General features: G+C 51.7%; 12 protein-coding genes and 1 long non-coding RNA gene across 33 annotated transcripts; 8 read left to right on the top strand and 5 right to left on the bottom strand.

The window, feature by feature from the left end:
- The first annotated feature begins 29790 nt into the window (after positions 1 to 29790).
- On the top strand, positions 29791 to 38947 carry ANGPTL4 (angiopoietin like 4). 2 transcript variants are annotated; one of them, XM_063358425.1, is made up of 7 exons: positions 29791 to 30360; positions 30861 to 30971; positions 31443 to 31575; positions 36017 to 36130; positions 36220 to 36312; positions 36608 to 36883; positions 37449 to 38947. In XM_063358425.1, the coding sequence occupies exons 1-7, from the start codon at positions 29830 to 29832 to the stop codon at positions 37628 to 37630; spliced, it is 1440 nt and encodes a 479-aa protein (XP_063214495.1). In that variant the 5' UTR covers positions 29791 to 29829; the 3' UTR covers positions 37631 to 38947. The 2 variants fall into 2 exon arrangements, with proteins under 2 accessions (XP_063214495.1, XP_063214494.1); XM_063358424.1 differs by having other exon boundaries at positions 36217 to 36312.
- Positions 38948 to 45637: 6690 nt separating this feature from the next.
- RAB11B (RAB11B, member RAS oncogene family) lies at positions 45638 to 68195 on the top strand. Its single transcript, XM_063358426.1, has 5 exons — positions 45638 to 45800; positions 52200 to 52395; positions 54387 to 54580; positions 58940 to 59020; positions 63259 to 68195. The coding sequence occupies exons 1-5, from the start codon at positions 45761 to 45763 to the stop codon at positions 63402 to 63404; spliced, it is 657 nt and encodes a 218-aa protein (XP_063214496.1). The 5' UTR covers positions 45638 to 45760; the 3' UTR covers positions 63405 to 68195.
- A 400-nt stretch (positions 68196 to 68595) lies between these two features.
- MARCHF2 (membrane associated ring-CH-type finger 2) lies at positions 68596 to 109268 on the top strand. The gene is made up of 5 exons (XM_063358438.1): positions 68596 to 68687; positions 85053 to 85278; positions 89653 to 89848; positions 106028 to 106237; positions 108763 to 109268. The coding sequence occupies exons 2-5, from the start codon at positions 85103 to 85105 to the stop codon at positions 108919 to 108921; spliced, it is 741 nt and encodes a 246-aa protein (XP_063214508.1). The 5' UTR covers positions 68596 to 68687; positions 85053 to 85102; the 3' UTR covers positions 108922 to 109268.
- A 1988-nt stretch (positions 109269 to 111256) lies between these two features.
- Positions 111257 to 112625, bottom strand: LOC134526502 (uncharacterized). Its single transcript, XM_063358444.1, has 2 exons — positions 112168 to 112625; positions 111257 to 111714 (listed from the first exon to the last, which is right to left on the bottom strand). Exons 1-2 carry the CDS (start codon positions 112502 to 112504, stop codon positions 111257 to 111259), a joined length of 795 nt encoding a protein of 264 aa, XP_063214514.1. The 5' UTR covers positions 112505 to 112625.
- Positions 112626 to 116354: 3729 nt separating this feature from the next.
- On the bottom strand, positions 116355 to 121830 carry LOC134526501 (thaicobrin-like). Of its 4 annotated transcripts, none has more exons than XM_063358441.1 (4): positions 121695 to 121830; positions 119464 to 119622; positions 119241 to 119350; positions 116355 to 118632 (listed from the first exon to the last, which is right to left on the bottom strand). In XM_063358441.1, exons 3-4 carry the CDS (start codon positions 119296 to 119298, stop codon positions 118112 to 118114), a joined length of 579 nt encoding a protein of 192 aa, XP_063214511.1. In that variant the 5' UTR covers positions 119299 to 119350; positions 119464 to 119622; positions 121695 to 121830; the 3' UTR covers positions 116355 to 118111. The 4 variants fall into 4 exon arrangements, with proteins under 4 accessions (XP_063214511.1, XP_063214513.1, XP_063214512.1 ...); XM_063358443.1 differs by lacking the exon at positions 121695 to 121830 and adding an exon at positions 121571 to 121674; XM_063358442.1 differs by lacking the exon at positions 121695 to 121830 and adding an exon at positions 121135 to 121564.
- BTN1A1 (butyrophilin subfamily 1 member A1) lies at positions 117314 to 131355 on the top strand. 5 transcript variants are annotated; one of them, XM_063358435.1, is made up of 11 exons: positions 117373 to 117441; positions 122571 to 122675; positions 123718 to 124065; positions 124768 to 125049; positions 126092 to 126196; positions 127433 to 127453; positions 128080 to 128100; positions 128750 to 128770; positions 129304 to 129324; positions 130318 to 130350; positions 130835 to 131355. In XM_063358435.1, exons 2-11 carry the CDS (start codon positions 122591 to 122593, stop codon positions 131350 to 131352), a joined length of 1455 nt encoding a protein of 484 aa, XP_063214505.1. In that variant the 5' UTR covers positions 117373 to 117441; positions 122571 to 122590; the 3' UTR covers positions 131353 to 131355. The 5 variants fall into 5 exon arrangements, with proteins under 5 accessions (XP_063214507.1, XP_063214505.1, XP_063214503.1 ...); XM_063358433.1 differs by lacking the exon at positions 117373 to 117441 and adding an exon at positions 121859 to 121996; XM_063358434.1 differs by lacking the exon at positions 117373 to 117441 and adding an exon at positions 122006 to 122272.
- Positions 131356 to 132225: 870 nt separating this feature from the next.
- Positions 132226 to 137919, top strand: GP1BA (glycoprotein Ib platelet subunit alpha). 3 transcript variants are annotated; one of them, XM_063358428.1, is made up of 3 exons: positions 132347 to 132360; positions 133549 to 133662; positions 134683 to 137919. In XM_063358428.1, exons 2-3 carry the CDS (start codon positions 133561 to 133563, stop codon positions 136846 to 136848), a joined length of 2268 nt encoding a protein of 755 aa, XP_063214498.1. In that variant the 5' UTR covers positions 132347 to 132360; positions 133549 to 133560; the 3' UTR covers positions 136849 to 137919. The 3 variants fall into 3 exon arrangements, with proteins under 3 accessions (XP_063214501.1, XP_063214498.1, XP_063214499.1); XM_063358431.1 differs by lacking the exon at positions 133549 to 133662 and having other exon boundaries at positions 132226 to 132360; XM_063358429.1 differs by lacking the exons at positions 132347 to 132360; positions 133549 to 133662 and adding an exon at positions 133970 to 134097.
- Positions 137920 to 138098: 179 nt separating this feature from the next.
- LOC134526490 (kelch-like protein 10) lies at positions 138099 to 140230 on the top strand. Its single transcript, XM_063358410.1, has 2 exons — positions 138099 to 139207; positions 139699 to 140230. Exons 1-2 carry the CDS (start codon positions 138891 to 138893, stop codon positions 140228 to 140230), a joined length of 849 nt encoding a protein of 282 aa, XP_063214480.1. The 5' UTR covers positions 138099 to 138890.
- Positions 140231 to 140921: 691 nt separating this feature from the next.
- KLHL33 (kelch like family member 33) lies at positions 140922 to 145537 on the bottom strand. Its single transcript, XM_063358432.1, has 5 exons — positions 145516 to 145537; positions 144132 to 144659; positions 142946 to 143879; positions 142346 to 142516; positions 140922 to 141790 (listed from the first exon to the last, which is right to left on the bottom strand). The coding sequence occupies exons 2-5, from the start codon at positions 144652 to 144654 to the stop codon at positions 141214 to 141216; spliced, it is 2205 nt and encodes a 734-aa protein (XP_063214502.1). The 5' UTR covers positions 144655 to 144659; positions 145516 to 145537; the 3' UTR covers positions 140922 to 141213.
- Positions 145538 to 147136: 1599 nt separating this feature from the next.
- NDUFA11 (NADH:ubiquinone oxidoreductase subunit A11) lies at positions 147137 to 151741 on the bottom strand. The gene is made up of 4 exons (XM_063358002.1): positions 151510 to 151741; positions 151247 to 151339; positions 148112 to 148234; positions 147137 to 147329 (listed from the first exon to the last, which is right to left on the bottom strand). Exons 1-4 carry the CDS (start codon positions 151589 to 151591, stop codon positions 147217 to 147219), a joined length of 411 nt encoding a protein of 136 aa, XP_063214072.1. The 5' UTR covers positions 151592 to 151741; the 3' UTR covers positions 147137 to 147216.
- A 72-nt stretch (positions 151742 to 151813) lies between these two features.
- LOC134526274 (uncharacterized) lies at positions 151814 to 154413 on the top strand. Its single transcript, XR_010073928.1, has 3 exons — positions 151814 to 151948; positions 153141 to 153290; positions 153601 to 154413. It is a non-coding gene; the product is annotated as an uncharacterized LOC134526274 (long non-coding RNA).
- Positions 154414 to 156756: 2343 nt separating this feature from the next.
- On the bottom strand, positions 156757 to 208829 carry RANBP3 (RAN binding protein 3). 2 transcript variants are annotated; one of them, XM_063357996.1, is made up of 18 exons: positions 208709 to 208829; positions 198350 to 198405; positions 188592 to 188795; positions 181360 to 181396; positions 181186 to 181272; positions 178426 to 178497; positions 177172 to 177237; positions 175524 to 175616; positions 173848 to 173951; positions 168675 to 168794; positions 167916 to 168019; positions 165634 to 165712; positions 164150 to 164252; positions 163130 to 163254; positions 161959 to 162079; positions 161161 to 161303; positions 159091 to 159271; positions 156757 to 158154 (listed from the first exon to the last, which is right to left on the bottom strand). In XM_063357996.1, the coding sequence occupies exons 1-18, from the start codon at positions 208728 to 208730 to the stop codon at positions 158111 to 158113; spliced, it is 1761 nt and encodes a 586-aa protein (XP_063214066.1). In that variant the 5' UTR covers positions 208731 to 208829; the 3' UTR covers positions 156757 to 158110. The 2 variants fall into 2 exon arrangements, with proteins under 2 accessions (XP_063214066.1, XP_063214067.1); XM_063357997.1 differs by lacking the exon at positions 188592 to 188795.
- A 12492-nt stretch (positions 208830 to 221321) lies between these two features.
- LOC134526270 (excitatory amino acid transporter 4-like) lies at positions 221322 to 262281 on the top strand. 10 transcript variants are annotated; one of them, XR_010073924.1, is made up of 13 exons: positions 221322 to 221567; positions 235358 to 235522; positions 247003 to 247260; positions 248119 to 248256; positions 249026 to 249230; positions 249704 to 249746; positions 250357 to 250697; positions 252962 to 253195; positions 254256 to 254450; positions 254904 to 255038; positions 257488 to 259793; positions 259887 to 259914; positions 260585 to 262281. XR_010073924.1 is itself a non-coding variant. In XM_063358001.1 (12 exons), exons 2-11 carry the CDS (start codon positions 247047 to 247049, stop codon positions 259889 to 259891), a joined length of 1614 nt encoding a protein of 537 aa, XP_063214071.1. In that variant the 5' UTR covers positions 234646 to 235522; positions 247003 to 247046; the 3' UTR covers positions 259892 to 259914; positions 260585 to 262281. The 10 variants fall into 10 exon arrangements, 3 of the variants coding, with proteins under 3 accessions (XP_063214068.1, XP_063214071.1, XP_063214069.1); XR_010073922.1 differs by having other exon boundaries at positions 221322 to 221589; XR_010073923.1 differs by lacking the exon at positions 221322 to 221567 and adding an exon at positions 222689 to 222785.
- Positions 262282 to 262557: the final 276 nt, after the last annotated feature.

Raw genomic sequence — 262557 nt, 5'->3', positions numbered from 1 at the left:
GCGGCCGGGAGGGGGCGGTGCCGCCTCGGGAACCGCCGCACCGCCGGGGGCCGGGGGGGCGCGGGGCTGCGGGGGGTCGGGGGAGAGAATAGGTGGGTGCTGGGTGCGCGGGGTGGGAGCTGGAAGAGAAGGCGTAGGGTGGGTGGAGGGGGGGGTGCTGGGTGCATGGAGTAGGTGCATGGGGTGGGTGCTGAGCGCATGGGCTGCGTTATGGGTGCATGGGGTGGGTGCTGGGTGCATGGGGTGCATGCTGGGTGCATGGGCTGCGTTATGGGTGCATGGGGTGGGTGCTGGGTGCATGGGGTGGGTGCTGGGTGCATGGGGCGGGTGCTGGAAGTGAAGGCGTAGGGGGGGTGGAGGGGTGGGTGCTGGAGGGGGTGCCGGGTGCATGGAGTAGGTGCATGGGGTGGGCGCTGAGCGCATGGGGTGGGCACATGGGGTTAATGCTGGGGTTGGGTGCTTGGGGTGGGTGCATAGATGGGTGCTGGAGTGGTGGTGGAGGGCACATGTAGGATGGGAGCCTGAGGTGGGTGCTGGAGGGGGGTGAGAGGGTTGGGTGCTGGAAGTGAGTGGGTGGGGAGGGTTCTGGGTGCATGGGGTGGGTGCTGGAAGTGAAGGCGTAGGTGCGTGAAGGGGTGGGTGCTGGAGGGGGATGCTGGGTGCATGGAGTAGGTGCATGGGGTGGGTGCTGAGCGCATGGGCTGCATTATGGGTACCTGGGGTGGGTGCTGGGTGCACGGGGTGGGAGCTGGAAGAGAAGGCGTAGGGTGGGTGGAGGGGGGGGTGCTGGGTGCATGGAGTAGGTGCATGGGGTGGGTGCTGAGCGCATGGGCTGCGTTATGGGTGCATGGGGTGCGTGCTGGGTGCATGGGGTGGGTGCTGGAAGTGAAGGCGTAGGGGGGGTGGAGGGGTGGGTGCTGGAGGGGGTGCCGGGTGCACGGAGTAGGTGCATGGGGTGGGCGCTGAGCGCATGGGGTGAGCGCATGGGGCTGATGCTGGGGTTGGGTGCTTGGGGTGGGTGCATAGATGGGTGCTGGAGTGGTGGTGGGGGGGCATGTGTAGGATGGGAGCCTGAGGTGGGTGCTGGAGGGGGGTGAGAGGGTTGGGTGCTGGAAGTGAGTGGGTGGGGAGGGTGCTGGGTGCATGGGGTGGGTGCTGGAAGTGAAGGTGTAGGTGCGTGGAGGGGTGGGTGCTGGAGGGGGATTCTGGGTGCATGGAGTAGGTGCATGGGGTGGGTGCTGAGCGCATGGGCTGCATTATGGGTACCTGGGGTGGGTGCTGGGTGCATGGGGTGGGTGCTGGAAGTGAAGGCATAGGGTGGGTGGAGGGGTGGGTGCTGGAGGGGATGCTGGGTGCATGGAGTAGGTGCATGGGGTGGGTGCTGAGCGCATGGGCTGCATTATGGGTGCATGGGGTGGGCGCATGGGATTGATGCTGGGGTTGGGTGCTTGGGGTGGGTGCATAGATGGGTGCTGGAGTGGTGGTGGGGGGCATGTGTAGGATGGGAGCCTGAGGTGGGTGCTGGAGGGGGGTGAGAGGGTTGGGTGCTGGAAGTGAAGGCGTAGGGGGGGTGGAGGGGTGGGTGCTGGAGGGGATGCTGGGTGCATGGAGTAGGTGCATGGGGTGGGTGCTGAGCACATGGGCTGCATTATGGGTGCATGGGGTGGGCGCATGGGATTGATGCTGGGGTTGGGTGCTTGGGGTGGGTGCATAGATGGGTGCTGGAGTGGTGGTGGGGGGCATGTGTAGGACGGGAGCCTGAGGTGGGTGCTGGAGGGGGGTGAGAGGGTTGGGTGCTGGAAGTGAAGGCGTAGGGGGGGGTGGAGGGGTGGGTGCTGGAGGGGGTGCTGGGTGCATGGAGTAGATGCATGGGGTGGATGCTGAGCGCATGGGCTGCATTATGGGTGCACGGGGTGGGCGCATGGGGCTGATGCTGGGGTTGGGTGCTTGGGGTGGGTGCATAGATGGGTGGTGAGGGGGGGCATGTGTAGGATGGGAGCCTGAGATGGATGCTGGAGAGGGGTGGGAGGGCTGAGTGCTAGAACTGAGTGCGTGGGGTGGGTGCTGGAAGTGAAGGCATAGGGTGAGTGCATGGGGAGGGGTGCTGAGTGCACGGAGTAGGTGCATGGGGTGGGTGCTGAGCACATGGGCTGTGTTATGGGTGCATGGGCTGGGTGCTGGGTGCACGGGATAGGTGCACGGGGTGGGTGCGTGGGATTGATGCTGGGGTTGGGTGCTTATGGTGGGTGCTGGAGCTGGTGAGGGGGCTGGGTGCTGGCAGTGAGTGCACGGGGTGGGTGCTGCAGGCGGGTGCGTGGGGGCAGGAGGCAGCCAGGCCCGGCCAGGAGAAGAGGGCAAGAGCTCTTCACAGCTGGTGGGACAGTGACAGGAGGGACAAGAGGCCACACAGTTTAGGTGAGAGCAAAGCAGCTTTTTGTCCCCCCCGCCAGCCCCTCGGTGTCTGCTCCCAAATGCCTGGCCACAGCACGGGGTGACACGGAGAGATGGAGAGAGGGGGGAGAGGGAAGCGGAAGGCCCTAAATTGCATCTCCCACTCCAGAGCCGGCAACGCTGTTCTGCACTGTGCGTTTTGCCGTGCACACACGGGGCTGGCGAACAGACCCTGATGTCCCTGCCGGGGCCGAGCATCCCTTCCCCGGGGTTGACAGCCACGATGGGCTCATCCCGGGGCCTTGAGGATGCTCCATCACCTAAAACATCTCCAGCAGATGAACAGCAGCTCTATACAGCTAACGGTCACTTCTGGGGGAGGTTTCTGCCATGCTGGTTTTCTCCCCCAGATGATGCCCAAAGCCGTGGAGCAGATGCCCAGGGACAAGGATCTGTGGCAGCCCTCGGGGAAGGCAAAAGCTGGAGCTGTCTGAGCACTGCCGCAGAGCACAGGGTGCGGAGGTGCCTGGCCATCAATCATTTAGCGCTGTTAATTTTTAATGCGTAAAAATCTTTAAGTAAGGAGCCTGGCGCAGAGCGAGGCTGATGATTAATTCAGGGAGTGACGCACGGAGGCGAGCGCCCGGCCCAGCCGCAGCGTGCGGGGGGTCCTGCTGCTGGGGACCGGCCACGAAGCAAGCGAGGAGGCTTGGAAGGGACGGACCTCCCACGGGGCCGGTGTCGCAGGTCAGCGATGCTGCAGGGGCACTCACCGGTGTCCACCCCAGGACCAGTGGATTCTCCTGCAGCAGCCCTGGAGGTGTCGCATGTGCCCCTGATGGAGTGTTTTGGGGGGGTTTGAGGGTGGGAGCTGCTCAGAGGAGGGTCTCCCTGCTCTGGTGACGCCGCTGTTGGTGTCAGAGGCTGAAGGCTCCGGCAGACCCTCCATGCTGACCTCCCCTCACAGCCCCCACCCCATTTCCAGCCTGCAGCTGGGTGCCAGGAACCGCACAAAAGAATAATAGTCTCGGGAATAACACGCTGCTGATGGAGGTGGCCGGTCTCCCTGCACACACTGCACCTCCTCGCCCTCCTCGTCCCCCCCGGGGGGGGGTGAGAAGACCCCAACCCTCCCATGGTGGCCTCAGAGAAGATGAGCCAAATCGAGAGGTCCTTAGCAAGGTACGAGGTAACTAGGAAATGACCCGTAAATAGCAGGAGGAGGGGGAGAAAAAGCATTGACTGAGGTTGTTTTGCTCCAGCGAATGGCCCGGCCACACTGCTTACCCCTGGCCACGGCACAGCGCGAGGGCAGGGCGTCGCAGCCGTCAGAAACTGGCTGCACACCCCGGCTGTCGAGCACCCGGCAGGTCCAGGCACGATGGCAGAAGACCAAAGTGCGTCAAAGCTGTCTGAGTCACCCCCTCCCTCGGCTCCCCGCGTCCTGCCTGCGTCCCCCAGAGCTCCACCAAAACCCTCCCTTTTCGGCCGCGGCCGCATCCCGGCAGCACAGGGGTGTCCCCCCGGGGAGCTGCGCCGGTGGAAGGGCACGCGTGGCAACGCTCAAATGCCGCTGAAACCTTTCAGAACTTGATGGAGAAGGTATTTTTACGTATCTATGTTATGGAAAACTGTTTCTCCAACAGCTTTTCGGGCCTCCAGGCTTCAGCTTCAAGTATTTGGCGAGCTGGGCTCGGCATTCCTACTTTCTCGTTAAAATGCAATTAACTGGGGATGCCTCGGTTGAGGGGCAGGGATGGGGTCTACCCTGCAGGAAGCCCTCGCAGGTATTTTTAGCTTTTATGAGTGCTGGCAACGGAACAGCGAGGGATTTTCCCGTGTCTTACCCACCCTTTGTGAACCGCGTTGGTACAACCACGGCACAGCCCCACGCCTGGCTTTGGGGGGGGGGGGAGTGGGACCGGCGGCAAGAAGAGCGATGGCAATAATCGAAGTCACATTGGGAAACACTGCGGCAAACGTCTCAGTAAAAAGCACCGATGCTCTGCTTTGGCTCCGAGGTTTTTGCGGCCCAGGCCCCTGCAAACGTGGCCCTGGGGTCAGGCTGTGGTGGGGGGGGGAGCGGGGAGGGGAGCCCACGGAAACCTGCCACTCCGCACGAACGCAAAGAAATCAAGTGGACGTGCAAGTCCCCAAATTCCACGTGCGCCGCAGAGGAAGGAGTGATAATGGAAGGGCTCCGCTTTCGGGAAGGCGAGTTTAAATAATTAAGAGGAATAGTGAGGTGGAAACGAATGTGCAGAAGGTTTGGGGCTCCCTGGAAGGAAGCGGAGATGAAAGGAACGGCCTTGCTACAATATTCATAAAGCTCTGAAGGCAACTGCACGAACGCCTGGAAGAAGGGTTATTGCGTGAGCTCATCTCCTCCGGAGACCCCGGCCGGGTGGCCAGCGTAGGGTGGGAGGAGGTGGCCACCCCCAGGGTGCTCGGGGTGTTTAGGGGGCAGCGGTTCTCCTGACCCTTTGCTGACAGTGCCGCATGCGGGAGGACGCCTCCATCCAGGCCAGCCCCTGGCCAGCGGGGGGCTTGCGCCCTCCCCCAGCCCCTTTCCCCGCTTCACGGAGTTTATTTATTCCTTTTCCTTCACCAGGGATGAAGAGCTGGGAAAGTCTGTGCGGGAACGGGTCAAACCCTGAACTTTTTTGGTGGGCCCGCAGCTGGGTCAGTTCCTCATGCGCTGGCGCTGGTATGGGGTATTTGTGCCGGGGATGGTGTTGGGCATCAGTGCATCGATGCTGGGGGTCAGCGTTGGGCATCGGTACCGGGGCTGAGGAGTGGGACTGGGACTGGGTATCGATCCTAAGTCTTGGTCCTGGTACTGGAGATGAGCATTCGGTGTTGTCCTTGTACTGGGAATGTGGCGCTGGTACTGGGGGGCGGGTTGATCATGGTACTTACCTTTGGTTTCCCAGGTCTGTACATCCAACGCTGCTCCGGTGCCTCGTGCTTGCAGACCCTCGGCACCGTCCCGCTCTCCCCTGGGCCAGGCACGGCTGTGCTGGGCGGGGGGCACCGTCCCCCTCTGCAGCCCCCGAGCCCCGGGTCCCGCACAGGCAGGTGCAGCTTCTGGGGAGCTTCTGCTCCTCTGCTCTGCTCTCATGAGAGCCCACCTGGAGCACTGCGTCCAGCTCTGGAGTCCTCAGCACAAGAAGGACACGGAGCTGTTGGAGCGGGGCCAGAGGAGGCCCCGGAGATGCTGGGAGGGCTGGAGCCCCTCTGCTGGGAGGACAGGCTGAGAGAGCTGGGGGGGTTCAGCCTGGAGAAGAGAAGGCTCCGCGGAGACCTTCCAGCCCCTTCCAGTCCCTAAAGGGGCTCCAGGAAAGCTGGGGAGGGACTCTGGAGCAGGAAGAGGAGCCACGGGACGAGTTTTACACTGAAAGAGAGGAGATTGAGATGAGATGTGAAGAAGAAATTGTTTGCTGTGAGGGGGGTGAGCCCCTGGCCCAGGTTGCCCAGAGAAGCTGTGGCTGCCCCATCCCTGGAGGGGTTCAAGGCCAGGTTGGCCAGGGCTTGGAGCAACCTGGGCTGGTGGGAGGTGTCCCTGCCCAGGGCAGGGGGTGCCACTGGGTGGGCTTTAAGGTCCCTTCCAACCCAAAGCGTTCTGTGATTCTGTGGGAGCCGGAACTGTTTCTCGGGAGATCCCACTTCCTTTTAACTGGGTCCACCTTGGACTTTCCATTACCATATTGCCAAGAACTGGGTGCATTGTCCACCTCCGGTACATCACTGGTGTCCCGGTGTGAGCTGCTCATCCCACCCCAGGTGGGAAGAGGGGACCTGCCCCACTGTGACCTCCCCCCTTCCTGACACCCCGAGGGAAGGGTCTCTCCCAAGACCGAAGGAACTGGCCCCACCCTGAGTTTTCTGATGTGAGGCCTCCGTAGCAGTGGGGAAATGCTGCAGAAGTGCCAGTCCTCAGCCCAGGACTTCTGGAAGCGTCACCTAAGGAACCAGGAGCGATTCACCAGCAGACAGCAGTGGGGAGGAGGGGTGAATGATGCTGACTCCTGCCATGGGTGGGAGGCGCGGATGCTCCCTGGAGGATATCGGGAAGCTCAAGGCTGCCTCTTTGAGCACAGCCTGTCGCAAACTCTCCAGCTGCGTACAGTTTTGCTGCTGCTTTTCACTGCCTCCAACCAAGCTGAGAACTTTTCCGGGCAGTGTTGACAAAACTCCCCTGAATTTGCTGCTTTCCTCGCTCAGAAACAGGGGTAGGAGCTTGTGCAAACCACGCAGAGCTGATCTCGCTTGTATTTCTTCTTTCCGTGTATTCCCCGTGCTGGGGAGGCCTTGCATGGCACGGCACAGCACGAAGTAGAGCGTGAACATCTGGAACTTTTTTTACATTAAAAAAACCCCTAATGCGCCTGGCCTTTTTTGGCTGCTAACTCATTGGTGAGCCCAGGCTTCAGTTCCTGAGGGATTTCCATTCCCAGCATCGCCGTGGGATGCTGTGCCAGCGAACGGCCGTCTGCGGTTGCCTCTGGTCTCTCTGCTGATCGTCTCCAGCACGCGTCGCCGGGGCTCAGCGCACGCTGCTCCAAGCGCGCCGCGGCCGGTCCCAGTCTCGCAGTGCGTTTACGCGCGTGCTCGATGTGAAGCGAGTGAGTAATAGCTGTTCTCCAAAGCTCCGGTGCCTTGTGCGTGGCTTTAACTGTACTGTCTTGGGCCCTAAATGCTCCACGCATGCCTTTGGGTAACGCACGCTTTTGAAACGCGTGCTTGTCTGGAGCTGCTTTTTTTCGGAGGAAAGCCAAGTACGCCGCTGCCTTTTTTTCCCGGTGGGCAGAGGAGGGTTTTTGCCCGGTTGAGGTGCCTGCAGACATTTATTGGGGTGTTAATGTGAAGTCTTGGCATCCCTCACCACAGCCACTGGCACAGAAAATCCCCCCCACCCCGGTGGGTGCATGCTCGCTCGCCGCTCGCTGGGCTCTGCTCTGCACCAGCCCATCATCATCTTGCTCGGTCACTGGCCGCCCCCCATCATGCGAAAGACCTGTCAAATCATTTAGTTGCTGCTACGGTTACAAAATCCCATGGAGTTTCCACAGGAGAGGCAGGGCAGAGCCTGCAGACGGGCTGTTGGCGGCCGTGGGGGACGCAGACACAGCAAAAAAGCAGCCGGACGGCGCCGTGTGATGCCCGTTTTCCTCTCCCTGCCCAAGCCCGGCTCTGCTTCCTGGGTGGCTGTGGGGGGGCTCAAGGCAGCGGGAACTTCACGCTGCGGGGAGCGGTGAGATGCCGTAAGGTGTGGGGGCGGCTGGGAGGACTGGGATCGCCTGGCCCAGGAGATGCAAGGACACGTGAGCGGTACTGAGCTGCCGGGGGTCTTTCAGGGACCAGCGGCAAACTCTGGGCTAAAGAGAGATCTCTGCTGGGACCGGGAGCGCGAGGAGGAGGAGGGGAGTGGGCAGCGGGATTAGTGATGGGCTGCGGCATGAAGACATCCTGGTTTTCCCCGAGCCCCGTGGCTGCCCGCAACGTGACGGGGAGCTCTGCTGGGCCCGGGGGGAGCCCCCGCACTGCACCCCAAGGAGCGCAGCCTTCGGCCTCGTGGCCCCAGCGTGCCCGAGCCTGGCTGCGGGGGCTGCTCAGCACAGGAGCCCCTCTGTATGACGGCTTTCCGAGCTCCATCACCATGGAGATGGTTAGTGATGGGGTGGCCGGCTAACGAGGTTCCTGGGCTCTTGCTCACCCTCCTGCCACCGTAACTGGGTGGTGAGGTCATGGCGCAGCTGGCAGCGGGCTGGGGGCTGCCCCTGCCTCTCCCCATGTCCCAGAGCCCTCGGGGACAGGAGCCCCTGGGTTTGCACAAGCTGAGGCCATCCTCCTCCTCTCTGCCCTCGCTGCGGGGGCTGAGGGGCTGATGCTGATGGCGCAAGGAGTGTTGTCACACCAGGGGAGGGGCACCACATACCCCCCCACACGCCCAACAGGCTCAACGTGCCACATTACCAGGGCGCAGTCTCAGATTCACACCTTTCTCCTCCGAATCTCGTGGCTGGGGAGAGAGAGACCTGGCGGGCAGGACCCTGGAGGGGGTCCACATGCATCCATGGCGCAGAGGAAGAAGGGATGACAGAATCACAGAAAGGTTTGGGTTGGAAGGGACCTTAAAGCCCACCCAGTGCCACCCCCTGCCCTGGGCAGGGACACCTCCCACCAGCCCAGGTTGCTCCAAGCCCCGGCCAACCTGGCCTTGAACCCCTCCAGGGATGGGGCAGCCACAGCTTCTCTGGGCAACCTGGGCCAGGGGCTCACCCCCCTCACAGCAAACAATTTCTTCTTCACATCTCATCTCAATCTCCTCTCTTTCAGTGTAAAACTCGTCCCGTGGCTCCTCTTCCTGCTCCAGAGTCCCTCCCCAGCTTTCCTGGAGCCCCTTTAGGGACTGGAAGGGGCTGGAAGGTCTCCGCGGAGCCTTCTCTTCTCCAGGCTGAACCCCCCCAGCTCTCTCAGCCTGTCCTCCCAGCAGAGGGGCTCCAGCCCTCCCAGCATCTCCGGGGCCTCCTCTGGCCCCGCTCCAACAGCTCCGTGTCTTTCCTGTGCTGGGGACTCCAGAGCTGGACACAGCACTCCAGGTGGGGATGCCCCAGGACCCAGCTCCCCTCGCCTGGGAGCCACGCTCGCCCCCAGCCCCCTGCCGAGACAAGCCCCAGGGCTGAGCGTCCTGACAGATAAGAAGCCACACCAGCTGCCCCCTGCCAGATTTCCGCTGCCTGCCGTGGCATCCCAGGTAGCTGCAAAGCATCCCGTGGAAACAGCACACCCAAAGTCTTCGCCTCCTCTCAAACTGGGAAGCCAGCCTTTCTTCTTGGCTTTATTGCTCTCGAGGTTGGGCTCTTGAAGCTGCCCCTTGCCTTCCAGCAAGCTCCGCTGCCATTAAACCCTGAGACTGAGATGTGCGCCCAGGATGAAGTCGGAAGTAAAGCAACATGCAGAACCCAAAACATAGTGGAAAATAGCCGACAAGTGCCTGGAAATTAAGCAAGGAAATGGTGTCAGCCTATTTATAGGAGCTTCTTGCAGCAGAGGCATTGTACTTGCTCCTCCGCCCCGGCAGGATTGTCTGGTGCTGGGTGAAACAGCCTTAAACATCCATTTCTGAAGGGCCTCTTACACTGGAGAGGGGCAGAGGCAGTTTAGGGATGGGTGACTCCAGCGGTATGTCTGAACCCAAGGTGTTTCAGGGGGTGTCAGGGCTTTTACCAAAGCCCGTGTTGATCTTGGATGGTCTTGTAAAAGCCCTTCATCCTGCTCTGGCCACAGCCCCAGCAAATGCTCTGCGCTTGGAGCAGGATGGACCCTCTGGCCAGGCTGCTTTTGGCCTCTCACCCCGGGGGTGGGCAGAGCCGTGTCTCCATCACCCCCAGGACAAGCAGGTTCTGGGAGATGCGGTGACGATGTCTCCATCGCCCCCAGGACAAGCAGGTCCTGGGAGATGCGATGACGATCTCTCCATCACCCCCAGGACAAGCGGGTCCTGGGAGATGCGATGACGATCTCTCCATCACCCCAAGGACAAGCGGGTCCTGGGAGATGCGATGACAATCTCTCCATCACCCCTAGGACAAGCGGGTCCTGGGAGATGTGGTGACGATGCCACCGTGCCCACAGCCCCGACAATGTCCCCGCTGGAGGGGGGCCGGCTGGGGGTCTCCGCAGTGAGGGGACTGAAGGATGGGGATGCGAAAGCTGCTTAAGGGATTTGAATTCTTAATCCCCATTAGAAATTAATGTCCAAATCCCTGGAGTGGTGGCAAATCCCACCCCAGAAGTTCATTTTTCTTCAAAACAAAAAGAAACACAAGCTGCAGCATGCTGGACCGGCAGCCCAGGAGTGGGGCTGGCCGGGGTGACCCACGGCCCCAGGCCATCGCCACGGGGCACCCACGGGCGACCTCTGGGGACGGCCACCCTCGTTTCACCCAAACATTGGGGCATTTCCTCCCAAGCTGGCCAAGTGTTTAAAAGCTCGGGGACGCTGCTTGGGAGCTCACCCCGGTGACCGCTCTCTCACCCTCCCTCACCCGGTCCTTAGCAAGTCCCTGGCACCTCCTCCCGTATTTTGGGAAAATATTTTCCTGTCCTGCAAAGCAGTAGCTGGTGCGGAAAATGGCCGAGCTCTGGGGAATCCAAGCGGGTTGCGTTGCTTTGGAAGCAATTCCCATCTGACTTAGCAAAGGGCTAAGCTCATTTTACACATGACTGACTTTCACACCTTTAACAAGAAGCAGTTTCTTTCTCCGTGAGCAGTGCATGTGGCAGTTAAATTGATTATTCGTTGATCGAGTGAGAACACGCAGCACAGAAACTCTATCGTACACCCAAGGCATTGGAAAAGGGCTACGGAAATGTCTTGAAAAGTGGGATTTCCCCCTATGCAACTATAACTGGATATATCCAGCCACACTGAGGGTCGTTGACAAGCATCACAGGTTGTGCTAAAGCCAGTGAAAAAGTCGAGGTATAAATTAGTTTTAAAATCTGGCTCTGGCTGGGCTTTCCCTGGCGTTTTCCCCTTGAAAGCTTCAGCAGCAGCGTTTCGTCCGTGTGGTGGTGTGTCCCGGACACGGGACAGGGAGCACCCGGCTGCAGGCTGAGCAACGGCTGGGACAAACCCTGGGCAGATGGGGCCGGGTTCAGGCTGTGCTTTGCGTTTTACTCCTTCCACCTCTCATGGAAAGCCCTGATACGGGGCACGGGGACTCACACTGACACCCCTCTAAGGCTGGCCCCGGGCTGGGGGGGGGTTGCAGGGCCGGAGGAGGACGGAGCTGCGTGACCTTTGCACGACGCAGTGCCCTGCACCGTTTGGTCACTAATAGGGGCAAAGAGCTCAAAGCCATCGTCCTTGATCCTGCCATGCTCATCGTCTCCCTTCGTGTCATCAGGATTTCTGTGCATTTCCACTCCCCTCTAGGAAAAGCCGTGTCTTGGGCAGGGGATGGCAGGCGGGGAGAGAGGGAAGGGCTTGTCACAACCCCGCAAGCCCGATGGCCACGGGATGGCCCTGCTCATCAGGTCAGGATGGCTACAGCCTTGTGCAACCAGGTTTGGAAGATCCAGGCAAGGACGGAGATAGCCCATGACTCTGGCCACCCATCCCAGGGCTCTGTCTCCTCCGGGGGAGGAGCTTTTTAGTGAGTCCCACACGAATCCCACGAATCCTCAACGGGAGTTTGTCCCCATCGCTAGGCTCTATGGGGACTCAACCCCAGTGGCACGGCCCCATGATCCCAGAGGCTCAAGGGGTTTCTGCATCTGCCCCCGTTTCCAGCCAGCTGCAAGGGAACGGGCTCTTTGCTGCCATCCCAGCCCCGTCCCGGCGCCGCGGCTCCAGCTGGCAGAGCGTCCCTGGACCTTGGCAGCGCAGAAGTCGTGCTGTAATTTCCTTGCACAGGCAGTAATCCTAACGAACATCCTCGCCGCGAGGGAGCGCGGAGGGAGCCAGCCACTGTCAGTTTGAATGTTGTTTTAATTCAGGTTAATTAAAGGGTTCGGGCAAGAATAAACAAGCAGACAGCCTCCCCAAAGCAGCCGACAGGAGATCTGAACCCGAGCTGACAACTGCCCGCGGGAGGCGGCCGATCCCGGGGTGCCGAAGGGGGGATGCTCTGCTCGCAGCTGCGTGGGGCACAAACCCAACTTGTCCTACGCGGGTACCCAGAGCATCACCCTGAGACCCCAAACCACCTCGCAGTGGGGAGGAAAAGGTCCCAGGCCAGCCCAGGACCTGGCAGGTGCCCAAACCACTGAGCCAGGAAGGAGGTGTTTCTTCAGGATGGGTCTTTGCGGGGATGTCCCTCCACCACGGGGTGTTGTGTGGGTGCCTCCCGCCCCCGCTGCACCGTGTCAGGGGTGGGTGCCTGGGCTGAGCCCCAAATTTTTAACAAGGCGTGATGTGGATTTGTTCTGACAGGCCAGTGGCAGGAGCTCAGGACCAGACGAGCTTTCCAGGCTGAGCCAGCCTCCACGGGGGACAGCCTTCTGCGTGCCAGGCTTCCAGCATCTGCCTCGACAGAGCTGGCTGGTGCCAACCCACCTGTTGGCGCACCCACCTCCAAAGTTTAGGACAAGCCCTAAAGGATTGTTGTAAACTTTAGGAGAAGGCAGGATCCAGCATCTGGGCAGGGTTTTCTTGTGCAGCAGCGCGGGGTTCTGGCTGGGACGCAGAAGGACGCTCGGGGCCACGTGCCATCCGCGTGGGCTCTGTGCGCGGAGCGTGAGTTATTTCTTCTTTTTGCTTAAAGCTGTGCTTCTGAGGGACGCGTTCATGAAATATAAATGAGAAACCTGCTTTAAGCGGGCAGAGCCCGGAGATGAACGGCGAGTCTGCGCAGGCAGCAGCACGCAGCCTTTCATTTCCCAGCTGCAGTTAATAATTTATGATTTTCATAACACGAGCTCTGATCTGGGAGCCCAAAATGCCCCGAGGGCTGGCAGGGCTCCCCCACTGCACGCTTCAACCAGTGCTTCACCCTCGACAACAGGCACTGTCCCCATGGCCACCCACACAGCACTCCACAGGATCCGTCCACAGCTTGCCATCACTGCCAGGAGCTGGGTCTGGTCCCCAGGGAGCGTGGGTGGCATTGGTCGGCAATGGGTGGTCATGGGTTAGTGATGGGCTGGTGGGTGGTGATGAGTTAGTGATGGGAGGTGATGGTTGGTGATGGTGGTGATGGGTGGTGATGGTGGTGATGGTTGGTGATGGTGGTGATGGGTGGCGATGGGTGGTGATGGTGGTGATGGGTGGTGATGGGTGGCGATGTTTGGTGATGGTTGGTGTTGGGTGGTGATGGTGGTGATGGTTGGTGATGGGTGGTAGATGGTGGTGATGGGTGGTGATGGTGGTGATGGGTGGTGATGGGTGGTGATGGTTGGTGATGGTGGTGATGGGTGGTGATGGGTGGTGATGGGTGGCGATGGGTGGTGATGGTTGGTGATGGGTGGCGATGGTTGGTGATGGGTGGTGATGGGTGGTGATGGGTGGTGATGGTTGGTGATGGGTGGCGATGGTTGGTGATGGGTGGTGATGGGTGGTGATGGGTGGCGATGGGTGGTGATGGTTGGTGATGGGTGGCGATGGTTGGTGATGGGTGGTGATGGGTGGCGATGGGTGGTGATGTTTGGTGATGGGTGACGATGGTGGTGATGAGTTAGTGATGGGTGGTGATGGTGGTGATGAGTTAGTGATGGGTGGTGATGGGTTGGCAGATGGGTTGGGGATGGCTGGCAACTGATGGCAAGGGGTTGGTGATGGGTAGCAATAGGTTGGTGATGGGTGGTGATGGTATCATAAAACTTCCCAGGTTTGGGGCAGAAGGGGTGAGAAGAGGGGTGATAGCTTGCTGGGGGGTTGGGTAAATCTGGATGAAAATTACTTTTCATAATCATCCCTGGGTGAGAACCTCAGGTTCTGCAATACCAGCCTCTTCTGCAAGGAAAAAGACCCAGAATAGTTAATTTTGGGTGAGCTGATGCTAAGTCTGCGCCCAGGAGATGCCAGGGGCTGGGCAGAGGTTCAGAGGGTTGGGGACCTGCTTGTGCCTGTGCGAGGGACAGCACTGAGCCAGATCAGTGACTTACAGCCGGGATTGGGACTCCTGAAGGACCGGGATGGTGAGGGGCTGCGAGGGGTCCAGGAGAGGAGACACAGCTCCAGGCGGATTGCCCAAAAAGGCAGGGTAGGGGTTCAGGCGAGGGGTTGGCATCCAGACAACCCCATCATTTCCGCGCTGGAGCCCTCCAGCCCGGTTAAGCATCCTTTGCCGCCCTTGGGAGGAGGGTGATGCCAGACCCGCCGTCACCCGCTGTGACCAGGGACACTTCCCTGGCTGCGCGTCCCCAGGCGTAGGCTGGCTCTAGGGCAGGGAGAAGGTCCCCAGCGGGTGGGAGGTGGCACTAGGGCCAGGCAAGGTGCCTTGTCTCCCACCTGCCCCTGTCTGGGCTGAACTTCCCCCTCCCGGCTTCTGCTCTGTTTTCAGCTCAGCTAGAAAACAAACACTTTCGGGTTGGTTTTTTTTTTCTTCTTCCTTTCCTAATTTAGATGGTCCCAAGGCCCCACAGGCAGATACAGGCGAGTTTATTCCTTCCCCGTGTTTACGGAGCTGCTGGAACATACTGCTCCTGCAAATATTACATCAAGAGAGCATGGGGAAGGCTCAGCTTCCCCAGCACGGCTTAACTCTCACCTACATCTGCCCGTGGCTGCTCGCTACCTCCTCCCGTGCCCTGGCATCGCCCCCCAGCCGCGCTGCTGCCGTCTCCAGCTTGGCTCAGCGGTGGTGGCCAGGAGAGTCCCAGCGCCTGGTGCCACACGGGCCCCCTTCACTTCAGCCTCAGCCACTTCTCCCTTGCCTGCTGTGTCCCCGGGGAGCGCGGGGGCAGCACCGAAATGCCCCTGGGAGATCAGCTAATGCCCCACCGTGTCCCCGACAGCCCTGCTCTGCCGTGGGGGTCAGACGAGAGGACAGGGCAAAGCAGGCACGGAGCCGGGCAAGGATGCAGAGACACCACAGGACCCTGGCTGGGCTTGACACGGGGCTCCTGCCACATCAGTGGGGACGGGGACAGTTTGGGACGCGGGTCCCTTGCATCCCGGGCTGAGGGGGGCTAACTGGGAAAGCTCATCCCTCCCTCAGCCATCTGGGCGGTCGGTCCCAGCCCTGCCAGAAAGCGTCCCCCAGGAGATGCCGGGATGGCTCTTGCACCAGAGGAACTGCCGCTCCCGGAGCCCTGGCCGGTGCCGGACACGGGCACGGGCTGTCGGTGGCTGTGAGTGCCAGGGCCATGCAGGCTGTCGCAACGCAACACGAGGCCCCGAGCTCTGTTTGCTTGGCTGGGACAACGTGTCACCGCCGAGGGAGCCCGGGTTGCGTCACGCCGGTGGAGAGGGGAGAGCGGTGCCCGGCCTCCCTCCGCTCCCCCGGCCAGAGGGAGCCGCCGGCTTGGCAGGACGCAAGGGCAAGGAGGGGGAGAGGACGGCAGCGGGAGGGCTGCGGGGAGACAGCGATGAAGATGGAGGGTTCGTTGCCTGCAGGAAAGAAACTGGGGGTGAGGAACACCCTGAGACACTGGAGGGAAGGGCTCGGGGCTGGGGGCTGGAGGTTTTATCAGCTGTTCATGAATACAGCTTGACTCAGCCACACAGTACTGGGGGGACAGGGATGCTGGTGAGACCCCTCCCAGCCACAAGAGCCCAGAGGAAATGGCATCAGGGGTGTCAGCGTCTTCCAGCATCGTCCGATGAGCCCCATCCCTCCTGGGCTGCCCCAGGATGCTGCCAGTGCCCTGCTTTTTCCCAGGGTCTGGCAGAAAAATGAAGTTAAAAATTCCCTTCATGGGATGGCCGGACAGACGGAGGTCTCCAAGGGGATGAGGTTAACAGGGACCGTTCCCTCTCTCCCGGATCCCGAGAGGTGGAGTCTGTGGCGTGAAGCCAGTGGGGCCGGTTCCCCCCTGCTGGCCAGCACCCAGCACCCAGCCCGCTGCCCACCACCAAGATTTCACCGAAATGCAAACGCCGGTTTGCCTGACCCGGCGTGTCCAAGACGTCCAAAACCTCAGGCCAGTCTCGCCACCTCTTTCCGGGCAAGGACGAGTCACTGGCCCGGTGCTGCCTTCCCCAGGCCGGCAGTGACGCTGGGCACCGCACGGACTCTGGCACCGCATGTGGCCATGGGGGCGTCCACAGGCAGCGTCTGGGGTGAAGTTGGGGTTGTCCATCACCACCGGCGGGGAGAAGGAGCTCTGTCCCCCCTCAGTGCTCCATGGGAAGGGACATCACCATCCTCCGAAATCAGCCTGGAGGTTGGGGAACGAGCCGGTCCCCGGGCAGCAGTGGGGTCAGGGATACCTGGAGAGGAGCTGGACCTTGGGGAGGGGTAGTGTGAGGACAGCAAAGGAAATCAGAGATACGGTCAGGAAATAACAAATGTGAGTCAGCTGAGAAGCATGCGGGCAAGGACAACTTCGGAGAGCTAATCTGCAGGAGATAACACTGACGGGATGGAGGAGCCTCGGAGACGAGCTCATGGAACGGGAGAATCAAGGCATGGAGGTGTCTGAATCTCCAGCAGCCAACGCAGCCCTTTGCATCACGCTCGGCTACGTCACCCCCGGGTGCCGGGGGGAGCACAGGGCTCAGCACCCAGCCTTGAGTGCTCTGGGCGGCACGTACGCTTTGGGATGCGTTTTGTAGCCTCCAAAGGTTTCCCCGAAATCCTGCACTGGGTGTTTATCCCCCGGCAGACAGGACTAGCTGTGGCGCAGCCTGTCTGCTTTTAGTCTGGTGGAGATTAAGCTCTCCGGGGCCTAATGGCAATTCTTTTGGCAAGCGTTCAGCAGGCTTTAATCCATCTTATCTCCACTCTGAAAGGATGAATTAGGCGCCTCTCCAAGCGCTCAATGGGGAGCAGAAGCGGCGGGAGCTCTGGCGCTGCACAAGCTGCCGCGGGCGCCCCGGGGATGCCCTACATACGGCAAAGCTCCGGAGGAGCCGGAGCAGGAGCCGGAGCAACCTGGGGGCTGGGGAAGGGGCAGCGCTGCAGGATGGCCGGCAACGCTTTCCTCCACGCAGCAGGACCCTCTCGCCCTTCTCCCCCTGAACATCCAGATGTTGGGATCACCAGGAGTCTTAGCCCGAATAACAAAGGCCCCAGTTCCCTTGGGATTTGCCTGGGTGGCTTCTTGGCTCACGGGTGAAGAATGGGGGCAACGTGGCGCCGCGCATCCCCGTGCAACGGCTCCCATGCCAACACCGGTGCCTGTCTGGCCCGTCCAACCCATCTGGTACCCAGGGATGTCCCTGCTCCCACGGTCCAGATGCAGGAGTCTGGATGTGGTCACACATCCACACACCCTGAGTGACCCTTGTGTGGGGTGGTCCCACTGTCCCACTCACCACCCTGCCGTCGGTCACAGGGACTCCGAACTCGCCTTTTGCAAACCTGTCCTGACGTGGCTAATAATAACTGTGTTAATTAGGGAGCTCTCCCAGCCCCTGCATGATTCGTTTGGTCAGTTGTGGGGGATGTTGTCAGGGTAATGTAAATGAGGGGTGGCATTCGCCTCCCCAGCAGCCGTCTGGAGTGCTGGAGCCTCGCGTGTCTGAGACCCGAGGCACTCGCTGCAAGTCAGGGCGACCTGGTTGGTGCAGGCACCGCAGGCAAGGACGCCACTCGGCTCAGCCCCACGTAGACATTTGGCCCCAGGAATGTCAGCTCAGACACCCGCTGAGCACGACGGCTGCTTGCACCCGTCTCCACCGCCGGCAGCCGAAGGCGAAGGGCTGTGTCCCAGCCAGGCTGTCTGCCCCGAGCCCGATGGCTTTTAGATGGCTGCCCATCACGGTGGCATCTTGCCTTCTCCAAGCCCCTTCCACGTGAGATCAGAGAGGACAGTGAAACCTTCGTGGCCTTTGCAAAGCCTGAAATTTCCCACTTTTCTGCTGCCATGGGCGGCTGGGGGCTTCATTTCTTTTCAGCTGTGATATCCCTTGGGTGACAGATGGCCTGGTGGCTCGCTGGCTCGCACACCCGCCCTGCCGGGGCCGTGGCCGTGGCCTGGTTCCAGGACAGGGTCTCCCCGCGTCTGCCAGAGGGGACCGGGTTGCCCTGAGATCAGTCGGGGCCAGTTCGCAGGATGGTGGCAGAGCCTCTGTGGCATCGCCTGGTCCCATCCTGGGACGCAAACACCCCTCAGCCGGGAAATGAGTTTCGGGGGGAGATTTCTTTGGGGCTGCGGCCGGCCGGCACCCGTGGGTGCTGCCGAGGGGCCCGTTGCCACTGGCTTGCCCTCCTGGGGGAGGCGAGGGGTGGGCGGTGCGATGGCTCAGCATCGCTGCCCGCTGCCGTCCTTGCTCCCGACCGCAGGGCTGTTTGCTCTGCGCCGAGCCGTGCCGCCCGTCGGTCAGCGTCTGCCGTGGCCAAAGAGGCGGCGGAAGCTCTCTGGGTGCCGCCGGTGACACCCAGGCCAGCGAACCCGTCCCTCACACCAGCCCCCAGCCCCTGCCTTGCGTCCTGGGGGCTCTGCGGGGGCTCCAGACGTCCCTCCTTAGTCGGTGGGTCTTGGGGGGGTCTTTGCTGGAAGGTTTAAGCTGTGTCTCGTTTCTCTCCTTGGCGCCCAAAGCTCCTTTTTTTTTTTTTTTTTTCTCTTCTCAGGAAGACGAAAAGAATTAATTGAGCAAAGAACTAATTGAGAAGTGGAAAACAAAGCCGGCAATTTTCAAACGGGGTGCTAAGCGCTTCAGGACCTGCCCATTGCTTTCTGCTCTAAGCGTGTTCTTTCGTTCCAACCCGCGCTCGTCCCGCTCCGGCCACCGGCCACCCCCGTGTCTATTCCTGTCCCGCAGAGCCCTGCGCCGGCAGAAACCCCCTCTCCGTGTTGCGTCACCAGTTGAACTCCGGCGCCTGCCATCTCCAAAGCAACCAGCAGCTAAAATTAGTAGAAAGTTTGATCTGAGCCTGAGCCAAGCTTAATTTTTAATTGCTTCTACTTTCATTCCCGGGGCTGGGTTTGCCAAGGCGGTGGCAGGCGGGGGCTCGGTTACCCGCGGGCAGCGCTCCGGCCCGTCCCGGCACTGTGCCTGTCGGGATCGGTGTCCCCGCCACAGCCTGGGGTGTCCCGCCGCAGCCGGCCATGTCGTCCCCTGCTCCCTGGGCCCCCGGCCGGGCTCTCGGCGTCCCCAGGAGCCCCGTTTGTCCCTCCTGTGGCAGAAGGGATTGAGCACCTTGCTCCAGCCCCTGAAGGCAGGGGGCCCATTTTCCAGCTTTTGCTTTTTCAAAAGGCCAGTGTGATGTGAGGATTTGCAGCTAAATCCCAAGCAGCTCGTGGCATTCCTGAGTCCTTTCCCACCCCTGCAGCCTTCTCTTTCCCATCCCGTGCCTGCAGCCTCCCTCTTCCCATCCCATCCCTTTCCACCCTGCAGCCTCCCCTATCTCATCTCATCTCATCTCATCTCATCTCATCTCATCTCATCTCATCTCATCTCATCCCATCCCATCCCATCCCATCCCATCCCATTCCTTCCCATCCCATTCCTTCCCACCCCATCCCTGCAGCCTCCCCTTTCCCATCCCTGCAGCATATCCCTTCCCACCCCATCCCATCTCATCCCATCCTTGCAGCCTCCCCTTTCCCATCCCTGCAGCATACTGCTTCCCTTCCCACCCCATCCCATCCCATCCCATCCCATCCCATCCCATCCCATCCCATCCCATCCCATCCCTGCAGCCTCCCCTTTCCCAACCCTGCAGCATAGCCCTTCCCTTCCCATCCCATCCCATCCCATCCCATCCCATCCCATCCCATCCCATCCCATCCCATCCCATCCATCGCATCCCATCCTTCCAGCCTCCCCTTTTCCATCCCTACAACATACTGCTTCCCTTCCCACCCCATCCCAATCCCATCCCATCCTATCCCATCCCTTCAGCCTCCCCTTTCCCAACCCTGCAGCATAGCCCTTCCCTTCCCATCCCATCCCATCCCATCCATCGCATCCCATCCCATCCTTCCAGCCTCCCCTTTTCCATCCCTACAACATACTGCTTCCCTTCCCACCCCATCCCAATCCCATCCCATCCTATCCCATCCCTTCAGCCTCCCCTTTCCCAACCCTGCAGCATAGCCTTTCCCTTCCCACCCTATCCCTTCCCTTCCCATCTCATCCCATTGCATCCCATCCTCCCAGCCTCCCCTTTTCCATCCCTGCAGCATACTCCTTCCCTTCCCACCCCACCCCATCCCACCCCATCCCATCCCATCCCATCCCACCCCATCCCACCCCATCCCATCCCATCCCATCCCATCCCATCCCATCCCATCCCATCCCATCCCATCCTTGCAGCCTCCCCTGCAGTTGCTCAGGCAACTGAGCAGCGGAACGTTTCTGGCGTGGAGACACACAGGGAAGGCGAGAGTCTCCACTCACGCTCTCCTCTCCCAAATGCCTCCCTGAGCAGGGATTAGGAGGCTGCATTCCCGGTGTGGTTCACGGCTGCCACTGGAGAGAGTAGAAATAGTTTGGTCCTGGCTCAGAGCCCCTGGAACCTTCCACAAAATCCCCAAACACGCCGCGCTTGCGCTGACAAAGCAAACAGTTATTCAAATGACAAAGGTCACCTCTCCCCTTTTTGACAGCTATTTTTGCACCACGTTCTGAAGTCCAAGGGTAAAGGACGGCTCTGTCCCTGCACCAGCTCAGGCTCTTAGAGGGATTTGGGAAAGGGGAAGAAACCACCCGGGGGCAGGAGCCGGGAGAACAGGGTCCCTACGGCCAGGTTTTCCCACTGACGTCCCCCAAAATCATCCAACGTGCCCCAAGCGGGGGCTGCAAACATGTACAGGATGCGGTCGCTTAGGGGTTGTGCAGACGAGCAGCGCCTGCGAGGCAGCAGCACGGCCAGGTTTTGCCAAAGCCCTGAGGCTGCGGTGATGGTCTTCCCCATAAAGCGCAGGGAGCAGCCATCGGCTCCTCAGTGAGACTCGGCATCGTCTGCAAAGCAGCAAGTCAGTGCCAGCAGGTCCCGGCCCTGCGGGGCTGCCCGTGTGTCACCGGGGGCTGCGAACAGCCTCAGGATGCACCCAGATGCGGCCGGGGACTTCCCGGGATGGTCACGGAGGTGGAGGAAACCTCCGGGAGGGCCGAGCCTGGTGGTGGTGGTGGAGCAGCAGCTGCCTGGCACAACCCGTGAGCTGCCCTGACACGAGGGCAAACCCTCTCCCTTAGCACAGCGGTGCTTGAGGCATCCCCGAGTCCCACGCAAGCCTCCGGCCCTGCTGCAAGACTGCCTTCCTGATGATATTCCCATTTTCTGCAGAGTCCCAGGTGAGGCTGGTGACGGGGTGTCCCCTGGGAGCCGCGCACCGGGAGCAGGAACGTGCACCAGAAACTGCCGGTGGGTTTTCACTTGTCGGTCCAAAGGCAATCCCGATGAGAGCAGAGCTCCCCAGCAAAGGGTCCCTGCCCTGACCGTCTGTGCCACCTGCCATTCCTTCTTGCAGCATTAAACAAAAACCCTCCCAAATATGTAACGCAGGGAAGGTCACCTGGAGGCTGGGGACTCGCTCAGGGCCATCGCCAGCTCTGTCCTTGCCCAAGGGTGCTCTGCAAGGCTGGGACCCCCCCACCGCCCTGTCCTTGCCCTCCCCGGACGGTCTCTCCCAATATCGCCTGGCAGAGGGTATCGATTTGGGTGGTTTTAGAAATGGCCGCTTGGGAGAAGCAAAGCCCAAAGCTGCCCTTTTAAAGCGACACTTCCCAACGCAAACCCTAGTTTTGGCTGAAATGGAGGAGCTCCGTGGTCTCGGGGGGGTCACCACTAGCCACATGAACATGGCACCCCCAGCCTCTTTGTTTGACGGGAAACGGCCCATTTTGGATTCATTTCTTTGGGTTGGGGGGGGATTTTCTTGGACCGTGCTCAGGATTTACTTTTTCTCTGCACTTGGCGATGGGGAAGGAATTTCCAGGCACCCCTGAGCCACGTAGGTGGGTTCTTGGCATCGGGATTGTTTTCCTCGAGGTGCCTGGTTTTCCTTGCGGTGGGAGGATCCCCCAGGTGCCCAACCCAGGGCAGCTCCACGTCCTGTACGCAGCGCCGGGGGGGTGAGGTGGTCCCAAGCGAGCACCCCGGCAGCCTTGGACCCACCCCAGCTTTGTTACCGTCTGGGGAGCAAAGTCCCACGGATCGAAACCCCCGTCTACGCCAGGTAAAAGCCCCACAGCGTTTGTTTTTCTAAGAAATTCTGACGAAACAGAGCTTGGCCCACCCCAGCCCTGCCCGTGCAGAACCCCTTCGTGCCCACGTGCTCCTTCTCCGGGCTTTGCAAGAGAACGGGAGACGAAGCTGGGTGCGGGGGCGCCCCAGGCCAGGTACCGGTGGGTGCTGTGTGCCGGGCAGCTCGCCCCCGGGGACGCCGAGCCCCCGCAGCAGGGACGGGGCCGCTGTGAGCGCGGGAGAGCTCACATCCACCCTGCGGGCAGCGAAACGCTCCCGTCACAGCTCAGGAAGCAGCCGAGGTCGCTGTCACAGCAGGGAAAAGTGGCTGGAAACGGGGCCAGCTCCCACCTCCGAGCCCCCTTGGCTCCCCTGGGGATCTGGAGCGCCCCCCCGCCCCCGCGCCCCCCAGCCCACCGAGCTCCCATTTCACCAGTGAAGCAACTGGGAAAAGGGCTACCGGAGCTTTCGGTGCTTTGGTGCGTTTTCATCCGTTTCTTTTCTTCATCGCCTAGTGCCTGCACGTCCCGTGGGGTGGGACGTGAAAATCTGGGAAAATTCAGAGTCTGAGCATGGAAATCCGGAAGAATCTCAGCTAAGACACATTTATATACCTTATTGGAAAATGTTCACGACAGAGAAAGCCTTATTTTCGTCACTTCTTTTTGGCCCCCACCCCGCAGAGCCTTTGCCGTCCCTTCCCCTCAACGGGACCTTCTGGAGCAGCAGGAAATATCCCGACTTCCCAGACGCATCCCGAGGCCGTTCTTCCCGGACACTCTGTTACGCACCTGGGTACGTGGTTTGGATGCAGCTGGCCGGGCGGGCTGAGAAACGTCACCGCCTGGGCTACTGAGGCTGTGCTTTGGCCACCGGAGCCGGACGGGGAGCCCGAGCGTCACGTCGCCCGAGTTGTGAACCAAGGAGGAAGGCGCTGGGGAGAGGTTTGATTCCCAGCTGGCTTTTGAGGACTGCGCCCAAAAGCCCGTGGGCTTCTCCGGGATTTGTGAGGCGGAGATTCTGCTAGATCTTAAGCAGAAAAAAATTCAGGTTTGACATTTTAGCAGAAGTTAACAATTCAATGTGAGGTTTTGTTCCTTCCACCATTCTGCGAACATATTCAGATGGAACCGAGTTTTTGTTCCCTCCATCATTCTATGAATATTTTCAGATGGAACCGTATGTTAGAATTGCAAACCAAGATAATAACCAATAACATCGGTGAAGTACTACAAGTTGTTGGAACCAAAGTTATCATTGCAATTTCAGTGCCGTCAAGAGTTCGAAGAACTACAAATAGACAGAAGTATTAAACAATGGCATCAAGCAACAAATATACATTCTGGTTAAGGGATTAGATTATTTTCATCTACAGTAAAAAATAAATTACTTCTTTTTCCTTATGGAATTCTACAGTCCGGATGAGGAGCGTCTCCCCCGACATTCCCCCATCTAAAGCTCTGCAGCCCTTTCCCGTGGGTGTCTGGAGCCAGCAGGTCCCTTCCCGGGAGGAAAAGCAGCCGTGGCCCCGTGGGGATGCAGGGACAGAGACCCAGCGGAGCCCTCGACAGACGTGGCGGCCGTGGGTACAGCAGAGACGAACTTGGTGGCAGCATCGCCCCGGCCCTGGCTCCGAGTGCTGCCGGCCCGGCTGCCAGTGGCCGACGCTGCGCCTCGCTGCGGGAGCGTCCTGATGGGATGGGGACCTGCCCCGCGCCAGGGGAGAAGGGGACGGTGGGAAACCAGCTCCTGAGCACAGCGAGAGATGGATGCGGCGTGTGGCAGAGCTCGGGAGGCCGAGCAGCGCTTACCCAGCGGGAACCCTGCAAGGTGTCGGACGGGGGGGCGCACGTCCCGAGGGCACCCATCCCGCACGTCCTGGAGTGGCTAAAGACCTTCCTGGGCAGCAGAAGTGACCGACCCTGAGGTTTATCACATGGCACAGCCAAAAAAAAAAAAAGCCATTTGTGCTGCATCAGGAGATCCAGCGCGCAGGGTTTGTGCCAGCAGGATGCGGGGGTCACGGCCGCCACTGGATGCTGACCGAGAAGTGCTGAGCAGTGCCAGAACCGCCTCCGGTCCCCATGGCAGAGGAGGGGATGGGTGGCCAGGAGTGACAAAGGGACCTCAGAGGCACTCACCCCGGCTCTCTCCTTCCAGAGGCCGTGGGCATCTCCTTCCAGAAACGGTGCGGGAAATGAAAGGAAGGACGTTCAGAAAACATCTGGGGAAAGCCCCTGTCACCCCCGCGTCCTTCCAAAGCCACTGTCTCTGTCACCAGGCAAAGGTGGCTAATAAAAAGGAAGCTACGGTTGTCTCATTGGGAAAGCAGAGCACAGCCCTGGCGTCGGTGCTCGGGAGCAAACGGAGCGAGCCAAGGGGCAGCCTCATCCCCCGGGGAGCTGGAGCTCCCTGTGCCGACGCGCTGCGAGCTCAGCCAGCGAGAGCCCCTAATTCGAAACTCCTGTTGTTTAAATCGAGAGATGACTGTAAAAATAAGGGTCGGATTTCTCCGGCTGCCAAGCCTCCCACGTTAACCCAAGCCCTCCAGTTTCCTGCCTTCTGGCATGTGTGACCTTCCGCACAGTAACCCCCGCGCTCCCCGAGGAGCCCCGGTGTGGCAGGAAGAATAAAGGGTAGCGAAAACTTGCATAACCTTCATCCAGCCCCGCCAGGAAAATAAGGAGGCCGCTCGGACTGAGAGTGTCGCGGGCCTTTTATGTCAGTTTTTCAAGCATGGAAATGGGCTTCCCTGCTCCGGGCCGACGTTTCCTGGGATGCTCCCCAGATCAGAGGAACCCCAGGGTGGCTACGCCCCTCACTCTGTCCTCCAGAGCCCATAGGGGACATTGCAGCCTGGGTACCAACATCTTCTCCCCTGGGTACCAACATCTTCTCCCCTCGCTTGGGCTGCCAGCGGTTTGCCCGGGGCTGCCCCGTGCCAGCAGGGAAAGCTGGAGGAGAGAGGCCGGGAATGGAGCCCGGGCGACATGGCTGAGCTCCCGATGCAGCTGCTGGACGACGGCTGCAACCAATTTTCCATGTTTCTGACTCACCCTTGCATGGAAATTCCTCTCTGTTCAAGAAGAAGCAACATCAAGAGCAGAAGCTTTTGCGAACTCGCTGGCGGGGATGAGGGGGTGGGATGGATGAGGGGGTGGGATGAGGGGGTGTCCCCGACACCCCGGAAGGACGAGGCTGGTGCTCAGGCAGCCCTTGCTGCCCGCTGTCACCAGTGCCCTCGGGGCGGTGAGGGCCAGGGTACAACCAACCTGGCCACCGCAGGGGTCCGGGCAGGCTGGTCCCCCACTGCCAGGCGCCGAGGCCAGGAGCCGCACAGCCCCTCTCCGGAGCCGGGAGCGACGGGGTTTCTGGTCCAGAACAGCCTGTGCTTGGGGAGAGCGGCAGTAAGTGACGCCAGCACGTGGGGTTTTAGCAGGCAGAACTCTTTCACACCCCAGAACTTCAGACACACACAAACTTCAGGCCAGGTCTGAGCAGAGACCAAGGCGCATGGGTTGCCCGCTCCGGCCGGGAATGCTGCCAGTGCCTGTCTGGGTGAGACGTGCTGCCGCGCTCAGCCAGGGGCCAGTAGGAAATCCCTGCTGGATATCTCCCGACCTCTGCTGAATCAGAATAACCGTTCCTCTGGAAAACCTAAATTTATTCCCGAAGCGGTGACGGCATAATTCACATATGCCCTATTCCCCTCTCGTTGGAGTCTCCCTTACGTTTGCCATTTCCAACAATAAAGCAAAGCTGTGAGCAACCTTCCTGTAAATCGGCATCTCTCCCACCCCTCCCGGTGACGTGAGCCCGGGGCTGAGCAGCTGCAGGAATTTATGTGAGTTCAGACCGGGCTGAACTTTCGCACAGTGACCCGCCGGGTCAGCGTGGGAAGGAGTGGGATGGAGAAAGGCAGAGAACAAAGACACCCATTGCAGTGTCCCCGCTTGCAGCCTGCCCTGTGCGGGACGGCGGGATGGGGACGGGGACGGGGAAGGGGATGGGGATGGAGATGGGGACGAAGATGTGCCCACCAAGCACGTGGGAAAGGAGCTGCTTGCGGTGCGTGCCAGGCATACTGCCTTTCCCGACCGGCTGGGCTGGAGGAATTGCATGGAAGAGGGGATGGGGATGGGGTTGGCGATGGGAATGGGTGTGGGGATGGGGATAAGGATAGAGATGAGGATGGGAGCGAACGCCGTTCCTGCAGAGAGACCCCCATGAAAAAAGACTTCCTCTGGAGTCTGCTGTTCCCTCACCAGGGCATGACCCCAGACAGGGGATGATCCCAGCTGGGGGGATCCCGAGGCAGACAGAGACCCCTGGGGCAGCCCCGAGGGCCAGCGTGCCCTGCTGCTCCCGGGGCTGCTCCGGGGTCCCAAAGGCGGCAGGGTCCTTGTAGGGTCCCTCCTGGGGGTGCCCTCTGCTGTGTGGGGCAGAAGGTCCTTCGTCCCCCTGGGAACAAACCTCGGCCCTTCCCCAGCCCCAACTGAGCCAGGCGGTCGGGACCCCACAGGGATTTTGGCCACAACCCTTTTCCACGACAGACAGACCAGGGCTCCCCCTTGGCACGGAGAAATGCCCGGAGAGATCAATCCCTGCTGGCCAGCCCGTTTTAAGCTCTATTTAAACTCGAGTGCAACCAGCTCTGCCCATTGACCCGTGGTCACCCACAGCCCGGGGTAGCCCAGGGCCTCAGGGGACTTTTCATTTGTGTACGTTAAAAATTCATATTTCTCAGGGCAAATTGGAGATGTCCCAGTAGGAAAACACAGCCAAAGGAAAATGCATAAATCATGTGGCTTCTCAACAGGCCTCGGCTTCTTACATTACACCTCTCCTGCCCCAGCACAAACACTGCAAATGCAGAAAACAACCAGTGGGGACACGTTTGCCTCGGCACCCGGCATAACCCCGTCATTTCCCAGGACAAGCTCCAGCGTTGGGTAACAGCAGGGCAGGGAGCGGAGCCGCACACAGGATTCATTTCGCCTGACGTCGTTAACCCCGAGCGATAGTCAACACATGAAACTGTGCCTCCCTGTTTGTCCCAGTGACTCGGGGGGTTGGTGTTTCCCAGTTTGGACGGCTCGTGATGCTGGGTGCTCCAACCTCGGGCTCCGCGGGCGCCGCTCCTGCCAGCTCTCTCTCTCCTGGGATGCCAAAAACCAGCGGGAACAAGACAAAAAGAAGGATTTTCATGTTTTTGGTGGGGACGACCCCACCTGGGAATTTTTGGCAGAGCTGTGGCCGCCCCTCCAGCGCTCAGGGGTGACGGTGGGTGCGGTGACAGATCTGTCCCCTGGGGGGGCGGGGGGCGCAGGCCAGCCAGGCACGCCCCAAGGTGCCACGCAGGGACCCCCGACCCCCCTGACGCTCTCGCCCTGCCGGGGGGGTGACCCCTCCCCATTGCCACCCCCTCCCCCCCCCAGCAGGGTGAGCGCAGAGGGGCCCCTCAAATCTCAAAGGCTTGGACAAAGCAACGACCACAATTTGCATTTCGTGCTGTTCATTTTTCCCCTGCGGCGTTTCCTATCTGTGGTTGGTTTGTTGGTTTTTTTTTCCTTCTTTTCCTTTTTCCTCATTTGAAAAATTCCTTCTGACAATGAAATAAATGAGAACGCACCCACCGGCGGAGGGGCTGGGGGCTCTCTAGACTCTGTGCCTGATGAAATTTCCCAAATTCCTTCTTCCTCAGCTCCTACTTCGGTGAGTCCTCCCTGTGCCGCCGCTGCTGGCTGCTCGCCCCGAGGCCTCTCCCGCACCCTTTCCACCAGCAGCGGCCTGGGGAGCACTTGGAGACGGCCCTAACGAGGAACCGGTGGCTGGAATTTATTCCTGCAGGAGCTTCCTACACCTTTGTACATAAACACACTCGCGCCAAAGAGGTGCTTTGCTCCCGACAACAGGGAATTTATCCACGCAAAGGAAAAAGATGGGAACCCCTTAATATTAGTTGCCTACTCGGGGACAGTAAAATAAGTTTGGGTGGTGGAAGTACTGGGTGCGCAGCGTCGCTTTGCACGGCTGGGTGCCACGGGAGAGGCTGGGCTTAAAAATCAGCTCTGCAAAACCGCAGTTAAATACCGAGTGGCAGAGTCTTGCAGAAATCCTCAGGGGAGAGCTGGAAAGGTGGCTCCCAATGGCCACTGCCCTTGGGAAGCTCCCGTGCCACCGCTCCCAGGTGACACGGGGACTCCTGGGATGGTAAATCCTGCTGCCAAGCGTTTTCGGACAAGGTGAAAAGGCTTGACCCCTGGGATGGATGGGCTGTGCCCCGAGCTGCAGGGCTGGCAGTGGCAGCGGTGGGGTGGAGGCAGAACTTCAGTGGGTTTATGTGGGGCTGAGTGGGGGTGAGCTCGGCATGAGCCCCCAGTGCAGCCCTGGTCCCCCGGGGGCTCCCCGTGAGCCAGACCTGCGGGCAAGCAGTGGGAAGCAGGGATTTAGCCCCCTGCTCTAGGATGTGCTTTGTAGATGCACATTGCCCCCCTTGAGCCCTGGGGCGGCCGGAGGAAACGTCCAGCGGGGAGGGAGCGGAGGGGCTTCATCTGCTCTTAACCGAAAGAGCCAAGGGTGGCTCCATCGCAGCGTGTGAATTCCTTTAACAGGGAGAAAAAACAGAGACTGAAAATCTCTTCAAGCTCATGGAAAAAGGCAGGACAAGAGGGAAGAGCTTGTAAGCGGAGTCAAAGACACTTGCAAAGGAAATAAGAGGCACATTTTTCACAGGGAGATGATCGAAGCCTTAAAGGAGGAAGGCACTCTCGGAGGCCAGCAGCGTTTAGAGGAGTGAACGGAACATTTGAAGGAGTGAACGTCCTGCAGCCCCCGGCACACAGAGGAGCTGACGCAAAGTGCGCACCCTCCCCAAGGCTGGCAGCATCCTGCGGGGCATCACCCAGGAGCCCTGTGCCTGCAGAGCGCACTGTGCCTGGGCCAGGGCCACCCAGCAGAGCCCTGCGCCCACAGCGGGCACCCACTCCAGGGCCCCGGCACTCATTACACCCAGGCGCCCTGTGCCTGCGGCACACAGCCACCCCAAGGCCAGCAGCTCCAGCGGGGCACGGCCTGGGATGAGGACACGGGTGCAGGCACGTGATGGGGCAGCACCCGTGGGTGGGGGCTCCACGGGGGTGACCAAGTGGCAGGGCTTAGTGGGAATGGGGCTCCCCAGGGCAGGGTGAGGGGCAGTGTGGTCAGCGGGGATGGGACGGGGATGGGAATGGGGATGGGAATGGGGCTGGGGATGGGAATGGGGGTGGGAATGGGGGTGGGAATGGGGACAGGGATGGGGACGGGGGTGGGAATGGGGACGGGGATGGGGACGGGGATGGGAATGGGGACAAGGATGGGAGTGGGGGTGGGAATGGGGATGGGGATGGGGACAGGGATAGGGACGGGGTGCGAGGACGGGCGCGGACTCGGCTCAGCAGCGAGGGACCGAGGCCGCCCCGGGCGGAGGGAGGCCGGGCTGGGCTCGGAGCGGGGGCTGCCGCGGGCGGCGGGTGCGGGGCGGCCGGAGCCCGGGGCCGGCGGGGGAGGGCGAACAAAGCGGCGGGGCCGGGCGGGCGGGCGGGCGGGCGGGGAGGGGCCGGGGCCGGGGCCCTCCCCGCCGCGGTGCGCGGGCGGCGATAAAAGCGGGGGCGCGGCGGCGGGGCGAGCACTGCCGGGCGGCCGGGTAGCCATGCAGCTGGTCGGGGCAACGCTGATGCTGCTGCTGTGCGCCGCCGCCGCGGCCCTGGGACCCGCACCGGGACCCGCACCCGCAGCGGGGCGGCCGGGGGCCGAGCGGCGGGCGGCGGCCGGCAAAGAGCGGCGGGCGCAGTTCGCCTCCTGGGACGAGGTGAACGTGATCGCCCACGGGCTGCTGCAGCTCGGCCACGGCCTGAAGGAGCATGTGGACCGCACCAAGGGGCAGATGCGGGAGCTGGGCAGCCGGCTGAGCGCCCACAACAGCTCCATGGGGCGGCTGCTGCGGCAGGCGCGGGAGGCGCAGGAGCGGGGCGAGCGGCTGCGGGCCAGCGTGCGGGAGCTGGAGGGCCGCGGCCGGCAGCTCCTCAACCTCTCCGAGGCCCTGCGGCAGCGCCTGGAAGAGGTGGCGGCCGACAAAGCCGAGATCCAAGGGCGGCTGGAGCAGCTGGAGGGCCGTGTCCGGCAGGCGCTGCAGGCGCGGCCGGCCGGGAACCAGAGCGCCAAGGACCTGGGAGCGCTGCAGGTGAGCACCACCGGCGGCCGGTACCGGCAGCGACCGCGGGGAGCAGCCCCGGGGGGACCCGAACCACCGGGGGAGTGGGGAGCATAGGGGGCGGACCCGACCTGTGCGGGGGCACCGGGAGCGACCCGGAGAGGAGGGGGAGACCGGGGCACCGGGAGCGACCCGAGGGATGGGTGGGGGAACCGAATCCGCCCGGGGTATGGGGGTGAAGCGGGGAGAGGTCCTTGCCTTCCCGAGCGGGAAGAGCGATGGGGGACCCGACTCTCCTGGGGTGGCGGGAGGGGAGCAGCCGTCGGGACCCGGCCCTCCCGGGGTACGGGGGGGCAGCGGGTGGGGATCGGTCTCAGGGGAGTCGCGGGGAGAGCTGTTGATCCCGGGGGCATCCGTGGGGACCTGCCGAAGGGGGGACTGGCCCGCCTGGCTCTGCGCGGTACGTGCCGCGCAGCCAGATCTCCCCAGAGCTGTGGGGTTCACCTGGCTCTTCCCCCCCCCCCCCCCAGTCACTGATGGACGCACAGAACTCGCGAATCGAGGAGCTCTTGCAGAAGATCAAGCAACAGCAGTACAAGCTGGACAAGCAGAATCTGCAGATTAAAAGCCTGCAGAGCAAGGTGAGCTCCTGCCCTGCCCATCGGCTGGGGGACCGAGTCACGGGCCACCCTGGCAGCCCAGCTGGCGCAGCGCTCTGGTGACAGATCTGTCTGTGCTGCCGCTCCTTGGCTTCGGGGACCCTAGGAAGGTGGTGGCCCTGGTCCTTGCGCCGTGGCGTTGGTGTGAGGTAGCAAACTGTGAGCTTCCCAGGTATTTGCACAGAGGAATCGGAGCGTGGCAACAGAGCCTCTCCGTGCTCTTCCTTTGAGTTTATCTGCAGAATAAACTCGTTAGCATGGGTGTGGAAAGCCCCAGTCATTTCTGGCTTTGCCAGCCTTGGGTACCTCCTGTTTCTTGAGCTTTCTGTGCAAGTTCAGCCCCAGCTCTGGTCATGGCGGAGCAGCTGGTGCCTTGGCTGATCAGCTCCCGTGAGTACCAGTGTTGAAAGTGAGCTGAGATAAAACCCTTTCTGACTTGTGCTGTGTTTTTAGGTCAACCTGCTGATCCCCTTACACCTGAAGGACAACAAAACGCAGTCTCCGAAATGGAAGATAAACCCGAAGAAGAGCCTCAGCCTCACCAACCAGAGCCAGAACGCCAGTGTGGAGCCCGTGCCGACACAGAGTGAGTATCTGCCCGTGCTGCCCCGCTCCTCTGCGCCAGAGCAAACCTGCCGCGCTTGCAACCGTCTGCAAACAAAAGGTTCAGTTCTCCTGAGTCAGGATGTGATATTTGCTCGCAAAAACCAGAGCTTGGGAATTTGGCCAGACCAGGGGGATCTGGAGCGCGGGTAGGATCCTAGCCTTCTGGATCAGCATTAGTCCAGCAGGAATTCAAGGATTTAAGAGGAATTTTTCTGCCTGATATTAAGAATGCAGTGGGGAGGGGAGAAATGCCGCTAGCAGGTATTTGTCAAAGAGGATTGGCAGGTTGGGGGGGTGAATGCAGGCAGGAAAGGAGGATCTCTGCTCCTTGGAGTTAACTCTTGTTCACCTGCTCTCGCTTTACTGGGCAGAGTCTGCTGCTCGTTCCGCCTGCTGGCGGAGCCGGGGGGGTGTTAGGGAGCCCTGGACCGGGAGAGGAGAGTTAGATCCTTGTGCGTCCGTCTCCCTTGGCTCATGTTTAGGGCTCATATGTGAAAGACAAAGTGTCTCAGCTCACACTAGCCTTAGTGGAAGGCGCTGAGCTGCAGCGAAGGCACGGTACGCTCGCAGCCCTGGGAAATGTGCACCAGAGCAGGTGAGGGGATGCTGCGTCTGGAGCTCCTGGCTCTGCCTGGAGCATCCTCTCCGCTGGCACGGGGGCTGGAGGAGCTCCCGCAGAGCGAAGGGCAGCGGCGCGGGTGTCCCCAACTGCGCCGTGTCCTGCAGCCTCCCTCCTGGACAGGAATTGGTGTCCCCGCAGGGTTCGCTGCCTGGGAGCAGCTGCTCTCGTGTTATGTCAGCTAAATCACGGTGCTGGCTGTGTCTGCGCAGCTGTCCGGGGATGTCCAGTGTGAGCCAAACAGAAATCAGGCAGGGCGAGGATGCGTGGGGAAATCCTGCCCAGGGCTTAAGGCAGGGATAGCTATGGGAAAACACATGGTAATTTGTATGTGGAGCCTGGAGCTGTCACCGGTGGGCCTGGACGCTGGGTGGGCAGAACAAAGAGCGGCAGAATTGACGTGGAGAAGGAGGGAGATGGGACGTGTGGCCCCAAACTCCTCTTGGGGCTCGGCTCGGTGGGCTGACCAGCCTGCAGGAGGGCTATGTGATGTCTCCCTCTGTCAGCGCAGTACTAGCGAGCCAGAAAACTGTCTCAAAACCTCATTTCCCCCCTATTTTTTCCCAGCTGTGCTTTGTGACCTGCCCCCAGTAGTGTGTCATAGAACCCTGGAATCATTTGGGTTGGAGGGACCTCTGAAGATCATCTGGTCCATCCCCCTCCTCGTTCTGCTCCCAGGTTGTGCTGAAAGCGGGGTGCAGGGAGGCGGGTTTGGGTCTTTGCCGCTGGCTGGTGGCAGATGTAGGCTGTGCTGTCGGCTCCGCGCTGCCTGTGCAGCAGCCCCTGTGAAGCGCCGGGGGAGGCAGCGAGGGCCCCCAGCCCCCAGGGATGGTGTGAGAGCTCAGCGCCTTCTCGTGCCGCACTCTCCCCACCGGGGAGACCCTGGGCATCCCGACTCCCTCCCACCGGGCTGGGCTGCGAGCTCCCCCTTCCTTCTCTTCCCTAATCCCCGATGTTGGTATCGCTGACAGAAAACAAATTGGCTTCCCCTCATTAGCAAGTCGAGTGAGTCTTCTGGCAAACCTTAAAGCACACAATAGCTGGCGGGCCAGCCCCGTGCCCTCTGCCTGCGGAGGCTTGTGGCCGCTTTCAGAGCAGGCGAGCGCCGGGAAGGCTTGTGCCGGGGCAGGCTTGTGCCGGCGGCTCCCTGCCTATTGTCAGGCAGAGCCGCGGTGCCAGCACGGGCCCCCCGGGAACAGCGATGAACTCCACCAGCAGCCCTTTCAGAAAGACCCTTTTATTTGCATCCAGCGAACACAAGTTTGGTTTTTTTTCCAGGCCGGGGATGGCACAGGGCCAAGCATGTGAAAGTTGAAGGCTTGAAGCAGCCTGGAGAGTGAAAGGTTTAATCGCTTGCAGAAAGAGGATCACGTCTTTAGGCAGAGCCTGTGCTCCCTGGCAACTGGCCCAGTAGGGGAAAGGTAGAGCCCTGCTTGCTCTCCCCGTGGCGCTGGGACTCCAAAATAATTGGGTTGGGGTGGGGAGAGGGAGGGAGGCGATGGAAGCAGCTCCAGGCATGCCCTGCCATCTGCAAGAAAGGGCGTTTATCCCGGGTTGGTGACCTCCCGTCAGGCCTGGAGATCCTGTTGGGTAAATACAGTGCCATGCCTGGGGCAGCTCCAACCAGCCTTGTTGATCCTCCTGTCTTGTTTGGCTAAATAAAGGGGGAGGGAAAGAAAAACATCCAGAGCAGCCAGGAGGTCTTGTTGTTCTGCTGGTGCCATACGGATGTGCAACATGAACTGGAACTAACGAGGGTGTTCCTCAAACAAAAAGATTGAGCTGAGGCTGTTTGAGCAGCTGCATCTCATTCAGCTGCTTGAAAGTCCCTGTTGCACCAGGAAAACAGAAGAGATCCGAGTGCGGCCGGGGCCCAGGAAAAGAACCAGACAGGGACAGTGCTGACTTCTGCAAGCTGGGGCCACCGAGCGTCCACCCGGGCACGGTCCTGCCGATGCTGGGAGACACGGTGGGAGAGGAGGGGAAGAGCTGTGTGAGCCCAGCGGCCTCTGCTGCTGCACCGGTGTTGCTGTGGGGTCAAGTCCTGCATTTTCCTTCCCCCACCCCCCCCCCCCCAAGCCTTGTTTGGGTTCCCTGGCTGTGTTCGCCTGGAGAGCAGGGGTATCGGGGGTGCCCGTGGCCTTCCCCGCCTGCCCGGTGGCTTTCTGTGGTTTCGATCCTTCGTGCAAAACACTCGCCTCGGGTCCACGTGTGCACGGGCTTGGGGGAAGGCTTGTCCCGTGGGTGCGCTGGTGGCACCAGTCCCATGCTGACCCCAGCCCCGGGGGGTGCAGGGGGCGCTGGTGGCTGCGCAGGTCCACCGTGCTGGTGGTGGGAGAGGGGCTGCCTGTGCCAAGGAGGGGAGGGTTCACTGGGGGGCCAGGGGAAAGGGGAGGGGGGATAAGTGAAAGGTGGTGGCAGGCGTCGCATTGCTGTCCCCCTGTGCTGACCTTTCCTCCAGTCGTGGCTCTGCTCTTCACCCCGACACCGCATCGGGGCTCCCCGGCCACCTGACGAGGATGGGACGATGCCCCGTGGGGGCTGCTCTTGCCCTCAGCAGCTCAAAGCCCCCATTATCCCCCCTCCTGCCCCACGTGAAACCCCAGGGCTGTGGGGGAGGCCCCTCTCCTGCTGCTGCCCCAGATCACGATGCCAGTCCTGACCCTGGGGGCAAGGGGGACCCCAGAGGGGGGCTGGGGGGGGGGGGATGGCCATCACCCCGGCACAGCCCGGGGCTTGTCTTTAGGTTTCTTCACCCGTCTGTCTTGGGGTTGTGCCGGCAGCAGCTGTGAGCCACCAAAATCCATCTCACCCTCCCGTGGGGAGAACAGACCCCCTTTGTCTGGGGGTGACGGGGGCACCTGTCCTTGGCTGACAAAGAGCCCCTTGACTGCATCGACAGCCCAGGGCGACGTCCCTGCACATCTTCTGCAGCCTTTTGACTTGGGTTTTGTAACAGGTTTCCTCCCCACCCCCGCCCCCCCAGCCCCGTCTCTCCCCGGGTGCTGCAGGTGGTGGTTCCTGGATGGACTTTTATCAGCGCTGTTGAAACGGTGCTTTGCTGGCAGCGCCGGGCAAAGTCCCCGCAGGGGCGGAAGGAGAGGTGGGAGCCCGGCCGGTGTGGGGATGGCCTCACCCCAAGCAATCCATTCACGCAATGAGCTGAGGCTCCCTGTGATCCACCCACCCCTTCCCTGCCATGGTCAGTGTGTCTCGGGCCAAAGGGTGACCCCAGCCTGGCCACTTGCCTGCTGGTGGCAGGTTGCCCAGCAAGATGTCTGGCCAGGGCCACCACAGTCACTGAGAGTGAGAGGTCGTGCGCTGGATGCTCAGGTGCCTTCCTGACACCAGGACCTGGGGTTTCTTTCTGCCCTTGAGGCCCTTTGAGGCTGCTTGAGCCGTGGGGTGGGATGGGGGTGCTTGTCCCTGGCGTTACCCCACCCCAAATGGGCCGTTCCTGCCTGGTGCGGAGGGAGCTGGGAAGCTCCTCGTGTCTCTCCTCGCCGGGGAGCCGTGCTCTCCAGCCTAGGTCACCCCAGCCTGGCCTGATGCCTGGCTTCTGCCTTGGACGGAAGCCCAAGGAGCTGCATTTGGATAAATGGGAAGATATGGGCTCGCAGTGTTTAAAGACATGAGTCAGGGGTTGTCGCCTCCAGCGCGTGTCCGGGGCTGCAGCCACCGCTGTGCACAGCTGGCCGGGCTCATGGCCAGGGCTGCAAGTGCCGGGGCCATGGTAGGAGCAACCTGCTGAGGAAGTGGGATTCGGAGCCACCTTCTCAATCGCTGTTTCCTTCCCCTGCAGAGCTCCCGGAGGATTGCCACCAGCTCTTCCTGGCCGGGCAGCAAAGCAGCGGCATTTTCCAGGTGCAGCCCGCAGGGTCTCAGCCCTTCAAAGTCTACTGTGACATGACTTCAGGTAAAGTGGTGGACATGTCCTGCAGCACTTTGCATGGTAGTTTTGCAAGCGGTAACCCCGAATGACTGTGGTTTCCCTGCCTGCAGAAGGTGGCTGGACAGTGATCCAGAGGCGCACAGATGGCTCTGTGGACTTTGACCAGCTTTGGGATGCCTACAAGAATGGCTTTGGAGACCTTCATGGTAGGTGTCTATCTTCTTATCATGGGATAAGTGTTATCTTAGCACATTATCTTCCCTTGCTGGCCCCTGGAGGTGTCTCTGTGCCGGAGCACAGTGTTGAGCTGTGGAGGGGGGGGACACACCATTTGCAGATCAAGAGTCCTTGGTCTTCCTGACTTGTCCCGCACATGCCAGATGGCGATTCAAATGCTGCAGCGTCCTGGGTTGTCCCTTTTTGTTTCTGGAGCCTGTCTATGTTTCTGCTTTGCACAGCATGTTCGTGTCCCCGTGGCCAATGCCATGTGTTTCATTTCAGGTGACTTCTGGCTGGGTCTGGAGAAGGTACATCACCTTGTCCAAGAGGGAAGATACGATCTCTTGATTGAGCTGGAAGACTGGGAGGGAAATTCCCAGGTAGTTCAGTTTGTCTTCAGCCTTGGTGGTGAGAGCACAGCCTACACGCTTAACCTGCTGGGACCTCTGTCTGGAGAGCTGGAAAACGCCATCGGGGACTTCAGGCAGCTGCCCTTCTCCACTCGGGATCGTGACCATGACCTCAAAGCTGACACAAACTGTGCCAAGCATCTCTCAGGTCAGTAGGAGCTCTTCCTTCCCAGTGGCATGTGCTTTCCTTTCAGCTGTCTGGTGGCGGCCATGAGTGGGACGGTGACCCTGCGGGACTAGAGCCCTTTAGTGTTGAGCCCAGTTTGTCCCCTCCTTCCCTGGAAAGCCTCATCCTTGGGAGGAGCAATGCAGGGAACTGGGAGGGAAGCTGAAACCGGGAGGGGTTCATGATTCAGGTCTTGGCCCAAGCGTCTGTCTTCGTAACAGCTTTGCTGGCTCCCACCTTGCCTGGAAACCTTTCAAGTGAGGCAGAGGCCAGTCCCCAGGCTTGAGATGGGGCTGCTGAAGGGTTTGAGGGGGTTTTGCATGGAAGAAAGAGCATCATGGATTTGCAGATGCATCCTGAAGTCGTATAGGATTTGTGCAAAGGTTTCCCAGTGCATGGGACTCCTCAAGTCTGTATGAGGTGGTCTTGCAAGGTCTCGAAGCCCTGGAAAAGTGGGGAAAATGGGGGAAGGAGCTGCCTTGAACCTAGGTTTGTTTTCGGTCTGGAAGTGCTGTTGGTTAAACCTGCCTCTGCGTTGCCTTGGTAGGTGGCTGGTGGTTCAGCACCTGTGGCCATGCCAACCTCAACGGGAGGTACTTCCGCTCCATCCCTCGCCAGAGGCACGAGCGCAAGCAGGGCATCTTCTGGAAGACATGGAAAGGCAGGTATTACCCGCTGAAGTCAACCACCATGAAGATCCAACCCGCAGCACTGGAGGCAGAGCCCTAAAGCTGCCACTTGAGACTTGACCTTCTCTGCGGAGCACAGACCTGAGCTCCATCACTTGGTGTTTACAGAAAACAAACCCACCCTCCCCAGGAAGTCCCCACAAGGAGCATTTCTCTTGGTTAGCAGCCCTTTGGTGGCATGATGCAGCTCCTCACTAGAAGTAAAACAGCTCCGTGTTGCTGAAGCCCCTGGGTGGGAGCTCCCAAACCAGAAGAGGAGCCACCAGCAGGGAGACCCACCTCCAGAGCATGCACAAAGCTCTTCCAACCTGCCACGTGCTGCCGTGGCAAGTTCAAGTTGTTTGGTGCTTTCTGTCCTGTCTGAACACTTCTGTGCCGGTTTTGATGGGCTGGGGCTGGGGGGAAGGGGAGCATGTGAGGTGTTTCACTACCCTGGACCCAAATGGGTACGGAGCCTTGCTGTATCCTGTGTCTCACTGTTGGTCCCAACTGATGTCTTATGTACCCTCCTGTGGAAGCTCCCAGACCCTCCTTCCCCCTGGTGCCGTGGAGCGGTGAAGCCTTAGGCAGCTCCATCTGTGCAGACCCCGCTCTTGTGACTTCAGCCCGCTGAGAATAGGAGTTTTGGGGGGAAGGCTGAAGGACACCCTTTGCAGAAGGGGACTTCAGGCTCACTTGGCTTCCCTGGCCCCTGTGGCTTTGAGGCCCTGTCTTTCTGGCTGTGCTGGAATTTGCCGGGAGCTGGGGAAACTGCTTCCAACTCCAGGAGGCGATGGGTGGGATCCTGCAGCCCCTTGCATGAGGGCCAGATTTTGGAAGGCTGAATCTTAAGCTCTGCCCGAAGCCGACCGGTGCTGCTGGGGATGGTCAGGACGAGCACTAGGACAGCCCTGCTGCCAGCTGTAGATCTCCCGGGGGGGCTGCCTTCTCCCAGAAGGCTCCACGTACTTTGCAGAGTGAACAGCACCATCCTGCGCGCGTGCCCCAGACCTCGCTCTACATGGCCAAGGGGCAGCAAGGGTTTCTCGGCAAGAGCCGCCCCACCTCGTTCGGGTGCGTAGGTCGGTGCTGTCGTACAGCGTTGCCTCTGGCCTGGGCGTCTGGGGGAGAGGTGGGCAAAACAGGTCCCCAAAAAAGTGTTTAGGGGCCAAGCTGCCGTCTTGGGGCATCCCGAGCATCCCGCCCTATTGAAGTCATATTGACTACCCGCGCTAGAGCTCCTAGCTGCTAAATACTGTAAATAGCCATTTGTAGGATTGTTAGATCTCGTCGATGAATTTCCTGTTTTAATTTGTTTCCATATTTAAATGCAGTGTTAATAACAATGTGGTGTAATTTATAAATGTTGATGCTGGGAGGGGGGTGGGGGGGTGGGGCAACTGTAGTTTGTGTATTTTAAACTTTTTTTTTTTGTACTAAAATATCTTTTTCTGAAGATGTCTTTTAATAAAAACAAGCCTGTAAGTGTCCTGCCTGGATGATTTGCCCCATGGTTTACCAGTAGAAGCTGTGGGAGCTACGTGAGGACTCTGGGTTTGGAAATGCCACTTGTTCGAGCTGAGCGCTGTGCTTCTGCCTGGCCTTGGCTTTCAGCTGTCGCCTTACGGAGCTCCGAGATAAATCCCTGCTCTAACCCCCAGAAGGAGTTTTTAGTCTATTTGAAGTTTATGAACTTCTACATGTCTTTTCCCCTCTGGGCAGCAAGTTTCCAAGTGATGATGAGCCGGCTTTTCTTATTCCCTGATGGTAGACCTTTGCACCAGGGAGATATTCCTTGGAGCTGGCTGGAAAACCCTGTGCCAGCTCCTTGACCAAGAGCAGAGCCTGAGGTCTGAATTATCCGGACAGATTAAAATCGGAGCTGATCAGGACAAGCCCTAGCAAGCAGCAGCGTAGTCATCTCCCAAAGTGTTTATTGTGACTTCCAGGGAATGATTACGTATATGGGAATGAAATGAGCTGGGGATGGAGCGGGAGCCTTGAAGATGATGGGGGTGAAGTCCAGTGTGAGCCGTGGCCTGATACTGGAGCTGAAGAAAACAGCAAGTGCTTCTTTAGCTGGTTGAGGAAGGGGAACAAAAATTGCTCGCTGCAGAAGGAAGAAACAAGAATAAATGTGGCAGTGGGCTAGAGCAGCTGTATAAATACCTGATGTACCTAAACGTGGCCCCAGCTCCTGCGTCTGTCCTCCTTCCCTGGGGAAAAACCTGGGGTTAATTACAGCCCCAAGCTCAATTGCACAAACAGCCCATTATATGTGCTTTGTGCTATCTCTCTGCTCCCTCTTGCAGTCAGAAATACATTTTTAATGTTTCATTTGCTTAATTCAAAGCTTGTTTAGTCCCTGGGTGCACCGTCGGATACTGAAGTGCCATGTTTTAGTCTGGATGCTGGGGTGGTTTTTACGCATCAAATAGAAACCGGTGAAGGAGCTACGCTGTATTTAATCATTGCCGGGGTTGGTTTGGTTTTTTTTTTTGGCGGATCTGGGGTTTGCTCCCCACTGGTGCATTTGACCTTCACCCTCTACAGGAGGTGCCCGGAGGCCAACGCCAGCCAGCACCGAGCACCAGCCGGGGGAAGGCTCAGTGCCCCAAATCTCGCTGAGCCCAGGAGCTGCCCACGGCTGCTGCTTTCTTCTGGACCTCCGTCTCTCCCTGTTCTGTGGCGCGACTCTCCACGTCCCGTCAATGCCAGTGCCACCCCGCGCTCCCAGACCACAAGTCCCACGCTGGAGCGTGTCGCATCCCCGGGGCCCTTCCGAGTCCCTCTGCAAAAGAAGCCAGTCCTAGGTCTCTGTTCTCATCGGAAATCCCCCTGGAATCCTCCAGCTCCTTCATGTTCGCGGAACCGCAGCTTGCCGGGACACGCGGGGGCCGATGGAGGATGGGGCAGCGCCCCCCAGCGACAGCGAGGGGAACGGCGCCGTGCGCTGCCGGGAGCACCAGCGCGGAACCCCGGCACCGCGGGGTGGTCTGGGGTGGAAGGGCCCTTTCAGACCATCGAGTCCAACCACCAACCCAACACCGCCAAACCACCACTGACCCACGTCCCTCAGCCCCACGTCTGCCCGGCTTTTCAATCCCTCCAGGGATGGCGACTCCACCACTGCCCTGGGCAGCCTGGTCCAGTGCTTCGCAACCCTTTTGGGGAAGAAGTTTTTCCTAATATCCATCCTAAACCTCCCCTGGGGCAACTTGAGGCCGTTTCCTCTTGTCCCATCGCCTGTTCCTTGGGAGAAGAGACCGACCCCCCCGGCTGCCCCCTCCTTTCAGGGAGCTGCAGAGAGCGAGAAGGTCTCCCCTCAGCCTCCTCTTCTCCAGGCTGAACCCCCCCAGCTCCCTCAGCGGCTCCTCACAACACTTGTGCTCCAGACCCCGCACCAGCTCCGGTGCCCGTCTCTGGACACGCTCCAGCACCTCAATGTCCCTCCTGTAGTGAGGGGCCAAAACTGGACACAGCCCTCGAGGTGGGGCCTCACCAGTGCATCCTTCGGGTCACAGCGTGCCACTGCTCCCTGAAACAGGCCATGGCTGCCCTCCAGCCGGCTGTGCTGTGCCAGCCTGGGGCCCTGCAGCAGCTCCTGCCATGATGGTCCATCCAGGGCTTCCAGTCCTCCCAGCAAAGCCTCACCCAGGAGCTGGCAAGAAGGGCTGCTGCTTGTGCCGAGCACTGGAGGAGCTGTGCCGAAGGCGGTGATGGGGTTGGAGCTCAGCACATGCCGGGCGGCTGAAGGTCTGCACGTGGTGGGACAGGGCTTTTCGGGGCCAGAAGCGCTGGGGGACAGGCTGGGGCTGCAGTCCAGAGGGTGACACAGGGCTGGCACGTGCCTCAACGTGGAGCTGGGACTCAGCGGAAGCGGATTGAACCGCAGCTGCTTTGGACCTGGGGGTTCTCCCAGAGCATCGTTAGGTCAAGGTGATGTTGCACATCCCAACCCAGCTGCATTTGGTGGGCCCAGGAAGCGAGGAGAGCCCCAAGCGGCTGCACGGAGCCCCCCCCCCTCCAAATCCAACCTGCTTGTGAATGGCAGGAACAACTGCCGGGAGATCCGACAGTGGGGCCCCAGCCCGTTCTTGTACAGCAGCGGAATCCAAATCGCTCTTTTCTGCGAAGTTTGGCAAAGAGGGAAGGTGTTTGTGCACACACGGAGCTGCACCAGCTCGCGTAGGCGGACTGAGCCCTTGCAGCAGCGGCACTGGGACGCTGGAGGGGGAGAACCGGAGGCATCGCCCCGAGCGCTCCCCCCCCTCAGTGCGGCTGTCACAGCACCGCAAGGAAACACAAAAGGCAAACCCCCGCTTGAATCTGAAACCTGCTGCAGAGCCAAGAACCAGCAAATTAATAACAAGAGATGAGTTCTCCACCCACCAACACTCCCCAGGCACCCCCCGGCCCGGCCCCCCGCCTTGCCAGCGCCAGCAAGAGTCACGCTTTCAAAACCGTCGCTCGCTCCAAACGCCTCGGGGTGCCCCGCGGACACACTGGGGCGTCAGGACTCTCCCGGGCCTCCCAGGAACTTCAGCTCTTCTGCTGGAGCTCGGCAGCATCCAGCACAGATTGAGTTTCCCGTGGGTGTGTCTGGCCCGGCTTTGCGAGCACCCGCCCCCTCACCAGGCCAGGTCCCCAGCAGAGTATCCTGGGGTGGCTCCCCAGAGGGTCCTCACAGACACCCAGGGGACAGATCCCACTCCGAGGGTGGGAATGGGAACTTCTGGCTACGCCCCAGGGTACTGCAGGGGGCTGAGGCACCCAGGACAAGCGGCAGCATCTTGGGTGATCATTTGGAGCAAGTTTTTATCACGTAAAACAAGAAGCAGATGGCATAGGCCTGACTGCTCTTAACGGTGTGTGCCCCAGCACAGTTTAAGAAAATATTTGGGGCTCGTAGGACCTCTGCTGCCTGAGGCTTGATGGCCTGTGACCAATTCGAGGACGCATGTGGGCTCTCCAGAAAGGGTCTGCAAACACATTGCCCCATCAGCAACCAGTGACACGTGTCCGGTTTTGGTGGCACAACACCGATTCTCCAATGCAAAACATACCATGAGCCTGGGGGACTCCTGAGGTGAGGAACGCAGGGGCACCGGGCCGGCTCATGCTTTTCTCCGCTTCGCATCGCCCCGGGGCAGCACCCCCCCCCCTTGCTAACACTAAGTCACCAGCTCCACTCCCTGCAGCCTGTTAAAACTCTGCCCCAGGGGATTTCGGAGCTGGACGGCACTCGGGAGGACACCCCGATCGTATATTGCTCTTTAAAACTTATGGCAAGAATTCCCAGGCACTGGAAAAAGAAAGGAAGAAAGTGATTTCCATCCAAACTGATAAAAAATAGCTTTGGTTCCCCGCCCCTACATCCCTGCCGCACACACCCATTACTCAGTTCAAAACCAATTAAGGTACTTGTGATAATGAAAATAAGATGTTTTACTTCTGTTGTGCCCATTTTAACCAGAATAAAGCGAGGGTAGCGAAGGCCTCATTTGCAAGACCAGCAAGGAGCCACCTTCCTCTCCCTCCTCTCACCCAGCCCACCCCCACCACTGGGTGCGGCATTATCAGGTGTGGGAAACTCAGCATGGGATAATTCCCCTTCCCAGGAGATTCTGCAGCCAACACGTTCCACTTTTGCTCCTCCTGATGCTATTTAACTATTCACCGGATGGATGCTCGACATCCCTGGGCGTGCTCTAGTCGTTACTCAAGAGGGCTGTTTGCTGTGGTCCTGCAGGGTGGGAACAGCAGCAACGGGAGAAAGTGATGACGCCTTCCCACAGATCCTCGCTATTAAAGCTCCCTCTGGCATGGCAAGGTTTGCTGAGCGGCAAAACCGCAAAGAAAAGGTGAAAAGAAAGATTCTTCTCCCCGCTTGCTCAGCAATCATTGTTTGTCAGAGAACAGCACCTGGCCCGATTCATTGCTAGATTGGAATTGGCATCTTCCCTAGGCCGCTGGTTCTATGAATTTTTGGCTTTCCTTCCCAGCTGCTTCCATTGCCTGATACAGGATGGGGATGGATGCCCAGATGGCTTCCCAGCACATCAGTGGGATTGCAATGTGTTTGCAGCACGCTCTGTTTGTCACCCCATTTTCAGAGCCTGGTTCATAAAAAGAATTATTTTCACGGAGCTGGAGCTGGCTGCCCCCGTGGATGGACAGCTGTGAGTCTGGGTGCTGTCCCTTTGCGCGCTTCCATGCATTTATTAGCTCTTACATTTGGGAAATGGGACCCCTTAGAAACCACGATTCCGCCTGCCCAGGGTGTTCAGGTGTCTGGGGGAAGTCGAGGGCAGCTCAGCGCCACACAGCCTGGGGGGTTTGAACTACCACCTCCCCCTGCCCCGACCCTGCTCACGCACTGAGCATCCCCCAAGGCTGTCAAAAGTAAGTCCAAACCCATCTTTTTCCTCCCCACTGTCTCAGCCTTGCTCCCACTAATTGCGTGAAGACCACTCGCAGCCTGGGCTGCATCCCCAGCAGCGTGGGCAGCAGGGCGAGGGGGGGATTCTGCCCCTCTGCTCCGCTCGGGGGAGACCCCCCTGCAGTGCTGCCTCCAGCGCTGGGGCACCGACAGCAGAAGGACACGGAGCTGTTGGAGCGGGGCCAGAGGAGGCCCCGGAGATGCCGGGAGGGCTGGAGCCCCTCTGCTGGGAGGACGGGCTGAGAGAGCTGGGGGGGTTCAGCCTGGAGAAGAGAAGGCTCCGCGGAGACCTTCCAGCCCCTTCCAGTCCCTAAAGGGGCTCCAGGAAAGCTGGGGAGGGACTCTGGAGCAGGGAGGGGAGCCACGGGACGAGGGGGAAGGGTTTGAAACGGGAAGAGGGGGGATTGAGATGAGATGTGAGGCAGAAATTGTTTGCTGTGAGGGGGGTGAGCCCCTGGCCCAGGTTGCCCAGAGAAGCTGTGGCTGCCCCATCCCTGGAGGGGTTCAAGGCCAGGTTGGACGGGGCTTGGAGCAACCTGGGCTGGTGGGAGGTGTCCCTGACCAGGGCAGGGGGTGGCACTGGGTGGGCTTTAAGGTCCCTTCCAACCCAAACCATTCCATGATTTTATGAGTCTAATCCTTTAGCTGGCTAAAGACTCCTCTGGGGAAAGTAGGGCAGCCGAGCCGTGATGAACACAGCTCAGGAAAGCGAGAAATCCTTCTGATGAGCCGCGCGAGTTTCCCTGCGCGTCCCACAGAGAGAATGGAGGGAGCCGTCCCCTTCCCTGCGAGGGTTTGTCACAGCCAGAAATCAAACGCGACCCCAGTGGCCACGGGGCCTGGCACGCAGGGAGGTCACCGAGCCCCAGGGACACGCCGGGCCCCGTGTGCCCCCGCAGCTGGCCCTGCCACGCGGGCTGCGCTCGCAGGACACATCGCAGGATGAATCGCTGCCGCTGAGCCACCGGGAAGGCGAAGGGCGGCCTGCTGGGAGCCCACGCCAGCGCTCCCCGAGGGGCCGAACAGCCTTTTGCTGTTATTCGTTCAGGAAATTGCCTCAAGCCATGCCAGGAAAAAAAAAAAAAAAAAAAAAAAGGGGGAAATGTTTTCCTAGAACAAGTTGTGTCACCGTGCGGGGTTTTTTTTCCGCCAGAACAGCTCTTTCAGCTGGCACTTAGCGCAGGAAGGTGAAGCCTTGCGTGCTGTGCGGAGCAGGATATCCCGACCCGAGAGCGGCCCGAGGAGCAGAGCAAACCCCGGGCGCCGGGGCGCGGCAGCCTCCAACCGCTGGGGTGGTTTTAGGGGACCGTCCCCACGTCCTCTACCCCAGGGTGCCTGCACCGCGCTGGCTCCGCTCCCGCAGCCCCGCCGCCGGCGGCACCAACCCCCCCCACCGCTGCCGGCGGCGCTCGGAGCTGCGCACCCCGCGGAGCCCCGCCCACACCGAGCCCCGCCCCTCCCGCCGCAGGCCCCGCCCAACCCCCGGCCCCGGCCCCGCCTCGTCTCTCAGGGTCCCGGCTCAGGCACCCAAGCACCGCCCCTCCCCAGCTGCCCTCCTTCGATTGGACAGTGCTCTCCGCCACTCAGAGGCGCGCCCGCCGTCGATTGGGCGTTGTTGATAGGCCTGGCGAGGCGCCCGCCTCCTGCGGGCTCTGGCGGCTGCTGATAGGCGGCGGCGGGAGCGCCCCCCCCCCCCCATCTGGGCCGCGGTCGGTGCCTGGCAGCCAGAGGGTCGGCGCCGCCATCGCCATGGGCACCCGCGACGACGAGTACGACTACCTCTTCAAAGGTACGGCCGCCGCGGGGCGCGCCGCGCCGTCCGCCACCCCCAGCGCGGTCCGGCCCGGCCCGCCAGGCCACACTGGCCCGGGCCCGGGGCGGCTGCCGCGGCCTTTGTGCGCGGGGCGGCCTTGCGGGCAGCGCCCGCCGCGGCGGGGCCCGGCTGGGCCTGGCGCCGGGCTGCAGCGGGGGAGCCCCGCCGGTCCGTCCCGTCCCGCCCCGCCCCGCGCGGCCGAGGCCGCCGCCGGGAGCCGGGCGGTTGGGATTGCCGGCGGCCGCGCAGGGGGTGCGGGGCCCGGGGGGCTGGGGCGGGGGCGGCCGGCCTAGGGCTGGGGCCGGGGTCCCGGCCACAGGGGCGGGGGGCTGCGAGCTGCGCCGTACCCGGCGGCGGGGCCCTGGTGTGGTTCTCCCGAGAGATGGTCCCCGGCATCGGGTTGGGTCTGAAAAAACTTTGACTTCAATGGAGAACTCCTTGACAAGCTGCTGCCTGACCAGGCTTAACTTGGTCAGGAGGCTTAATGGTGTGAATTTGGGGTGCTTTTAATACTCTGTCCCCATACTGGTGACGTTTTGGGTCGTCCAGCAGCTGCGAGCAGGGGTTGTGTGAGGAAATAGCGAGCTGCTGGGTGGGTTCGGTGCCGCTCTGCTTGCCCTGGCTGGGGTGGGTTTTGTCGTTGTTGGTGTCCTGCGCGTGTGAGGATGCTCGGGCCGACCTCTTCCCTGGGGCGCCCCACAACTCTGCCTTGGAGGCCTAAGGAGTAGCGTGGATGGGCGTAAAACATTCGCCTTCATGTTTACCGACCTGTTTTATGCTTAGTCTCCTGTGGTTGCGTGGCTGAAACCCTGAGGTTCGTCCAAAGGGTTGGCTCTCCCAAGAGGCAGGGTGGCCGGTCCCTCTGTGGGTGCTCGGGGCTCTGGGACAGGGTGGCTCTGCGCTGGCTGCCATCAGAAGTCCCAGGCTTTCAATGCCGCCGCGCGTACCTGGCCCCTGACATGGGCAGCAGCGATTCCACGCTTGCTTGTTGATGAAAGGAAAGAGCAATTACTCATCTGTTGGAAATGTTTTATGGATGTGTTTGCCCGTTTGGTGTACTTGTTTTCCAGTCTTCGAGACAGTGGAGGGAAACCCCCTTATTTCTCCTCTGCCTATAAAGCAGAAAACTAGCCTCCAAAAATATGCTAAACTGTCTGGGTCTAAACTAGTTTCCTTCTGAAGTCATTCCACTGTCTATTTCCCAAGTGGCTTAAGAGCCGGGAACTTGAAAGCCTAAAAATTTTATTTATTTTTTTCTTTCTGTGACAAGTCAATTAGGTAGGCAAAACTGCATTCATATTTAAAAAAATACGCTGCATCGAGATGTGATTTTAATTTTATCTGGAGTGAAACTTAACCTAAAGCTGTTTGGTCAGGAACCATGCTGTTTTGTTGATACTGCAAAGTAACTTGGCATACTTCGTAGCACTTAAATTAATGAAAAATGGGGGAGAGAATTGTGCTTTTCTTTGCGCCCTTTGGGTAGGGGTCGTTGTGTGGATGGTGTTTTTTAAATAAACAAACCAACCCACAAAAAAAACCCCTTCCCTATCTATTCATCTTTTCCTTCCTTTCTTCTAGGCCTTTTGGGGCTAGGCAAGAAATAATGAATATAAATGGGACCGAGTGGGATGAGATCTCCACTGTAGGATCAACTCCCCTTCCTTTCTCTTCAGCCCCTTCCAAAAATGGAATTAAACATCAAGGGGAATTGACATAATGAAAAACATAATGTATAGGGGTTGGATTGACTTCTGGTTTAGCACCTTCTTAGCTACGTAGGTGGCTTTTGAACTCTCTTTTATCAGGCATGTTTAGTGGTCAGAGGTAGAAAGAATGGTGAAGGAGGTTTGCAGTCTGGGTAGGATTATTATTAAATTTAAGGTTTGACCATTTCCCGTACCACCCATTTCCAAAGGAAGTTTGGTTGGACTCTGATTTTTAGCTTTTACAGTTATGCTTGTTTAAGAAATTTGCATCCTGGCATTGTAATATTATTTAGGATGACTCCAGTTGAATGCAGTGTTGCTTTAAAGTCACACACTTTTTTAGGTAGTGGCGGATCTGGAACTGCTTGTGTAGGAATTTCTGTCATTTAGCATAGATTATTTTAATCAGCTTTATGAAAAGTTTAAAAAGCAAAGAGCCCCATTTATTAGTCTCCTTCATGTGAAATACTGCCTGTAAAACAGTTGTTCAGGGGTGAAAATGGCCAGGGAGTTTGTAGGAACAGTTTCTGTGCGTAGCTGCCTGGCAGTTCCTCAGGTTCCCCCCTTCACGCCATCAGCCAGCTCGTGCTTCGGGACCGGCCGTTTCAACAGGGCAGCAGGACAGACAAACGTCGTTGGCTTATTGGGTCTAGCACACGGTGGGCGAAAACTAATTTAAGGTTTGGTGGCACTCTGGGGATGGGAGTATGGGTATAATCAAAGCGGCTCTGCTAAACTAGCACCTCTTTATCTTTATTCCCAATTTCCCTTTCTTCTGTGTGCATCCTGGCAGTCAGAACTGCTTATTTTATTGATCACAACAAAATGTTGTTTGTTAACAAAATGACTGAGCCAACCTTTGGGAGAACAAGCTGGATTTTGTATGCAGAGCTGTGCAGAATAATGAGGCTGTGAGGATCTTGTTGTAGATGCATTTCGGTGATGTAACCCAAGCAAAGCCAGCGGTTCAGGGCTCTGTTCCCAATTAGTTTTGTAGCTGGGATGGTTAAAAAGCAAGAACTTCTCATCATGAGTTTTGAATGGGTTGGATCTGGAATTGAATTCATGACCTTTTAATATTTGTTAAAATATTGGAAGCCTTGTATGATCTGCACATTAATTTTTCTCTCAAGAAGATCAGCTATTATCAGTGTTTATTTTAAAAATTAAATTTGAGGTTGTGCAGATGTATGCTGGCTCATGAAAAAGGAAGGAAAAAGGGCCCGTAGGGAAAAAAAAAAAAACAACTTTCTTTTACCTTTGTGGGAATTTAGACTGCTCTGATTAGTGCTTAAGCCTAACAAAGGCTGTGCTTATTAAAAACAAATGCGTGTCATATTAGTCATCAATATCTGGCAACCTTAAGTACTTAATATTTATAATGAACTCTGCTTATGTGGTCTCTGCTAGCGTGAGTTTTAACCTTCTTGATTGTTCAAGAGAATGTATTCTTTTTGCTAGATTCTTGGACTAGTGTTTTTGAAGTTCTATCATAAACTTGATCTTTTTTTTTTTTCTTAACAACGGTGTGTTGCCCCGGATTTTTAATTTTGTCTTTCGCTTGCTTTGTCGCAGGATCCGGTGGTGTGAAGCAGGAGTCGGGAAGTGGGATGGGTGGTGGGATGCTGCTCTGCTGGGGCAGCCGTAGGTTGGGGTGTTGGGAGGGCTGACAAAGCTCAGGAAGCGGAGGGACGATGGGGACTGAGACCTGGATGCTCTGCTGTTGAGGGACGTGTGAGATGGTGACCCGCAGCCTGGCATGATGTGGTGGAGGAGAGGGAAAACCAGGAAAGACTGAAGGAGCAGAGCCACGATTCAGGATGTCAACAGGGCAGCAAGCCTTGCTGGTGTGCTTACAGCCACTGGTGGTGACTGGTGCTGGTTACCAGTTCAGGTCACTTCCAAGTTAAAACCAGCGCAACTTTTCATTACAGTGTGGCCCTAAAGGTTGTTTGGGGAGTATATGAGTTGGTGAGATTTGGTTGAGGGAGTATTCAGGCTCTTAGATCTGATTTGGAACTTTCTTTTTTACTTTGTCGAGACATTTGAACAGGCGAAGCTGTCTGGTGGGCTGCTCCCAAATTTAGGAAGCTTTCCCAAGATCTAATCACTTAGTCTAGAATCTTGAAGGTATCTTCTTGCTCAATTCCCGTAGAAAATAATAAGTTTGTGGGTTCTGTCTATGTGTGGGCATCCAGTCTTTGTGTCTTTCTCTGGAAAGTTAAAATGCTCATTTAATGCTCAAGGTTGAGTATTATCAAGAAGTACTTGGAGACTGTAAGGTAGAGAGAAGATTATTTACTGAATTTGGATTTGATTGCCTTCCTTTGTTACTTCTGCATCCAGTAACTTCTCAAAAGTGCTCTCTCATAAGCTCTGCTAGAACGTGGAGCACAGCCTGGTAAGGGGGAGCCTGGTGTTTTGCTGCCAGATTGCGGAGCAGCCAGTTATAGTAGTGCAGGACCCCTTGAATTTTCTTCCCGCGAGAGACGGAGTTGGTGAGCTGAGAGCCATTTGCACAGTTTATGCACAAAGCTGGTAATTTTCAAATGCCAGGGGACAGGAGGTGGCTAGAACCTGGAGAGATGGCTGTGCTTCTCCAGCTGCGGATTCAGAAGGTAACTCTGTTCGGAAACAGTTGCAAGCTTCGGGCTTTTTCCAAGCTGGTCTAGCCTGTGTGGTGGATGTTCTTACCTCCCCCTGCCCCAGGTCAGGGCTTTGCTGTAGGGTACAGCCTTCTCCAAGCCAGCAGATCACTGTGCAAGATGAGTGACCTTCGGCTCGTTCTTGGAACGCCCTGTGGAATTAGTGATGAAAAACTGTTTGTCTGGAAAAGAAAGCTAACAAAATCCTAGAGCTAGAACTCGTAAGAAAATCTTTTTTATATATCTGTCCTCATACCCTAAAAAATGGTTTAGGCTGTTTGCCAGTGAAGGCAGGGCGCTGTGAGGAGCTGATTTAAGCTGTCCCGGGTGGGGAGTTGTGGCACCTTGCCATGATCCGCTGCCTGCCCATTCCCGCCTCTTGTATTTCGACTGTTCAGCTGTGCTAGCACAATTGTCTGTCTGTCTGTGCTGTCAGCCGGACGAAATGCTGGGGGGAGTCTGGCGCATTTCAGCCATCTCCCCGAGCAGCTCAGGAGCTATTGCAGGAGGGTAACGGGGGGCAAAGCAGAAGTTTGGGGATGTGCTGGCAGGGGTGGGCAGGTACACAGGCTGGAGCAGTGTGCCGCCAGAGCCGGATCCCCAAACAATGGCCTGAGCAGAAAAAAGCTGCGATAACTTTAAAAAAAACAAGCATGATCCTTAGCCCTGGGAGAATGCTGGTGAGCTCATTCTGGAAGCGTGCAATGAGGAGAGTCTTCTGTAATTTGTTGTGAAGGGATCAGGAATGTTTTCTGCCCGTGTTTGCTCTCCTATAGGAAAAACAGATCGTGTGAATGAGGAAGATCAATAAATGTGTACTTTGAACTGAAGTAGGAAATATTCCCAGGGTTGAAGAGACCTTGCTGAGCGAGCCTGCCTTCTGCTCAAGCCAGGATTCTGTTAGCTTGAGTACCAGAGTCATACGGGATCGGGTATTTGCTGAGACAAAGGGAGGATGGCTTAATTGCTCTTAGTCTCATTTCCCTTTAGTTATTTCTTGCTCTAGCCAGTAACACAGGGATTTAAGACAATGTGTGTAGTCGCACTGGCTGCGTGGTGAAGAACCTGGTGTGACAAACGTTGCCGTTGGGCTGGTTGCTGAGAAGGTCTCGTGGAGAGCCCGGCCTGGCTGGGTGTGAGGCGGCAGCAGGGGTGGCAGAGGTGTTCCTCGGGGTCGGCGCAGAGTTTCAGCCCCAAAGCGGGGGGGGGAAACTCCTACTACAAGATGGACCTTTTTATTTTCACAATTCCTTTCAGTAAAGATGGGTTTTGTGTGCTAAAGATCTCTCTTCAGGAACATTTTTCCGTTAACATGGCAACACCTTGTGTGGAAGCAGAGATTTTTAACTCATCTTTTACTTCTCATGCAATCTACTAGAACTTGTTTTGCTGGATGAAGTTCTGCTTTGCTTTGTATCTTGTCTGTAGTATCAAATGTCTGCTCTTTTCCCCTTTTTGTGGTGAACATATTTATGAAGAAAATTATTGAAATAAACCACCTGTATGACCCCAACAGGGACTGCAAATAATTGTTTACTTACTGTGCTGATGTTTTTTGTTTTTGTTTTTAAATAAAAATAGAGTAGGCTTATAATGTACTCAGGCTTTTGTCAGGCAGGCAGGTAGCCTGTTGCCATGTTCTTGGGTGTAGAGTTTCCTAAAATGTGGCTTGCAGCCTTCCTCTGCAAAAGGTTGAGTATGCAAGGGACATCTTGTTACCTCTAATTACTGGTGGTGGCTTGGGGGTGTTGACAGTCACTGTTGCAATTTCTCATATCCATCTCTGAGGAACTGAGCAGCTGCTTGGGACAAAAGGCTTGGGACTGTTTTGGGGCCAGGGAAGCAAGCCGTGAGGAGTAAAGTCGGAGGTGTTGTCAGCATAACTTTCTCCTATGTTTATCTGGCTCCGCAACTCCTCCGGGTCCTGCCCGCAAGGACAGCGTAGCAGCCAGGTAGCGCCACTGCACTAGGTAAATGCTGGTATGAAGAATTAATTTCAAAAATAATGTCTTTTCTTTCAGTTGTGTTGATTGGAGACTCTGGAGTTGGGAAGAGTAATCTTCTGTCACGTTTCACACGCAATGAGTTCAACCTGGAGAGTAAGAGCACCATTGGGGTGGAATTTGCCACCAGGAGCATCCAGGTGGATGGGAAGACGATAAAAGCACAGATCTGGGATACTGCAGGACAGGAACGATACCGTGCCATTACCTCAGCGTGAGTACGATTTCTTTGCTCAGGCTAACAGCAGAACCCGAGCAGAGATGGTACAGATAAATTTATGGGTAGAGAATTAATGAAACATATTTGGGACACATGACAAAATCATTACGACAGATGTCAATGTAGATCCAAGTCATAAGATAATGAATACTTTTGTGTTCCTTGATTAATATAATGAAATTAATTTTTAGATTCTAATGATGCTATTATAGGAAAAAAATGCCAGCTTAAGTCAAAAGTGTGGGAAATTCTGTTTGAGTCTTGTGATCCGGGGTTTTTACCTGCCCTGGATGTGCTACCCTCGTCCCATGGAATGAGTGTAATTTCTGATGGAAGCTGGCTACTGTTTGGCATCAAGCTTTGGTGTAGGCATGGTAGCTTACCATAGTGCCAGTGGCTTCTGGTCTTCATTCTTGAGATTGAGGGTATTTTTAGGCCAGTCTGCAGCCACGAACTCCTTTGAAATCTCAATGACTTCGAATTAGTCACAGCCCTGAAAACTAGGTCCGAGAGGGCGTGCTGAATAACCAGTTAGTAGGAAGGCAACTGTGATAATGCTGACTCTGCAGCATTAGGCACATTCCTGTTTAGAACAGTGGTGTTGAGAAGCTTTCACATACGGCACCTTGTTAATCCAGACATTGTTTTAAGATGTAAGCTCTGGTTGTATCTGTTTCTCTTTAGGTAGTAGGCCAAAAAGTGTCTTTAGGAGGGGGGAAAAAAACCCACAACCCTATTGGCAGGCCTGGATATCCAGTTCCTATGCTGATCACCAAGTTGAAGTTTCAGTGTTACAGATGTGTGTCAGTTTTGAAAGGTACAAACTTGTTTGTGAGTCATGCACAGATTGAGCCATTTGTATTAAACTCAAGGTAAAGGGAACTTTTTTCATTGAGGTGAGATAGGGTAACGCAGAATAGATGGGAGAAATATAGAAGAGCGTAGAGCCAAAGGGAATAACGTATAGGGAAGGAGTGCAAAAACAAAGTAATGCAGAAGGAGGTGTAAGTGGTGACTTCAAATTGCATCTTTTCCATAACTGTTTGCATGTTTTTCAGAATTTTTTTTTTTGGTGACCCTTAAATTGTTCCTACTGCTGTAAAAGCTTAGCAGAAAAATTGCTGGCTGAGTCTTTCAGCTACAGACTTGGCCGCTGAGAATCGGTGCATCTGTAGCCCTGTGATCCTGCCTCTCCTTTGTGCTGGCACGAGCTCCATCGCTTCAACGTCGCCAGGCCAGTTCAGCTTGCTAAGCCAGCAGAACACTGACCAGCAGCACAAAGTGAATGTTTTCTGCTGACTTGGTGCCCTGAATCGGTTCAGTGGTGTGTCGGACAGGTGCTGCCGGAGCACAGGAGAAATGGTAGGATTGTGTGGAAGAGAAATACGGACGTTATAGGATTGCTGATATGGATTGGCTTGGGCTGTCCTGAGCCCTTGGCTTGAGTGTAAATGGGCCCAAACCTGCACTCAGGGGGTGAACTCTGTTCTCAGATTATGGGCTTGTGGGGAAGTGTTAATATAACCCAGAGTCTCCCTGGCCCCTTTAATTTTCAAGAGGGACAGGAGGTATTTGAAAGATCAGCAACAAATACGGGCATTTTACTAAGGACTACTTAACTAGTAGAAAGGTAAGTTATACCTTCCCTAAAACCTTCTAGCAGTACCAATTCTGAAATGCGTTGTGAGTGTTCTAGCAGGCTAAAAATGTCATGGCTTCTGCAGTCTCTTCAGCGTTTTGTTACATACATTGGAATTTTTTAGGAATGCCGTTAAAAAAAACCCCAGCATCTGGAACTTGGGTTTAGGCTTAAACACATCCCTCCCCCCCCCAGTAACAGTATTTGCACCAGCACAACTTTTTCCAAAGCAGGGGGGAATGTTTTTAATTTTTTAGTAGTAGCCAGCGCGGAAGAGCCAGAAACCAGGTGTGTTGGAGTAACTCGGGCAGAGCTCTCTGTAAGGGAATGTGCCTTATGGTTTCAGATATTACCGTGGTGCTGTTGGGGCTCTTCTTGTCTATGACATTGCCAAACATCTCACCTATGAGAATGTGGAGCGCTGGCTAAAGGAGCTTAGAGATCATGCAGACAACAATATTGTCATCATGCTGGTGGGTAACAAGAGTGACCTCCGCCATCTGCGAGCTGTGCCCACTGATGAGGCCCGGGCTTTTGCAGGTTTGTAGACAGCGTGTTCTGGGTTGGTGCTTTCTCAACTCGATGATGTTGGTGCAAGCTGTAATCATGTGATTGTTGTCAAGGGCTGAACTTTCACCTCAAGTTTTATTTTTGACCCTTAAAAAAAGCACTTAAGTTGTTTTTTTTTTAAAATGAAAGTATCTTGGCTTATTAAATAGCATGTGTGGTAGTTTTGGGTTTTTTTTAATCTAGTGGTAGTACATGTTTTTGAAGCACTGTCCTTGAGCTGCCTGATAGCTGAAGATTAAACACTTCCTCTAGCAAGGCTAGAAACAGTAAGCAACATCTAGAGGAGAAGATGTCACAACGTAAATACAAAATATCACAACACAAAGTGTCTTTCCTTCCTTCCTAGAGGCCTGGTTCTACTGAGTATATATCAACGTGGACAGCTGCAAGTGAATACTTGAGCCTTATTTTAGATGGTGTAGTTTCTGCTCCAGAGCACTGATGCATATAGCAGTGTCATCTAGTTTAATTTCAATGCAGCAATCATCAGACTTGGAGATTATCAATTGTTGGGAGAAATCAAGTGGGTTTTGTGAGCTGCTGCCACTGTGTTACTTCTGTCTTCCTTGTCTTGCAGAGCACTGGGCAAATGCTCTTTTGCCCTTATAGGCCTAAGGGACCTTCATAGAATCATAGAGTGGTTTGGGTTGAAAGGGACCTTTAAAGGCCATTTGTCCCACCCCTGTGCCGTGGGCAGGGACAGCTTCAACTAGATCAGGTTGCTGAAAGCCCCGTCGAACCTTACCTGGAATGTTTCCAGGGATGGGGCATCCACAGCTTCTCTGGGCACCCTGGGCCAGGGGCTCACCACCCTCACAGCAAACAATTTCTTCCTTATATCTAGTTTAAATCTTCCCTCCTTTAGTTTAAAGCCATTACCCCTTGTCCTATCGCAACAGTCCTTGCTAAAAAGTTTGTCCCCATCTTTCCTGTAGGCCTCCTTTAAGTACTGAAAGGCCACAATAAGGTCTCCCCGGATGCTTCTCATCTCCAGGCTGATCTCTCAGCCCGTTCTCCCAGCAGAGGGGCTCCAGCCCTCCCAGCATCTCCGGGGCCTCCTCTGGCCCTGCTCCAACAGCTCCGTGTCCTTCTGCTGTCGGTGCCCCAGCGCTGGAGGCAGCACTGCAGGGGGGTCTCCCCCGAGCGGAGCAGAGGGGCAGAATCCCCCCCTCGCCCTGCTGCCCACGCTGCTGGGGATGCAGCCCAGGCTGCGGGGGGTTTCTGGGCTGCCAGCGCACGGTGCTGGGGCGTGTGGAGCTTCTCCCCCACCGACACCCCCAAGTCCTTCTCCTCAGGGCTGCTCTCCAGCCATTCCCTGCCCAGCCTGGGTTTGTGCTTGGGATTGCCCTGACCTGGGTGCAGGACCTTGCACTTGGCCTTGTTGAAGCTCATGAGGTTCACACGGGCCCACTTCTCAAGCCTGTCCAGGTCCCCCTGGATGGCATCCCATTCCTCAGGCTTGTCAGCTGCACCAGTCAACTTGGTGTCATCCTCAAACTTGCTGAGGGTGCACTTGATGTCACTGTGTCATTGATGAAAATATTGAACAGTACTGGTCCCAGTACGGACCCCTGAAGGACAACACTCGTCACAGATCTCTGGACATCGAGCCATTGTTCACTACCCTCTGGATGCAACCATCTAACCAATTCCTCATCCACTGAACAGTCCATCCATCAAACCCATATCTCTCCAATTTAGAGAGAAGGATAGACATCCAGATAGACAACAGCCATAGCTCTTCCCTTGTCCACTGATGCAGTCACTCCATCATAGAAGGCCACTAAGTTGGTCAGGCAGGACTTACCCTTGGTAAAGTCATGCGGGCATCTTGAATCACCTCCCTGTCCTTCACGTGCCTTAGCATTGCTTCTAGGAGGATCTGTTCCATGATCTTCCTAGACACAGAGGTGAGACTGACAGGTCGGTAGTTCTCAGGGTCCTCCTTTCTACCCTTTTTAAAAATGGGTGCAACGTTTCCCTTTTTCCAGTCACTGGGGAATTCACCTGATGGCCATGACTCTTCAGATATCATGGAGAGTGGCCTGGCAACTGCATCAGCCAACTCCCTCAGGATTCTGGGGTGCATCTCGTCAGGTCCCATAGACTTGTGTATATTCAGGTTCCTCGGGTGGTCACAAACCTGATCTCTTACAGTGGGAGGGACTTTGCTCCCCCAGTCCCTGTCTTGTGGTCCATTCACTCGAGAGGTGTGGGGAGAGAGGTCGCCAGTGAAAACCGAGGCAAAAAAGTTGTTGAGTACCTCAGCCTTCTCCTTGTCCGTTGTTACCAGTTTGCCGGTCTTGCCTATCAGGGGGTACACTTTCTTTGGCCTTTGTTTTCCGGCCGACGTACCTATAGAAGCCCTTCTTACTATTCTTTGTGTCCCTTGCCAAGTTCAGCTCCAGCTGTGCCTTGGCCTTCCTGACCCCATCCCTACACAACCAGGCAGTGTCCCTGTACTCTTCCCAGGATACCTGTCCCTGCTTCCATGGCCTGTGCAGTTCCTTCTTGCCCTTTAGTTTGACCAGCAGGTCTTGACTCAGACATGCCAGTCTCTTGCCTTCCTTTCCTGATTTCTTACACCTGGGGATCAAGAGCTCTTGTGCTCTATGGAAAGTGTCCTTAAAGATCTGCCAGCTCTGCTCTGCTCCCTTGTCCCTGAGGGCAGTTTCCCAGGGAGTCCTATTGACTAACACCTTGAACAGCTGGAATTTCGCTTTCCTAAAATTCAGGGTCCTGACTTTACTCTTCACCTGACCCGTATCCCTCTGTGCTGTGAACTCCACCAGTGTGCGATCACTGCTGCCAAGGCTGCCTCCAATCTTGATGTCACCAATTAGCTCACTTCCGTTGGTGACCAACAGGCCCAGTATCGCATCCCCTCTGGTAGGGCTGTCTATTAGCGGGCTTAAGAAGTTACCCTTGATGCACTCCAGGAGTCCCCTGGGTTGCCTGCAGCTCGCCGTGCTACTTCTCCAGCAGATGCTGGGGTGGTTGAAGTCCCCCAGCAGGACGAGAGCCTGCGAGCGCGATGCCTCCTGGAGCTGGAGTAAGGTGGCTTCGTTAACAGGCTCCCCTTGATCAGGTGGCCTGTAGTAGACACCAACCACAAGGTTCCCTTTGTGGCCTCAGTCTCTTAATTCTTGCCCGTAAGCTTTCACCCTGCTCGTGGCTGTTCTTCGGAGACAGCTCTTCACACTCTGTCCATCTCTTGACGTAGAGGACGAAGCCTCCAGCCCTCCTTCCTCGCCTGCCCCTTCTGAAGAGCCTGTAGCCATCGACAGCTGCACTCCAGCTGTGCGCCAGTAATGGCAACCAGGTCGTAGCTTTCTCGCAGCATGGTGGCTTCCAGCTCCTCCTGTTTGTTGCCCATGCCGCGTGCGTTGGTGTAGAGGCACTTCAGCTGGGCTGGGGGCTGTGTCACCTTGGCGTTCTGCTTACTTTTGTGTGTCTGTCAAGCTTGGAGGTGGAATTTAAGTGTGTAGCCTTTAAAATCCTTCTAGGAATATCACCAGGGCTTGCTTAAACATGTTTTCTGAAGTTTGTGAGTAAGCAAGTACCCCGTGGTTAGTAAAACCACTTCAAATTTTCAGATGAATGAGAAGTGAAGCCTACAAGAGAAGCAGAACAAGTTAGTAGGCACCCTAGATAGTGCATTACTTTAGTCACTTGGTTCAACACCTTATTTTTTGCCCCTGACTTCCTACTAAGACTGTTTTAAATAGCTAGTGATGGTACCGGTGTTGCTGTTGAAGCTCTATGACTGAAATGTGCCTATTTCTGGGCAGGTGGTACAGTACCAGTCTAGGTGTGATGTTTGGGTATTAATTTTTTTTAATAAAAAAAAAAATATATCTTTTGCATTGTAAGGGGAAATAAGAAAACAGACTGTATTGCTAGGGGGTTTATTGTAGTTTGGAGGTGGGGTCTGATTAGGAAAGCGTAGGTCTCTCTATCTTTTTGGGGTTGCAGTGGAGAACTTTGATTCCTGTGGCAGCCAACATGCTTTTGCCTGTGCTCTTGCTCAGGGTGCTTCCAGGGGTGAGCTGTAGCCGGGTGAGGGTAATACTGTATTGCTTGAGCGAAGGAGGGCGGCAGTGAGGGAAACGTTTCTCGTGCTATGGAAAGGCAAAGGTGATGCTGCTGAAACGCCAGCAGCTAAGTAAATGGTGCACCAAGTTGTTCGCAGGGTGACAGGGGAAAAAAAAAATAAATAAAAGTGACTGTGCCCCAGCTGGTTTGGCCTAAAAATAAAAGTGAAAACCTGAAAAGGTGAAATGAAGTGCTGTTAAAGTTTCTAACTGAACCGCTTGTTATTTATTACAGAAAAAAATAACTTATCTTTTATTGAAACTTCTGCTCTGGATTCAACAAATGTAGAAGAAGCCTTCAAGAACATCCTTACAGGTATGGCTGTCAGGGATTCAGAGGTCCGCTCCTGAGGTAGTGGATCTTCTTCCTGGGCACTTTTTGCAGTTATGTGTAATGTTTTGGAAATGGATGCTGGGAATGATGGTTAGTTTTCAAATCTTCTAATCTTACACTCATGTTCTGCCTCCCACCCCACACATACCTTTTCTGCCCCAGAATCTGGAGGCTTCTAGTCTCCTGATGTCCCATAAATTCAAGATACTGCAATAGCGCTGTTGTAAAGGCGCTGGTAGTTCTGTGCCTGCACAAAATCTAGGCAGTGAAGCCACAGCCCTGCTGGGAAGTTAAATGTTCCAGTGTGTTCTCTTGTGCCAAAGCAGACTGGTAAATAGTATTTGTGTCCAGACTACTGAGCTCTTGTTTCCCCGCTGATGGCAAGGGTTGTAGGTGACTGTACACCAACAGCAGAGCTGCGTGCAGGCTACCCTCTGGGAATGTCCTTGAAGAGTCCCGGGAATTGTCTAAGAACGTGATAGTGGTCACAGGCCAAAGCGAGGCCAGGGCTTACGATTTCCACTGCCCGAGAATGTGTAACTGCTGTAGATGTGGCTACCGAGCGCACAGTGTCCAGTGGCAGCTTCAGACTTGCTCTGTGTGTGGGAATGCTACGTGGCTCGTGCCGTAGGTCTACTGCATGTAGCGCCAGAGGTATTCCAGGTAGTAGTTCTCTACTACTTGCTTTTTTTCCCCTCTTTCAGACCGGGGCTTAGAATTTCCATTCCTTAAGATGGAGCTGTTGCCTGCATGTATTTTCTTGGCCCTGGAGTAAGGGAGCACTCTACTGCCCACGAGGCCTAGGATTCGCCAGTAAAGCTACGTTACTGTAGGTACACAAGCAAGTCCTCCTTACTGTGCTAAGCCATGACCAAAGCACTTTTGTGAGTAGGCGCGCAGGGATTTCCAGCTGGTGTGTTGCAAATTGGAGCTGAGGGCTCGTTTGGCCTCTGGAAGAGGGCAGTTCTCTTCTAGGCTAAATGCAGCACATGAGGAGCTTGCTGGTTTCTTTCAGAGTGAAGTTGGCCAAGCGGCGTGAGTTGTATGATCATCGGGGAGGAGGAGGAAGGGCAGGGTTAAGTGGTGAGGATATGTGCTGGGAGATGCAGAGCCTACAGGCAGCAGAAGTGGGAAGTACACAGAGCACAGAGATGCTTAAAATAAGGGCGGCTCATCTCAGTGTTGTTACTTCAGTTGGGGTGGGTAACTTTTCCTGAACTTGGAGTTTGTATTATTGGAGGGTGTATTATTCTGGCACCAGTCTGAGGTTGACTCTGCAGTTGGCTAGTGCTCTGCCTGAGCTAATCCCTGGAAGCAGAGTCCCGGGAAGCATGGCGCTGTCACACCCCAGGAAACCAGCACGGGCCTGCAGGACTGCTGAACTGGAGCTAACAAACCCTGATAAACTTGAGCATCTCTGCTTTCAGAGACTCTGCCTTCCACTCTGTTCTGCAGTAGTCATATCTCAAAATACTGTTTGAGGTGACAGGGAAGTTGATGTTTCAAAGCACAGTCTTCCACTCCCAAAATGAAGTAATTGGCAGAAAACCCTTAAATCATATCTAAATAGGCAGAAGGCTATCAAACAGATGTTGGATTACTGTTCTGCCTCTGGCTGCTTCATGAGATCTGAATCTTGTCCTAAAGATTGAGTGTGTTTGTTCTGTCTTTTGAAAAGCTCTTTAAGATCCTTACTGTGAACAGGAAGAGTTTGGCAAGATCCTATTCCTGACTATTGATTACCATAGCTGAATTCTACACCAATAAACAAACCGTCTCTGTAGCCTCACGCCGGTACGCTGTTTTGTGAAGTTGTGCCTGATTTACGTGTCCCACAACATCTCAAGATGAGCATTTTCAGAGCTTTGTTGTTACCAGATACTCATTTCAGTTAAATGAGGAATGAGCCTTTGTTCTGGTTCTACTTGATTATCAGGAAGTGTCTGGTGCATGTTGCTTATTGGATGCTGACCAGAGAATTGGCTTTGTATTATTGTGTCTTGATTATGTATGAATGAGAGCTTATGAAGAGGAAAAAACCCAAGTTTTTATATGGTGAATTCTGTAAGGCAGGCTCTTTTAGGTTTCATGTGCAGGGAAGCAGTAAGAAGCGTTGGGATCACTGGGTCTGGTGCCGGCCAACTCTGTTGGTACCAGAAATGTGTTGCAATTAGAGGAAGATGACCAAGAAGAGGCAGGCAGGAGAAGATGGATAGCCAAGCCGCTCTGAGAAGTAAAAAGCCTGACAGATTAGGAATGGGTTATATTTGCTGCCCAGGAAGATTTGTGGTGTTAGAGCCACGGGTGAAGCAACTGGAGAATATAGCTGTTGAGACAAAGCCGTCGAGAAGACCGCCTGGTGCCTGAGCTGGGCCTGTCTCTTGTGCAGGGCAGCTTCTAGCAGATTCACTGCTTATCTGTGCCACCTGGCTGGATCTGAGGTGGCCTGCCTGGCGCTGTGAGATGGTATCCACGGTTTTAGCGCTCTGAGCACAGTTCAGCAGTTGCCATCCATCCTGTCTTCCCTCGCAGTGTTGCCCTGAGACTGTCCCTGGGTAGAGAAGGTGGCCTAAGGTTGCTGTAGGAGAGAGTCCCAGTATGGTGGTCTGCTGTGACAGATAAGATACTTAAGGGAGCGAGAACTCGAGCTGAGGTCAGGCCTGGGCAAACTGAACTCAAAACACTATCTCTTAGCAGCATCCTGGGCTCCCACAAGTGTTGAAATTGTCCAGTTCAGGCACAGTGGGGATGTGGCTAGTAGGACTGAATAGTCCTGAAAAGGCTGTTCCTCAAGTGATTACCTGGGAGAGAATCATCCTTCTAAGAGAGAAGAAGAAAACCTGTAGAGCAGTGAGTTGGGAGCAGCTGCGGGGACTTGGAGGAGGGAAGAGGGCAGGAGCAGCGGAACGGGAGCTTCTTTACTGGCCACCAGTTTGAGGGATCACTAAAGACTGGGAAAAAGAACACAACCAAAAAAAAAAACCCAACAAACCCCCCGAAACAGATGCTACCCCAAAGAAAAAAGGACTTGGCAATGCCTCTGAAGAGCTAGCATTAAAATACGCTCCTGAGCGTGCGAGAAGGTGGATGTGACGATCTCCGTACAGCTCTCCTCATGCCTTTCAGCAACAAGAGCTGAAGGTAGCCAATGGCAACGACATCAGTCTCGGGTTAAAGGCTTCCATGTATTGCATTCCAAACAATGTAAATATGTGCGGCTGCTTTAAAAAACAAACAAACAAACAAAAAAACCCCACAACACATAAAGAAAACCCATGTAGTCCCCCGTGATTTTTAATCCTTACTAAAGACTTCGGGTGTTGCTGTTTTGAGGCTGTGGCCGTGTGAGCGTGGCCATAGTATTTACTGCAGACTTCCAGGGAGGTTCTTGTCCTTTTCCTGTCTCACAATGCAGGGAAGTTGGAACAAGGACTTATAGTCGGTGAAATAAGTAATTTAAAAATGTTTCGACTTAAATTATTTCTGCTAACAATGCAGTTGGAATGGTTTGTTTCTGAAAGCTTTTAACCTGGCAGTCTCTCTTCAGCGGTTACAGCTTTGTGGAGCTGGGTGCTTTCAGGCGTAAATTAATTTGAATCAAATAAATTAATTCTCTCAGGAAAAGCATTTTCGGATCAATATGGGGCTTTATGGAACCATGTGGCTTTTTACTGCCATAGGTGGGAAAACTGATTTGTTGCAGAGAGGAGCAGGCGTTTCTGTCATTTGGTAGTAGCAGCTTGCCAGAAGCTGAAGTGTGAAATAGATACCGTCATTGCCGCTGCGCAATGAGGTTTTGCAAGTTTCCTGTTGATTGGTGTTTCTAGATTATGGTGCCCCCTTTTTTTTCCCCTATTATCAAAAATAAGATGATTCCCTATTTTAGAAATGAACGTTCCTCCTCCTTTCTCATTTAAAAAGCCTTTGAATAATACCCGTGTTCACAGAGTCATTGAAAAAGAAGGTGATGGGAAGTGCTGTTGTGGAAGACAGGAGGAATCTTGTCTTAGTAACTTTTCCAGACATTACCATTAGAGCTGGAAAGCCAGCCAGATGTTACATGCCACAGCTGGTCAGACTAGATTCTGTTTCACAGTTCTCGAGTTAAAGTCTTCTCCTTCTCATCCGAACATCATCTTTGACAGGTTGCTCTGCCACGTGCATGTGCTCCGTTGGAGACAGTGTCCTTCTGGACTCTAACAAGTCTGTTCTCATTTCAGAAATCTACCGCATTGTTTCGCAGAAGCAGATTGCAGATCGGTCTGCACACGATGAGTCTCCTGGCAACAACGTAGTCGACATCAGCGTCCCACCAACCACCGATGGACAGAAATCCAACAAACTCCAGTGCTGTCAGAACCTGTGACCTCCTGTAGATGACTCTTGTGCCCTTCACTTCGTCTGTGCTTCATTTAGAAACTTGTGTGCACTTCTTATCTCCTGTGATTCAGTGACTCCCTCTTCCTTCCTTTACCCCGTCCCCAAGTCCCCCCCTTTCATCTTAGAGCTTTAATCGTAGGGCTAACATTCCCCTGCCTCCGAAATCCCCTTCAATGTGGTGACTTTTGGGCTTGAAATGTAGGCACTGATCTGATAGACGTGTTTGTGTTGGAACATCTGCTGCTGGATATTATCCCATGAAACACTCTCCTCATGGTTTTGGTTGTTGGTTTTTTTTTTCTGGGAGAGAAACCATGGGGACTTGACTATAACCGTTGAAGAAATAGCTACGTTTAGGTGACAAGGGTTTTTTTCCTCCCATAGTCAGATATTTTTTCTTTTTTTTTTTTTTTTGGTAAACACAGGGGAGAAATGAAAAGAAAATCGCTATCCTACCAAATGCTCTTTTTTCTGTCCTGATAAAGTCTCACAGTGAGGTTTTTAGTGGCTGCACATACGTAAGAAAGCTGTTGAAAATAACATTACTTATTATGTAATTACCCCTAATACAGCTAGTCTGCCCGTGTAGTTTACTGTTTCCTGCTTGGGAAATCTTTCTCTATTCTTGTTTTATTGGGGAACAATGAAGTATGTCTGCATTGCTTTCTCTGCCACCATGAACGCCTGCGCTGCTTGTGCAGGCTTTATGAAGTGGCTTAATATTTATTCATGGCTTATGTTAATCGGTTAACATTATTGTACAGTAAGTGCCAGCATATTGATTTCAGAAACCTTTTGCAACCTGTACAAGTAGGCTTATTTTGTACTGTAGATCAGTGTCTGAAAGCAGGATCTTCTCTAGTTCCAGGATTTTTTTGCATGCTGCTTTTTCTCTAGATCTCTCCTATCCCTGTTTGAGTGAGTGAAGCAATATTTTCATGTCATGTATATACCTGCACTTGTAAGAGTTTTGGTTGTTGTAGAGAAACACGATACTTTATACATTTTGTAAAACTTCCGCAAACCATAGCATCTTGAACTTTCTCTTCATGATCTTTCACTATTGACCTTGTGCATAATCTCCTTGACCTCTACTCAAATGCGTAATATTAAGACTTCACATACTAACTACTAACCTGTCGTTTCCCTCTTGTTCTGTTTTACTGAATTGCAGACTGTAATTCTCAAATGATTGTACTTCACCTGATGTAACAGAGTTGTCATCAGCAGGGCTAACTACTATCCGACTTTGTTTTGCTGAATGGGAAGAATGTTATCACCACTTTGTGTAGCCAGTCTCTTGCTAGCTTGTGAAATCCTTCTATGATGATGGCTTCTCATCGTTCACTAGCTCTTACACACTTGCATCCCCTCCGGTATGCGCTGAACGTTGCGATAAGGCAAATACTGGGTGAAACAATCTAAAGGAAGAGTTGGAGACCATCTGCTGCTTTCGGAAGGCTAGTGAAGCAGTTCGCAGTGAATTTTTGCTCTGTATTTTGAGACTGTTCCTCACTTGGTGAATCCTGCCTGCATATTAGCGAGTTGGTTTTTCTTTTCCGATACAAAGCAAATAGGAAACTGCGAATTATTCTTGAAGGGGAAATCTGACATTCCAGTCTCAACTGTTCTGTCTGGTTATGTAATAAAATTAAGGGCGGTTAACTCTGATGGCTTTTCTTTTATAAGATTCCGAGAGCAATGCCTTTAATTTTGTACTGTGTGCACCTAGAGGGCCATAGTTCACGGCAAAGGCTGCAGGAGGCACCTAGGACTTCCACTTTTCAACTCTGTGAAGAGGCTACATTCAAGGTGCAGGGGTGCGTGCTTGCAGCCTAATCCCATTGAGTGAGGATCGGAATTCCTCTGTAGGTATCGTGGTGTTTTGTCCTAAGGGTGTCCCAGTTTGGGAAGCTCTTGCAACACTTGGTGTGTACTTTACCGGCATCCTGTTGAGACAAGGTGCAGCCAGTGGGAACTGGAGACGTCTCCGTTTTGGTGGCCGTAGAGCAGAATGTGATGTGCAGTCACTATTTAGAAGGCTGGCAGATGAGCACATCGTCAGAGAGAGTGGAAAATTCTGCGGTATTTTCAGTATTTTGTTCAAGAACAGGTGGACACTAGTGGAGCTGGGCTCCTTAATTTTTGAACAAAACTTTTTATAAAAAGAAATGAGTTGAATGGCGCGAGGAAGAATCATGCTGTTAAGAAGACAGTAGTTCAGGGCAATGTATTAACATGTTTACTCTGCAAATCCTGCTCTTAACATGAAGCTTCTAGAATCATATCTGGCCTGGTATAAGAAGCTGAGAAGCAGTTTAGTCACTTCCTTGTCACTGAAAAGAGATTTTCTTTGGTCTTTGACTTTGTGGAAGGCTCTAAACTTTGCCTCAGAGTCCCAACAAAAGGTTTGTGTCTAGGGCTTAAGTGCTGTTAAGTTCTATGGGTGTCGAAGAGACCTTGTACAACTTCGTTGTGTGTTGAGCAAAGCCCCCTCAGAGCAGGTGAACCTCAGACCCCTGCTGTTCATCCCAGGGGGGTTGGGTTGGTTTGGAGACGTGTCGTGACGTGAAAGGGCTTTTTGCTGCAGGACTGTTTGGTATATTCGGGATGTGCACGCACATGCGCTCGCACACAGCTTATCTGAGCACGGTAAGCTACGTGGTGGTTCTGTCTGCTGTGGTCGCTCCATTCACGAGATCAGGTGTTGACTCCTTCCCGGTTGCTGCACTGCTCTCCAGCTGTGGGTTTGAGGTGCGCTCCCCTAGACTGAGCACAGGGCCGTTAGTGCCAGCAGAAACGGGACAGTGGATCCGTTCTGCCTGGTAAAATCATCTCCCTGTGCATAGGGAGGGGAAAACGCTTTTGATCTCGAGTACCCCGGTGTCCCCCTGAAGTCATTGTCCGCTCCTCAGAGCTGTAGCTGCCCAACCCACTGTTGGTGGGGGGCTACTGAAATTGCAGAGGGGAAGATTTGGAGGAAGCTTGAGCTGTGCCAGAGCTGCCTGATGTGCAAAGCAGCTCTCCAGACTCCTTAACCACGCTTTTCCTGATGTGAAAATAGCGGTTAAATGTAACCTCACCTGGACTGCGTCATCGCTTCCTACTGCAACTTCGCTGGCTCTGTCTCTCGGTATTACTGTCAGGAAAACAGAAAAGGTTCCAACTCTCTTCCATCTGCCGTAAGAGGTGCGAGGGCAGAATTTGGCATATGTAAAACTCCCGATGACAGGAAAGCTGCCTGTGAAAGAAGGAACATGTGCTATACTTGCTTTACTCGGGTGTTGAGGATGACTTTTTCATTTAACTCTTGAAAAATAACACTAAAAAGCACTGGGTGCTTACCACCCAGGGTCAGTGCTATAAACCCCAGCTGAAGGCTGATGTTCAGAACACGTTCTCCAATGCAGGGTTAGACTGGAGGCTTTTCTGCCAACTCCCCTGTGAGCGACGGGGAGGGTGAAGGCCAAAACTCACACACAGAAAAGCGATTTGGTGGTGAGCACGCAAACAGGTAACTGGTAAAATACATTCGTTGGGTAGGCTGCCTCCCTCTAGCGTCTCTTCTTCCTCTTGAGTCAGGTGCGGACAAGGCTCGGTGGGTGAAGAGCTGGGATCTCCACGGAAAGTTCGTCTGTAGCCAGCACAGGCTGGGAAAGTTTGGTTCATAGGAAAGTTTTAAACCTCTGCACTTGTATAAATGTAAAAATTCAGTCGATGGGTGCCAGCTCGCTCCATGGTTAAAAAGATTTTTTTTTTGCATGTGCTGTGCAGATCCTGGAAACTTGGTAGAAGGAAAAGGCACTGCCATCCCTTCTTCCCCCTGTGGCTGCTTCCCGGCACTTCCAGCAGGTAGAAGCAGCAGAAAGACCTGCTGCATCCCGGAGATCCCCCGTCTGGGGGCTGTTCTCTTGGGTGGGTTGTCATGACCCCGCAGCGTGTGGGCAAGGCCGGAAAGGGGGGATCCTTGTGCGGAAAGGGGCGAGCGCGCTCAGCTGGATGCACTTGGGAGGGCCGGGGTTGGTCTGTGTCTTTCGTTTGAGCAGATCACTTACCAAAAGCTGCTCGGAAAAAAAACCCGTACAGTAGGTATTTTCGCTTCCCGATGCTCTGGTTCCTGCGTGCTGTGCTGTGGCAGGGGTTGGGGACGTGATGGGGTGGTGGGCTGTTAACGGTGGAGTTGTCCCTGTGCTTGGTGATCGTTCCCCTTCCAAGCACGAAGGAAGAACTTGCTGAGAGGTCTGGAGTCTGCAGGAGGAAAAAAAGATCCTAATGAAGTGACTCTGTCTCTTAGGGAGGCCTTTTTCCATCATAAATGAAACTAGTATTAAAGGTAGGAGCCTGAATTTCAATCAAGAAAAGAAAAATCAGGCCCTGAGAGGTGAAGAGTAACTGTCTCTCAAGTGAAATAGCGTCGAGCCTGAGGTTGGATTCTCTTGACTTGCAGGCGCTCAGTAGGGTCTTAATAAATAACACAGTTTGAAGGGTGAGTAATGGGATGTTGCGGGGAAAGGCCTGTCTGCAGGGCTGTGCTCTTTCAGTAAATAACAGTTAATTCTTATTTTAAACTGGTCAGATAATGCACGGAGTGTTGTCTGTCAGGCTTCGCAGGCTACAACTAGCCCCGGACCTTTATGCAGCCCAGAAGAGAGGTTCCTTCCGTTTACTTTTATTCCCGGTTCCTGTGTTAAGTGCAATTCACTCTGTAAATACCCCCCGCACGGGGTTCCTGTGCATGGTTACGCTGTACTGTGGATATAAAGATTGCCAAACCACACCCGTGTGTCACCGTCTGTTCCACACCCTCCTCGGGACTCCGGCCGCCCGGTACCGGCCCCCCGGGGGGCGGCGGGGGCCTCCGGAGGGCTCGTCCCACCGCCCGGGCGCTCGCCATTGCGCGGGCGGGGGCGGGGCCGGGCCGCGCTGCCGGGAAGGGAGCCGCCGGGGGGCGGGGCCGGGCCGCCGGCTGGGGTGGGGCGGGGCGCGCGTGCCCTTGGCCGGGAGGGGGGCGGGGCGCGGCCGCTCTGCCGGGTGACGATTGGCCAGCGGCTGTTGCCAGCGGCGTCGCGTTGCGACGCCGGCCGGGTCCCGCGCAGCCCATTGGGTGAGCCGGTGCTGGCGTCAGCGCAGTGCGGCGCGGGGATTGGCGGGCGGCGGCGGCGCCGCGGTGAGGGCGGGCGGTGGCGGGTGGGCGGTGCCCGGCGCCCGCAGGAGCCGGCGATGGGGCGGCGCGCGCGGCGCTGAGGGGCCGCGGGCGGCGGGACCGCAGGTACCGGGGGGGTGGGCGGCACCAGGGGCAGGGCTGGGCCCGGCCCTGGCCCTGCTCCCGGCCGGGGGCCGAGACCTGCTCGGCGCTGGCGGGGCCGGACCGCCCTCCGGTGCGGGGCTGCGGCAGCGGGAGCGGCGTTTCAGGCGGGCCGAGGCGGCCGGGCCGCGGTCTGGCCGCCCCGGGGGCCTGAGAGCCATGACAGCGCTCCCGGTGCCCCAGCCCCGCCGCGGGGGTTGTCCGGTGTCTGGCAGCGCGCTGGGGGGCCGGAACCGTGCCGCGGGGAGGAGGGCTGACCCGGCCGCGCTCTCCACAGCCGCCTCCCCGCGAGCGGCGTAGCCTCTCCCGCCGGCCCCGGCCACCGTGCGTGCCGGCCGCCCCCGCACCGCCGGGCTCTTCCACCGAGCGCTGGCCTCCAGCGCGCCGTCCCGGGCGGTGCCTCCGCGCCGGCCGGGGGCAGAGGCGGGCCCCTTGCTGCGGGCCTGCGGCGCTCCCCGGGGGCTGGGCACCCCCTCCCCGGCCGGGCGGGCAGCCCTCCCGGCGGGCGGCAGCTGGGCTCTTGTGTCGGAGCTTCACCCCGGCGAAGAACGGTGTAGGCCTGGAGGTTCGGAGCGGCGGTTTTTTGTGTCCGTTCATCGGGCTTTATTTCCACGGGTGGAAGTAGTTATTAGGGAAAGATTTCTTCGCCAGTGGAGTGCCATGCCTGTTTTTTTCTCCTCTCTTGGAGTGCTGCCGGCTCTTGTTCTGACGCGTGTTTTTGACCTGTTGAGCACTGTGTGCCGTGACAGGGCGCGCGCTGCCTTGTAGAGCTTGTTACAGAGATTTTCCAAGAGAACGAGTTCGGTGTCAGGGCAAAACTGAAGAAGTTGCTACAGTTGCGTGTTGGAGCACCAGCTGCCTTCCTCTGTGGCATAAGCTTAGAGTTTGTGATTGACTTTTCTTAAACTGGGCCCTATAAATCTCTCTATCTCACTTAAACCAGTTGCCTTGAGACAACTTAACTGCTAGCGACAGAGGCCAAAGTTGGTGGGATTTGTCTGAGGGATGATCCTGTGGCTCGTGTACAGGAAGAGGATTGTGACATTGGAGGTACTTTTCTCACGGTCTCAAACATTAGCTTTTGTCACATGAGCGTGTTCTCTATCTGATGGAGAGACCAAGATTAAAAACCAAAAAGCCACACGATGGCCTTTGACTGAGACTTCTCGCTTCCCCGGTGAGATTGCCTGCGCTGTGAGTACCCACAAAAACGGTGTGCCTCTAAATGTGGGAAGAAGCATCCGCGCTGCGATGCTGCTGCCCCGGTGAGAGTCCAGGCTGCTGCGTGACTTGTCCTCTCGGAGGAAGCTGTGCAGAGCTCAGATCTCACCAGCAGGGAGGTGGGGTGTCTCTCATGTCGGTGTTGGTGATGACCAGCTGGAAACGCCAGGCTTAGCCAGAGCACCTCTGGCTTTTCATCAGGCTTGTTTGTGTTCAGCGCGCCGTCCCTGCAGTGCCCAGAGACAAGGCTGTCCTGCCCTGGTGTGTGTGTGATCGGTCAGTGGGTTCATGCTCTGCATCCCGCCCTGTGCCCTTTGTTTCCCCATGCTCAAGGGACCATTCACATCCCCCTCTCAACCCTCACTGTGACCAGCCCTCGTTTTCCTTGAGACTCTCATCCTCTTGATCCGCTTTCCTTCCGGGAAGCGTTTATCTCTGTGTCTTTCCCTTCTGATACAGTTTCTAGCACTTTCTCGACCTTTTTCCAGGTCCTCGTCAAGAATGCCTGTGATGCTGCTGAGGTGGGTCAGCCCTGATGGCCATGGCCAGTCCCCTCGATCCACCCTGCTCTTGGGGATGTACAGCCCCGCTCAGTTGCCAAGCTCACACGTGCACGGAATAATCCTTTTAACAGCTGGATGTTAGCCTTGTCTTTCCAGGGCTTAAGAGGTTGAATACTTTTTTGCATCTCCAAAGAATTGTGGAGACAGCTGCAGGGGAGTGTTTGGAGAGCCAGAAGAGCCCTGATTTTCCAGGTGCTTTTGAAACTGTGATGGTATGTCAGCCTTCGGAAACAGAGGCTTGAAGGGAAAGGAGCTGGGACTGGAAAATCCCATTTGTCGCATGCACTGTAAGAGTGAATTTAATAACTCCAGTTGAGGATGCGAGGTCTAATTACACCCAAGCATGCACAGTGGAGCGTTACAGGCATCAGTAAGGAAGTCTTAACTTTGCCAGGAGTGGACCAGGTGGCAGCCAAGAGCGAGCTTAGTGTGTGCGCCATGGGCATTAAATACCACCTGTAAAGCCAGGGTTGTCTGTCTGTGGTTAGCTAATTAACACGGCTGGCACTCTTCAAGTGGAAACGGGAAAAAAAGCATTGGAACGAATGGTTTCTGGCTTCTGATGTGTTTGACTGCCTTTTTTTTTTTTTTTGCGCTATGGAAGTGCTCTGAGGATGCAGAGCGAGGTGACCCCACGCTGGATGCCAAGGAGACCATGCAGATGAGCCATATTACAAATGTACTAATTGCAAACAGCTTCCAGCAGAGTTCTTGCCTTCATTGATGCTAGAAAGAGGGGCTTTCCTGTTCTAGGTTATTGGTGCTGGCCCAGATGAAGCAAGTGCAGGACACAGTGTTCCCCGGGGAGGAAGTTAGCGTAGATTCCTTGAAGCAGCATGACCAAAATCAACCGAAAATGCCTCCAGCACAAGCCAGGGAAGTTGAGGCTGGATACGGGCTCTGAGACTGTTAGTCCTGAGGGACCGCTGCAGGTCCTCAGGATGTGACTTCGTTCTGCAGGCAGAGATACAAAGTACAATGTGCATTTAGGGGCTTTTTTCGCTATTGTTTAAAGTACCTTGTCTTTTTACACTTAAAAACACAGAACCTTTTCTTAAAAGATGAAGGGAAGAATCAGGAATCTTGAACTATAAACTACGGGATGAGTTTATTTTTCCTGCGCTTGACTTTGACTCAGCTTTGGATATTTTGAGATTTCAGAGTTTCTGTTTTCTAAACTGTTGTTTTTTTTTTCTTTTCTTTTTCCCCTCCAGCTTGAAGTTCATAACTGGTGTGTCTTTCTGCCCCCCCCTCCCTGCCTATTTACTCTGGTTAACTTATGCTTCTGCATGCACTCAGCTCACACCCTTCCCGTGAGAGAGAAATGATCTCCGTTTACTTATGTTTGTTCCCTTGAAAACTCACTAACCGCTTCTAAGTTAGTAAGAGACGGGCACGGTCTCTGTGCTGTAAAAGACAAGCCATGCCAAAAAGAAAGCCGGGGGTCGCTTTTATGTGAAGGAAATGAGCACAGCACCAAATCAACGTATACGGTAGGCAAGCGGTTTCCATGAAGTTCGTGTAAAATAGGTTTTTCTCTGTTGCTAAAATGATGGACTAATCTGTGCTGAGGCACAGTTCATATCTTATCGAGACAGTTAATGTCATCATGTATGTGAATAGCAGGTTCTCCACCTCTCCAGGTCTGGTCTGGTTTCGTTCTCTGCTCCGGCTGCATCAGTGCCGTTCCCCAGGGAAAATCATAGAATGTGTTGGGTCGGAAGGGACCTCTAAAGGCCACCTAGTCCAACCCCCTGCACTGAGCAGGGACAGCTTGAACTAGATCAGGTCGCTCAGAGCCTCATCCAGCCTGGCCTTGAACGTCTCCAGGGATGGGGCCTCCACCCCCTCTCTGGGCCACCTGGGCCAGTGTCTCACCACCCTCAGTGGAAAGAACTTCTTCCTAATGGCTGATCTAACCCTGCCCTGCTCTAGTTTAAACCATTGCCCCTCGTCCTGTCGCTACGTGCCCCTGCAAACAGCCCCTCCCCAGCTTTCCTGGAGCCCCCTTCAGGGACCAGAAGGGGCTGGAAGATCTCCCCGGAGCCTTCTCTTCTCCAGGCTGAACAACCCAACTCTCTCAGCCTGTCCCCATAGGAGGGGTACTCCAGCCCTTGGATTATCTTCGTGGCCTCCTCTGGAAGGGAGGATGATGCTGTCATGTTCACTCTGTTGCGTTTGCCATAGCTAGACCAGGTTGTCTCCTCAGCATCGCAGCAACAAATGCAGCTCTGCTGGCAGAGGTGGTCACCCACGTGCAGAGCATTTGGGAGAGCACTCAGCTGTTTATCCCGCCCTCTGAAAGCAGGGAAGTGGCTACTGGGCTTCCTACAGTTTTGGCCACCTTTCCTGGTGGTGGACTATGTCTCTTCATAGCTGTGACATTTACAGGCTGTGAGAGCTCTAAGCACTGGTGGTAAATTGCAGAATAGCAAAATCCTGAAGGTCTGGACTGACAAAGTGTCTTGGGGCAGGGACTGAACCCTTTGTATCCTCTAACAAAGGGACGAGCCTGGCAGGAGCTGTGCTGATCTGCAGCTCTTCCACCTGTCAGCCGTGCACGTGCATTCCTCGCCCCACGCCTCTCGAGGACGAGCAGTCTTACAGCTGGGAATCTGTGATTTGTCCCCATTTTCAATCAAAATAGGCATCTGTAAGTTTTCTCCCAGATTTTATGTATCAATTCTAAGGAAACTTTTCCATTCCTGATCTAATGCAAGACGATGACGTGTGGCTAACCTCAAGGGCAAGCATGCTGTAACTGCTCTTGCAATTTTAATCGGTTGTCATGAAATCAGTGATAGGCTGAAGGAGACATTCTCCTGCTGTTCCCCAAAAGAGGGAACAAGGGGCAAGGGGTGGTACTGGCTTGGCAAATGTAAGTACAAACAGACCAAACCCCGTTTCTAAAGCACTTCTCTGCAAATAGAGGAATGCACCAAGGTCTCACAGTCTTGGCTTTAACACCTATTTCTTTATTTGAAGCTTTGAGAGCTTTAGTCCTGTTTCAGCCGAAAGCTGTTTGGGTTTATATTTGAGAGGGGTGGGAGGGAAAAGGTAAACTACAATTCTGGACTTTTCTCAACTTTTGTTTCCTCCCAGTTTTTCTCATACTTCCCTGTAGACAAATCGGTCAAGACCTATGTCTCCAGAAGAACTATAAGTGCAGCCTAAGCAAGACATTGCAGACTTAATTGCGGGAGAGAGAGAGAGAGACTGGGATTTTGCAGCACTGCCATCAGTTGTGAAGCTTCACCTCGGGATTGAGGAGGGAATTTGTAGCGGCAAGGCGTGGGAAGAAGGGAGAGACTTGAGAAATCAGCCAGTATCAGTGAATCCTCTTCTTCATCTCGCCATGGAGAAGGAGGATGCTCTCAGTCGGTGCCCGCTTTGGAGCTCTTCAGATGCGGATGGGCGGTGGGGTCGAAGGCTGAGGTGGTGCCTTTGCTGGAAAGCTCTTTGAAAACTGAGTGTGCTGAAGCGATTCGTACAGTGAAATAGCTAGGTTGAAAAATATAAATAGGCGAGTTAAATTCCGGGTCAAATATCAGTTGGAAGATCAGCGTGTGGCCTGGTGCCGCGCGGTGGTTGCGTGCCGGCTGCGCGCTGCTCCGAGCCGTCGGGGCGAGCAGGGCTCTGCGGCATGCCGGCAGGTGGGTTGTTCCAGCTCCAGTTTGTCCCCAGGCAGAGTGTTATTATTTGTACAACAGTGTAAATGGTGCTTTATAAACGAAGGAGGAGAATGCTCCTTGCACGTTCTTCCTGGCACAGGATTCCCAATCCTGAAATAATGTTTTGCCCCGTTCTGAGTAATGCCCTTTGAGGGACTGGCCAGTCCAATGTCGTGTGAGCGATTCTGTGCTAATCTGGTGCATGCGTTACTGCCACACTACAACTGGGGGGTTTCTCATGTATTACCCAGAGTTGGAAAACCCATTTGTTCCAGATAAACTGAAACTACCCGGCACGCGAGTGCGCGGGACTGGGGAGCCCTCCAGCTTTGGCATTGCTGCAGGTGCTGCCTTTCTTCAAAGGGGAGCTCTCTGAAGCAGTAGGGCTAGGAAGCGGAAGGATTCTCGCGTCGTTGCTGCTGCTGTTTTGGCAGAGGACACAAGAACGGCGAGGCCACACGGCTCGGGTGCCTTCAGGAGGCAGCACTGCTGGGCAGGAGCGGGGCAGGGGCGTGCTGCCGGCTGGTGGCGCGGTTGCTTTCCCTGCGGATGGGCAGCGCTTCTGCAAGCATCGCTTTGTGGGCATGATAACCGATATTTTTCACCCTGGGTCATGATTTCAATAAAACTTTCAAGTTTTACTAATGCATCTTGTGGCCAAGAAGGCCAGTGGCTCCTGGGGGGCATCAAGAAGAGCGTGGGCAGCAGGTGGAGGGAGGTCATCCTCCCCCTCTGCTCTGCCCTGGGGAGGCCGCACCTGGGTCGCTGGGTCCAGTTCTGGGCTCCCCGGTTCCAGAAGGACAGGGAACTGCTGGAGAGGGGACAGCAGAGGTGACAAAGATGATGAGGGCACTGGAACACCTCTCTGATGAGGAAAGGCTGAGGGATTTGGGTTTCTTCAGTCTGGAAAAAAGGCGACTGAGGGGGGATCTTATCAACGCTTATAAATACTGAAAGGGGGGGTGTCAGGAGGATGGGGCCAGGCTCTTCTCAGTGGTGCCCGGGGACAGGACAAGGGGTAACGGGCACAAACTTGACCATGGGAAGTTCCATCCAAACACGAGGAGGAACTTCTTTGCTGTGAGGGTGGCAGAGCCCTGGCACAGGCTGCCCAGAGAGGTGGTGGAGTCTCCATCTCTGGAGACATTCCAACCCCGCCTGGACGCGTTCCTGTGCCACCTGCTGTGGGTGACCCTGCTGTGGCCGGGGGTTGGAGGAGATGCTCTCCAGAGGTCCCTTCCGACCCCGGCCAGTCTGGGATTCTGTGATCTCTCTTTCCCTTCAGAGTGTGATAAAATGCGGAGGGAGGTGGGCACAGGGTCTATGTAGTTGCATTACGTAGTGATTTGTGCTGCTTTTCACCTCTAAAAGCTGACATCTTTTGAGTACTCAGAGGAGCAGCATGTGTTCCTCATGTCCCAGCTGGTTTTCAGTTGTTTCCTTATGAAACTTGTTAGTTATTAAAATAGCTGAATGGCTGGTTTTTGTTTGGAGATACCCTCTGCAAAGAATTTTCTCCTAATGTTGCAATTCCTTTTTCCAGATGTTGGCAATTAAAATGCAGTAAACTGTCCTTTCATATGGTCATGTGGCAGATAACAACTCTCAGAAGATCTGAGATAACTCTGTTCATTTTGGCACTCCAGCTGTAACGCGCGGCCCGATCTTTCCCAAGTACAGTTCGCAGCAAGAAGGAAACCATCCTTTAGGCTTCTCATTTTTAGTGATCTTTTTCTCAGCATGTAAACTTGAACCTTTTGCTTCGTTTTGAATATTGAGCACCTTCTTGTTATATATTAGGCAACGCTCTTCTAAAATAATGTGTGACTGAAAAACGAGGGGGCGAACAACGTGATGGGTACCCTGAAGCCTGGGGTAGCGGGAGCTGCTCTGTCGCGGCTCAGAGGCTCATCCCTACAGTCTTGTTTGAAAATAGGGGTTTGCTCCCAGTGGGAGCCCACTGGGAACCGCAGGGTACGTTCCACCTGGATTTCATCTTTGCCAGTTGCTAGTTTGCCAGGGCTGCGAGACACGGGGATGAAGGGCAGCTACTGCAGAGGTTCATAGAATGTGTTGGGTCGGAAGGGACCTTTAAAGGCCACCTAGGCCAACCCCCTGCAGTGAGCAGGGACATCTTCTACTAGATCAGGTCACTCAGAGCCTCATCCAGAGGCCCCCATCTCCAGGGATGGGGCCTCCACCCCCTCTCTGGGCAACCTGGGCCAGTGTCTCACCACCCTCAGTGTAAAGAACTTCTTCCTAATGACTAATCTAACCCTGCCCTCCTCTAGTTTAAACCATTGCCCCTCATCCTATAGGTTGATCAAATATGGTGAGAGTATTGGAGAGGAGGGATGCGTGTGGCTGCAGGTTTTGGGAAAACAACACTATATTGACTACGAAGGCTCACTGCAATGCTTTTTTACCAATGGGGAATGGAAGTCAGACCCTGGCAACGTGTCTGCTTGGAAAAAAATGAGTAAATCACATTCTCTGTAAGACTGTCTCTTCCTCTGTATTTGGAAAACAAAGTCATTTGCCGTCAAACCATGGTCTGTATGATATAACCATATAGAGAGCTTCTAGAACGTGCCTAAATAGTGGCTTGGTGTGGGGAAGTTTTGATCACTTTTGATCACTTTGATCACCCACCGGGAGCCCGGTAAGTGAAGGCTTCTGTTCCACGGCTGCTGGGTTGTGTTGGTGGGATTGCTGGGGGGCAGCTGGGCCACGTCCCTGGAAGTGGTAAATGAGGTACAAAAACGACAAAGGCAGGACCCCCAAAAGGCTGCCTCCTAGAAGTGTCTGACCTCCTCCTGGGTGTTACATGGTTAAACTTGGAGAATCTTATGAATGTTTGAAATTCAGCCCTAGGGAAGAGGCAGGTGAGCCTCTGTGGACTGCAGTGATGCTTGAGGTACCTCAGCCCCTGTGTTTTGCTGTTAAAGGTGCAGGAGGAGGTTGTTCCTGGTGGGAAGCTTTAACAGAAGGTTCACAAGCTCCCAGAACACTGTCCCTTGATTTTTATTTTTTTTTTTTTCTTGCTTTTTGGGGTTTGTTTTGTTTTGAGCCCAGGGTGAGGTCTGTCCTGTGACTCTCTGATTCACAGCGTTGCTCCACGGGCACTGTCTGAAGAGCAAGTTAATGCTGAAGTTTTTACAGCACCTCCTTTAACTGCGACTGTCAACCAAATGTTACAGGCAAGCAGGAAACTGAGAAGCTGTCTGGGGAGTGGAATGCTTTCCTGTGTGTTATCTACCAAATTTTAAAATGGTTCAAAGGCTGTCATGTGCCATCAGATCTTATTTTGGGTGTTGGGGTGTATGCCGTAGAATGCTGTGTCACTTTTCTCACTGGGCAGGGCTCATTGCAGCCCCAGCTTGTGGGACCGTTGCATTCAGATGGCTTCGAGCATAGGACTCAGGACAAGGCCTGGGCGACGCGAGAGTTGCGGGGAGGTCTCAGCAGAATTCCCTCCTCGGTGCCCGAGGGAACCGCTCGTGACGCTTTAGAGCTGCCTGCAGCGGATGGATCGAGTGTGGGCAGATCTGGGGTGGCTTTTCGGGTGCTATCAGAGTGTGAGGCGGCAGACCCGCAGGGTGACTTTTGGGAGTCAGAGAGTCGACATACAAAATCGTGTACTTTTTTTTAAAGAACAAAATAATGCTGCAGTCTTCAGCCCTCAGGAGAGAGTATGTTTAAAAAATGGAAAACAAAGCCCTGCAGTAGTTTGGAACCAGTTATTTGGGGTGGTTTTTTTTTTGTTGTTTTGTGTTTTTTTTTTTTCCCTTTCTTTAGATTAAACCACTTACGCAACCTTTTAACAGTAGCAGGGAGCACTTCAGGCCACTCATGGCATCCTGCCTATGCATATCTTTGGCGGCAGTACCTTGGGGTGGATAATCACGGTGGGGCTGAGTGTCTGGAGGCCAGAGCTTGCCCCCTGTGCTGTGTGAGAGGGGGGACCCTGCCAGTCACCCAGAGCGTGGGGGTACAGGTACGCTGGTCGGGGACAGCAGCCACCTGTGGCAGGCAGAGCTGGGCACTGAAGGACGTGTTGCAGCCCTGGGACTGGATTTGGGCTGTGGAAGGAGGCGTGTTAGCTGGGTGAGACAGGGGGGGTGGGAGCGGGCGCTTAAAATGCCGTGAAGGAAGCAATTCTTTGTCCTTGTCACCCTCAAGAAGTTCGTGATCTTAGAGCCCCAGGACTGGGGAAATACGGTTTTCGTGGTGAAAAGGAAAACACTGGTATTTGGAAATGCCCTCTAGCAACGGAAAACCTTCAGTTCACTGATGCCGTTCGCAGGATCATGTGATTAGAAGATACCGTGTCTGCATACCCAAGTTGGCTAAACTGGATTGGGAAAGCAGACTGGGAAAGCAGACTGGATAGCCTTGTTCCTGGGGGTTAAACCTCAGCTTGCGTGAGCGGCAGTTGGAGCTTTGGTGATCTGCACACAGTGAGTGGGTTATTTGCTAAATTTAAAAAAAAAAAAAAAAAAAAAAAAAAAAGTCCTCGTGTACAGATGGGTGGGTTATGTTGGCTGCACAGCTTGGTTATCTCCTGGCGGCACTGTAGTGAGGTGCCGGGTCTTGGTTATGGTGATCAGGGTTGCTCAGTGAGAGAATCAGACTCAGCTGCTGGCAGCCTTGCCAGGAGGTGGGTTTTTTTTTTTTTTTTCTTGGTGGACCTGTTCCAGGGAAACTAATCTGCACAGAAGCTGGTGTGTATGAGCTGCACCCAAAGAAGGTGGAGGTGGTTCTATTTCCAGTTTGCTCTGGATCCCATCAAAGCCTCAGAATTGCTCCAAGCGTTTCCACTGGTTAAGATATTCATCATGTAGGCAGGCCATGAGCAGCCCAGAGGAGCCATGACCTGCACCCAACAATTCCCCTTTACTGTGGTCGTTTGGCCTCAGCCTTTTCTGTTGTCTTTCTTGTCTTGACTGTGGCTTTTCTCTTTGCGGCTTTGATCCAGGTATTCACCTGGCCTGTTACGGTTTCCCTCTCTGGCAGAAATAACTCTCTTAGCGGGCTACAAAGTCTAAATCATATAATCATAGAATTGTCAGGGTTGGAAGGGACCTTAAAGATCATCTAGTTCCAACCCCCCTGCCATGGGCAGGGACACCTCCCACTAGACCAGGTTGCTCAGAGCCTCCTCCAGCCTGGCCTTAAAAACTTCCAGGGATGGGGCCTCCACCACCTCTCCGGGCAACCTGTGCCAGTGTCTCACCACCCTCATGGTGAAGAACTTCTTCCTAACGTCCAGTCTGAATCGACCCATCTCTAGTTTTAATCCATCCCCTCTAGTCCTACCATTACCCGACATCCTAAAAAGTCCCTCCCCAGCTTTCTCGTAGGCCCCCTTAAGATACTGGTGGGCCACTAGAAGGTCTCCTCGGAGCCTTCTTTTCTCCAGACTGAACAACCCCAACTCTCTCACTCTGTCCCCATAGGAGAGGTGCTCCAGCCCTCGGATGATCCTTGTGGCCCTTCTCTGGACACGTTCCAGCATGTCCGTAGCTCTCTTGTAGTAGGGGCTCCAGAACTGGACGCAGTACTCCAGGTGGGGTCTCACGAGAGTGGGGTAGAGGGGGAGAATCACCTCCCTCGCCCTGCTGGCCACACTTCTCCTGATGCAGCCCAGGATACGATTGGCTTTCTGGGCTGCAAGTGCACACTGACGGCTCATGTGGAGCCTCTCATCTACCAGCCCCCCCAAGTCCTTTTCTTCAGGGCTGCTCTCGAGCCAGTCACTGCCCAGCCTGTGTCGGTGCTTGGGATTGCCCCGACCCAGATGGAGGACCTTGCACTTGGTCTTGTTGAACTTCATGAGGTTGGCATGGGCCCACCTCTCCAGCCTGTCAAGGTCCCTCTGGATGGCATCCCTTCCCTCCAGCGTGTCAGCCGCCCCACACAGCTTGGTGTCGTCAGCAAACTTGCTGAGGGTGCACTCTATGCCACTGTCCATGTCGCTGACGAAGGTGTTAAACAAGACTGGTCCCAGTACTGATCCTTGAGGGACTCCATTTGTCACTGGCCTCCACTTGGACATGGACCCATTGACAGCCACTCTTTGGGTGTGGCCGTCAAGCCCGTTCTTTATCCACTGAATTGTCCATCCATCAAACCCATATTTTATCAGCTTGGAGACCAGGATGTCATGCGGGACAGTGTCCCGCATAATAAACAGAAGAGAGCTGAGGGACCCTTTAGCTCCTTGTCTTCTGCTTGTTCCTGCCAGGAATGTCTTCTGGATGGAGAGTAGTGGTCCAGTCTAGAGCTGTACAGTTTTTTGGCAGAGTTTGGAAACCCCTCTTGCCCTGTGGATGATATAAACTACATCACGTATCTTGTTGCAATGCCTGAAGACTGATGCGGGGGGTGTTTTACTGGCACGTGTCACAGAAGCCGTGTAGCAGACAGGATCCTGCCCCAGCACCGAGGGCTCTGCCTTGGAGCAGTGAAGAAGAACAAGCTGCTCTACTCTGCCCTGGTGAGGCCGCACCTGGAGTGCTGGGTCCAGTTCTGGGCTCCCCGGTTCCAGAAGGACAGGGAACTGCTGGAGAGGGGACAGCAAAGGGCTGCCAAGATGCTGAGGGGCTGGAACACCTCTCTGATGAAGAAAGGCTGAGGGATTTGGGTCTCTTCAGTCTGGAAAAAAGACGGCTGAGGGGGGACCTTATCAACACTTATAAATACTGAAAGGGTGGGTGTCAGGAGGATGGGGCCAGGCTCTTCTCAGTGGTGCCCGGGGACAGGACAAGGGGTAACAGGCACAAACTTGACCATGGGAAGTTCCATCTCAACATGAGGAGGAACTTCTTTGCTGTGAGGGTGGCAGAGCCCTGGCACGGGCTGCCCAGAGAGGTGGGGGAGTCTCCATCTCTGGAGACATTCCAACCCCGCCTGGACGCGTTCCTGTGCCACCTGCTGTGGGTGACCCTGCTGTGGCCGGGGGTTGGAGGAGATGATCTCCAGAGGTCACTTCCGACCCCGGCCAGTCTGGGATTCTGTGACCTGGCTCATCTCGCTGCACGTGTTTGAGTTTTGGAGTCCTAGTGCATAACTCGCTCTTCTCAGCCAACTTTCCACAAACAGAGTTTGTTTTTCTTCAATTTGAGTAGTCTCTACAAATGCAGCCCTTTATGTCCTGGATCTGCTTGAAGCTGAGGATACAAAATGGTGCTGAGAAGAGACTTCTGATTTATTTGCTCGTGTCTAAGTGCAGCAGCAGAGGGGATATTGATAATAAACAAAATGTCTCTGAGACCCTTTTTTTTTTTTAAAAAAAAAAAAAGGAAACAAGAAAGGTATCCCCAAGGAACGGTCTCAGAAATCACAGCTGCCCAGAAAAAAGCAGCATGTGGTTCAAACCAGCTGTTTAGGTCTTGATTCCGACTCTGAGGTTTTGGTGTTTCTGCTGTAACGTTGGGTTTGGGTTCAATGAGCTGTTGACAGTTACGAGAGAACGCTGCGCGTTGATGAGCTGAGGCTTTAGGGAGCCAGGGAAGGGCCTGGCTTGGCTGTACACCGTGGTTCACGCTCAGCTGGGTATGAAATGGGAGCTGGAGCGCACTGCAGATGTTATCGTTGGATTTCAGTTACTTCCTCACTAAGATCCATGAAAATCTTGCTGCTTTTCCTTTTTAATTGCTGAATAGCATGAGTCAGATATTAAAGCAGCGGCTTCAGGTTCCGCCCTGGGACGGACCCTGACAAGGAAATGCCAAATAATTTGTAACAGAAGACCCTGCGTTTCCTGGTGGGCTGCAGGGTGGCGATTCCCTTCCAGCCCGGGTAGGGCTGCCAGGGCAAGGACGCGGTGCTGCCCGTCTCTGTCAGATGTGGAGCACAAAGAGCCTCAGTGTAAATGCTCCCAGGACACAGGGAGCGAGGGCAGTTTCATTCCGATACGCAAAATGGACCTTTTTCCTCTGGACTTAAAAATAAACAACGTTTTGGCTGAACAAATGGAACAGACCTTTTTATTAAAAGCATATATCTTCTCATGCCTGGTTCAGTAAGAGGCTTTTAAAATTGAAAGAACTCCTTTACTTGCAGAACAGCTGACTTAAGTCATTCCAATGGCATTTAGCATCTTACTTTTTGCTCCTTAAAGTTGGAGAGCTTGTAGTTTTTTGGGGTTTTTTTGTTTTTTTTTTTAAGAAAAAGGAGAGCAATAAGAAAAGTGGCTGTAACCCTGCGTGCTCTTTGCGCAGGTGGAGAGAGAGGCCGAGTCAAGGCAGCGCTGGGTCTGTTAAGTTCATTTTTAAGTTGATGGAAAGATTCCCGTGTGTTTCAATGGGGATTGACCTGCCCCACAGGCTCAAGCCCGTTCCTGGTCAGAGGTGGAGGAGGGATTACAGAGAGTTATCGAGAGCGGCTTTAATAAAGAGATTGGAAACTTTTCTTCTACTAGAAATTAGAAAACCTGTAACTTGAGGAGACGCTACGAAAGTTGGTGTCGGGCGGTGAGACAGCAGGGAGTGCGCTCCCCGGCTTGAACGCGATCCCCGTGAGGGGAGCCGTCCTGACAGATAAGTCCTCGGTTGTGCAAGAGTTGCTTCATTTCCAAGACACGAAAGAACACTTGTGCTTACCCAGATCAGTGTTTTCAGGGCTTTCAAAGATCATGTTCTTATTCTGGCTTTTTGTTTTCTTCCTCTATAGTCCAGCCAAGCCTCCAACCAGGAAGAAGCCCTTGTTTTCTTTGGCTATTTTAGTTTGATTTAGGCTTAGCTGAACCTGACGAAATTGCAGTTTCATGGGAATGTTTGACTCCTGTTGTGCACAGAGATCTCAAAACAAAAAAGCGTTTCCTTGGATGGGGTGGCGAAGGTTTGTTTGCCTGCTTCTACCTGCAGGAGATGGGGATTAAAGATTGCCTCCCCCCCCACCGAAATTAAACAAACCTCAAACCTAATTCTTTTCATATTTTTTCTTTGGTAAGTTTTGGAGTTGGGTTTTTTTTTGTTTGTTTGTTTGGGATTCCCCCTCGCCCTGGGCGTTTTATCCTTTTCATTACTTTTTTTGAACTTCTTTTTGGGTTCGTTTCCCTCTTGAAATCCAGCCACCAGGATGAGACAGAATTCCGGCGCTGATCCCGGCAGCGCTGGTGCACAGGGATTACTGCGTGTGCCTTACATAAGGCACTCCTGTTTACAGACAGGAGGATTTTGGTCTTTACCAGCAGCAGTACGATGCTCTTGGCTCGTGTTCAGCTTGTGACTGATTGTAACCCCAGCTCTTTGTTTCTGCCCAGCTGCCTCTTAGGGACCAGGCTAAAGGAGACTGGAGAAAATGGGATTTTTCTGAATCTGCAAAGCATGCCTGCCCTTGGGATTGAGACTCCCCCTGCCAGGGAGGAACACGGCTGCTCTAGCATGCTTTAGGCCACACCTGGGTCGCTGTGTCCAGTTCTGGGCTCCCCGGTTCCAGAAGGACAGGGAACTGCTGGAGAGGGGACAGCAAAGGGCTGCCAAGATGCTGAGGGGGCTGGAACACCTCTCTGATGAGGAAAGGCTGAGGGATTGGGGTCTCTTCAGTCTGGAAAAAAGGCGACTGAGGGGGGATCTTATCAACGCTTATAAATACTGAAAGGGGGGTGTCAGGAGGATGGGGCCAGGCTCTTCTCAGTGGTGCCCGGGGACAGGACAAGGGGTAATGGGCACAAACTTGACCATGGGAAGTTCCATCTCAACACGAGGAGGAACTTCTTTGCTGTGAGGGTGGCAGAGCCCTGGCACAGGCTGCCCAGAGAGGTGGGGGAGTCTCCGTCTCTGGAGACATTCCAACCCCGCCTGGACGCGTTCCTGTGCCACCTGCTGTGGGTGACCCTGCTGTGGCCGGGGGTTGGAGGAGATGATCTCCAGAGGGCCCTTTCAACCCCGGCCAGTCTGGGATTCTGTGCTGCGGGCAGCTGGGCGAGCTGCTGCCTGCCCTGAAAGGCAGGAAGCTCTCCCGTCTGCACGGGGCTCATCCAAGCCAGCTCCTGGTTTGTCACCTTGGGCTTTTTCTCTCCATCTTCTCCCCGATTCTTGCATTTGTTGCTTGTTCCTTGTGTTTTCTTTGCTGGGTAAATTGCAGAGGCGCCCCAAAGGTGATGGGCTGCTTTGCTGTTTGCACCTGGCTGTTCTAAAAACCCTGATTGGTCTGAACCATTGGCAGGGAAAGGAGGAAAACCATCCCACTGCCCTTTCCGTGGAGCTCTGGGAGGATTTTCAATGCTTTTGGGTGGTTAATGCCTGCACGTTCACTGTTGGGACATACCACATGGGATGCGGAAACAGGAGCGTGTGCGTTTCTGTGAAGAAATAAAAAAACGGAAAATCAAAGATTGGGCAGAGGAGGGAGCCTTTGGAGTTTGGTGGACAGGCTTTAATGGGCTTAGAAAGCACCTGAACGCAACTGAGAAGGGACTACCTGAATGGAGGCACGCAAAGCGGCTTAAGTGCCGTGTTCAGGTGAAACTTTGCAAGTTTTACAGAGGGTATGAAAGTAAGATTTCAGGACGGCTCCAGCCAGAACAACACGGGCCTGCGGGGCTTCTGGTTGCCTTCCCCATCTCTGCATCGGCACGTTTGGTTTGAAAGGCTTCATCAGGTTAAAGGGTGGGTAACAGGAATTCTCTCTGGGAAAGGCAAATTTGCAATTCTGACGCTAAATTATGTAAGTAGGACAGTTGGAGCCTTAATTTTATGGCAAGGCAGCCTCACAAAGCCTATTAAAAGGGACAGAGGAAGAGCATAACCCGTGGTTGTTGGGGCCCCGGGGTGCTGCCGGCCCGAGCAGGGCTGGAGAAGGGTGGTGAGGGACGCCCGTGCCCTGGCCAGGGGTGTCGGGCTCTCACCGCGGTGCCATTCCCACAGGTCTCCGTGCCGCCAGTGCCGGTCCCGCAGCAGAGGGGCCCAGAGCTGCCATGACGACGGGTGACTGCTGCCACCTCCCCGGCTCCCTCTGCGACTGCCCGGGCAGTGCCGCCCTCTCCAAGTCGGTGGAGGACAATGACATCGGTCGCCCGCAGTACGTCACGCAGGTCACCGCCAAGGACGGGCGGCTCCTCTCCACCGTGATCAAGGCGCTGGGCGCCCAGAGGTAAGGCTGCTTCCGGGAAGGGGCTTGGGATGACTGCATCTGCGCTTTTGCCCCCCACTTTTTTTTTTTTTTGTGCCTCTAGGGGTAGAGGCAGACATCAAAGTCTTGTGAAGGAGTTCGCCAGGGCGCTAATATGGAGTGCAAATCCTCGTTAGCCAGATGGCTGCCAGGCCTGTGCTCTTTTTGCGGGAGCTCGTGCCGGTGGTCTGTGCTGGTGGACTGGGGTTCATCAGAACCCCCCGGGCTGCGGCCGCTCCAGCATGGGCCAGCGCAGGCTGCCGCTTGCCGTGTGCCTCTGCCAAGTCCTTGCTGAGCGGCAGTGAAGGTGGGACACCATGATAGCAAAGGCCGTGTTCATGGAGGTGATTTGAGAGCTGAAAATGGAGCGCAGCCCCTGTTCCAAGACAGCCGTGGAGTAAAGGCGTGGTGTCGATTTGCACCCCCAGGGTGTTCGTGTCGCAGGAACTGCGGTGTCCAGCTAGAGGGGACATGTGGCAGCTTCGTTTGCTCAGACTCTTCCTGACGTGACTTCTCATCGTGTATTTTGAGCAGCTTCCAGAGCAGAGGACACTTGGCAGCGTTGTTCAGTCCAGCTAGTGAGGCCGGCCACGTTTTGTGTTCGGATCCTGTCTGAACAGCTGTTATTTTTTTCAATGAATTTGGCCAAACGTTGATGAGGTGTGAAAGTGGTGACTGCAAACACTGGGGGAGGAAAGCAGGAGAGCCAGATGAGAGAACTAAGGCGAACGTAATTGCAGGATCTAGCAAACCTGGAGCAGGTCAATAAAAACGCGAGGGGAGCAGAGCTTGCTCTCTGACAACAGAGAGGCTTGGCGAGAAGACGCGCACCCCCTTAAAACTTGTGGAGGTGTAAAAAAACTGTGTGGGGAAACCTGAGATTACAGGTTAAAAAAGAAAAAAAAACCTCACAGGATTCCTCATGTGACTGTCTTCACGGGACACCAGTTTGTTTGTTTTGGTGGTGGTGGTGGATTTTCGGTCTCTTTGTCGCCAGCAAAGCGAAGGCAGGAGCAGCGTGACTGTACTGGAAGGTGGAATTAGTGACATGGTCTCTACAGCCTGCTGGGAAACTGTGTTTGAGGGTGTATTGTGTGGGAGGGCGACCAGGCTGGGTGGGGGGGGGGCGGGCAGAGGAAGGAAGGGAAATAAGGTCTGATAAGAACTTTTTTTTTTTTTTTTCTCGCACTGTCAGCAGATTTTTTTCCTTCTGGCCTGTTTGTTGGTAGCCAGTGCTGTATTAATGCACTGGAAATATGAAACTTCTCAAACAGGAAGAGAATGTATGAAGTATCTTACAAATGCTTTTGTTAGGAAATAACGGATGCGTGAGAGCGCCGGAGGCTTGGGGGTTTTTTTGGCCTGTCCCTAAGGCTCGGTGAGCGGGCTGTAATTTTGTCGTTCTGATACAGCACTGAGCTTTAGGGCAGTAAAGGTAACAGAATTGTCGAATAATTCAGATTGGGAGGGAATTCTGGAGGACGTCTGGTCCAGCCTGCTTTCAGAGGAAAGCCAGTTGCAAAGATGGATCAGACCGCTCAGAGACTCCTCCGACACGGTGCTCGGTATCCCTGAGGATGGCGTTCCCACCACCCCTTCAGACTCCTGTTGCAGGGATTGTCCTGGATGAAGAAGTCCCGTAAATAAAAGGTGCATGAAAATGAGGGGAGAACAAGGGTCAGTGGTTCACCTGTCATATGTGGCAGAGAGGAGGGGATGGTGCAGTGGGTGTACGTTGTTTCACAGCCCTAAATATGATAAAGAAGTCCAATTGGGATGAGATGAAACCAACCATTGAGTTGACAGTGGTAGAGGTCTCCTACGGTGCACCCGGAGAGGAGTCTTGCTCTCCTTCAGTGAGCTGATGTGCGCTTTCTTGCTGGCTCTTCTCTTCCCTTCATGTCCCACCAAGGCTTTTCCCCAGCGCGCTCCTTTGCCTTGCGCTGTGTTTCCGCGTCTCGCTCTTGCTTTCTGTTTTGTCTGGTTGCGCAAACTAACGGAAGTGGCGCTACCTCTTTTGAAGGTTGCGGATTGCTTGTCCTGACCGTTGTGTTGCAGTCCCACAAACTTCTGTTGCAGGCAGGTGAGGTTTTTTTTTTTAAAGTCAGAATAGCAGCGGAGTGTGAACTGTGAGACGGGACCAGTGTGGCTTTTGTACTGTCAGCAACCTGTGGAAGAAGGTGACAGCTGATACAGCTCACCTGCATTTCAAGAGGGCATGCAATAGGGTGTTTGAAATAAAGATGTTCCTTTCTCACCTTCCCTCCCGCCCCCAGATCGGTGCAACTAGGGATGTAAGAGAACGGTTCTTGGGTGAAAGAAGTGGCTGGTTGGAAGGTGGGAAAGACGTGAGATACTAGTGAGGGGCTGGTTTCCATAGTCCAGGGAGGGGAGCCCTGCTTCGGGCCTCTGCTGTCCAGCGTTTTATTCCTAAATGATCTTGGTGAATGGCGAACGCTGAAGAGATGTACTGAATTGCTGAGAATAGCGAACTTTGGTGTCTGGAGCCATTTGAGGTTTCCCAGGGAGCCCAAGACATCCTCATGATGGGGCTGGCAGATGTGGCACAGGGCTTCTAGGAAACCTGTGCCTTCAGATGCCAGCTGGGATGCCCTTGGACCTAAAATCCAGGCTAGAATAATGGGGGCACTCCAGTGTGCAGTGATGAAGAACAGTAGTCCAGGATTTACATACCTGTTCGTGGGTTTGGAGGAAGGAGATCTCGGGCCTGTGGTGGTTACGTGCAGCAGTAACCAAAAGGCAAATAAGATGCTAAGATTTAGGAAAGCAGCGAAGAACAGAACACTGCAAAACCCCCTGGTGTGCCTGCATCTTGAAAACTGTCGCTGTGGTCCCTGCAGCTCTAAAAGGGTGTTTTAGCAATGCAAGAGGTAAAGGGAAGGGTAGTGAAGGTGCTCAGAAAGGTGGACGTGTTTCTCTCTAAGGCATGACTGAATAGCCTAGGACTCTTCTGCTCGTGAAAGAGGTGACCGAGCAGTCTGTGATGGAGGTCTGTAAATCTGGGGGGTGTGGAAAACATTGTCTTTTACAGGACAAGAACGAGGGGACAGTACACAAAACAAGCAAACGAGAGGTTTCAAGTGAAAAGGACCTGGTTGGTTGTGCAGCTAGAGAAAATCCTTGCTACAGGAGGACACTGGATGCCCTGAGTTTACACAGGCACAAAAAATTTACTTCAGTCTGTGATGGAAATTTGTCGTATGAGCGTCATCTGATCCACCTGAGCTAAGGGTTGCTGGATGCTGGACCAGTAGCACTAACAGTCCGCAGTCAGTGGTGCCAGTTAGAGGCGTGAGGGAACATCTTGGGAAGGAACAGGTGGTTCGAGTGTGATCAGCGGTGCAGGCCACCTGTGGGGAAGGTTGCAAGTGTCTCTGAAAGCGTTTGATACTTCTCTTGGTCTGATCTCTAGTTCTGTGAGATCCCAAGAGAGCAGATCTTGAGCACGACCAAAGATGCTTGATTCTGTATTTGAAACCTCTAGCTAAGGAGGGGGTGAGAAATGGTGGTGGTTGGAGCACTGCGGTGTTAAAGGAGGAGCTTCTGCCCGAGCAAACAACTGATCTCCCTCGACAAAGGTATTTCTGCGGCGAGTTAAAGCCCCGAGTGCTGCAGAACGGCTTTCTGTGTGGCGGTGTGCTGCAGGTAGGATGCTGGGTGAGTTACTGCACTGTGACGGGCAGAGGGTTTGTATGCTGAGAACTTAGTCCGGGTGACTGCTTGCCATGAAATACGTTGTGTCCTCGGAGAGCTGAGCCTCCAGGGTAAATGTGGTTGTGTCTTTAGATATCGCTCTTCCTTACGCAGTTACTGCTAAACCCAAGGTGCAGAGCGGAGACGGGGTGAGAGTGGGTAGGCGATCTGATAAATGCAACTATGATTGCAGACCTCTTGAGTGGCTCCAGGTGGCCGAGGGCACGCTGTGACTAGTGTGGATCGTCCAGCTTCACTTTGGGCTTCCGGATTTGCATCAGTGCTTCAGGGTTGGTTTCAGGTCCAGTGTCAGCCTGCTGTGAGCGGAGCCGGAGACTGTGGGACACGCGCGCTGCGGTCCCTTCTGTGGCTGAGTGCCAGCTTCTCTTGGATGTTGTGGTGCCCATCAACACGGCTTCCAGATTTTACTGACCTAAAATGTCCTGGGAACCTCCACACTCCCCTGAGACTGGTTTCTTGCTGCTTCGGAGAGTGGCAGCGTGCCAGGGAGGCTCTACCACGCGCTGCCCGCTGTGCGTGCGCCCTTTGGGGCCTTGGTGGGATCGGACCCCGTTCTCCGATGTGGCTGTTTCGTTCTGCCTGCTCTGACCGTGATTTCATTCTGTTTGTCTGCCTCTTTAGTGATGGTCCCATCTGTCGAATCTGTCACGAAGGTGGAAATGGGGAGGGACTGCTTTCCCCGTGTGACTGCACAGGAACACTGGGCACCGTGCACAAGAGCTGCCTGGAAAAATGGTTATCCTCCTCCAACACAAGTTACTGTGAGCTCTGCCACACAGAATTTGTTGTAGAGAGAAGACCGAGACCTTTGACAGAGGTACCGCTTTCTTCCTGCTTCACTTTTATTTCCTTACCATTTGAGAGAAAATGACTGATTTTTCCCTGCTGTCCTTGTGGTTCTTGCTGTCTCCTCCTCCTCGCAGTACCTTAGCACTCACAAGTTGTTTAGAGAGCTGAAGTGTCTTATCAGACCAAGTGATATAGTTGCAGAAATGCAGTAGCGATGTTCGGGGCAATTCTTGCCTGTGAACCCCCCCACGCTACCTACCAATGGCAGGCTGTGGGACTACAGAAAACGTTGCACTTGTAGATATATTTTAATGCCTGAGCATCGAAACGCAAAGGTCAACACGCAACCGACTGAAACACAAAGCGCTCTGAAATTTTCTTTTTTCCTGTTAGTTTTAATCTTATCTCACGGTGTTACATTAGTGCAGCTCTCTTGCATGTGACTTTCGTGTCATCTTCTACTCTGAAAAGTGAGATGTCGCGATTGCTGCTACTGTTCATAAAAGACCCATCCCCCCCTTGGCTAATATTGATCCGTGCTTCAAAGCCTTTGAGTCTTGCTCCTTCCTGCTGAACTGTAGTGCCCTGCTCCTGCCCTGTGTTTCCCCCAGTCAAAGGAGAAAGCACGACAAGACTCAAACAGTCCTTATAGTCGTCTTTGCATTCACCGTTGGGAGACCAGGTTCCTGGTGGGTCCGTCAGCCTCCCAGAGCTGGAATGTACAATCCAGGCTCTCGGTAGTGGGTTGGTTTGGTTTTGTTTATCATAAGGCTCTCTTCATTCCCCTATTGAGGCAGTCTGCTGTGCTCACATCTCAGACTTTCTTTGGCCCCTGAAGTTTATAGCAGCTGCCTGTTATGAAGCCCTTTACATGTTGGGAACAAGGGCAGCTTGGACCAGGCCATCTTCTGACCTCAGAATTCAGTGTACATCCCCAAAGAGAGGAATAAGTAAATCAGTGAGTTACAGTACAAAAGGCTGTAACGGTTTGTTTTAGAAGAGGGTTTAATCTATCTAAATGTGTGAGTTGTGTTGGCAGGTGAGCAGGCGATGTTGATATGGCTACAGTTTCTGATGGCGCTGCAGGAGCACGTAGGAGGAGGTTTCTGCCACACCTGAGGTCCAGCCTGGAAGATCAAAGCAAGGTCCTGCAGCCCTTGCTGCCTGCGCCCCATTCAGATCCCGTTCGCTGCCTGTGAAACATCAGGCAGGCTCTTCCGCGTCTGCTTGCTGCCGGCTAGGGCTGGGCTGTTCATTCAACACTATGTGCAACGGCAGGGAAGCGTCAGTCTGCAGGTGGGGATTTACAGTTAACAACTGTGGGAGCCCCCCCAGTCCTGCAGCCACCAGCAATGAGAGGAGTGAGAAAGCATCATCTGGTGTCGCTACTGCAAATACTCCACGTCTTTGCCCGCACCCTGTCCCTGCAGGGTTTTTCATCACGGGCCTCCTGGGCTGTGTTTGGACTATGGCATATCGTTCTGGGTTTCAGAAGTTACGTTTGCTGTTTGTAGCATTTCAAACCAGTGCAAAGCAGCGCTGCTGCTGCTGCATTGCTGTCAGCGAGGCTGCAGAAGGAGGTCTGTGAGCTGTAACAGGAGGACTCCTGTTACCTGCCAGCTACCAGAGGGTTGTGGGTGCCGGCCACCAGGAGTGTCTGTGTGGGGATGCGGGGGTTAATTCTGGCTTGTAACCGTGCCTGCCCTGGTCTGCTTTCTCCTTCCCCTTGCTCCATCCGTTAGATTAAAACTGAGTCGCAATTGCAATTCTAAGTTTCTTTTCCCATCTCTGTTTCCATTCCCATCAATTCTAGAGGTTATTTCCATTCCCTTCCCGCCTCCCTCTGGAAAGGATACCTGCCCCCTCCTCCTTCCCGCAGTCCCCAGCTCTCCTTCCCACACTCCCATCTCCTCTGGGTGCCCGGCGAGCCTTGGAGGGGGAGAGACGCCCCAACTGGGGAAGCATTCAAGCCTCAGCTTGCAAAATTGATATTCAGTTTTAATGATTGTTTAATTTACAACTGACTGCCACTGACTTGCCAGTCCCAGACAGGAGAAGGCACCATGTATTTAGCAAAGCAATTTGGAGAAGAGCGTTACGTTGGTGTTGTCTGACTCTTATCGCTTTTCTCCCAGCTGCTAAAACATATAAAATGGCTCTTTGACCAAAAACTCTCAAATGGTTGTTTCAGAAGTTGAAAACCGCTGCTTCAGAGCATTTGGGAAGGGCCAGATCTTGGCTTTGAGGACACAGTGCAGGCAAGCCCGGTAACAGGGAGCTCGCTGGGGCTTACGCAGGCCAAAATTTTGAGGTCAGGTTTCAGGTGGTTTAGCTTAAGAGCTAGTAAAGTATTCATGGCCAGAAACAAACATGTGGAAGTGTGTTTAGCTGCGATTCACAGATGGTGTAGCACCTCATAACAAGTACAGGCTTCGAAAACTACGTATTTGAATCAAAGCTCTAAGAGTGTATTTTGGAGGAGTTTCTCCTCTGACGCTGATGTCTGTGCCTCTGGCAGGCAAGAGGAGCTTGCTGGGACAGTGCGACAGGAAAGTCGTGGGTCCTTCTGTGTGCCTTCGTGTCTCGACTCCAAGGTGGATGAGTGAGCAGCCCAGGACAGTAAAATTTTAATTCTTGTTGAAATCTCTGAAGAGCCTCTCTGAGTTAGAGCCTGTGAGGGTATGGTGACCGACAAGCTCACAACCTCTGTGAGCTTTGAGAGGCGGTGGGTGGGCAGCATTTAATGATCCTCAGATGCAAGAGAAATGCCACTGCCTTTGCAGAGAGGAATAGACCCCTCAAGCTGTTACTGATGGCTGCCAAAGGCTTTGGGATGGGAATTCTTTCTTACTTCTCGTGTTTGGGGACTGTCTGTGAGCACAGCGAAGGGGATGATCTGCCCTGTTCTGCTCTCTCCTGTGTCTGCTAGGGGAGCAGCTTGCATACAGTGCCGTTAAAGCCTTGCGAGTTTGGAGGCTGGTAAGCGCTTGATGGAAGGTCGCCAGTCAGCCGCTGAGAGCGATTCCTGCCATGGAGCGGAGTCTAACATGCAGCTCGTCATCATCATACAGCCCGAGAGCAAGTTCCTTGCCTGCAGTGCATTGGCAGCGAGCTTTTTCCCTGGCTTGAGGAGCCGCCTTGTAGCCTGGTTTAATAAATCCCGTGGTAGCAGCCTGCTCTTGCTCTTTCCCAGGGGCCAGCAGTGCTGCCCCACCACGCCATGGAGCACCGCGAGCCCGCAAGAAGCCGCGCCGAGCAGCGCGTGTGCGGAGGCCAAGGCAGGCGGGTGTGCCGGGTCTCCGTGCGACGCGGTTCAGCGTCGGCGTGTGTGCTGCGTGCCTGGCACATGGCCAGGGAAGGGCCCCTGCTGGAGCGAAAGGGCTCACCTGGCTGGAAAGACCGCCCCGTTTTGTTGTACTACTTCCGCCACGCTGTGGAACGCTCTGATCCCTGCCTGGAGTCTGGGGAATCACGGAATCACGGACTTTTTCAGAGTTGGAAGGGACCTCTAGAGATCATCTAGTCCCACTCCCCTGCTAAAGCAGGATTGTCCAGAGCACATCACTCAGGGCTGCATCCAGGTGGGTCTTGAAAGTCTCCAGAGAAGGGGACTCCACACCCTCCCTGGGCAGCCTGGTCCAGGGCTCTGTCACCCTCGCCGTAAAGAAGTTTTTTCTCATATTTGGTTGGAACTTCCTATGTTCCAGCCTGTGCCCGTTACCCCTCGTCCTGTTACTGGGAACCACTGAAAAGAGTCTGGCTCCGTCCTCCTTAAACCCACCCTTTAGGTACTTGTCAACATTCATAAGGCCTCCCCTCGGCCTTCTCTTCTCCAGGCTAAAGAGTCCCAGCTCTCTCAGCCTTTCCTCATAAGGGAGGTCCTCCAGTCCCTCCATCATCTTTGTTGCCCTACGCTGGACTCTCTCCAGCAGTTCCCTGTCCCTCTTGAACTGGGGAGCCCAGAACTGGACACAGTATTCCAGTTGTGGCCTCACCAGGGCAGAGCAGAGGGGGAGAATGACCTCCCTTGACCCGCTGGCCACAGTCTTCCCTATGCTGCCCAGAATTCCGTTGGCCACCTTGGCAACAAGGGCACATTGCTGGCTCATGGATAATTTACTGTCTACCAAGACCCCCAGATCCTTTTCTTCAGAGCTGCCTTCCAGCAGGTCTACCCCTAACCTCTACTGGTGCCTGAAGATGTCCTGGAGTTCGGTTTCTCGTTTTCCTTGGGAGCTGGGACAACCGCTCTGAGCTTCTGCACCACCACAATCTGTGCTCCTCAGAAGCAGTGGCGACGAGCGTGCTCCGCCATGGGATGTTTGCTGGGGCTTATTGTTCTCTTCGAGGCCAACTGAGGGAACACGGCCGCTTGCGGAAGCACGCCTGCTGTTAGCAGAGGCTCTGCGCCGCCTCTGCACTTCTTTTCCTCTGAAAGAGCTGATAACCACCTTGCCAGCTTGCTGGCACTCTCCATTAATACCCTCTGTCTGCACTCTGGTGTAATCTCATCCCCACGCAGACTGGGCCAAAACTCTTCACCAAATACTTCTGGGAAGTGTCATCCCCGAGTTGTTCATCTGTTTCTGAGAAGAGGGCTAGGGGAAGAGGCTGCTTAGTCATTTAAAAATGACATGGTTCCCTCAGCCACCTTCTCTGGGAAATTCTCTGCCCCTTTGCTGCGGGGAGAGGTGGGAGCGTTCTGAAACTTTTGGGGAAGTGATGCTCGTGGGCGAGCGTGTGTTGGAACTCTGATAAAAATCCGCCGTTCACCAAGTTAAACTGGGAAGTCCAAACAGAAATTGGTGAGCAGAGGGGGATAAATGGGATGGAGAGGAGGACTGGGAACGATGCGGGAACGTGCTTTATGGCAGTGGTGCTGATGAAAGGGTCTGTCCCAGGTGGGAAAGGTTCTCCAGGCGTCCTCGCTCTCTTCCGCTGACACGTGGCCACCGTGAAACCCACGAGAGGATTAGGTGACATGCTGCCTGCCGATGTTGGGCCTCGCAGGAGAAAGCAGCCAGCGCTTGCTGTTTGCTCTGCTGTGTCCTGCCTTTCCAGCCTGGGGAGGCTTGGAGCTGCTCGTAGTGGCTGCGGTGGTCACTGGCCAGCACAGCTGATCTCTGTGGGAATGGGCCATCGGCCCTGGGAAAAACGAGCTCTGTCTGTGTGTCTGAAGAGCCTTTGGAAGGAGAGAGGCTGAGAGCTGACTGGAGGCTGGAGGAGGCGTTTTGGTGAGCGCCGTAGGGAAGAAGCTCCATGGTCGAGTTGAAATGCTTCTGCGGAAGCTGCAGAAAGTTCTTGGAAGTCAGGAAATGCCACAACCAAAATTGCCTTAGTTTTTACTCCGGTCCTCTTGTATGTCTGCGTTACAGTGTGGTCTTTTCATGGTCACAGGCTGCGTTTTCCAGGATCAGTGCACGGGTGGAAGATGCCCACTGGATAACTTTGTTTATCGCGCTGTGTTGTGTGGCTCTGCTCTTGTTTCCCTGTTCACAAGACAAAGTTTATTCATTTCCCCGGGGGCTTCTCCGGGTACATGTTGCTGTGATATCTCAGCACCTCACAAACAGCACAAATTTAATTTTGCAGCCTCCTGTAGGGAGGAAAGAGAGCAACCTTGTTCAGCAGGGATTAAAGAGAGTTTTTTAGTGGAATTGGGTTTTTATTTTCTTTAAGCAGCCATTTATTTCTGTTGTGGTCTGTTCAATATAAAAATAGTAACAGCGTTTGCTGCCAGCGTGCCTGATCTCTGAACCGGGAGTGGGGGACTCGTCTGAGCCCGGAGCCAGCTCTGGCAGCCATGAGCTGGCCCGTGGGTGCGGAGAGGATATCTCCTGCAGTTCAGCCTGGTTCAGTTATTTTTTAACTAAGCAGCTGGTTGAATGCTGGAAACAAAAAAAAAAACGCAAAAAAACCACAAAAGGCTTTTGTTAACTGTTAGACTGAGGTTGGTGGGCTGAGCACTTTTCTGGGGCATGTTTTTGATGGGTGATGATTTGATGGGTGGACTCTTCGGTGGATAAGGAACTGACTGGCTGGTCGCATCCAGAGGGTGGTGGTCAATGGCTCGATGTCCAGATGGAGAGGGGTGACAAGTGGTGTCCTTCAGGGATCCGTACTGGGACCGGTGCTGTTCAATGTCTTCATCAACGACATAGACAGTGGGATCAAATGCATCTTCAGCAAGTTTGCTGACGACACCAAGCTGAGTGGTGCGGTTGATGTGCCAGAGGGACATCCAGAGGGACCTGGACAAGCTGGAGAGGTGGGCCCGAGCAAACCTCATGAAGTTCAACAAGGCCAAGTGCAAGGTCCTACACTTGGGTCATGACAGTCCTCGTTATCAATACGGGCTGGGGGCTGATGTGATAGAGAGTAGCCCTGCGGAAAAGGACCTGGGGGTACTGGGGGATGAAAAGCTGGACATGAGCCAACAATGTGTGCTTGCAGCCCAGAGGCCAATGGCATCCTGGGCTGCATCAAAAGAACCGTGGCCAGCAGATCCGGAGAGGTGATTCTCCCCCTCTGCTCTGGTGAGACCCCACCTGGAGTGCTGTGTCCAGCTCTGGAGCCCTCAGCACAAGAAGGACATGGACCTGTTGGAGCAGGGCCAGAGGAAGCCACAAAGATGATCCGAGGGCTGGAGCACCTCTCCTATGAGGACAGGCTGAGAGAGCTGGGGGGGGTTCAACCTGGAGAAGAGAAGGCTCCGGGGGGACCTTGGAGCCCCTTCCAGTCCCTGAAGGGGCTCCAGGAAAGCTGGGGAGGGGCTGTTTGCAAGGGCATGGAGCGACAGGACAACAGGCAATGGTTTAAACTAGAGCAGGGTGGGTTTAGATCAGACATTAGGAAGAAGTTCTTTCCACTGAGGGTGGTGAGACACTGGCCCAGGTTGCCCAGAGAGGGGGTGGAGGCCCCATCCCTGGAGACATTCAAGGCCAGGCTGGATGAGGCTCTGAGCGACCTGATCTAGTTCAAGCTGTCCCTGCTCACTGCAGGGGGTTGGACTAGGTGGCCTTTAGAGGTCCCTTCTGACCCAACACATTCTATGATTCTACATCGAAGATGGCGAGTTGAGCTGGGGAGGGTCTGTAGCCAGAGGTGCAGGATGCTGCCACCACGGTGCGTGTGCTGTGAAAGGACAGAGTGGCTTTGGCTTGGCTCCCTGCAATGGTCTCCAGCACAAGAGGGTTGTGTACTGGCGCTCTCGAGGAGGAGCGTGGCCCCAGCAGAGAACGAGATGGCCAAGCCTTGGAGCGAGATGGTTTTCCAGTACTTGACTTTCCTACATCAATGTTAGTTTAATGCACATCCGTATGTTTACAGGGAAGCGAGCTGAATCCGTGAGACTCTAGCCAGCATGGCAGAGTCAAAAAGTGCAAAATAAGATTCTGTTACCTGGAAGCAGACGTTCAGATGAAATGTTCAAACCGTTAAGTTGCAGTGCATACAGCTTTCTTGGAACAGGTAGTTTCTTTGTTCTGATAATGTTAAACACAGAAAAAATGCAGTCACTGCCTAGGAAAAATCTGTGTATCTGCTGTGCAGAGCAGTGAAGAAGAAGGAGTGGAGGCCTTTGGAAATGGAGCATTGCTTTAGTCTACACAGCTCCTTCTCCCAGGCCACAGATGGTCACACAGTTCTCTAGCCAGGGTTGCGTTTATTTGCCCTAAATTTTTAGACCTTAAATTTGCCTCAGCCAAACCTTGTTCTTTAGAGTCCTGTAGTTTATGGAGAGAAGGAAATGCCTCTTGTGATCTATTAGTTCCTGCCGCCTTAGAAACCTAACTTAGGACAGGTCAACCTGTCTGGAGGTCCCTGCTTTTTTCTGGCTCTGGGAGAACCAAGGCAAGAGCTGTCACAGGCAGCTCGTTGTACGAGTCTAAATAACCCCCTCTCTTAGCATTCGCCCTTTCACATAAACTCCTTTCTTCAGGCGGCGGCTAAATCCGTCACAAACCTGTTTTCTCCTCCAAAGCGCTCTCCCCCCTGAAGATGCTTTGCTTTTTAGAATTTCAGGCAGAACCACAGGGATCGAGACAGTTGGCGCTGTGTCGGATGCGACGTGTGTTTCTGGGAAGCAGTATCAAGGGTGATGCTGTGGCTTTGTTTCTACAGCCACAAGCGAGCGCTGCCCTGCTGCGCGCTCCTGCTCTCCCCGGCTGCCGCTGCCCGCAGGGTGAGGGGGGAGCACGGCTCGGTCAGTGTTTTGGGTGCCTGAGCCCATTCCTGCCCATTTCCCCTCTCTGCTTTCCCAGGTTACTAGCAAAAGTATTTCCTTGCCATGGCTGCCTGGTTTTGTGCATTTTGCTGTGGCGCTGACGCTCTCATTTCTCTTTCCAATTAATGAACTGCTTGTAAAGTGTTTTACCTTTAACCTCTTGTTGATTTTTGTCCCTTCTGAGTGTTTTTAAACGGGCTTCAAAGAAACACCACCTCTGCTCCCCAGAGACTCCTGTTTCAGGGCGCCTGCCCGTGCTGCGACTCCGCTTTGGTTTCCCGTCTCCCTCAGGAGCCGCCTCCTCAGCCTGGCTCGTGGCACGGTCCTGGCGATGGGCAACGGGCGCTGCGGGTCTGTGCCAAGCAGCTGAGGTCTCTGCGGGGAAATCATAGAATCGTAGAATGTGTTGGGTCGGAAGGGACCTCTAAAGGCCACCTAGTCCAACCCCCTGCACTGAGCAGGGACATCTTCAACTGGATCAGGTCACTCAGAGCCTCATCCAGCCTGGCCTTGAATGTCTCCAGGGATGGGGCCTCCACCCCCTCTCTGGGCAACCTGGGCCAGTGTCTCACCACCCTCGGTGTAAAGAACTTCTTCCTAATGGCTGATCTAACCCTGCCCTGCTCTAGTTTAAACCATTGCCCCTCGTCCTGTCGCTACGTGCCCCTGCAAACAGCCCCTCCCCAGCTTTCTTGGAGCCCCTTCAGGTACTGTAAGGTCTCCTTGGAACCTCTTCTCCAGGCTGAACCCCCCCAGCTCTCTCAGCCTGTCCTCGTAGGAGAGGTGCTCCAGCCCTCGGATCATCTTCGCGGCCTCCACTGGCCCCGTTCCACCAGGTCCATGTCCCGGACTGGCAGCTTGGGCGGGCATCAAAGCAGCAGCTGTTCAATCCCAGCAAAATGTCAGTCCACGTTAAAGAGGAAGGATGTATTTCTGTGCACATATCCTCGGGAGAGGAACCTAGGGGTTACAGGACTCAGCTCGGAGAGCGGGCATGAATTTCTGGTGCTGAGGCCAAGGCTCTGGCTTGGCTAAAATTACCAGGATGTCAAAAGCCAACAGATCCTAGTGGTAAAAGCTAGCGAGTGTTACGCATGACTCGTTCGTAATGCTTCTCTAAGCATATAATGCCTTTGCTAAAGCAAAACTCATTTGAGACAGCTCACTAATTCCAAAAAAGATTTCTCTGGTGAATCATTCACCACCGGAGCCGTTTAGCCACACCCGTTGTTTCTGTATTTCTGTCCTTGCGAGCAGCTCTCGTGATGGAGCCCCAAGAAAACTCTGCTGCCGTGTCTGCGGTGCTGGTGCTTTCCTGCTGCATGTGTGTTAACGTGCTTTATTTTAAAATGTCAGCTTTAGTAATACCTGCGTGTCCCTGCGCCTCTGCAAAACAGCTCCTTCCAAAGGGGTTACGCAGTACAGGAGACTGCTATTTTTTCACTCCTACTGTTTTTCTTTGTGTTTTATTATGCAGTTTTGTTTTAATGATGCTTATTTTTCACTTTCACTTTTGGTTCACTTAAGCTGGATATTTTATATAGGTCAGTGGATTTATTTTTTTTTTATTTATTTTTTTGTCTCAGAAGGAAAGTCCGGCTTCCAAACACAACCGTCGCCTGTAACAAAGCGAGTTTGAAATTCTCAGAGACGTTTGCTCGGCTGTTTGGGTCATGCTGCGTCATGGGACACCTCCCGTGGGTCTGCCACGTGCGGTCGTTCGGCCCCGTCTCACTACTCTCCCGTAGCTCCATAGCTGTGGGAGGTGCTGCTGGGGTGTCTCCAGTACAAGAAAAGCGAGCTTTGCAAGGAGCGATAGTGATATTCTTATTACTCCTGCTTATGTTATTCGGAAAAGAAATTTTGCCTCTGGGTGCAGCGCCTTGTGCAGCAATTGCTGCCCCCCCCCCCCCCCACCTTGCAGTTCAGAGAACTGAGATGTGACGTAAACTCTCTCCCACCCTTTCTCCAGCCTTATCTTCCTCACAGACAGACTTTTTGCTTTTCTTGAACTCTTCTGTGAACTCACTGCACCATTCTCTGTCTCGTCTGCGCTCCCGTAGGCCCTTCCCCAGTTTGCCTCTCTCCTTTCTCAGTGCAAGCCTACGTTAGACTCCTGTATCTAGTGAAAAACAAATCACTCTTGGCTCCAGCTGAGTCCCCTTCCTCTCTCGTCTTTTCCTTTCTCTCTTTGCTTGCATTTGCTGTCTGGAGATGCTTTTCTCAGATGCCACCCTAGATCCTCTTGGTGTTTCTCAGTGCAGTCCCTGGCACTGCTCTGCAAACACGGAAATGGCCTCTTTGGGGCCAAAACTAAATACTTCATCCCTGCGCTCTCGGCACTTCCCAGCGCTAGGCTCTTCCTTACACGTCCATCTTCACCACTTCGTCCAGCCCTGTTTGCGCCCTGAGGATCATGGGGACCTGCTACCCGTGGGGTTTGTCTGAGGTGCCGTGATCTCCTATTTGTGCACGTTGTGGCGTGGCATTTCCCGTGGTGACGCCAATGGCAGAAGCACCTGCTGCGGTGTAGGAAAGTGTCCTGGTGACCTGCAGCGCTGCTTGGGTTGGTTTCTCTCCTGTCCACCGTTTCTAGCGCTCCTGCAGCTCTTGCTCTCCTTGGGTCAGCCCAGCGCCCTGTGCTTCACAGTGCCCAGGTGCCCTGTGCACCCACCCAGCACCCTGGGCTGGGTGCTCAAGTGAAGGACGGCGTTCGTGCCCGTACAGGGAGAGATTCGGCTTGTTTGAGGTTTGTGGAGCATCAACAGCCGGTGGTTGCGCCGTGGGGAGAGGAGGATGAGGAGGGGCAGCTTTGCTCTGCAGCATTTAACTGCTCGGCTTGCAGGGCTAGGGGTGTTTCTGGGTCTTGGCTTCCTGAACTCCGGGTACTCTGTCAGAAAATCCCTCCCCACCTTGGTAAAGGAAATGGGACCGTCCTGCTGGGGCTGCCCGTGGAGCTCGGTGGCCTGCAAGGAGGTTTTAATAGATGCCGAGAGAAGGGACGTGATGGTCCCTCTTCTGAAGCTGCGTTTTTGCTTCGACACATTTCTCAGGGCAGGGATGGGGCTAATCGTGCCGCTGTGAATCAAGGTCATGTTTTTCTTTCTGGCTTACATAGCCAGGCAACAGGTCAGCAACGAAAGGAGAGTCAACAGGCGCCTGAGCCTAACAGGCTAACTGTTTGGTGGACGGAAAGGACACGGGATGTTTTGTAACGCAGCTGGCTTTACACAGCCAAATACTGTTGTTGCTGTGGCTTGCGTCGTCCTGTAGCTGTGAAGCACAGGGGGAACTGTGGCAGGGTCCGCTGGTGGGTCTGGCAGGTCGCGCTGGTCCTGAACGGTGCTCACCAGAGACCTGGGAACGTGCTGGCTGGAGGCTGCTGGTCCCACCGGTGCTGGTACCGCACTGCGCTGGTCCCACGTGGCGTGGGGCTGCTGTTGGCTGGCATGTGAGGGCTAATAACAGGGGCTAATGGCTCACAGCCATGTATGTTTTGCAACACAAGGTGAGCAAGCTCTAAAAATCAGTAAAAGCTTGTTTTAAAACACTCATTTATGACCCCCCAGAAAGACTGCAAGGTGCTGAGCATTGCTGGGGCAGCCCCTCATCAGTCCATTCCTCTTGGTCCCAAGTGGCAGAATGCAGCCCAGCTCCGAGACATACGGAGCAGCAGGTGCTGTGGTGGACTATCTGGGAGACTGCTCTGTTACACTTCGAGCTCTGCTTTTGGTTTCCAGAGGAACTGATGAGGTCCTGGTACCTTTTTCGGCATGCCTTCCTCCTGCGTTCCATCACCTGGGGCTCACCCTTGTTTCATCGGCACTGCAACACCCAAAGTTGTGATGTCAATGAATCATAGAATGGTTGGGGTTGGAAAGGACCTTAAAGATCATGTAGTTCCAACCCCCCTGCCCTGGGCAGGGACACCTCCCACCAGCCCAGGTTGCTCCAAGCCCCGGCCAACCTGGCCTTGAACCCCTCCAGGGATGGGGCAGCCACAACTTCCCTCGGGCAACCTGTTCCAGCGCCTCACCACCCTCACAGGAAAGAATTTCTTCCTGATAGCCAATCCAAATCTCCCCTCCTTCAGTTTGAAACCATTACCCCTTGTCCTCTCATTATACTCCCTGATCCAGAGTCCCTCCCCATCCTTCCTGTAGGCCCCCTTTAGGGACTGGCAGGGGCTGGAAGGTCTCCGCGGAGCCTTCTCTTCTGCAGGCTGAACAACGCCAGCTCTCTCAGCCTGTCCTCACAGCAGAGGGGCTCCAGCCCTCTGATCATCTTTGTGGCCCTCCTCTGGAGCAGTTCCAACAGGTCTGTGTCCTTCTTGTGCTGAGGGCTCCAGAGCTGGACACAGCACGCCAGGTGGGGTCTCACCAACGCGGAGCAGAGGGGCAGAATCACCTCCCTCGCCCTGCTGGCCACGCTTCTTTTGACGCGGCGCAGGATGCGGTTGGCTTTCTGGGCTGCCAGCGCACATTGCTGGCTCATGTTGAGCTTCTCGGCCACCAGCACCCCAATGGTGATGATACTTATCATCATGGGTTCAGGTCCTTCCACAGCCCTGCTGATCCCAATAGAAAGAACATCTGGGAAAGCCTCAGGATCGTGCTAGTGAACAAAGGAATATTCCTGGAATAACTTCTTGTCGCACAAGCAGGGAGAGGTGGTTTCCAACAGGGTGCTCTGGGACCCAGCTTATAGCCGAAGTGGGCAGCAAGCAGCCAGCTCGTCCTCTTTCCCTTTAGTCTCGCACATGATCGCAGCATGGAAGCAATTGGTTTTGGATTCAGCCTGGAAGAAGTCCAGGTTTTGCTTTTGTTGCTTTCCCATGTTTACTTGATAGTTTTCCCTACAAAAATTGTTTAATCTGACTGACCACTTTTTGGATTGTTTGCAAGGCTTATTTTAAGTCCCGTATGCGCTAACGTGCTGCTGTGCCAGAAACCCTGCGCCCTTAGGGTGGCTTATTGTATTCTTTTTTTACTGTGTCAGTGCATATTGGCACTACTTCAAAAGGAAATAAATTTGCTTCCTGCCTTTACATGTTTGGCTCCCATCTTAGGGAGGAAGAAGGAGTTTCAAAGGTCACAAGGAATATAAATAGAATAAAGGGCAGTAAAATACCTATCTGCCTGTGGTCCCTGAGATTCTTATTGTACAGGAGACAGGGTGCTCTGGGATTGCTGCTGGAGGGCTGTTGGTCTGGTCGGGGTCATTCAGCATCCCCCCGAGTGCTGTGTAGCTGGGGCAGCCGGGCCCACGGCCCTGGGTTCAAATGGTGGGGCTGCCAGTGCACTCTTTGTCGGAGTGGCTTTGCTGTGTAGATGAGTTGCTGTCCACCCGCGCTTCCTCTTAGGGTGGCTCAGGACTGCCTGTGTGGTCCTTATCTTCCCCGTGCAGCTCATCGCCACTAATCTCCTCGGCAGAGCCGCACAAGGGGTGACTTGCAGGTCTGCCTCCCTTCTCCCAGCTCCTCCTGTCCAAACCACGGTTGTGCCTGCTCTGAAATTTCCTTCTGGCTGCCTGGCCATCAAGTCATGCTCAGGAGGGCTTTAAAAATGCTTCCGACTTGTCCTCTGTTATTGCAGGAGTGTTACTTGGTCCCCGGATCTGTCTGCGCTCTTCAGCTCCCAGCTTGCTCTCCATTTTTACTTGTTCTTCCTCTGTTTGGGTCTCTCAGATGCTTCAGGTCACATCTCTAACAAACCTTGCTTAGGAGTGCTCCCAGCTGAAATTGCTGGCCGGGCTCTGACCTGCTGCTGCAGCGTCCTCTCCTCCGTTCTTGGCCAGCTGGGTGTCCCATCGCAGGTGTCTGCAGAGCGTGCTCTGGCCACCCCAGCCACGCTACTGTTCCTTGCCCAGATTTGCCATCTCCCCCTTCTCTTTCCCATTTCAATGAAAGTTGTCTGCACTTGTCATCCCATCCTCACCCCTCTGCTGTGTCTTCCTGTACATCCCTCGCGTTAGACCGCTCTGTAGTTAAACCTGCAGTAACTTGTGTGCACCCTCCGGGCCAACACTTCCCGCTTGCCTTTCTGGCTAGCAGTGTCCTCCGGTGACCTGTGCTCTGTTTGACCAGTGGGGTCTCATTAATTTCTTGCATGCCTGCCACCACCCCTCTGTATTGCTCTTTGAACTGTGGTTTCCCCTGTATGGAAGGAGCTTTAGTTCTCAGACAGGTCCCTTTTCATGCTGCCGGTTCAAAAGTGGGCACCCTGCTCCAAGTCTGGCAGTAGGACGTGTCTCCCTGGCCCTGGCTGCCGTAGGGATAGTCCCTTCCCTGCTCTGACTGTGCCTTTTTGATCATGTTCTCCAATTTTTTATTTTTTTTTTCGAGAAAAAAATAGTTCTAAATGAGATCAGTCGTCCTCGTGCAGGAAAGAAGGCAGGATCTGGCTGCCCAGCATACGGAACTGCCAGTAAAAATGGGCTGTAACAACTCTGCGTGTTGGTAGGAACCACAGAACAGCTGCTTGCTAGTCTACAAAAAAAAAAGGAAAGGAAAGGCTGAAAATAGCATAATGCCAGGAAAACTAGAACAATTGCTGTTGTCAAAGTCAGGCATCTAAAATGAACCCAAACGAGAAGCGAGCTGGGACTCCTAACGGTAGTGAACGTTTTGAGCTCTCCTGTTGAGGGAAATCTGCCTGCAGCAGAGCTGGCTTCGTTCTGCAACCTGCAAATTTTTGCGAGCTGCAGGAGAGAAGCCTGTTGGTAACACAGAGCAACGTGCAGTAACCTCCACTGCAGTGGGGCAGTTGCTGCCTGGGAGGCAAGAAAGCAAGCCTGAAAATGGGAAGGAATACACCAGAATCGGCTCGGTCCTGGTCCTGGCAGGTCTCTCCTGCCTGTAAGGTGGTGGCCAGCAGATGGCCACCAGCAGGGGAAAGGTCTTAGGGATTTTGCAGTCGTGAAGGTGGAGTTTTCAGCAGCTGTGCCTGTGTGATTGTGCCTCATCCCTTCGTGGTCGCTGTGATCCACTGAGATCTGGGAGAAAGCAGCGGGGGATCTTCGCCCGGCCAGCCGAGCTCCGTGTCCCTCCTCACCTGACACTCCCGCTGCTTTCTCTTTAGAAACAGTCAGAGGCTTTCTCTGTGAGAAAGATGCAGATTTGGGCAGAGGTTGTTCCGTCAAAGAAAATGGGTCTGTGATACCTTCCTCTGCCGGGGCCAGCCCAACACCGCGGCCCCTGGGCTGCTGTCCTGCTTTGTCTGCTCAGGTGCAAAGCTTTCCGCTGGTTATTCCCTTTCAATTTTTTTTTCTCCAGTCTTTTGGTTTCTTAGCCGCTGAAGTGGTATGCTTTTTTTCCTTCTCTGTCACCATCTCGGCGAAAACACTGGGTGCACGGGTGTTTGCATTGCCCACCGGCTGGGCGCCGGGCTCGCTCACGCCCCGAGGACCCTCGCGAGCGCTCCTTCTGCAGGGCTGTCGGGTACAGTCTCTCGGGTGGACCTGGGCATTTCAGATTTGATTTAAAGGGGAAGCGAAACTCTAAAATGCCACGATTCTCCACAAGGAACCAGAGGGCTGGATTTGGGACGGCTGCCCTTAAGGCTTGGCCCGGCCACAGACTCCGCTGCCCCAGTTTCCGATAAGCCCCTACACCAGTTGCAGAGTCCTGGGTATGTTTCTATTGAAGCTCAGTCCAAGACCTGACAGATCTTTACTAAGCCAGGCTTTAGTGAACCGACCTCCATCTCTCTGCTAGCTGCGGCCTGCTCCTCGCTGCTCCACGGGAGAGCCCAGGCAGCTCCTGTGTTTACCGCTGCCTTCCCCTGCACGTATTCTTCAGTTTTCCTTTTCCCTCGTTGGTTGTTAAAAATGTACTCGATGCTCTCTGTTTGCGTGAGTTAAGTGTGTGCTCCGAGGTACGTGCGGACTGCAGAGAGCATGTGAGAGCTCCTCAGCATAGCAGTCCTGTTTCGCTAGCGCTCTGCGTGCCGCTGACTGATGCCCTTTCTCCCTTCCTTCCTGCAGTGGCTGAAGGATCCCGGTCCCCGCAATGAGAAGAGGACCCTTTTCTGCGACATGGTGTGTTTCCTGTTCATTACTCCCCTGGCGGCGATCTCTGGCTGGCTGTGTCTGCGCGGAGCCCAGGATCATTTGCAGTTCAACAGCCGACTGGAGGCCATCGGACTCATAGCACTAACTATAGCACTTTTCACAATTTACGTCCTTTGGACACTGGTAAGTGTCTGCTGCCCAGAGCCTTCTTTCTGTTCAAAAGGGAGAGCGAAACGCTGGGGCGCGCCATGTTGATGCAGCCAGCTGTTTCTGACTCCCCTTGGGAGAAAAACCTTGGGCTCTTTCCCTTGAACGCCCATTTAATTATCTTCAAATGGGAGCTGCTGAAGTTGTTGCTGAGAATGAGAAACCACTTCCTGATCATCTGCTTTCCAGATTGACGTGGGGGCCGTGTTCCCCGGGGTGCCATGGAGCCGGGCGCGGACGTGCCCGAGTGTGGCTGGGGCTGGGTGGGAAGGTCTGGGGCTGGGGACGGGCAGCGGTCCAGCTCTTGTGCCTGTTCCTACGTTCGAGAAGAAACACAAACTTGGTACCTGGGTGGTTGAGGGGAAAAAAAAACATTTGGAAAATGTTTGACCCCCAAATAATCTGCCACCACGTCCCTCCATGCTTTGTGCCACCCAGCACAGGTTGGCCAGGCCCGAAGGAGGTGCAGACTGGCCGCTGGGGGTCTCTCACAATTAAACGAATTCCAACACAGTGGTTTTAAGATGTTGGTAGCACAGAAGGGTGTGTGCAAGGAACACGCTGGCCCTGGGGAGATCTCTGACTTCTCTCTTATAGTGGGCTTTTGGACTCGACCCCCGAGCTAAGGCTGGGTAGCCAGCCTGCCCTGGCCCACTGCTGCGGCTGTGCGGCTGCGCCGTCGGGGTTGGAGGCGCCGGGGATTAGTGGGAACCTGCACTTGACACTGGGCATTGAACCGATCCATGCTGGGAAAGACCTTCCCGCAGATGCCTCGCTTGGCATCTTTTTGGACGTGCTGCCTTGGGCAGCCAGGAGCTTGCAGCTGGAGCGGATCCGGAAGAGCAGGAAGGCGAATGTGAGTTTGCTGTGTAGCGCATCCGTGAGCGCTGCCGGCTGGGAGCCCGCAGGAGCGGCTGGGCTGGGGAGCAGCTCCCGAGCCCTCGGGGCTCCCCCGGCCCCGCTCTCTGCAGGGGCTCCCAGGCCAGGCACTTCCCTCTGGTTTCAGTTCTTCCATGTGCTGTTGCTGGGTGGGTTTCTGGGTTTGCATCTTCATTTCAGCTCTCCTGTTCAAAGCCCTCGCTGTGCTCATGCCCTTTTCCAGGCGGCTTGCTGGGAAGCACTATTTTGGGAAGGGAAAAAGTGCAGTTGCTGGAGGAGAAATAGCAAGACCCCAAAAAGCTGGCGGTGGAAACGCCGCGGCCCGTTGTCCTGCCATCTCATGCTCTGATCCCTCTGAGTCCCAGCTTTCCCTGGGGTTAGGACATTCCTCGCAGCTCTCCCAGACGGACCGCTAGCTTCCCATTCACCCGCTGTCTCTGAAGACTGTGAGGTGCATTTCCTTCTTGTTTATCGGCAAAAAACCTTATTCCCACTGTTGTCCCTCTACAACAGGAAAAAAATGCATAGATCAATGAGCTGAATTACCTCAATGCCATGGCACAGCTCCATTTCTCGTAGCAGATGTCTGAGACCTATCCAAAAGTAATAGGAATACTGACTTTTCCTTGTCGGATGTAATTCCGGGTACTTCCTACCTTTACAGAGTATGAAAGCCTGGTTTTGTTGAGTGGCTGACTGGATTCAGTATTTAGTTTTCTGGCTCACAATTTCTAGGAAAAGAAATTAAAATAAATGGGAGGGAAATACACGCTGGTTTTATTCCTTCCTGAAGAAATTCTAGAAACGTTTAGTTTCAAAGCTAAGGAATCAGCAGGAACCGTGAAGGGGAAAAAAAAAAAAAAAAACAAACCAGCTGCGGTGGTGTTAATGATTGCAAAAGGCCAGGGGAAGGAGTCCGGCCCGCGGGGGAAGCGCAGCTCCAAGCTCGCCCTTACAGGGCTGCTCCGAAAGCGCAGGGCCGGCTCACGCCTCGGGGCCAGGCTGGTTCAGGTCCCCTGCAGCTTGTGCGTTCTCTCCCCTCTCCCTCCGGCCGGACAACTCTCCCAGGCATCGGCGTTGTCCGAAAAACTGAGTCCAACCGATGCCCTGTCGTCGCAGGCCAAGGCGAGACGGCTTTTGCAAAGGGCGGAGAGGGTGCCCCAGGACCTGTGAGATGGTTGGAGGCTGGTTGGGTTCAGCCCTCTGGGGCTGCTCCTGTTGAAAACCCCTTGTTTCTCCCAGAGGAGGTGCTCGCTTCAGCGCAGCGCTGGGGTGGAGGGGCGCGTTGTGGTCCCTCCTTGACACACCTCACCGCCTGGTACCCAAAGCAGCTGAGCAAACTCCATCCCTCTGTCCTGCTGCCCCCCTCTGTCTGTGCCGTGCTCAGCCTGGTGTTACCAGGAATTAATTGATTCCTCAGCAAAGGCTTGGGACATGGAGTGTGCCAGAGTGTTTCAGGGTCGGTGCTATCTCCCTTGGCCGGGGATTGCTGGTGGATTGACAAGGAATATGCAGCGAGCACGCGGAGGGCGGATGGGTGACTGCTTCTCACCGGCCCTCTGCGGGCTCGGGCACTCGTGACGGGGGTTCGGTAACCAGACCAATGCGTTATCGCCCACCAGGTTTCGTTCCGCTACCACTGCCAGCTGTACTCGGAGTGGCGAAGGACCAACCAGAAAGTCCGCTTGATGATCCCAGCCTCGCGGAGCCCTCACCCCCTGCCCCACTCCCTCCTCTCCGCCAAGCTCCTGAAGAAGACCGCGGATGAAACCACCGTCTGAGCCCTCCCTCGGCCGCTGCGCCCCGTGGCTGCTGGGGTGAGGGCAGCCCTTCGGGGCTGGCAGAAGCAAAGAGGGTCAGGCGTCCCCCTGCGTGCGCAGGAAACGCGGCAACCATGGAGGCACTAGAAAGCAATCATCCCACCCGAAGGGACTTTGCGGTCAGCATGTACTTTATACTACAGCAAACAGACAGATAATCAACATCTGTCATGTGAAACGGCTCAAAAGAGCCAGATGGCAGAATATGCCTGTCTGCAGGGACACTTTCCTATAACTAAATACCATACATGGAAAATATCTCCCTCTATATATATATATATATATCTATATATAATATTATTTTTTAATCGCCGTGCATATTGTGTTTCAGTCTTTTTGCGTTGATGTTCTAAGCTTCAGTATAGAAGCTGGCAGCCTGATCTCATTCAGAGGTTAAATCTATGCCTTTTCTGCAAATGAGCGTATAAGGAACACTTTTCATCGACCGTTCTTGAAAGTCCCCTTCTCCTTTGCACTAAATTGGTTTTGATAATACTGCAGCAGCCTTTCCCATTACTCTTTGGTCTCTTTTTTGGTGTTTCTGTCCTTTCTAGAAAGTTGTGTGTTTTTAATAATTATTATAATCCCAGAAGGAGTAAAATGACGTAATACCGAATGGAGACATTTTGTATTGTAAAGTACTGTAATTTTGAGAATTTCAAAATATGTTTCAAAATGGGGAAATCTCTTCCTGTGCAGACGTGATCTCACAACATGCTTTCCTTGGAGATCCTGGCTCATCCCCAGGACTTGGATGCACTCGGCTCAGTATGTCTGGCAAAGGTAGATGGAGGATCTGCGGGTGGGAAGCGATGGCTCGTACTAGCTAAAGGCACCATTGCCTTTTGCTTTTCCAAGATTCAGAAAGGAGCTTTCCTGATCCCAAAGAGAGCGAGTTGGGAGTCCCTGTTCCCTCGTGTCCGTTCACCACCCTGAGGCTGGACCTCTCGCCCTGTGGGTTACACGCGTACCCTGTGGGACAGGCCGTGCTCGCCGGCCGCGCGGTGGGACACAGGTGGTCTCGGCTGTCGCCGTGCGCTTGATTTGCACATTCCTCGGCAGCAGCTGGAGGAGCCGCTGTGGTTTGGTTCATCCCTGGAAGCGCTGCCTGCCTGTTCCGTGTCCTCTAGTGAAACACCCCAAGTTCGCTGGTTCCCAGAGGACAGGCTCTGGGTCCCTTCTCCTGTGGGGCTGGCGTTCCTCCTCCTCCTCCTCCCCCTCCTCCTCCTCCTCCTTCATCCACCTGCATTCCCAGCACATCCAGCTAACAGACCCCTCTCTCTCGGGGTGTCCAATCTGCCAAGGGTCTCCCTGAGTTTGGCTTCAGTCCGTGCCTCTCTGCCGCCTTCCCACCCTGCCAGATGATGCCTGTGCTTGGCGCTGGGCGTTCCTGAGCCCAGCGACTGGAGCAGGCCGTAAGGACGCCCTTGGCACTGCCCTGCTGAGTGCTCCAGAGCTGTGTGCAGCTGCTTGGCCTGAGCCTTGGCTCGCTCCGGTGGTGGTGAGGGTGGATAGCAGGGAGGAGGCAGGCTCCAAGGTGCCCGTGTCCTGGCAGCACGTGGTGGGAGTCACACACTGTGTCCCTCCCCTCCTTTGCTGAACCCAAGTGGATCAGTCTGATGCCCGGATAGATCGAGACCTATAATTTCTTTAATTCAAAGCACCACGTGCCATTCCTCCTTCTCTCTATCTGCAAAGCAGGATGCTTTTCCTTATGTGTTCCTTGACCCTAGGCTGGAAGTCCCTGGTGGCACGAGCAGCAGGGGCCGGTGTCCTGTCTCTCCCAGTAGGATTTCTCCAGCCCTGGGCCCTGCTCTGTGTCTGCTCTCCTCCTCCTCCTCCTGCCCCGGGGTTCTCGTGCAGCTCGGTGATACCCCAGCACGTCTTGCCGCAGCCTGTCTCTGCCCAGCTGTGGACACGTCTGAGCCGATCTCTGTTCTGAGCACGAGGGTCTTGATCGATCGCAGGGTGAACGTCTTCTGCCACAGCCAGGCTGTGCATCTCTGCTCCTGCTCCCCGCCTGTCTCTTCCCTTCTGCCGGGTACCCGCGGGCACCTTCCCTTTTCCCTGTCGCGCAGGGATGACCCAGCCCCAGCGCTCCTGGAGGCTTGTAGCGCAGAGAGGCCTCTTCAGCCCAGCTGAATTGTGGTCCCTGTGCAGCAGGAGCATCGCATCCCGCTTCCATGGGATTGTGCAGCGCAGCTCCCACGCAGGCGCTGCCTCCCTCCGCGCACCCCTCCCCGGGGCAGCGAGCACTGCACGGCTGCGCTGCGCCTTCTCCGGGTTACCCCTTCCTTCAGCCCCTCCCCGGCACGGCCCCTGTCACCAGGGCGTTCCCCGGGAAGAAACATTTGGGGGTTCGGTTTAATGTTCCCAGCCCTGGCTGCCTCTCGGGAGCTGGGTCTTGCGATGCAGCTAGTTCTGGCAGGCAACGAAGGACGCGCGTTCCCATACCGCGTTTCCCTAGTAAAGTCAGTGTTCCAGTTAGGAAACCCACCGTGGATCCAAATATGCAACTGTGAAAGCCAGAAGTCCCTGGCTGGGGGCAGCTGAGGCCTGGCCCCGTGCTGCTGCGTGGCCACGGCTTCGCTCTCAGCTTCGTTGTCTTTATCGTAGTTGCCAATAATCGGAGTTGTTGCATGTGCCCCCGCAAAACACAATGGCGACTCTCTGAGTCTTCAGCTCGTGGATGTGGGAAATCAGTGTCTCTGACCCGCCACGTTCCAGTGTCATGGGGAAACGGGCTGTGCAATTCTGTAAATAAAAGTGAGACAAACTTCGGGCTGTTGCGTTGTTACTGGAGATGGGGGGGCCCGAAGAGCCCAGGCTGCCTCCCTGAGAGTGAGCCCCGCGCGCTGGCTTCCCCCCGCGCTGTGGGCAGCTTTCCTGACCTGCCCCCGGGAGAGCTGGCAGAAGGTTTCGTATTTGAGCCAAAGCTGGACAAAACCCAGGGCTTTTTGTCATTTGTGGGCAGGTTTCTCTTGTCTGCACACAGAAACCTCCCTGGTGTTCAAGGCCAGGTTGGATGGGGCTTGGAGCAACCGGGGCTGGTGGGAGGTGTCCCTGCCCAGGGCAGGGGGTGGCACTGGGTGGGCTGGAAGGTCCCTTCCGACTCCAACCATCCCATGATTCTATGAAAATTCCAGTGAAGAGGAGCCAGGGCACCAATCCGTTGAGAAACCCAGCTTTCCTTCGGTCTCACCCTACCTGCGTCAAGGTGACTGAGCTGGTTTTCAGAAAGCAGTTTCCTTTTCTTGGTTGAGGTGGGCATTCCTGGCCACACCGGACACGTCCTTTGGGGTGTTTCCCGTGAGAAGGAGGGTGCTCTGTGCTTCGGAGGGGCCCCTCGGGTCTCCGTTGGTTTGGGGGCTCTGCAGGTACGTGCCGATGGCTGGGATCTCTCCACAGGACCTGGGGGGCACCAGCCAACTGTCGGCAGAACTGGGACGCCTCCTTGGCTGTTCACCACAGGGATGTGAGGACCAGACCCCATGGCAAAAATGGCAAAAGACAAACCGGGCTTCGCTACGCACGTTTTCGACATCTGCGATTTACTCTCTGATTCCAGAAACAACAGCGATGAGGAACTGCAATTATTTTGCGGGGGGGGGCAAACAAGAAGAATAAGCTTTTCCGTCTTATTCCGAACCAGTATCAAACTAAGAGGTAGTCTTTATATTTCAGAATCACGTGGGCTTCTCAGTTTCTTGTCTTAAACAGAAGACAAGAGGTGACAGGGACAAAATACCCCTTGAAATAGGGCACAATCTCCAGCTGCAATGTTACCTACCACCTCCATATAACCTGAGAGAAGAGCATAGAAATGCCCAAATCTGCTCATTTCTGGGGTGCTTCTGCCCTGGACCCTCTTGGGTAAAAAAAAACCAAACCAAACCAGCCGAGGTGTCCTGGCACCAAACGCACTCTCCGTCCTAAAAGTCGCAAGAAGCTTTACTTTCAGGAGCAGCCCCTGCCGTCCGACACCTGCGTCGATACTCCCGTTTTTAAGAGGTTCCTCTTCTAAAGTGGCAGACACAGACCACAAACCTGCCGCCTCCAGTTCCTGCTGGGCATCTTCGTCTCTGATGCTGCTTCAAACCGAGCAGGCGAAATCCCCCGTCAGAGGGTTGGGCGGCAGAAGAAGGTCTTGAATCCGCGCAGCCCTGGTGGATGCGGCATCTCAGCAGCCCAGTCCCGCCTCGACACCCTGCTGGCTGCTCCCCGTCCCTATGCTCATCCTTCTCCTTCTTCCCCTCCCGGAGTGACGAGCGCGGCATCCGGAGCCAGGCCACCTCCGAGGCCCAGTCCTCGTCCCCGGGGAAGGGCAGCAGGGCAGCCCCCCTCTGCCAGCGGGGACCGGGGGGGTCAGATCCCAGCGCTGCGAACCCAGCTGGGGAAGGGGACTGGAGGGGATGAAGAGGAGAAGAGAGAAATGTTTAATTGGAAGCAAACCCCCAGCACGGCTGGGGGCAGGTGCGTGGAATTTCTTTTCGCGGGGGCAAACCATGAGCTCCGAGGAGGAAGAGGAGATGTCGGAGGGTGCAGGGCTGGGCCCAGACCCTCGCGAGGAGGCACCAGCCGCTATGGATTCAGGAGGAGCTTGCGGTGAAGTCCCTCGCAGCATCTCCGCAGGGTTTTGCTCCCTTGTGGTTGGCCGGGGACACAGCAGGACTCTGACCTCCGCACCGCTGTGGATTAATACGAACAGCTCCGTCTCTTACACGGAAAATATTCGCTTGGGGTGAGAGTGGGAGAGTTTAGCTCATGTGCCTGCCCTGCCTTTAACGGAGAGGTGAGAAAAGCTTCCAGTGGGCTCGGGAATTCACTCACCCGCCTGGTCCGCCGGGAGACCAGCGCGTACAGACAAGCCTGTGCCTCCGACTGGCGGGGGAAGGCGCAGATTAAAGAGGCAAGGAAATCCGTTTACATCCCTTTTAAGTCCCTACAAAATGGCTATCAATGCCGTGCGTGCTGATTCATGCAGATGCTCTCAGCGCTGCTGATAGTTAAATGCATCCAACCGGCGGCCTGAGCCCAAAATAAATGGGGGGGGGGGGGGGAAGGTGGAACGATACACCCAAAAATCACTAATCCTAGGGTTAGTCTGGGCTAAGAGCAGTCCCTCCCCGGCACCGTGACCCACCGCGTTGGGTGGGAGGTGGAGCAGGAGGGGAAACACGGCTGAGAGACGCTGCAAGCACTGGGGTGGAGAGTCCTCCCCGCCTCCGGCTTGAGAGCCTGGGGCATCACGGAGTACATGGTGAAGCAGAAAAATGAAAGAAATGTCATCTTTGCAACTGTATGGTCTACAAAGGAGGAAGGCACGGAGAGGGAAAACCCTGTGGGCAGTGCAGAGGTAGGAGGAACAGGGAAGAGGGGAGCTGGTCTGCGGAAAAAGGGTTTGAAGAGTGTTAGCTGGGTGACCGATGGAGGAAAATCCTGCTAAGGACAGCAGGGCTCCTTCTGGGTGAAAGTCTACCAGTTCTAAACACCAGATCCCCCTTACATTTAAAGAAGGGCGGGATGGAAGGAGAATTGGGGGCTGTATTCCCCTTCCTCTGGCCATGCTGTGCCACCTGGGGTCCTGGAGCCACCCGGGGGACCCACAGCTGCCTGGGGGTCCCGGACTCCTCGGGGCTCCCATGGCCGGTCCCAGCAGCCGCGCTCGTCCCATTCCCGATACCGAAGTGGCCTGAGCGCCTCTGCCAGGCGCCCCCAGTTGTGGCGGCAGCCGAGGAGCTCCGGGAGGAGGCGATTTGCTCCGTTTGCCTGGACTGTTCTGCACGCTGGTGGTGCTGGGCTGCGGGCGCAGCTTCTGACAGGGCGGCATTGGCCTGTGCTGGACGGGGGCTGTCCCCTCCTGGCCCCCGGGCCAGGACACCTTCCCCAGCCCTGCAGCATCGCCAGCCCTGGGGGGGCGAGGTGGGGCAGCGGGACCCCTCCGGGCACCATTCTGGGCCGTTTCTTCATGTCGGGGGGGGGAAGACGCTGCCTCCTCCATGTTGATTACCTCTTGTACCGAGGTGCTTTGTCCTGAGGTTCGGGGCTGGGGGTTACTCTGCGTGCGGCCCCTCCGCTGCATCGCCCTCCACACGTCTGCTCGCAGCTTTCCCAGGCATTCTTTGCGAGAACGCGATGTTTTTATACGCCTGTCGGAAAGCTTTCCCGTCGGTGGTTTGCAAAAGCCTACGCTCTCCGCGAGGAGCTGACGCCGTAACTGCGCCCTCTGTGCTTTTGACTATTTGTTTGGTTGGGTTTTTTAACCAATGTCTTCCTGTTGCTGCATTTTCCCTTTTCCATGCTTTGTGGCTTAACATAACATTTGTCAAGTTTTCCTAAGGGTAGTGGCTGTCTGTCAGTGCTGCGTTGCGCCGTTTGCATAGACAACATTGTAATTTCCTGCCCTGGTGGCCCCTCTGCTGTCCCTCGGCGTGTTGCTGTCTGCCACACCGAGGTGGCAACAGTGATTGCAAACGGTCCTTAATATTATTTTGATTTGTGTCATCTGCCTCCGTAGGGATTCTGTCCACCTACGTGTGTTGTGGTTCCACTCCAGCGGCCGGTCCTGAGCTCCTCACTCACATCGCTCACCCCAGGCTCCCCCAGTAGCTGGTTTTGGGGACGCACCCCCTCCCAGACACAGTGTCTGTCACTCAGGACCCCCACCTGCTCCAGCAGCCGCGCTGAGACCCCCACTGGCTCCAGGAGCTGCGACCACAACCCCGGGGTGCCCACGCCTCCCAGTGCCGCGGTACCTGCCACCAAACCCACTGCCGATGGTGCCCCCAGCAACTGGCGCTTCATCCTCGCAGCGCTCAAACCCGCAGGTGTCCTGGTCGGAGGTAAAAACAGAACCAACTTTCCGTTCAGTAATTTTACTCCTTAGCTAGGCCTCTTCTAACTCTCTGAAATTAACAGCGTGTTGCGCCAACAACGGTTCGTTCTCAGAGCGGTAAGACCAATGTTTACAGTCTGTGCCAAGCAATGGTTTGCACAGAGGCTCTTGCTTATACTTATTACTGTCACAACCAAGGTCGGCTAATTTCGTTATTTGCCCCGTTGGAGGATCGGAAACGGAAAAGCGCAGAGGGGTCCCACCTGCGGGGAGGAGCAGACGGGACAGGTGACCCCAAACTGACCAACAGGGGTATTCCACCCCATCTGCCCCACGCTCGGTATAAAAGCTGAGGGATCAAAGGGTCAACGCTCTTTCTTCAATGGCCGACGTCCGAGGAGGACCCTGTCTGTTCATCTGCCTTTGATCCCGATCCGTGTGTTCCTGACTCCATCTCTGGAATCCAGTTCCCACCCATTGCCGAGTCCAGCCCGGGACTCCCCCAGTGTCTGCCGGTGATGTCATCCTGGGAGCTTGATACGGTTTTGAATATACTGTATCTATTTCATTATTTCCTTTTTATTCGATTATTAATATTTGATTAAAGAAGTTTAGTTTCTTCTAAACTCGCAAATCTCCATCTCTCTCCTCCTCCTCTCCGTGTACGAGAGGCGGGGGGAGAGCATCTGTCGCCGGCCGTTGGCCAATTCGGCCGAAACCACGACAACAGGATACAGAGATCACGCAAAAAGGCAGTTAAGAAAGGATTTGACGGGAAGGTGGGACCGACTGCAGTGATCGGGCACAGGGCTGGGTCAGATGAGAGCAGTGTCCAGCTCCATTTTACCCACGACCGGTCCCTTTTGTACCCCTTTCTGCCTGTTCCTCCTCGGTTTCTCCCCAGTCCCCTTCCCCTACACGCTCCCTCATCGCTTTTCAGTCATGCCGACCCCTGTGAGCCTCTTGGACCCGCAGGTCCCGAGGCTGACTGTGCCGGAGGCCGCTTATGTCCAAGCCAGGGCACGGACTATTATATGGATGCAAAGCGTATGTGCGTGCGGTGGGGAGCTCCTAAAGGATGTCTCTTCTTCCAGGAGCAAATACAGTGGCAGCTGGAGAGCCTCAGGAGAGAGAAAGGAGAACTGGAGAAACGGGAAGGGGAGGCGGATCTGCCAGGACTGTCTGGTAGGTACATGGTGCTACCGGGAAGAAGTTCATTTGGGGAGGGTAAAGAAGGGTGGATTCTTGGGAGCTGGGAGATTGAGTCGTCGTGTCCAGCTGTTGGTGCACGATAAGGTGATGGTTGCACCCTTGGGAATCACAGCCGTGCTCCACACCAGAAAGTAAAAGCCGTGGATGCTTTTAATCGCTTCCCGTCCCTTTGCACGGTCCCAGCCTCCCTCGAGAGGATTGTTCCTGCTCGTGAAGGAAAAGGGGAGGCGGAGAGGCAGAAGACTGTGCCTGAATTTAAGCAGCAGCGACGGTGCCTGGAGGAACAAGAGTGCTTGGTGCTATCTCAGCCGCGAGAGCTGGAGAAGCAGATTAAAACAAGATTGAGAGAAAATGCTGCTAAGTTCTCCAAGCAGACTATTCATCGGGATGGCCTGATGAAGGAGTGTCAGCTGTCAGGACGTGAGTCCCTGCAGGTGAGGTTCTGCTGCACCTTCACGGGGGGACCAGAGAAGGGCAGATCTGCGGGGTTTGCCTTGCCTGCGGACTTCAGACGCTTCTCGATTTCTTACTTACCTCCCTTGGCTGCCCCTGTAGCTTTCACTAGTGCTTTGCTGTAAGAAATGCGCTTAATGCACGCGTCACTGAGAACTGAAAATACAGCGCGGAGAGGCTTTGGGTGTAGGGAGAAGATAAGCGTTATCATGAGCTCCAGCACCCAGCTGTGTTTGGGTTGTTTGTTTTTTTTTAACTTAATCATTAAGATTAATTGAGAAAAGCCAGAGACGCTACTCCAGCACCTTTTAAGGAGTTTGAACCCGCTGTATTTTTCATGGCCTTGTACAGAGCAGCTCTGCAGTGCCCCAGCACTTGACACCACTTCTTTGCCCTGAGGCCACTCGGCACCAAGCTCCTCCAAGCGCCGAATCTCCGTGCTCCCCGTTGTCTTTGCCGTCCCAGCTGTGGGGTGGAGGGGATGAAGGAGGCTCTTTGGTGGCGTCCATCTCTGAGACCTGCCAGTCCTCCCCCTTGGTGGCCAGAGGAACCGTGCGAGGAGAAGGTGCAGGACCCTCCCAGTTCCCAGTGCCGAGACCCAAGGTCCTGGTGTTCGCTTTTTCAGTCTCGCCCCCGCACCCACGCTCCACCTCAGGGGCACAGCTTGAGCCACGAGTCCATCCCCACCCAGAGCCAGGGGCGTAGTCTCTCCCCAGGACGTGAAGCCAGGCAGAAAGCAAAGATTGGGGCTTCGTTTTCGGCATCAGCAAATGCCACCTGCCTGTCCGTAAAGTCCAGGCAGACCTGGATGGCCCTGGGGAGGCAGGCGAGGCGCAGGGGGGTCCAGTCAGGGTCGGTGAAAGCGTGGTATTGCCCAAACCACTGCCCCACAGCCCAGATCCCCTCTTGGGGGGTAAAACTGAGGACCCCCTTCCTCCTGACAGACTCCTGGGCCACCCCCACAGCCCACCAGTCTCCCCCCTCAGCCACCTCCACCTCCCAGCAGTGCCTCCCCGCGGCGAAGCCCTGGCTGCCCAGCACGCACGGCTCCGTGTCAAACCGCTCGGGGTTGTCAGGCAGCGAGGTCCACGCGTCCCCCCGTCCCACACCTCTCTGGTCACCAGCCAGGACGAGGAAGGGGTTGGCAGTGTCTGGGTCCAGGGTCATGTCAGCTGGGGACAGAGGAGGAGAAGCTGCTCAGGACCAGCAGCCCCAGGGTAGTGTCGGGGCTGCATCCACCCCAGCAAGAGAAGGAACAGGGCGATTTCCTTTCCCCTGCCCGGCATCGTCCAGCGTGGGGTGGGAAACCCCCTCGTGCTTGCCCTGATGCTGCCCCTGCTCCTGATCCAGGAGCTCGCGTGTGATCCCTGGTCGCGGAGACCCCAGTTTCCTGGAGGAGGATGCACCTGAGTGGGTGGGTGCACATCTGCTGCGCAGAGCCCTGCGCCTGAGCCCGGGCGTCCCGAGTGCCGCGGAAGCGAAACAGGCACGTCTGGGCACCAACCGGTGCGACAGGCATTACCCCCAGGACCCCAAATTCCTGTCTCTTTCTGTGGACAATGGAGGGAGCTCAGGTGTCTTTGGTGTTGGCGGTGGGTCTACAGCAGGAGGAATTCAGCTGGGGGTGTTGCAGCCACCAAGACTCAACCCCAGGACAAGCCCAGGCTGGGACAAGCCCCAGGTGCTTTGACTCTCCATAGCTCTTCCACGGCAGAAGGAGGATGCGTTTTTCTGCTCAACAGAGCACAGTTTCCCTTGCTCTTCCCTTCTGAAAACTCACCTCTTCCACTCATCTCCTCCACCTCATTGGCCAGGGTCTCCCTCTCTTCACTCTCCATCCTGGATACCAGCAGGTCTGCAGAAAATCAGCGGGAGGAGAGGCAGGATTCCCTGTTGAAAGTGGAAATTGCAAGACTCATAGACCGCCTAAAGATGGTAAAGAAGCAGAAGGACTGATGGAAAAGTCACGGCATTCAGGCACTTTGTAGACAGCCAGCACTCACCTGCGGGCTTACGCTAGGAAAGGTTTTGGATGGGTCTGAAGGTCTTCAGTCTGCTCTCCACGCCCCTGACCTCCGCGTCGGCTCCTGGCCAGACTGGGCTTGCACAGCATTCCCAGCCTGTTTGAGTGAGCAGATCTAAGTCCAGAGGGGTTGGATGGCCTGGAGAACACAGCTGGGAGTTGGGCACCTTTGCCACTCTGTAGGGCACCACACCACCGGAGCTTCCACCTCCCCTCCCCTCGGCAACCGCCTGCCATGCCCTGAACCTGCCGGCGGGCGTGTGACCTCATCTAACACTTGAATTTGGGAGTCCCCCGATGACGTTCCTGCAGTGCCCCTGTCCTGTTCGCATCACAGGATCTGCGGCATCTCCCCTCCCTTCGGCCAGCTGTGTGTGGGTGATAAGGACCCGCTGCCCTGCTGGAAGAGGCTGTATCTGCCTGTGGCAGGATGCTCAGAGCCCTCCTGGGTCAGCGGCACCATGTGCACCTCCAGCCCCGTGGGATGTCACCTGGGGACACCAGCCACAGACCAGTGGCCATGCTCTGGGTGTCCAGGCTGTGTACCGTGATGAGGGAAGGGGTCTGGCTCCTTACAGGCACTGCTTGCCCGGATGTGTCGTGCTGCCAAGGGGTTTCAGGATGGAGATGTTTGCAGGGCATGTGTTGCCTCCATTGCTCAACCGGTAAATGGGGGACAGCAGGTGCCGGGCTTTGCATCCCACCCTCGCTGCTGCCCGTAGGGAACTCGGGAGGGGGCACCCACTCTGCTTTGTCCCATCACTCTGGAAGCCCACGCCAGTTGAGCACAAAATAAAGCGTAGCGCGAGGGGACCCGCTGCCCGCTGCCGCGCTGCCTGGCGCTGGGCGAGGGGGCCCGGGATGGCAGGGCTGGGGACAGACTGGCTGGGCAGGGACTGTTCAATCGGGGACCACCGTCGCGTGGTGGCGTGGGCATGGCGCGGTGGGGGCTGCTGCTGAACCTCCTGCCTGCAGGGCCGGCCAGCGATGAAGTGAAATGTGTCCCCCCCCGGTCACAGCCTGCCCTCAGCAGCACCCGCCGGCAGGACCCAGTCGCCCACCAGCACAGGCAGCCGCGTCCCCCCGGGGGGGCTGGCAGCGGCGGGAGGTCCCCAGCGCAGGCACACCTGCAACACCCTCGGGTTCACACGCACCTTTGCAGATCCTTGAGCAGCGGCGCGGCCCCTCTGTGCGCCCCACGCCCCTGCCCAGACCTCTGACACCCCCCCCACCCCCCCCAGGCTCCCCTGCTCGCCCAGCTGGATGCTCACTGCAAACATGCAGCGCTCACACACTCACCCCCAAGGGCTTCCCACACTCCTGCCCCCCCCCTACCCCCGCCGACACCAGTGTGGACCCTCCGCCTGCCTGAGGCCCCTTCCCGCACCTGGCACTGGCCCACCGCCCGGCCGAGCCCGCTGGCCGGCTCTGCGTCGTCCACGACTGGGCCCTTTCGTGCCCCTTTCTGCCTCTCCCCCCACCTTGTCCTCCCCGATTCCCTTCTGCTGCGCACGCCTTCTGCAGTTTGCGTACGTCCACTGCCACCTCCGCCCCCCCCAGCACACACACACCCCCCCCCCGGTTTCTGGCACCCCCCAGCTTTGCATCCTTACAGCTGCCAGAGCCAGGCTGGCCCTCCCTGGGGTGATACCTGCAGATTGGTGACATCCCAGCAATTAGCATTGATTAGACTTATCTCCACTATCGTTCGTTGGCCACATCTGTGTCTCTGCATGTTCCATTTATCACCTCCCTCTTTTCCTTGTTGTCCCTTTTGGCAAGGTCCCTGCTCAGGTCCCTTTCCCCGGGCAGATGCTGTCGCCCCCAGCGTGTCCCCTCGCTGCTGGCTGGGGACGGGAGGGTGCGGGCCCTGGCTGGGCTGACACAGCCGCAAACCGTCCTCCGGGGCCTCGCCTCTTGGCCAGGGGGGAATTGTTTTTCAGCCATTTTTAAGCTAGTGCTGGGCTTTGCTCCCAAACCTGTGCTGCCTCTGGGAGTGAATCCTGGCTCCGTCACCTCCCTCCTTCCCACTGCTGCCCCCGGGCTCTTCCTGGGGACCTGCAAACCGCTGCCAGAATCCAACCCACCCCCGAGTGCCGGGAGAGCCGCGGGAGGAGGCAGCCGTACGCATACGTGCCTATGGAAGCGGACATGCCTCCAGAAGAGCATTTCCGGAGCAAAAAACATCACCGAAAAAGAATGCCAACTCACTCGGTGACTTTCCTTTTTGAGTGGAGGCAGCGCAGGAGGAAACGGGTGGCAGGCTGGGACAGAAAGTGACGTTTCAGTTTGGTTTTCGGAGGAGGAAATGCTTAGCTCGGCTCAGGGTGACCCCCCCGGATGCACCGGCTGATGGCTGAGCAGCTCCTGCCCCAGCCCAGAGCCCATGAAAGAGCTGGGGGCCTCCAGGGACGCGGCGTCTCTCGGAAAGCTGCGGCTTGAAATCGCTTTCTGCCGTCTGCCCAAATCAGTTGTGGTTTTCACCCCTCCTCACCAAAGCCCGGATTAAGTCAGTGAGTGATAAGAGGGTTCGGTGGCAGCGGGAGGGGGGGTGGGGAGCGGTTCAGGGCAGGGCCAGGTCCCATCTTGGCTGGGGGTTGAATTAGCGTTTCGCTTATTTTGCTCTCCCCGGTCCGAGACCTCCTCCCGCCCTCGGTGCGGGGGCAGGGGACGCCGTACCGAAGGCCAAGTCTGTCCCGGAGGAGGAGCGTGTGTTCCCAGCTCCTCGCACGTTCGGTCTGGGTTTCTCCTTCTCATCCTGCGCCTTTCCATCTCTTTCTTGGGGCTGGGTAAGGAAAGCGAGGGCTCCATATTAAAACACGTGCCACTTTGTCACGGAATTAGAGGAGGTGGTGTAGCTTGTCCTTTGTTTCCCCGCGGTGAATTCCTGCAACATTTTATACTAGTCGGATACTTTATGTATAAAGCAACAAGCAAAACCAGGCTGATGATGGAAAATCGATTTCAACTTTTGGCATCTGAGGCTCTTCCCTCGGCATTATAAAAACGGGCTGCAATAAGCAATAAACTCATTTAAAAGTGAATTCTCCTCCCTTTTGCCCTTCCCCTCTTCTTCCCCGTCTCCAGGTTGTGCCCCAGTGAAGAGGATGCTCTCTGCTTTCCACCTCTGCAGCTCTCTGCCGGCTTTTGTCGTTTATGGTTTATTTTTCCAAGCTCACGAGCTGCAGACAGGTAGGGATTCCCCCGGTTCTTGCTGATCCCTGCGGCGTTGCTCCAGCCTGACTATCTTCCCGGCTACCAGTGCAGCTACTCCCCGTGAACGGCGGAGCACGGGGCAGGGACGGGCTCTTTGCCATAAACCTTGCGGAGGTCTGAGAGCGCCAGCGTCCCGCCGCGTCCCGGTTTATTCCTCCGGCCGTGTCAGCGCGGGCATTCGCACAACCTCGCTGAGCCCGGGTGGAGATCGGGTGATGCCCGTGAGCTGACGGTAGTTTGCTGCCATTTCCCTCCCGGCATGTTCCCAGCATGTCATCGCTTGCCGGGGACGGACCCTTTGCAGAACCAATTCAATAAAGGGAAAAGCAATGAAAAAAAAGTCCTTTAAAAAATATTCTGGGATCTTTCTCCATGAGGTTGCTGACCTGAAGCAGCTTCTTCAAGGCAGCCCTGGCAAAAGGGTGCAGCAGAACAGTTGACTCAAAAGTTACCTTGCCAACCAAAAGCTGATTTGCTTTTGTTTTCCTTCAGCCAGAATCCACTTTCTCTGTGAGCCGAGTGGCCAGATTATTAATAATTAAATATAAAAATAATTACATTTCTAAAGATGCCCGGAGCACCTGAGATGTATTTATTTTCTCTTGTAATAGGCGCGAATAGCTGAGGATATTTGAGTTTTATTTGTACCCCAGTTGTCTGCTTTCTCCAGCCAACCACCCGGAAACCTTCCAGCCCTTTCCCTCCTTCTTTATCCTGCTTTCTCCCTGCCCCGAGCAGCATGGGGAGCACCCGTTCCCTTGAGAACAAACCAACTTTTAGGGATCTGAAGAACTCTCGTGGTAGCGCGGGACGGGGGAGCAGAGGCGCGGGCCTGACCCCGGCCCGCTCGCGGTCCTGCGTGGCAGGGCTCCCTCTCCCAGCCTTCCCCTCAACGCCTCGTCTCCCCCGTCGTGGTTACACCGCCAAAGCCATGGCATGGCACGGCGGCACCCAAACCCTGTGGAGCCGCCACAGCAAACTCACAGCTATTTTTTCTTCCTCTGGCGGTTCCTCCCAGCTCCGCTCAACGTGACGGGACCCCCCGGCCCCATCACCGTGGCCATGGGTGAGGACGTGGTGTTGCCCTGCCGCTTCTCCCCGGAGCAGAGCGTGCAGGAAACGGAGGTGGTCTGGTTTCGGGAGCAGTTCTCGCCCTTTGTGCATCGCTACAAGGGCGGGCAGGACCAGTACGGGGAGCAGATGCCTCAATACCAAGGGCGCACTGAGCTGCTGAAGGACGGCCTCGCCAAGGGCAGCGTGGACTTGAAAATTTTCCACATCCGTCTGTCGGACAGAGGGAATTACACCTGCTTCATTCACCGTGGCTTGGATTATGACGAGGCTGTGGTGGAGCTGGAGGTGACAGGTCTGTAGTGCGCGTCCCTGGTACCTCTCCTTTACTCGCTTGTAGCCAGCGCTCTTCTTCCCTGTCCTTCTTCCCTGTCCTTCTTCCCAGCAGCAATTTCAGGTGGTTGCTTTGGAAAGAGGGTTTTATTAAGTCCCGTGGTTGAAAATACCAAGAAGAGAGGTCTCGTCTCGTCTCGTCTCGTCTCGTCTCGTCTCGTCTCGTCTCGTCTCTTCTCTTCTCTTCTCTTCTCTTCTCTTCTCTTCTCTTCTCTTCTCTTCTCTTCTCTTCTCTTCTCTTCTCTGAGGTAGTCTCAGAGAGGTTAAATTGCCTACTGAGTGGCTCTGGAAGGAGCTCGTGAGATATGCCGCCTCCTTCAGAAGGGTTCTTGATATTGTTTTCTTCATATAAATGGGTGTAAGAAAAAATATGGCATTGCGTAATAAAGTAAGAATGTCTTGGCTCCTGCTTTTATATTTCACTATCCAGGCCTGCAGATTATTTTGCTGCAGTAGAAGCCCCTGGAGCAGATCTTTGAGTTATGTGAAAAAGACTGTAAGAAATTTCCTGACTCCAGGTGACGCTTCTTTTTAAAAAAAAAAACCTGGGATTTGTCTATTTTGAAGTTCATCCCTTCTTGTCAGGGAGAGGGACAGCCAGGCCACCTTATTCCCCGCTATCCGGCATCCCGCCGGATCACCTGGGATCTCTGTTTTCCCGCAGCCAGTGGCTCTGCCCCGCTCGTCGCGCTGGAGCAGTACCAGGCCGGGGGGATCCGGGTGGCCTGTCGCTCGGCCGGCTGGTACCCCCAGCCCCAGGTGCTGTGGCGAGATTCCCGCGGGCGGCATCTCCCATCCCACTCGGAAAGCGTTACCCAGGACGAGAGCGGCCTCTTTGCGGCGGAAAGCAGCATCATCCTCACCAGGGGCCCGTACCAGAACCTCTCCTGCGCCGTCCGACATGCCCTGCAGAGCCAAGAACGGGGATCCCCTTTCTACATATCAGGTGAGCGGAGGACGCGGGCCGTGCCCTCTCAACGCTCCCGATGGAGCTGTGTTCGGCAAGCGCCGCCGGCAGAAAACCTCAGGTGCCTTTTGCTCAGTGCATCGAGTGCATTTGGCAGCGGCGTTTGGGCGGGCGTGCTGCCAAAATTCACTGGTTCTGTCTTGACAAAGTGCGGGTTTGTCGGGGGGCGGGGGGGGGAAGGGGAGGGAAAGGCAACCCCCATTGCAGCAGAATTTCTGCAGACAGCGGGGTTAAATACAAACGCTCCGAACACTGGAACCAAACAAAAAAGGAGAAACCAACCCATGCCCTTCGTCTCACCTGCTGTGAAATCCTGTCCTACTGGTTTGGTATGAGAAATAAACTGCCGTGTCTCATTTTAGCATCTACATATATTGAATATAGTTTATTTTTTCCTTGTCAAACAGCAAAGCTCCTTTTTTTTTACTGGACGATTGATTTGGGGTGGGGAATATGTCAGAACAGAGACGCGATGGTGAACTGGACGAACCATACACAAAACCGCCCTGCGGGATCACGTGCTTTTCAGCTGTATCCTGCTCCTTTTCTGCTTTGGGGATGAGCAATTTTGGGAGAATTTACTTCCCCAAATACCCATACCTATCTCCTGGTGATACTGCTTGGCACTGGAGTGTTGCTGTTGACGTGTATGTTACCCTGTTTCTCATCCTACGTTGCCTAATGAAGTATAATAATTTTTTTTCCAAAGGAGAAGAAAGCATGATTTGACTAGAAATAATTTGGCGAGAAGTCCCTTTTCCCTTTAAGCCCGCCCCCCACAATGTACGCAGACAGAATGTCATCAGCCCGACACAAGTGCCGACTTGACTAAAATGTGGGTCGGGTTTTTTTGGTAATTATTATTTTTTGTCAGTTTGCGGAGTAGAGTTAAGGAGCTGGTTTTCACCCTCGAGGGGATTATTCAGACGTGCTTGGGATAAGCTTGTACGAAACAGAAACCATCGACCTCCCACCGCCGCTTGCAGAGTAACCCAACGCCTTTGGGCATTTTATTTTTCAGATGCCTTTTTCCAAAACGCCCGTCCTTGGATGACCGCCCTGGGCGTGGTCCTGGTTGCCGTGTTCGCGCTCCTTACTATTGCCGTTTATCTGTTTAAGATTAAAGGTATCACCCCGGCGCGGGGCTTGGGGAGGGGGCTGGGCGGCCACTGCGTTCGGCCACCCCTGGTTTTGACGGCTGGGTGGGTTTGGGACGTGGCGGGGTCTTGTCTTGGTGTCTGGGACATGGGGGTGGCGCTGGGGAGCTTCAAGAACCAGAGATTTCATTTCTGGCAAGAAAAGAAAGGATGTTTCTCCGACAAAAAGGCTGGCAAAGGAGGGAGCGTGCGCCAGGCGCTCCTCTGCCAGCAGAAATGGAGCAATCATTCGCCTGGCCCTGCAAAACCACCAGGGCTTGGTCTCCCTCTGAAACCCACCCCCCCAGGGGATAAATGACACAGAGGACTAAAGGAAACAGAAATCCTCTGTTTTTTACCAGGCAGCGGTGATGGTGCAGGCACCGCAGCACTTTGTGCCTTGCAAGCGGCTGCGACTCAAGTGGCTTGAAAGCAGCTCGACAGAAAAGGACCTGGGGGTGTTGGTGGACAGCCGGCTGAATATGAGCCAGCAGTGTGCCCAGGTGGCCAAGAAGGCCAACAGCATCCTGGCCTGTATCAGGAATAGTGTGGTGAGCCGGACTAGGGAAGTGATCATCCCCCTGTACTCGGCACTGGTGAGGCCCCACCTCGAGTACTGCCTTCAGTTTTGGCCCCTCACTACAAGAGGGACATTGAGGTGTTGGAGCGTGTCCAGAGAAGGGCTACAAAGCTGGTGAGGGGTCTGGAGGACAAACCTTATGAGGAACGACTGAGGGAGCTGGGGTTGTTTAGCCTGGAGAAGAGGAGGCTGAGGGGAGACCTCATCACCCTCTACAGCTACCTGAAAGGAGGGTGGAGAGAGATGGGGGCTGACCTCTTCTCCCTGGTGACAAGTGATAGGACGAGGGGAAACGGGTTCAAGTTACGTCAGGGGAGGTTTAGATTAGATATTAGGAGACATTTTTTCACTGAAAGGGTTATTAAACATTGGAATAGGCTGCCCAGGGAGGTGGTGGATTCACCATCCCTGGAGGTGTTTAAAAAAAGGGTAGATGGGGCACTGAGGGACATGGTTTAGAAGTGGCTCTTGTCAGGGTAGGCTAAAGGTTGGACTCGATGATCTTAAAGGTCCCTTCCAACCTCAGCGATTCTATGATTCTATTCTATGATTCTATGACTCCTGCTGAGGTTTAATCCGTCCTCTTTGGAAGGGGTGATTTTTTTAAAATCATTTAGATTTTTTTTTTTTTTCTTTTCTTTCGTAGGAAAGCAGGAGAAAAAAATAGGTAAGCTTTGCTTTCCGTTTTCCAGACGCTGGAGGAATTCCCTCAAATGGCAGAATTCCTGGGGCACGTTTCTGGGGGCCAGGGGGGAGGGGAATGGCTTGGCTGGTAACTATAGAAAATTGTGACATGATGAAATAACGAAACGTTGTAACTTTAAGGAAGGTCATTGCAGAACCAAAGCAAGCGTGAACAGATGTTGTACCAACAGTGAACTTTGCTTTTCAAAGGGCTCTCAAGGTTCCTCCCAAAGCTGGAGGAAGATTTGGGGTGGCACGTTGCGCGTCGCAGGGGGTTCAGCTTTATCTCAGTACTAAAAAACCCCAGGGGCGGGATGGTGGGGTCGCCCTGAAGGTGAAATTTAACCCCGTGCTCCCTCCTTGTCAATGCAAACCTGCCCCTTGGCCGCGGCCGCGGAGCTGGAGCTCAGGTCTCCATCGAGGCAGCGCTGGCCACTGCCCCAGGTGGGTCCAGGGAGGGTGGGCAAGATCCCCAAAAGTCTTGAAGAGCTCCTGGGCTGAAGCTTTTCCATCAGGAGTAATTTTAGCCTCCTCCCCACCCCAACGATTGTACCGCTGAGAAAGGACTTGGCTTTGGTGGTGACGTTCTGTCCTGGTTTTGCTTTCCAGCGATGCAAGAGGCAGCACTGCGTAAGTCCCACTCCCCGTCTTCCCAGCGGAATCCTCCGTGAAAGCGTTCAGGCCTTTTTATTCATCCTCTCGTCCCCTCCAAATGTCCTTTTTAGGCAGATTCTTTACTTCCCCCCCCCCCCAAACAATATGAAAATTCACTCTGAAAAGTCATTACGGTTTTTTCCCTGAGTGGCTGTCAGTGTTTTTTAACATTCTCATTTTAATTTAAGTAGTGAAATTGTTCTGAGAAGTTACGGGTTTGTAGGGGAAGGTTACAGAGACTTCAGCTGTTGAGAACTTTCTTATAAAAATCTAGATTGCCTGATTACCAAGAAATATAAAAAAACCCCAAACAACAAATCAACACCCGAAGAGGGCATTTATTTTTGTTTGGGTTTTTGCTCGCTTGTAGCAAAATGCCACAAAATAGTTATTTGGCTATTAAAAATGAGCTCTTGCTGAACTGGTGCCGAGGCAGATTGATGGGGAAGATAAACACAGGGCAGCTGAGCGGGGAATCGCGAGCACCCTTGCAATCGGAGTAGGGATCAGCCCATCCGCCCCCCCTCCATCGCAGCCTCCCCTCGCCTGGGTGGTCCTTCAGCCGGATCCCAGGGAAGGGAGCGTGTCAGAGAGTAACCCGTGCGTGTTTCTCTCTGTTGTTCAGGGGACCGTGATGCAGAAATCGGTGAGTCCGCTTCTCTTCCTTGGCAGAGGATTTTTTTTTTATTCGTAGAGTCCGTTTAGGGTGGTGGGATTTGGTGGTTGGTTGTTTTTTTGTTTTGTTTTCTTTTCTTTTCTTTTTCACTGTCGAAGTGTGACGTGAATTGAAAAGTGATCGGGGATCGGGGTAAAAAGGGAGAGTGAATCTGGGAACGAAAAAATGAAAGAAGATTGAAGATGCTGTCGGGGGCTGGGGCTGGATGACTGCGCAGGCAGGGTGAGAGTGCCCTGCACGCCCTCGCTACTGGCACCGTGATTTGGTGGAAATGCCGGGTAACAGGTCCCCTTGGAGGCAAGGGACCTCCCAGAGACCTCTTCCCGGCCCAGATTTGAGCAGGGGAACCTGCCCCATCACCTGCAGAGCAGAGCAGCAGGCTTGGAGTGGGCGAGGGCACTGGCTGAAACGCCCCGCTCCTGCACATGGGGGTGGTTATGGGAGACGTTATGTCCAGATCAACGTCCCACGGCCCATTTGTGCTGATTTATCTTGTTTTTCAGAAAAGCAAGCTGAGGAGCTTGGTGAGTATCATCCTCTTCCCTGTGTGGGAGACTTTTCAGTTGGGCCATGGTCTCACCTGGGTTTTGCAGGTGTGCCCCAGTTTTGATTTTCCTGTTGGGAAAGGAAGAGGTAGCAAGTGCTGAACTCATTTCAGAAATGTTCTTCTCCTTTGCTCTCTGTGTGTTTTTGAGCTATTCCCTGTAATGCTTCTGTATCAAGAAGAAAATGCTTTCAGTTTTCAAAGAAAGTACAAACAGACCATGAATATCTGTGTCCAGTTCTGGGCTCCCCGGTTCCAGAAGGACAGGGAACTGCTGGAGAGGGGACAGCAAAGGGCTGCCAAGATGCTGAGGGCACTGGAACACCTCTCTGATGAGGAAAGGCTGAGGGATTTGGGTCTCTTCAGTCTGGAAAAAAGGCGACTGAGGGGGGATCTTATCAACGCTTATAAATACTGAAAGGGGGGGTGTCAGGAGGATGGGGCCAGGCTCTTCTCAGTGGTGCCCGGGGACAGGACAAGGGGTAACGGGCACAAACTTGACCATGGGAAGTTCCATGTCAACATGAGGAGGATTTTCTTTGCTGTGAGGGTGGCAGAGCCCTGGCACAGGCTGCCCAGAAAAGTGGGGGAGTCTCCGTCTCTGGAGACATCCCAACCCCGCCTGGACGCGTTCCTGTGCCACCTGCTGTGGGTGACCCTGCTGTGGCCGGGGCTTGGAGGAGATGATCTCCAGAGGTCCCTTCCAACCCTATGATTCTATGATTCTATGATCTGTCTGAATTGGGCCGGGCAGCGTGGGTATATCTGTGGGAAATGGATGGGGCACTTTCGCATAGCTCCATGTTGCAGTTTTGAAGCTACACGCTGTGAGAAGACTTTCACAAATACAGCAACAATTCAGAAAACGTGCCACTAGACTGGTGTCTCGTTATCCTCAGCTAATCCAGTACAAGTGTGTTCAGATTACATCTCATCTGCGGTTTGTGTTTTGTTTTGTTTTGTTTTTTTAAAGCATGGAGAAGATACGCAGTGCCAATAGAAGAAGGTAATTAAACTTTGGTCTTTCAGGGTGCTGAATCATCTTCCCTGCTTTAAGCTCCCATCCTGGTAGTTCCCCTCCTGCAGTGCTGCTGGTGGGACCGGGGGTGCTTCTGCCAGCCCCCGCTTTACGGGAGGAAGCGTAACCCTCCGGCTCCTTGGTCATTTGGTGCCTCAAAACACCAGTTGCCCCAGTTTCAGGCAAATCTGGAGAGTCCTGCTTCTCAGTGAGCAGTGCTGGTCACATTTTAGAAACACGGGGACTTTTTCAGCCTGGAGGTCTGCTGACAGTCCTCTCCCCTCCCTGCTCGATGTCATCTCTCTGCTTAATTTTCTGTTCCTTGCACTAATATTGTTACCTTGTGCAACTTGCCAAGCTGCAGTCTGCCAGCCGTCGCTTGCAGCCTTTTTCTTCTTCCTTGTGCAGCCCCAGCAAGGATCTCTCCCGGGGTGAGCTCTGCCGTGACGTGTTGACTCCATCTCTCCTGCAGCGAAGGTGGTTCTGGATCCGGACACAGCCCACTGTGACCTTGTCCTGTCTGACGACTGCAAAAGTGTGAAACGACAAGACACGCGGCAGGACATCCCCGACATCCCGGAGAGATTTAACCCATGGCGCTGCGTGCTGGGCCGTGAAGGCTTCACCTCGGGGAGATACTACTGGGAGGTGGAGGCGGTAGATGGAGGAGGCTGGACTGTGGGCGTCTCTAGAGAAGATGTGAAAAGGAAAGGCGAGATCGAGTTTAAACCGGAGGAGGGCATCTGGGCAGTGGGGCAGTGGGCAGGACACTTCCAAGCTCTCACATCCCCTAATCGCACTCTCCTTCCTGAAATCCAGACTCCCAAGCGGATTCGTGTCTCTCTGGATTACGAAGAAGGACGGGTGGCATTTTTCAGTGTCGATGAGGAGATTCCCATCTTCACATTTCCACTGGTTTCGTTCGAGGGAATAAGAGTCCGGCCTTGGGTCTGGCTGGGTCCTGGGACGTGGCTCAAAATGTGGCCCTGATGAAAAGGAGTGAGTAAGAGAAGGCTTTTTTAGGGGACCTCAGTAGTTCAGACTCACGGAAAGAATTAGGTGGGAAGGAAGTTGTGGAGGTTTCTTCTGTAACCACCTGCTCACCACAGGGCTAACCTCAAAGCTGCCTTAGGTGTTTCTGGACCTTGTTCAGCTGAATTGCATAGGAGCTCCAAGGGTGGAGATCTGGTTTCTTCTCCGCACGTCTGCCCCAGGGCTGCACCTCTCTCAAGGGGAAGAATTAAGCCTTTATGTCTGTCAGAGTTTCCCCAGTTGCAGCTTGTCACTGTTGCCTTTCATCCTCACTCTCTGCCCGTTGAACAACACTTCTACTGAAAGGACACTGCCACAACAGGGATCGCTTTTTAAACGTACGGAATAAAGTTACTTCAGTAGGATTCGTCTGTATGCGTGTCAGCACCAAATGTCTGTGTCCGAGGCGTTTCCACCTCCTTTTAGCCTGTGGGGAGTTGCAGGCACTTTTGAGAAAATGCTTCACCACGTCCTGCAGGAGGCAACGAAGGCATGTCCATGGGATGAGTCCATGGCTGTGCTTGTCCCCGGGCCTGCCCGCCGCACGAGCCCAGGTGACGATCTCACCTGGAGACATCTAAGACAGTGAGATGGATTTCCACCTTTGGTCGCTCATTCTAGGGAAGGAAAAGTTGCTTTTGTTTACAGTGCTGAGGACCCGGAGCAGGCTCAGAATGTCCCACATGGGCTGAAATGAAGCTGGAGAAATGAAAAATTCATATGAAGACGGGTGTCTCGTATTGAGGCATGTTTTCAGGCAACTCCGGATTACTTTGCTGTAGTGGAAACTGCCACCTGCAGGGGGAGAACAGAAGTATGTTCTTCCTCTGAGGCCAGACGTCCTTTCGCACCACATTCAGCGGATGTCCAGCAAGCATGGACCGTTCCAAGGGAAGGCATCACTGTTACTGCTGAATTCACAGGCTTCTCAGGAACGAAAGAGGATGCACTTGCGTGTGTGCCAGGGTAGGTCAGTTCATGTTTAACCTTGGGCAGCGCCATCCTCACACCATGAAGGAGCCCAAAGGGAGCAGCTCAAAGATGCTATTAGACCTTTCACCTTTCTCTCTGGGCTTGCCCAGCCCCCAGGAGTAATGCTCCCAGAGGTTGGTGGTCATGTCTCAGCTTTGTTCCTTACCGTGCACAAGGACTCCTTGGGTCTTCTCTTTCTCTTGTCCTGCTCCTTCAGGGGCTGAAGCAGGTGGGGTGAAGGACCTTTTGAAGGTTCAGGGTGTCCTAGTGCATTCATCCACCTGGAAAAGGGAGACAGAGAGGCACGAGAAATGATAAGGGCTGTGGGTTGGGAATGCGTGGCCATGGCATGGAAGAGCAACCGGTGGTGTCGTAGGGGATGCTCTAGGTCCAGGGTGAGGGTAAGAGTAGTGCTGTGGAGGAGGGGAAACCACATGAAGGCTTAATCCCTGGGATCCTATGAGAAGACCCTTTCCCTTCCTATCCCCTGCTTTCTGCTGGAAATCGTTGATGGAGAATCAAAAACCAGCCCCCCAGGTTCTGCCTCAGCTGCTGCCTCCAGCCCTCTTACTGCAAGCTGAATTAAAATCCCCCTGCAGCGAGAGGGCTGGGCATGAGAGAGAGTCTGGGAGAGGACATGGGGGCAGCTGGCCTCAATGGGCCAGAGGAACATTCCATTCCATGCAGCGTCATGCTCAGCAATAAAACTTGGGGCGGGTGGGGGTGGAATCTCTCAAAGTAGTGTTGCTCGAGGACTGGTTGGGCATCGATCTGGTGGGAGGTGGTGAGTGAACACTTTTGCATCACTTTTTTTCCTCTCTCTGTTTCCTTCACTCATTAAACTGTCTTTATCTTGACCCACAAGGGGGTTTTATCACACTTTTGCTTTACCAGGTCTCTCCCCCATCCCGCTATAGAGGCAGTGCTTAGCTGCTGGCCAGGGTTGACCCACCACAATCCACAGAATGGAAAACGAGTAGAAAACTACTATCTCCCCTCCTCTGTAGCATATCCCCTGGCAGCTTTTGGATGACCCTCCAGCCCTGCAGTCCAAGATGCTCTGCAATGACCTATGGGCCAGGGTAGTGGAGACAGCTAGGCTGCAGGAGCAGACGGCAGGAGGAACTGCAAAACCGAGCTCCTTCCTCTTCCTCTAATCTCCTTGCCTGGTCTGTGCTGCAGCTTCTCCCACAAATGTTAAAGCTGCCTCGCAGCTCTCCAGAAGAGCCATCCCCACTTTTTCTGGCAAGCCAGAAAGAAAGGATCCCTCGTCTACACCACGAACAACTAGCTGAGGTAATGTGCAGAAACTGTTTCTCGCTGGTATGCCAACTAGGCACCCTGAGGTGCCTCAAGGATCGAGGGCCAGAGCGTGCTGAGAAAGAGCCGCCTTGAAGCAGAGGAAGGGGCAGACATTTGTGTAAGGGACCCTTTTCCCAGGATGTAAAAAGGTGCAAGGGCTCCTCCGGAGCGCAGCCCTCCCCCCTTCACTGCGCAGAAGCAAGAAATTATGGAGCCGGTCTCCAGTTGAGGCTTTTCCAAGGAGACTGGTGTGGCAGCGCAGTTGAAGCGAGGGCTGTGCTAAGGACAGGAGATGGGTTTGGCTGCTCAGGAAGCCGCAGCTCCCTTCCCACAGCTGTGCCTGCTGATAGAGCGCCCGGGCAGCGCTGCCACCAGCACTGCCACCAGACCAGCACTTGGGCAGGAAAGCAAAGGATGGAGGGTCCACGGGTGAGTCCCAGGGAATCGGTGTCCGTCAGGGGCTGGGTACTCCGGGTAGCCACATCTCTGCATGGGAAGCTTTTTTGATGTGATTCTTACTTTGTGAACCCAAATCAAGCAGAGGGCTCAGCTGGTGTTGGGTAAGAGCATAGTCAGGGAGCTTCTTCCAGCACACGTCTTTTCTGGGCTGGGGTGGGTGCGGGTGTGCAGGGACGTGAACACCGCGGAGCTATTGCTTTTGCAGTGGTGAGGGCAGCAATGCCACCCCGGCAGAGGAGGCACCACTGTGAGGAGGTGTGTGCCTCAGGTTCTGCCTCCCGTGGAGGAGGATGAGGTGAGCGAAAGGGCAGGGATGGTGTCTCCTTGCTGGACCTCCTGCCCTCCAAGGACGAGATGACAGGGTGGGTGCTGGCAGTAGTTGTGGGACTCATCTCTCCTTTCCATCCTCCCAGGGAGGAGATGTGGGGCTCAGAGGGCTCCCAAAGGGTGTGGTGGGGGATGCCAGCTCTCTTACAAATGGTGCTTGCGTGGACAGAAAGGTGACCTGTAGGTGCATGCCTGCCTGTGCCTACGCCTCTTGGCTCTCCCCTCCAGGCCATGAGGGTCCTTGCCGTGCTCCTGCTCATCCTCCTGGCCCTGCTGCCTCCAGCCAGCACTACCAACCCTGGCCAGCCCTGCCTGTCGGAGATGAACAAGGTCAAGGACCTCCTGGAGGTGAACTGCACAGGGCAGGGTCTCAGCGTGGTGCCCCAAGACCTGCCTAGGGACACGGGCATCCTGCTGCTCAGCGGCAATCGCCTGGTGTCCCTCTCCACTGACGCCTTCCTGCCCCTCGCCCAGCTGCAGGACCTCGACCTGTCTGACAACGGGCTGGTGGCTCTGCACACTGGGGACACGTTGCCGTCCCTGAGGGAGCTGATCCTCTCTCGCAATGCGCTGGGGGCTCTTCCCGCCCTGCACGGCCTGCCCTCACTCACCCGCCTGGCCGTGGCCCACAACAGCCTGGTGGCGCTGGCCCCGAAGGCTTTCCTCACTGTGGCGCGGCTGCAGGACCTGGACCTGCGAGGGAACCAGCTGCGGACTCTGCCCCAGGAGGCCTTTGTGGGGCTGAGGGCACTCAAGGACTTGGACCTCTCAGACAACCTCCTGGAGGAGCTCCCCAAGGAGCTGCTGCAGGATCTGCAAAAGCTGGAGACCCTCTGGCTTTCAGGGAACCGCCTGCGGACCCTGCCCACCGGCTTCTTCCCTGAGGGGCACCTCTTCGCCTATGTCTTCCTCACTGAGAACCCCTGGCACTGCGACTGCGACCTGCGCTACCTGCGGTCCTGGATCTTGCAGAATGAGGGCAGTGTCTATCAGCCGGAGCGAGGCCTGGAGAAGACAAAGGTGGAGGTTGCCCCGGAGAGGGTGCTGTGCCACAGCCCCGCTGAGCATCAGCGGAAGCCCGTTATCCGCTTCAAGCCCAACTGCCGCAATGTGGGGGATATGGACGAGGAGGAAGAGGATGAATATGATGAGGAGGAAGAACCAATGGAGACAACTACCATGATCCCCTTCTCCCCCAGCCAGCCAGACATCCCCAGAGAGCAAACTACTCTTCCCCATGTTGTTACCCGGTCTCCCCTCGTTACTGCAAGACCTAACCTCAGCTCTGCCCTCACCCCAAGCACTTCGCATGCAATGCCTGCAAGCACCAGAGCTCCCAGCACCACCACCCCTGCGCCAGCCAGTCCCACCATCACCCCCACACAGACCCCCAGCACTGCTGCCATTCTCACTGCTGCTCCCGCCAGCACCCCACACAGATCCACCACTCTCGTCTTCACCACCTCACTGCCAACCACTGTGAGCACCAGACCTCCCAGCAACAGCAGCCATCCCCAAATGGCCCTCACCGCCAGCACCACCAACACCCATGCCACTCTCATGGTGTCCACGGGCCCATTTTCCACCACCTCCACCGCAGTGCCTTCTACTACCATGCCAGAGGCCTCTTCCGTTGTCAGATCTTCATCTTCTCCTCTCACACCGACCACACCGATCGTCTCCACCACCATGCTTTCCACTCATGCCCCAACGCCGCCAGCTCCCCTGGACACCACGCGCTTCACCCAGTCTGCACCTTCCCCTCCACCTGCACCTCTCCCCCTCTGCCCATGCTCCATCCATGCTCCACCATGGCTGGACGTACCCATGCTGCACTCACGGGCCGGTGGGGAGGGCCCGCAGTGGGGGCAGTGGGTGCTGAGGCATTGCTGCCTATTGCGCTGGGTGCTCTACCTGGCCTCCTTGGCTTTGCTGGTCCTGACCGTGCTGGCTCTAGCAGGCTGGCTGGTGTGGATGTGTCTGATGGGACGGCCCTCCTGGCAGAAGTCCCTGCAGACCCAAGAGGTGCAGTATCCACTGCTGAGGCGGAGGGAGTCAACAGGAAACCCTGTGATGCATCTCAGCAGCTTCAAAAGCCCCCTCCGGCGCCCCATGTTCTGTACCATCAAGGAAATAGAGTTGTGCCCAGAGGTCACTTACTGCACGATTAAAGACCTGGGGATACAGCGCAGTCCTCCTGCAAGTTCCTCCTTCTGCACCACAAAGGAGCTGTGGGTCCACCATAGGCCTCTGAATTCTTCATTCACGTCTTTCTCCAGGAAGCTGAGGGTAACAAACCTCAGCTCCCTGAGGACCCCTTCTGCCTACAGCCTGGACAGGGGTGTCAAGGCCATCGGTGATGTCAGAGTGAAATATGCTGGCAACACCTTGTAACTGCTTCTGTGTGTTTAGAGAAAGAGATGGAGGGTCATGTCTCTGCTTCACGTACCCTCATTTTACAAGGGAAAGATCTGCTTGCCCATATGGAAGCCATCCAGCTCCTTCCCCTAGCATTACCCTCCCACGCTCTGAGGTTTCTTTGTCTGAAATAATTACTTGGGTACTGGTCGGGGAGCGATGTCCTAAACTGGTCGTGGGATGATTGATGGAGGTGACTTAGAAACTAATGTTATATTCACATTTTAAGAAAAGGTACAGCGTTGAAGAAACTTCCAGGGTGGAGTGCAGCTGATATGCAACGAACGTGTTCCCCTGTAGTTCCCTAGGCCCCGCAATCTTAGAGTCAGCAGATTGTAAGGTGGAAAAAACCTGCATAGAGAGCGGGATGGTGTGAAGATATCGTAGCCAAACTCTGTGCATCAGCACAGGGAATGGGAACTTATGGCACTGTGAATACTGATAAGCTGCATCGTTGTTACCCTGAGCCAACAGTTTCTTATTTTTTGTAGAACTCATGCCCTTAAGTTGAACTTTGCTTGTTATAATGTCATTATAATACCAAAACACACCTCCATCCTAAAGGCTACCCACCTCCAAGGTGTGACCACCCCCTCACTGTGTCTGCACTCTGAATTTTTGCTAGTCTATACCTTTAAATGCGAAGGGAGGACATTTTACACCAATCGTGACACAGGTATGTATGACTAGAGTCCCTCAAGCTCCACCCGAAAGGTAAAAAGTAGTATAAAGATGGTTTAAGAATAGAGAGATATTGTGGAAGATACCGTCGCAGACAAGTCAGGAAGACACCATCATGAACCATCGCTGACTTCTGGCACCAGCTGACAGGCTGAGCCTCTTCCCCCCTCATAGGAACACCTACTGGAAGAGATCCGAAGACTCAGCTGTACCCAGTGCTTCCCTGGGAAACTTAGAAATCTCTGTGTAGAGTTGTTCTACGCTACTATCTTACTCAAGTTGTTTTATGCTGGTGTATTACTTGCATGTGCTTTGCAGACAGTGTATTATCAATGACAATCCAAAAGACTCTGCAATTCTGTGGCTTAAATAAACTGCACTATCGATTGCTCTAGCTGTGAGGGTTCTCACTGAACGGGACCAAACTTCTGAAATCTGGCTCTGCCAGTTCATTGAATGCGACTACACCAAAAGGGCATTGTGCTGTTCTGCATCCGTAATCATGGCAGTTCAACACACTGAATGCGACTGGACCTATGGTGCCGAATTGGGCATCACTCAGGACCCACAACCCCTCCCAAACTCTGTAAAGGGCACACAGTGCCTTCCAAAGCCACCAATTAACACTCTAGTCCCCCCAGGATCCTCCTGAATCCCACCCACGGGACACAAAAAACCCTCAATATCCCACACGGGGAACCCCAAAACACCCATGGGAATCCCCCCGCAACTTCGAGTGACCTCGACATGGCTTCATATGTGGTCCTATCTGCTAGAATGGGGTCTTTTCCAGAGACTGACAGTGGCGTTGCCGTTTTCCTTCTTGTATGGGGTTGAAAATACAAACGCTAAATGGGAAGATGAGGATTCTGTTGCAGTTCCCGTATTTCCAAGAAAACTTCCCATCCTGCGGTATTCGTGGCGTTTTTACTGGCATTGGTGGAAAGAGGTGGTTTGCATTTTTAGGTTGCCTTCAGCTTTCTGGCTGGCTTTGCAAATCTGGCTTGTGCTGTGTGCCCTGAGGAAAGGTGGGCCTTGACCCTGGGAGCGTTGCTGCTTCAAAGCGCTAGCTCTTGAGAGAGCTTCTGTTCAGTCCAAGTGTTTGTCAGGTACCAAGCTTCCAAGGCCAGGCTGGCAAGAAGTTCTCTTTTCCAGCTACGGTCCATGTTCCTGGCAAGAATGCCTTACAGTGAGCAATAGACACTGCTGCTGGGTTGGAAAACTTGCTTTCTCCGTCTATTTTCCGGTTGGCCAAAAGTCTCTTGCCCTTCTTTGCTTTCTTTTGCAAGCTCGGGCTCTTTCCTAGTCCCGGTCCCCCCCACGTCTGTGATGTCATTATGGGGCACGTTCCAGAGCCAGCAGACAGGCAGGGCTTCTACTACGACGCCAGAGGGAGGGCAAGGACAAAGTGCCGTAAGCACCCCAGAGTGGCAGAAGCGTCTCCCACTGCCTCAGGCTTGGAGGTGGGCGACAGCTTGCCTGGCGGCGCATACTCCTCCTCCTCCCCCAGGGAGAGGAAGATGAGCGCTGTGGCTTACACCGCCTTCCACGGGCTTTGCCCGGAAGGGACGCCAAGCGACGTGACCATCAGCGTGGACGGCGTTGAATTCAATGTGCACAAGACGGTGCTCTCCAACTGCAGTGCGTACTTCGGGTGAGTGCTTGAAAGAGGAGGGGCTGGGGCCAACCAGCGCTCCCTGCTCCGTGCCACACTGTGCCTGGCTGTGTCTCCAGCGCTTCCCTCGGCACTCCAACTCTCCTCCAGCAGTTCCCCCTGGTCCTGCTCCCTGCCCAGGCACCCAAAGGCCTCCACAAGCTGGAAGTGGTGTCTGAGAAGGCCCAGCTAGGGTGTGGGGCTGGGAGCGTGGCCAGCCTGGCTGCTCCGCTGTCAGGCGGGAGGCTTTCCTTCCCCACACACGGCTACTCTCTGCTGTTCTTGAAGCCAGGTGCCCACTCGCCCTGTGGCTCCTCTTGAAAACAAGCGGCCAGTAAAGCCTTCCTTCCTCAAACTCCACGGCCTCCCAGCGTGGCTACTGCTAGTGCCCAAACGGGTGCGCGGGGAAGGGGGCACAGGGGAGAACGGGCTCAGGGTTTCCCACGGCAAGGCCGCTTTCTTCCCCAGCAGCACTCTCTTGGTTTTTTCAGCGATGTGTTCTCCAGCAACTGCAGCAGTGCCGACAGCAGCGTCTATCAAATCCACGGCGCTTCCCCTGAAACCATGGGGCTCCTCATCCAGTACGCCTACACCGGCACAGTGCCCCTCATGGAGGACAACGTTGAAAGTTTGCTCGTGGCAGCAGATCGGTTCAACATCCTGGGCATCGTCAGCCTCTGCTGCCACTTCTTACAAGCCCAGCTGTGCTCGGAAAACTGCATCGGCATCTGGAGATTCACCCACTATTACTACTGCGCTGACCTGCAAGAAGCGGCCCACGAGTTCACCCTGCGTCACTTGGAGGAGGTGACCAGGGTGTCCGCAGAGTTTCTGGAGCTCTCCTTCAATGACCTGCAACGCCTGCTGGAGAAGGGGGAGCTCCCTGTGAGAGAAGAGGCCATGCTGGAGGCCGTTCTCACCTGGGCTGCTCATGACCTGCCCAACAGGAGGCAGCACATTGTCTTCTTGCTGAGCAAGGAAGGCTGGAGGAGTGGACAGAAGGGATTTTTCTTCTTAAAATAAACTCCATGTTTCTGATAGTCAAGACTTTGCTCATCACTTGTGAAGTCAGACCTTGGCAAGGGTAGGAACTTGTAGTCCACGTTCCCCGGACTGACACGTCCCTCATCCAAATCGGCAAGTCCCATTTCTATCAGTTTCATAGGATGGAGATTTCCATCGGTGTCCCAGAAGGTCCTGTTGACCAGCTCCTGGAAGAGCTGGAAGTTTGCTTGCCTACAACGCGGGGGCCTGACTTTACTCTTCCCCCTGACAGCCACAGCCCTCGCCTCCGTGAACTCCACCAGTGCCTGAGCACCTCACCCCATCCCTCTGCCTTGGGCTGTTGTCCCACCGCTTGTCACGGGCAAGCCTGATATTGTCCCCCTCCCCCTTCCAGCCTACTTTAAGGCTCTGCCAATGAGCTCTGCTCACTCGGGCGCAAAAGCTCTCTTCACACTTTCCGAAACAGGGATGTTTAAAACACACACCCAAGTCACACGCACACCCTCCACCATGCCCAGTGAACGCAGGCACCTCGTGCCCGACACCCATATCTCCCCAGGGGACTGAGGGATCCAGGCAATCCTTGTCCCCACCACCACCCATCCAGGACTCTCAGGCTGTTTGTCTCCTGCTCCCCTGTTCCTTGCGAGAAGCAGCTGGATGCCTGCTTTCCCCAGCAGAAACAAGAAGACCCAGACAAGCTGTCAGGAGCCACTTTTATTTAATCCAAGTGTGGGGGCAGGAAATCGGGGAATCCCAAGCTCCCAGTGATGGGGTCAGGGCCGGGGAGTGTAGGGTGGTAGTGTAGGGAGTCTTTGTGTCCCACAGGGTCCCCACAGCCTAGGGCATGTACCCTGGGTGCAGGGGGTGGGGGTGCGTTGCTGGAAATCACAGGAGGAACCCGTTCTGGGGAAGGGATCTGGGGGCAATTTCGTTCCGTACATGTGCCCATGGATGCTACCTGGGGATCCCAGTATGGGGTGCAGAGGTTTTAAGCCCCTCTAAGTATTATTGGGGATGTCAGGTGATCTCGAGGGGTCCTCAAGGCAGGTGGGGCCACGCAAGGCAGGGGGTACAGTGAGGACACAAGCCTGGAGGTCAGTATAGGCATGGGGCAAGGTGCCCCGAGTGATCCAGCGCCGGGTGCCTGGCTGGTAGGCATGGATCAAGTGGGTGTCCCGGTAGGTCTCATGACTGTACCCTCCCAGTACGAGCAGTTCCCCGCCCAGCACAGCTGCACCCCCAACTACATGGGCATGGGGCAGGGGGCTGAGGAGGACCCAGATGTCCAGCTTGGGGCTGTAGACCTCAAAGGCCAGCTGGTCCCTGTAGCCAGTCTGCCCATCCCGCTGGCACAACCCCCCAGCCACGTAGAGCTGCCCACCCGCCTCCTCCATGATGTGGCCAGCTCGCTGACCATTCATGGGGGCCAGAAGCTTGGCAGGCGCACCTGGGATGTAACGCAGCAAGGACGCCTGGCACTGGCTTGCCTCATCACACCCCCCTGACACGTAGAGGGCACCATCCAGGGCACACGCCGCATGCCCACACAGAGCCATCGGCAGGGGCTGGCACCTCCTGGGCAAGGAGAGAGGGAAGGGTGAAGGGCAGGTTAAGCAGGGCTTGAGTCTCATGGTGACTGCCTGCCCAGGAGCTCCTCAGTGGCAATGGTGGCCAACACCCAGTGAGCCCCAGTGGGCAGCATCAGCTAACACATAATGGATGCCCAAGGGGTGTCACCATTCAACTCTTTGTAGACCCCAAAAGACACCATTGGTCAACCCACAGTGGACTCCCTCAATGGACGATATTGGCCAACACCCAACAGAGCACCTAATGAATATAGCTGGAGATATTTAAATGATTTGTCTCATTGGCAGATGGCCAACAGACCCTCAGTGAATACTATTGGCCAAAAACTCATTCACCACCCAATAGGCAACACTGGTCAACACCCAATATCCCTTAAGGGACATGGTTGCTCAACACCCAGTAGACCTCTCCCAAAGGCCCCGGTAGGTCCATTCTCCACTGGAGGCTCGGTGACCCAAAGGCCACTCAATGGGCACCACTGGACAATGCAAGGGGCTGCTAGAGCAGACAAAAGCAGATGTCCACATGGAGTGGTCTCACCTCCAGGTGTCGCTGACCAGGTCATAGCACTCCACAGTGTCTGTGCAGTAGAGCTCCCCCGAGTTGCCACCCAGGGCGTAGATGAAATCCCCAAGTGCCACAGCAGCAAAGTAGCTCCGACCACAGGACATGCTGGCCAGACGCTCCCAGGAGTTGTCCATGGGCTGATACCTGGGTTTGAGAGGTAAAGGGGCAAGAGACTACCTGTTACCTACAACACCGTGAGGTGATGCTGGCACCACTGAGGGCAACAACCCACCTATAATGAGTCAATCCCATAATGCCTTGGGTCCACAGGGTCCCCTTGCATGGGAATATCCTCTCCTTCTGGGCAATACCAAACCCTTAATGCCCTCAGGCATCTCCAGGTAGGAACACCCCTGTCCTACCCCCCCCCCAAAAAGCCTGTAACATCCCAGAGTGGAAGGGCACCTCTCAGTCCTACACCAAACCAAACTCAGAATGCCTTGGGACCACCTGACCAACTGCAACACCACAATGCCTTGGGTCCACGAGGCAGCTCTAACTCCACCAGCACCTCCTCTGATCCCACAATGTCCTGGTGCCTCAAGGCACCTCCAGGTCCTCTGTAGCCCTCACCTGTAGACACTGGCCAGGGTGTCATGGACCCCGTAGTAGCGCTTTCCACCCAGGACGTAGAGGATGTTGCCCACCACAGCTACAGCATGGCGGAAGCGTGGGCCATCAGGAAAGTGCCCCAGTACCCGCCACTCCACCTGCTTCACCAGCCCCACAGCGCTGAGGTAACGGTGGGCAAACCAGAGGTGTGTGCTGGGCTTCCGGGCAGCTAGGTTGGACGTCAGTTTGTCTCCACCACAAACCACCAGCACTTCTTGCAAGGAACGCACTCGGCATGGCAGCTGGGCCATGGGGGCCAAACTTGCTACAATGAGCTCGTGGATGATCTTTGGGTCAGCTACCCCTGCAGTCACTGATGGGACCTTCTTCAGCTCCCAGGTGGACATGAGAGCAAAGCGAACAGATGACAGGACTTCCTTGGCTAGATCTTCTTGGCCATCTCTGTTGACCGTAAGCCACCGGGATGCTGCTTCCAAGGCTTCCAGTTCATGGAGGACATTGAGACCATCAGAGCGGAGGAGGCGAATGAGAAGGTGTGCAGGAAGATCCAGGAAGGCTGGTGTAGCCACCACACTGGGGAAGGTGGCCAAGATGTAGTCCTCTGCTGTGCGGCTCACCTGGGCCAGCCCATAAGCTGCAGCAAAGGCCAACACGTCCAGGCCAGTTTCTGGGGTCAGGCCACGGGTGAAAACATCCAGGCAGAGGGTGAGGAGTCCCCAGGCCTGGTAGCGCAGAGAGGTCTCAGCTGCCTCCAAGACCACGGGCCACGGCCCTGCCACAGCCCCTGTGTAGGCGAAGGAGAGGAGGAGGCGCAGCTCGGCTGGGGACAGCCCAGTGGCCAGCGGGGCAGCGGGGTCATGGGTGGCCTCCCGCATGGGGCAAGTGAAGAGGGCCCGGAAGAAGTCACAGGAGCAGCTCAGGGCCAGGCGCTGAACTAGGGGGAAGGAGGAAGAACGGTGTGGGCAGCGGGGACCCTTTGCACTGCGCGGCCCTCTGCGAACCCAGCCGTCCTGGAGCCCCCATCAAAGCCCCAGCTCTCCCAAAGGGACCAGCCCCACCAGCACCTCTACCTCCTCATCCCCACCTGGAGCCTCAGCCCCGGCGATCCCTGCCAGGGGACCCGGCCGTCCCAGCATGTCCTGCCCTCTCCCCAGCCCCCCCGGGGGACCCCCCAGCCCCAGCTCACCTGGGATGACCTCGTCCCCTGCCCGGAGCTGGAGGTCGCAGCCCAGGCCATTGGCATGGAGTTGTTCCATGGCTTTTAGTGTCTCCCACTGCTCCTCCAGGGACTTGGGACCCCCCTCCTGTGGGTCACTTTCCAGCCGCAGGGCACAGGCGGCCACCACACGGGGAGCCCCCAGGGCCCGGGCAGCCTCCTCTACCTCCTTCTCCTGGCCATGGGGCACGGTTCCCCCATAGGCAAAGGCCAGCACAGCCCGCCAGCCCCATAGTGTGGCCCCGGGTGGCAGGGGAACACGGGGTGGGGGGCCCTGGCACAGCTCTCTGGTCCTGCCCTCCAGAAAGCGGAGGAAGAAGGAGCTGATGGAGGCCAGGACCACGGCATGGGCTACATCGCCCTCCGGGCCCACGGCCACATCCACCAGCTGTCCTGCGGTGCGGAGGTGGTCGGCCGTGGCCAGGAAGTGTCCGGCGTGGGCCCCGTCCCGCAGGCTCCACTGGGCTGGGGCTGGCCCCTCTGCAACCCACATCTTGCCTGTGGGAAGACACGGAGCAGGGGGTCAGGGTGCCGTCCCCATAACCAGAGCTTTGTCCCATGGCAGGAGTCCTGGCTGGGGACACAGGGTCCTGCTACTGGCACTGTCCCACGGTGAAAGCCACTGGATCCATCGCCAAAGCCTCTACCCCATAGCTGAGGCCACCAGGAACTACTACTGCCCCACAGCTGAATTTAACGCCCCTTGGCAAAACTGCAGCCCCATAGGTGAGACCAATGGGCCACGTCGCTGCCCCATAGCTGAAGCTCATTGAACCCTTGGCATGAAGCTACTGACCCACAGCCAGTGCTGCTGCCCCAACTGAAACCCACAGCCCAATAACTCAGTCCGTTGTCCCCCATCAACCCCTCTGCCCTATAGCAGAATCCCCCAAGCCCTTCCCCAACCATTGCCCCATAGCCCGAACTACTGCTGCTCCAACGGCAGCAAAGCCGCTGGTCCCCAGAGCAGCTCCTCGGCAAAGCTGCCTCTCCCACCCCTTTGGTGCGTGGCAGCAACTGCTGGGCGCTGCCCGTCGCATGTCACGCTGCCCGTCGTGTGTCACAACGCGTGGCACTGTGAGGAGCGTGGGATGTTGCCCGTCGTGCGCCCTCCTGCCCCGTCGGGGTGCGCGGATCCCGGCACAGCGCGCTGCCTCACACCGCGTTGCGCTGCACAGTCGCCCCCCCTGCCCCGACACGAGCGGTGCCTCGTGTGTTCCTCATTGTATTTGCGCGACATTGCGTGTCCTCGCTCGGGCCGCGCCGCTTTGCAGCCCGGCGTGGAACGTGCCATATCCTGTATTGCTGCGTGGCATGCCGCGCTGTGCCGTGCCACGCACTCATCCCCCCTTACCGCCCGCCGCCGCTCCGGGAAGCTCCTGTGACCCCCCAGGAATGTGTCCTGGTAATTATAGCCCAGACGGGACACGTGGCCACGGCCGAGAGCTAGGAGAGGCCCAGGCGGAGGGAGGTCCAAGGCCCCGGAGCCCCGGGATGGGGTGGTGGGGACACCGGGGTTCCCTGAGGACAGACAACAGGGCAGGTGGAAGCTGCCGGGAGTTTTTTTTTCCCCTTTCAGGCCGTGGGAAGGCAGGGCTGGGAACCCCAGGTTGCCCCGGCCAGGTCCTGCTGGGGGTTTCGGGACCATCAGACCCTCCCCAAACCTTGCTCACCTCCAGAGCCCAGGGTGAAGCATGGCGCCCCTCAAATGTCCTTGGGTGGGAGAGAAACACCCTCCCTGCTCCCCCAGCCCCATGGGGGTGACACCCCACCACCAACTGAACTGGAGCCCAGCCCCATTGACCCCAGCCCCAAGTGCCCCCAGGACCATTCTGCGCCCCCCTGGACTCCCACCAGCCACAAAGAGCACGTACCAGGGAGCAGCACAGCCTGCCATGGCTGTAACTGTGTGTTCCCGCCCTGTGACGCTCTGTCCCCTCCTCTGCTGTCCTTGGTTCCCCGATCTCCTTGTCTCCAGTTCCCCCATCTCCTGTCCCCTCCCCTCACACCTCCCTGTGTTCCCCTGCCCCACACCCCTGCTTCCCCCGGTGCCCATATTCCCTGTCTTCTATTAACTCGCATCCCCGTCGCCAAACACCCCTGTCCCCTCATCTTCCCATGTGTCTGGATGAACTCCGCGTCCCCAAAGAGGACAATTTCACAGCCTCTCCAATCCATCTTCCAGCACTCATCTACCCCAACTGTGAGACTTTCTTTTTTCCCTTCTGTCTAGTTAGAATTTCCCTTTCTGCATCTTGTGCTTGTTATTTCCCGTCCTTTACTGTGCACCTGAGCCCGCCTTTCTGTAACCACCGAATTGTGAAAGAATAGCATTAGATCAGCCCTTGACCGTCTTTTTTCCAGGCTGAAGGATGCAGTTCTCTCCTCTTGCCTCCTGTGCCTCAATCCTCCACACTTTCCCGGTGGCTTTGCTGGACACGCTTCAGTTTGCACACACAGAAAATTCAACCGGACACAGCCCTGAGCTCCAACTTTGAGCAGGAAGATCTCCAGGGCTCCCTTCCAACCTCAGCTACTCCCCAGTTCTAACCCTGAGGCTGTGGGCTCTAGACTTCCTTGAACGCTTCTCAGAGAAAGCCCCCAGGCTCCCAAACACCTTGTGGGCAACCCATACCTCCCTCCCCCGCCCCAAATTCCTAATCCTCGACCTAGAGCCTCCTCAGAAGTTTTGACTGATGGTCTCTGTGTGGCACTCTCAATCCTTGCCAAAAAATCCCACAGGACCCAGTCGAAACTACAAGAACAACTCCTAAAAAACCAGGCTGAAAATGGTAACTGCACCCCTCAAGCTTGTGCGCGCAATATCGAGTCACGGCAAAGTGTGACTTGTGCATGCAAATGAAATCTCAGCAGGAGCAGCAGATCGAAGGTTCCTCTGCGACGGCTCCACCTTTTTGCATCTGAGCCCCAACACTGGAACCGGCCGGGGGACGTCAAGATTCCGTGACAGCGGCTGAGTTGACAGTATCTTTATTGCACAACGTCTCATTAGACACAGCGTTCACAAGACAGCTCGCAGGGAGGAAAGGCTCATTCACAGCTTGGGAGGTCCCGTCAGCCTCCAGCCCTCCTTGTTACCTATCTTCATGAGGGCAGCGGTAATGCCAAACCCCAAACAGGCAGTGGTACCCGTCATGTAACTGTGCGCTGGGAAAAAACCAAAGCAAACCATAAGAGACCTGGTAGGGGACAAGTACTACACAGTAGATCTCGACAGATCTTTCCATGAGCTATTCCCTTGGCCACCAGTAACGCTGTTTGCCAAGAGAAATCAGAAAAGTGACCTTTTTCTTTTTTTTTAAATTAAGTTTCCCCACGCTGTTAGCTTGCAGTTTGAAACACCCATCTCTATAGTCCGCTACCCCATCTCCTTACGTGGGCAACCTTAAATTCCTTATTGCAGTGACAAAAATAACAATCCTTGCTTCGAACTCTCATCAGCTCAGCAACCAGGAAAAGTAAAGATAAACTCGATTTCACCACAATTACACCTTAAATAAATCCCTCGCACCTTGAACACTGAGTCTGAACATGCCCGCAGAAAACAGAGCTGCGTAAGTGTCTGCAGGAGCTAATCCAGCCTGAGAAGTGCATGAAGAATTTACAAGGCAGACGCTGGATTATATTTTCCATGTAAAATGAATCACGTTTGTCGCCAAGAAAACATGGATTTCCACAGTTAACATTTTTCATACCCTGCAATTCCAGGCTGTAACCGGCAGTACTGGCTCAGCCTTCTGCAGCAGTATTTATTTTAGCAAACCTGTGCAATGAAGCGTCAACAAAACGGGTATGAAATGGAATTCACATGCTGAGATGAATCTTTACCAAACACGCCTGGCATCAACAATATTTTACAATTCCCCCTGACAGAAAGGTTTCTAAAACCAGAGAGGGCTCATTTCATGACCGGCATTATCCACATTTACCTCTTGCACCTAAGACAGCTCCCGTCGCACAGCCTCCTATGAAATAGTTCAAGGGATCATCTGGTTCCTCTCGGATTTGGGCACTGAGGCAGGTAGTTACGCCAAACACGGCTCCCAGTGTAGCTGCAAACGAGAGGTAAAACAACAAAACAAACCCCCTCAAGTACCTGAGAATTACGTACATACAAAGTACACTTCTGAGATGCACGGCGCTGTACAATGGTTCCTCTGGGAGAAAAGAGGAGAAAGAAGCAAAATCTGCTTTTGGGTACCCGGGGCCCTCATATCCCAGCCACTACGGTGAGACGCAGCATCATACGAGTCCCATCCAGCTCCTTCTGTCTCCTCCTCCGCTCCAGCCGCGCAGCCACCCCTGTGCTGTGCAGGTCCTGCTGCGTGCAGGATGCCCGGGAGCCCCGCTGCGTGCCGGCACGCTGGGCAGCTGCGCTCCAATGGCTGCGGACAAACATCGCCCCATCCAGCTTGGTTATTACCTCAGCCTTAAGAAGACCCCCCCAGACGAGGTACGGGGCAGCCCCCAAACAGCCAGGGGGCAACGGCAGAGAGAAGCGGGTTTCTCTGCAGCGCGTTCCCCAGGGAGCAGCAGGCAGCAGAGCTCTGCTGGGGCTCTGGGCTCAAATCAAGTCGCGAGTCCCCGCGAATGCAGCCTCGCAGGGAGTCGGGCAGAGCAACTCCGACGGCTCCGCTCTCCTTAGGGTCGGTTCGTCCTGGCGCTTTACCCCTCTCCTCGCCTGGGGCTTGCAATGGTTTTTGGAGAGCAGAAAATCGGATTGAGTTTGTAAATTATTCTTTTTGTAAACTGATTTTGAAAATTGATTGCATAAATTGAATTAAGAAACCGAAAAGTAGCATCGTCTTGGGCACTGAATTACATGCCTCGACCCATCAGACCCTACATCCATATAACTGAAAAGTTTGGGAAGCGGCTGTGTCAAGCAAACACACTAAAAGTTTTTCTTAGTTTGTAATACGGGTTCTTGCTCGTGCCATGTGAAACTGGCTACCAGGCACCATCTGCAGATTTCAATTCATCTTTCTTGGGAACAATAAAAATGTCCAGGATAAAAATTTTCAATCTCTATGGTAAACTCGTAAACCACAAGCTCATGTTACAAACCTCTGCAGTTTTTCAGCAGAAAATGCAATTATGCTCATCCTGAAATCAACTGAAAAGAGGACGGAAGAAACAAACCCCACAGACCAAGGGCTGTATTTCAGCTGCCCTGCTTTGGGCCAAGGAGCTTCAGAGCACACGGCTTCAGAGCACAAGCTCTGGCCCCGTAACCGCGGGCAGAAGCCCTTCCTCAGGAGCGAGAACTGGCGAGGGGATTCAACACTCTGGTTTAGGACTATGGGATTTATTGCAATTATAATTGGTCACGTTATCCAGTCCAATCATAATGACTTTTTATGGCCCACCTCATTACAGGAGATTCCAGGTGCTGTTTTAGAGTTGAACAGCTCAAAAACGGAGATGTGGACTGCTTGTGAACCAGCTTCCAGTCCAGAGCACTCGTGCATGGGGAGACAGAGGTGACAGAACCCATTAAACCAGACTGAAAACCAAGACGGGTTTAGGGAGAAGAAAACGGTGCACTGGCCAAGGGGCTGGGGGGCTTCAGCCTCGCAGAACTGCATCTGGAACAGCCCCCTCAGTTCCCCGCTCATCCCGTCAGTGAACGCTTTCTCTTGCGAAACACAGACAAGTCAAGACAACCACGTGGTTTCTCCTTGGCTATACAGCACGATGGGAAAAACCCCACCATTTATTTTCCTTTTGCCATCAAAACATTTTGTTTGCTCTTCACTGAGTGTGATTTAAGTGCAATGCCTAAATATATGAAATAAATGATTAAGCTTGCTTACACTACACTTTCTTCCAGAGACTTGCGGTTTTGCAAATACTGAAAATACGTACCTCTTATTCTAGACTGCAAAAATATGCATTACCTAAACTTTAAATGAAGTACATGGCTTTAAATAAGGACCATGGGAGGCAGATAGTGCCTCAGATGCATCTTCAGCCTGAACTGACAGGGCTGTTCTTCTGTCTCAAGCATTAATCCCGGAGTTTCTATTGCCATCATGCATGATTACTGGTATCCAACAGAAGACATTACCCAAGCGTGAGTAACTATTCTATTGTGTTCTAATTTGACATATAACTAAGTAGCGTGTTTGGGGAAATACAACCAAAGGAAATACTGGCTGTAAAGCTTTGCAAGTCTTTCAATCCCAAGCACAGACCCAGGTGGGGGATGAAGGGATGGAGAGCAGCCCTGAGGAGAAGGACTCGGGGGTGTCGGTGGGGGAGAAGCTCCACACGCCCCGGCACCGTGCGCTGGCAGCCCAGAAACCCCCCGCAGCCTGGGCTGCATCCCCAGCAGCGTGGGCAGCAGGGCGAGGGGGGGATTCTGCCCCTCTGCTCCGCTCGGGGGAGACCCCCCTGCAGTGCTGCCTCCAGCGCTGGGGCACCGACAGCAGAAGGACACGGAGCTGTTGGAGCGGGGCCAGAGGAGGCCCCGGAGATGCTGGGAGGGCTGGAGCCCCTCTGCTGGGAGGACAGGCTGAGAGAGCTGGGGGGGTTCAGCCTGGAGAAGAGAAGGCTCCGCGGAGACCTTCCAGCCCCTTCCAGGCCCTAAAGGGGCTCCAGGAAAGCTGGGGAGGGACTCTGGAGCAGGGAGGGGAGCCACGGGACGAGGGGGAAGGGTTTTACACTGAAAGAGGGGAGATTGAGATGAGATGTGAGGCAGAAATTGTTTGCTGTGAGGGGGGTGAGCCCCTGGCCCAGGTTGCCCAGAGAAGCTGTGGCTGCCCCATCCCTGGAGGGGTTCAAGGCCAGGTTGGCCGGGGCTTGGAGCAACCTGGGCTGGTGGGAGGTGTCCCTGCCCAGGGCAGGGGGTGGCACTGGGTGGGCTTTCCGGTCCCTTCCAGCCCAAAGCATTCCACGATTCCGTGATTTTAGCACTTCGGCTCTCGGCTTCCGTCCTCACCACCACGACCTGCCCTCGGAGGTGCGGGGTCGGGACACACGAAGGGGAAGGTGGCGGCTGACCGCGCAGGCCGCAGCGGGGGTTGCCCGAGAGAGCGCCGCCGGGACGGGCGGTCCCTTACCCATGGTGACGCTGTCCGCGGCGGCCATCTGCAAGGCGGCCAGTGCCGAGTGGGGCTGCTGCAGGATGATGCGGTAGGCCGTCCCGACCAAGCCTGCAACACAGGGCGCCGTCAGTCCGCGCCGCGCCGGCCCCCGGGGCCCGGGCTCCCGCCGCCGCGGCCTGGCCGGGCCGCGCCGCCGGCTCCCGTCGGTACCGCTTGGGCGCCGCCCGGCCCCGCTCCGCCACCCTCCCGCCGCCCTCAGCCGCGGCCCCGGGGCTCACCCGCGGCGGCGCCCACGCGGGTGGTCAGCCAGGCGCGGCGCGGGCAGTCCTCGCCCTCGGGGCCGTCCCAGTAGCCCGCCATGGCGCCGCAAGGGCACGGCGCGAGCACGGGCCAGCGCTCGCGAGAGGACGGCCCCGCCCCGCCCCCGCGGCCCGCCGGGTCTGCGCGAAGGGGGCCGGGCCCCGCCGGCGGTGAGCGGGGCCGTCACAGGCCGGGCGAGCGCCGTCCTGAACGGGCCGGTGCCGCCTCAGCGTCTCCCGCCTCCGCCGCTCCCTCCCCGCGGGCCGGTGCCTCCGGCCGGACCGTCCCTGCAGCGCCCGGCCGGTCCGCGGCGCTCGGGGTGCTGCCGGAGGGCGCAGCTCCGCGGCCAGACCTCGACAGCGCACGGTTCTGGTGGCTCCGATCCTCTGATTTTTCAGCGCTGGCTGCTTTGTCGAGGTTTGAGGGGTGTGTGTGTGTGTGTTTGGGGTTTTTTTTTTTTTGTGCAGGGGCTGTAGTTATCGCTAAAATAGTACTTGTATTACTTTTTATGACTTTTCAAGGACTCTAATGCTCTAGCAGCCTCTGTACGCTATTATACTTGTCTCTTTTTTTCCTTTCTGAAATACTGAAGGTATTTTGACACACTGTAGGCCATGCTGTCTGTATGTATTTTTCCGGTTGTTCTCTGTTCGCTAATAAAACTCCCGTGCTTTTGCAGGGGTGTCCCTTCAAGCCAAGCTCGCCCAGTTCTGGTTTCTCCCGCCCTGAAATAACTCCAGCGGTGGGCTGGAAGGAGTCCATAATGGGTTGGACACTTCGCTCAAGCTTTCTCTCACCCCTCTACTTCTCTTTCCCCTTTGTGTGAAAAGTTTATTAAATACTTTCCCAATTACGCTGGAGTCCCCCCCAGCACCCCTACTCTGGGAGACAAGCTTGGAGCCGGGGGCTGTGCCTGCTGCTGGTCCCCCCAGTGCTCCCAGGCCAGGGCTGGTGGTTCCCAGCAGGACGCTGTGGGGAGGGCAGGGGGACACGTCCCAGGGCCGGAGGCTGCCAGGAGCTGCAGCGGTGGCTCACCAGGGCCTGGCAGGGTCTGGCTTCACTCCAGCGCTGCCTCCAGCACCTGTCTCAGAGGACTTGGGGTATATTAGCGACAGGGGGTCCTTCCTGGACCAGAGGAAATGGTCTGAAGCTGCGGCAGGGGAGGTTTAGATTAGATATCAGGAAGAATGACTTTACTGACAGAGTGGTCAGGCACTGAACAGCCTGCCCAGGGAGGGGGTTGAGTCACCATCCCTCGAGGTGTTTAAGAAACATCCAGATGTGGCACTTCAGGGCATGCTCTAGTGGCACAGATTGGAGGGGGTTTGGTTGGACTCGATGATCTCAAAGGTCCTTTGCAACCATGAAGATTCTATGATTCCTCATGTCCCAGAGGAGCAGCAGGGACACGGTTCTGCTTCCTCTTTGCCCCCAAAAGGTGCCTCTTCTTACAAATGCAAACCCGAATGCAACAGTCAGCTACTTACTGGCAGTTTATTAAAGGTAGTTGTTTATAGGTCATTCCTGAGCGTGTACGATAGAGTGGATTCACAGCACAGAGGAGCCAGGTGGGACTGAGACTCTTCCCCCCTTCTCTCCTTGTTTGCAGCAGGTTTGTTACGTGCGGCCACGAACACAGCACCTGGCTTTGTGCAGCTCTTGGCTTTGCCTGACCTATAGACCACAGTTCCCCTAGGGACCGGCCACCTGCTGCTACGGTTTATTTTTCTAGAAGCCTGTCCTCCGGCTTCTGAATGCGGTAAGACACTGCCTAGGCAATTAGTGCTCATTAGAGAGCTGTACGATGAGTACAATGTAACTTACCTTACTATAAACAGGCAAGTTCCAGGGAAAGCAAGGTATAAATCAATCTAGGTGAGCAACATTACTCTTAAAACAACTTGACTCCATGTATTTTATGATTAACTGTGGACTATGGCTACAGAGCAGTTCTCTGATGCAGAGGGTGTTAGTTCCCTTAACTGTTCAGTGTGGGGAGTGACGTGCCATCATGCTACAAGCTGCAAATAACTTGGTGTCCTTCTACCTCTGAAACTTTTTTATTTTAGAAACGGGGACAGAACCACCCGCAAGCAAGTCACATTCAGAACATTTCCCCATCCTCCCCTCTTCCAGGAGCTTTTTGGATGGCCTTACTCCCTAGACCTCCCATCTGCTCCAAAGCTCGCATTTGGAACCAGGAATTGTATCTTGTCTGCAAACCGGACGATGGGGAGCGAGCCACGTTCCAGCGGTCGCTGTAAAGAGGCATTTCCCGTGTACAGTTAGCACAGGCTGAGGCGCTGCGCGGGCTGCTCAGATAACCGTTACCAGCAGCAGACGGCCTCCAGCTCAGGGCTTGACCGATACCCCCTGCCCTCCTGAACAGGAGAGGACACCAGATACAACATTGCTACTTTGCTTTTCCCAGGTTTCGGGAGAAGCTGAAGTTAAGCTAAAAGAATTGATCCAGGGATGGCTCATTTGAAACGTCCCCCACGTTGAATCCACAGCTATCCTCAGGAAAGGCGTTCACTGCCCACCCCCGGAATTACCAGCGTTCTTGATGAGAAATTCACCTTTCGTATTTTTAAGCCCTTGAAAGGAGGTAGTTGAAAGGGAATTCCAAACACTGTCTTTAACTGAGACTTTTATTTACAGAAATTATCTTTGAGCATTTCTTTGCAAGATACCTGTACCATTGAGTCTAGAGTAGCAGTTCTCGCTCACCTCTGTTGCTCTGTGCTAATCTCCACAGGGGGAGGGGGGGAAAATTACCCTGGAAAATTAAAATACCTTTATAGCACTGTCCAAATTTATCTGCTACCTGCATAACAGACTCTAGGATTCAGGTTAAGCAAGTCAGTGCACAGAAAGACCAAAGAACAAGGGGAGAGAAGCGCACAGTGAAAAGTCAGTTTAATGAAATCTTGCATGACAAATTATGGCAATTATCATAATTGGAATTCCTAAAACTAGAGAGGATTACGGGGAAACATGGTAAATTTTCAAATATGTAACATGTTTCTAGAAAGGAAATAAACCGTTTTCTACACTCACTGGGAGAACAAGAGGCCAGTCAAACTGCAGAAGGGGACGCGTCAGGAACAGTCACGCAACGGCAGCGATACCTGCGCAACGGAATCGATGCCTCAGTGACTGGGAACAGGGGGAAGAGTCATTACAACGTCAGGGGGTTTTATTCCTGCAGGCTTCTAACATTTCGGACACCCGCCCAGCCCGGTTTCAGTGGAGGGCTGCCAAGGACTGGTTCATTTAGATCCTTCCCTGCCCTGTCTTCTCTGGAGTAAGCGCACCGCGCACTGGGAACCAGGCTGCAAAAGATGATGTAACTACACAGTTTCTTACCTTAGCGCTTGTATTTCCTGGGGGTGTAATCTTAATTTTACAGTAAGAGGTTTACTTCTGGTTTTAGTATCACCACCATTCTCGCAACATTTTCCCCATCAGATGTGCTCAACTTTTATACCCTTCAGTATCTTTTTTTTTTTTTTGAAAGGCCGTGCCCACATCAGCAGCAGCAGCCAGAAGACGACATACAGCAATTGCTAACAACATCCATACGTTAACAACTGACCTAAGAGCAAAGACGCAGCAGGAGGGCGCTGCGAGGGGCAGACTGTTGTACGAAGGCAGAATCATCCCCCTCCCTCCGAGCAGCCATTGCCCAGCACCGCGCCGGGCTCAGGGCGCTCTGTGGGCTTGTTTTCTGATAAAAGTTTTAATAGAGTCCCCACCTGTGTTTTGATATGACAGTCTTACATAGATCTTTCAAAATACATAGGCATGGCCTGCTTTTACCTGTCACTAGTTCACTCAGGCTTAAAGCAGAGAGCGAAAGAAGGGTTTCGCTTGTTGGGCAGGACCCGAACCCAGCCCATGGCCCATTCCGTCAGTGGTTCACGCTAATGTTTTTCTCTTCCCTATAAACATCTGTGCAAAACTTCCGGATGAAACAAAATTTGAATCAGTAAATAATTTTTTTTATTTACTGATTTTTTTTTTTTTGAATATTGATTTTTTTTTTTTTTTTTTTTTTAGAATGCTCTAGGGGATTGTGTATCACCACTAAGCCCCGTCAAAGCAAGCATGCTTATTCCATTTTTCTGAAGTTTCACGCACCACCAATTTCATTTTCGGTGAGACCGCACAGACCCCGTGGAGTTTGGGACCAGGAAACTATTCCTGGTATCCTGCTCTTCCTCCACAAGCAGGCCCTGCTGACCAAGACGCCTTATTCATTTCTTTAAGCTGACAACAAGCAGCTTTACACTGCAAGGCTGTTTGAAAAGAGTACTTTAAATCCGAGTATCTCAGCGTAAAAAGATCCAAGATGCAAAATGCAGATCACTTATTTGAAAAACGCAGAAGATCCCCAGACCTTGTGATGCAGAAACAATTGTGCGGTTGGGCATCAGGACACAAGGTGGGCTGCTGTCAGCGAGCTGCAGGAGAAGGGGTGCGGGAATAGGTTTGGGATTGTTTAAAAAAAAAAAAAAAAAAACCCCATAACTCTAAGGAGGGGAAAAAAAAACCAAACCCAAAATGCAAAAAGACATGAGCAGACAATCCAGAGAAATCACAAATGCAGCGGCACAGCTGATCATTAGCCTTTTCCACTCCCCAGAAAAGTAATCCAAGATGTTCCTTCGAGGGCCTATCAAGAAAAGCAACCCCGACAGCTTAAGTCTCCAACAATGGTTAACAACAGACAACAGGTAAAGTTACACATGTTCTTGACACACACCCCCCCCCCGAAGAAAAGTGTGCATTAAGGACATAAGGACTGTTTTGCTAAACATAAGGACTGTTTTGCTATTTGAATAATTTCAAAGTTGCTTTTGTGCTACAACGTGGGTTTTCATTTTCAATTCATGCTACGTTAAATGCTGCTTTAATTTTCTTTTAAATGGTGCGGTTTTAGGTCTCCTTAACCTACAGGAGAAAGAGCAAGCGAGAAATCATCTATCAGTAAACTATAAAGGAAACATCAAAATTTGGGGAATTTATAGGGAAAGTGACCTGGTCACTGTTCTTAGTGACTACCAAATTCCATCTGTCCTGGACAAGAATATACCATATGTTTTAATAACAAAATAAAACTCAACTTTCACACAAAAGTGTCCGGATGATTAGAAAACATCCAAAGCAAAAAAGTAAGTTTTGTTTACAGTAGGAGTACTTCAGAATTACACACAGGAAAACACATTCTTGCTTTTATTTTGGTGGAACAGAATACAATATCCTTCAGCCCAAACTGGTCAAAGCTGGCAATATCACCTTTCTCTTCATGCTGCAAGACTTCAGGAAACGGAACGGGGACAGGAAGGGTTAGAAGTTAATTTTCTATTTAAGGCCGTTAATTCGTCAAGGTATTTTAAAAAAAATGTACTCAACTTTAAGCATGAATGCATTGACTTCAGTAAGATTACTCACATATAGTTAAGTCAGGCAAGTGCTTAAATGGCTTGTTGAATCAAGCCATTAAATTGAGAGCTACTTTATTATACAGATTTATTTTAATGGCTGACCGAGCTCATCACATGAGCCTGTTTTATTCTTCCGAGGGCTAACAGCTGTCTCCTCATCAACTTTTCTGAAGGTGTAACCTGTATGCCTCCTACGCTTTACTGTAGCCACAAAAACATATAATTTTCTAAGAAAAATCGTATGCAACATCTATTATATATAGTGGCTTAGCTCTCCCTTAAATAGTAACAGAAAAGAACAGTACAAAACAATAGTTTCACTTTTTCAACACACAAGAGCATCTTATTGAAAAACTAAAATAAAAAAGTATCACCACAATATAAATCCCCAAATAATAATAATGAAATGGGAAGAATGAAACCAAGTTAGCAAAACATCCTGGGGACTTTAAAGTCTCTTATTATCGCATTTAAAAAAAAAAAAAAAAAAGCTTTTCTGGTGAACCACAATGTTTTGTTTCTCTCTGTTTACAAACCCACTAGACAGGGAACAACGGTGTCCACAACCTACGTTGGGATTAAAAGGTAAAAACATAATCTGCCCCATCTGCAGTCCCAAAAGAGAACGAACCCAAACGGGCAGTCGGTGAGCGCAGGAACTGGTGAGCACACGGTTTCCCTGCAGGTGGCAGAACTCGTAAGGGGGAGCAGGGGTTACCAAAGCAGAATTCGAGTTGGAACCATGTTGGAAAGTTCTATCTTGGAGGCCTGCAAGACATGAACTACTGAAGAAACAGTCAAAAGGTCCCAATGAAAAGCTGTGACAAGCTGTAATGTGCCATTTCAATTACAAGGATGAGGGGAAATGTTTGGTTTTTTTTTTTTTTTTGGCTCATCAATATGATGAGCTTTCACGTCCCAAACCACATTCAGGTAGTTTCCAAGTCTGCTTTTTTTGTGTGGAATCTACTGATCCAGACCAAAAAACCAAACAAACAGAACAGGGATGCACGGTTCTTAAGTCCTGGAGCCTTCAACACTGCCTGAAATAATAGCTGGCCTGGGGTATCCAGAGATGCCTGCAAGATGGTGTTCATAGCAGCCTTGCAAGCACATCGGCTCACATCTGCTATGTGCTGCCAACATTCTGCCCGTCACCTTCATCAGTAGGACCTGAAACAAACAAAGCAGTTCTTTGTCATAAGAAATACCTTTTGTTTCTTGCCTTACAATAAGAGATCCTACCTGAGAAGACGAGAGAATTCTCAGATTTAGGATTTCAACTGTAGAGTTCTCCCTCCCCTTACATCTTACTTCTCCAGATTAAGTTCTGTCCGCTGCAGAATTTTATGTTCTTGACTAATCTGGTTTGGGGACGCCAGCAGCATCCCACAGCCTAAAGTCTCAGTTTGCAGTCTCTTCGATCCACCCACTGCTTTTGTTCATATTCATTCCTTTTCCCGCCCCCCGCAGTGAATGAGGACGGAGGTCTGGTCTCAGTCAAAGGTGGGATGTTCTAAACCATAGGGAAGCAAAGCACAGACGACTCCTCAATCAGGAGTGCAGAAGGAAGCCTTCCTCAAACCAAAGACGAGTGCTTTTTTTTTTTTAAACGATGGTCTCCTCATGTACAATGAAATTAATTACACTCTTTCCAGGCCCCTTTGTAAACCTTCTGCTTTCCAAACACCACTCTACTCCAGGGTCAGCCTGGATCCTGCCTGCTGGAAGGAGCTCAAGACAGCCATCTCCGTTTACATGCAAGCCTGGGCCGTGACGAAGACAAAAAATGAAACTAGCAACCACCCCTTAAATATCCCATAAACAAAGCTAGACCTAACTGAAGCACACATAACCTTCTGCTAAACTGTGACATGTAACTCGGATGCAAGCAGCACAGGGGCCTTTATTCCAGCTTGGAGAAGCAGCAAGGAACAGTTGCATTCAAAAAGGCAATTCGTGCAGTGAGTCTTACTCCCCACACACCTGCGAGAAGCCACAGGCCAGAAGTACACCTACAACACACGGTTACAGAGAGGACAGTCTGCCTAAAAGAACCCAGAGAAAAACGTCCGGAAAACAGGAAACGCCATTGTCTTTCTTGCTTACCACTTCCGACTGATCCTGAAGGTGCAATGACATCATCATCACTGTCTTCCTCATTTGATTGCGTTACCTCTGGCTCAGGTGCTACATTCTTGACTTCTTGCTCTTGTTCCACTCTACTCCGCAAGGCCAAGATCCGATGGTGTAACGCAGCATACAACTGCCCTGTATCTTTAGAGCTTGCCTACGTTGTTTTTTTTTTTAATATTCAGAAACAAGAAAGAGGTGCAAGGAGTTACAACAGAATAAAACACTGCTTAAATAATACACAACAGTCAGGCCAAATTTCGCCATCTGCTTTTCAGTTTTCTCATCTAGGGCTTTTCAAACTAGGTCAGAATGGGCTGCGGCATACGTAGCAAGATGCTAGATACACTACACTCTGATGGTGAGAATATATTCCTCTCCACTCAGCACCAGCTTTCTCTGGCTAACGTAACCAGTACTGGCTGGTTTTATAGCCCCTTCTTCACCCAAGAGCCACACACACAGCTGTCCTGACACCTAAAAGAGATCTTGAATTAAAAAGTTTGTCTTGCACAGATTTTTTCCAGGCTTGTCAATCACTCAACTTCACATATTAGTTAATCGTAATCAAAGTCACTTGTTTCAGGATGCACTGACATAAAATTTTAACAGAAGATATAATGAGAAAACTGAATGGATATGCAGTCAGGCAGGTGATTATTCCAATTTTTTTTTTTTAACTCTCTTTTATACTGTTCAGCTGTTTCAGAGGGAAGCACTTGTGATAACCTGTCCAAGAACGCATCTTTTTTACTCTCAAAAGTTAATGGCGACTTCATGCCTTCAGAAGAATCAGGTTTTAGGCCTATCAAACTAAATATTTAATGGATATTATTTACAAGGGAACTCCCTTCGAGTACAACGAAGCTCTGTCTTCACTGTGGCAGTTAAGTCCTTACATTAACTACTATTACCGCTACCCTAAGTTAACTATAAGGTAACGAACCCACTTCTCGGATCCTTTCATTAAAAAAAATTGTTTCCATCCTGCCCATCTGTCACTTGAATCTGTCGCCTCCGTATCTGCACAATCCCCCTGCAAGGAGCTATAGCGAATAAATTATTCCACACTAGATACTTTTTATTGATACTAAAATCAGTAGTGAATAACCTGATGACAGACTAACTCCAACTTTTCAAATCTGGGGAAATGCTAAGAAGTTACCCACAAATTTCACTGCTTTTTCTTCACCAATGGATATTCTGTATCATTACGTTCCACTCTGGGCCTCCAGATCCCAGCCCCACAAACCAATGTCACAGGGGAAGCTGACCATTTGCTGCTGTTCTCTTCATTTTTGATCCATAAGAACACCTACTTCTTTAGCAGCCCCTTGTGTAGAATCGGTGTAACTCAAAAGAATGTGTTCAGACCTCTCTAAATCTGTAAGTGCTCTTGGCACATCAGAGAATGACCTTTCTTTCTTGATGACCATATCATGATCTCACGAGTGTTTTGGTAATTCTAATTGGGATTGCTGTTTCCCCATTTAGCAAGCACTGAAATCACTTTCACTGTCCTACTACTACTTGGAATACTCTGTATTAGAAGAAAATGGAAGTTAAAGTGTGTTACCCTTAACTACTGACACAATGCTCTTGACAGATATTTAGAGTTTCACTTCCAGTGAGCACCTACACATTCACCCACACAGACAACGACAGCTTTCCCATGCTACAAGTTCTGGTAGATCTAATTTTGGTTAAAAATCAGTAGAAATCTATGAAATGCCTATCTCCCTTGGTAGCAAAAAATGATTTGCATTAATCTTACACTACAGTTACAATCTCAGTAGGTGTGGAACAGATCCCATGACTCCGTGGTCAATGCTTGGGACAATCTGGCTTCCTAGGGTGACCTTTTACGTGGAATTTCTTCACAACTAGTAAGGCTTTTCAGACAAGCAGAGGCTGCCAGGCCCCTTGTCTTTGTGTAGCGAGCGGTGGTAAGGAGGTAGGGTGCAAAGAAGAATGGGAATGTTACCTCAACAAGCAAGCACCAAGTTTAGTAGGAAGGTTAAGACGTAAACAAAACCCAATACTCACTGATATAAGAAAGACTTTAACTCCCTGGTCCTCTGTATCCATGGCAGTGATCCGGATGCTCTTCTCACTGGCTTTATCGATCTGCATCTGAGCCCAGAGCTTGGTATTTAAGATTAACCTGAGACTCCCCTGAGTCCTCATCACTAAAGCCAACATACGACATCAGTTAGGTGGGAAAAGACACAACAGGAAGCTCAAACCAGCCAAGGTGGCTTTTTATTGTGTGAAAGTTTAAGTCTCTTTACAAAGAATAACAAGGGAAGGCCCCTAAAAAAGGAATCTTGTCACAACTGTTAATCACAAGAATGTAGGCTATTGAAGATTATCACTCATGTCTAAAGATACTCAGTCCAAAGTCTTACATGTTAATACAGAGTTCAGTGGTTGGATCAGAGCTGATAAGCTCAGGCTAACGCGTATTCCTGCCGCTCTGAACAACCTCGCACTATTCAAAGAGCCTTCCCCCACCACAAGCACCCCATCCCAAAAAGCAAAGAGCCCAGATCTGAAGAACGATACCATAAATTTCTAGTCAAATATTCTAGCTGTTAAATACAGCTTGCTTTTATGGGGAAAAAAGTAACTGGAACATTTGCTACAATAGGAGGATATGAAAAGATACTCCCTTTGGAGGAAATGGTTGTAAATTGAAGCAAGAAAAAAAAAAAGGTCCAAACTGCTTCTGAGTTGCTATAGCTAAGACACAACCCAAAGTGGATGCTGCTGTGTGTCATGAAGCATCCTGCGAGAACAGTGCTGACTGTCATCCAGTACCTCACTTCCCCCGGTTCCTCTTACCCAGCCGAGACTGTAATGTTCCATCATCCGTTGAGGCCATATCATTGAGTCTCAGAAGTCCTCGACCTCTTTCCACCCAAGACTGAGAGTTTTTGTCAAATACAAACAGCTTGCACTGAATCTGTAACAGAAAACATCTCTATAGCGTAGTGGTTGATTGAAGTAATAATGTATTTCAGATTCAGTCACCTACAGCCGGTTAAAAAACATTGTCAGATTTCATATTGGAATTTTAAAACGTTTATAGCTGTGGAAACCAAAGTAGTTGTCCTCTCTTTTGCAATAAATTCCTCAAAACATGCTGACTGCTTTCGTAAGGTTTTATTAACAGAAGCTATATATTCCTGAAAAATACCTGCGTTCAAGGTCAAACAACAAGAACCATTTTCAGCTAAGATACAAAATTCCAGAGAGGAAACTTATTGTGATAAGAGACTGGGTCATCTATAGTCTTAAATCAGCCGATTCTTTTTAAAGTCTTAGGTGCACTTTGCACCGCTGAACGTGGCATTTGTTACTGGGAAGACCCAGCACAACGAAAGCAAGGCAAAATTCTTCCTGTATTAACGCTGCACGTTTTTCTTAAGGACATACTGTAGTTAATAAGCGTATTTAAGTTAATGAATAACTACAATGTTAAATACATTGCGATTAAAATCGTGAGTCTTCAAGTCATGACCGAATGTCCTTCTAAAACATCACTAATTCAATTAAATACCTCAAGACAAATTCCTGAGTACTGTTTTACGGTTTCTGCTACGCAAGAAACCGGATTGCTGGCATCATAGTCCATTCCGAGTTTAAAAAAAAAAAAATCAGTAATACAATAATTTAAAAGTAGTAGAGTAATTAAAGAAATTAAAAGTGTTTAGTTCATTTAAATTTTCTTCAAATAATTGTTCTGTAGGCCACAGAAGGTTTGATGTGATTGATTCAGGAAAGTATGCTTAAGATTGGTCTGGACGGCCCAAGCACGAAAATTTATTCAGAAAGGAAATTAAGAAACAATAAGTACGGATCTCATAATAAATATGCAAAGTTTGCATTTTAAGACAAGAAAGTACGTTAGAGATCTAGAGGATGGCCGAGCTGCAGGGAATCAGGTGGTGTGCATTCACATCCACGGGAATCCCCAGAAACTCCCAGCTCCTCTGCGTTAGCCAGTTCTTACCTGCAAGACGTTACTTTCCGCTTCTTCCCCAGTGATCACTTCTACCTTCGCTAACAAACACTTCCTGGCTGTCGCTTTAGTATAGGCTGCTGCAGACTCTGCCAGTGATTCTGAAATATTATTAGCTGAACAACATTTCAAAAGTTTGAGAATGATTAGCATATAATTAGGTAAGATTTATAAAGGTCTCAGAAGTATACCAGAATTTAAAGAAAATAAAGTACAAGAGACGGACATCTACAGAACATTAGAAACAGGACTCAAATTTAAAGCAGAAGTTAAGGCTTGTCTTTTAAGTCTTGTTTTAAAAGCACAAGACAACACAAGGGACAGAAGAGGTAAATTATGGCAAAATTTTGTCCTTGCATACAGTATTTCAAACCCTCAGCTCACACACGGACACCTCGGTATGTGTAGGCGCTCCAGCAGCACTGACGCTGCTACCGGCTACTCAGTTGTGCCTACAGCACGAGTCGCCTCCCACTTTTATTTTGACTTGTAAGCAGTTTGCTGGAGAAAACCCATAGCTCCCAAAATTTCCTGAAAATCTTGCCATTCTGAAGAGTCTCAGAAGTCTAGAGCCCAGCAAACAGTTCTCGATTCAAGCAACGCATTTTGTGCGCCCACTGAATACAACATACATTTGACTCAGACACTCAGTGGCTGGAAGTATAACGGAATTGTTAAAAACCAGCTTGCCACAGTTCTTCTACACGCTGCAGGTCGAAGTACCTGCTCTGTTAATTCCCTCCACTTTCATCCTGCTGAAGATAAACCCAATGCCACAGAACGGCCTTGAAAAAGACAGTGTAGCCTATACGTGTTTAATATTAAAGTCAAAAGGACAAGAGAATCTACAGCATCCCGCACGTCACCTCCCAGCCCTAGCCTGTATCTTTGGTTACAGGAGACAGCAGAGGCAACAAATGTGTTGCTTTTATAAAGCAAAAGGACATTGAAAACCGCAGTCATTTAAATGAGGATTAACTACCATTCCTAAAATAAAATTTTGTTTTTCACCTTTCTCTGGTGTGGCTTCCTGAGAAGAGGATTCGGACCCAGACTCTGTAGCAGCGTTCTCCTTATTACTCTCTGTACTACCTTCATTCGATTTTGGTGGACTCTATCACAAAAAGAGGAGGAGGTAAACAGAAGAGAGAAAACATACACTAATTTTACAGAAAAAGACCAGTGACCAATTACTGCTGGAAGCCCCAGTGTTTATAAACCATACGGCAAAGGAAGGAGCCTGCATATGACACGCTTCCCCAGTAAAAGCTATCCTACCACCCTGGCCAAGGAATTGAAAGGAGCACGACCTGAAAAGCAGCTCAAATTATTTTCCCATAAACTAAAACTGAAACTAAACTTTAACCCTTATTTTGAAGTTATGTTCAACAAAGCAAAACAATTTCAACTACAGTTCAACTCAAGGCATAGCTGGCTGAACTCCTTGCTCAGTGGTTAGACAGGTATGAATGCACGGCATTAAATGCTTCCCTTTTGTACCAGTGTAGCAACAACAACAGTAGGAAACAGCAAGGCACTAGAAGTTAAACCTGAGGTTGGTGCACAATAAACAGAGAATTTCCTGATTCTTACCCCAGTATTGAGGCAGCCGCCTTACTGCTGGACTTGAAATCATAGAATGGTTTGGGTGGGAAGGGACCTTAAAGGCCACCCAGTGCCACCCCCTGCCCTGGGCAGGGACACCTCCCACCAGCCCAGGTTGCTCCAAGCCCCGGCCAACCTGGCCTTGAACCCCTCCAGGGATGGGGCAGCCACAGCTTCTCTGGGCAACCTGGGCCAGGGGCCCACCCCCCTCACAGCAAACAATTTCTTCCTCACATCTCACCTCAATCCCCCCTCTTCCCGTTTCAAACCCTTCCCCCTCGTCCCGTGGCTCCCCTCCCTGCTCCAGAGCCCCTCCCCAGCTTTCCTGGGGCCCCTGGAGCTCCTGGAGGTCTCCCCGGAGCCTTCTCTTCTCCAGCTGAACCCCCCCAGCTCTCTCAGCCTGTCCTCCCAGCAGAGGGGCTCCAGCCCTGGGGCCATCTTTGTGGCCCGTTCCAAACAGGTCCATGTCCTTCCTGTGCTGAGGAAGTCCCATCACTGGGGGAGTCACGTAATTGAACTTTCCTCAATTTGGAGGCCAACAAACATAAACCACCCTCAAATACTCATACGGAAGAAGCCATTTAAAGAAGCAAGCTGTGGCAGAAAGTGCTTGGACTTGAGAGCCACATGCGCTCCCAGAGACGGCTCTCAGTGTGCTTACACCGGCCCAGCCGGGCGGGGGAATCCCAGAGAGCGCGGCTGGTGCAGACAGTAGCTCATAATGAAACCCCGACGCTGCACTCCAAATAAGTTACCTACAAGGGAAATCACTGAAAGAAAACCCTGCTCTGGTGACAAGTGTAATTATAGATTCTCACAATTCCTGCGCGAGAATCCATAACACGCACTACTCACAAAACTACAACATTTCATACACGGTGGATACTCACTAGGACTCGCTCACTCATGTTCTGTCCAAAAACAAACTTGTTGCTAGATGCATCTGCACTGTTTGTAGAGTTCTCTACACTGGAAAAACAAACAAAAAAAACCCCAGGTTTTTTAAGTCAGGAAAATATCTGTTTGTCTTCTACGGATAAAATTCCTCAAAAAGCAAGCAATTGTCACTGGCTTTAAAAAGTAAGCACGGGCTGAGACAGAAACATAAGCAGAAATTAATGCAACTTCGTAATATGAGAGCACATACTGGTTTTACAGAATGAGAATTCTCTCAGAATGATGACAAATGATTTTGTCACTGTAAATATCTTCCCTTTAGATATCTAATGGCCCATTAAGCAATGCTGAATGCTAAGTCAGGGCTTATTGTTTAATCATATAACACACTTTTTTTTTTAAACAGTATTCTACACGCACAAACTTGAACCACTACACATTTTAGGTCGCTTTTCTCAGAAAAGAGAAAGAATTGAAATGTAAACGCTTGCAATATCATACCCGAAGCAGAGGTAGCAGAGATAAGTAACGCCTTTTCTTAGAGCAGCTGGGGTGCTACGGCCTCCCCCAAGAGGTTTCACCACCAAATCTCAGCCCCTCCTTACAGAATAAGCATCCTCCTCCCATGTGGCATTTTTATTAACAGATTTTAAACCCCGTTTAGGAAGGACAATATTACGGACTCAAAAACTTAATGAATGATTGTTCATCTGCCTTCCCTCCAGGCATACCTCTAAGACATAACACGATTGCTGAGTGAACACACGGCACGCAGACCGCTTGGAATCAATCCTACGTGCGTGTCATTGCCTTGGTGAAATGGGGGCGCATGTGTCACTACACCACTCAACCGGAACCAAACAAACCTTTAAATCATGCATGGGGAGTTGCTACTTCTGAAATTTAAAGAACAGAGGAAATCCTCGGGGGAATAAAGTTTGGCCTACGAAGGAAATTAAATACCACAGTTCCAAGCTCCAAATGCCAACTGGGAACTCAGTATGAACTACTGGTATCTGCCATGTTGCCTAGTATATTTACAATTTTTAAAGGACTGGCAGCGTGTTACACAAAGGGAGGAATTTTCCTTTTACAAGTCGACTGCCATAATGGCATATCATCTCAGCTAAAAACCAGAGCCAACTCCACTTAGAGATGGTGGGGTGTTTTTTAAAGTCAACCCCAAAACTAGGTTTCTGGCAATTGACCTACAGTGAATAAATTCTCACAAAGTGAAGACTCAGTTGAAATAGGGCACACGTGTCACACAAGGTGAAAGATATAAACGAGTATTCCAGTATTTGAAGCCCACATATTAGAAGTCATTGTCTGCCAAGTCTGATTTAAGAAAATCTGACAGTTTCTCTGGAAAGGCATCGCCCCGGCACCCGCAGTCGCTCCGTGGTGTTCTCTACCACTCCAGCACATCAGCTGAAGAGTCCCATGTCAAAAGGGGTTAAGACTGCAAAACTGCCTACTCCATGGTGAAAAACTGGGTCTTAAAAAATGCAGAATATAAGGATGAGGCAAGCACACACTGGTGTTTTTCCTACAATTATTTCATGGCCTCAAACAACCTGTAGTCCAGGTTCTTCCAGGAGTAGAGATACGGCTCTACTCTTCAGCCTTCAGTGGCATTTTCCCCGCTTGCTTTTCCAGTTGTTACTTGAATTCACAGCTCTGTGTTGTAAGAAATTCTCTTCTCTTTTCTACTCATTCTGTAACACTATTTGATTTTTTTGACCACTCCTGAGCTAATATTTTCAGAGCCATATCGATATCTTAGCCGTAACTGAAGGCTGTCAGTTCAGAGTTCATCCCTGTATACACAGAATTAGCATATTGCTCTGAAAAGCTTATTATTGCAATTAAATAACTTTTTTTTTTAAACTATTCTTCCCTTTATCCATATCATATGAAACATCTTGAACCCCACAAGTGCAGCACAAATCTCTACAGGATTCTACTGGTAGCTCCAATTCATTCCATCACTGTTTCCTTCTAATCGTTCATGAGAAGACTCTTCTCATTTTATGCGTGTTAGTTTTCTGAAGAGGCTTTGGTGAGGACCTGGTCAAGTAAATGGTATCAACTACATCTCCCTGGACCAGATGACCAAGGATTCCCCCAGATCTCAGGTTTGCCACCTCCTTCCTCAGAAGCCTGCGTTCCCACTGACCCAGTGTAAGCCCTGCATCCAGTAAAGTGCCGAATCACAAATCGTTTTGAACACAGAATAAGAAAAACCGTCCCAGAGATTTCCCTGTAGTCTCACCTGGAACTGATGTACTGTAGAAAATAATTTGTTGCAGAAGGTACGTCTGATGTAGGAAGGCCAGCATTCTGCACATCGGCAGTTTCATCGCTTTCATCTCCTAGCTATAAAAAGAAGGAGTACGTAGTGACACTTTTAACTACTGACCACAAAATTTTCAGCTCATTCTTTCCCAAGACGAAGATCCATCCAAAAACACTTTCTACAATAAAACAATATAAGCCTAAGTCCCAGTATTACACTTTCTTTTGTTACGCTAGGAAAACTGTGCAAGCCTGTCTTCAGCAGGAGGTACTAACAATCCGACTCAATTGCTTCACACACAGGTTTGAAAACAGGCTGCCCTGTTTTTCTTTTCTCACCTTTTTTGTGACTCTCAGTTGCATGGGAGCATCTTAGGAACACATTTCAACTTAATTCTGACCCAAAAGGCAAGAGAAAACATTACATTGCACTGAGCTTTAGATTTACCTATGACTGCAGTAGATAGATGCGTTTATTTTTCAAAAAAACGTCTTATGCTACTAAACAGTATTCAGTAATTTTTTAAATGTCTGGAAGACCAGTTTTACTAAACAGCCAACCAAACTGTGGTCACAGCTTCTAATTTTGCATATATACATGGAGGTTTTAACCCTGATAGAGCTTTCAAAGTACTTCATAAACAGCATTTAATGCTCATGCCAAACGATCTATTCCACTGCTTCTTATCCTCCCTTAAATACATCAGCTCTTAGTCAAGATAACAAACGTGTTTACCTTAACTCTATCTCTTAAGTTTTGCCCAAATACGAATGCTTGCTGTGCATTTAGTTCCGCTTTCTCACAGCTGTCATCATCTGAAGTGTTGTTGGACTCTTTTTTCTGACATTCTCCTGCCTAAAGAAAAGAAATTGAAAACTTTAGCCCAGGTAATTGATTTTCCTTTAACAAAAAAACCCACACCTTACGACATGATGATTCACACAGCCATTTACAATGACAAGCCAATAACACCTACAGAGCTACAAGGCAAATTTTGCACTTACAAACAAATCCTCTGTTGTTGTTTAGAGCATTTATCTTAATGAATCACAGAACGGTTAAGGTTCAAGGGGATCTCTAACAATTATTTGGTCCAAACTGTGTTCCAAAGCAGCATCAACTTCAAAATTACGCTAGGCTACCTGAGACCTCATACAGTCAAGTCTCAAAAAAATCCAAGGATGGCAGATTTACAGTTTGGTGCCTAGTTCAATGTTCAACCGCACTAAATATGACAGTTCTGTCCTAATACCCAGCTGGAATCCCCCTTCCCCACACCTGCAGCCTCTCATTTGTTTGGTAGGCACTTCCAACACTCATTCTATCTTGCTACAGCCCACCACTACGTGGCAGAAGAGAAAAATCCAACTCCCTCTCCCCTAGTCATAGAATAGTCCACGCAGAACATACTCAGCTTTTTCACTCTCGCATCAGACATCGTGCTCCAGCCACCAGCCACCTCGGCGGTTCATAAGTGTCTGTCATGTACTGGCGAGCCCCAGACTACACACAGTACTCCCGATGTCACCCAGCAGTGGCAAGTAAAAGGAAATAATCACTTTTCCGAACCCAAAGGCTGCAGTCTTAGTAAAGCAGCCTAGCACATTGCTCAGTCAGTAAAAGGATGCACCACCACCCGCGTCCAACATCACTGCTGCACAGGACCTCAAGCTTCCCGGACCTTTTCCCCTGCTAAGGGCCACCTTCTACTCTGCACCTCTGCTCCCCGCTTTCCATTAGCCACTCTGTAAGCTCTCCCGGCAGCTGTTGTGGCAGTGCTTTCCAGAGCACCTGTGCCGACACTGTCCCCCGTTACCCTCATACTATAGTTCTCATCCCGTTACACTCAGGGCCTTGCTCCAGCAAACCCTTACAGCAGTGTTGGGAAGTGACTGCAACCAGCATGGGAATCGCCCCCTCCCTATTCTCTCCTAATTCCTTACCCTTTCTTTGGATTTACATCAGAAGACCCAACAATCTGCACAAAGCCTAACATCTAATCAGCGCACAGCAGCTGCCCCTCATCAAAGCATGCTCCAAGCAGCAATACCAGCATCATAAGCAGAAAAAAACCCCAAAACAACAGTAGGAAGTTTGAGCATATTCTGATGAAAACTATGTAGTTACTATAGGAAGAATACGGGATACCACCTGCTTCACTGGAGCAACACTGACTCCCTCAACCTTTTCATGTTGTTCATCACTAGGTTCCGTCCAACATTTGGCAGCAGGCCCACATTCTTCCTGCCTCTTGCCTTTGCTGCTAACGCACCAGTAGAAGCCCTTCTTGCAGCCCTTTCATCCCCAGTCATTTCCAACTCCCACTAAGTTTTGGTTTTCCCAGTTCTCTCCCCACACACCCTGGCAATCCTTTTGCATACCTCTCGGGTACCCTGACTTCTTTCCCAACTTACATACACTCTCTCTGGATTTAGGGAGCTCCTAGTTCACCCTGACACACTTGCACAACTCCCAGCACATTGGGACAAATTACTCATTCTCTGAGGTGGTTGTCCATAAAGATAATGAGCTCTCCTGAGCCCTTCTGTTCTTCAGGATCCTACCAACAAGCTCAATGAACAAGCTGAAGGCTTCTCTCCTGAAGTTTAAGTCTCTACTCTGCTACTTATCTTCCCCACTCCCCTCAGGATCTCGAACCCTATCTCATAGCTGCTGCAACCACAGCTACTCTCAGCCTCTGTGTTTGTAACCAGTTCTTTGCTGTGAATACCAGGTCCAGCTGAGTACCTCCCTGGTCAGCTTATCCAGCACCTGCATCAAGACATACTGTCCTCAACTTATTCCTAAAATCTCCAGGAGTATTTCTACCAGGACATGCTGCCATTTTATAAGGTGTCAAAAGTCCTTAAAGTTCCCCTTTAGAACCAAGGTCTGCAATTGTGAAGCTTGTAGTTCTCCAAGGGCTTTAGCTACTTTCTCCTCTTGATTGGTCCATCTTAATCTCCCCCGTGTTGGCTTGTCATCCGATCTCAGCTTGTAAAGCCTTTGCCAACTCAGCACCTTTCCCAAACCAAAGCCTCTGCATTCAAGCAGCTTCTTTGAGCATAGCACAACACATGCTGCTCTTGCCCTTCCTGATTGATTTCCAAAAAGCCCGTATGTATCCAATACAGTACTCCAATTGTCCAAGTGAACCTCCTGTACCAGTGACCCCAACGAGGTTCCAGAACTGCCACTGCACAGAGATCTCCAGTTCCTCCTGTTACTTTCTCATGCAGGGTGTTGTTGCCTACAGGCACTTGCGAGGGACTGCCAGCCATGGCACTTCCCACACACATTGCCCGGGGGAAAGGGCAGCAGTGGGAAAACAGCACTGGATTGCGTCCAAAGGAGTTTTGCAAATCGCATTTTATGTTTGAGGGACATAACCTTTACATAACCTATCTGTATTATTTGCCTTCAGATTCTAATTCTGGCATTTCAAAGACATCCTTTTTTCTGCTGGTAGTCACAAATAGGCCAGTGGTGCCTGCTGGGAGTCCACCACTGAACGGTGCAGACAGGGTAAAGGAGCATTCTGCTGAACAAAAGGAAAAATCATTAGCCTAGCACCTCCTTAACAGCTCCTCCTCCTTGTGGACAAGGATCACTATCCACCTGCTGTCTATCAAGCTTCCCTGCACATCCCATGACTTTCCACCACCAGACTCTCCCAGCAGTCAAGAGAGGTTGAATGGAAGGCTGTAGCTTATACCCAACTAAGGACCATGTTGCTTAGGGCTCCTGCAGTTTCCCAGGATTTTTCAAGACAGAGAGACAAGGCCTAGCCCAAACAGATACCGGTTGCCACAGAGATGCTCTGAGTAGGACAACAACCAGACGGAGAACATTCCCGCTGTGCTGCCTTGTGTAAGCACAAGACAGGCCTCAAAGAAGAATTTTTTCTGCCAGTAAAATAAGACCGTGACTTACATCTGCTCGAACAAGGGCAGACCAGGCTCATGTATAACTGCAAAATGCCACACACTCGTCCTCACAAGCGTACTCTCTGTGGTACACCAAATCTATGCCACGGATCCGCACGTACAATTACTAATATGAAACTTAACTCCAGAAGTAACCATTCACTCTTAACAAGCAATCTAATATTGTGCAGAGACACTCCAGCATTTAACACAACTACCGTATGAACTCCAATTACTTATAGCGTGCTAGAAAGCTTCAGGCAGATGGTCCATCCTGACTACAAATGCCAAGACACTCCTTGGTAAAACTGCAAACATTCAGTTATGAAGCTTTATACCACTTAATAATTAGTTTCTGGCGATCCTTAACATCTAGACTTAAGAGTTTCCTTCTATCAGAGAACTTCCTCCCAGGTCAGCGTTTCTGGACTTCGATTAAAGAGTCCACAAGCGGACTTCTGGATGTTAAAAATGTATAGAGGGTCTCCCTAATGACATAGACAAAGGCAACGAGCATATCCCACGAAGACTTCATACTCATCCATGCAATGAATTTACTTATTGCTACTTAATTATGTCAGTGGCCTTTCACTAAACCTTAAAAAGCCGTTTACATTTTAAGCCTTTCTACTTAGATATTCAGATTTCAAAACCGAGACTTGACTTTCGAGTAAACCATTGCAATACTTTTTACATTGTTAATACCACCACTTCTATGCTCACCATGGCAGCAGAAAGCAACCCACCATCTAATGAAGCTACCAAGAAAACCTCCAAACGTCAAACACCACCCAAAACCCACGCACCCTCCAAATCCCCAAACATCCTCCACGTGCTCTCAGTCAACACATCTTGAGATGCCAACGGTTAACACAATACCTGCAGGAAGGAAAGGACTGGACACGCTTTGCACACAACAGGGAAGGAACCATTTCATTACTTTCCTTTCAAGGTACGAAATAAGCAGCTTTCAGTGCACATGGATGCCTTTTCCTCTAGCGATGCTTTCCAGCCTCTCATTACCTGCACTCTCTCGCCAACATTTCCTGTAGGGAATTTATTTGCTGCCTCTGGGTTTTTACTCACTGTCAGTTCCCGTCCCTAAGCTTCATCATGTTACACGTTTGCTTCAGTCACCTGTACACTTTCCATCCCCACGTTTCCCAACACCATTCCACATCCCATTGTTAGAAATCAAGACAACACCAGTAAAGCCATCAGCCATGGTCGGGGGATGACATTTTGCTAGGCAGTCTGAGAAGGAAGACTGAACACGTGCAATGTAAACTGCTCGGTTCGCCCAGCCCAAAACTAAAGCCTTTTCAGATGGGAACAGGAATTCAGTAAATGCTTCTCAGTCTCTGGCCTGACGTCAGACTGATGTGGCCACAGTCCCTGGAGGAGACGACAGCTTTTTTCCTCCCCCACAGAAGACAATTCCCTACTCTCCTGACCCACCCCCTGCACACAGAGTAAGATGAACCTGCAGGAAGGATGATTTATTTCTTCGTGCAATCTGATCAGACGAAAAAGCAGTGTTCTGACTATCAGCCCACTAACCAAGACACCCAAATTACAGGAATCCAACGGCCATGGTCAGAGCGGCATCATTCAAACAGCAGTAAGATTTTACAGCAAAACTAGAAATAAAGCTAGAGGGGCTAAAAGGAATCAATGAGAGTGGAAGGAGAACTGAGCAATTTTTTTGTATTTTGTGAGGGAAAATAGGTATGGAAAGCCATCCTGAACTGCGGATTCAGTAAAATCTTTACTAGTTTTCAAGTTAGTAAAGATAAATATAACATACTATTAGGATCGTATAAAATCTACTACTACACCTAAAGTGTATGCCATAGCACGGACAGAAACGGGGGCTGTCACTGATGAAACCGCACCCACATCGCTAAACAAGTAGACTGTTCAGAGAATACTATTGTAAAGTCTGGCACTTGGAGCGTCCTTCCAATCCTTCTCCAACTCACCTTGTCTTCAGAGTCAGAACTTTTCAGTGTTGTGTTACTTAGTGATTCTGATGTGGCTGCAGAATCTGGCGGGATATTTACACCATTGGTGCCACTGCTGAGGACTGCAGTAAGGAATGAGAAAAATGACATATTTAGATTGTCCTAAAAGCAGCAAGTTTTCTATAGCAAATTGCAGGCTGTTTTCTTGTTTAAGTCCATGAAACACTGATGTAAACTACAAAGTTCCCATAGCGCTTTGCAAGAAACGTGAGGACCACGATTCAGCAATTCTTAGCAGAATCAAAATTCCAAACACAGAAAACCAAGCCAGCAAAAAGCCCACTTATCTACACAAACGCGGCAGGGACTTCAACGCATACAATTTCAAGCATCCACCTTGCTCCAACCTAATACTGTTCTTACAGCCAGCAAGGCTCCTCTTTGGACTCATCTATCTACTTACACACTGAACTCCCACTCGAAATGTGTACCCCAATATTAAGTCCACTGTAAAGTCCAATCTACGCCAACAGGCATGCCAAGAAATGAAGCTAGAAACGTTTGGTTCTATGCCAGATTCAGCATTAACTGAATTTACTTCTGTTTCAGTTCAACTGAAATTCCAAACAACAAAAGGCTGGCGAAACATCAAAGACTAGGAGAAACATGGACACCTTCAACAATTTGGGTTTTTTTTGCTTTCACAGAATGGCAGGGGTTGGAAGGGACCTCTGGAGATCGTGTCCAAGCCCCTGCCACAGCAGGGTCACCCACAGCAGGTGGCACAGGAACACGTCCAGGCGGGGTTGGAATGTCTCCAGAGACAGAGACTCCCCCACCTCTCTGGGCAGCCTGTGCCAGGGCTCTGCCACCCTCACAGCAAAGAAGTTCCTCCTCATGTTCAGACAGAATTTCCCATGGTCAAGTTTGTGCCAGTTACCCCTTGTCCTGTCGCTGGGCAGCACTGAGAAGAGCCTGGCCCCATCCTCCTGACACCCCCCCTTTAGATATTGCTGAGCATTGATGAGATCCCCTCTCAGTCCTCTCTTCTCCAGGCTAAACAGACCCAGGTGTCTCAGCCTTTCCTCAGCACAGAGGTGTTCCAGTCCCCTCAGCATCTTGGCAGCCCTTTGCTGTCCCCTCTCCAGCAGTTCCCTGTCCTTCTGGAACCGGGGAGCCCAGAACTGGACACAGCACTCCAGATGTGGCGTCCCCAGGGCAGAGCAGTGGGGGAGGATGACCTCCCTCCACCTGCTGCCCACGCTCTTCTTGATGCCCCCCAGGATGCTGTTGGCCTTCTTGGCCACACGGGCCCATCGCTGCCTCATGGTCATCCTGTTGTCCCCCAGGACTCCCAGTTCCCCCTCTGCAGAGCAGCTCTCCAGCAATACCTTATTACACCATGGTCAATGCTGTCACCCTCAAGAGCCTTTTTATTCCAAAACCCAAGCCTGGACTACACCAGTCAGAGACCTGGCAATGTCAGTCAGGCACCCCATACAAAAACTGAAGGTGTGACTGTGTTATCCCATATGTAACACAACTATGCTTAACACTTAAGATGTTTCTTTTCTGAAAGGAGAAACCTAGCAAAACAGAGGTGGATGCTGAGTAAAAACACGCCCCTAAACTGAACCGATTTTGTATTTTTGTCCTCCCTCTGCAGTGTTCTAGAAAGCAAAAGCATTATTTACCCATCTGCGAAAACGCTTTTGGCTGCGGTGCCTGTAATACTGCAGGACGTAGCACACTTCGCTGCTGTTCCTTCGGTTTCTGGCTAGGGAGACCTGCAAGTAAAGAGTTTTTTCAAGAGCTGTAAAGCTTTAAAGTTGAAAAATTCAACTTCATCTAATCGTCTCTGTAACTGCTTCCAGCAGAACATACAATGGAAAACCAGACATTTAAAAAGCTTCCACCCCCTTCTTTCCCACTCAGCCTCAAAACAGGATTAGTCCCAAACAGAGAAGAGAACTTCCTAGCCTTAAAAGACACTTTAAAATATATTCTCTACCTTATCCATAAAGCATAGAAGGGAGAGTTTATGACAACGACTCAGAAATAAAAGTCAAAGCGTAAGAGAAATTAACAGTACACAAGGAATTGTATTTATTCACTAACATATTATTCAACTAGACATTGCAAGCCTGCTTTTCTCCTTCCAAGGAAGTAATTTCCAGATACTGGTAACCAATTTTTTTTCCCCCGTTCTTCATACAGTCAAACGTATTGGTAATGTAATAATCTTATATGTTGTTTCATTTAACAACCTTTGGTCTTTTTGAATTAACCTGGCCTCTGGTTTGCTACGTTAAGGTACACAACGCGACAGCTCTTTAGCTCTGCTCTGATTCAAAAAGGCAACTGACCTTAAACAACCTAATAAAAAAAAAACACAACAAAAAAAGCATCTTAACTCTAGAAGGTTACATCAATCCCAGAAGGTTCAGTTTTCTTCACTGAACAAAACAAAGATGAGCTCTTGATCCAATAAAATGCTGCAACAGAAGTTACTCATAGCAACTCAGCTGAATATTCTGCAAGTAGTTCCATTTCAGGCCACCCACATTCAAAGGACATGACAACACCCGAAATATAACGACTACCCTCAGTTCAAACTTTCCTACATCAGCTCAAAAAAACTTGTTCCTTTTTTTAAATTTACTTCTCTTCCTGCAAACAAAATAAAAAATTTCCATATACATATATATACACACATAACAAATGGCAACTTCCATTACGAAAATAGTTTTGTTTTTTCCTCCAACTCCTAAGGAGCTGTAATATGAATGTCCTTCCCATACTGGCTGGGGCTACAACTGCACACAGGAAACTCGGGAAGAGCCAAACCGTACAGCCAGGTGGGATCAAGGACCCAACATCCCTGCTATTGGCAAATCCAGGGAGAGGAGAAGTGGGGAGCGAACACCATTTCGGATGTGGCTCCAGCCTGGCCCCAGACCCAGTGCCCACGAATGGCTGGAGCTTGGTCAGCGCACTCCTGGAGCATCCCTTTTATTCCGGTTTGCTACCAAAGGAATCGAGTCCGTGTCGCACAGGACTAGAAGAATTCAATCACAGCATACTAACCAGAGACAACTGGGAGACACGTTTCAGAAAAGCATGACTGATCCAAGCCAAAATTTGGATGTGTCTGTACACATGACCCAGCAGATATGGGCATAACCGCTCTGGAGAACATCAGATTTTTTTTTTTTTTTTTTTTTTTGGTATAAATGCAGGTATTGCTACCTTCCAGTTACAACAGCAGTTTGAGGAGATTCCGAAATAAATAAAATGCTTGAACCGGTTTCTTGGTACTGCTGCAGAGAACATTAAACTCACCTGCACTAGGTGCCTGACCATGGATAAGTATTGGTGGCTTCAGCCGGAATCCACTGCTCTTTTCCTCTAGAAGCACAATACAAGATTACTAGGACATAGCTGTAACACACTACGTGCATACATTCAGTCATAACATTCCTCATACTTTCCCCACTGTGACAACCCACGAGTTTCATAAATATCCAAAGTCATCAGGAGATTTCCAAAGAACAACTTCCCTTCTTCCAAAAGAAGACTGAATTTCCAATGGTTATCACACTAAATATACCTCCCAAACACAGAAGCACAAGTCGTTGCAGAAAAAAAAAAAATCTTTTTTTTTTTTAATGAGAAACATGAAAAAGACCATTTTCACATGAGAAACTGAGCAAAGGACATAATAGAGCTTTAATAGAGGGACTTAGAGGTTTTAAGTGAGACTCAAACTAAGGACAGGACAATCTGACAAGTACAACTCGACATGACAGCTGCTAACAAGCACCCAACTGCCAATTATCATAAATTAACTTAAACTTCATTGCTTAATATTAGTTTCTTGTAATTCCATTAGCTTTTATCTTATGCTCATGTAGTATGAAGGTAAGAGAAATTCCTTTGCTCGTACTCACTACAGTTAAGGCTTTTAGATAAAATACCAAAATCTCGAAAAGCTATATTCATAAATCCACAGCTATTACAAAGTGAGTTCCTAAGAACTTACAATTATAAAATGCTTCCTTTTAGGGGCATAATGACTTGCTCAGAATAAGACAACTCAGCACCTCCCCATCTTACTGTAATTCTCATGCCATTTAAGCATAAGATAACAATGTGCCGTACAGCGATACCAACACAACCGCACAGTAACGGTGATTAACAAAATAGGCGATGCTGGCAACACAGGGTTCACAGGTCATGCTCGATCGTCATCACGACCATAGTTTCTGGTTGATGAGATTTTTCGTATCAGAAAAGCAGTATCCAAAGTAGATAAATGAAATTTTCCCTTAAGTCTTATCTTGAGGTTAAGAAGTGGGCACAGAGTCACACTGCAGTCTTCCACCACCACTTTCAAAGCATTTAAGAATTTTCATATGTTATTTTAATTACCTCCAGTGAGCAGGAAATCAAGCAATGAAGTGAGCAAGAGAACAGCTGTAAGATCAGAACCGTCACCGCCTCCGTTCTCCCAGACAGGGTCTGACTTCGGAAGTATCAGAGTACTTTGGACGGTGACAGCCTGACAGGGGTCTGCTGAGAAGCAAGGAAGCTCACCTGGTTCCGAGTCAGAATTGCCTGTAGAGGGTTCACAGAAGCTTGATGGCATAAAGACGTTGTTCTTTGTTACTGCAGTCAAGGAAAAAGAAAAACAATGAGAAATTGCATATGTTGTTTTTCATTATAAACTCCGTTTTCAGACATATCAAGGCTGCAAATTGAGAATTATTTTTCTAGGAATTTCATAGAATGGTTTGGGTTGGAAGGGACCTTAAAGATCATCTAACAATTTGTTTCGTTTATTTTAGGTTTTTCTTTCTTCTAAACTAAAACAGTATTACAGCCATAGAAGCAAACAGGTCATTGTCCATAAAAGCCCCTTAGTTTCTCCTGAAAGAGAGAAAACAAGTTTCATTAATTCTGGAGGGAAGGCAAACACAGGACTCACGGTCTGAATTGTTTCTGAGCTAGGAATTAAAAGCGATGTTAGACTGTATAATATCATTATAATACATATAACATTTCAAAGACCTGTGCAGAGGGGGCAGAAAGGAGCCTAATGGCTGCTAAGCAGCGGAAGCTGACGCCGGGGCTCCTCCAAAGGCCTCAGCGTGAGAGCACGGCTTGCACTACGAGCTGGGCAGCTTGTGGTGATTGAACTATCCTGCAAGGACAAAGATTTTACAGAAACACAGGAGAGTACATCAGAGCATTTGCAGATGTCACACTTCAGAAACATAACAAGAGCAAAAAGTGTTTGAAAGGAACAGGTGGAGGACAGTGTTTCTTTTCCACCCTCTGCTGGGACCTAGAGAAGCGTAATACGGAGCTTGGTCGAGGCCCTGTTCAGCAGTAAATACTGATGGTGTTGTACGAAGAACCGCAGACAACGCGGTTTATTAAATACGACGATCAGAGCGGGAGGTAGATGCATCAAGAGTCACAAGGCAACAATAGCACGTTGGGGATTTTTGTCTCCAACAGATCATCTTGCATGAGGTAAAGTATGACAATATTTATCTGTTCTTTTAGATTTTATGAGCCTGGGAAAGAAGATTAAGTATGTTGAAAAGAGAAAGGAAACTCATCTCCAACACTGTCATAATAAAAGATGCAGCACTTGCCTTTTGTATTTCATTTTAGATATTTATTTTTTTTCATGTTTGCTTCTTCCCTTTAATTCCACCTACTTTCTTTTCATTATGGCCTGCCATAAGCTTCAACACGATGCACATTTCATATAAGCAACATTTCCCGAACCTTGAGAGAAACATAACCTCACAAAAAAATGTAAGAGGTTTGGAAAGTGAAAGATTTTCTGAACACTCAGGCCATCGAATACCGTCAGCAACATTTAAAGAAGCCTTTATGGAAGTTGCAATTCCAATCAAAATTGTCACTGCTTGACACCACCACGCATCAGAAGAGAACGAGGGAGTCAAACAGGGAATAAATGACCACATCCAGCCAAAACGCATCACCACGTAGCTGCTGAGAAAGCACACCCCTGAAACATCCATCGTTTCGCCATAAAGAGACAGTAAGTTGTTTTCCTCCACTTCTTAAACACTAGCGTTACCCAAAATTTGAGACTTTAGGCATTCTAATCTCAAAAAATAAAAGCATTACAGACAAGAAGTCAGTGATTACAGGGAGCCTAAGAACAGAAGGTCCAATAAATAAGGCAGCGCTTAGCAGACTACACACATTCCGTTATCCTAACAGCAAAGCTATGGACAAACAGTGTTCTTTACTAAGAGTGACCGGCAAGCAGGCAGCAGCGACACTTCCCCCGGCCCGGACTCAATTAACAGGACTGCACCGTGAAACCCGCTGAGCTGCACGCCGGGTCTGACGGAGCAGGGATTCCTCCCCCGAGGAGCACTGGCGGTATGAAATGAGAATACCGCGGCCAGAAAAATATCAGCAGCTGCATTTTAAATTCCGCAGTCTCTTATTTCTTTAAAATTAAAAGCAAATAACTAGGTTTTCATCTTTTCGTCACACTTCCCGAATGCGCTGTATGTTAGAAGAATATTTTTTAACGTTCTCTCCTTCACTGTTTTTCTCATCTCCATTATTTCAACTCCAATGATGGAACGAAGTACCGCAGTCTCCAAATCTGCCCCAAGCACTGACATAACTAAAATAATTCTCAACCAAAGCTAAATTTAAACTTCTTATTGTCTGTGAAAACAGAAGGCGTAAGTTTTAGAGACCGATCCTGTGGGTGAACACAAATATCAAACATGACCATTCTGGCCTATGTGAATTGCAAGAATTTACCCCGGCCTTCCCAGCGATTTTGCTGCCTTGACTGTACACGTGAACGGGCAGCGGTCGTTCTCTCTTCCGTTTGCCAGGTGAGAATGTTGCTGAAACGCGCTGAAGCCTCTCCACTTAAAGTGGAAAGGGATGGGAGAAAAGGAAAGGACAAGAACGACTTAAGGATGATCTGAGACGTGGAAGATCTGCCCGGCAGCAGAGTAACTAAGAAAAGGGTTGCATTTATATAAACCTGTCAAGCAACCTGATCACAACACATCAAAAAGACTTCTGGTAAATTTTTCAATTTAACAGCGTAAGATTAAAAGCTGAAACTACATATATAAACTTACAGATACAAACGTATCTATCAACTCCTTTGGGCTTCACTGGATTTGCTAACAGAGACCGTAAGAAAAGTCAGTGCACACAGCTGTGCCCTTAAACCGAAGCACAGCGACAGCAGTAAGACTGCTGACATGGCTGGGAAAAAAAAAAAAAAAGACTATAAGAAGGAAACCCACCTGTCATATATAATACTGTAACATTTACCTGACTGAGAAGGAGGGAACTGAGTTAAGGACGAAGTTCTCTCACGCTTTACAGGTGGACAGTAGCTCCCATCCTCTCGATCAGATTCTGCAGGAAAATGCAATTAGAGAAAATGCACCAAATCCTGGCGACACATCCACTCACGCTTTCTAGTCTTACAATCAGATCTCTTACCATCTCCGTCTTCTGGACTTGATCCATCTGCTGATCTCTGAAATCAGATGACAGCGATAAAACAAAAATCACATATTGAACGTTTCAACCTCTTTGGATACTTCCAAATGGTTTAAATCATCAGTTTGGAGAATGTTTTTCTTTACCATCAACGACATACGCTCAAGGCAAAGCATTATTTTTATGACTTAGATGTAGGCATACTGAGTTTCATCCAGATGCTATTAAATAAGATTAATTCAAAATATTTAATTTACAAATAAGATACCTGAAAATTCATATCCAAGCACTAACATCCTTAGGGACTATGCGACAATTATTACAGTTACGATGTTCTATGTATTGAAAATCTGAAAATGACCATTTTCAAATTTGGTTTGATTTGAAAAATATCATGGAAGTTCCAAACTCATGAACATACACATTTTTTTGGGGAGTACACTCCAAAGCCCTTTTCCTAGTCAATGTAGCTGACATCAGTTCCTTCAACAAAAGGACATCATTGGAGGAATGTCTTTCAAACCACGCTCTATAAACCAGTACTTTGATATTTTGATAGGAATTAGCAATGGATAGCCTCCTAGCATCTTCCGCAGTACCAGGAACAAACCGGGAAGCATCACAGGCCACCAACTATCAAAATATTCAAAAAAAATTTTTTGAACGAGAAGTTTTCCACATCTTTTCTGAGGATTTCTAGGTCTCTCTCCTCCTACTTGCTCTGCCAGTTCCTCAGCTGCTATAATTTCCCTTCTTCCTGCAAAACACGATGGATTCCTTTCACTACGCAAGGTGCCCGGGACAGCATTAGCACCTCCATCTCACTACAGAACCTCTTGACAAACTGGACCTTTCTCCCCAGTCCAGCGCTACCCTTCCATCCCGCCCCAGGACACAGAGACCTCCAGAGCCCAGCTGACTCGGGGGGAAGAGCAGCCCCCGACACAGCCCCCTGCAGCCCCAGAGCTCCTCCTGCCCCACCGCAACTGGTCGGACTTTGGCATGTGGCACGGGCAGCACACAAGGACTGGGCAACACACAACAGGACTGGCTAAGGCTGCAAAGGACAGAAGAACACCAGAAACTCCTTTAGAAGGAGCTGTGTATTTAGAAGAAGTGCATATATTTAGAATGTAGATACTACTGTACTATCAGTTCTTTGCTCAATGCCAATAAAAATCCATTTACACTGCATTTTGCCTATGCAATTACACTTAAGGGGTTTTCTGCTGTGTTTAACATTAATAGAAAAGTACAGCTTCTTCACTAGCATCCTAAGCAAGTACTTTTGAGACCTTTAGCATAGGACGGTTCACAGGACAAGAGGAAATGGCCTCAACTTGCACCAAGGGAGGTTTAGATCAGATATTAGGAAAAATTTTTACACTGAAAGGATTATCAAGCATCGGAACAGGCTGCCCAGGTTAGTGGTGGAATCACCATCCCTGGAGGGATTTAAAAGCCGAGCAGAAAGCGGTGCTGAGGGACACGGGTCAGTGGTGGTTTTCACCAGTGTGAGGTTACTGGTTGGACTTGATGATCTGAATCACAGAACATCGGGGTTGGAAGGGACCTCTGGAGATCATCTCCTCCAACCCCCGGCCACAGCAGGGTCACCCACAGCAGGTGGCACAGGAACGCGTCCAGGCGGGGTTGGAATGTCTCCAGAGACGGAGACTCCACCACCTCTCTGGGCAGCCTGTGCCAGGGCTCTGCCACCCTCACAGCAAAGAAGTTCCTCCTCGTGTTGAGGTGGAACTTCCCATGGTCAAGTTTGTGCCCGTTACCCCTTGTCCTGTTGCTGGGCACCACTGAGAAGGGCCTGGCCCCATCCTCCTGACACCCCCCCTTTCAGTATTTATCAGCGTTGATAAGATCCCCCCTCAGCCGTCTTTTTTCCAGACTGAAGAGACACAAATCCCTCAGCCTTTCCTCATCAGAGAGGTGTTCCAGTCCCCTCAGCATCTTGGCAGCCCTTTGCTGTCCCCTCTCCAGCAGTTCCCTGTCCTTCTGGAACCGGGGAGCCCAGAACTGGACCCAGCGCTCCACGTGTGGCCTCCCCAGGGCAGAGCACAGGGGGAGGATGCAGGTGTGGCCTCCCCAGGGCAGAGCAGAGGGGGAGGATGACCTCCCTCCACCTGCTGCCCACGCTCTTCTTGATGCCCCCCAGGATGCCCTTGGCCTTCTTGGCCACAAGGGCCCATCGCTGCCTCACGGTCATCCTGTTGTCCCCCAGGACTCCCAGGTCTCTTCCCAAGAGCTGCTCTCCAGTGGGTCAGCCCCAGCCTGTCCTGGGGCAGGGGGTTATTCCTCCCCAGGTGCAGCACCCTACACTTGCCCTTGTTGAACTCCATGAGGTTCCTCTCTGCCCCAGCTCTCCAGCCTGTCCAGGTCTCACTGGATGGTGGCACAGCCTTCTGGTTTGTATCATCAGCGAACTTGCTGAGGGTGCACTCTGTCCCTTCATCCAGGTCATTGATGAATGTATTGTACAGGACTGGACCCAGTACTGACCCCTGGGGAACACCACTTGTCACTGACCCCCAACTAGACTCTGGGCCCCTAATCACGACCCTCTGAGCTCTGTCTTTCAACCAGTTTTCAATCCACCCCACTGTCCGTTCATCTAACCCACACTTCCTCGGCTTCCCTATGAGGATGCTGTGGGAGACGGTGTCGAAAGCTTTGCTGAAGTCAAGGTGGACAACATCCACTGCCCTTCCCTCATCTATCCATCCAGTCATGCCATCACAGAAGGCTATCAGATTAGTCAGACATCATTTCCCCTTGGTGAATCCGTGTTGACTACTTCTGATAGCTTTCCTTCCCTCCACATGCTTTGAGATGACAAGCTGAAAGGTCCCTTCCAACCTAGACAATTCTATGATCCTGGAAAACACCCCCCCACACACACATCTATCAGCCCAATCACATTAATTCTGTATTTGATGATCCATGCTCTTCCTACATAATTGGTCAAGTACTCCACAGTACTGGAAGACGACCTTTTTAAGCATCTCCCTTGCCAACATACACTAGTTTCCCAAAGGATAAGGCTGAAGTGGAAAACCATCATGCCATCTATCTGTTTCAGCCATGAACATCTGAAGTCAGAAAAAAAATTCCATTTTGCACAGAAAGCGTTGTCACATATACCAGCAATTTGTTTCATTTTTTCGCAAAAATCCTGAAAGCAAAAAGGAAACGATTTGGCAAAAAATTTGCATGAATGGAACTGCAGCTCTCCATGTGCAAAAATCCTTAAAAATCAACAAGTTATTTCCCTCTGAACCTCAACAACTTCTTAAGCTGTTACTAGTATGGGCTGTATTCTCAATGCTCGATAACACAGACAAAATGAGAGTCAAACCTGTAGAGCACAAGCTTCAAATTATCACATCATTGTCGTTTAATTAATGGCTGCCAAGTACAACCAAATATACCATCGCCACGTTTAGTGGGCAAGGAGCATCAATATCCAAAACCAACTCTGGAACCTACTGAGGGCAAAGCAGAGTTAAGTATCTGTTCCCTCTGACTTCCATGCTTCCTAGTCCAGGAGTTTTAGGAGGTTTAACTCTTGTCACATGGGCTCTTGCCTAGCTTTAGAGCAGTTACTGATATTGCCAACCCTAGTCAAAGACGATGCTGCCCAGAAGTAAGACAGGACTTTCCTTTCTCTCAAATGTATTTTTTCCTACATAGGCATCTCAATATCTAGATCATTTGGTATGCTGCCTCCCATCCTTACTCATTTCACACTGGCAGCTACTGCTTGGGGAAGCTGGGACAGACCTCGCAAATAACTCCTACCAGAGAAACACAACAACAGACTTAAAGCTTTCTTAGACTCAGGAATTTAAAGGGCCAGGGAAGAAACAAGTCATAATCCTTTAGGTTGATCCCCAAGCACACACAGACAGAACAACCTCATTTACATCTGCCTCAGTACTGAAACTCCCACCTGAGCATTTAAGATATTCAGCTGCCATTTTCTGTTTTCAAATGAATGGGCATATGCACGAGTTATTCCAGAGTTACCAACACTACACAGAACTGTTTTTTTTGAATTTTTTTTATACTCTGCACCCAGTAGAAGACACACACCACCCTGTTTCCTTGCTTTTATTAAAAAACTCACTGTCAATATTCGCTCCCCATTACTCTATCAGGTCTTCTCAACCTTGGATAAATCTCAAGTTTTCTCACTATAATGCTGCTTTCCCCAACAACCAATTCACTCTTACATATCTTGAAAAATATTCCCAAATCTTTCATTGTTAGATGAACAGCTGTCAAGAAAATAAAGCTGCATGCACACGATCTAGTGAAGCCTGGTTTCCCCCAGACCCCATCTAGACGACGAGCAATGTGGAATAACCTGCAGTGAGAAGTCAAATGTTTTCTCTCCTCTCTAATCCGCCTCTACCACTGACCACCGAGGAGTCCGGAGCCCAGAGCTCTGCTCAGACCTGGCAGAAGGTCCAAGGCAGGAGGCTCGGGGCCGGGCACACACCGACATACTGTATTACCATCGGCTTCATTTTCTTATGAAGTCATCCTATAAAGGAAGCTAATGCGGCAGCCAAAAGTTGCTCACCAGTGTTGCTTATTCAGGAGAAGCTGGGGAGACTAGACAAAAAAAAAAAGGGAGGGGGGAATATATGCATGACAAACCATTTACTTGACAGACTGGAAAAAAAAAAATCGGATCACAATTAGTGATAATAAACAGCAGTCCAGCCTTCCCGTGACAGGCCTCTCTTTCCAGGCTACTCAGCCTGTGCTTTACAGCAACAGACGTTTCACACGAGTGTTCTACACAACAGGAAGGAGAGCCAGGGCCATCTCACCCTGCAAAGTGACTCAGCTGCTCTCCAGCCAGTTCTTTGAAATAAGAAGCAGAAGAGACTTTAAAAAAATAACATCGGAATCCAACCTACTATTTACTCCTCGTTTAAGAGCAGAGGGCACCTTTCACTCATTCCCTTCTCCCCTCACTTTTTAGAAATCCAGCTACAGAAAAGTTACAATTCTTTCTAAATAGAGGCTCCTACAATTCTGACTTGTTTCTAATTAACCAAATTACGTTTTTTAAAGGCTACCATCTGATTATTTTTTTAAAGTGCAAATGAAAGCAATTAACCATCCCACACTGAAGTACAAACACTGCTGCTTTACACCCATTACTTCTTCATGCAGTTGTTACAACAAACCAACAGAGAAGAACTTAAACAAACCTAACAAATCTGTCAGTTTTTGTTTAATCACGATGAAGAGCAGAAACAGGGAAGGCAAGGGAGAAGTCAGGAAAAGCAAAAAAAGTGAGGAGGTAACTAGGTGAAAACTCTAAGAGAACACTTACAGTGTTTATCTTTGAAAAATACATTTAAGATGCAAAAAAGTCTTACATAAAGGAGTTCAGAGCATGGTACAGCACGTTTGCAATCCAGACACTTGCACATTTACAAGCATTATTGAACTGCCACGGCTGTTGCTTAAAAGCTCTTCCAGAACCTCTTAAACTTAACGGAGTCCTGCTGGCACAGCTACTCACTGCTGGAGGCTGGCTTGGGTCAGGCAGCTGAAGGTCCAGACATGAAAATCAGTCCTGCGAAAGGCCGTCTCTCTGGCCACACCACAATAATGTACAAACAATACCGAGTAAACAAGAAATACACAGTGTATCTTCTTCAGAGCTCAGTCCTAACTCATCTACCTTCCCAACATCCTGGGAAGATTACATGAAGCCTTCTGCTCCGGCAAACCAGTATTAAGCACTCTGAAGATGCATCAACCTGTATATTTCAAGGTAAGAGACAGTTTTACTCTAGGAAACCGGGATAACTTGAAGAATGCTTTCTAGTGCATACGAAGGCCAGTTACATGCCTACACTGACCACCGCACTACTCCATCAATTTAAGCAAACGGAGTAAAGTTCACAGATGCATAGACATGTGTTTTGTACAACCAGGAATTCCTGTGTACATTCCCCAACAGCGTTTTTGGTTCTTAAATTTCTTTCAGACCTGGCTTAACCAGGGCAAGATTTTCTGCCCTTTAAGAACAGGTCTGAGATAATAACCGCTTGCTGCAGTTTTCCTGAAGGTCTGGTTAACACAGTTCTCTCGGCCCGTTCTAGTAACACTGGCAATTTCAAATGCTAGAAAACCAACATAAAAGTCTGTGACTACATTTACCAGCTATATTTTAAAATACTAACCCTTGAAAACTCTAAACTTTAAAAAAAAAAAAAGAAATAGAAAAATTTCTGCAGCAGGTCTGCAACACCTGACAGTCTGGACACCAAAAGGGGCTTAACCTACAGTTATTTGTACCTTATGACAATCCATTCGGCACCGAGTTCACTTGAAATGGCCCATTCTTGAAAAGAAAAGAAAACAAACAAAAAAAACCCCACTAGTGCAAGTCAAGGGTGCAGGTACTGTGTGGATCACCCTTAACAGGCAAAGATCTATCAAAGGGCACCTGCCCAGCGTGTGTCACAATGAGCAGTGACACTCACCTGCACCACGAAAACACGGTCCACCACCCAGAAAGATTACGAACACTTCTAATTGCTCTGAAACACCGTATGGTAGCAATTTAGTCGCTTGATCTTTCCAAAAATATTTTGCTGCACCATCAGTAATAAAAAACTGAAATTAACAGCGCTGACAGCTTTTCCTACCTCAAGTTACTGATTTATTTTTTTTTTTTCAAGTACCTAAATTCAAAATGCTGCTTTAGCATCTCTCTTGCTGCTTTTAAACTGATAAGTACATTACAGTTTAGGCTGACAAGTGCCTGTTTCTATCCAGTGGAAACAGAGCATTAGCTGCTCGCTTTGTCAAGCTGCGGCGTTATGGCTCAGAGGGAATAAACAATCCTCGGCTGAGCTGCGGGAAGCAAATCCCTCCTATATACACCCACTTCCTCACTCGTTTAGAAGAGCTCTCATCCTTAGCAAACACGCAGCTTACACCCTAAATTTTGAAATTAATACTTGATGCGTCTTCTGTAATTACACCCACTAAGGAGTGAGTCCCAAACAAATTTAATTTCTACTAATTGAATAAACAGCTTAGAGGGGACTACCACTTGAGATCATGGAACCAGAGAGATCGTGAGCGGCACTACCTCTAGTTAACAGTAACAGATTCCTCCTAGTAGAAGGGATTTTTTCTTTAATCCCCTCAGCAGCAGAAGTATGTGGTAGGTTGACACTTACCCCTGCCAGTTCGTGTTGAATAGGAGGAAGCTGGGCTTCAGCAGCGGGACTCAGGGCAGCACTGACTGAGGCCGCAGCGGGAGCAGGGTGCTCAGAGTCGCGCTCACCAGCTGGTTCTGTGTGACCCAGACCATGGTGGGGGGGCTCAGCCTCTCCCTGGGGGTCCTCGCCTGAATCCGACAAACCTTTTTGCTCTGCAGGGGACTGGGAGCAAAAAAGACAACGTCCCTTCAGTGCAAGGCTGCAACACGAGAGAGCAGTTGTCCTAGTGAGAGGATCCGCTAAGCCCTTTTTAAATTCCACTGGTTTCACAGCACGGCAGAAGGAATCGCTCGCTGCTGAGACACCAGTTCAAATACGCACAACAGGTAACAGAACCTGCTGGCTGAATTAGCTTCCCCTCCCCACAAAAACCACCCGTTGGAGCAAACGCGCTTTTTTGAAAGTTAGCTAAAAATGCCAGCGTCCCCAGGAAAGAGCACTTTTGCCAGCCATGGGGTTGTTGGGGTTTAACTCCTCCTTTAAGACCTGAAGGACAGCTGATTGCTTTTACCCCCAGATTCAGACATAAGAATTAAATAGACAATTTCTGTAAATAACTGTCCTTCACCGCTTCTCCAGACCACGTCTGAGGCAGGCAGGGTTGACTACAAAATTCTCCAGAGAAATCCACTGTAACAGTCACACAGGACACACAATCCTTTCATATTCACCCTGAATTATTTGAAAAGCAACGCCAGTGTTTTCTTTTGTAAATGACAGAGTTTGTATATCTGTTTCAAGGAGGAGGGTGACAGGATAGCTAGTGCACACTAAAGAGATTTGATACTTGCTAAACTTCTGCCATAGACTCTTTACAGTTCTTCAGATCATTTAATGCTGCAAGTCCCCACTTGTAGAACAAAAATGAAGCATTATCATATTCTGCACACAACCGAAGAATGAGACAAGTTAAAGGCTTTGAGCCTGAACAACCGCATTGTGATAAAGGACTAAATTACAGTCCACGGATAACACGCAGGACAAGGACATTCTCCCAGCTGCAGTCTGTGGGCCAAGCCCCCTGCTGCCTGATGGTGAAGTATCTGGAGAACCAAGCAGTCAGGGGACGATGTCACTAAGCAGCACATAACCTTGGCTTGCTCTCAGAAAGCATTCAGTAGAATGAAGAGAGACTAAAAACTCTTCATGGCCCAGGTCCATGCAAAACAGAGCAAACAGCAACCTCAAAAATAAACAGCAGCTTTTAAATCCTAAGAGTCCAAAGTTCTTCAGCTACAACTTGGCCTGTCCTCAAACAGACAACAATACATGCAATTTTATTAGCGGGTTCGTTTCATTTTGTATTTTCAAAATCTTCTGGTTTTTATCTGAAGCTGTTACTAATGGACTCAAACATTAACTTAAAACTCCACAGAATGAGAGAGTAGAATTAAAGAAATGTTTTGTTTGTCTACAAAAATTAAACCAAGTCTAGCACTCTGCTAGTGTTACCTCATTGGCTCAGAAGAAAAACATGAAAAGGCTGTCTGGAACTGGCCACAGCACTTACAACATATACATGTTCTTCATATCTGAAGACAATGGGTAAACACCTCAGTCCTCCACTTAATGTTTTACACCTGAAAGCTCTTTTCCCAGCCGGACTGAGAACAGCCCTGAGGAGATGAACTTGGGGGTGTCGGTGGGGGAGAAGCTCCATACGCCCCGGCACCGTGCGCTGGCAGCCCAGAAACCCCCCACAGCCTGGGCTGCATCCCCAGCAGCGTGGGCAGCAGGGCGAGGGGGGGATTCTGCCCCTCTGCTCCACTCGGGGGAGACCCCCCTGCAGTGCTGCCTCCAGCGCTGGGGCACCGACAGCAGAAGGACACGGAGCTGTTGGAGCGGGGCCAGAGGAGGCCCCGGAGATGCTGGGAGGGCTGGAGCCCCTCTGCTGGGAGGACAGGCTGAGAGAGCTGGGGGGGTTCAGCCTGGAGAAGAGAAGGCTCCGCGGAGACCTTCCAGCCCCTTCCAGTCCCTAAAGGGGCTCCAGGAAAGCTGGGGAGGGACTCTGGAGCAGGGAGGAGAGCCACGGGACGAGGGGGAAGGGTTTGAAACTGGAAGAGGGGGGATTTAGGTGAGATGTGAGGCAGAAATTGTTTGGTGTGAGGGGGGTGAGCCCCTGGCCCAGGTTGCCCAGAGAAGCTGTGGCTGCCCCATCCCTGGAGGGGTTCAAGGCCAGGTTGGCCGGGGCTTGGAGCAACCTGGGCTGGTGGGAGGTGTCCCTGCCCAGGGCAGGGGGTGGCACCGGGTGGGCTTTAAGGTCCCTTCCAACCCAAACCAGTCTGTGATTCTATGACTCTATAACCAAAACAGCACTGGTAAATGAGGACGGGGCAGACCGTCCTTGTCAAAAGCCAGAATGAACCTCAAGATGAGCTCACCATCACCAGGGATCTGGAGGCAGCAGGAATCAATTCGGAAACTGCAGACAGACTCTGGCGCTGAAGATATTCAGTGTCCGTAAGAAGCAAAATAATGCACAGGAAGAGGGTACAGAAGTGTTTCCACATAAAAATAGCTAAATACCTTATTATTATTCTTCATCGATAATACACAGAGTTTGGAGGGAAAAAGAGCAGGAATATAACTATGAAATCATGAGCGGCATATAGGATGGCAATGCAGTGACTCTCTCAGAGCAAGAGCCTGAAAGCATCAAATTAAACTAAGCTGTAACAGGTTCAAAACCAAAAAGCCAACACAAAACTAAAGCAGACAGAAAGCCCACCCTGTTGAACCCCCTGTTAGAGGATCATGCAGATGGCCATAGCTCGTACGCTTGGGTTCAGAAAGCGATTGGAGAAATGCAAAGAAAAAGGAGCCTTATCAGCAATTTACACTGACTTCTAGCTAGAGATCGTAAAATCACCAATAATGCAAGACGCCAGATCATTCAACACACGCTTGTGCTACGTACTTAAAAGTGGAAATGACAATAAGTTATTTTGCAAGTAATTCATATCAATAGAGTTTAGAACACTCCAAAGTAGGCTAAGAAAACATCCATCAGATTGTAGTAATTCTTGTAATACTTGACAAGTATTTTCAAAAGTTAAATAAGTGAGGTAGCCTTCTGGCATAAATCTCATTTCTGTCCTAAGAAAAACTGGAATATGTGCTCCAGGACTCAGAAAAGAAACAAACCAAAAATAACAATTACCACCAATCACCACTTTTATGCAGAAAAATCTGATGCAAAGATGAGAATTTCTTGGCCAGGTCAATACATAAAATTATATTTAAAAAAAAAATCAATACATTAAATGGATCACGCAGTACGCAAGTTTCAGAACTTTGCGAATAGTACATGGTTTAACTCAGAGAAGACAAAACCAACAAAGGCCTTGAGGATTTGTCAAACCAAAACTGTTCCAGGCAGAATTTTGTATGGCTGTACTCAAAAAAGCACATCCAAGGGAAACTGCAAGCTCCTGAAATTTGTTTTAGTCTTCAGTCACACTCACTATTGAAAGCGTTTGCTAATCTCTTAACTTCATAAATTCTGATCTAAGTTCTTGTTCAAAGTTCTTTGGAGCTGGTGAAGAACAGTTCATCTCACCCTTTTTGCTGTAATGTCTCACGTCTGTGACGATTTATGCCTCCCCGCGAGCTGCCCCTTCTCCAGAGGAAGCATTCCTTTTAAGTGCAGCTCTTGGTGAACTTGGCAGAAATCTCTTCCTGTCTCTTAAATACTAAGGCAAAGATCAACAGAGAGACTACTAACGTTACGAAGGCACCTACACAAACCCACCTCGCTCAGCCAGATCAAACAACATCTATTTTATTAAAACACAAAAAACCCACACTTAGACTAAGCACATAAAAGCGTACTTGGAGATTTGGTTTCCTCTGCGTTGCAGTAAATAAGGGGAGACATGAAGAAATACATAAAAGCAAAGATTAACGTGATGCTAAAAACACCAAATATAGGCAAGGAAATAATATTCCTTTTTTTTTTTTCCTAACGCTGCCACAAACACTCTTAGGTCAGTTTTTCCTCCCAGTTTAAGTTGTGCTATTTATGCCTCCTTTCCTCATTTTCCCCAAAATAGCACCCACATCCAATGGCCAAAAAAAGACGACTCAGTATATCTTCTCACAACCTTTACCTGCATACAGCTGAGGACAACTCTCGTTGGTACTCTCAATCATCTTTGACACTACCAGCCCCTCTGTACTCCTCTAAGCTTTGCCTCGCACCACAACTGTCCGCTCCAAATACATTTATGATTCTTCTAAGTGCAGCAGTGTAGCAATATATTCATGATTATGAACTCTTAGGCATTAACTTTAACTCCTTAATTGATTTACAACACAGTTCAACTAGGTCTCCCTAACAAAACCACCTGGCAGCTGTGCTAAGGATGCTAAGAGAGCCTGGAAAAAAGACATCTTGTCGCCTCTCCCCACACAAGTTACCTCCTCCACAGTTCTCTCTCTTCTACCGTCTCAAATATACAAGTCATGCCCGTAGCACAAACAGTATTTTCTAATCATCCACCTCCTCAAACCACCAAAATCCAGGCATTTCCAAATCACACTACACCAAGCCAGGACTTCAAATAATCTCTACTTTATGTAATGTCTAATACATTTGTCTCTCTTCTAAACTCGTGATCTTGCCCTCCAAACTCCACAGGAATGCCACCTTTCTAATCACTTAAATCATTTTTGCAACTCCGCATCTATTTTTAAAGCTCCACAGTTAAGACCATGACAACAGATATAACCACTTAAGGGGGTAAATCCTTGTTCACTCCAGAACTACTCCTTTACCTTTACAACCCAGGTGCCAGTTACCCCTTGAACTCTTCGCATCATTTTGCGGCACCGCTTACGTCTAGGACGTGACCCAAATATCAAGTAACTTCTTCCTGCGAGCCATCCTTAAAAGCTCGTCACTCCCAATTCACCCACAAAGCAGTACACAGACCACAACTGGTTATATAGCAAGACAGAAATAGTGTTCTCTTCTATATTCTACTATCACCCCAACCCAGGCTGGTGGAGGGAAGAGGGCAAGGTGCAAGCTACACAACAGACAATGGCTCGTTTTATAGTGAAAAAATCTTTTTTAAATCTGAGCTATCTAGCTTTTGTGGTACTGATGATTAGGGAGTCATGACGATCCTGCCGTTGTTGGAATCTACGAGCGGAAGAAGACCACAGCTCACACTTGCAGAACAAAGGACACTACTTTAAAAGCATTTTTGGACAAATTGTTTCTTTACAAGACTACTGGTTAAATTTGTTTGAGCTATTATACCTACTTAAAATGGGTAAATGCAAGAAAGACTTCAGAATAACTCGATCTCAGAAATGCATGTTGAAAGTTAACTTCATAAAATAACTTATAGAATCACAGAATGGTTTGGGTTGGAAGGGACATTAAAGCCCACCCAGTGGCACCCCCTGCCCTGGGCAGGGACACCTCCCACCAGCCCAGGTTGCTCCAAGCCCCGGCCAACCTGGCCTTGAACCCCTCCAGGGATGGGGCAGCCACAGCTTCTCTGGGCAACCTGGGCCAGGGGCTCACCCCCCTCACAGCAAACAATTTCTGCCTCACATCTCATCTCAATCCCCCCTCTTCCAGTTTCAAACCCTTCCCCCTTATCCTGTCACTCCACTCCCTGATAGAGTCCCTTTACTTCAAGTACCCTATGGCCAGAAACTGTCAGGAAATGGCTTTATGGCAGAAGTTAAAATTAGTTTCAGAGCAGAAATACATGTCTAACAAGTGACAAAAATTAATCATAGAAAAAGTTGTACCTATCAATTGAAATCTTTAATTCAAAAAGTGCTGTGAAAAGCACAGTATAGTTCATGTATGAGTTATCAGGCTACATAATGGAGTAACAGTTAATAGTCTGTGCTTATCCTAGCAAGGTTAGGACTTCACGTTGCTTTCAGATATTAACAGCTATGAGTCTTCGTAAGCTGATGCAATTTTCCAACTAGTGTCAGCACTAGAAGCTCTGCTTGTCAGAAAAAAAATGAATAGCAGTGTACAAAAAAGGAAGATATTCAGATGCCATCATGCAGATATTTGCAAGAAGTATCTCTATTTCACACATTGTAAAAATAGTTCTCAAAGACTTCAGGATATATGAAAATAATGAAAATGGAGAGTCATTCAACAAATGCAGAAGCAGCCAACTTTACATCCACCACTAATTGCTATCTATAATGAAATTCAGAACAGATAGACTAATCCTGCCTTTTAAATATAAAAGAAAACCACCATAACGTCCTTATTGAAAAGAAAATTAAGAGGCATCATTTCCGAACATTGTGCACGTCTTGTCCCCTCTAAATGAACACGACAAACTGCATGTTCTGATCTTTTACTAAGCTGTATGCAACCTCAGCTGGAACAACCATTTAAGAAAAAAAATCAGTTTCCAGACTAGTATGCACTTTGTCCTGCAACATGATGAATATTTTCCAACTTCTAATCGCGAAATAGATGTCTGAAGCCTTACAAGCACAACCTTAAGTAGAGATCTCTAGAAAAATAATGTTCTTAGCGTAACAGTAGACAACGTTAGCTCCAGAGCAGTCAGTTAAGCCCACGGAACAGTGTCACCCCAGCCCTAACACTGAGAGGGCCTGCAGACTCTCCAACAAAATAATTCTGTCCAGGACGGCCTGTTTGCCTAGTGCTCTTCTGCCTCAGACATCTGAGCAATCATCAGGGACAGTCAATGGCACGCACAATGCAATGCCTTCTCCTCACCCTCAGCTTACCGTCAGGTTGCTGTGTTGGTGCCGAAAAGCCTCTGAACGCTTTGCTTACAGCTCCAGAAGAAAGGCAACTCGACTCAACAGACATTTTGCAAAATTAAAATTGTAATTTACATAGAGAAATTACATATTTGTGAAGTGTGGTGTTTGTCAACTATTTTGAAGTTACTTTCGCAGTTTCTTCACAACTTTGCTATCGGAAAAACTCCTCTGTTATTAAATTTTCCTTGTTAACTTTAACAAGGATAATTTTTTGTGGCAGGCAATGCACCTATCCAGACACCTCGTATGGAAACGATAATGGAGTTAACCGTTAACTGTAACACTTAGCTGTTAAGTCTTTCCAAAAATACAGTGAAAGGTCTCAACCAGTGTGTAACCTGAGTCACCTTTTCTTGATTAAGTTGATAGAAGGGACATTGGGCTGGCCTGAATGCTAGCTTCTGATAAACGCAGCACATAGGAAGTAGTGTTACTTTTGGCTGACAGCACTGTATTCTGACTCTATCACTATTGTATCCACACTGCAAAAACCAGGTACGGGTACAAGCAACCAGCAGGCTTTGGCCCTTTATTTAATAAAATGGCAAGAAGCACTGCATGGGTGCTTCTCTCCTTCTTCCTCTCCAGTCTCAAATGCACACAGTATAAACTACTAAAGTTATTATTAACCACCTCCTTATTATTAACCCTCCTCCTTTTTAAGAAAATGGTACATCTCCAAACCTTACACAGTTGAACACAAACATTTACATTTATTACTAGATGTTATTACGCTTTGGAGATTGGCAACCAAGTGACACATGCCACTGGCAGACTCTTCATGCTCCAAGGAGCAAGCCCTGTTTCCCAGCCATGCCAGACCTATTGCCCGCCCAGACTGAGTGTGCCCAGCCCGCGCCCCCCCCGCCCCGCAGCAGCACCACCACTCCGTATTTCCATCAGTTCCTGACTCACTTCTAACGCCTCTGCCTCCGGGGTCACTCACAGGCCTCACCACACAGGGTCCCTCCATCCCACCGCCCGGTAGCTTTCCAGCTGGGCCTTGGCAGAGCTACCTGCACACAGCCACCCGCAGCGCCACAGTCCTCAGCAGCCACGGAGGCAGTTGGGAAGACTAAATCCCAGATCCCTCTCCCTTGAACTCTGGATCCTCTCTTCCAGACCAAAGAATCATTAAGCATTTTTATTAATATTTTCTTGATGTGTACCAGAGTGCAACAGATCTGCCCCACAGCCCAACCCAGGAGCCTGCCCAGCCTGACGCTGTGTGCCGGCCGCTGGAGGATGCACCGTCTGCAGAAGCAGAGGTTACAACACGAAGGAATCCGAGAGCACGAGACCTGCCAGCTTAGCACCAAAGGACCAGGCCAGCAGAGAAAGGACACGGGACCACATTGCTTTGCTTGGGTTCCACCTTGCTGTGATCACTGCTTCCAGACTAACTGTGGAAGAACTGCCAGGTTAAAGGACACATGGGGAGAAACCTCACCATGGTGCAACTCAGAAGGGACTTCAGGAACAGTCTAATCAACAGCAGGGATTGAGACCTGCTTCCTAGAAGGAAACAATGCGATCCGAACTGACAGCACAAACACTAACGCTCCCTGTGTTCCAAGAAACATGTAAATTGTCACTGGAAAAAAAATGTAACTGGAAGGAACACCTTGCAAGTATTTACTTTGAGGTATATTTAATTTGATCAGCTAATATTAGAAGAACGGCAGATTTAAATCCTTTCCAAGCTGGCAAAAGATTTCAAGCTCCTGCTGAGGAATATGCCTACTAAACTCGTGAGAAAGCTTGAGTCTGATGCTTGTCCCAAACCAAAGAAAAGCAACCAACTGCAAAATGGTTCAGCTTTTCTATTCAAACATTTGAGAAGATTTTCTGATTGCACAGATAATATAACGATCCAGTGATTCAACAAAGAGTGAATCGTGTACATGAGTACAATTCTCTTGGTTCCCACCAGCTTCAGGTGAAACAAGGGTAACCTTGATTTTATTTTTTCCAAATGTTAACAGCTTTTGCTATTAACCAGGCAGAATTAAATACTGCAAAATATTAAGGTTCTTATCAATTGCTTTTACTAAAAAAAAAAAAATATGTTTACAACATAAGAAGATGGAAGGATTACTTTTTTGGGGAAAAAAAAGTAAGGAAAACTATACCCTAGCATTCATCCGTAACATTTTGTGTGCCACTTTCAAAGTAAAGAGAACATAAACCATACTGCACTCAGTCCACACAGCCATGGTTTTCCATTACATCTATTTCAATTTAATAGCAGTTTCTGCTAAAGGGAAGGTCCTGCTCCTTCCTTTGACTCTCATTTCTTTCTGCAGCCACAGGATGAGTTGTGTCAGCCCCTTGGTTCACCACAAGCTCACCCAGGGAACACCTTGAGCAGATTACAGCCCAGCTCCAAGTCACCTCAACACCATAACTGCCACCGCTGACCCAACGGCAGGGGACAGGAACACGTGGCAGGGGTAGAGGAATGGGCGAGGGAACAGCATTACCATTTTCCACGGTAATCAGACACTTCACAGCTTACTAACCAAAGACATGAGATACATCCATATGGAGGTGAAAAGCAATAATCTAGACCATGGTTTTCATTACTTTGTCTTAACTTTGTTGTAAAAATAAGACATTTTTTGGTTTTCTCATGCAACTGTGACCATTCCTTTGCCATCTGTTCAAGATACAGCTTTGAAGATACTTTTTCTCCCAGATTTTGTCCATCTTCTGTCCAAAGAGCTACCTGTTTCATGCCAGAATCACACATCTTCCCACATTTAGCCCTCCAGTACCTCTTCGCCTTATGCCTATTAATAATGTTGTTATAATTATGCTCTATTATCCATCTTCAACTTCAAAACAACACAGGCAAACAGTGCTCACCACAGGATGAGCCAGTGCTACAGAACAAAACAAAAAAAAGCAACATATCAACATCTCCTTACCTTCTGTGCTTTATCCTTCTGAAATACAAATACAGGTGGAGCAATGGCAGGTTTTTCTGTAAAAAGAGAAATTGTTGGGTTTTTTTCCACATTCACTATTGATTAATATGAAAGTGTTATGTTCTATGATGCTTTTACTGACAATGAATCCCTAAACCACTTAAATCTCAGTTACGCAAATCATTTCCACTGGTTCCTGCTAACATATAAGAACCTGATCCTCAAAAGGAAAAAGCATTTTAAGAAACAATACAACTGATGCCTGAAAGCTATTTATCTTTTCCCTCCAGATCTCTCTATTTCAAACAAGTACTTTCATCGTACTTGGGTACATCAGCAGGAAAAGGCCCTTTGCCGCAGTAGTTTACTTTTTGAACACGTTAAGTCTTGCACCCAAAGGTTTTTCCTTCCCCATAGTAACGCATTAATGCAAAGGACGTCTTGCTGTACGCACCCACATACACCTTCTCAAAGGTCGCCTAACTCTGACACTTGATTATACTTGTACTTCATTATCATTGACACCTTTAGAAATGTCCTAAATCTCCAACACTTGCAGGTCTGCAATTTAAACCAAATATTCTATGCATATTTTTATAGACTCACCAGTCTTTTCTGCATAATTTAAGAGCACGTCTGCTTTCTACTTGAAGTTCCAATTCAAATATTAATGGGACACTATTTTCTAAATAAGCACATCAACATTTAGTCTTCAAGAACAGAATGAATTTCTAGAACGCGTGTGTTTTTTCCATTGTCCTTAAAGACCTCAAAACTACCTCAAATGTCCATAATGACCAAAAAAAAAAAGGGGGGTGAGGGGATAAACCAGAAATTAATTTTTCTGAGAGTTTAACAAACTGATACACCTTGTGTATGAGTTGTATTTGAAATGAAATGATAGGTACGTGATGCAGTCCGCAACCCTCCTATGTGTTTGGGGGGCTAAAAACAAGTACAGCATACAAAGTCTGTTTTCAGAGTGAGAAACCAGAGTATTCAGGGAGAGCTGTATTTTGGCTAATTTCTTCGCAAAAGTTGCATCTTTGTAATTACTCGTTCTTACAAACAAGACTAGACATCTAAGAAAATTTAAGTTTTTAAAACTTTTAGGCTACCATAAAAAAGAAATATGAAGTCATCAAGAAGAATTACCTTATGCCAAAAAAAAAAAAAAGAAAACATCACGAAATCCTCCATAAATCCGCTGCAGCAAAGCACTTGTGTCAGCATATAAGGAAAAGGGGATAAGACTGTTCATTTGGCAACTGCCGGCTATTAGATCAGTTTAGCTGAAAACGTGAAACTTTACCAGACAAATGTAAAAATTATGACTGTTATTCCAAGAACTCTGTGCATTTATTTGTGATTCCTTATGCATTTTGTATTTCCACTCTTCTGTGGGTCTAACTCAGAGGGATAACCCAGCAAAAACACTGCAAGACCTATTTTGCAAGACTGGTGTAACTTGTTCTACAAAAGGTAAAGTTAATTGTGAAATAAAGCTCCTTACTGCAGCATTTTGCCTGCTCTTTTTTCCCCCCCTTCTTTTCCAAGTTCTTCTATCCATCAAATACTGATGAATCTTAAAAATGCTTCTTAACAAGAGCAATGCAGCCAATCTATTTCAAAAATGAAAAACAATCTACTAACTAAGGTCATCAACAAAGACTGAGCTGCTACACCTGTCCCAAAGAAGAGTGTGCTGAGACACGCCAGGGATCCCTTTGGATTCCCTTGGCCTCAGTGAGAGTCCCCTGTGGGACGCTCCATCACGTAAGCTCCAAACTTACAACCCTTTACCTCAAAGCGATGTTCATTACTTCATGCCACATGCGGTATACTTTAGTATTCATTAACGCTGTAATTACAGTGACAAGTAGAATGCATTCTACCAATCTACTTTTATCCAAGACTGCCAAACCAGTCAATAAAACGCTGTATTAGTGTTCTTCCCTTTCGGGGATCTGCCCAAAAGCAGGACTTGATTGTGTAACGCACAACGTACAGGAGACTCCTGTACCAAATTCCACAAATACCAAAGAGCACCAAACAGAACAGAACTACTTGTCTATTTAGTGCCTAATAAAGGACTGAAGTACTGAGAGAGAAGAAAGCAAACAAAAAAAACAGATCCAACGACAACGCACGGTACAGAAGAAACACAGGATGGCTGGCAAAAGTCCAGAATGGAGAACCAAAGAAGTTGATGCAAAGGAACAGGACAGAATAGGAGACGGAGCGTGATGACAGAAAATTGGGTACTCACAAAAAAAGAACAGGGATGCCAGGAACAGCAGAAAGCTCACACAAAAAAAAAAAAAGATAAAAGATTGGATTGAAGAACCAAAGGAGAAAATGGAGTAAAAAAAATAATCAAATATTAGAGATTGCGTCCAGCTACAGCTAATGAGACTGGGAAAAGCAGCTAGTTAAACAAACTATGTCCAGTCCTGTTGGTTAAGGTGGAAAAGGTAACCCTCTTGTGCAACACACAGGAGTTTCTCTCCACTGAAGGAACACTGTGCTCCAGCACTCAGGATCCAGGAGTCTCACTCCTGCTGGCTGTGAGACGAACTATCACCTGGCAGGAACGATGACGAGACAGAGGGACTCACAGCCACCAGCGCTCAGCCAGGCACGTTCTTTACCAGGGAACACTTGCTCACCATGGCTTTTCTAAAGGCTGCAACAACACCACAATGCTGGAAATGTTTCCCTAATTCTAGCCCACGGCAAGAAGGGATCACTGGATTGTCTAATGTGACCACCTTCATTAAACACTGCATATTTTTCTGAGCCTTACTGTTTTAGGGAAACATTTTCATCAAAGGCATCAATTATTGAAGACATTTAAAGCAAAGTATTATTGCTCTCGATCATCCATTACCTCACTTGGTAAAAAATTCCAGTGCCAAACTTCCCGTTCAAATGCCTGGCTTCAGCTTTCAGTTCTGATTCCTAGATATGTTTTTTGAATTCATTTATGTACTAGAACTCTCTAGCATTTAATGATTTTCCTACAAAAGCACTTACACAAACCACGTTTTCCTATTAACTGAAGAACCACAACAACAGGTTTTATTTTTGTAGAACAGAAATGCATATGTTAAGCAGTTGTTGAAGTTTTTTTCCCACATGGTGAGCAGCTTATTAAGTGCTGCTTCAAAATGAGAATTTCAGTGTTTCTACTAGACAACATCAGAGGAGGACAGTCATGTTTGCACCTAGTGAGCATGCCTCCATTCCACCAAGGACAACCTACAGTAAAATGGATCCGTCAGGTCCACAGAACTGCCACCAAGGTAAAGGGAAAATAAAGCTGGATAAAGGATGAGAAAAAAAAAAAAACAACCACCCCAAGTTTCAAACTTCAGGTAAAATACATGTAAAATAACATGAGATCTTCTCCATCTGAAATGCCAAGAGACACAGCACACAGTTCTTAAGTAGTGTGGAACAAACTTGAGTTTTCTCCAGACAAGCAGACAGAAACAACACCGATTTTCTAACCGAGTCACCCTCAGTAAAGGTGTTCTAAGAAAGCCCAAGCATGTAACGAGGAAAGCAGACGTTCAGTAATTACTGCCACAGAGACAGTAAGTCCCCAGTCCGAAGATCTGGAACCTGAACAAACCACTTAGTTTCTTCTGAATGGTGGTAGGCTGTGAAACCAGTCTGAAAAGTGACTGAATCCACAGAACTCCTTCCTGCAGCGTATTTGCAAGTTTCAGACATTTCAACTTGCATGAATGAGGACAAAAACCTCAAAAGTTGGCTGTCACAAGCTAAATTCCTTTAATTTATTTCACTGTCGATTCATTAACTTTCAATATATGCACTATGTGCTATTAAACCTACTCAGCTTGGTTCACATGCCCTGGAAACCAGAACACAGAAGCAGAAAACTCTCAGTGGCCCAGGCAGAGGTGTCTTCTTCGAGTTATATTTACGATTTAATGTGAGATTTTTTTAAACTCGGATACATGACTATTTGTAGCTATACCAAACTCTGCGATGTAAACAATGTTTCCTGGAACTGGACAAAATATTGCCTTGTTCTGCCTCTCCACCCCTTCACACCAATGCAGCCACAGCAGTTGGTGGCACCTCTAGTGGCCACAGAAGTTATTTTTGCAATACAAAGTTTTAAACCTTCACTGCAGCATGAAACGTTCCATTAGTGAAAAATCCAATGGGTATTTTAAGTGTATAGATGTAAAAAATATGCCCCTTTTGAATCTTTCTTTGAAGGCCACGTAAGTGAAAAGAAAAGACAAGGTAAAATGGCAAAAAATGGGGGGGAACCCCTGGTACGGTGCAAAGGTACATTTCTCTGTAGAGTTACCAGGCTCACAGAGTAAATCCCATGGTGAAGCAGTGACAATGGCCAAGAAAGACATTTTTGTCCTTTGCCACCAAGACCATTGTGTCTCTACCATATCCTGTACCATATCTACAGGATAATTCAGGTCAGAAGGGACCACAGGAGGTCTCTGGTCCAACCCCCTGCTCCAAGTAAGGCCGGCTATGAAGTCAGACCAGATCAATCAGGTTATCCAGTCTGGTCTTAACTCACAAGGATGGAGGCTGAGCAGCCTCCCAGGATAATCTCTTCTACTGCTTTTTATGGTTAAAAAAAAAAAAAGACACCACCAACTCTTCTCTATACCCAGTCTGAATATCTCATTCCACCTCTCACCTTTTGTCTTTGGTCCTTCCAACATACACAAGTGTGATGAACCTCTGTCTTTTGAATAGTCTCCTCATAAACCTTGGAAAGTTCCAAATGTGCCTCTGAAGCCTTCACTTCTCCGGGCTAAACAAGCCCAGTTCCTTCAGCCTTTCCTCACAGGTCCCCCACCACCTTGGCAACTACAATTAATCTTTAGATTTTAGAAGGAGCCCAGGACCCACGTCATGAAACAATTCTCAAGTCCTCACCAGACCTACTGTAGCCAGGTTACTACGAGGTGAATTTATTTTTAAAGCTGAGAACTACACTGTTTCAAACCTTTTTTAAAAATTTACTCCAAATTACATTTTTAAAGCGCAATAGTGCCTGACAACATGGAAACCTATATGAGAGGCAGAAAAAAAAAAAAAAAAACACTGAGAAACTTCCAGGCAAGCAAGCCCTTGCTTAGATCTGAAGAAGCAATCTTCAACACTAAAACCATGCAAGCTGGGAATAACTGAACTGCTCTGACTTTAACTCATTATAATAAATAAAATAATTCTCATCACCTGAGAGAAAAGAGCAGATCATAACTGTGAACAATGAAAGAGTGTTAAAAAGTGTGAGCAAAAGACTGTTAAAAAGGAGAACAGCAATTAAATTGTTAATTCACCAAAAACGTCCAGAGTGGTAATTTACTGCCTGTGAAAGGCTTACCTGAGGGTCAAGAAAAAATTAAGTTCAAAGTTAAGTTTAATTATGCTTATTTGAACAGCTCAGGCCACAAAAGTGTTGATTTTTTTTTTCCACCTTGACACTATTTAAGTTATAAAGAGCAGACTAATCATGCTAAAAATAAACGTAGAAAAAATATGGACAATTTGCAGCATTATAAAATTCTACGGGCGTGGATAGCAAAACAAGACTCTCCTCACTTCCAGCAGCTGCGAACAGAACGAAAGCAACGAGCAAGCTACCACACCAACAGCTGATGGCCAAGAGATCCCCCACAAGCAAAGTCCAGTCATACGTCACGTCAGAAAGTACAAGAAACACGACTGGATCACTTCTAGCCAGACTTCACACGTGATGTCACGGTGAATATAACTGACATCGGGGAAAAAAAAAGGTACTTCTGACTCATTTCCAAAACTTTGATAAGTTGCTTTTTACAATGTAAAACATCTGTTCTCGTTCATCTTCAACCCTTTATTTTTTTTTGTCTCCTACAGCATGAGTAAGCAGGCTACTGCCAGGCAGTACCTCCACAGCTGGCATGGGAAGGTAGAATGCTTTTCCTATTTAAGATTACATAAAAATACCATACACTTATTTAAAGCACAAACCTTTTGTGTTTGCAGAGTACATGTTATTTCATTTCCCAAGGCCTCATGGCATTAATAGAAATAGGTTACCCTCTGTGTTAGGTAATTTTACTGTTTCAGCTCAGGTACTTCATATAAAGCAAATGTTTCAAGTCAGAAATGGAAAAAAACTAGCTTATTTTCACACAACGGGAAGAAGAAAACCATGAGGCAACCCAACTACTTTGGAATGTAGATTAAATATCTATAAAGAACTCAAAAAGTGTTAACAAAAATTAATAAAGCATTTAGATAGTTCTGTCTGGTAAATGAAATAGTACTTTATGGTATTTGGGGGTGAATTATTAGGACATCTGAAAAAAAAAAATACCAAACAAAAAAAAAAAGCCCAAACCAAATCCCTCAGCCTAACTTCGCATCCACTAATTTATCTGAGGCAAATCACCAGGGCAAAAAAAAAATAATCTTCTTTATAGGGTCTACAAATGTCAGGGACAGTGGCACATGCCAGCTTTTCCCCTCAAAGTAACAACAGACCTTCCTCTCTCTGAAAGCTACCATAAGGCAAGCAGAATTACACAGGCAGGGCAAAAACAAACCCCAGAAACGGCACAGAAGCAATGTCAGCATCATACAAGTCTGGCAAAGGAAGGATATTTTTACCCTGAAAGGAACTGCTTCAATTCTCTCCTCTTCTGTACATTTAAGGCAGTAAACTTGTTACGATCACGAAGCGTACACTTAGCAGATTCGGAAAGTAAAACTCATCGTGTTTGGTGTCTAAGGAGAGAGTTTGCCAACACAGGTAGTGCAGGCACCTGCTGAAAGGGAAACGTGAAGAAAGCCATCACGTTTTAGCCCTGAGAAAAACCTGTACCTTTTCAGTGACTGAAATATGATAAAGAAATTCATTCTCAACGTAAGGAGATCCCGTCATCCAAAGAGCAGCTTCAGCAGCAAGTTATACACAAACTAATTACTAGTTGTGCATTAACAGCAAGTTAAGGAGAAAAGCATTCAGGTTATCGTGAATATATATGCCTGACAGGAAGTTGTCTAGTGCTCCGTGATACTTCACTGCCACACGTGTGAAGTTTTAAGATGTGATCCAGCTAAAACACCAACAAAGAACACCATACCAAAGACTTCACAGACAATTTCTAACACCATTCGGTAACTACTTAATACAATACTAACAATAACAATTGTGCCTATCTTCCCAAACTCCTGGTTTTCAATGATCAAATGCCAGTCTTCTCACAATGCCAGTCCCCAAAGCCTTTATGACAACGGCACTAAATCTTTGTGACAAAGCCGATCAAACTTCACACAGCCAGGAAGAAGTTACTCTCTCCTCCTCTTTATTAGCTCCACGCTTACCAGCTCATCTCCTCTCACGATGAGGGGCAATGCCAAGACCAGGACCTGTTCCCAGGGAACTTCACAGTACAAACTTCTTTGGAAAGCGGCACTTGGACCACCTCATCCTTCACCCCCCTTCTCTGCAGTGAGGACCCCCTGAATCCAACAGCCGCCTTCTGCCGAGATACTGCTTGCCATCAAACCACTACACAGAGGCAGGGGTACAGTTTTACCAACTCACTAAAGAAAAAAACAAGTGAATGGAAAAATTCAAGGAATGATCAGAATGAAGAAAGTGAAGTAGTTATGAGAATATTAGAGGGAACACTTGTAACTTTGAAGAAACGCATCGCAGAAAGATCATCCGTTAAAATAGTTTGAAGGTTTTAAGGACATTAATAGAATGGCTACTTGGAGGCGATATTGACATCTCAGTGGTGATTTAAGACAGACAGACTGAGACATCAGAATCTAGAAGGTAAAGATAACTAACACACTGTTGGAAAAAAACCTCAATGAATTAATTGAAACAAAGGGGTGTGGTAAAAGCGACAGGTTAAAAGAGCTCTGTATGAGTAAGATGAAAGGACACAGACAGAACAGCACTTTTCAAGGCCAGGAGGTTTGCTGCAGCAATCAAACGAGTAAGAGTCTAAGAGAGTTTCACTTGCATGGAAAGACAAGAAAAGCTATTGTTCAAACACGCTAAGCAAAAACAATCTGCCAGAATGACTAAAACTTCTCTCTAGGTATTTGCGTCTACTATGTGTCAAAGAATAATTAGCTTTACACCTCACAATAAAGTATGATTGAGACAGCACTGTTGTACAGATCAATCAAGACTAAGGAATATTAGGACTTTTGTTTTAACCGTGGTTCATTGGTGAACATGAACATTTAGGTATCACATACTTCACACAAGAGAAGATCAATATGAAGCAGAAGACGAAAGAATTATCACTACCAAAATAGTGACTTCTTATATTTGAATGAAAATAACCAGGCACCTGGAAAGAAAACATTCACCAACAGTACTGGAAAAATCAGACTGATGTGTTTAAGAATGAGGAGAAAAGAAAGTCACCTGAGAACATCATTGCCATGTCAGAGACAGCAAACAAGTAGAAAGACTGCGGAATCCACTGACTTTCAGCAGGATGCCAATCCCAGAAAGTACGTGTATTTGCACTGGTGTACAGACACCTCAAAAATGGAACCAGAGGAAAGAAAACGAACACCAGACAACGCAGCCAATGATATCAGAATGAGCAGAAGAGACAATAGTTCAAAAGCCAGCTCATCTCACTTAATCTTACAAAAGATTATATCGCATTCTTATTGCAAGAAGAAACAGAACAGCACAGGATGAAGATGACAACTCCGGAAGGAGATGCAGGCACAGCTGAAGAGATTAGAAGGTGAGAGAAGTCACTGGAGTCAGGAAAGGGTGTGAAGAGAAAAAGGAAGAACAGACGAAAAAGTAAGGATGGCACCATACCTTCCCCCCGCCCCCCCCCAGACAGCCTACACAGTTCTGCAGAAATACAGGGGTAGGCATAGAAACCCGTGACGAATCAGCATCAAAAGACAGAATAAACATTGGTAACTTGGAATTCTCCATTGAGCTTAATGTTTCCCGCTAGAATGGCTAGGTAAAGTGAGGGGTTTGCACAACTTAAGAAAGCCATTCCTAAACTTTCAGTTGTAAAAGAACACACTAAATCATCAAAATTTATTATAAGGTCGTTATAATGACAGTACGTAAATACTGTCATTAAGTTTCTCACAAACAGTCATTACACATTTGACTATTTACTACCATTCTTGAGACCACTTATCGTGCCTCTTTGGGCACTGACAGCTCATCTTGAGTTTGGAAGGCAGCAGCCCGAGACATGTTGCATCACAGGATTTGTCAAATAACTTAAGTGTAATTATGTGGTTAGTTGCTTGTAGACTTCACCTTCAAAAGCTACACCTACAATAGATATTTGCTTCCTGTTGTTCAACATTAATGTCCAAACTATAATTGCCGCTGGTACAGAGTTCAAATATAAGAAACAATCTGGAAAGAAGGGGCCTCACACACTTCCATTCGCCTCCTTCCAGGCATTTCCCCCCCCCACTTTCATTAGCAGGGAAGAATGATGAGAAACAACAGAGACAGCTGGTACAAACTTGCTTTTGCAGAGACTTTGAGGAAAGTTAATCATTCTCAAAGGCAAACTGTTGATGCCCACTGTCACTTAAGCAACATTCTACACACCTTGGAGCAGAACACTCAAGTCCTACTGTAATGCATCCCATGTTTTCCTAATCCTCTTCAGAAAGAAATGAAGCCACTATTTCTTTACTTCAGAGGTTTTCAGCTTCAAAAACAATATATATATTACCATACCTCACCTAGTTTTATATAACGGCCTGTTATTCTCTTAGCTTGAGGAAGGATTAACACGAGTGGGAATTAAGGGAAGATTCACCAGTCGTGAAGTTGCGGACAATGACCGCAAAAAGCATCAGGAGACGGAAGGACACAAAGGGCTCGGGACTCCCCACGGGGCGGCGCGGCCCGTTCGGCGGGGCGGGCCTTCGGCCGGCTCTGTGCGCGCAGGGAGCGCGGCAGCACCGACCCGCCGCCGGCCGCCGCCCCGGGAGCCGCCGCGCCGCCCGCCCGCTGCCAGCCAGGCGGGAGACACCTGCCGGCGTGGTCCCACCGCCGCCAACCCCGGCCACCACCACGATGCCGGCCCTCTGTGCCCGGCGGGGAGTTCGGCGGCCCGGACGGGCGCTCCCTTTGTCCGGCCGCTCGCCCCAGAGGGGCCGGGACAGGGAGAGGGCCGCGGGGAGGGGGCGCTTCCGAGGGCGGGCCCGCGCCCGGGCACGCCTCTGAGAGCGGATCGCGGGGCCCGGCTCAGGCCGGAGCCGCGGCGGCGCGGGGCCAAGCCGGCGGCGGCCCGTGGCCGGCACCGCTGCGCACCGCCAGCGCCCGCCTACCTTCGTTCGCTAGGTCCGCCATTTTACTTCCTCAATCACGCCCACAATGCATCGCGCCGCCGGACGGACCCCACTTACCGCGCGCCCCGCCGGGCGGCGCATGCGCCAATGGACGGCCGCCCCATGGCGGCTCCGCGCGTGCGCGGCTGGCTCGGCGGGGCCGCGGGCGGGGCGGGGCCCGGCGGGGCCCGGCGGGTGTCCTGAGGCCACCTCGGGCGTGGCGGGCGGGCCCCGTGCGTTCCTCTCCGCCGGGCGGCCCTCGGGCCCCGCCTCCGGCTCAGTGGGGCGGCCCGCCCGAGCTCTGGGCCTCCGCCCGAGCGGGCGTCGCGGCTGCGCTCCCCGGCGGTGACAGGTTATGGGGATCCCCTCCAAACCCCGTCGCTCTCTGCGGCCCCCAGCACCTGCGCCCGTCGGACTGGGCCCCTGCAGACCCGGCTGCCCACCATCCTGCAGGGCCCTGGCATCCCCTCTGCCCCCGTGGCCTCCCGTGGCTGCCGGACCCAGAAGTTCACTCCAGCGTTAAACAGATCCTTGATGCCCATTTAGTGCGTCCGTTAGTGCCTCATGTTACAGCCTTGTGGGATTTACTGGACAGTGATTCTCCATTCAGCTAATCAGTGTATAAACCTTGACCATAGCTGTTTCTCCCGACCAAAGAATTCAAACCCTCTCTGTGGAAGGCTGCTGCTCCATCCCAAAGATGACTGTTTGCCGTTTGCTCTGAGCTCTAACTCTACCCTCTCCAGAACGTCACACACTGCTCAAAACATAGGTGCGCCAAGACTTTATGTGGCCACAAAGTGATACTGTGTAGTATAGACAGTACAGAGACAGTATAGTACACAACCACGCTCCTGTGTGCTCGTCCTCTTCATGGTGCCCCATATTTTGTTGGCTGCTTTGGTCAGTGAACCTCAGCTCATTGACCACGTTGGCTGGGTCTCTACTCATTAGTAAGGGAGCCAACGGCAGCTATCTCAGAGGCAGACACCGAGAGAGAGACAACTTTAATCGTACCCCTAATCATAGAATCATAGAACAGTTTGGGTTGGAAGGGACCTTAAAGCCGACCCAGTGGCACCCCCGGCCCTGGGCAGGGACACCTCCCACCAGCCCAGGTTGCTCCAAGCCCCGGCCAACCTGGCCTTGAACCCTCCAGGGATGGGGCAGCCACAGCTTCTCTGGGCAACCTGGGCCAGGGGCTCACCACCCGCACAGGAAAGAATGCCTTCCTGATATCTCATCTCAATCTCCCCTCTTCCAATTTGAAGCCAGTTTGCGTCAAGGTGGTGGCACGGTGCAAGAACTGCATGCACAGCGCCTGACGGGTTGAATACATCCCTCACAAGCTATCACTCGAGGGCAGAGCAGAACCTCAGGGCCGGGTTCCTTATCCCTTTTGCAAGTACCACGCTTCCAAACCATCTGTTTTAGCTGCGAGGAGACTTTTCCATCAGGAATACAACAGCAGGACTGACAAAAGTTGCTATGAATAAATAAATGGCACTAATTTAGAAAAAATACAGGATACCTACGTTTAAATCAATGTCTGTTGTCAGCATTTGGTGGAAATTTTCTGTAGATCAAACAATACTATTTGGAGTTGTCTGATTACTAGCTCAAACTGCATTATCTGTTGAACGAGGACAAGAAATACAGGCAGTTTCTAAAAGGTACTGGACAGGCCATCTAGTTCAGCTGGATGTCCTCCCGGATCTGGTATTCCCGACCAAGGAAGGACTGTTTGGGAATGTGATGATCAGTGGGAGTGTTGGCTGTAGCAACCGTATGAAATTGTGGCATTCAAGGTCCTGAGGGGAGCGAGAAAGGCAAATGGCCTTTCAAGGGCCAAGAGGATTGACTTTGGGTAATCCAGGAATAGGTGAGGTGAGATTCTGTGGCACGCAGCTCTGAAAGACAAAGGAGCTCAAGAGAGCTGGCAGCTCGTTAAGGGCATCTTCCTCCAAGCACAAGAACACTCTTTCCCAGCAATCTGGGAAATAAGTAGATGTGTCAGGAGGCAAACTCAGTTAAACACAGAACTCGTGAATGAACAGAAGAATATGTATACAGGAGACAGAAGGAAGGACAGACTACTAAAGAGGAGTAGATAAATACTTCTTCATCACACAGGGTTGGTGTTAGGAAAGCCAAGGCTCAACTAGAGTTGAAACTCTAAAACACATCAAATGCTGTCTTTGTTTCACTCTCCACCAAGGAGATTTCCCAGGTCTCTGTGCTTAGAGACGGGGCTCAGACATAGACAGGACCAAGTCAAGAATCTCTTGAGAACTCTCAGATCAGAGAAGTCCACGGGACCCAGTGGCTGCGTCAGAGGGGAAAGTGGGCTGATGTCACTGAACAGACACATGCCATCATCTTTAAAGGGTCACGTAGATCAGGAAAGGCCAAGTCCACACTCAAGGGGACACTTTAAGCACTATTTGACGTGCCACGTGGTCCTGAGCAAACCATCTCTGGCGCCTCTGAGGGCAGGGCTCTGCCCATGGGATCCAGAGATAGCTGGAGGACACATAGCAAGGCTTCAGAAATGTTCAGGTTAGGCCTGAGCAAGAACCTCACCCTTCTGGAGGGATGGGTAAGAGATTTGGAAAACTATTGTTTGTCTAGAAAAAATCCCAGATCTTCAAGGCTGTTAAACCCATTGATTTCCGTGGGGATTAAGCACCTAAATTCTGGAGAGAATCCAAGACACAAAATAAAAGGGACACAGCAGAGAAAATCATTCAAGGAAATTAATAGTAATTAATATTAATTAATTATTCTGTGTTTGGTGCAGAGTCTGAATGCAAAGTATTTGAATGCAAAGCCTGATGCCTAGTGCCTGGAAGGAGGCCAACAAGGGAGGCTGGTCAGTTGACTATTCAGTGAGCACCATGGCTTCTGCTCCCTGAAGAGGAAAAAGCTTTGGAAGAACTGGGCTATCATTGCTGTCTGTCATGCATCCTACTCACAAGGCACCTGGGAAAAGCTGAGCAATCTTAATGCCCTCTTCATATAAAATTTTGAGCAGCGGTCTTGTACACAGGAACGGGATTTTCATCCTGATGGGTAGAGCTGCAGCTGCACGGAGAGACTAAATACAACTTCAGAGGCTAAATGCAACTTTTGACAACTAACAGCAGCCAAGAAAATACCCATCAGGCACCTAAGAGAACAGGAGGGCTGAGGTCTCAGCTCACCTACCCAGCCCTGGAATCTGGGAGTGGGCAGAGGAGAAAGCAAGGAGAAAGCAGCTGGCAGACAGGCCTTTAGGTCAGGTCTTTGAATACCTGCTGTCAGAGCGAGCTGGCAGAAACACCAACACCGCTAGACCAGAATTAGCCCCGGGCAGAAACTCGGGTCACTAGGCTTCAGCACTTTTTATTTGGTCCCAGCTGACTTAAAGCTGATTTTGTCATCTCCTCTGATCATGGCCTTAGACTTTGAACAGCTTTGTAAGATTTTTGAATTCCGTGCGCGTCCGCTGGCAGCTTTCAGGGCTAGACCCTAGTGCTGGCAGCTGTGTGGTGTCCAAACGGCAGCCTGAGTCCACGTATGGCTCTAGACCTGGTCTGTGCCTCTGCCCTGAGGAATTGGATCCCACTTGGTGCAGACGTTTTGCAGGGAATTCAGCTGGAGACATTAGCGTTCTCTAATTGCACAAGAACCATAATTTTCAGGGATGTACAACGTGGCTGCGTTAGCTCCAGTTTTTATGGAATTAAGTTCCAATCCCAAAGCAGACGTCCTACAAACTGAGCCGAACACTAGTACTGAAAAGGTATGAGAGTAATTACCAATTATGGGAGTATCTAAAAAACAATAATTACATTTTGAATTTAAGCCCTTATTCTGATACAGATATCCATTACGGAAAATTTCACTTCAGAGCATTAAAGCCTGTTAAACGTATAAGAAACTGTGAACATGCTTTTTATCATGGAAATGTCGGGCAACTTTAATTATAGGAATTACTGTACTGTGCTTCTCTAATGACTAGGTGGTAGTAGCAGAGTGAGTGGTGTGACCTAGTTAGGGGAAGTGATTTAGCAAGAACGTACCTCAGAAAGTTACACTCACTAGACCTTAAAAGCCAGCAGGTCACAGTGTGTTCTCTATTCATGTTCTAATTAGAGCCCATACTTCTCCAGCATCATTAACATGAGAGGAAAATTAACAGTTTTATCCTAACAGAGTTTGAAGGCCAGATTCTGATTTAATTTACCTTCAAGTAAGTCTATAATAATACCGGGGTAAATGTGATTCTGGCACTTTATTGTTTCAATAAAAAGCAAACTCCACCCACACCAACTTTACAGTTCCTGTGACTTTTAGAAATTAATTACAAGAGTTATCTGTACCCTGTGAGCTTGTCAACTTGCTGATGTAACTAGAATCTATTTTGGGTGCATGCCATTAAGATACTATAAATGCCATACTTTCTGATTAGTACTATTGTTAGGTCAGCATTTCTAAAGGGACGTGGCCTAAAAGTCACCATGACTTTGACAAATTTAATATTTTTCCATGGCTGAGCCCTCATAAAAAAAAAAAAAAAAACAACCCACCCTGCTTGAAGGTTTTCTACTTCTGAGACTTTGTAATTCGGATGAGCTCAGACCCTGAAAGATTTCCAGGGCGTTGTGTTCCATAGCAATGTAGTAACAACATCACTTGGCATTTTGATAGCCGTAAGCGCTCATCAGCAGGAAAAGAAACAGAGGCTCTAGAGTGAAGACAACACCACAGCTAATCATGATCTCATTTGCAATTCTGTCGCTCTACCGGTGCCCTGGACAAGAAGGTAGTCACTAGATGTTCACACCATGCCGGTCAGTAGATGCACCATCTTGTCTGCTGTTGGTGGGGGACCTGGCTCAAGCAGAAAGTTCTACCAGCGGCTTCCAGAAGTCCCTTGTACCAGCGGCTTCCAGAAGTCCCTTCTACCAGCACTTCTACGATTTTCAGTGATATTTTTTTGACGATTTTCAGACCATTATTAATTGTGAAACATATCCAGGACTCTGCGTAAGTCAGGTTCTGCTAGAATTGATCCCATTGAAAAACTATTTTTTTTAACTTGTCTCTGCACTGATGGAATCACTTCTCAGAGGGCTGATTCCTTGTGGCACAAAAGAGCTGGTGGGGACAAGCAACCTCAGGAAGGACAGGGCTTCCTTTTTCATCAGCAGCATGGGTTTATGCCAAACTCAGCTGACCAATGTCACAGGCCTTCCCAGCTGCCAGACCATGTCTGTGGGTCTTCGAGACCCGCTTCATAATGATGTTTTGTTGCAATCCTGATCCCTCTTGTGAAGGCTGAGACCTCCTGTGGATCGTGATCCTCAGCCAGAAGCTGCTGTGTTAATGACATTGGGTTATTGAACTGCTGCCAAGCCACAGATTTACAAATGTTTGCTTGCTGGAAATTACAACAATAAAGAAAAGGCATTTGTTGGCCTGATTTCAAGGCACCTGCAGCCGTGAAGGTAGCGGTTCATCATTGGAAACTAACAGTTGCACATAAGCTGCTGTGAGGGTCTTTAACAACATGACAGTGATGTTGGTTACCACCATTAATGTTTTCAGAGGTTCTAACTCAGCAGGTGATTTCTTATGAAACATTTATTTCTCACTTAGGGAGGACTGAGCCACAGGTTTTTCCCTGAGGAAGGAAAGCTACCAATCTTTCTCCAGCTGTAAGGAAAGAGGTCATCTGACAGTTTTGATGAAGTCCATGTGAGGAAGCAACCACCTACACAGCCTACACCTTGTCTCTGGCAGCTGGTATAGTTTCAGAAGGCTTTCAGGCTGTTAGGAAATTCAGTTCCTTGTAATATCCTCATCTGTAAGGATTCACAATGATTTCAGTGGGAAAATCTACAAGATAAAATGCTTGCTACAGTGAAACGTGGATTGATTCTCAAGTGAAGCTACTCACATGCTCAACACATGCCAGAACCGAACCTGGATTACAGAAATAAGGGAATATTATGGGGCTCGCTCAGCATTTCCAGGAACTGTATGCAGTTCCTGTAACAGCATGGGGCAACGCGCCGCAGACAAGAAGGGGAATATTTTTGTGTTAATTGCTTTGCATGTAACAAACAGCCCAGCTGAGTGAAACTCTGGAATTTAAATGGCTTCCTGCTGGCACACAGCCCTGTTCATCCAGACATCACGTGCGGGTCAGCTCAGGGGAGCAACCTGGTCTCCACCGGCCATGGCTTCACCCTCTTCTGTGGCTGTGGCGTGATCACCAGCACCCACTAGATGGAGGTCTAGGATAGCAAGAAGGAGGCTTCCTAGGCCTGCGAGCAGAGGGCCAGGTGTTGCTTGCCATGAGGGGCTGAAGGGATGCGCCAAAACACAGGATCTGTGGGCACAGTCCTAAAAATGCTGTGGTGGGGACCATTGAAGCTGCCTTCCCGGGAAAAGCTGATGGAGGAAGCAAGCTGGGTCGCTCCGAGTTCTGACTCACTTCCAGCAAAGTGCATGTGCTCAGGGGCAACTGAGCCCCCTCACAAACACAAAGAAATGCCTTAGAAGGGTTCGCAGTCTGTAGATCACATCTCTAATTTGCTTGAAATGTGAATGCTGCTCCCGAGCTTTGACCCCCCAGGCACGCTGGTCCAGGACCCGAATCAATGCACTGGTAGTCCTCATAGCTTTTTGGGTTCTGTGTGATGATGGAGCCTGAAAGTGTGAAGAAGGCTTTCAGTAATTAGGGCTATTCGGGGTCTGAACTCAAAGGCTTAGAAACCTCGCTCACCTCCCTGCATTGCTGGCAGTTCGGGCCTGTATTTGGCACAACCTAAGAGCTAACGCGCAAACAGCATTTCCTCCGCAGCTGGCACAGCGTGCAGGCACAGCGGGAGTCTTACACCCATTCTCTGACAGGACTGGAGAGCATTGTTTTTCCTAGGACTTTGTTTTCTTGAAGTGCTTTCCCAAGGTGGTGGAGCAGTACTGGCATACGGACCCGGGAGGGGGTGAATCTCTGTCCTTGGAGAGTTTCAACTGGACCAAATTCAACCAAGTAACCTCATCTAACTTGGAAGTCAGCCTTGTTTCGAGCAGCAAGTTAAAGTACAAAATGTCCTGCGCTACCTATACCTTTCTATGATTCTGCGAAATATTTGATCTCTTTCATTCTTAAAGACTGTCTGAAATGAGCTGTGCGGGTAGAAGGGGAAGCGGGCACGGACGGTTATAACTGCGACTGCCTGTCCATCTGAATAGGATCGATGTGCAAAAACACGTAAGCCCACATTCCTGGTGTTTGATCCTGGAGTTCACTCCCAAAGGTGCATGTGCACAGCCACAGCCTCCAGAGACCAGCAGCTGATTTTTCCTGGAGCATTCATCCTCCTGGACATAACCACTAGATGGGGAAGCGAGCACTTGATTTTTTCACAATTTCCTTGCTCAAAAATTTCACTTCCTTGCTTTTGGCTACGCTCATGCGATTCGTTATCTTCTTGCCTCTCTGTTTAGCATCTCTAAACAGCTGGTACCCTGGGCTGTAGCGCCAGGCCACGGGATTTCAGCCCATCTAAATTTAGAGGTGCTGCACGAGCCCACAAAAGAAAGGCCATAAATCTGGAGGCACATAGTGCATGGGTGCAGGTCTGCAAAGGCTGTGTAGTAGCAGGAGGGTTGCCCTTCTAGGGAAACGACTTAACAGATTGCAGATACACCTGCAAACAGTCAATACCTTTGGTCTCTTCTGTCTTCTTCACCTCCCTGATGTTTTCAAAGTTTCTCTAGCAGTCTGGAACATTTTTGCCTGTATCAAAAGCAGTCGAGGCCTGTCTTGGCTTCAAGACCTAGCACTGAAAAAATATCATCAAAAACAATTGGAAAAACTAGAAATATAGACTGTGGACATTCAAAACTGTAGTGTATGTTAAGGAGGAATAAAAGCTTTGGGATGTGCCTTATAATGAGTGTCTGTCCCTAAGGATGTTGCTAGTTGGGGTTATCAGCCAGCATGACTTTTGCCACGACAATTTTGTGATTAGGCAGTTGGAATGCTTTCTTGGGAAATCACTGATTAGGTGAGTTCCAATTTTTATTCTAAACGGCATTTTCCTAGACTCAGAAAAAAACTAAGTAAGCTGAGCATGAGACGCAGAGACAAAGGCATCTGGCGAAGGACGTCTCCAGAGGGGCCCCGCGTGTCCAGCTCTGGCTGCAGCTCAGGATAAGCATTTGGTCCCGTGGCCGTGCTGAGCAGGGCACTATACCTTTGTCAACCAGGGTACTATACCTACGTTAACCACCAACTGCAGCAACCCTGACCCCTCTTGAGAGTCAGCACAGGCTTCTCGTGTGTTTCTGCCTTCTCAGCATTAACCCGCACGCGCCTCTCCCCAATTAACATCCCTGGGCAGTTTAGCTCCTGGGAGGCATTAGGCACGGACACCTCAACTTTCTGCTTAGCCAAAGTGTATGGGCTGGGCACGTGCTCTCACACCAGACAGGGCGCTGGAGATGCTGAGGTCAGGGAAGATCCCAAGGTACCGGCACGGCAGCACACCCGCCCTCATTTCTCAAATCCATGTTCTTTATGGCCACAGGAGAGGGCAGGTGCAGAGGGGCCAAACAACTTGTCAGAAGTCTCCCTTGACACTGCTCCTGCCACCGCTTACCCCAGCACATTTTACCTCCAGGATTGTAGGAGGCACTGCCCCGGAGACATCACGTTGGAGAAGCTATGGGGAAACATCAGAGCTGTACAGGAAAAGGCTATGGCCAACAGTGATAGATTCCTGCAGTGACACAAGACAAGCAATAAACTCCTGCCTCACTGACAAGTTGGGACCATCTCCACCACCCTCCCTCTAAAATTTTCCTCTGGGGCCAATCAGGGGCATAGCAGCAACGTACCACCTGGGATAACGCAGGCACCTCGCATTGACCAGGGTATACGATGCCAAATATTCTTGGCCAAAACACACCCTGCACTCCTGGACTGGGCAGTGAAAACTTCAGAAACCAGTGACACTGCATTTGCCGCCTCTGCCAGAAAACAGCACCGTTCAGGGAGCTGAAGTGGACGCCCCTCTGCAACCTGCCCCGGAAAGGCCGTAAGCATTGGGGTCACTGCAGAGAGACCCCTGAGCACCAAATTGCCCCTTAGCTCTACCAAAGCTTTCCACAAGGCTTTAAAAGATGGAATAGGCTTCCCTAGAGGATGGCAGGGTTAGACACCGGCAGCTGCTTGCACCTGAGTGCAAGCACAGCTTTTTGCAGTCCTGCGTGGGACCCAAAGCGAGGAGACTGTTTGTAACTACAGCGACTGATTCTGGAGCAAAGATGCCCTTATCTCAGCAGTTCAGTATCACAGTTACCCATATTATTAAAGTGACACGCTTTACATAGCGGTGCCCATAGCTGCAGCACTCCTTCCTCCCATGGCTACACATGCAGATGGCTGTCACTTCACATGCTGAAGATGAAATCTCACCTGGTTCTCTGTGCCTGTTTTCTTCTGCACCACGTCTGCTGGGTGCCGTTTCGGGTTAAAATAATGTCAGTTCCCCTCGTTCCAAGCTAAGTGCGAGCACGCAAACTCTCACGCGTGAAGTGCCGGAGTGGATGACACAAGTTTTCAGTTGTGAGGTTTATGCAGAGGAGGCGACTGTCTCTGTACAACAAAAAGAGTTTCCTGTAAGACAAAACCATGAATTGACGAACCCAAAGAGAACACACTTTTGCTGATCTTTTTAAAAAAAAAAAAACTTGCAGAACTTTTAAAGTTCAGTATAAACACAGCAATGTGTACTGTCGGTCTCCTTCCTCAGTTTTGCATAATGACCTTACATTGAGTTTCACAGCAATACTCTCTCCAAATCCAGTACCAGTCTCCAATAGCCAAACTTTTCTTGTTTTAAACCAGTAGAATTGAGCGTCTTTTACAAAGGGTATTCAGATCATTGTCGCCATTCTGCTGATGAGGACGGTGAGGCATAAATGGGTCCTTCAGGGTCCGAGCGGATCACAGCTACATCAAGTGGCTTTCACATGAAAGTTGATGTTGAGCTGCTCCATGCTGCTGCTACTTGCTTAACCCTAGAGCCAGAAAGAAAACGTCTCAAGTGGAAAATGAGGTACGTAAGACACAGGGCAATGGTCGACATTGCCCAGGTACCGTTCTCAGCAAAGCTGCATTGCTGCCTGCCTTATACCTCGCTGGCCTGAAATAATTAAAAATACAAAGCTGCTGAATAACTGAACTGAACTGGATCCCTTTTTTGCTAATAGAGTGATCCTGAGGAAGGTAGGAGGGCTGCAAATGATGTGGCTGTAACGAAGGCAGGCCATGAAAAGTGCAGAGTAACTGTGGCAGGTTGCCTCCTCGGCTTTCACCCAGAAGAGGTCGGGTGTGCGGTCTGGTTCCTGCAAATTAGCTGAGAAGAAATTAAGATTGGTGATCTCCCACCACCTCGCTAGAGTTGTAACAAATTCATTCCATCTCCTCCTCACATCCTTCTTTTTCTCGGCGCCTCTGTGATACAACGTGTAGCAAAAGTCAGACAAATTAGTGTATAATGGACACCAAAAAATCCTAGCTTTCTTTACTTGTCCTGCTGAGAGGACTGCAGGAGATTTTGAGAATTAGCACATTCCTGCGTCTTGCTGGTTTATTATAGGATTGTCGCTGTGCTCTGTAAAAGGCACTACTGCAAAAAAAAAAAAAAAATCCTAAGGAGATCTGAAATGCTGCCATTAAACAAACTAAAGCAAGCTTTCAGTTCTAATCACCACTCCTAAGAGGCTTTGCTTTGAGTGCTGCATCCCCGTTTGGATGCCACAGACTTCCACAGAAAAGATATGGAACAACTGGAGAGTCCAGAGAAGGCAAGAGCTGGAAGACATCACCCATGAGGAAAGAGAGAAAAATTTAGAATTTTTCAGCTAAACTGGGATGGTCTCAGTGGCTTCCCCCGTGGTAGGTCCATAGCGTACAAATCTGGGATTGCATTTCTTCACCTGTGCTTGTTCAGCGTTGCTGAATCAGTGCCGAGTCCCGCAGGCATCTGCCAGCCCTGCCTCAGTTTTCTGTTTATGGCTCTTCTTTATCACATAGTATGTGCACAAACTGTATTGGACACAAGGGACCCGGAGCATTCACCACTTGGAATAGCCCGTTAGGTAGATTACACCCCTAAAACATGGGTTTCAACCCTGCCAAGATGGAGCAGAGACCTGAATCCAGATCTTCTACAGCTCTCGTGAATGTATTCATTGCAGAGCGAGCAGGCACTTCCAAACTTGTCTTTGTAAGAGGCAGATTTGTAACTGCCTGTGAACAAGAGAGTAAGATATTTATTATTTTGGCAGGGGAAAAAAAGAAAAATAATTTATCTATCAAGCTGTTTCTCAGAGGCAGGTTACAATAAAGGTGATTTCTCTATTGAAACAGTGCTGGCATCTTAGATTATTCTTGCATTTTTCTAAGGAGACCATTCACTGGAGATACAGAAATGATCATTCTCAGTCGAGGAGAAAAGAAATTTTTGCTGAAAAACATTTGTGCATGCAGCACCCCTTGATACTGTGCATGGGAGTTTGTGCCACGGCCGCTGGCTGAAGAGTCCAGGTTTACAGGGCTGTGCAGGACACTCGGCTGGAGGTCAGACGAGCTGCCTCCACTGGTGACCTGCTGGACAGCAAGACCTTTCTAAAAGGATCCCACCATAGCCTTCAGGGAAACCCTTGTGGTGCCAAGGCAGCCTGAGCTAAGGGAATCACAGAATCACAGAACACTTTGGGTTGGAAGGGACCTTAAAAACCACCCAGTGCCACCGCCGGCCCTGGGCAGGGACACCTCCCACCAGCCCAGGTTGCTCCAAGCCCCGGCCAACCTGGCCTTGAACCCCTCCAGGGATGGGGCAGCCACAACCTCCCTGGGAAACCTGTAAGCAACACCTTCATACGTTGGTATGTGGGATATCCAAGCACCACAGCATCACCTGAGCGGTCCGGGAGTGCACTCCCAGCAAGGCAGTGCGTCTGCAGGATGCCACACAGCGCCGTGCAAGAGCAACCACACGGTGAGCAGCTCTGCAGCTGGATCAGCCTGGGCCAGCAGACACGGCAGCAAGCACGGCATCGGCGCCATCCCCGTGCTGGAAGTCACAGCTGTAGCGCTCAGGGCTCGGAACAGAGTTTGGTTGGCCTTTCCCAGGGATGCCAGCGCATGATTGTGTGCTCTGAGAAGGTCCTCCTGTTTTGGCTTTGCAAATGGTTCATTATTAATAGCAGTCAGCATTATTATCAGGTGTAGTCAATTTTATCCCCAGGACAAGCTCTGCCTCCCTCAGCTCTCAGTGTTGCAACACCCGACTTCAGGCCTCTGGGCTCCTTTCTGCTTTTGCCCTCCAGCAGCTCCTGCTGCCGTCAGCTGCCACTGCCCCATGTCTCCCGGCAGCAAGGGAGCAGGGTCTGGGCCCTGCCAGCTGTCTGCTCTCGCCGTGCCGCTATCTGTGCATAGTGCTGGCCCGGGAGATAGCCCTGCGCTGCCACAGCTTGTCCCAGCCCCGGCTGCCAGCCCGGCCCCGTGCTGAAGGGGTGGCAACAGGGGGGCCTCGCAGACGGGGGCTGGTAGACATCACAGGCGCAAGAAGGAATCAGGAGCGAGCCGTGGATGTGATCCTTCTGGATAACTGCTCCTCTCCACACCGTCTCTTTCCATCTCCGAGGTTGGTGCCTGGCTTTACTCCGCAATTGGGAGTTTGCAGATGCTGTCGTTGAACCTGGGCAAGCAGGGGCTGGTTCCTGAGCAAACCTGGGCTCCCCCCGCTTCCCGAGCCCTCCACAGGCTTTGCTCCAGGGCTACAGCCTGAAGGTACGGTGAGAACCCTGGAAAGGTAATGTTCGGATTGCTCCTTAATTTTGTGTGGAGATTTTGTTGTTATTCATACAGGAGATCCCAAATGTGGGCAAGGCTCCTGGTCCAGGGAAGCATTAAAGGCGCTACGGGACTTGCAAAGATCAGGAAACACTCTTCCTTACTGCTGGTTTTCAGAGATTTTTGTGCCCTTTCCCATTGTCACGGGAATAGGCGATGAGGGAGATCTCTAATATAATTTGTTCTTACAAAGTTCACACAAATCCAGGTTTTGTGAACAGATGCTCACACACTGCTGACCTTGGAGAGGCAGCTTTGCTTTGGGCTTCCTGTGGGTAAAGGCAGGGTACCGACCGTGTCGCTGCGCTCGCTCCAGTCTTTCACATTTCCTATCGCAGCTATGCAAGATACGCATTTTAACCACAACTCAAGAAGTCATTTTTGTGCTAGATCCCTGAAATGCTGGTCAGACCGAGAAAGCACCACTTCTTTAAATTTTAGTCCCTCTTCTGATAACATATTTTAAATTAGCTGACCTGAAAAGTACTAACAGACCTCCCCCATCAAACTCTTTTTTGAGGCAATGTTTTAAACCTGTGGATGAAACTTATATATGCATCTAAAAACCTGTCGTCTAAGGGGAACCATCTCACGGAATTGAAGCCTTATTAATAACCTCGTTACTTAGTCCCTAAGTAAAACCCTGCAGAGAGCACTGCTTCCCTGAGCCTCGCTCCCCTTCCGTCAGCGCCAAGAGCGGGTTATTGCTGCACGGGGGGACGTTGGATCCCTTGGATAATTGTGGAACTGCTTGTTCCGCGTTTCCTTGTGCCTCCCGTGATCAGAAGCAGGGGGGTGGGGTGCCTTGTGGCCGCTAGTGAGTGACGCTCTGTGTTTTAGGGGTGTTACAGGGAAAAGTCTGAATCATGTTTCTTTCTTGATTCGCTGCTTAGATCCAAAGGTTTGTGTATTGTTTCATGGCATAGTACTACAAACCAGCAAACGTACATTCAAAGTGCGAAGCATAGTTTCCAGGATTTACAGCTGTCTAATTCCCATGGGATTTATTCCCATTGGTCAGCACCGGGTGCATGCTGGTGACCCGAGTGACATTGTAGCATGAGGCTTTCTGCCCAGACGCTCGCAGGCTTTCTTCCTCCCTTTCTGACGGGAGAATAAACAAACCTACAGCGAGCGCCGCTGCAAATTCAGAAGGTAAGAGCATGTGCACGGGTGGGAATATGCCAAGAAGGTGGAAAAACATGAGCAAATGAGGCAGAGAGAGGGATGGGAGCTGGGAGCACGTGAACACTTTCAGATCGTCAGCCAGTCGGGATTCCTTCAGCGTTGAAAGGCTAGCGTTTATCAGCATTACTTCATAATTCATGGTTTGATAGTCTCTAAGTAAGAAGAGGCTATTGTAAGTTGTTTGACCGATTTTATGGAATTCAGCGCGTTTTGCGTTAGGCGGGGGTGAGGAGAGGTTGTCTAGAGCTGATCACTTAGCAGAGGTGCAAGGAGTGAAAGCATCAGAGGAACTGGTTTCTGGTGCTCAGCACGGCCAGAGCTGGAGGAGAGGTCAGTTCTGCCGGCATCCCCGTTCCGGAGCCTCACCCTTCATGTCACTCTGTATTGACTGTCAGCAGTGCTAAAAAAAAACGTTATAAAGCGGAGCAAAGGAGGCAGGCCACTGGTCCAGAGCTACCTCTTATCGCAGTGCTAAACGAGGGTTGAGCAGATAGTGCAGGTATCCTGGAAAATGTGGCACAATTCATGGGAGCAAAGCAGAGCCGTAGCCTGGCGAGCAGATAAACACACTGCTGGCAAGGTTTGCTTCCCAAGTGCTTCAGCGTGGTCTGCTGCGACGAAGAGGAGTGGAATTTTCCAGCTGGTTAGTCAGACCGCGCGTGCCACGCTCCCGGCTCCCCACCGTGGCTGCTTGCGGATGCCCGTTTAGCTGCAGGCTATGAACTGTGAGATTTCTCAGGGGCTTCTCCTAGGTCAGGAACAATCACTGGAAAAGTAGATCAGAGAGCTCACAGAGGAGGTGGCCTGATAAGCTGGGAACGTGCCTTCCCTTTGGCTCAGTTTCTGTAATGAGCTGTGAGACAGTTTGCGTCGCCTCCGTTGACAGGGTGCAGCCAGCACCACTCCAACCTTCTCTGTGCAATGGCTTGGGCCCTGCGGTCCTGCCCGACACCCACCGGCGCGTGGGGCCACCGCTTCACCCATCTGCTTTTTGATCCGTGATAGGGGATGAGGAGAAAACTCCCTTCTGGGGAACTCAGCGAGGGTGCTGGGTTAGAGGCAGAAGGGATCCCGCAGGGCGTGATCACCCTTTACAGCCGTGCTGCGTGTTGGCAGGGGACAGGCAGCTGGAAACACCCTCCTCTGGGTGACCTTCTGGATGACAGCCCAGTATTGTGTGTACGCGCTGCCTGGGAGACCCGGGCACCAAATCCATGCGGTCTCGGTGGGTGAAAGGTGTCCAGCAGACCCTTCTGCACCACCGACTGGGGGAAAACTGTCACTGAGACACCAGCTCTGGAGAACTGTTTGAAGGAAAGGCCATACTTTCCCATGAAATACTTCGAAGAGATCAAAGATGTAACAGGAGGTGAAATGCTTATAGAATCATAGAATCTTCATGGTTGGAAAGGACCTTTGAGATCATCGAGTCCAACCAAACCCCCTCCAATCTGTGCCACTAGAGCATGCCCTGAAGTGCCACATCTAGACGTTTCTTAAACACCTCTAGGGATGGTGACTCAACCCCCTCCCTGGGCAGGCTGTTCAGTGCCTGACCACTCTGTCAGTAAAGTCATTCTTCCTGATATCTAATCTAAACCTCCCCTGCCGCAGCTTCAGACCATTTCCTCTGGTCCTGTCACTATTCCCCTGGGAGAAGAGCCCAACACCCACCTCTCTGCACCCTCCTTCCAGGGAGTTGTAGAGGGCAAGGAGGTCTCCCCTCATGAAGCTCAACCTTTTCGACTGTTAATGTGAAAGCTGGTTTATTGCCTTAACACTGCATCAATGTACTTACACCTCTAAAACAATGATCTGACAGAGATCTTGCTGACTGGGCAAGATCCACAGATAGGCAGATAGCTAAATACGACTTTGATATAAGTACCGTTCTCTGCCTACAATGGCAGATAGGCAAGGACATGCCTTTAATATCACCTGCAGTCCTTAAGAGGAGACCCTGTGTCTTTCCAGGAGATGCTTCACATTGGGAAGATGTGAAGATTCCTGCCAGATGCGGGAACCTTTGGGTTCTCCATTTGGGGACCTTAGGGCACGTCTCTACCCCAAGGTGAACGGGTGTTTTGTCAAAATTAGGAGCCTAAGAAACATGATAGAAGGGTGTCATAAAAACAGTGAAATAAAGTCTCTCCGGAAGAGAGAGGTAGGGGTGCTTTTCCTAGAGAGAACTTGAGGGAATGAAAGTCCATCAGCGGTGGCTGAAAGCAGCTGGTTTTAGGGGATTCTGCAATTCTGTGAAGGAAACCGAGGGCATAGGTTTCCTCTAGAGCTCTGCTTTCTCTAAAGTCTTGTAGTTTTGAATTCTTCTTCTTCCAGAAAGCCAGTGAATAACTGGATAGGCTCCCAATGGAAAGCAAATTGCAAAATCAGACCCCAGAAGTCAACGCAACACTTGGGTCTGTAGTCTAAGGTCTCCTTTGGGAGGAATCACGGAATCACGGAATCTTCAGAGTTGGAAGGGACCTCTAGAGATCATCTAGTCCAACTCCCCTGCTAGAGCAGGATTGCCTAAAGCACATCCCTCAGGGCTGCATCCGGGCGGGTCTTGAAAGTCTCCAGAGAAGGGACTCCACAACCTCCCTGGGCAGCCTGTTCCAGTGCTCTGTCACCCTCACTGTAAAGAAGTTTTTCCGTGTATTTGAACGGAACTTCCTATGTTCTAGCTTGTGCCCATTGCCCCTCGTCCTGTCACTGGGAACCATTGAAAAGAGCCTGGCTCCGTCCTCCTTAAACCCACCCTTTAGGTACTTGTAAACATTAATCAGGTCCCCCCTCAACCTTCTCTTCTCCAGGCTCAAGAGTCCCAGCTCTCTCAGCCTTTCCTCATAAGGGAGATGCTCCAGTCCCATAATCATCTTGGTTGCCCTACACTGGACTTGCTCCAGTAGTTCCCTGTCCCTCTTGAACTGGGGAGCCCAAAACTGGACACAGTACTCCAGTTGTGGCCTCACCAGTGCTGAGTAGAGGGGGAGAATGACCTCCCTCAACCTACTGGCCACAGTCTTCCCTATGCAGCCCAGGATGCCATTGGCCTTCTTGGCGACAAGGGCACACTGCTGGCTCATGGATAATTTGCTGTCTACCAGGACCCCCAGGTCCTTCTCCTCAGAGCTGCTTCCCAGCATGTCCGCCCCTAACATATACCGGTGTTTGGAGGAGAAGATGAGGAACCACGTGAATCTACACTGAGGGAAGCGATGATTTGAGGGGGTATCTGGAAGAAACTTGGAGGTGCTGCTGCCCCAGTGACTGCCGCAGGCTTTTCATATGCCAGATCTCTTTTGCATTTTAGCCTCTAAGACTGTGTCTGCAGGTGCTGTATATGCATGAGTGCTTGCATATCAGTATTGATTAAGCTACGGCCTCTTGGTGTGTCAATGTCAGTATTACCATTAACATCAGTAAGTCCATTTCAGTTTCTCTACAGCAGCAGTTGACTGCTTCTTCCTAATGATCATGCATAATTTCCAGGGTCAGGTAGACCCAGGCTTATATAATTTGCCTGGAATTGTGGTGAATTCATCACCACCAGAAGAGAGTAATGCAGGTGCAGAAATTTTTCTAATAGTATATTCCACTAAAAGATAATTAATTAACACAGGGCTATTCCTGTCCTGAAAAAGGAGGTCAGACTAGATGATCACAATTGGTCCCTTTTGTCCTTGTAATACATATACACACATACAGCAGTGGGAGCTGTGGGAGAAGAGCACAATGCCAATGGCAATACCTTGTGGAGAACGACGAAGAAAATGGTCCAAGTTAAATTTGGACAAATATATCATCGGAGCAGCATTAGTAAAGCTTTTCCATCCTGTTTTCCCAGCTGAGAGAAGGCAGACTCAGTCCACAGTAGTACCACACCAAGCTGCCTGAAACAACAGGAAGGCTTTTTGACTTTCTCTAGTTTGTACAACTCACTAATGCAGAATGCCCAAAAGAAAGGCACATGCCGCTGTTGGAAAGCCACGCAAGCCATCCCCCTGCGGGAATTAATTGCCAGTTCAGACATTCCAGGTTATTGATATGGAGCAGGGTGTACGTGGAGGTGCAGTATCGCGGTGTCTCATCCGCAGAAACAAATAATAATTGTGTCCGCTAGTGCTCAGGGCACTGCTGCTGCTGCCAAGAAATAGTTTCCTATTTTTGTGTTGCTTGGCTGCAGAAAAATTGCAGTCAAACAACACGGTATACCCTACATGCAGCTCTGCAGCTTCCCCTCCGCACAGCTGCTCCCCCGGCTACCATCGCTGTCCTTCGGGATGCCACCACCCTGCCTTGAAGATTAAATTTCCCCGTCCATGGCTTCCCAGCGACCTGCTAACACCACTAAAGCCAGAGGCTGTTCCTGAGTGATTGCTTCCAATCTAATAACCTGTGCTTCCTGAGAGCCCAACCCTTATCCTGAAATTGGGTGGGATTCCCCTCTCACCAGCCATTCTTGGTCGCCCCATCCCCAACCGGCCGTGGCGGCAGGGAGCCTGGGGAGCCGGGGAAGGGCAGCAGGGAAGAGCTGCTGGGGAGGGAATGGGGCAGAGAAAGGGCAAAGTGAGAAAAATTCCGTAAAGGTGAATATCCCCAGAAAAGACCCTGGACTATGAAGAAACCACCTCAGATTTGAGCCTCACTATTTGAAAAGCATCACTCAGAAGGGATGGAGTGAGATCAGACAAGGCAGGAGAGATGAAGGGATAAGAAGAGATCGCATTATTTTCACTCTGTTATGGGTTTTCAGCTAACCTGGTAAGAATTGCCTCTTGCTGAGCGGATACTGGTTTTCAGAAATAAGGATGTGGAGGAAGGGACGGGGAAAGGCCCATCCATAGTATGTACCCTGCCTTCTCCCTCCTCCCAGGGCAAGGCACGTCCATCTTGTGCTGCATTGAACACTACCCTCTCCACGGCAGGAAACATTCTCCCTGAATGGATTTGCATGTGAGAGTTTCAGTAAGAAATAATATCTTTGTAAGGGCAATCCCTCCTGGGAGCGATGCCGTCCCTCATTCTGGCAGGATGCGTTTCATAGTGCTTCGAACGGGGTATGGCGATGGGCCCTGAGAAATGCTTCTACCTGCCGTGAATTCACTTGTGAGGTTGCCGTACGCACCTGTCCCTCGAGCAGCCAGAGCACTTGGGCACGTCTGGAATTCAGCTGTCGAAACTTAGTGACTGCGAGAGAACTGCCTAGTGCAAAAAGAGACATCTCGCAGTACGTGTAAAGAGGTGGTTAACAGCTAAAATGCCGGTAGAGCATAGAAGAGACAGCTCTGGCCCCTTGCTTTTTATGACTGATCTACTGCAGAAGCAGAAAGGGATTTTCTGGCCATCTTAACAAAGAATGCAAACTCTGCGCTCGTATACGACCAGTCAGCTGATGGCTGTCAGCATCCGCGTGGAAACTCTACTGCGCGCAGAAACTGCGCCAGCGAACAGGGAGAAACCTGGGAGCATGAGAACTGGGGAAGCTGCTTGGGCTGTACAAAGCACAGCCGAGCACAGACCGCAGGAGGCAGAGCGGTGGTGGGGAGGAAGGACAGAGGCAGTCTGCTCATGGAAGAAAACATTGCCACATGGACGTTAGAACTGTCTCCATGCTGCACAAACCATGGAAGAAAGCTGCATTCTGAAGTCATGGGTAAAATATAAAACAGGGTAGAGTTAAATGTATAAATACATCAAAGCAAGCCAAAAACAGGTCTTTAGAACCATCGAATGGTTTAGGTGGGAAGGGAACCTAAAGCCCACCCAGTGTCACCCCCTGCCCTGGGCAGGGACACCTCCCACCAGCCCAGGTTGCTCCAAGCCCCGGCCAACCTGGCCTTGAACCCCTCCAGGGATGGGGCAGCCACAGCTTCTCTGGGCAACCTGGGCCAGGGGCTCACCCCCCTCACAGCAAACAATTTCTGCCTCACATCTCATCTCAGTCTCCCCTCTTCCAGTTTCAAACCCTTCCCCCTCGTCCCGTGGCTCCCCTCCCTGCTCCAGAGTCCCTCCCCAGCTTTCCTGGAGCCCCTTTAGGGACTGGAAGGGGCTGGAAGGTCTCCGCGGAGCCTTCTCTTCTCCAGGCTGAACCCCCCCAGCTCTCTCAGCCTGTCCTCCCAGCAGAGGGGCTCCAGCCCTCCCAGCAGCTCCGGGGCCTCCTCTGGCCCCGCTCCAACAGCTCCGTGTCCTTCTGCTGTCGGTGCCCCAGCGCTGGAGGCAGCACTGCAGGGGGGTCTCCCCCGAGCTGGGGATGCAGCCCAGGCTGCGGGGGGTTTCTGGGCTGCCAGCGCACGGTGCCGGGGCGTGTGGAGCTTCTCCCCCACCGACACCCCCGAGTCCTTCTCCTCAGGGCTGCTCTCCATCCCTTCATCCCCCAGCCTGGGTCTGTGCTTGGGATTGTCCCAACCCAGGTGCAGAATGTTGCACTTGGCCCCAACAGGACCTAGTTGAACTTCATGAGGTCCACATAGGCCCACCTCTGCAGCTTGTCCAGGTCCCTCTGGTTGGCATCCCTTCCCTCCAGTGTGTCAACCACAACACACAAGTTCTTTCTTTAGAAGGATCTTGTTTATGGCATGAAACTGAAATCAAGCCTCTTTCAAACATATCAGGCAGAACAACCTCTAGGCAGTTTGTAGTGCTAGTAGAAAGGCATGGGGCTGGAAGGAAGAGTCAGAGGTGGATTAGGGCAGGGAAGAAAAGCTAAATGACTGCTCACACCTCATGCTATGGGAATCCAGGTGAGTTTCCACCAGGGAGCCTTTTCAGGAGGGAGCAGGGGATTCATTCTCCAGTGGAAACGTCAGTAAAGTTTGCTGAGCAGTTTGAGAAAATGTTGTTTTTAAGACTTCGGGCATCACCAGAGGAACCACTTTAGGCATCTGCAGTTCATGCTGCCTCGGCCTGTACAGTAACATACAGGGATTTCTAAAAAAATGGTACAAAACAAATCACACGAACTCCTGAAACAGAGCTCCTCCTCAAATTGTGCAGCACAAGTTCCCTGTGCACCTGGGAGAAGCAGGGAGCATGAGCTGGGATTCAAAATAGCTGAAACGTCTCAATCAATCACATACATTCTCAGCAGAACCAAGGAGAAAATGAGGGCACTTTTGAATGAGAGAAACTTCAGGAGCTCACAAAAGTTTGTCTCATGCATCACTTGAAACTACTCAGTCAAAAATTTGGGGTAATAATTTTTGTCCTGGGATATACCACACCAGAAGGCCGTGCCACCATATAGTGAGACCTGGACAGGCTGGAGAGCTGGGCGGAGAGAAACCTTACGAAATTCCACAAGGGCAAGTGTAGGATCATACAGCTCAGGAGGAATAACCCCCCGCACCAGGACAGGTTGGGGTTGACCTGCTGGAGAGCAGCTCTGTGGAAAGAGACCTGGGAGTCCTGGGGGACAACAGGGTGACCATGAGCCAGCGATGGGCCCTTGTGGCCAAGGAGGCCAATGGCATCCTGGGGGGCATCAAGAGTGTGGGCAGCAGGTGGAGGGAGGTCATCCTCCCCCTGTGCTCTGCCCTGGGGAGGCCACACCTGGAGCGCTGTGTCCAGTTCTGGGCTCCCCGGTTCCAGAAGGACAGGGAACTGCTGGAGAGGGGACAGCAGAGGTGACAAAGATGATGAGGGGACTGTAACATCTATTTTATAAGGAAAGGCTGAGAGCCCTGGGGCTGTTCAGCTGGAGAAGAGAGGACCGAGAGAGGATCTCATCAATGCTCATCAATATCTAAAGGGGGGGTGTCAGGAGGATGGGGCCAGGCTCTTCTCAGTGGTGCCCGGCGACAGGACAAGGGGTAACGAGCACAAACTTGCCCATGGGAAGTTCCATCTCAACATGAGGAGGAACTTCTTTGCTGTGAGGGTGGCAGAGCCCTGGCACAGGCTGCCCAGAGAGGTGGTGGAGTCTCCGTCTCTGGAGACATTCCAACCCCGCCTGGACGCGTTCCTGTGCCACCTGCTGTGGGTGACCCTGCTGTGGCCGGGGCTTGGACGCGATGATCTCCAGAGGTCCCTTCCGACCCCGACGTTCTGTGATTTTGTGATATACCATTTTTTAACTATCACTTTCATTGTCCAATCAGAAATTCTAAGCAAAATGTCCTGGCAGGTGCTGTCAGGGAGACCTGCATCGCGTGCTCTTTCTCTTTTAGCCCTCCTTGGCCTTTGCTCTCCCTCCAGGCTGCATCAGGGATGATGCACTGTGGCAGCTCAGGCAAAAAAATTATCATGAGAGGCACTCACATGAAGAAATATTACAGCTCAGATGGGAGTTGACTTACATCATTCTGATCCAAAACAAAACATTTCTTTACATTTCTGAATTTTGCTGAACCTCACGTGTTGCAAGAGTTGAAATTTGGACCTTTTGTTCCAAAATAGGGCAAAAATAAATGTTGAAATATTGGCATTTCCCATAAGGAAATTCTGTTACTTGAGCAGCTCTGTGAAGCACAAAGGAGATTAATTTGCAGAAACTCTGCTAACTTGGAATGAAGGTCACAGCTGCATAACTGCACGCTGCTCCCTGGGCCAAGTGAGCAGTGCAGGACACACAATTAATCCCAACCCCCAAATTAAGGTTACTGTAACAAGGAGAACAAGACCACAGAATTGCAAAATCCAGGGAAGGAAGGGTTGTCGGATTGCTTAACATACAAGAAAATCACATCTTTCCCCATGACAATTAGCAGCTGGGAATATCCCAGTGGCTTTCTACACCCCAGCGGAAAACATCCGTGTTCCTACGACACAGCTAGGTAAGGGTGGTTCACGTGTGTCCTCCCACTTGTCCTCGCGTTCAGGCGACAGGACTGCATGCACTTACACCTGCAATTCATCACAGCACGCTCCTTAAGGGGTGTTTTTTTCAGCGGTTCAGACAAATTGAGCCCTTACAAAAGGCTAAAGGCAGTAAGTGGTTATTGGAAGACACTGAAACCATGGGACTCCTGCTTGGGTTTTTCTAACCCAACCCTTGGGTTTTTGAACCCAGCCCTTGGGTTTTTCTAACCCAGCCCTGCAGTCTCAATGCCTCATCCAGGTTGTGTATAGAAACTGAATTTGCCATAACCGCGCGCTAACAGAGCTTCACGTGTGGGTTTTTTCCGTATCATTACAGTATGGGTCAACACTTAGCCCATCTTTAGGTGTTTTGCTTTTTAAAGATCCAATAGATAATCAATGTCTTTCTTAAAAAAACAAAGAGATGGTAAAGAAGTTCTACCGGACCTGCAAATCTCTCTTTTAGACACACAGACCCTCTGTAAAAATCTGCCTCAAGAGTCCTTTGCCCAGAACTTTCCTGGTTTAGGACTGGGGTCTAAGTTGTGCCGAGATACAGACTGAGGGCACGTTTAAGAGGGAGTGGGTGCAAAACAAACTACCCTGTCCCTATGTAACATTTTTAGTCTAGTTGTGAGATTAGCGTAAATCATTTTGAAAGGTGCTTTGTGGGGAAAATCACCAGGCAGCCGATTTGGGAAAACTATTTTCAGGCCGTTTCCCAACAAGCCCTTCCTTTATCTTCAAAGGGCCGCACGAGGGTAGCATCAGAATACCCTTTATAGGGTGACTAAGGGACATGAGGCGCAGTTGTCGTGTCTTTTCTCAGCGCCTCTCACGAGGGTGACATTGTGAGTTTCCTTTTGCCCGTCGTTGATAACTTACGGTATCACGTGGCCTCTGCGCGTTGCGGATGATCAAGTGTGCACTTGTGGAAAGAGGAGAGACCTGGGGGGTAGCAGGGGGTAGCTCACCGTGGGGTTTGTTCCCCAAGGATTGGTGCACCCTGAAAGGGCTCTGCCTGAGCATCGGGCACCTCCAGCCCGAGGGAGCAGAGCTCTCCTCCTCCATAGCTTCAGACTGCTGCTCCGAAGGTGTCTGGAAACTGCCACACGTGCAAGTCGAAAGGGAACATGGAAAAAGTTGCTGAGGAGAAGGCTTAAGGCATTCGTCACTGTGAGTTTATGGCTGAAAAAGGCCTAGAGGTATTCACCTGGGGATTAAAAAACTGGGTAGGACTTAGCACAGATTCTTGGGGCCAAGCTGAACTTCAGGGATAGGGAGTGGAAAAGGGCAGTGATTCACTGTTAGCCAGCCATTTCTCCCTGAGGTAGGCTCAGGGACTCACACACCGGTTGAAGGATGGCCGTGCGTGTGGCGGCTCTGCCCCTCTCTGGATAGTGCCAGAAATGCACTGAGCCCAAGGAGCTCTGGCTGCTGCAGGTCACCCAGCCTGGAGCAGACAGCCAGCGGTGGCATCGGGCACCCTTCTGTACCAGCACCCGCTGAGCAGGGGCACGAGGAACGAGAGATGTCCTTTCCCTGGGACAACCCCCCCCGCGGCCGATGCTCTGACCCGGCAGAAGGAGCAAAGGAGACCGGCCGTGCCCCAGGCTGTGCCGCTGCCATCCACCTCCGTGGCCCTCTGGGGCTGGACTGGCCCGCGGCCACATTTCCGCAGGAGCGTTTTGGGCGGGTGGTGCAAGCAGAGTGCTGGAGTCTATCCCCCATAACCAAAGGCATTAATTTGGGAATAAAACTATCTTCTTGTGCAGCCCATTCCAATATGCGCTTTGCTGGAAAGGTGACTGAAACTTTGCTTGGGTTTCCAGCCCCAGCTGACGCTCGCATGACCCGAGACCTTGTGCAGCCTTCAATGGGGAGGTTAGTGCCATTTCCTCCATTTACACATGAGCAACCAAGCCGCGTGAAGACCAAGCAGTCTGTCGGCTGCAGACAGTGTGTCCTTGCCTCCTGATGCAGCAATGGCCTGTGCCCGTGCTGATTTGGCAGATGGAGCACGTTAAAACGAGGGAGAATGACAGAGATAGTTGAGACCCCAGGCTGCAAATAACCCGTCCAGTGAAGCTCCATCTAATCACTGTCCTGATTTACTGTTGGACTTGATGATCTTAAAGGTCTTCCAACCTAAATCATAGAATCGTAGAATAGTTTGGGTTAGAAGGGACATTTAAAGGCCATCTAGTCCAGCCCCTCTGAAAAGAGCAGGGACATCTTCAACTAGATGAGGTGCTCAGAGCCTCGTCCAACCTGACCTTGAATGTTTCCAGGAACGGGGCATCTACCACCTCTCTGGGCAACAAGGGCCAGGGGCTCACCACCCTCAGCATAAAAAAATTTCTTCCTTATATCTAGTCTAAATCTTCCCTCCTTTAGTTTAAAACCATTACCTCTTGCCCTATCGCAACAGGCCCTGCTGAAAAGTTTGTCCCGAGCTTTCCTGGAGCCCCTTTTAGGGACTGGAAGGGGCTCTAAATTCTCCCCAAGCCTTCCCTTCTCCAGGCTGAACACCCCCAACTCTCTCAGCCTTTTTCACAGGAGAGGTGTTTCTATGATTCTATGATTAATATCTGCAAAAAGCCCGTCGGTGTTGGGAGTTGTTCCCTGTAACCTGGGCTGAAGAGGTCTAGCTCTCCTCTTCCCATGGAGCCTGATTGTGGACAGAGGGCTCGGGGGGATTTTCAGTTCCAGGACCCTCTGTCAGATGAGCCTGACGCTTTGGCTTTGACCTACCCCTCGCTGGATGAGTTCAAACTCTGTGGCACGTTCTCGCTGCAGAGGCAGCACGTGGCGGTTGGTGTGCTGAAGCTGGAGCCCGCAGCACAGCCCCTGCACTGGTGACACATGAATTAAGGAGAAGTCAGGAAACGACCGAGTCACGTCCCCTGGGAGTCACGTATCTGGGAGGAATAGAAAGAGAGGTGCTGTTGTAACCTTGGTGCTGGGGCTTGGGGTTTGGACATAATTTTTCCCTCTGCCCCATTCGGAGGCCGGGACTGGCTGTGTGGTGCTCACGCCTGCCAGCCGGCCGGTGTTTGTAGCATAGTGCATTGATGGAAGTTTTGAAATGCAAGACTTCTACCAAAGAAACTGCGGCAGGAATCAATATTTAAGAGATCGGTGAGGAAAGACGGTGGAAGTTTTGCCTGCTTCCTTGAAAGCAGCGTCTGGCTCCCTGGCAGACTGTGTTGCTAACGCATTTCCTTGGCACGTGCAGTGAATTGATTCCTCCTTGTGACTTGCCCGATATAGCAATGGGAGAGTACAGCGATTCGGCTGAGGCACAGACACATGTCGTGTCCCCCCCTTAGGAAACCCCAGGGATGTGCCTGGATCTCTGAGGTCCTGCTTACACAGCCTGGACTGGTGAAGGACCTGCCCCTTCGGGGTACCCAGCTGTTGGGGCTGGCTGGATCTCGGCGTGCAGCCACCCTCCTGGAAGGATGGGGCTGAGGGGCAGGGGGGGATCTGGCTCTCGTTTAACAGCCCCGCGCTCTGTTACTGCCGACAGCTTGTGCGAGGAAGCAGAAGGAAGTGCGAAAACGCCGGTAGTGTTAAATCCAGTATGGACTATATGCAACATCATGGTGACAGGTGCTTTCTGTCCTCTGGTCTCCTGCAATCATCGAAGATTTTTTCAGTCTCCTCCTACACGCCACTCCCCCACCCCCCACTGCCATGTATCCTGAGCATATTACAGTCTTCCTTTCCTCTCTCAGGAGGTACGGCTCAGAGCTCTCGGCTAACGCTGTACCTTTCTAAGGAGAAAATCCTGCGTCCTGCCTTTGAGCTTAAAGAATTAAAGAACGAAACAGCTCAGAGTAATCACCCAAGACGAAAAAGACCTGCTGCCCTTCCTGCTCGACAACCGGCACTTGTTCCAGGTGAGTGGTTTTGTTAGAAAATCTGAATGCATGAGTAAGAGCGGTGCCAGGCCCAGGGACTGAAGCAGGACAGGAGGATGGCAGGAGATTTCCTTGGGCATATGCACGAGAGAGCAGCAGGGGTAGCTTTCAACCTGCTTTAGGACAGGGGACAGCCCAGAGGGGAGTGCGTTAAAAGTGGGACTGTATGTTCTGGGCCGGGGTGAAATGCCTGGTGAGCAGCTAGAGAGAGACAACCTCACCACAGGACCTTACCACGAGTAGGGAGCAGTGGGGAGAGCGGCGCTTGTCCTCCCAGTATCGAACTTCAGCCAGAAACCAGCTGATCAGCTGGTCATCAGCGGTGGGCTGAAATTCCTGCCCGTTGCAGATTGCCCCCCCCTTAGCTGTGGCTCTGGCACGGAGATGGGTCAGTGGCCGGGCCCTGGGCAGATCCGTTCTCCTCCTGGGTGGAGCGGTGGTAGGAGCTGGCTGGGAGGGAGCTGGCTGGTGGAATGGAAAATGGAGATGCCCTAGTGCTTCGCTGAGCAGAAAGCCCTGCCAGGGGCTGCTATAGCAACACAAAGATGGCTGAGTTCACCCGAAATTGGGCTTGTGAATGGAAGTTTTCAGCATAGGCACTCTGACTGCATCGCTTTCAGCTTGTGCTGTCCTTCCCAACGGGACAGGCTGCAAAGGATCCAACAGCGTGAGGGGTGAGGATGCCTCCAGCCAGGGCTCTGTGAGCCCTCTCTATCCTGGTCCTCAAGATTGAAAAAAGCCCCAGCTAATAGCACAGTGGCTGGATTCAATGCTGCGGACCACAGGCACTGAGCTACTGATGGGGGAAAGCGAGGCGGGAGAGGAGACATCCGCTCCTCCTTTGCCACCCTTGCAAAGATGGTCCCTGCAAAGCACTTATTTTACTCAGCTGCTGGTGGAGTGACTGTAGCGTCCTACCCTGGAGTGCCACTGATCCGCCCAAAAGCAAGTAGGACCTGATAGCTGCTAACTGCAATTGTCAGGCCGCTGAGCGGAGTCCTGAGGGTGAAGCACGGCCCTGCCTGCCTTCCCTTGAGCAGCCTGGCGCGTTTCTTCCTCGCAAACACTGAGCCTTCCCTCCCTCCACGCAAGGACTGGCTGTTTAACTTCTGCCCTCTCACTCGGTGACCCAGCACCAGAAGCTGCCTGCCTTGGAGAGACCAGCACGGCTTGCTCAGGGACCCCTTGCCTTGCCCCTCCGTAGCTGCCCAGCTTGTGCAAAGCTCTTCCCAACCCCTCTCCTCCTGCAGAGCTTCCTCCCTCTTCTCCCGCTTAGGGTGCTTCCCCGCTGCTACCTGTGGAGACTTCCCTTCTTGAAAATCCTGCTCGGTTTTACGTGGAGCATAATAGCACAGTTTCCTTGGAGACAAGAGAAACAGGGGGCTCAAAAGTGCTGATTATTCCACAGTCTCTGGCTGTCTTTCAGCAACAACAGAAAAAAAAAAAAAAAAAAGGAGTTGTGTTAGCAGAGGGAAGAGGGAGCCTGGGGTAGCTGTTGTCGGGGGGATGCCTGACTCCGACACGCTTTTCCAGGGTCATCCCTTTATCAGCAAGCCTTGCCCGCGTGCCACGCTCCGTGCCCATAGCCGTGGTGTGACAGGACGCGCTGTACTAACACCGCTGCTTTGGGATTGTATTGCCCCTCTTCCCCCGGTCCCTGGAGGCTGGTAAACCTGGGAGAGACTTTGCGGTGGGCATTTCTAATTTGGCTGACTTCTGTCAGCCCCAGGAGTAAAACCGACTAATTAGATTAACCCCTTGTGTGTTCTTCTGTGCAGATTAGCAATAGCGGGACAATGATGTAAAGCACCAGCACTTCCATCATTGTCTCCCATCCGTTTGTTCTGAGTAGCAACAACTGGGTTTGTCCCAGACAAGAGCCTGAACACCCTGGGGACTGGAGGTCTCCTCTGCTGTGTTGGACGCACAGTTTTTTGCCTTCCTTGGGGTTGGTTATGTGATAGTTGGCTGACATCTCTTGGACACGTTAACCATCAGAAAGCCGTGCCAGCGTGCTGTAGGAAGGCAGAGGGAGCAGGGCATGGGCTGGCTGATGATGCTCTGCCTCATGAGGGTGCAAAGTGCAGGGCAAGAAGGCAGAGAAAGTCTTCACTTGAACCTTGCGTTTACTTTCTCCAACCCCACTCACCATGGCGAGAGTGCCCTGGAGTGCCATATCCTGACAGTGGTCAGGACTTTCCTTATGCCAGAGGAGTGAGTACCTCACAGCGGATCCTCTCGACCGACAGCCCCCCCTCAGCTGAGGCCCCCCTGGAGATGATCTGCCCAACAGCCACAAATGGCACTCGGCCGTTTCCATGAAGTAGCATGTTCTTGTTTATCTTTCAGTGTGCCGCAAGAGTACTGAGCAGAGGTTAGTGAGCTAGAGAAGAGTGGGGAACCAGACCATCGCCCCGTACTAATTATGCCTGTAAATCAGCTCCAGGACACTGGCTGGGGACAGGGTGCCTCAGTGCTCTCTGAAAAGTCCTGTAGAGCCTTCTCTCACCGCCCATCAGCAGAAGATGGGGGGATCACAGCATTGCTGAGGTTGGCAGGGGCCTCTGGAGGTCATCTAGTCCACTCCCCCCCTGCTCAAAGCAGAGTCAACCACAGCTGGTTGCTCAGGACCATGTCCAGTCAGCTTTTGAATATCTCCAAGGATGGTGTCATGGTTTTGGCCGGATTGGCCAAGCAGAACGACAGATGGCCCTTCCCCCCATCTCTCCTCAGAGAGGAGAGGAAGAGATTAAGGAGATTTACGAGTTTAGAAAAAGAACTAAACTACTTTAATGAAAATAATAATAAATAAGAAAATAGTAAATAATAATAGAATAATAAAAATTAAAGAAAAAAAACCATATACAATAGATACAAAACCGTATCCAGCTCCCAGGATGGCGATCGCGTCACCAGCAGACACAGGGAAAGTCCCAGACTGGAGTCAGTGACAGACGGGAGCTGAATTCCGGAACTAGAGTCAGGAATGCTGGGATCGGGATCAAAGGCAGACGGACAGACAGGGTCCTCCTCAGACGTCGGCCATTGAAGAAGGAACGAGCCAGAGCCCCCTTGCCCCTCTGATCCCTCGGCTTTTACACCGAGCGTGGTGCAGATGGGATGGAATACCCTGATGGTCGGTTTGGGGTCCCCTGTCCCGTCTGCTCCTCCCTGCAGGTGGGACCCCTCTGCGCTTCTCCGCTTCCGACCCTCTAACGGGGCAAACGGCGAAGTTCACTGCCCTTGGTTGGTACAGCAATAAGTGTAAGCAAGAGCCTCTGTGCGCACCGTTCCTTGGTACAATCAGGTCTTACCCCTCTGAGAGTGAACAGTTTCTGAACAAGATGCTGTTAATTTCAGACGTTAGTCAGTTAGAAGAGGCCCAGCTAAAAAGTAAAAGTACAAATCAGAAAAATTGGTTCTGTTTTACCTCAAATCAGGACAGATGGAAACCCCACAACCTCTCTGGGCAACCTGCTCCAGTGTTCAGTCTGCCTTACAGCTAAAAACCTTCTTCTTATGCTTAAGAAGAATTTCCTGGTACTTCAATTTGTGTCCACCACCTCTCACCTGGTCACCGGGCAACACTGAGAAGGGTCTGGCACTGTCTTCTTTACACCTTTCCTTGAGGTATACATTGATAAGATCCTGCCGAGCCTTCTCTCCTCCAGGCTGAACAGTCCCAGCTCTCTCAGCCCGTCCTCATGAGAGATGCTCCAGCCCCTTCTTCTTTTTGTGGCCCTTCCTTGGACTCTCTCCAGTGTGTCCATGTCTCTCTTGTACTGAGGGGCCCAGAACTGGACACAGCACTCCAGGTGTGGCCTCACCAGTGCTGAGCAGAGGGGAAGGATCACCTCCATCAGCACAAACACAGCAGAGTTTTTGGACCCTAGTGCTGGTCCTACCTGGGACCTCCAGAGAGCTCTGGGTCCCAGGGGTGATGTACTGGATGGAGGCCCTAAGAAAAGGCTCCACTGCTCTTAGTGGTTCGCAAGCATTTAGTTTCATCTGGACCATTTAATGTAGTCAAACGCATTTCCTCTTCACCCAGCACAGTTTAATCCTGACCGTGGCCTGGAGAAAACCAGACCAAAGACCTTCTGCAGTTTCCCCTCGTGCTCAGAAAGCTGGCAGCCCGGTGACCCCGGAGGCCGCTGCATGTGACTGGAGTGAGGGCAGAGCCGTGCGCAGGCACGGCGTAGATTTATTTCCCGTATGCTTAAATGCAGTTTCTGTTCCTGTTGTGAAGATGTCCTAAGACACGCGAAGCTCCGTTTGGACAGTGAGGTTTCCCCCGCTGGTTACAAACACACCGGTGAAACGGGTTCTCTGTGGGCAGCACAAACTCTGCTCTCCCTGGCAGAAACTCAATTCATCGTCGCTACGCAGAACGGCCCTTCTCTGGCCAGGCCTGACCCCCCGGGGGCTGTTCCCAACATGGAGCCAGACCCTCTCTTAGCTGTGTAGCTCTGCACACGCAGACGCAGCCCATCTCCTCCAGCTCCCCCCTCCAAAATCCTGCCCCCAGACGCAGCCCTGTGGAGACACAGCCCTGGGCACTACGCGGCGCCAAGCGCTGCCCCGTTTCCGACACCATTCCTGCGGGGCTCCGCAGAGCTACTGCAGACGCCAGGAAGGAGGCAGCCGGAGAGTCCGCGTGCCTGCCCGGGCACTGACCGGGCTCGTGGCCCACGCGTTCCCGCGGAAAGATTCCCCTTAACCCCCGCTGACAGCCCGCTCTGCACCGCTCAGGGGGAACCTGCCCGTGGGGCTCCCAGCAGTGCAAACTGCCCCGACACACAAGTGCAAAATCTTTTGCCGCATGAAGAAAAACAAAACAAAACAAAACAAAAACCCCAACCTTAAGAAATACTTACAGTCTGCTTCTCGATGATGCTATTTCCATAAGCGAGTGCAGGAACAAAGTCAAACAGTGGTTGTTTGGGGTTTTTTTTTCTGAAGCTCAAGCCTGCACAAAGCACAAAGTAAGAAGAAATGGAAGGCTTTCACGGCTGCTTTCTTAGAATCTGAGTTAAAGGCGAAATTCTTTCAGCAAATGACTTAAAATTTGCCCCCATAATTTCATGTTTTTCTGTTGTTGTGACACAGCAGATGTGCATGTAGATTTCTGAGCACTAAAAAAAAAAAAAAATACAATTTTGACCATTTAATGGTTTTGAGCATTTCATGTCGCAACATAAAAGCCGTATTACTCCGCACCAGCGTAATTCCTGCCTGGGCACTTTATCACAAGACAAAAGTCCGAAATGCCAACCCCGTACCCTCGGGGCCAACTCCAAATACCTGCCCTCCAAGAAAGCCTGGTCAGGGAGCGGCGCGGGTGACGGGGAGCTGAGCACGAGCAGAGGGCCGGCAGGGCAGGGTCTGGCCAGCGAGGACGTAGCCGCGTGGTGCCGGAGCAAGTCGAGCAGGGCAGGCCCGGGGATGCCACGCATCCTCTCTGAGATGGAGTGTGCTCTATATTTGTAGGTCATCGTAAGACCATTTTCTTTTCTGTCCCCTAATTTCTTCCGTAATAATTCCTTTCACTGTTTTTCTACCCGCCTGTGCTTTCATGTGATATTTCCAATACCTTTTTGAGTCACGAGAGTGTACAGTTAAGAGTTGTTCTTCCTGTGTTTGCTGCTTTTCACTTATCCACCTGGCAGTTCATCTTCCAGGTGCCTTGTGAGCAGACGAGCAGCTCAGCGCGCTGCACCGCGTCTTAGTGGACCTCACAACCGAAATCTCTCTATTGGCAAGAACAGCCATTGAAATTCTACCCATTTTGGTTTCGTCTGTCGCCACAAGTGATCGTAACGGGATCTTCCCTTTCACCCCATGATATTAAAAACCTTCCCTACAGGATCCCTGAGAAAAGTTTTTAAAGAAATCTGGTTGCTCTGACGCTGAGGTTGTATTCTTACTGGTGGGGTTTTTTCTTCAATTAGATGCATTTGAAGATTGCCTTTTGCTTCTGCTGCTCTCCCGGGTTCTCCATTTTAACAAGCTGGCCTTTTCCCTGGGAGAGGGGCATGGATAAGGACGGGGGGGGCTGTGTGGTGTTAAGGAGTCTGTAGTCAAAGCATACATTCGAGGTAATGGATGAAGTTTCTCTGCTTTGTGCAATGTTTTACTCTCGGTTTCTAAGTTTGGAGCCGCTCGGTTCCCAGTGTTTCAGGGCACGAGGCTCTCCCCACATGCCACCAGGCTGCAGCGGAACGATGGAAGCAGAGCAGAGAGCTCAGCCCATCCCCCGGGGCTGTTCCCTCGCCGTCCTTACCACCGCAGACAGACCGGCACACTCCGGGTTGCACCCAGCATTCCGGGGGACAAAATTGCCAAAAAACATTCAGTGGGTTGTAGCATCAGGGCATAACACAGAATCACAGAATGTCGGGGTTGGCAGGGACCTCTGGAGATCATCTCCTCCAACCCCCGGCCACAGCAGGGTCACCCACAGCAGGTGGCACAGGAACGCGTCCAGGCGGGGTTGGAATGTCTCCAGAGACGGAGACTCCCCCACCTCTCTGGGCAGCCTGTGCCAGGGCTCTGCCACCCTCATGGGGAAGAAGTTCCTCCTCATATTTGCATCCCCTTGTCACAGATCTGAGAAGAGCTAGGATACCCTTCAAAAAATGAAAGGGGTTTCATGTCCTGACATTGCCCGTGTCCTTCTTATGATAAAGGGGTATTTAAGGACAAGGGTGCACATGGGGGCCAAAAGTGTGCAACTTGTGACAAGGGGATGCAAGTATGCCCTGATGCTACCACACTTGGTCCTCCACCAAAACCACCTCCTGGTGAGCCAGAACTTTATTACCTTCTGTCTTTAAAATATGCTCGTGGGGAGGTGCTGGACGCTGGATGGTTTCAGCTCTTCTGATGTTGGCTGCTTTAGCAGAGACAAGTTATAAAGAGGAGGGCTGTCCTTCAACGTACAGTACCAGTTGGAACAGATGCATCTCCGTCGATTCAGAGATTTCCCATTTTCCAGCTCTTCCTAGGTCCTTAAGCACTGTTGTCCTCCTCCCCCCATGCTGGAAGCCTTCTCCCTGGGTAGATGGGAAGATAACCACTGAACAATCTGCAAAGAGCAGAACAAAAAAAATATAGTGCAAAAGTCCTTCCTTCCCCATTTTTTACTTTCACCATCTTCTGACTGATGTCCCTAAAATAGCCAAAATTCCACTGTTTATGTGAAACCTCATTGCCAGGAACTAGGCATTAGTTTTGCAACACTGAACTTTCTTGCAAAATATCCTGTGCTTCCTGGTTCTAGCCTTGAAGTTACCTAAAAAAAATGCTCTCTCAGATGTCTCGGTGCTTTGGGCAGAGCGGAGACTGGAGAAGCAGCCGTGAATAGGAGAACCTTCACCAAGAGAGCAAAGCCACCGTCTTCCTCACAGGAAGGAAATTCCAAGCTATTGACAGACCCTTAATCTGGAAGGGCATTTTGGTGCCTTTCCGCGGCAGTCTGAGAACTTCCAGCTGATGCAATACAGAATATTTACACAATTTCAGGCCAGCGGTGCAGAGGGAATGTGCTGTGGAGGGGCCGCTGTATTGCAAAACATGCAGATGGAGAAAGGGAGCAAGTCAGCAAGAGGGTGGGGACCTCACAGGAGCAAGTTCTGCTGGCGAGTTCCTTCTGCGCGATAAGTTTTGCTCCGAGAAGGCTGCTGAGCACATGGTGGGACATGGGATCAAATGACTGATCCTGAACTTTCCCGTATCAGAATAGAAATTTCATTTTGTTTGCATAAAAATATGCTTTCCGGTGCACGCGGATGGGGAGACACCTGGAGAAAAAGAGCAGGTGAGTCCCTTTATTCGTGTGGGTTCTTCTCCCACCTTCCCTGTATGGGAATTTGTGCTGTTGCGGTGGTGTGGTCCAGCGCTAAGAAAGGCGAGGTCTGGAGGAGAGGTGAGTCTGTGCTCCTGTGCTCCTGGTTCAGCGCAGGTCTCCTCGGGTCGCCGTGGCAAACGGGAAGCCTGGTTTGTGCGTGGCAGGCCCGTGATGGGTGACTTCAGAGCCACCCGTGTGACTGTTCTCAGTTCACGAAAGAGACGGGAGCAAAACTTTGGCATGCGAAGTAACGCAGCACTTCACCTTACCAATGTGTGCTGGGCTGTTTGATGAAGAGCGAGTGGTTTGGGAGTAAGAAAGAGAGTTTGGGGGGTTTGAAACTTTCTTTGGTAGTTGTGCTATTGGAAGCGATTGCCTTAGGCGCTGTAGGAAGCTGCACTGCGTCCCTGCTGAGTGGAAACTAGCCAATGTTATTCCAGTCCTCAAAAAGGGCATGAGGGAAGACCCAGGGAACTACAGACCTGTAAGTCTAACCTCAGTTCCTGGGAAAATTGCGGAAAAGACTATACTGAGTACTATTGAAAAGCATTTAAAGAATAGTGCAATCATCAGGCACATGAGTCACAAAGGCAAAGTCCTGTAACGACTTTGATATCCTTCTACGATAACATCACCCACCCAGTGGATGAAGGGAAGGCGGTGGATGTAGTTTTTCTGGATTTTAGGAAGGGTTTTGATACTGTCCCTCACAGCATCCTTCTGGACAAGTTGTCCAATTGTGGGATAAGTGGGGTCACGGCGAGCTGGGTGAAGAACTGGCTGGATGGCAGGGCTCAAAGGGTTGTAGTGAATGGGGTAACACCTGGCTGGTGGCCGGTCACCAGCGGCGTTCCTCAGGGCTCAATCCTAGGGCCAATGCTGTTCAGTATTTTGATCAATGTTCTGGATGCAGGAGCTGAATGCCCCACTAACAAACTTGCCCATGATACCAAACCGGGACGTGCTGTTGACTCTCTAGAGGGACAAAAGGCCTTGCAGAGGGATTTAGATAGATTGGAGCATTGGGCAATCATCAGCGGCATGAAATTGAACCAGTCCAAGTGGCAGATTCTGCGTCTGGGACAGAGTAACGCCAGGCCCAAGTATAAATGGGGAGAAGAGTGGCTGGAGCAGCCCTGCAGAAAGGGGTGTGGGGGTGGTGAGCAGCTCAGGAGGAGCCAGCAGTGTCCCCTGGCACCAAGAGGGCAAGCGCATCCTGGGGGGCATCAAAGACAGTAGAAGCAGGCGGCCAAGGGAGGGGATTGTCCCGCTGTGTTCAACGTCTGTTCGGCCTCACCTGGAGCACTGTGTGCAGTTTTGGGCCCCACAATTTAAGAAGCATGTGAAAGTCCTTGAATGCTTCCAGAAGAGGGCAGCAAAGCTTGTGACAGTGCTGGAAGGCATGTCCTCTGAGGAGCAGCAGAGCACTCCGGGCTGGTCTCTTTTGGAGAGCAGGAGGCTGAGGGACAACCTTATTGCTCTCTGCAGCTTCCTGAGGAGGGCCCGTGGGGAGGGAGGTGCTGAGCTCTTCTCCCTGGGATCCGGGGACAGGAGTCCTGGGAACGGTTCAAAGCTGCATCAGGGGAGGTTCAGACTAGACATGAGGAAACATTTCTATACTGGGGGGGTGGGGTGGTCAAACACTGGAACAGGCTTCCTAGAGAGGTGGTCGATGCCCGGAGCCTGTCAGCGTTTGAGGCATTTGGACAATGCCCTTAATAACATGCTTTAGCTTGGCCAGCCCTGAAGTAGTCAGGCAGTTGGACTAGATGATCGTTGTAGGTCTCTTCCAACTGATAGAGTCTGTTCTATTCTATCCCTCCAGTTGCTGGCAATTACTTTTCTCACCATAAGGGCACTAAGCTCCGGGGCAGACTTCTGGAAATCCTGCAGATAAAAAAAAGGTGGATCACAAAAGCGATTATTCAGTGAGTCTGTAATGGCGAAGGGTGAGATCTGAGAGGTGTCCTCTTCCTTGTAGAGCCAGTGATGCCGGTAACTGGCAAGACAGGAGGACACAAGATGTGTGAAAGTCCTAACTCCTTGGAACCTGACAGCTAATAATGTTGTTTGTCCAACCCTATATCTGGGAGGCTACTAAATGAATAGTAGAAGTCTATTCTAGGGCACAGGGGATTGACTCCATAGTTTCTTAATCTACTGTGGAGTTCAACGAACTGAAGGAATACGTACATTGCAGTTCTTTTCTCTCATGCATAGCTGTGAAAAGTAGGAGGGCTGGCAGTGAAATGGAAGAAGACAGGCAAAGTTTTCACCCAGTCTGATGTATATTGGCTCCATCAACAGATAAACATAGGGTGGTGGAATAAGAAAGCGAACGTGTGATCAAGCTGGAATCAGTGGACCAAAATCCGGAGAATGCTGTTTGCTAATCCAAAAAGCTTGGGTGACCACAGCGGTACTGCAAGGTTCCTGCAGCAAAAGCCCAGTGGCCTTCACACAGCTCAGCCTTGGGAGGGCTTAGAGTGACTTGGCTGGGCCACCTCGGGTGTCTCTCCACTGCTCTGAACCTCATGGAGGCATTAGCTTCTGTGCAAACAACCCTTCTATCAGAACAGAGGTTTTCCTCCATCTGTCTGTTGGAAATGACCTTGCAATGTTGGACCGTGAACCTCTTTAAGGCAATGTCTTCAATTCATGACAGGCATTTATCTGGGTCCAAATGGCAGACACTAAATGTATATTTTACAAGGAAAGTAATGCCAGTTGTGATGGTTTCTTTGACTTAAATTTAGGATTGCAAGTGGAGTAGCTCTTATTTGCCTTGCAACATCAAAGAAAGGTCTTTCAGCACCTGCTAATGTGGTAAGCTGACTTTGTTCTTCTTCAGAACAAGAATAATTTTCAGACCTTGTATCTGCCAAGGCACAGTGACAATAGGAAAATGGCGCTTGCGTAGTCAGGCAATAATCGTCCTAATGATAAGAACTGTTGGATTGCTGGTGCCTTCTAGCACTCCAGAGTGGACTGGTGTGCCTGTGTAGCCCTCCTTGTTCTTTTGTTCTGAGGAATATGGGAATAATAGTAAAAATTAAACAGTTAAAGAACAGTAGACTGCTCCAGGCCTTGCAGCCAGGAAGTAACGGAGCAGAACCGGTCCTTTAGTCACCTCTTTGGGGTAGGTTTGATCTTAGTATTTGTGAAGACAGGACAGCAGGTCAAGCCCATCAGTGGGGTTTGACAAGAGATACTACTTGAAAGTCCTATTGTGCTTCAAAGGAAAGTCAGTAAAGCGTTATCCTCAGGCTCCACAGAAGGCAAAGGAATTATGTTCCTTTCTGCAGAAACAGACAGTGCCGCTTGCTGTCATGGGAAAGCTGTTCTGGTAGGGGCCACAAGCTGCTCCTCAGTGCACGTTGGGTGCTACAGAGGCCAGAGCTTCTCCAGAGACATCAGAGCAGTTGTGACAAGACCCTGGCAGCCCTTTAGATGCCTTTCCCCGGGGTCTGCTCCTTGCAGAGGGGTGGAGGAGCTCATTAATCAACTCTAAATAAACCTGCTCAGGGCCCCATGGAAACGACCTAAAAATGAAGGCAAGGTGTTGGGTGCTGCAACTTACGCTTTCCCTCCTGTGCTTCTCCCTGCCCAGCGTAGGCAGAGCCGTGCCTTGGGGACCGAGCAGCTGTGCTGACCATGAGCGAGCAGAGTCACGTCAACAGCCTGTTCCTCAACGAGGACGCAGCCAAGAGGCTCAATGCAGAGAGCCGGGTCCAGCGCCTTCGGCAGGCGGTGCAGAAACGGGCAGCGCGGGCCAAGAAGCGGATGCACAGCATCACTGCTGACAGCGCTAAAAGCTTCTTCAGGAGAAATGCCTTTGTCCTCTTCACCATTGCTGCAGTCTTACTAGGTACGGAGCTGGTGGCAACACTGGGCACCATTTATAAATGTGGGGGGAAGTTTGTTCTACAAAGATTTTATTTTATCATAATGATCTGACTGGGGAGGTGAAGCTGATGAGCTGACAGCTCAAAATGCTGTCCCAATCAGAAGTACCTTCGTGTGCAAGGACAACAGACCTTGCAGAGGGCACGTGTGAGGGAGTCCTTGTTGATCTTCTCGGGCTGCAGCTTAGGAACAGTCTACAACAGAAAGGGCTTGATGATCCGGCTCTACCAATCCTCATAAAAAGTTCAGAGGCTTCTTGTGAGTGCAGTTACAGGCACAAGAGCTCTTCAGATTCATCCCACAGCTTTAGTCTGACAGTACCAGAAGGAGGAACCGATGCACAGGGCTGTGATGCAATCCAAACCAAACCTCCCAGCAGATAGTGGATTGTCCCTAGCTTTTGATCCACGCTGTATGTCTCTAACTCACTGGCTAAACACAGCTTTAAGAGGTGGGTGGACAAAGTCTGTGAACTGTGTGGTCACACTTAGGTTAGGCTGGGAGATCGTATCCCTGGTCACAGCATTTCTGTGTTCGTGAGCTTCCTGGGAACAGAACCCAGAGGAGCAGCAGACAGAGCAACAAGGAGACCAGTGGTTGAGCACGAGGCTTCTGTGCACATAAATATGTCAGAGGGAGGGAGAGCGCATGCAGTAAAAACTGGATCATGGCCTTTTAGAAAAAGAAAGAGCATCTGCTCCTTTGGGGACAGAAGGAGCTGAAAGGAGATGAGAAAGAGAAAAGCCACGCTGTAGGACTGAGAGACAGACCACTGGATCACACTGTCCCGTTTCCATTCTCATCCCTTGCTGATCCACAGGAATCATCCTGGCGTTTTCCCTCCGGCCCTACCAGCTGACCTATCGCCAGATCAAGTATTTCTCCTTCCCCGGCGAGCTCCTGATGCGTATGCTTCAGATGTTGGTTCTTCCTCTCATTGTCTCTAGCTTGATTACAGGTGAGAATTGCTTTCTGCTGCTTTCAGCCAAGGCAATAATCAGCAAAGATGGACGCTAGCTGTTGTTGGAGTGCCCCAGCTGGAGGTGCTTGGATTAACTTGGCTAATAGTGACAAGCCTGAACCCACAGATGTAGTGAACATGACCCACACTCGCACCTCTGCTGGCTCAGTAGTGGGGAAGAGAAGCAGAAGGCCTTGTGCTTTCTCAGAAGACTAGGGAGTACACAATGTGGTGTTTCTAATGCCCAGCACTTGAGCGCTAACAAGGATTTCATCCTACATTACCTCAAACGTCAACAAGTTTGTTGCCCAAGTCAGCTTCAGGTTTGCTCCAGCCTAGGGAAGGTTAATTCATGTCAGTCCAAAAGAGCTGGAGTGGATCGCTGGCTGGAGAGCTTGTTTCATCCAGGTCCTCATAGAACACATGTCAGCCAGCCAAGCTTTCAGCCAGCGGAAGGGACTGCAAGGCATTCCACCTGCTGAAACATCCCACCATTGGGGACTTAAAGGCCCAGTTTACTGAGAGGGGACTCTTGGAAATTACTACATTCCCAAATGCAGCAGTGCTATGCTTCTTTGTAACCACAAGCCACACTCTCTCATATCAACATCACCTTGGAGCTCCAAAGTCTGCCCCTTGTATGCTGTGCTTCCTAGAGACCCCAGCTCCCCATCCAACTGAGACCTGTGCCCTGCACACTTTGAATCTTCCCCTTCCCTCTAAGAAAATAGACCTTCTCACCTTGTCTCTCTGTGTGACTCCCCAGGGATGGCCTCGCTGGATGGCAGAGCCTCAGGGAAGATGGGGATGCGGGCTGTTGTCTACTACATGGTGACCACAATCATAGCAGTCTTCATTGGCATCCTAATGGTGATCATCATCCACCCAGGAAAAGGATCTAAGGACAAGCTTCACCGAGAAGGCAGAATTGAGCAGGTGCAGACCACAGATGCCTTCATGGACTTGGTGAGGTAGGTGAACAAGCTGGTCTCATTTTGAGACCATTCCTCCATGGAATGTCCTTTTGAAGTGTCACAGCCTACGCTCAGATGACAGCCTATGAAGCTGAGAGCAAGGCAGTATAATAAAAATTGTAATACGCTATTCTTCTAAGGCTCAGTTGGGTTTGATGATGCTTTTACGATGGACCCATATGCCAGTGCCGTATGTGTGTAATCTCTTTTCACACACCTGAAATACAACCTTCTGGACTCTGAAAAGATGCAGCGGGAGTCTGAAAAGATGCAGGAAGGTGCCTGGCTCCAGATCAGCATACTCCCATCTTCTGTCAGTCAGACAGAAAGGGCCCGTTTGCTCCGTAGCCTGGAATTGTGAGAGTTGTGACCTCAGACACTGCTCCAGGACACAGGTGTTGGCCAGGAAGCCCATGTTTTCTTGCTAGTCAAACAGGACAGTAACTCTTTCCTCATTTTATCTACTGCAGGAATATGTTCCCGCCCAACCTGGTAGAAGCCTGCTTCAAACAGGTATGAAATCCCACTTGGCGCTTCCCTTGCACCTTGTGCCCTAGACCATGGTCCAACCTGTTTCTCTGGGGGATGGAATAGCAATTATTTTATACTGCCTTCACCCTTTCCCAGCTCTGACAGCTCCAGGAGGCATTGCAGTCCTTAGTCTGTATGATGGCATCCCACACACAAGCTTTTCAAGCTGTCTGTAGATGGGGCCTTCAACCTCCGTCCCATCCCACACTCAGAGCCAGGAAGGGTTTGTGTGATCTCCAGTAGCGGGCTTGGACTGCCAGTGAAACGGGAGCAGGTTCTCCAAGGATTTGTCTCTTCTGTAGTGCTAGTGCCTTTGGAAGCAGTATAAAGGGTTATCAGAGAAGCCAGAATATCTCGGTCCTAGGGATACGAGATGCTCCAATGGTCTCTTTTGACCTTCAGCTCTATGAAATTTTGGCTCAAAGTACTAAGTTAGGGAGGTTGAGAACAAGCAAGGCAAGTTCCCCACACAGGTCAGCAGTGAACTTGCAGTACTCTCCTTTCTTTAGGAAGCGATGTGAGAGCCTAGCATGTTGTCCTGAGCTCCTCAACCAGGGCTTGTGAGTGCATCTGACAATCTGTGTCTTTTCAGTACAAGACGCAGTACAGCACCAGGGTCTTCACCAGAACTGTCCTCCGCAGCAGCAATGTCACAGCAGGTGTGACAACCACTCAGATCCCTGTGCCTGAGAACTTCACCGGCATCCTGGAGAACGTCACTCATGCCCTGGGGACCGTCTCCGAGGTGCTGACCTTTGAAGAAGTCATTCCCATCCCGGGCTCAGCCAATGGGGTGAACGCACTGGGGCTGGTAGTGTTCTCCATGTGCTTCGGTTTGGTGATCGGCAGCATGAAGCAGAAGGGACGGGCCCTGCGGGAGTTCTTTAACTGCCTCAACGAAGCCATCATGAGGCTGGTGGCCATTATCATCTGGTGAGGAGCACGGCCGGTTAGAGCAGGAGGTCTGCAGGTGCAGTTTCCGCTGACCTGATGAGAAGTGGGGTAGTTTTAAGGATGACATGCACAGGAAAAGCAAATGGGCACAGCTCTCCTTTGGCTCCATCAGGCTGGAGGGAAAAGTCTGGATGGGATATTTGTTCACATTTCATTTCCTGTTTTTTGTTTTTACCTCAGAAATATCAGGTACACCAGGACTTGCTTTCCTTGAGGCTGCTGGAAACATCCTTGGAAGACCAGAGAGCTGGAGTGGAAGATCTCTTAGCCTTACCAACAGGGGTAGGGTGTGAGGCTTTCCCACAAAAAGCTTTCCTTCCAGCTATGTTCCAGGAGTCTGACTTAGCTACGAATCACAATAACCTATTTCCACTTTCCTGCTGCTCAGGGTGGCACCTGTATGCATCAGATCCGAGAGCTGAGCTGAGTTGACAAGGTCAACTCAAAGTTACTGCCTTTCAGTGTGAGGTCTCCCAGATCCCAGCTCCGCTAGAGCTCAGCTGCTTGGTGCTTTCCCTGCGAGGCTGCCCGTGCTACAAGGCATTGCTGAGACGAGTCTTCTCTAGAAGGCAGCATTTTACCAAACCTTGTTATTTTAAGCTCTTTACCCATCTAGGGCTCAAGGTCTAAATAGGAGTTTGTGGTGGGTACTGCGAGACAGCAGAGATGTGGGGCTGGCAGCGTACACAGAAATGTCTGATTGGGAGGGGATCTGTCAGCCCCACACCACTTCCCATTTTACACCACTCCAGTTTCCGTTCCCTGGTCTTCTAGTCGCAGTGCAACACCCTGGGCACAGGGGGACAGGCCTTACACAGAAGGACACAAAGGGGAAGAACAACCCTGAGCTCATAGCAGACCACTGGGGGGCCCCAGCCGCTCTGGGATCTTTTCCTCCACGGATGAGCCAGAACTTGGGGCCTTGCTTTCCTAAGAAGAGATAAGAGTTGCCCGAGGGAACAGAAGGGAGGGCATGAGCACAGTGGAACAAGCAGACCTGCACATTACGCCCAGAGACAATTTCAAGGTGCCTTCAACATCCCCTCCTTCAGCTCCCCCTTACAGCGAAGGAAGGCGGGCTGTTGATGTAGAGCACATTGGTTACACTCAGGAAACCGCCTGAGCTGACAGTAGCTAGTGTCTGGAGAGACCTCCCGACTTACAAAATCCTGCTGGTACAGGAGGCAGGACTCCAGCTGCAGCCCAGAACTCCTTCCTGAAGCCACAGTCTGCAAGAGCATCTCCCAGGAGCTTGTTTTTCTTGGGGAGATCTGGTCACTAGCTGCAGCCACGAATGCCTTCTAAGAGGAAGATCAGAGGAAATGAAATATTTGTGAAATCCTTTCCTGACACTTTTCCAAACCTCCCAGGCTAAGTTGGAATTTGGCATGTGGACCTCGGAGCTTTGTGCATGAATTGCATGTGAGCTCTTGGGCTGCAGAGGCCAAGCCCTGAGAGGTGTGGCCACGGACCTGGGATTTTCTTTGGTCCAGTTATTTGTCCATGTTTAGTTTAGTGCCCGTGATATTATCCATGTCTGTGTTATGGCTTCCTTTCTGTGGAGCCTCACTGCTGCTCATGAGACGCGTTGTTATGGAGGGGGGAAAAAGCCATAAGGAATGTAAAGGATAGCAGCGTACCTCAAAATGGGATTTTATATAAGCCATGGCTGCTTCCGCAGTTGTTGGTGTGCCCAGTCCTTGCTACACCAGATATGGATTCCCTAGATGTTCCTATTCCCTAAATGTGAACATCTGAAGATAGCAAGGCTGATACCCCAGAGCCTATAGGACACTCTTGCTTTTACTCCCTGAGTCCGTTTCTCCTGTACTTCCCTGTGCCTCTCAGTAAAAAAAATACTCTCAGCCCAAGCTGTGTTAGGAAAGGAAGGGACTCTAAAAACTCCTCTACATAACCTCCCCTATCAATTCTACAAGGACTGTTGTGGAAACCTGTGGGGAACCCAGAAGGAGGAGGAAACCTGCACCAGTGCCCAAGCTGTGTGCACAGGAGTCCTGGCGTCCCCAACAGTGCAACGAGCGCTGGTTTTTGACCATATGGTGAACAAGTCCCATGTCTCTCCAGGTTTCCGGAAAAGAAACAGCAGTATCATCCAACAATTAGGCTCAGTGAGCACTTCTGGTGCGCTGGCTTACTGGGGATTTGTCCAGACAGCATGCATTAAAGCTGGTGTGAACCTGTGGGTGCCAGTTCTGAGCATCGGCTTTGTGTTTCTGCCACAGGTATGCTCCAGTTGGGATCATGTTTTTAATTGCTGGCAAAATCTTGGAGATGGATGACCTAGCAGTGATGGGAGGCCAGCTGGGGATGTACACGCTCACCGTCATCGTTGGACTCCTCATTCATGCCCTCTGCATCCTGCCACTGCTCTACTTCATCGTCACTCACAGAAACCCCTGGGTATTCATCGCAGGGCTTCTGCAGGCCCTCATCACAGCCCTGGGCACCTCCTCAAGGTACGATGGCTGTAGAGGAGTAGGGTTGGGGCTGGTGTGGATACTCTGGGGCTGCTTCTCAGCACTCCGCTGCCCTTAGTGCAGCACTGCAATCTCCAAATTTTTAGCACTAGCAGCTTTTTGCGCTGGCCCAGCCGAGCTCATTTGAGAGTGGAAAGATTCCCCGCTCGGAAGCCTTAATCACGTGGCCGTCTCTAACCATCAGCGCATGACCCATATTCCTCCTTACCAAACGTGGTGGCGATTCTGCTTGCAGCACCGAAACGCTGAGCTCAGGGCAAATATCAAATCCCACTGAATTGCAGCGTTATTCCCCACGCACGTACCTCTCGCACACACGTGCTCGCACACGTTCGCACGTTTCTCTCTCCCGAGCACACGTGCTGTATGCAGCTGGCACTAAACTCACAGGAGACCTGCGCGAAGGCAGAAACACTCGTGCGTTCCGTGGCTCGCGCTGCCATGCCACACAGCTGACGCAAGGGATCGCAGGTAGCTGTCGTTTCCTGAGTGATGTGTTTCTTGCTCTGTCCGCTTCCCGGCAAGCGCATAACGAGCTCTCCCACATGCGTTCTCATGTGGGAACACACTGCGTTTTTCCTGCTCATGTTCTCTTTCAGAAACAATCCTCTGCTTTCTCTGCAAGCTGTATTCTCGCACCCGGGTCATTCTTGTCTCACGCACTGACAAGGGGGGTGAGAAAGGGCTCGAGTTTTTTAATAGCTGGAAAAGGAGTTTTGGTCTTGAGGCTCTGTCCTATGTACCCTGAATCCTCCAGCATCACCGCGTTTTGGTGTTATACCAGCATCATCAGCCTCAGGGCTACACAGCCCCGGCCCCAGCCCCCTGAGGAAAGCCATGTCTGAATGTGCAACTGTAGCGTGCACCATATCTGAGGAAGCCTTGCTTAGACTGCTCTTTCTCCTAGCAGCTTCTGGCCTCTGGCTCACATGGCAGGGTGAAAAAGCAGGTGGGTAAGGTCGTAAACCAGGCAGAGGCTCAGTCCCTCTTCCAAAGTCAGCATATACCCGATTCATGTTGTTTTGTAAATTCCTTTCAGCTCAGCGACTCTGCCCATCACCTTCAGGTGCCTGGAAGAAAACAATGGTGTGGACAGGCGCATCACGAGGTTTGTTCTGCCCGTGGGAGCTACAATTAACATGGATGGCACTGCTCTGTATGAGGCCCTTGCAGCCATCTTCATTGCACAAGTCAACAACTATGAACTTGACTTCGGGCAGATCATCACAATAAGGTGACTTTTGAAAGAATTATGGGGCTACAGGAAGGGCTTCGGTTTTGTTGGCTTGTCTGAGGTGTGGCCAGGTTCCTCTTTTGCTCAGGAGATACAAAGAGGAAAAAAAAGCATGGAAAAGAAGGGTGTACTACACCTCCAAGTGTAGAAGCACATCAGATTGGTGCACCACGTCTTTGAGGCTCCACTTGAGCCCTTACTGCATTTCCAGGTCTGAGCCGTCCCTTTGCTAGAGCTGCAGTGGGCGGCCTGTTATGGATGGGTGCCTGGCAGGGGGGAGCCTGGCCGCTGCGTTGATGTCCCACGTGTCACCATCCTGCTCGGTGACCAGGGCAGAAAGGCTGCCAAGGTGTTTTGTAGCTGATGAGTTTGAGTTACTTCCTGACATTTTTGCAAAAGTGACTACCTCTTTTCTTCCCTTTGCTGATAGCTGTGCTTTCCTCTTCCCTTCAGCATCACTGCCACGGCAGCCAGCATCGGAGCCGCGGGTATTCCCCAGGCAGGACTAGTGACTATGGTTATAGTGTTGACATCAGTGGGGCTGCCTACTGAAGACATTACGCTGATCATCGCTGTGGACTGGTTTCTGTAAGTCCTCTGCTCAGCAGCATGCACTGCTCTGTGCTCCCTGACAGTGCTTACAGGGTTCGTATGTACTCCCAATGTCTCCGCTACAAGCAGGCTCAGTAACCTGTATCATTAAGCTTGAAACACACTTGGATCCACGAGACCTTTGCACAGTAGCCCTCTCTGTCCATGCTGGAGCCTTCACCATGTACTTCAGTGACCCAAAGCATCAGAGGTCACTTACCTGGTCACCAAGCCTGGTCAGCTTGGTCACCAAGCTTGGTCACCAAGCCTGGTCAAGCCTGGTCACCAAGCAGAATGTCACAGAATCACAGAATGCTTGGGGTTGGAAGGGACCTCTGGAGATCATCTCCTCCAACCCCCGGCCACAGCAGGGTCACCCACAGCAGGTGGCACAGGAACGCGTCCAGGCGGGGTTGGAATGTCTCCAGAGACAGAGACTCCCCCACCTCTCTGGGCAGCCTGTGCCAGGGCTCTGCCACCCTCAAAAGAAAGAAGTTCCTCCTCATGTTGAGATGGAACTTCCCATGGTCAAGTTTGTGCCCATTACCCCTTGTCCTGTCCCCGGGCACCACTGAGAAGAGCCTGGCCCCATCCTCCTGACACCCCCCCTTTCAGTATTTATAAGCGTTGATAAGATCCCCCCTCAGTCGTCTTTTTTCCAGACTGAAGAGACCCAAATCCCTCAGCCTTTCCTCATCAGAGAGGTGTTCCAGTCCCCTCAGCATCTTGGCAGCCCTTTGCTGTCCCCTCTCCAGCAGTTCCCTGTCCTTCTGGAACCGGGGAGCCCAGAACTGGACACAGCGCTCCAGCTGTGGCCTCCCCAGGGCAGAGCAGAGGGGGAGGATGACCTCCCTCCACCTGCTGGCCACGCTCTTCTTGATGCCCCCCAGGATGCTGTTGGCCTTCTTGGCCACAAGGGCCCATTGCTGCCTCATGGTCACCCTGTTGTCCCCCAGGACTCCCAGGTCTCTTTCCACAGAGCTGCTCTCCAGCAGGTCAGCCCCAACCTGTCCTGGGGCAGGGGGTTATTCCTCCCCAGGTGCAGCACCCTACACTTGCCCTTGTTGAACTCCATGAGGTTCCTCTCTGCCCAGCTCTCCAGCCTGTCCAGGTCTCACTGGATGGTGGCACAGCCTTCTGGTTTGTATCATCAGCGAACTTGCTGAGGGTGCACTCTGTCCCTTCATCCAGGTCACTGATGAATGTATTGAACAGGACTGGACCCAGTACTGACCCCTGGGGAACACCACTTGTCACTGACCCCCAACTAGACTCTGGGCCCCTAATCATGACCCTCTGAGCTGTGTCTTTCATCCAGTCCTTAGTTTGCTTTATCTTAAAAGCCACCCAGAAACTATCTCGAGACCAACAGGGACAGGTTGTGCCAATAACAAGTAAATTCACACTGCAGAGTGATGGTTCTACACCACCAAACATGGGAATTGGAATAAGACATTGCTACCACTGGGATGAGCTACATTGCTCCATCTCACCTTTCTTTCCCTTTTAAACCTTGGGAGAAGTGATTTCACAGGAGTGCTCTTAAGAACTAGACTGAAGAATGCCTTTGTGCACAGTGCTCACTCTCGCAGTCTTCTCCGACACGACAAAATCCTGACTCAGGGATACGCTGTTCGTGTTTCCTCTGTTCTTCTGTATCTTGTATTGCTGATTTATAGCCAAAGCTGCCAAAGTCTGCTCCCAGCCATGGCTGAGCAGTTGGAAACAAAGTCTTGCCCAACACCTCCACTTCTGTGAACTGTGTGTAAGAACAGACTTGGCTGGAAAAGGCCCTGCCTCCTAAGACACCAGGTTACCTCTTGTACTTACCCAGAAAGGTTGGTTTCAATCAGGTACCAAAAGTCTTATCTGTTGTTACCGCCGAAGCATACGATGGGTTGCTGGACTGGTGATAGTTTCAGCCCTTACTTACAGTGGTGGTTGTGGAGGATATCTCCTTGCAAAGGGCGTTTTAGGTTTGCCATTTTGCATGAAGAATCTGGTGCCTTGTCTTAGTGTATGCTGTCCATGCCGAGGAGATCTGGCTCCACAGCAGCACTGAGTCACACAATTTCTGCACTTTTTGTAAAACAAAACTCAACTCCAGTGTGACAGATGTGGCGAGGCTCATCTGAGCCTGCAGACAGGCCTTAGCAGCCCCTGGGAAAGGAAACCGTCCATGTGGAAGCACAGTAACATTTCCTTCGGTTTTTGGTAAATCCAAAACTCTACTAGTGAGAAACTGGGAATGAAATAGAGCGGGAATGAATGTGAAGCCCGTGCTGTGGGCTGTCAATCAAGGAAGGCTGTCTGTGAGTCATTTTCCTGTCCAATGTTGAAGTGTCAATTATTAGAGTGACTTGAAAGGTAGAAAAAGTTTCACTGAAGATGTTTCTTGAAATAGTCTTCTTCCCCTTATATTTCATTTTTCTCTCTGATTTTTCAGGGACCGCCTTAGAACGACCACCAATGTCTTGGGGGATTCTCTGGGGGCTGGCATTGTGGAGCATCTTTCCCGGCATGAGCTGGATGCGCAGGACTGCGAACTTGGTAATTCTGTGATAGAGGAGAAAGAGCAGCTCTCCCACCTGGTTTGCCCACAGAACGACACCCACAGGCACCCCAGGAGCGAGACAGCACTGTGAAATCGGGCAGCAGAGTGCAGATTAATGCTGTAAAAAGCCAAGACTTGAAACAGCAAGTCCATAGTGGAGAACAGAGAAATACCCACTCTCCAAGATGCACACTTTTCTCCCCTCTCTTCCACATGCAGTCTTCCCTGGTCCCACTTCTCCCCCACCTCTTTTTGACTGACATTAAAGAGGAGAAAATTAAACAGCAAAGAAGTTTTATTCCACAAAAGCCTGATTTAGTCATTCTTACGAGGTCCAAAAGTTAGACCCAAGTAAAGAAGACTCAGTGAACGAGCTGGAATAGGATCTCCTTCATTTCTGAGCTAAACCGAGAGCACAGCTAAGTGGCAAGGTGGGTCGGGGACACCACCACCTGCGGACTGGCACCAAAATGTTGCCATGATGACTCCACCCAGCAGGATACAGCTGCAAAGCCTTCACTCGGTCAGTGCCTTCCCCCGAGCATGTAAAGCTTTTAGCTTTGGCCGTTTGGAGATCTCTGGAGAGCCCCAGCACTCCTGTCCAGCTTTTCACTGGCAAGAGTGATTATGATAAACGCAGTGTCCTCCTTGCTCGCGGTCCTGGTGTTTGCACGGATACGCAGATGATGCTTCCTGAGAGCTTCTCACTCTGGCAACCCTTCTGGCTGCAGATACCAATGTCACCCAGCTCCTGAAGGAATGTGGGACCATACAGCAGGGCCAGGGCTTACTGGGCTGGCTGGTAGCACTAATAGAGGTCAACAGGCTTTTTGTTAGTTGAAGATGCTAAAGGATTGTGAAAGCAGTGAACAATTAAAGAATTTATTATATCCGTTATTCAGCCTCTGAAACAGCTCTCCCCTCTGCCAAGCTCTGGCGAACACCAGTTAACTTCATTTCTCTTTAGCAAGCTGTTCTCCTCTTGGTGAAACCAGAAGGGGAAACAAAGATTAAACAGTTTGCCCACCTGAGCAGCTGGGCGGTACCTCCATGCCAGGAATGACTCCACCACCCCAGATTTGCTCAGAAAACAGTTTCACTCCTCATCATAAGACTCCGAAGGAAACTGTTCCTTTGCTCATCTTTGGCTATTTTCAGACGTGACTTCCCTTCAGTCACGTTGCTCCAGACTGTGCTTCAAAATGTCTCTGTCTTTCTACAGCTCCTATCTTTCCTAGGCAGTACCCAATCACATCCCCAACACTTGCCAGACCCCAAACTTATAAATTCAGGATAAATTTCTCAGAGCTCAGCTTCTGTTTAACACACTTGGACATAAGCCCACACAACATCCAAAACATCTCAGAGGCTCAAGCAAGAAGCAGGGACCTGCTTCATCTGTGCTTTATCCCCCTTCCCTGGCGTGGCCGGGAACACAGCCTGTATCTCTCGCTCCAGCGAACAGGACCAGCAGGGCTTGCTCCATAATATCCAGGTCTACGAACATCCAGAAAACGAATGTCTAGATACAATCAGGAAGACGGAAAGGATACGCAGTTTTTCGCCTACTGCAGCGTAGCTGTCCTGCTTTAGAAACGGCTCGGCCCAGAAGAGCAGCAGCACACCCGAACTATCTAAAATGGGCAGCTTTTACTTGAGGTCTTCTCATTATTCCAGACCCCGTATATCACTTAAACCCCTCTACCCTGGCTTTCCACACTGATCCTTTTCACCCAGGAGTCCTAGCCTTACAGTCAGGGGTGCACCTAAGTGGACCTCAGGAAGGAAGACCTGAGAGGCACCAGCTGGAGTCAACTTTGCCAACCACCACCGCGCAACTGCCCGTGCTTAGCTCCCCAGCACTAACAAAACTTCCTAAAATACAGTTCTTGACATGTCCAAAGCCAGATCCTGAGGCTCTTTTAGTCCTTCGGGAACTGTAGGATTATATGTTGGTGCTGCCACATTCCACATCCTGTGGGCAGAGTATTCTGGTTTTATGGGCTGGAGGATTGTTGGGAATCTGAGAGAAATGGACAAATGCATCTCTTTGACATAAAAGCGGGTAACAGAGCAGGGTAAACCGAAGTGTTCCATTTAGCAGTGGTTGGCCCCAGGCCCCAAGGCAGCAGGCTGTTTCCTGACTGTGGGAGGCAGGTTGCTTATTCTGACACGAGATCTGCTCTAGCAGGGGGCAAGTGAGTAGGATAACAAATTATTATCCTCCTCTTTGCAGTATTTTTTTTATCTTGTATGACTACTATTATAATGTCTGCTCTTCTCCTTTCTAGACTAAACAGACCCAGTATGCCCTCACAGGTAATAATCATTCGTGTTCCTCTCCTCTGGACTTCTTCCTCTCTGTTCCACATCTTTCTTAAAGTAGAGTAACTAAAATTTGACACAGCAATCCAACTAAAGGTTTATTAGTGCTGAGCACTGAGGAAAGAATATTTCACGTACGTTAAGATTTAGATCTTGGACTCGATTTACCGTAGTTGAATAGCATGCTATGCATCAGCTGATCAGGATAACTGTCCATGATGCATACATACAGCAAATTCAAGTCTGTTCATCTTATCTTAAATCTTAGTGAGGTTAGACTCTTTCTTTGATGAGATGGCTGTACCTAAAGACTGGATCTTAATCAAAGAGTTTTAAGATACACTGCATTAGCTTGTATCTGTAGTGGGCTAAGACAGCACTAGCTTATCATTAACACAGCTCAGCTGACGTGAGTCTAAACCTTCATGAAGAACAGACCTGCTTATAAAATCCAACAAAGTGCTTTATTTTTTCACAACAGCATGATAGCATTGACTCCACTCCAGTGATAACACATGGTAATTCCTACATCGTTTTAAGCCGAACTGCTGCCTAGCTAGTAATTTCCCAGCCTGTCTTTGTGCAGTTGTTTATTATTACCTTAGTAATTTATATTTGTCCCTATTGAACTGCATCTTGGTTTTCTTTTTTTCTTTTTCTCCAGACTATTTGTCCAACTTCTCAAGAAAGCATTGAATTCTAATCCTGAAGAGACTTCCTGTATATAACGGGCAAACTGATGGATGAATTGGAAGAAAAGATTGTTGGATTGGACTCTAGCTCAAATGCGAATTAATTCGGGGAAGTCCTATGGCTTGAGTTATACAGAGAGTCAAACTAGATGATCATAAGGGTCCCTTCTGGCTTTATAATATATGCACGTGCTTTCTGGTTTAGAGATATTGCAAAGGGTCCTTCCAGCCCAATCATTTTCAAAAGCTATCTGGAAGGATCCTAATGATACTTTAATAAAACTCAGCAGGCGTCTGACCTGTTTTCAGTTCTTGTTAGCAGACATGTAAACATATCACAAAAGGGGCTCTCCATACCTCATCGCATCAACGTGATCTCAGATGTTCCCACAAAGTAGTACGCTCCAAGCCTTGCCATTTGTGATTTCCTGCTTTCGACACGAGATTAATGGAGCACAAACCAGTAGAGGCCTCATTTCCAAATACTGCAAGCCAGTCTCCCACGGGGAATTTCAAAATTCAGCTGATTGATAGTTCCTAGCTCTGGTGTTTACCCATGTTGTTAACCAATTTATGATTGGGATTATCTATCTGTTTACACTATCTGAATAGTAAAGTATTGTCAGGAATTTGCATATATATATATACACACCTCTCCATATATATATATATATATATGAAAGGGGTGCATGTGCACAAACATACATATACACAGAGTTATTTTTTTTGTTGCTAATCCAAGAAGGAAAGGCAACACTAAACTCTCACTCTGTAAAGCTGCGTACTTCATTTTGATGCCCACCTTGATTTACCCAACTAATCCCGCCCTCAAAATAACAGAGGCCGTTTTACTTCGTTCCAGTAATGAGTCTTCCAAAGCAAGGTTTACCAGGAAGGAGCTCAGTGCACGCTGATTTTGAGTTGTACCTGCTGGTGACGTGATGAGAACTTGTCGATGTATAGAGAGTGTATATATCTCCACTTCGTCTTTGACTTCCCTGCGCATATCCCAAGGACCCACATCCCCTCTGCATCTGACTTTAGGAGCTCAGCCAAGAATACAAAAGTGTCTGTACTCCTTCCAAACCCAATGCTGACCTTGTACTAACTCAGCCTTCAAAACTGGATAACAGAAAGTATGAAATAATTTTATCAACTCTCTTTTTAAATTATCAGGTATTCGAGTTTGTGCAGTCTTTACTGCGGTCCCGCTGCTTCTACTTGCAGAAACTTTCTGAGTTTCTCCTATTTGCAAACAGATTTATTCCTAATGATTAGATGGGCAACATTTGGGATGAAACACAGAGCTGTCTCAATGCATACATACATGAGGAGCTCTTGGATTAGGACACATCTCTTCAAAATTAATTTTAAGAGAGAAAATCCATGGAGAATACGGATTTTCAGATGATAGGCCATGTGTCACTTTATGTGTGTGATGCGTGCACGTTGTTTCAGGAGTCAGATCTGCCCACGAAAACTGCCCTGAAATTGTGTGTCCTTCTTCTGCTCTGCCCCAGAAAGAAAGAGGCAATTGGAACTCGGCGCTGTACGGCGTGTTCATAGCATTCTGGCAGTTTGACTATGTTAATTCCTGAGGGCTTTTTCTTCATGCTGTGAGTTTCAGTGTTAATAAAGATAGTTTGCATATTTGAAAAATAAAGGGAATTTTTTCCACAATGCTTCTCCATGATTATTTTCTATTATTTGTCCTCAAGACCATGATCTTACAGATTTAGGGACGTTACTTTTAACATTATGTTTAACGCTTCCTTGTCTCCATATGCCTATATCATGGGTCAAACACTAAATTCACATTTTTACAAGGCTTTTCCTTAAAGCTTTTTCTTTGATGGCATCTTTTGCATATGTCCATAAACGAGGCCTACTTCACATGCAGTACATGGCACATACTGTGGCACATACCATACCATGGCCCATACTC

Source organism: Chroicocephalus ridibundus, chromosome 22, assembly GCF_963924245.1.
Source record: "Chroicocephalus ridibundus chromosome 22, bChrRid1.1, whole genome shotgun sequence".
Lineage (NCBI taxonomy): Eukaryota > Metazoa > Chordata > Aves > Charadriiformes > Laridae > Chroicocephalus > Chroicocephalus ridibundus.
Note: the sequence above shows the minus strand (reverse complement) of the source record. Positions and strands in the feature narration are given on the sequence as shown.

What these genes read in the sequence shown, in the direction of transcription:
- ANGPTL4 (XM_063358424.1), top strand. Translation starts at nt 29,830, where the DNA reads ATGCAGCTGGTCGGGGCAACGCTGATGCTGCTGCTGTGCGCCGCCGCC. An exon ending in GGAGCCCGTGCCGACACAGA is followed by an intron (nt 31,576 to 36,016) that starts GTGAGTATCTGC and finishes CTTCCCCTGCAG; the next exon opens with AGCTCCCGGAGGATTGCCAC. An exon ending in TGGCTTTGGAGACCTTCATG is followed by an intron (nt 36,313 to 36,607) that starts GTAGGTGTCTAT and finishes GTTTCATTTCAG; the next exon opens with GTGACTTCTGGCTGGGTCTG.
- RAB11B (XM_063358426.1), top strand. Translation starts at nt 45,761, where the DNA reads ATGGGCACCCGCGACGACGAGTACGACTACCTCTTCAAAG. An exon ending in GTACGACTACCTCTTCAAAG is followed by an intron (nt 45,801 to 52,199) that starts GTACGGCCGCCG and finishes CTTTTCTTTCAG; the next exon opens with TTGTGTTGATTGGAGACTCT. An exon ending in CTTCAAGAACATCCTTACAG is followed by an intron (nt 59,021 to 63,258) that starts GTATGGCTGTCA and finishes TTCTCATTTCAG; the next exon opens with AAATCTACCGCATTGTTTCG.
- MARCHF2 (XM_063358438.1), top strand. Translation starts at nt 85,103, where the DNA reads ATGACGACGGGTGACTGCTGCCACCTCCCCGGCTCCCTCTGCGACTGC. An exon ending in AAGGCGCTGGGCGCCCAGAG is followed by an intron (nt 85,279 to 89,652) that starts GTAAGGCTGCTT and finishes CTGCCTCTTTAG; the next exon opens with TGATGGTCCCATCTGTCGAA. An exon ending in TTTACGTCCTTTGGACACTG is followed by an intron (nt 106,238 to 108,762) that starts GTAAGTGTCTGC and finishes ATCGCCCACCAG; the next exon opens with GTTTCGTTCCGCTACCACTG.
- LOC134526502 (XM_063358444.1), bottom strand. Translation starts at nt 112,504, where the DNA reads ATGTCGAAAACGTGCGTAGCGAAGCCCGGTTTGTCTTTTGCCATTTTT. An exon ending in GCTCAGTCACCTTGACGCAG is followed by an intron (nt 111,715 to 112,167) that starts GTAGGGTGAGAC and finishes TTTTATTTACAG; the next exon opens with AATTGCACAGCCCGTTTCCC.
- LOC134526501 (XM_063358441.1), bottom strand. Translation starts at nt 119,298, where the DNA reads ATGGAGAGTGAAGAGAGGGAGACCCTGGCCAATGAGGTGGAGGAGATG. An exon ending in GGAGGAGATGAGTGGAAGAG is followed by an intron (nt 118,633 to 119,240) that starts GTGAGTTTTCAG and finishes CTCTGTCCCCAG; the next exon opens with CTGACATGACCCTGGACCCA.
- BTN1A1 (XM_063358435.1), top strand. Translation starts at nt 122,591, where the DNA reads ATGCTCTCTGCTTTCCACCTCTGCAGCTCTCTGCCGGCTTTTGTCGTT. An exon ending in GGACCGTGATGCAGAAATCG is followed by an intron (nt 128,771 to 129,303) that starts GTGAGTCCGCTT and finishes CTTGTTTTTCAG; the next exon opens with AAAAGCAAGCTGAGGAGCTT. An exon ending in CGCAGTGCCAATAGAAGAAG is followed by an intron (nt 130,351 to 130,834) that starts GTAATTAAACTT and finishes TCTCTCCTGCAG; the next exon opens with CGAAGGTGGTTCTGGATCCG.
- GP1BA (XM_063358428.1), top strand. Translation starts at nt 133,561, where the DNA reads ATGTTAAAGCTGCCTCGCAGCTCTCCAGAAGAGCCATCCCCACTTTTT. An exon ending in ACCACGAACAACTAGCTGAG is followed by an intron (nt 133,663 to 134,682) that starts GTAATGTGCAGA and finishes TCTCCCCTCCAG; the next exon opens with GCCATGAGGGTCCTTGCCGT.
- LOC134526490 (XM_063358410.1), top strand. Translation starts at nt 138,891, where the DNA reads ATGGGGCACGTTCCAGAGCCAGCAGACAGGCAGGGCTTCTACTACGAC. An exon ending in AACTGCAGTGCGTACTTCGG is followed by an intron (nt 139,208 to 139,698) that starts GTGAGTGCTTGA and finishes TGGTTTTTTCAG; the next exon opens with CGATGTGTTCTCCAGCAACT.
- KLHL33 (XM_063358432.1), bottom strand. Translation starts at nt 144,654, where the DNA reads ATGTGGGTTGCAGAGGGGCCAGCCCCAGCCCAGTGGAGCCTGCGGGAC. An exon ending in AGGGGACGAGGTCATCCCAG is followed by an intron (nt 143,880 to 144,131) that starts GTGAGCTGGGGC and finishes CCTTCCCCCTAG; the next exon opens with TTCAGCGCCTGGCCCTGAGC. An exon ending in CTGGTCAGCGACACCTGGAG is followed by an intron (nt 141,791 to 142,345) that starts GTGAGACCACTC and finishes CTCCTTGCCCAG; the next exon opens with GAGGTGCCAGCCCCTGCCGA.
- NDUFA11 (XM_063358002.1), bottom strand. Translation starts at nt 151,591, where the DNA reads ATGGCGGGCTACTGGGACGGCCCCGAGGGCGAGGACTGCCCGCGCCGC. An exon ending in CCGCGTGGGCGCCGCCGCGG is followed by an intron (nt 151,340 to 151,509) that starts GTGAGCCCCGGG and finishes CCTGTGTTGCAG; the next exon opens with GCTTGGTCGGGACGGCCTAC. An exon ending in AGCTGTCTTAGGTGCAAGAG is followed by an intron (nt 147,330 to 148,111) that starts GTAAATGTGGAT and finishes GTTTTTTCCCAG; the next exon opens with CGCACAGTTACATGACGGGT.
- RANBP3 (XM_063357996.1), bottom strand. Translation starts at nt 208,730, where the DNA reads ATGGCGGACCTAGCGAACGAAG. An exon ending in TTCAACACGAACTGGCAGGG is followed by an intron (nt 181,397 to 188,591) that starts GTAAGTGTCAAC and finishes ATCTGATTTCAG; the next exon opens with AGATCAGCAGATGGATCAAG. An exon ending in AAGTCCAGAAGACGGAGATG is followed by an intron (nt 181,273 to 181,359) that starts GTAAGAGATCTG and finishes ATTTTCCTGCAG; the next exon opens with AATCTGATCGAGAGGATGGG.
- LOC134526270 (XM_063357998.1), top strand. Translation starts at nt 247,047, where the DNA reads ATGAGCGAGCAGAGTCACGTCAACAGCCTGTTCCTCAACGAGGACGCA. An exon ending in CTGGTGGCCATTATCATCTG is followed by an intron (nt 250,698 to 252,961) that starts GTGAGGAGCACG and finishes TTTCTGCCACAG; the next exon opens with GTATGCTCCAGTTGGGATCA. An exon ending in GCCCTGGGCACCTCCTCAAG is followed by an intron (nt 253,196 to 254,255) that starts GTACGATGGCTG and finishes AATTCCTTTCAG; the next exon opens with CTCAGCGACTCTGCCCATCA.